The following is a 281,192-nucleotide window of genomic DNA, read 5'->3' as shown; positions in this document are numbered from 1 at the left end:
TAAGTACGCACTTCAACTGTTCACTCGGCTTGCATAGGGTCGACGGAGAAGGAAAGTTTGCGACCGCATTTATCTTTTCTGGGTCAGGCCTAACCCTATCCCCTCTAATGACGTGGCCCAAGGCCTTGACTTCGCTGGCCCCAAACTGACACTTCACCAGCTTAATTTTCAACCCGGCCTTCCGCAGGGTGGTCAACACTTGTCGCACTCGCACCATGTGTGTTCCTCCGCATCAGCCGCGTAGATGATGATGTCGTCCAGGTAAACGAGGCAAATCGTCCATCTCAGACCGGTTAAAACCTAATCCATCATGCGTTGGAACGTCCCCGGTGCGGAGGCCAACCCGATGGGCATAACCAGAATCTGATAAAGCCCTTCGGGGGTGACAAATGCCATCTTGACCTTATCCTCTTCCTTTAGTGGTACTTGCCAGTACCCACTCTCCAGATCCAACGTCGAGAAGTTGCTAGCGTTTCCCATCCGTAACAACGTCTCTTCGATCCTCGGCAACAGGTAAACATCCTTTACTGATGTGGCGTTGAGGCGGCGATAGTCGACACAAAAACGCCAACTTACATTTTTTTTTTCACTAAGACCACAGAAGATACCCACGGGCTTGTTGAACGTTCAATTACACTTCGGCTCAGCCTTTCGTCCACTTGTTTCTGCACAATAGCCCTCTCTTTCCAAGCACTCTTGTAGGTGCAATAGACCGCAGAAACTCCTCCCAGCAACAGCAGCCCCACCCAGCAAGAAGGTCGTCACGAATGCAACCTTCCCTGAGGATAATAGTTTATGATAAAGTAAAAGTTTTTGTAAACCCCTCCCTTCTTAACCTTCAATCTTTTGGTATATAAGTGCATGGTTGTATCGTCTTAAGTAGAGTTAGTTTACTGGCAAATACACAGTCTAGAAACTATTACATTTGGAGGTCCCAACGAGACCATCAAGAATAACAACGAGACTGTCAAGAATAACAACGAGACTCTGGAAGAAAAGTTTCTGATTTGCGCTTCATTTGCCAGCTGCAAGTGTTCTACGCTGCTATCACCAAGTCTTCAAGCAACTGAAATCGGAACACCATCGAGGTAAGCGAATGCCGTTTGATTCACCTGTACAAAAGACTGCTCTCAACGAGAACACACTACTACCTTAGTACCCCGTACTACAAGATTCTGATTTAACCGACCAAGACCCCAACCTAAGTCACCATCGAGAACAATTTTTGGACCATTGGAAGACCTTAATAGACTTAGAATTTAAGCAAGACTTAAAAAGAAGTAAATCATACCAGACAATCTCAACAACTGAAAATATCCAAAAGTTACAAACACAGAAACAAGAAGCAAGTCATGCGACGCAAAATTCGCTGCATTTTTACACTTATTACTTTCTAGAACAAGCTTTAAGAGTAACAGATGGTGTAACAGCAGAAACGATTGCAAATGCTACTAAAAAACTCAAAGACGATATAGTCGCACAAGGTGGAAACACCAGAACACTCGTTCGAACTCGCTCGAACACTTGTTCGGTACCATCAGTGTATTGCAGAAAGAGTCAGTAATTGCACTAATTGAAGACTTAAAACACATATCTACGATAAAATTTGAACTTTCAAACGCGTAAAAAAAATTGGAGAGTAACAAAAAGAAGGCAAAATGTTTCAAATACACTTTAAGCAGTTCGTTAGAGGAACTTCAAGAAAACAACGAGGCTCTGAAAAACTCCCTTGAAAAAGCAAATTCCCGAATCGCCGACCTAGAACAAAACCTTGAACCAACCTCAGCAACCGAGAGCCAATTGCAGAATCTTCTCAAAAGAAAAGAGGAAAACAACGCAGCTGTCGAGACCGAAGGGCAAGAAATAATTAACAAACTTGAAGGAGAGATGACCAGACTGATCCAGAAACTCAGCACTGCAGAAAACCAGATAAAACAAGTATCAGAAACAGCAGAGCAGCTCCAGAAAGAGATAAAAGTTTTGGCAGACAGACTCGACAAGGCTTCAACAGAGAATATCAATTTAAAGACAAACTTGCTAGATTTTACTTCGAAGAACAAGAACCTCGAAAAAGACCTTCAAGAACTACAAGATCGGGTATGAGGACAAGAAAATCAAATAATATTTCTAGAAAACCGGGTGAAAGAATACAAAAAACTTCAAGTTAAATTCATCGAGACTAAAGACTCCAACGACTCAAGGTTAGACGAGGACGAACCAGAAGAAATAACCAAACAAGTGGGAGATATAAACGAACTGACCTTGCCGACAGACAGTGGAGACAAGTCACTCCACTACGAGCTGGAAATAGAACAAACCAACGATTTCGTTGGTCGACATGGGTGTAACACACGACGACGAGGACACTTCGGGAAAAACGTTCACGAAAACCACCAAAGATAATCCCAAGGATGACGATATTCCAACAACTGAGCAGGACGACGAAGACGCGAAGAAAGTAAACAGGTAATTCACTCAGCCAATAGTGAAGGCCCTAGGAGAGCTATTCTCCAGAGAAGACAAAAAGACAATTCCAATCTTTAAAGGAAAAAGCACTGATAAACTAATATCAGAGTGGCTACACGGCGCCGAGCACGTAGCACGAAACAACGAATGGGACGACAATCAAAAGATACGTTTCCTCTCTGGTCGATTGAAAGGCGAAGCCTTCGAATGGCATGAAAACTACGCTGAGGAGGAAGGTGATGATCTAAATAACCAAGATTGTAAAGAAGCACTAATAACAAGATTTCAAGACACCTACGACTTAGCTACGCTAGAGAAAAAACTTTCAAAATTAACTCAAAAACCGGAAGAAAAAAGCAGAGCTTTCGTGTCAAGGTTAAATAATCTTTACGATACCATCGCTGGTAAAGAAGAAAGGGCTGACCATAACCAAACTATTATTTAAGGCAAATTACTAAATAAAGTGAAAAAGATGAGGGATCACAGAAAAAGCAAAATCCTACTACAAGGATTACTATAAAGCCGAAGTATTTATCTACGAATGCCAGAAAACACAGAAGACTTTGACGCATTATGTAAGCAACTTTTCATTTCTGAAAAAATTCTTCACACAAAAGAAGCTACAGACGACAAGGAGATGTCAGCTGTCATAGCAGGGATAACGCATCACGAAAAACCACAAGACGATAAAATCCAACTACTTGAGCAAAAATTATCAGAAGCTCGGTCAGAATTTAAATGTACTAATACGAAACGTGGATCCCCACAGGAAAACGACGTTACCATAGCTGCAACTGACCAATACGAAAACGGGAGACCACGTCCAAGTGAACGTTACTCAAGATCACCTGATTCGCGAGGGCTATTTGCTGACAGTCGTAACAGCCAAGAATCAAGTCGAGAAAGAAGTCTAAGTAGGAACAGACAACAGCCCCTACCGCAGAGATTACAATTCGTCAGGACGAAGAAATTATAACCCTTCAGGATACAGGCAAACCAGATTTCCATCTCACCAACGTCCCTCATATCGGAACGACTACCCCAACCGACAAGGAAACTACAACGGACCAAACAACTACAGACATCAAGCACGTTATAACAGCAACCAACATACACAGCAGCAACAGCACACTGGCAACAACCCTCGAACCACTGAAAATCGAGAAATAACCTGCTACAAGTGTAACCGAAAAGGACATATTGCAATAGAATATTGGACAGATATGGCACGTACCAACAACCAAGGTCCCCGATAAACACCATAAAACCAATCCGTAACTCCCAACTAGCATACAATTTAGGATCAAATGTAGAAGTTGAAATTCCTAAACTGATACGTATTCCCGTTAGAATTTCTAATAAGGAAATCATAGCTTTAGTGGACACTGGCGCCGCCGCTAGTTTAGTATCCAGTAAAATATTGGATACTCTAGAGTGAAATGAAAACTTAAAACAAGTAGAAAATGCGAATCCTCCTATTTTTAGAACGGTGTCGGGACAAGAACTTAAATCGATAGGGAAATTCGAATTTTCAGTTATTATTAACGATAATCATATTATTAACCATCACTTTTATGTTATGAAAAATTTAAATGAACAATGCATCTTAGGATTAGATTTCTTATCTAACAATAATGTGAAGATTAACACTAGAAATCGTCAAATATGTTATGATCACTTTGGAGTAGAACATAATTTTGGAAGTAATACCATGCCCATTTATAGCGTAACATTTAGCAAAGCAGGCATCCATATTGTCACGAGCGATCACGGGGTAACACTATTTATTAGGGGGTTTTCGATCAACACTCACAAGTACACAAGATGCAATAGAAGAGGGTAACACCAAAACAGAAAAACTAACTACACTTAGCAAAGAGAATGAAAATAACTCACGACTAACACAAGACTGCCAGCCTACTCAACTCCCCCCGGGTTTTTCATCGTTCGACTCTTCCGTCCATTCAAGGCTAAAGCGATTGGAGGATGTAACATGACCATTTCTGACGGATGGCGAGTCTCTCCGTTACACCCATAACGGAGGGTGAGAACGGGCGTCGAAGCTCTCTCTCTCACGCCACTCTCGTATTTCTTGAACTAGCAAGAAAACATTCGCTACATCCCCCTCCTCAGCCGGCGACTCGACCCGATCGCACTTTCCCTCGAGCAGAAACTAGACGGGCCTAATGTCTCGTTCTAATTAACATACATGAAACCAATTCAACACACTAACTTTAACAGCAGAAAAACCACACATAAAATACCGGACATACTACATATAAGGGAGGAAAAAAGAGAAAAAAAAGTTAGGAATAAGAATAATGACACAAATCAAAACTGAAATAAGTTGTTCTGTGTTTGAAGGGGGGGGGGGTAGGATTACAACCATCCCTCCACTTCAGCTTCATGCAAAGCTAATCGGCCTTCCAGTTCGACTAAGCGTTGGGTAACGCTGGCGAGCGACAACTGATATCGGCGCCAGCCGAAAAATAGCACAGTCACGGCGCCCAGCAATATGCCAACTATGGCTACGGCTAGTTCATAGGGGTATCGGGGGCCGACGGTGCGGTTGACCTCCATATCCACTCTCGCTTTCTCTTGTTCTTCAATGGCGCGCAAATGCTCACCCATGAGTGAAAGACGGCTCCCAAACCTAGCGTGGCGCGATAGCAAGGGCTTGGTAGGCGCACTGTTTTTCTCGCCGGGAGGGGGATTTTCTCTTTCAGTGTCCTCGGGTAGGAGCTGATCTAGGTTCTCCAGCTGCGTCAGAGTCGGTAAAGTATGGTTACTGAGTGGATGTATGACACTCTTCCTGAGGCTTGCTTGAAAAATCCAGTCGTCGGTGTGGGCGGAACACGACATGGGAACCTCGAAGTCATCAAACGCTTCCTTCTCGATGACGGTGTTGGGCCTCCCGCGTTCGTGTGGACAGGTGAACGTCATAGTGGTTCCTTGTGTGGTGGAATAACCCCATCTACGGTGACCTAAATAAACCATCTGTTGGCCTCTCCAGGGCGAAAGCTTAGTTCTGCAGTAGATGCGGCTCCGCACCTCGTCCTTCAAAAACAGTGCCATAGCACAGCTCGACTCCCGGTGCTTCCTACTTACGGCTCGGCTGAGTGGGCATATGGACGTAGGTGAAGCCACGCAGCGGGAAGAATCGGAGGCCGTCAGTTCCACGAAGGCCTGGCTATCTCTAGCCACGGCGAGAAATGGAGGAAGGGGCTCAAACTGAGCACCTAGTGTGGCATTGCCAATGGGGCGCGGTAAGCTGACGACCTCATATAGCGTAAACCTAAAGGGGAACTCGAACACGGGTAAATGTATAAAGATGCGGAGGTAGTTACCTACGGTCGCTACGACAACCTTCGCTTCTGTGTAAACCTTCCAGATATCCCCGTTCTGAATGGAGGGACTCAGCGACCAGCCGGGCGGTAAAACTGCCTTGATTTCCTTCAGCACCGCTTGCACTTGCAATGGAGGGAAAAGAGTAACAGGAAGCCGCCCCATGGACATAGTGGCGATGCCAACCGAAAAATTGTTCAGCGCCTCATCAAGCCAGGCGATGGCGGACTCCACCTGCCGAAACGCATCTTCCACTTTCGTAATAGCTATCCAATGCGTTTCCATTTCCCGTGCAACACCATCAATTTTTTGGTCCAGTTTCCAGGTTTCCTTCTCGATTTGTGCAAAAGCGGTCTGTAATTCAGCCACAGCGTCAGCGACTGCTTTAGTCTCCCACAAGGTCTCATTGATGAGAGTTGCGTGAACCTCCAAAGCGTGCACAATGGACGTAGTCTCCGTGGATAACCTGTCAAGGCGACCGTGTACATGCTCGAGATCCTCCTGCGTGGACACTCCGAAGAGCCAATTTAAGACTTTGCCACCTCCGTCGATTAGTCCTCGCTTTCGCCTCGCAGCTTGCAGGTTGACGGCCGCCTTTAGATCACTGAAACGTTGGTTACAGCGTCGCAGCTTCCCTAGCTCGACGGTTGCTCTCCCCTTCACATGCTGTTGTAGCGTTAGCTTGAATTTGTCTCTAGGGCCGTCATAACGATTAGCCATAGTATCCATCCTCACGTCGAGCCACTCTTGCAGGGTCTTCATCATGGTCGTCAGGTGATCAAACGTAAGGTCGGTAGCCACGACCCATTCGGAATCAGAGAACGATACCTCGCCCTCTGACTTAAAAATCACCCCTTGGTAAGCCACTACTTCCTTGGTTGAGGTGGGCTTAAACTCTCCCATCACCGTGAGAAACAATAGGAGCGGGAAGGTCAACAGGAATGTTTTTCTGGCCGCCCGGATCCTCGCGGAACGACGGAGGCCTCCGCCTACCTCTTCAGCGGCTGGTGTAGCTTGCTGCGGGATGGTTGATTCCAACGACGGAGGCCGCTCCGGTGGTTGGACCTGCGCCCGATTTCCAGTGGGGGCCTGGGGCGAGTCCTGCTGAGAGGCCTCTTCATCGCTGGAGCTCAAGGCACTTGTAGTTTGCACCTGGGGCCTAGGGCTCACACAATCGATGAAGGGCTTCATGCGCTCCACATGCACAATTTCGGACTTGGGGGACCTGCCAAGTCTGATCTCGTAGTTGCTGGGGGTGGTTTGACGTATGATCGTGTAGGGACCAAACCAGCGATGTAGAAGCTTTTCCGACTTCCCGATCTTCCGGACTGGTTTGTAAATTAACACCTCCTCACCCGGCAGGTAAGTCAGGGGTTCTCGGCGTCCCCCATCGTACCGAGTCTTTTGTTATCTGTGTACAGCAGTACTGAGCCTCTGTACATCTTGACGCGCTCGGTGTAACCTTCCTAGGGCCCATTCCGTGGGGTCTTGGTCGCGAGGAGGAACAAGATTCGGGTCGGAATTTAAGGCTCCGTCGACAGGAAGAATGGGCTCCCTCCCATACACGAGGTAGAAAGGGGTTCTTCCCGTGCTCTCCTGACGACTGGTATTGTAGGCAAAGGTAACGTATGGTAAGGATTCATCCCAATCCCGGTGATCCGCACTTACATACATGGATAACATATCGGCCAGAGTGTGATTTAGCCGTTCGACCAAACCATTCGCATGGGGCCGGTATGCCGTGGTGGGCGTATGGTTGGTTTCCATCGCCTGTAGTACCTTTCGTGTCACCTCGGCCATAAAACAGCGTCCTTGATCGGTTGTCAACTGACGAGGGGCTCCGTGACGCAACAATACACTTTTCACTAAAAAGTCAGCCATCTCCGCGGCGTCCGCTCTCGGCAGAGCCTTAGTCTCCGCCCACTTTGTAACGTAGTCCACGGCAACAACGATGTTGGTGTTACCAGTTTTGGACTGAGGGAAAGGGCCTAGAATGTCCATTCCCAGTCTCTCGAAGGGATGCTCACTCTGCTGGATCTCCATGTATCCAGCCGGACGCTGGTATATCGGTTTGCGCGACTGACACTCGCGGCACTTCCGCACGAATTCACGAATGTCATTTCCCATACCCGGCCAGTAATACCGAGCTTGCACCTTGTGGAGGGTCCGTGTTAACCCCAAATGTCCCGCAGTAATGTCATGGTGGCAGGCACGCATCACTTCCTCTCGGAATGACTGAGGGATACACAATCGTAAAAGGAGGCCGTCATCTCTTTCTTGCGCTTGACATAGCATTCCATCTCTGAGACGGAATTGGGGATATCGCTTCCCCTCTTCCAGTTCAGAAAATGCGCGACTCCACTCGGCTTTTTGGGCACTCAGGATTGCACTTTTGGTCTCTAGGTCGACACTCAGAGCGGCAAACATGCACTGTAATTCCTCAGGAAGCTCCAGAGGTGCGTCAGCTGGGTAACGAGACAATGCATCGGCGTCCGAGTGTAATCGCCCGTTTCGGTACGCGATACGCAGTAAAAACTCCTGGAGTTGGAGACTCCAACGGGCTAGGCGTCCCGCTAGATCTTTCTTCGTCAGCAGCCAGCAAAGGGCGTGGTGGTCGGTCACCACCAGAGTCTCCATTCCCCAGATGTAACTGTGGAACTTCTTCACAGCCCACACTAGAGCCAAGTACTCCTTTTCTGTTATGGAGTAGTTACACTCACTCTTGGACAGGAGTCGACTCGCATACGCTAGTGGTCTCTCAACATTGTCGACGCGTTGCAATAGTACGGCCCCTAGGCCGTAATCACACGCGTCGGGGTGAATTTCAAATGGCCTATTAAAGTCGGGATAGGCTAGAGTGGCCGTTCGGGCCAGGGCTTGCTTCAAGGCGTAAAAACTCGTCTCTTGTGGCGCTTTCCATACAAAACACCCCCCTTTTTTAAACATGTCCGTCAGGGGTTTAGCAGACTGCGCGAACTGAGGGATAAATCTGTGGTAATACGAACACAGCCCCACAAAGCTACGCACGCATTTCAGTCTTTCACTGGGCTTTCTGAACGAGGTGGGGGTAGGGAAATTGACGACGGCATTTATCTTTTCGGGGTCTTGGCGAATACCTAACCCACTGATTTCATGACCTAGAGCCTTGATCTCGCCCGCCCCGGACTGGCACTTAACTAACTTGATCTTCAACCCCGCTCCTTGTAGGGTAGACAAGACTTGACGGACTCGGCTCAAATGCTCGTCAACCCCAGCCGCGTAAAAAATAATGTCGTCCAGGTAGACGAGGCAGACTGTCCACCTGAGACCTGTAAGCACTAAATCCATCATCCGTTGGAAAGTCCCTGGGGCCGTGGCCAAACCAAACGGCATCACTAAGAACTGGTAAAGACCGTCCGGCGTCACAAAAGCCGTCTTTTCTTTATCGGCCTCGTGGAGGGGTACTTGCCAGTACCCGCTCTCGAGGTCGATTGTACTAAAAACACAAGCATTCCCCAGACGAGATAACGTTTCCTCTATTCTCGGTAAGGGATATACGTCCTTCACCGAGATGGCGTTCAACCGCCGATAATCCACGCAAAACCTCCAGCTCCCATCTTTTTTTTTCCACCAAAACGACCGGGGAAGCCCAGGGGCTACTGGAGCGCTCGATTACTCCCTTTTGCAACATCTCGTCCACCTGCTCCTGCACTATCGCCCTCTCCTTCCATGCGCTTTTGTACGGCGGTTGGTGCACTGGTGCAGCAGCTCCGGTGTTGATTCGATGCACTGCTTTTCGGCACATCCCTAGCTCACCATCTTTAAGGGCGAAACAGGCGCCAAACTCTTCGAGCACGTCTATTAGCTTCTCAGCGTCTGTGGCGGGGAGGTCAGTCGAGACTTGCTTTCTAAAAGCTTCGCGGGGGATGACACCCGGTTGCGACGGCCCAGGGCGGGCTTCCTCTGACATGTGCATGACAGCCGCACCCTCTCTTTGCGGTGCCGCTTCCTCAATGGGAACTACTGATGAATCAACGATTTTTATCTGACCCAACACCGTGCCCTCCCGTAAATACGTCTTACTATTTGCCCAGTTTACGATAAGCACGCAATCCAGTAGAGGGTCAGCCGACACTAGCACCTTCCCAGTGGTGATTCCCTTAACTCGTGAGAGGTGCTCGGAGGGCTCAATCATCCAGGTTGCTTTGTTCAAGTTCGCCGGTTCAATCTCAACCGGAACTATGGCCCGGGGAGGGAGCATTCTAGCCTTTTTTGTCACTATCTTCGGGCTTGATTTGTGTTCTTCTTCATCAGCCAACTCCTCCACTATACTTCCTAGCAACAACTCCGGGCGCTCTGCATCGTAGTTTATTTGCAGCCTTTTAAACTGACTAAGGAAATCATTTCCCAGCAGCAGCTCGATGCCCCTCATCTCGAGTACTAGTACTCGACCGCTGGCTCTTTTCCCCTGGTGCTGGATTTCTAACTCCATGGCACCTAGTGGGGGGGCCTTTTGCCCATTCACCATTACCACTGACGGCCCGTCCCACTCCACCCGTTCCCTCTGTAGCTTACGCTGCAACTCGGGGGACGCGATTGACACTACGGCGCCAGTGTCGATTACGGCCCGGATATCCACCCCTTGACAGGTTACAGTTTCGGTAATTAAACGTGAGAAATCTATGAGTAGAACCGTGGGTTCCTCAGCTTCATCTTCATCGGTCGAGACCATTCCGACACTAACCCCGTCACTGTCTCGGGCCTCGCGACTCTCGACTTTCTTCTCGCGAGCTGCCCCACCGGTCCGCGACGCGTCCCTTCTGTCTTCCTTCCGGTTTCCCTTCCGGTCATCCAGCGAGTCGTCTCGTCCTCCCTCCGTCTGTTGACGCACCGGTTCCTTCTTTTTGTCATTCACCTTTTCCGCCATACAAAAACGAGCTATTTGGCCTGCCTTCCCACACCTATGGCAAATTGGTTTCCCGTCTGCTGTACGAGACGCAAACGAAACCGAGCTCTGAGGGGACCTCACCCCCTCCCGCTTAGTGGTAGACCCCGTGGATTTAGCCGCTCGCTTCAACTCAGCGAGTTCAGCCTTTAGCTCAAGCACTAAATCGCGTAACTCATCCCTCGCATCCTTCTGAGGCGGCGCCCCTCCCTTCGCAGCACCTAGGACGCTAATGGCCCAGTCAGGTCGATTAGCCAATTCTGAGGCTTCCGAGTGCAATTTCAGAGCTGCCAAAAATTCTGCGGACGTTTTAGGGCTAACAATCCAAATCTTCTCCAACAAGGTGGGTTTCAGCCCCCTAAAAAGATAATCAACTTTCGCCTCTTCGGTCATCCCCGGGTCTACCTTACGACATCAATCGAATACGTCATAAAAGTACTCGATTCCCGACTCCTCAATGCCCTGCTTGCGCTGGCGTAACCGAGCTTCTTGGTAACGACTATAATGCTGCGACTGAAATTCCGTTAGAAAACTTGTTCGTAGCCCGGGCACTGCCCGCACAGCAGCCACCCCTGGCGCCGCTGCCACCCCCGGCTTATCCTCCCATTGGGCGGGAGCGCCCGAACAAAGGAACCATTTACGGGCTGCCCCGTCTAAATGCATCCCAAAGTTTTCCGCTTTTTCATTGTTTCCCCAACGGTTGTAGTAAGCGGTACTTTCGTAGCGCTCCAGCCAATCGGCGGCATCCTCGTCCTTTTTCCCGAAGAAAATTGGGCGACCACGGTATTTCAGCTGCGGTGCGGGTGCTCGTTGGGCCATTGCTAAAGGGGGTACAGAGGAAGGGACACTCGAAGCGCTAGAAAATTCACTACTTGACTCTCTCTCGTCGTCACTCGAAGTCTCTCCCGGCGAATCTCCCGATAAGACACTCAGGCCTCTCCCACCCTGGGAGCTTAATCCACCTGGGTCTTCGCTAGAGTCTTCCCCCTCTGAGTGTCTCGGCTCTAACCAAATCTCACGTAAATCCCCCGAGTCCCACTGAAGGGATTCAGCGTTGAATGTACCTTCTACCCCGGTCTCGACAAGCTCGCGTCTACTAGCGGAATCACTACCTGGAGCGAGTGGATACGTCGATGCCCGCACTCTTCCCACTACCTCCTCAGAGGTACTCGCCGGATCTACCACCGTTTGCTCCCCAATCCCACTATCCCGGGGCCTCTGTTGCGCTCGCAACCTCTGATAATTACAAACAACCTGGGTCTGACCACCTACACCTCCGATCGGATTCTGGGGTTCAGCTCCAAGATTTGAAGCTGAATGGCCGATCGAGGGTGAAGTCTGAGTCCCTGCGTCCACGCAAGCTCCCGCCAGGACCTCCGGCCTAACCCCCAACTCACTTCCTTGCCTTCCTCGCTCGCTAGCTTCCCTTTCAGGTGATGCTGCGATCCCTCTTATCCTTTTACTTTGCCTAGGTTGACCAAAATTCATCTACCCCCTTAAACGGAAATCGTACGACTCTCCGGTCTCAAGGTTCCCCCCGTACACCTATTTTACCCACAGAGCAAGGTCTTCACAGGTAGTGAGGGAAAACAGAGGGGTAAGAAGTTCGGCCGGGACTGTGGTCCTATGCCCAAGCAATTTAAGGTAACCGTACCCGCTGGTCGCACTTCCCAAGGACCTCTCAACCGTCCGCCTCCTAGTTCCTTACTCCACTATTACCTTCACAAACGACGAGAAAAGAAAACCCTGTTTAGTCTTACCTTACTCTAGCAGGCAGGTGTACTCTGCATCTCCACCATGTCATGAGCGATCACGGGGTAACACTATTTATTAGGGGGTTTTCGATCAACACTCACAAGTACACAAGATGCAATAGAAGAGGGTAACACCAAGACAGAAAAACTAACTACACTTAGCAAAGAGAATGAAAATAACTCACGACTAACACAAGACTGCCAGCCTACTCAACTCCCCCCGGGTTTTTCATCGTTCGACTCTTCCGTCCATTCAAGGCTAAAGCGATTGGAGGATGTAACATGACCATTTCTGACGGATGGCGAGTCTCTCCGTTACACCCATAACGGAGGGTGAGAACGGGCGTCGAAGCTCTCTATCTCACGCCACTCTCGTATTTCTTGAACTAGCAAGAAACCATTCGCTACAGTATACCACTAATCCCAATTGATAGAGAAGACGAAGATCTTACACAAAAACATTATCGTAATTTAGAATCCTTCACTCAATCAGACTTTAATAATAAAACTAAGCAGATAGCTAAGATTGCTGAAAAAGAAGAACAAGCACTCAATGTATCAGACGACATACAAATTAAAATTGAAATTTTACTAAAGAAACACGAAGATCTTTTCGCAGACCAAGAATCCGACTTGGGTCTAGCTACACAAGTGAAACATCACATCAACATAGGCCATAATGCTCCCATTAATCAAAGACTACGAAGAACACCCGAATCCCTAAAACTTGTTGTTAATACTAAAATAGAGGTAATGCTAAGTAACAAAATAATAAGAGAAAGCCACAGTCCTTTTGCTTCAGCCATAGTAATTGTACCTAAAAAAGATGAAGAGATGCGAATGTTTATCGACTAAAGAGCTTTGAACAAAATTACTGTTAAGGATAAGTACCCTCTACCTAGGATAGATGACACAATTGACGCGTTGTGCGGATCTGTTTATTTTTCAACATTGGACTTACTGAGCGGCTACTGGCAGATAGAAATAGAAGAAAGTGATAAACACAAAACAGCTTTTATTTATGAATTTTGCCAATACGAATTTAATCGAATGCAATTTGGTTTAACAAATGCCCCAAGCACTTTTCAAAGAGCAATGAATAACATCTTGAAAACGGTATTGTACAAATTCGCATTGGTTTACCTAGATGACATCATAGTGTTCAGTAATTCAATTACTGATCATGTGACACACTTGGAAGCAGTTTTTAGACTCCTTAAACAAGCGGGTTTAGAGTTGAAAAGGAAGAAGTGCGAATTTTTTAAAGAAGAATTTGGTTATTTAGGTTACATCGTATCCGGGAAAGGAATAACACCAAGTACAAAGAAATTAGACGTGATTATTAAATATCCCGCTCCCAAAAAACGAAAAAAATTTAGCTCATTTTTAGGTCTAGCTAGCTACTACAGAAAATTTATTATGGCTTTTGCTGATAAAGCCCATCCACAACTGCGCTGAGCAAGTAAGGACGTTAAAAATAAATTTAAAATAAACGAAAAAGGATTATTAGCAGATATCAGAGGGAGAATTGTAACGCCAGTAAGACTGGTGCCACAAATTTTAAAGGAAAATCACGATCACATATTGGCAGGACATTTAGGAGTAGGAAAAACGTTGGCTAGACTTCAAAGACAGTACACATGGCCATGCATGCGTACCGCCGTAATAGAATACGTCAAAAGTTGTTTGATGTAAAATAAAAGAAAAGCGGTAGGTGGAAGTAAAGTACAGTATCCTGCACAAAAATCCGAACACCGATTTAATTTTTTAAAGCCACCTATTGGCGGGGTAATGGGTTTTTTGTTTGTTTTTCTTTAAGGGGAAGGGTAGACGGGGTGATGGACACGACAGGGTAGGGTTGGGTAAGTCTAGACATTTTTTTAATGCCTTAAGGTATTACGCTTTAAGGCAAGTTACAGGTCGGGACATTTTTGCAACCCCCAGGGTGGTGTGTTTTTTAAAACGACAGTTAGAAATTTAGGGCTTGGGCATGGTAATGTTGCTTACCGAAACAATTAAGCTTATGTTCCAGCTGCCTGTAAATGTTTACGTCGCTGCCAATGGCGTAGGTGTAGCGTTTCTGAATGTGGTGCTGGAGATCGATGTTCGATTCCAGATGAGGTGATGAGTTAATATTGTTATCTTACGAGAAATTCTCGTTCACATATAAAATAGATTTTCATCGAGCAATATATGCTTTTTTTGTTTATTAAATAATTTTAAAAATAATAATCTCCTTCGTTCTAGAGAAATTAATATTCCCAGCAAATTCGAATAGAGAATATTATCATGATACCATATATTTTGCAAATCCTTTTTGGGATTCGAACACTGATCTACGACGTCGCAATCAGAGGCTCTACACATATGCCATCGGTATCTAAATAATTGTGCACAGGCAGCTTTATAATTTATTTGGGTAAGGAGTATTACACAGCCTAAGTCCAACATTTCCAACTGTCGTTTAAAAAAAACACACCACCCTGGGGGTTGCAAAAATGTCCCGACCTGTTACTTGCCTTAAAGCGTAATACCTTAAGGCATTAAAAAAATGTCTAGACTTACCCAACCCTGCCCTATGTGTCCATCACCCCGTCTACCCTCCCTCTTAAAGAAAAACAAACAAAAAACCCTTTACCCCGCCAATAGGTGGCTTTAAAAAATTAAATCGGTGTTCGGATTTTTGTGCAGGATACTGTACCATTGCCCCCTTTCCCTTTAGTTGAAGGAGTATGGGAGAGGATCGCAATGGACATAGTGTGCCCAATTCAAGAAAGCGCTAAGGGATACAAATATATATTAGTTATTTCAGATTATGCCAGTAGGTTTGTTTTTACAGTTCCAATGAGAAATCAAACTGCCCAAACAATTGCGAAGGTTTTAGTCAATAAAATATTTACTAAATATGGATCTCCGGAAGTAGTTCTAACAGACAAAGGTACTAACTTTCTATCCAGTCTGATACAAGAGGTGTGTAAACTATTCAAAGTTAAACAAAGAAGGACTACAGCCTATCATCCACAAACTGATGGATTAGTTGAGAGGTTCAATCGAACTCTCTGTGACATGCTAGCTTGTTATATCTCAGACCAACCTGCTAACTGGGACAAATACCTTCCGTTCGTTACTTTTGCTTACAACACAGCCAAACAAGCTTCAACTCAAGAAACACCATTCTTTCTATTCTTCGGACAAGAACCAATAATGCCCAACGATATCAAGATTAACAGAAGATACGAGACCTATGAAGATACTAGTATGGTGTATTCACAGCAGTGGGAAAAAGCTCAAACACTGGCAAGAGAACATCTCTTCAAATCCCAAACAAGACAGAAAAAATATTACGACGTAACCACGAAAATTATTAAATACAACATAGGTGACTACGTATTACTGAAGGCACCACCAGCAGCATGAAAATTCATAAATCGATGGAACGGACCATTTCAAATTTCAAGAAGCTTCTCGGATATCAACTACGAGATCCAACACACTGAAAACAAAAAACTGAAATCTGTGGTACATACCAACCGTCTCAAACTTTACATACCAAGAAAACAAGAAACAACTAAGGAAGAAGAAATACTACAAAACCTACCAGAAAATGTTGAAGCCCAACGACGACCAACTTTTCACCAACGCCGACCAGGCCGACCAAGGAAGCAGCAGCTGATACATCCAGTGAAGATGAACATCAAACCACGCAGGAACGAAGAAGACCCAACAGAACAAACAAACCACACAATACCCAACCTTTATCGTAACCAAATCCGAAACGACCCTGTAACGAATCACCAATACAACTTACGAAGACGATATCAAGGACCAGATTACTAAACATTTTCATTTTTCACAGATGCAGACATTACTCTTCCTACTTTGCCTCCTTCATTCACTTAATCCTACTTACCCTATCTACGCATCCGTCTGCGATTGTAACAATATGAAAATACGAGGAATCCTAGACTTCGAATTGCCTTTCTACTGTGACAATGAAGAACCAGAAACACAACACTTACCAAGGATACCAACTACTTACACCTTAGTAACCAAGCAAAAACCAGCAACCACTTGGAAAGGATGGACATGTCGACAGTGGACTAAAACAAAGAAAATAACCGGATCGTTCTGGATCGGATCCTTCGATACAGTTTACTCCCAAGAAACAATACTAATCACCCCTTTGGAATGCTGGCGGATGGTCAACGATAAAAAATGTGGCGACAATAACATGCAAACCGGACCGAAGGGACTCAGTTTCACAGCCACTCCTACAGGAGAAGTTAAATGGTACGCCATCAAGGAATACCAAACACTCAACTGTATAGCGGAACAGATCACGCTACGTCAGAAGAAGCCAGATAGCCCAATCGAAAGTCCTTTCGGATTACTAAACACCACCCAACAGGAAGGACAATTCATCCAAAATCAAAATACGATCGTGTGGAGAGAAAGAACAACCAACAGTTCATACACTCAGACGCTACTAAAAGGAAAATGATACCTGGAAATTCCTCGAGAACCGGAGTCAGATAACTCCAGCCGCCTCTACGACACCAGTCGACAGATTGAAATATCTTTTCTTAACAAATCAGATAAGTACATTGTACCAATAGGACATAAAGTGGTTGGAATCCCTCTAACGTACTTGACGTTTCCTGCAGATACCACAAAAATTTTATATGAAATGTTCAAGAACACAATCGCAACAACCCTTAAAAATACCAACCTTGCCACACCAGTGTGTGAAGACTACAGAGAACTGTAGAAATCCAGACCACAACGTTCTCTTCTTCAAGAAGTTCACTTTCTTTTCGACACCCAAGTCGAAGCCGAACAACTTGGTATTCGCCTCTACAGTATTTCATACGCCTGGGAAGCTCTAAGATTGGCGCATAGAAGACCAAAAATAATCAAGGAAGATGGAAAAATCGTACAAAAGGATGCAACAATATACATTACTTATGAGTCTGGAAGCAGAAATCCTTTAATAACGTACAGTCAACTTTCGAAGGACGACCCTCTCCCACCAGGATCGAAATTTGAGTACATTGTCGATCAAACAATACGAGTACAAAACACTCATATCTGCATAACGGAAACAACACACGTCTTCGTATTTGCTGCACCCTGTTCAGAGGAATCAACGAGATGGATATTAGAAAAAGAGAACAGCTACCTAATTTCCCAAGAATCAGAAATGAGTTTTACCGTAGGAGTCAACGAAACCTTAAAATTGGAACAGTGCGCTTTAAAAGGAGATACCAGGAAAAACCAGCAGTGGTTTTGCAAACAATAAATACCATCCCGGATGTTATAGAAAATTTTCCCGACGTAACATTGCAGGATATTCAAGAAGTCCGATTAGAACAACGAAAAGCAGTTACAAACACAATCAACTCACCCATATTTGGAGGTATCTTGAAAGCAAATCACGGCAGTGGAAATATCATCTGGGACATGATCGCCTGGGGGTTGTTGAAAAATGGACAATATCCAAACGGGAAATGTGTCACACATCATGGGCTTGAAAAACAACTAACCATGGAAGATTGTGACACAGATTGGACAAAATGTCAAGAAGAACTAAAAACATTTATCACAAGTAACGATCCCCTGGTGCAATCAGAAGTATCCGTAGGAAACTGCAGTAAAGTAACTAACAAAGGCCAAGCTTTCGAGTATACGTCTGATTTCACCATTAGACCGTTCAACACTAATGGTTGCATCAAGGAAAACACAACGATGCTTATTCTACAGGAATGCGCCAACACCAGTTCAATTTGGGGCACTTTCGAACACACAGGACAGCTCATGGCAACAGACAGAACTGGCCTACATTCACCGGCGTCAAACAGAAAACGTCTCACACTAAAAGTAGGACGTCTGAGTTGAGGACATTGCCACGGTTCAAGTAGAAAACAACATTTTAGCTTCGAATATCGAAACCCGCACCAAATACGGACGCTTTCAGCAGCAGCCATTATAGCGCTTCACACTCAACAATCATTGGACGGAACACAACTCCCACTTATACCACCTCTTCTCAAAAGAGAAAGTAAAGCAAACAACTAAAACTTAACCACGCCCACCACACAAAAATCTATCTCATCTACTTCAAGCACCACAACGACAGTAAAACCGACTACAAAATTAAGGACAACTACAATTAAAACAAAAATAGTCACAACGGCCATAAAAACGACCGTTAAAAGCACACCACCGACAACTAGGCCTACAACAACTACTAAGCCTACGACTACCACAACTAAGCCTACGACTACCACAGCTAAGCCTACGACTACCACAACTAAGCCTACGACTACAACTACTACGCCTACAACTACAACAACAAAGCCTACAACTACAACAAATAAGCCTACAACTACAACCACCCTGCCTACAACTACAACTACAACTACCACGCCTACAACTACAACTACTAAGCCAACAACTACAACCACTAGGCCTACAACTCCAAGTACTGAACCTACATTGCCCTCAACTACATCTGAAACCACGTCCACTACACTATCATCAACGACAACTATGGCGACAACAACAGCAACTAAATTAATAAGCCATTCAACAACACTTCCCACAACAACTGAAAAAATAGAAGATCCTCCAGTCACCAAAGAGCACACCATTACGGAAGATGCAATAATGGAAATTATTGATGACAATGAACAAAGAGCTCAGCAAGAAATACCCGAGGCAGCATCTTTAACCTAGAACAAGTACCGGATGTACAAATAAAAGATGAAACAGAAAGCAGTCTACCCCAAAATATAGAAGAATTCGGCGACAAAATTAAATTTGAAATTTCAAAAATGCATGAGCAATATAAAAAAAGTATAGAAACAGAACACGAAAACCAACTTGCAAAAGAAATCCGCTATGTATATTGTCAACTTTCAACGATAAAGAAAACTCAAGCCGTGATTCTAGCTCAAAGTAACGGCATTCTTGCTGCTTTAGCACTTGGATTACCCATCTGTAGGAGACTGCAAGGCTTCGGACAAGCGATGACACTTCAATAATGTGAAACAAAACGGATTTTTATCTCCGCAAAAGAATCCAAATGTGGATTTCAACCATTCTTTAGCTATGAAGATAAAAACTGCACAATTGGAGTAGATGGATTGTCTATACATCGATATTCCGATTGTTTTTGGAAAACTAAAGTGGTAAAGTTAAATGGATTCCATCACACCTGGGAACATAGTTCAACAGACAAAGAATGGGTAAGACAAAAAGCAAACATTCACATGCCGAACTTAGACCTTATCACAGAGTTCGAAGAGTTACACTTGAATGATTTCGACTACAGTTTGAAGAGCTATCCAGCGCACGAAATAATGGAAATGGAGCAATTGAATATCCTAAACGATTTAGTAGGCCTAATGCAGGAATCCAATTCAAAATCAGTTTCTGACATAGTGATGTCAGAAAAACAGGATAATCAGATAGGTACCATGTTTTAATGGTTCGACACATTGAAAATTCTTATCCTATCTATTATCGGATTCATTATATTCATCGTATGCCTACGCATATTCATCATTTGTGACCCTTTCACAAGAATCATGGAAAAAATTCGTCAAACTAGAAGATTAAGACGATACGGAATCAATATGGAAGAAGCACACGAATTAACTTCAATGATCGCAAATTCAAACATTCAACCACCAGAAGAAATAATAGAACAACCATTCACTAGGATGACGGCTCCTACACCTCTTACCATGGAAAGACCCTCACAATCACGCCCAGCTCAACCAAGTGCCCCGAAACAACGTAGTATTTACCCTATTATGGAAGAAAACTGGGAATCCGATCAAGCTCGCAAATGCACAGGAAAACATACCACGTGAACTTACGTTGTGGGTTATGGAATGGTATGGGAAGACCTTTGCAGATACTCAACGGAAACTGAATCTAAAAACAACTAACCTTTAAAAAAATAATAATAATAAAAATAGCAACAAGCATTAACAAGCAAACACAAAAACGAACGAAGACAGGAAAACAAAGAACCGACGTAAAAGAGCGTCAAGAAAGAACTAAAGGAAGAAAAGAGAAGAAAAGCATACAAGAAAAAAGAAATCATCGAAATCTGTCGTAGCATTCCAGTAAAAAGGAACGTAAACCATCATTTATTAACCAACACTCTTATTAGCCTAAAGGCAACGAATAACGGTAAAGGAAACATATCTTGTATTTTGTGTCTCCAACCATATACACATAGCCCAGCAAACAAGGTAAACGGTGAAGAAAATAGGTTAAGCTGGTGACAGGTAAAAACAAGTTTTCATTTAGCCATTGTCACGCCACATGCCGAAAAGAAGTAAGGAGAAGAAGAAAATCAGATGACAAAGAGGAAAATTGGAGGACCAATTTCTTCTTGCCGAAGGGGGGAAGGAATATAATAGACCGCAGCAATTCCTCCCAGCAACAGCAGCCCCAACCAGCAAGAAGGTCGTAACGAATGCAACCTTCCCTGAGGATAATAGTTCATGATAAAAGTAAAAGTTATTGTAAACCCCTCCCTTCTTAACCTTGAATCTTTTGGTATATAAGTGCATGGTTGTATCGTCTTAAGTAGAGTTAGTTTACTGGCAAATACACAGTCTAGAAACTATTACATAGGGAGACTGATATACCGGCGTGGCTGTACCAGTATTTATACGATGCTCTGCAATCTTGCACACCCCCAGTTCTCCCTCCTTCAAAGCAAAACTAGTGTCAAATTCCTCGTGTAGCTCAACCATCTTCTCCACATCAGCAGGGGGAAGCGTCTATGCTACTTGAGCCCGAAAAGCTTGACGAGGAATAGAGGTCACTCTCGGCGTAGCATATAAGTCGCTTATTGACTCAGCTGAGTCCTCCCCAACATAGTCGCCCAGTGAATCTGGAGTTTCCCCTTCATCCACGGCGACAATGGAGGGTTCCAAAGCCTCCATCTGCCCCAAAACGGTCCCCTCCCTTAGATAGGCGCGCCGATTGGTTAAGTTAATCATCAACACTTGTCCTAACGGTTGATCTGAAGACACCAGCACTTTACCCGCCGTCACTCCCTTTGCTCGAGCAAGATGTTCCGAGGGTTCAATCATCCACGGTGCCTCATTGAGTCACGGCTTCTATCTCTTTCGGAACAATGGCTCTGGGCGGAAGCATTCTACCCGTCTTCGTGACCAATCTAGGTGCTTTCACGGCCTCTAGTTCTTCGATTATGTTAACGGGTAACTCTCCGAGCAATAATTCAGCGCCATTCAGGACTAATTTATTTGGAGCCGCTTGAACCGGCTCAAAAAATCGTTGCCCAGCAGTAACTCGATCCCTCTCATTTCCAATAGAATTACTTTTCCACTGGCCTTCATTCCTCTGTGCTCGATTTCCAGCTCGAGGGCTCCTAGTGGGGGAGCTCTCTGGCCGTTTACCATGACAACAGACGGTCCGTCCCAACCCATACGACGAGCTCCTAGTTTCTCTTGCAAGCTCGGAGACGCCACCAACACCACCGCTCCGGTGTCAATCACCGCCTTGATCCTTATTCCCTGGGACACTACCTCTTCTGTTATCAGGCGGGAAGAGTTAATAAGCAGTACGGCCGCCTCTCCTGAGTCGTCTTCGTCTGCCGACACCCACGGTGTTCTGGTCATCTTCTTCGGAGTTCCGTCGCCTAGCCTGCCAGGCCTTTCCATCTTCCTTACACCTATCGTTTCTTCATCTGTTCTCTCCCTCGTCTCGACGATCACTCCGCTGACCGCCCTTCCCATCTTCTTTCGGGCCACACTTTTCTGGTCTTGGCCCTTCTCCACCCTACAGAAACGAAATTTTGTGCCCCGCTTTGGTACAATTATGACAGATAGGCTTCCCGTCCGAAGTCCGAGATGCGAACGACACATTATTTTGAGGTCGCCCCGAGTTTCCCCGTCCACCCTCCAGCCTGTGAGATTTTGACGCGCGTTTTAACCCGGTGATCTCAGCTTTCAATTCCAGCACCAGGTCTCTCAATTCAGTCCCAACTTCCTCCTTTAAAGGAGGTAACCCCTTCATTGGTCCCAACATGCTCACGGCCTATTCGGGTCGAATAGCCAACTCAGACACTTCCGTGTGCAGCTGCACCGCAGTCAAGAATTCCACTGTAGTTCTCGGGCTAGTCACCCAGATCTTCTCGACAAGGGTAGGCTTCAAACCACGAAACAGATACTCCACCTTCGCCTCTTCCAACATCCCTGGGTCAAGCCTCCGACACAAATCGATGACGTCGTAGAAGTATTCCACCCCTGATTCGTCTATCCCTTGCTTCCGCTGTCGTAACTTTGCCTCTTGATAGCGACCATAATGTTGTGGCTGAAAGGCCCTAAGAAACATCGTTCATAGTCCGTCCGTCCCAGGCACAGCCACCACCCCTGGTGCTGCTGCCACTGCCGGTGTATCCCGCCACACCGCTGGCGCTCCCACGCAGAGAAACCATTTCCTAGCCGCCCCATCCAGCTGCATCCTAAAATTCTCGGCCATCTCAGCTGGTCCCCAGCGCTTATAGAGAGCCGAACTCTCATAACGCTCTAGCTAGTCCGTTGCATCCTCATCCTTTCTCCCGTAGAAGATCGGAGGAGCCCGGTACTTCAGTTGGGGGGCAGGTGGTCGTTGGGCCATGACTACTGGTTTCGTGGCCCGAGAAACCACTGAACAGCCTGACGACTCACTCGCAAGCTCCTCTTCGTCTACCGAATCTGCAAGTGATTACTCTCCCGACAATATGGGTCGGCTTCTCCAACCGTGCCAATCTTAGCCCTCCTGACTGGTGCCCTCTTCCGCCTCGGGAGTCGCCCTGAGCCCCACCACGTCCTCTCGTAGGTTGCCGGAATCTCACTGAAGTGACTCCGTGTAGTAGGCCCCTTCTATCCCCGCTTCCACCAAGTTAAGCCTACTCTCGGCCCTACTACCTGGCAGGGGTGGATAGGTAGTGGATCGCTCTCTTGCGCCCGCCTCTTCTCCCGAGTCGTCTGGATCTACAACCGTCCGTTCCCCTACACTGCTGTCTCTCGGCCTCCGCTGTAGCAAGAACTTCCGATAATTGCACAACCGATTCGCCCTCTATCCCGAACTCCGGACCAGATTCCCTGATTCAGCTCCGAGGCTTGGGGCGGGTTGACTAATCGCTAGAGAGGTTTGCGTCCCAGTACTAACACAAACTTTGGTCGCAACTTCCGGTTTAGCTTCCGTTACGTTGGCCCCCCTACGTTCCCTTACTTCGCCCTTGGGTGACACTTCAATCCCCCTTAACCGTTTACTTTGCCGCAGTGGACCAGTACTCATCTATACCCGATCATTCAGGATCGACGAACCCCCAGGTAGACCTATTTTAACCCGCATAAAACAACACAAGATCCGCTCTCTTACTTGAGTTGTGGACGTTCAAACGAATAAGAAGCTCGGTTAGGCCTGTGGTCCTATACCCACGCAATTTAAGGTACCAATACCCGCTGGTCACACCTTCCAAGGACCTCTCAACAGCACCTGCCTCCTAGTGTCTTACTCTATTACTTCGTCCCCTAACAACTCAGAATGAAGCCCAATGATCTTTCCTTATTTTACCAGGAAGGTCTACCATGCATCTCCACCATGTAACGAGTTATCGCCGATGGGTTTGGTGTATCAATCTAGGTGTATTCAATCTCTTCAACACTCAAGCACTACACAAAGTAAACATAACTGTTCTATTAAACTACTGGCCCCGAAGGTCTACACTACAGTCCCATTTATAGTCTTTCAGGTGTGGGAAAGAGTCAGTCAGCAAATCCGATGTATCAGCAATCGGATGACGCTCGAATGACACTTCCATCGGTCGTTTGTCTATCAGTTACAGCTATAACGGATGGCGAGAGTTCTCTTACGAATGATGCGTGAACGCTACAATATTAACGAAACATTTCGTTATTCGCTATCGGTAACGACCCAACACTACGGAAATCTAGACTTGAAATACGTAGTAGTACTACTACGTATCACGTTTTTTACATGGATATATGAGTTCAAATAATAAATGTGAAAGTATTATGAAATAAATTTATTAAAATTCTCGAAATGAGAGATTAGAGACGAAATAACGAAGACGATTCAAGAAATATTGAATAATATAAATTTGTTATCTGTTTTCTTACGTTTTGCGTTGTTATTTTACGTCTGCTACTACAACACAATTCCAAATATGTTTAATCATTTTAGTGTATTCCAATTATCAATTTAATAATAATATTAAAATTTGTAAAAATTTTAAAACACTGAAATACCTGAAAGCCACTATTTTTCAGTACTTTACAGGGACATTTTTGCAACCCCCAGGCTGGTATGTTTTTTTTAACGTCAGTTGGAAATGTTGGACTCAGGCTGTGTAATACTCCTTACCCAAATAAATTAAATAGCTGCCTGTGCACAATTATGTCGATACCGATGGCATATGTGTAGAGCCTCTGATTGCGACGCCGTAGATCAGTGTTCGATTCCCAATAAGGAATTGCAAAATATTTGGTATTGTTATAATATTCTTCATTCGAATTTGCTGGGAATATTAATTTCTCTAGAACGAAGGAGATTATTATTTTTAAAATTATTTAATAAACAAAAAAAGCACATATTGTTCGATGAAAATTTGTTTTATATATAAACGAGAATTTCTCGTAAAATAACCATATTCACTCATCACCTCATCTGGAATCGAACACCGATCTCCAGCAACACATTCAGGAACGCTACACCTACGCCATTGGCATCATCATAAACATTTTCAGGCAACTGGAACATAATCTAAATTGTTTCGGTAAGCAACATTACCAAGCCCAAGCCCTAAATTTCCAACTGTCGTTTTAAAAACACACCACCCTGTGGGTTGCAAAAATGTCCCGACCTGTAACTTGCCTTAAAGCGTAATACCTTAAGGCACCTTTTTAAAATGTCTAGACTTACCCAGCCCTACCCTGTCGTGTCCATCACCCCGTCTACCCCCCCCCTTAAAGAAAAACAAACAAAAAACCCACTACCCCGCCAATAGGTGGCTTTAAAAAATTAAATCGGTTTTCGGATTTTTGTGCAGGATACTGTACATGGTTTCGGCTTTGTCCAATGCGGGTAGAATCTATTGCAACGAAATATTTCGTTGGGGATTTTTTAAATTGTATATTTTTTAGGCAATATTCTTTTTTTTTTTATGCATAGCCAAAAGTTTGTTTTTAATGCGTCTAACGTCAGTACACAAAACATTAGCATTGAATTTTACGACAGTGCAGACGAAAGTGCTGAAACGCAATCAACAAATGAAGCTGGTAGTGTTACGACTAATTTCTCTTCTCAATTCCAATTTTGTGAGAAGAAATAAAGTAATTTAACAAAAACTTGTCAACAGGCACATTTACGTCAACATCATTTTCTCAGTCTACAGAATCAGCTGCATGCTCATCTGTATCAAGAACGAGGAAAAAAAATCCTGGACTTGGTTGCATTGCGATGAAATTGGCACAAGTAAAACATGCAAGTGTAAATATTGCCCAGCTACTTTCATCATTAGTGGTACAGGCACAATGTCGAAACATATGCATACCAAACATTCAGATAAAATTGAAAAACAAATTGAAGAACAAATCTAACCACAGTGGATGGTGAAGGTATAGCTGTAAAGGCATTTAAGGAAAACATAACCTGTTTTGCATTCTATTCAATAAAGCTATTATAAGTGAAATGTTCCTATTTTCAGTATGACGTTGCTGAAGCCCATAAGGCATTTTTGGAGTTTGTTGTAAAAAATAGCCATGCATTTACTCTTGGGGAAGAGCCTTCATTAAGAAATTTTATTTCCAAATTACATACGAGTTTATCGAAGATATGCATAACAATATGAAATTAATAAGGCCACTGGGTGTCCGCCTTCGAGATTTAGTTGGGCATACGTCAATGGCTGAACCAGGCTGAATGGTGAAGTGGCGCGCTATTGCGCAATTATTCAATTTAAAAAACAGCAACGGGATAGCCTAGTTTGAAACCAAGTACCGGTTAGGTTGATCAATAATAAAATAATAATATAAAAATAATGAAAGGCCTGCGATGGCTAAAATCAGTGAAATAGTTGTAGTGCCAAAACACTACGGTGGGTTAGGTTAGGTTAGAATCGCACATTTCGTCGTTGCCTTTGCCACTAGATGGCACCACACGAATGACTGATTGTACAAACAGTTTTCACGGCTGACTTCATTGTTCTTAAAATGCTAATAAAATAAATGACAAACGACAGCCGCGTACGATATTTGTAAACAAACAGTCAAACACAAAATAAAAGTTATAAAATGAACACAAACACCAACAGATTTGAAATTCTGCTCAGACACGTAGTTTAATACGGCGAATCGAATAAGAAATAAATGAAAACGAAAAGTTTCCCAGTTTACACGCGATAATTCCCCCCAATTTTGCAGCCAATCACAAACCGTCGGGAACCTAAAAAATTTGAATTTCGACCGAATAAATAAATATATAAAATGAAGAAAAACACCAACAGACTTGAAAATTTGCCCAGACACGTAGTTTAATACGGCGAATCGAATAAAAAATAAATAAAAATGAAAAGTTCCCCAGTTTACACGCGATAATTCCCTCCAATTGACAACAAATCGAAACCCGGCTGGAACCCCTGGGGAAACAATAAACATTTTGGGGCCCATAACAACGGGATAGCCTTCAATCTTTCCCAAGGAAAATCTCTCAGGGACATATGTTAAATTCGTGTGAATTGGTATTATGTAACATTTTGTTATTGCCCTTGATCAATTCATGCGTTTCGTGTTGTCACATGGTAATACAATTGACATACAGAAAGAAATGAAATATAATAATATTTTAATTTTCGTGTGAACTGATATATTAATGGTTTCCCGTTTTGACTTATTACATGTTTTTAAGAAAGGTTGATATAAGAAGAATAGTAACATTTTAGTAAAAAAGTATTCTGAATGAATATTTTTTATTACTTATTCAAGTTTAATTAGGTAGCGATGGTGTATTCTTCTAATTTTTATTCGAAGATATGCAACACATCCAAATCGTGGCCTTAAGTTTTCTAATCGGGAATCGTAATCGGGGAATACTTCTTATTGATAATCGGGGAAGGCACCGAGCACCGAAAACCGCACCGAGCACCGATATCACTTCCCCGATTAAGATTATCCACGCACCGGATCGACTAAAAAGCTCCCCGATTGGCGTGGGGCCGAGTGCTAGCCAACCCTTTTTCAATGCCTTTTTACGAGGGATCACGGGATGCCACCTTCCTTTGTTTTAAGCAGACAATCAGCTGGTTGATGTTTGTTTAGTTTTTTATTTAAATGTTTTATTATTAAACGTTATTTAAATGTGAATTTTGTTTTTATGTAAGTTTATTTGTGTTTGTGATATTTTTTAAAAATGTGTGTGTATATTTGTAATTAAAATACACTTTTTTAATTAAAAAACAATTTGCTGTGTTTAACTCGTAGACAACATTAAAACCATTTCACATTAGTAGTAAGAATTTCTAGGAAATATAATTAATTTATTATAATTCAACGAATTTTATGTAGGTTTAATAAAATGCCTAAACGTCTGACAGTGTGATTTCAGGTATAGCTTTAAATTTCCATTCACTGTGTTAACTTCGATTTCCATCGACGATGGTAATTACACTTTTGAATACAGAAAGTAAACCATGTTGGAATTATTAAAAAAATTAACACACTCATTAAAGAGGTAACTTATTTAACAATATTTGAATGTTATAGCCCTGACATCACTCTTTTATTTTCCCTTTCCAGGTATCGGAATCCTACTGGTTTGAAAACGGGGCAACAACCAGCAATTGAACAGTCAGTTGGAAAGCAACTTTACAAGCCTACTATACAACTAAGGACATACCTTTTAAATCTAATTAGGTATTTTCTAATGTATAAATCTATTTAAATAATGAAATAATCAAAACAATTTGTTTGTTTCACTCGTTGTATTAGTTTTGTGCTGTATTTGAGTAAGACACTTGCTACTTACTTTTTAAATACACTGAGATTCTCTTTAAAGGTACTTGTGTTTACATACAACATTCCTGTTTATTTAAAACATCTAAATAATAATAAGTAAAAGTCAGCATTCAAATTTGAATAAGGCGCGTCATCAAAATAGCCACCGCAATGGATGTCGGGAAGGGGGGTAAATTTTATTGTAATTTTAGTTCTTAAGCTATAAAAATCGAAGTAAACTATCACATCAATACATTCTAGAGATAATAAAGAATCTCAAAAACATATTATCTGTTTAGTTTGGTGTATATTAATAACCAAACAACGTACCAAAAAATGTCTGCTTTTGATCTCTCCCCCACCAACCCCTCCCAATTATCATAAAATAAAAAAATTAATTACGGTCTAAGTTTTAAGCGGATTTACATGAATTTTACGGCAAACGATAGGTAATAATAACGCCACTGGGTGTCGGCCTTCGAGATTTATGTGGGGCTGCGTGGGCTGAACCGTCGAAAAACCTGACGTTTTCCGCTTCTCTCCCTGACAGCATAAAAAACAAATGACAAACGACAGCCGCCCTCGTCGTTTGTAAACCAACACAAATTAAAAATTAACAAACCAACCTTTCATCACAAAATATACCCTATTTCATACAGTTTTACATGGAGAATCCAACTGTAATGAAATTTCACAAAAAAAAACGAAAACCCGCGGCACAGGAGGGTCCCTAAATCCACCAACCTGCCACCAACCAATCAGAACCCGACTTTCACGACCGAAATTTGAATTTCGATAAAAAACAAATATATAAAATTAACAAAAAACCTACATATTTAGAAACAACCCATTGGCACGAAGTTGAATACGGCGAATCAGATAAAAAATAAATGAAAACGAACAACTCCCCTATTTACGCACAAAAATTTTCAGCCAATCAAATCCCGGCTGGAACCCCTGGGGAAACAATAAACATTTTGGGGCCCAATAACCATGGCATAGACTTCCACCTTTACCAAGGTAAATCTCTCAGGGATAAGGGCTATCTACTCGGTGAATTTCATTGAAAAATATTAAAAAGGAAAAAATTCCCAATGTAACAAATTTTTTTCATTTAATCGGTATAGCAATATTGGATCTAAGCGACAAAACTAAAAAAAAATTGTGTTACATTGGGAATTTTGTGTATCATAAATTCATATCGGCCATGTCATTTTTTTTTTATTTTTTATTAAATTGGATTTTTTAAAATAATGAATGATTTACCGTATGTCCCTATATTGAAAATTAACGCTTAACGAGATATTAATTATTTTCAGAGAAGAGAATTGGGATTTTGGGGTTGGAATTTTTCAGAATTATCAGAGAATTGGGAATTGGGCGGGCCGCCGGTGCCATCTGGGAGCCAAAAATCCTAACTCATTGCTTGTTTTCTTTCTGCAATTTCAAGTTCAGTTGTCAATCAGCAAGATCATGCAATTTTAGTTGAAAGATGGCACCCGACAATTTCGTTTTCAGTTGTCAATCAGTAAGAACTAGCGATTTTTGGTTGATAGCTGGCACCGGCGGCCCGCCCTATCCCTGCTCTTTCCAAAACTCAAGGGCTCTCGGTGTTCGCGCAGTTCCCGATAGGGTTAAGCGAAAAAAGGTCTTAATTGAAAATTGTTAAACGACAAGTAATAAGAAAAATCAGAGCGTATTTCTGTATTTTTGACACGGTATTTCTATGGGGATGCCGCTTTGATTTGTTTGTTTCTTTCGTGTAGTTTTATTATTTAAATTTTTTGTTTGCTCGTTATTAAGTTTTACAAATACAACAGATTTGCTTAAATTAATTGTTTTTTCATTTTATATAATAGATTAAATTAAGTACCGGTGTGTTTTCTTAAATTAGTGTAAATTGTCATCCCATGGGCCTTGGGTTGGCGGTTCCAAAACCCGATCTTGTAATGATCGGGGAAACTATAAGTCAAAACTTAGAAAAGTTATAGGAATGGATATATCTTGATGAGATATGTCCATTTCTGCAAAAATTTTGCTTAAAAAGTGCTTATTGGAAGAGTAACCTGATTTGCCATTTTCCCGTTAGGTTGGTGTGGTTCAGCGGGTATCCGGTAATCCCCAACCTCCAATAATACGTAATATTTCAATAATTTTTTTCGGGAAAACCATGAAACCAAAAATAATAAATTTTACAGAAATGGATAGCCTTTATCAAAAGCTATCCATACCTTTAATTGCTTTCAATTATAGAGCTTATAGTTTACCTATTATAATTCATTCATTCCAAAACTTTCTGATTGTGAAGTCATCGACATGGTCGGCCCTTCTTCTGAGTACGAAGTTTCTTCACCCGTGCAGGTGCCACCGTTACCCCCACCTATATAAGTGAGGATACGGAACACCAAGACGAATAAAACACGCTTCGTTGGTCTGAACCAACTCTTCCGTCCAAGCTCTCAAGACCGGATCATGCGTCGCAAGTTAAATTAATCCGCCCTTGTGTGTGTCTTTGTCTGTCATCACCTTGTAAGAAGGCAACTCAACCCGTCCATTAATTACATTCATCGTTTGTACCTCTTTGCTCCATCGCGTTAAATACATTGCATCATGGCCCAATCAACCTTTCCGCTTCCTGTAATTTTTGAAGATGACGAACCGCCTGATTGGGAGACCACTATAGATCCCGTGCGCCTTAAGCGATTCCGGACGACTGGAAAGTCAATTCATACCAAGTCAGGAAAGAGGCTGATGACAGCCGTCCAAGCTGGAGATGACCGTGACACCCTCCGTGCATTACGAGCCACGTATGTTTGCGATTACGATGACTTGGAAAGACGTCACGACCGGTTCTTGCAGTTTTCTCCCGCAAACCTATCACCTGAAGCTATCAATGGCGAGCAAAATTGGTTGCAGGTGTTGTTGTATATGAACACCAAGCTCTGCTAGCTCATTGCGATGATTACCTGGCCAAGTTTTCAAATCTGTCTTCAGCATCCGTATCGTCCAAGCACTCTTCTCGTGTTTCTGGTGCATAATCCGCACGCGCTAAGATTCAAGAGGCTGAAAGATTTCAGAAACAGGCCAAATTCAAACTCCAGAAAGCTCAAGACGAAGCGGCGCGTAGAACAGCGGAAGATGCTGCCTTACGGCAAGCCGAGGATTATCAACGGCAAGTCGCTGCTGATCGACGACAAAGGGAGCTTCAGGACCAAATACACCTTCAACGACTCTCAGGTGCCATTCTGAAACAACAGTTAAACCAGCTAACTGGAAACGAGCAGGATCCTTCTGAACGAGCATTATCCACTGGCAGTGGTCCGTCAAACGCCTCATAAACTAAAACCTAAAGTCCAGCAGCAACTACGATTCCTACGGTACCCCAGCCTGGAAATTCTCAGAGCCAGTTTCCATCTGTGACGTCTACCACACCGTTACATCAGCAACTTCAGGCGTTCGTCCGGCGTCTACAACCATGACGCCGCTAATCGGAGCGAGTAACATGAAACCACTGACGCCTATTCGACTCTTTCCGCCGTAGATTCCGGTCCCTGTTACGACGTTATCAATCACGACACCTTCCGCTTTCGGCGGAGTTCTAAATCAAGTCCGCGGTCTTGTAACCTGAGCATTTAATGCTCTCACTGGAAGACCATTGAAAGTTCCTACTTCGATTACACTCACGCAACAAAACATTCCCGCAGCTCCTGTTCCGATATTTACTCCTAGCCCAGCTTCAATAACAACCTCAGGAAATCCAATAAGTGTAACGGCCAACCAGCCGATAATGGACAAGGTTGCCCAATCCTCTAGTATTGCACCGAATCCACCTTTGAATCCGTTTCCGCTCACTTCTACTCGGATGTCGAGCACGCCACAAGTCGTTCTCCAACAAATGTTTGCCAATCCACAACTGGTTCCACCACCAACATTTACGAGTCGTTTCCCATCACCACCGAGTTTCTTTCACGGGCCGGCCATGCCGGCAACTGCTGCCGCTCCATCGGCCTTCATTCCGACTCATAACTATGGGACACCGCAACCAACATCCGTGCCGTTTCCTAGCAGTATTATGGCACCGCCTGTGTATTTACCGAGATCACCAAGCCCTACGGCTCCTCCACACGCATCCTCCTTCATGCGCATACACACCCGATGCTTGGATCCATACGCTTGGAAGCCAAAACACAACTATGAATCGTTCCGGTGCCAAACCACCACGTATGAAGGCGCCAAGTTTTGATGGCGATCCCCGCCACTGGCCGATGTTCATCCAAATGTTCAAAGTTTTCGTCCAAGACACTGTCAGTTCCGACGCAGAGCGCATCGCCCACCTATATGACGCGCTTACGCCAACCATCCGGAAGGATATCGGTGGAGCTCTGCTGAATCCAGGCCTTTTCCAACACGCCCTTAGTGAACTTCACAAACGATACGGAAACCCACAGATCGTCTCCCAGGCCTGCGCATCGTCCCTACTAAAACTTCAGCCATTCCGGGATAACGATTATAAAGCCCTGCGCGCCTTTTCAGCCGATCTCCACTCCGTTGTAGCAACTTTACGGCTCGGCGGCTACGGAATGGAGCTTCATAGCCACGCTACGCTTTCTCAACTTGTCTCAAAGTTTCCCCCTGCCTTGAGAAGTCGATGGAGAGAGAAAAGATTGTCGATGCAGCCTCACTTACCTACCGTGGAGGATTTTGATCAATGGCTCGATGGAGTTGCTATGGCTGAACAGTCAATCTGCGCTGGATCTACCAAGATCCAACAACCGAGATTCTAAACGAAACCCAATGATAGTAGGCATCATAGCTCGGCTAGCCACAACAAAAGTTAGCTGGCTTTAACACAACCACCGACAAGACCGACAAATCTGACCAGTCAAGATACCCGAGCTGTAAGGTTACCTATTTCCACCACCTAAAAAATTGCAGACAGTTTAAAGCGGTCCCAGTGGAAAAAAAGAGCCGCAATCGTGAAGGAGTGTAACGTTTGCCTTCGTTGTCTAGGTCGCGACCATCTTAGTCGAGAATGACGTCGCACGGAGAGGTGTAATCAGCCGAATTGCGACGGTGTTCACCATCCTCTGCTATACGGGGCTCTGCGACTCTATCCGAAATTGGGAGGCCAGAAAAAGGCCGGATTCTCTGGATCGGTGGCCACAGGATCGACCAGACCTACTCTACTCCCTATCGTTCCGGTGATCTTGCGCACCAACGGGAAAGAGACTCACTTATTTACTTTCCTCGACGGTGGTAGTGAAATATCCGTCATCAAAAAAGGAGTAGCAACGCTCCTCGGTTTAGAAGGTCGCGTGGAACGTGTCGTCACAAGAACAGGTGATGGAGAGAGTCGACCGACCGCTCACAAGATAGTTACATTCGACATCGCTTCGCTAGACGGTCACTTCACCTTTAATATCATGGACGTGCAAGTGATGGACACTTTACGTCTGAAAAAAGACTCCATCGAGTTGACGGGTCTCTCAAAGAAATTGCCACACCTCGCTCATGTATTAATCCACTCGGTGCTTGACAAAGACGTCGCCATCCTCATCGGCCAGGACCATCCTGCCGCAATCGAGATCTTCGAGACCCACAAAGATCCGTACGATCAGCGGGCCCCTCGTGCTTATCTTACCGCCTTTGGCTGGTGCGTTGCCGGTCCTGCTGTACGACCCGAACAAGAGAGTCGGAACTGCTTCCATCTCAGTTTAGCCGAAAACCGATGTGACACATTGCTACAACAGTTCATCGAGTTCGACACCTTCGGTACAAAGCCGAACGAAGTTAAACCCATCAGCCCAGGCAAAGCGAAAGCCTGGAAAATCTTGAGGGAAACCCCAAAGAACAATGGCGAACGCTACGAATCCGGTCTACTGTGGAAGTCAGATGACCCAGCTCTACCCAACAACTTCTTCGCGGCCCAACGGCGCCTTTCCAGCAAAGAAAGGAAATTCTTGGTCTTGTGTGGAATTTCCGCCTCGACGCTTTCATCTTCAGAATCAAATATACTTGTATTCAATTTGAATACGCTTTGATTCAATGAGTTTTTACTTCTATATAAAAACACGATCAAATATACTTTTATTCAATGTGAATACACTGTGATATTATGAGTTTATACTTCTAAATGTAAACAGAATCAAATTTACTTGTATTCAATGTGAATACACTGTGATACCAAGAGTTTTTACTTCTATATGTAATCAGAATCCAATATACTTGTATTCAATTTCAATACACTGGTAAATTATAAGTTATTTGCTTCTTCTACATGTAAACAGAAGCAAATTTACTTGTATGCAATGTGAATACACTTTGATATTATGAGTTTATTCTCCTACATGTAAACAGAATCAGATATACTTGTATTAAATTTGAATACACTGTGATATTATGAGTTTATACTTCTACATGTAATCAGAATCCAATATACTCGTATTCAATTTCAATACACTGTGAAATTATAAGTTTATACTTCTACATGTAAAAAGAAGCAAATTTACTTGTATGCAATGTGAATACACTTTGATATTATGAGTTTATTCTCCTACATGTAAACAGAATCAAATATACTTGTATTCAATGTGAATACACTGTGATATTATGAGTTTACACTTCTTCATGTAAACAGAATCAAATTTACATGTTTTCAATGAGAATACACTGTGATACCATGAGTTTTTTGTTCTATATGTAAACAGGATCAAATATACTTGTATTCAATGTCAATACACTGTGATATTAAGAGTTTACACTTCTTAATGTAAACAGAATCAAATTAACTTGTATTAAATGTGAATACACTGTAATACCATGAGTTTTTACTTCTATGTGTAAACAGGATCAAATATACTTGTATTCAATGTAAATACAGTGTGATATTATGAGTTTATACTACTACATGTAAACAGAATCAAATATACTTGTATTCATTGTCAATACCAGAGATAAGGAGATGGCTCACTCCACGTAAAGCCCAGCAGTCGACATTTTCCCTCCTCCTCCTCTCTAGCAGACGAATTCGACTGCGCTGCTCCTTTCGGCCAGCTCCGGAATCATTGCCGTACTTGGCGGTAAGGATTTCCCAGTAGCGCTCCCCCTTCACGTTTTAAACCATACCGTCCTTACCGCCAAGTACAGCCATGATTCCGGAGCTAGCCGAAAGGAGCAGCGCAGTCAAATTTGTCTTCTAGAGAGGGGGAGGAGGGAAAATGTCGACTGCTGGGCTATACGTGGAGTAAGCCATCTCCTTATCTCTGGTCAATACACTGTGATATTTTGAGTTTACACTTCTACATGTAAACAGAATCAAATATACTTTAATTCAATGTGAATACACTGTGATACCATGAGCTTTTACTTCTATATGTAAACTGGATCAAATATACTTGTATACAATGTGAATACAGTGTGAAATTCTGAGTTTATAGTCCTAAATGTAAACAGAATCAAATATACTTGTATTCAATCTGAATACACTGTGATGCCATGAGTTTTTACTTCTATATGTAAACAGGATCAAATATACTTGTATTCATTGTAAATTTACTGTGATATTATAAGTTTACATTTCTTCATGTAAACAGAATCAAATGTACTTGTATTCCATTTAAATACACTGTTATATTATGAGTTTATACTTCTACATGTAAACAGAATCAATATACTTGTCTTCAATGTGAATACACTGTGATATTATGACTTTACATTTCTACATGTAAACAGAATCAAATATACTTGTATTCAATTTAAATACACTGTGATATTATGAATTTATATTTCTACATGTAAACAGAATCAAATATACTTGTATTCAATGTGAATACACTGTTATACCATTAGTGTTTACTTCTATATGTAAACAGGATCAAATATACTTGTATTTAATTTGAATACACTGTGATATTATGAGTTTAAACTTTTTCAGGGAAAAAGAATCCAATATACTTGTATTCAATGTAAATAAACGGCGATATTATGAGTTTTTACTTTTACATTTAAACAGAATCAAATATACTTGTATTAAATGTGAATACACTGTGATACCATGATTTTTTACTTCTATACGTAAATAGGATCAAATTTATTTGTATTCAATGTGAATACCCTGTGATATTATGAGTTTATACTTCTACATGTAAATAGAATTAATATACTTGTATTCAATTTAAATACACTGTGATATTATGAGTTTATCCTTCTACATGTAAACAGAATCAAATATACTTGTCTTCAATGTGAATATACTGTGATATTATGAGTTTATACTCCTAAATGTAAACAGAATTAAATATACTTGTATTCAATGTGAATATACTGTGATTCCATGAGTTTTTACTTCCATATGTAAACAGGATCGAATATACTTTTTTCAATATGAATACACTATGATATTATGAGTTTATACTTATACATTTAAACAGAATTAAATATACTTGTATTCAATGTGAGAACACTGTGATATTTTTAGTTTATATTTCTAGAAGTAAACAGAATCAAATATACTTGTATTCAATGTGAATACACTGTGATATTATGAGTTTAAACTTCTACATGTAAGCAGAATCAAATATACGTGTATTAGATGTGAATACATTGTGATATTTTGAGTTTATATCGCGACATGCAAACAGAATCAAATATACTTGTATGATATGTGAATACACTGTGATTCCATGAGTTTTTACTTCCATATGTAAACAGGATCAAATATACTTGTATTCAATGTGAATACAATGTCATATCACGAGTTTATATTTCTACATGTAACCCGAATAAAATATACTTGTATTCAATGTGAATACACTGTGATATTATGAGTTTAAACTTCTACATGTAAACATAATCAAATATTCTTGTATTAAATGTGAATGCACTGTGATATTATGAGTTTATACTACTACATGTAAACAGAATCAAATATACTTGTATTAAATGTGAATACACTGTGATACCATGAGTTTTTACTTCTATATGTAAACAGGATCAAATATACTTTTATTCAATGTGAACACACTCTAAGGTTATGACTTTACATTTCTATATGTAAACAGAATCAAATATACTTGTATTAAATGTGAATACCCTGTGATATCACGAGTTTTTACTTCTATAGGTAAAAAGGATCAAATGTACTTGTTTTCATTGTGAATACATTGTGATATTATGAGTTTATACTTCTACATGTAAACAGAATCAAATATACTTGAATTAATGTGAGTACACTGTGTTATTATTAGTTTATATTTCTACAAGTAAACAGAATCAAATATACTTGTATTCAATGTGAGTACACTGTGATATTATAAGTTTACCCTTGTACATGTAAAAAGAATCAAATATACTTGTATTAAATGTGAATACACTGTAATATTATTAATTTACATTTCTACATATTAACAAAATCAAATATATTTGTATTCAATGTGAATACACTGTGATATTATGAGTTTATACTTCTACATGTAAACAGAATAAAATATACTTGTATTCAATGTGAATACACTGTGATGTTATGACTTCACATTTCTACAAGTATACAGAATCAAATATACTTGTATTAAATGTAAATACCCTGTGATATTATGAGTTGATATTTCTACATGTAAACAGCATCAAATATACTTGTATTCAATGTAAATACACTGTGATACCATTAGTCTTTATTTTGATATGTTATCAGGATCAAATATCATTGTACTCAATGTGAATACACTATGATATTATGAGTTTACACTTCTACATGTAAACAAAATTAAATATACTTGCATTCATTGTGAATATACTGTGATATTATTAGTTTATGTTTCTACATGTAAACACCCGTGAAGAATTTTAGCGCCAAAGATCCAAATCCATTCAAGTGAACGCATTTGCAATGCGATTAAAAATCATACAACGGACACATCTTTAAATTTAAAAGGAAGGGGTAGGAAAAAAACAAAGCAGCCACGGTGCTAAAATTTTTCGCGGCCCAAAAACTATTTTCCGTTCGAAAGCTGATGTAAAATTGCATTATTTATGGTTTCAATTAACACATTGTAAATAGCATGCATTATGGGGGGCAATTTGGCAATTCAAATTACGTTCCAAATAAACAATATGCAAAAACTTTCATCAGCCACCACTAGATGGCCTGGGTAAACTTGATACAATTCAACAACATTCAGTAAATAACAGATTTAAGCGTTGAGTAACATAACATGTAAAGATTTATTCAGAGGTTATCTTGTGTAAAATTTATTTTCGTAGGTTTTTGACATAAAATACATGTGTTTACTTCGTTGACAGTTTGTAAGTCTTTACTTAATGACGTGTTCCGCTGATACAACATTTGATAAACGTTTAATGAGAGATATATTTATTTTTCTTTCTATATGTTAATGACGCCTGCAAGATGGGAAAGTCAACAAAATATGTCACAGAAAAAGATGAAATAATACCAATTGTGACGCAAATCAGGACAAGGCATTTTTTCAAACGTCAAACACCGATTCTTTGTTATCTTATTTTCATGCATATACACCTGTCAAATCTATGCCACGGAATAGAAAATGAAAAAATCATTCAATTCAGTTACTGTGAAAAACTTTAAACTGACATCAATCACGATTCCACTGCATTGCAAGAAGTTAGTCAGTCATTCTTCTATAAAAAAATATGAAAGAGCCCACAAGTCCACAACAAGGTCACATAGAAAGCTAAATGGGAGTTGAACTTTTCAAGTCAGACAAATTCACTGTATTGAAAATTAAGAAACTTATTTGCATTTTTACATATAAACTCAAAAGTGAGCTGTGTTTTTAACTTGCGGTGTTTCTAAAAGGCATTTATTACAAAATTAGAACAAAAAATTCGAAAATGAAGGAAATGTTGGTCACATACTTAAAACAGCAAATTGCACTTATAGATTAACGTTCCCCGAACAAGTTTTTTGGTGTTTCAACTTCAGGAATGTCCGTCTTGCGTTTCAAAACTCCTTTCCTTGCAAACTTTTTGTTTCTCAATAAATCGCGCGTTATTAGCTTACGGCTCGGACACTTCTCGCTCTTCGATTTCGTCTTCATCTTCGATAGAAGACACAGTGGCAGAAGAGAATTTACCCTGAACAAATAATCATAATCATATCAATCAATCAACTAATAAGTTAACTTAACCTACTATCTTAAATACCATATCCTTGTTCTGTTTTGTTACGAGTGTCTTCTGTGGTTGTTTTTTAGCACCTTACAGCTGCACATGATGCATTCAACACGTTTCTTAACTTCCTTCACCTGACTCTCTGAAGCAGAAATTATAATAAGTTATATTGCTGTTTGGGTTTTGCTTGTGGTATAGTTGACGGCCACACCTAAGTTAAACTGAGATGACATTGATACTCGATTTAACAGTTTAACAATTAACTTACTTGCTACAAAATCATTTATGCTGTTTTCAATGACTTCTTCACATCTAATGTAAACCATCTCATCAGGACCACAGTTTGTTTTGTTCACCTGTTTGGAAATTGGAACCAATAATGACACAAGAGCCATTCCTTTTTCTCAGTGGCAATTTATCTAACAGGGAATCTAAACAAAAAATTGATTTTTAATGAATACTAGAAAGATGCTAGCTCCATGGAAACTACGTAAAATTAATGTAAACTAACCAAACAAACAGTAATAGGATTCGAGAGGTTTTCCTTCGTGATCTTTTGTGTCTGAAACAACAATACTTCTTGAGACCACTTTTGGCATTTGGCATTTTCAACTGTAAATTTGATTCAAACGAAAAACTAGAGAATATTTTATTTATGTGCTCCGTACTTCACAGTTTCACTTTCACATTTCACTTGTGATGAACCAGAGATAAGGAGATGGCTCACCCTGTAAAAGTTCAGCCGTGATAGTCAGCGCTCCAAGCGGATACACCAAATTTGTCCACAGAAATAGCAGACGAAAAGCCTAGCAGACGACAAACCTGGCAGACGACAAGCCTGGCAGACGACAGGTCATAGACCATCAGTTAATAGAAAATGCATAGAGTTTACAATATCGGCTTTTAAAAAACAAATTCACAATTCTTGTTTTATGAAATTGGAAAGCAAAATTCTATTTCTTGACATTATACATTCACAAAAATGAAATTCACATTACTTTTTTAATGAATGCAAAAGGGGGACTAAGTACCACTCAAGTTCTTCATTATCAAACGATATTGGGGGAAAGGGATTCATAGGAAGGGCCATCATTTTGGCAAAGATTTGAGATGGACGCAATTCAAAAGTCTCGTCACTTAACTTCCCCCCCAGAAATGTATGAAATTTAGAAGAGACATACGGTGTTATGAATGCATTCCGAAGGGTAACAAATTTTTTGGCTTTGATACATACATCGCCTTGATTAACAACAATATCAATGCAGACGTAGACCATTTCATCGTTTGCAAGAATCACATTATTAGGGAAAAGATTAGTCAGGACGAAATCAGCAAATACAAGTCTTTTAGGCCATCGCTCTCCTTTTCGTAAAAAAGCAAGGGGAAATCTGGAATTTACATTAAATTTTTTATTTGCAATGGCGAGTTGCATTTGATTAGTTAGTATTGTTCCACATTCCGTAGTAGGGAGTTGGTATTTGTTTTTTTCAATACACCTATTTCGAATTTGTTCGGCCTGGCGATTACCACTACGCAAACAGTTGCGAAAAAATCGTTGAAAACTTTCAAACGGGAAAGCGCTGATGGTCTCCATTCCGCATTAATATTTTTTAACGTCCTCCCACACGTGAGTCACTTGATGGCTTACAAACCGACAAGTTATGCCAAGTTCCGTAAGCCCAACCGAGTATTGTTCAAAAACTTTTTTAGCTTCCAACAAATTTGACTGATATACTGGATTTTTATCGAAAGGACTCAAAAGTAACATTCCATATTGTAAAAGCATTATATGCTGAAGATCGTGATCTTCAAGAATCCCCTTAAACAGTGGATACAACAGATAATAGAGTATGTTGCGCTTCACGTGGACTTTATAACTTTTTCAAGTTGAAAGCTTTCCAATATATCTGTCAAATTCTTCTGGGCGACACGCGTGAAAGAACTTAATTCTTTTATCGGCTTCAGCAATTTTAGTTGTGCTAAGTTTACCCTCCCCCGACACAAACACAAAACCCTCGAGTCGACGCCCAAAAGCTCCCTCAATTACAGTGTGCATCGGATCAATAATAAAGCAAGTTACCATACGACAATTAATTTCTTTAAAGGGACTAACATCAGTAGGATCTTTTAAGTGATCGTCTTCAGAAAATTGATTTACGTAATATGTCCAAAAGTCATCATCAGTTCTACTTTTCGCGTTAACATTTCGAAACAAAATGGTGTGGTTTATCATTTCCCCTCTTTGAATGCAGCGATCACATGCCCAGTAACCAGAATGACCCTTAGTTCTTTTTAAATAAGACCGCATAGGACCGTTTGCAATCACAAAGCGAAGTGACACAGTAAAATCTCGACTATGAATGCAGTTTAGAGTCGGTGACAAGAGAATTAATTCACTAATGAGATTGCTAAGAAAACTGTTGATGTCGGCTGGTTTTCCAACGCCCACATAAAACCCAATCACAAAAACGGAGGTGTCTAACAGGATTTTGGTACCATCATCGCTTGAAGCTGAGGATTTGATAGAAACTAGCTTCCCTAGTATAGGAGTAATAGTAGCAGCTTGTTTGTCCTCATTCAGCTTCGCTTCATCAATATTGATATCCATTTCGTAATGAGGCACATTTATTTCAGCTTCGGGTGTAGTAAAGTCACCTCGTAGGACCAGTTTTGCCTGCTCAATTTGAAATGTTGTGTCAAGGGCTTCAATCTAATTAAACAAATTATAGTTTTATCATTTAGGCTAGGCTGAAACATCAAAGATTGCAGTAAATTTTCTTACTCTTGCACGCATGCTTTTTGATAACAGATTTGAATTTTTCTGATAGACGTCGAAGAACTTCACAAGATCTGTGGCTCGATTAATCAGTCCCACAGAGATACCATTTATGGCATTCTCTACACCAAAGTGGACATATTTCCCACTATCAATTGGAATGGCTGGAGGCAGTTTGTTTTTTAATTGCTTATTTCTCGAAGTAGGCCAGTCGTTGCCGTCAATCTTCATCAATTCCTTTCCCGTGCTAGGTAGTAATGCGTAGGTCGGGTTAGGCTCGTACAACTTTAGCAAAGTTAATAGGTACGTCATGTCGCTTTGTTTTTGACTAGTAAAAGCAGCCCAATGCCGTAGTAACTTTATAAAAGAAATTGAATGACGCAAGTCTTCATTTTCTGCAAAAGAAGATGTTTCATTTGTAAACTTCATTTTATAACACCCAATCCGTGACTCAGAGATTAATTACTTAGTTATATTGTTATATTGTTGTTATTATACAACAACCCAAAGACAACACTCTGCCCTTTAACAACATGCTGTGTTTTTTCTCCGCTAGGTGGCCGGGAGAATGAAGGCCCATCACAACAAACTATACTAGCTAGAAATCGTAGTTTGTTTCATTGAATTTTCTGAAAGATTTAAAAAAAAATGGTGAAATTTAAAAAAAATACGATGCTTAGTTGCGATTTCCCAAAAAATGAGACCCTCTAAAACCCCAAAATTTGGCCTCATTGAGTCACGAATTGGGTTTTAAAGCAATTCTTTTTACCCTTTAAATTAAAGTTATAAGATGTTTGTGTATCACAGGCAATATCGTGGACGTTATTTTGGTGCAAATTATTGGCTTCCTCATCATCTATCTGTAAACATTTACGGATTAGCCCTTGAATTTGTTCACGTTATTTAGAACGTATCTATACCAGTTCATGATGGAGCACTTCGGATTCAATGGCTGGATGGTTCAGTGGCAGTGGCTTTAAACTAAATTTAGATATTAAATCTGTTGAATTCTGTAGGTATCCCCAAATGTCATTGCTGGGTACCCCATCCTGGCACCAACCCTCAAGTATTTTTGCAGCTTTATAGCGTAGCCGAGAAGCGTATTGAGGTTTAAGTTGATCAAGTGTCCGTTTTCTATTCCTGAGACACTTGTAATAGCCACTTGATGTCAGAACACTTTCTACTTCGCTATTTGTTATTATTTGTTGCAAGGCAACAGGTGCACTTTTGGGAGGCATAGCTATTGAACACAGCCGTAATCTGTGTAACACAAATAAAGATGGCGTGGTTCCTCTCAGAGATATACAAGACTCATCATCATACGAATTGGTTGGTTTCAGATTTAGTACTTCCAGACAAACCTTAACATGGATTCCAGATACTTTCTTTACCTCACTGTTAAGTGGCAGGATTGGCACACTAGTGGATGACAGGGGACCCATTTTCATTGACAGAGATCCCACTGTGTTCACCCATGTTTTGAATTATCTTCATACAAAAGAAATCCATTTGACTGAAGGAATTGGAATGAGAGGACTTTTGCATGAAGCTGAGTTCTATGGAATCACTCCACTCACTCAACAGTTGAAATTAGTTCAAGAACTGGAGCATTCTTCTTGTGGCGATGTACTTTACTATGAATGCCTGAATCCACCAAGTAGGCTAAGTTGTCAAAATTTTCACCAAGCTTATCAAGTTTAAACAACATTAAATTTATTTTAATAGGTGTCCCATTTCCAGTTATAAGAACTAATGAAGATGGAGAAGCTAATCTTGCAGGTGATGGATTGGAACAACAACAACAGAATTGTAATACACCAAGACAATCTACCTTAGATCTCAGCAGAACATTGGTGCCCCCAAGGGTCAGCAGTAGTTCAAGAAATGGCCATGTTGTGATGAACAGGTTTATCAGCTTAGAATTTGCAACAAATCTCACTCTAATATTTGTGGTTTTATCTTATGACTTAGGACGCATTCCCGTTCGTCATCCCTTGATTTACGATTGAACTCTTTACGGAGACAAGAGGGTGGAATAGGAGCCGGTTCCCACAATCATTTGGCAGCGTGGTTCGGAGGTTTGCATGGTAAATTTTGAAAATCCAAGTCTGGAGTATGCCTCAGTGTAAATGTATAATTTCTCTGAAATTTAGTTCGCTCTTCCATCGATCCTCTACGAGTAAATCTCATCAAAGCTCATCACAAATGGATCTTGATTGCCTACGCTCATATGATCACTTGCCACAAGTAACCCATCAGAAATCCTGGCGTTTTTCTTATCAGAAGTTTTTAATGACGTCGGATTAATTTAGATGTAAAGGTGCTGGAGGTTGGCATCTTGTTTTTACCAGCCCTTGGATGGATAATCAAATTGACCGGGTGGCCTTAAATGCGCGGATGACAAGAAGTGGGGGTCAAAATCAGGCACCCAATTCCTCGTCCAATTCCTTCGAAACTGAAATGGTCGCTTTGGCTTCAGGGACCACCATCCGACTATTGGCGATCGCCGATGATGGACAGCGGAATGATATAGGTAATTCAGCTAAAACAGATCTCATTTATCTTGCATGTACTGTTATTTAGTTTAACATGTATGATTTGTATTTGCATATTAGGAACCTTCAACATACACGTCTTGGTAGAATCTCTATTTTTCATTGATAGCCAAGTAGTGGCTCTTTCTCGCCCACCTGTCGGCAAAATTGGAGTTTGGCATTCCATGACTCGGCATTGGCAAATCCAGGACGTCACCCCAGTTTCATCGTACGATACAGCTGGGTCTTTACTTCTTCTAGGATGCTGCAACGGGTCTATATGTTTCATAGGTAAAACGGTTCCGTTATCACCATAATAATATGGTATGAAGCAGTCACGTATCATTCTAACTAATGTATTGTTATAGACGTGCAAAAATTCCCACTGAGAATGAAGGATAATGATCTTGTAACTGAGTTGTATCGCAACCCAATGCCAGAGGCCATCACTTCCATCTCAGTTTATCTGACTCCTAAAACGAGTACAATATTGACGATTTGATTTTTCGTTTGATTGTACATGTTATATCACATTCCAATGTATTACAGATCACATAGGCATGTTCGGCAGTTGGATTCAAATCGCCTACGAAACTAGTTCAGGAGCTATGAGAATGATAGTACAGTATCCCGAAACAGTGGGTCATGGACCTCAACTCTTTCAGACTTTCATCATACACCGTTCGCCTATCAATAAAGTAGAATAATTTTGAATTGTCAAATTAAACAAAAAATCGTGTCTTGTAACAAATTTACTTTTTTAATTAGGTCAGGCTTTCTGAGAAATACTTCGTCTCCGTCTGTAGCGAGTATAACCACGTCCGGACATGGAGCGTCACTCGATTCAGAGGAATGATTTCCACTCAACCCGGATCCACCCTGGAGCAGCACAACATGCTACTCTTGGTAAAGAATTGAAATTGTTTCTAGGGGGGGGGGAATCCATTTTTTGTGAAAACCGGCCTTAATTTTCATTTTAGTTAGAAGAAAACACCACGGCCTTTATGTATAGTAATTGTAGTACAAACGAAAAATTACTAAGTTCAGAAGTTTTAAGTCAGAAAATTTTAGCTTAACAAGAAGTGTTAAATAGTATGTCAGTTTAACACAAAGAGAAAACGGTTCATTTAAAGAAGTTATGTTGAATGTATATTATGTATGAGCCTGTAGCGAAGCGAGGGATGGGATTAATCCCATCCCATCCATTATACATTCCTTGATCGATATATTTCGCGGGAATAGACCTGTATAATGATTGGCGCTTTCATTGTTACGCTTTATAATCGATTGTTGAAGCGAGGTATTTATTCTTATTGCAATTAAGAGCACATGATTGAAGCCATTTGCTTTGGTGAACTGAACAGACAAACATGCCTATGCCGAGAATTTTGCATAGGGTAAGTTTTACTTGTTACATAAGTTAGTGCTGCAACTAGTTTTTAAGCTTAAGTGTACATAGCCCTGTTAGTGTTTCTTGCCTATATTCAAACAATTTTAAGCTATTATGTGTCTGACCTTGTCTCTTCGTTTCTTGCATTTTGCTTTGTTTCTTAGTACGGTAGCTCTTTCAACAAAGGGGAATTCCAAGGGATTTATCCTTCCTTGGGTTCGGAACCTGGTCCTATCAATTATCCCCTCCTGTTTCAAGTGGTCTCAAGTCAGCAGCCTGACTATCTTGTCAATCCAACTGAGCTGCTTTACATGATCCCGGAGAACTGGATGGACAATCGTTGCCAATTCTTCTTGTACCCGCTACCTGATTTCACCGTTCTGGGACTGCCACCATGGAGTTGGGGTCTGATCAATTACAAACGACGGCGCTATCCAGAACAAAAATTTGTGGAATACGATATTATGGACATCATCACTGAAAACGGTCCCGGTAAGAGATTTTGTTTGAGTCATTGGTTCTTAAATTCGAGCTTAAATTGTGTTTTCTTTCTGAAAACTTTATCTTTTAGTGTCTTTTGAGGAAGCCCAGCAACAGCTCAATGAAATAAATTTAAGTCTAGCTTCATCAGGAACATCAGGGGTGTTGCCTAGTTCGGAATCTCAAATCAATTTTGAAACTCAAGATCTGTTTCGTGAGGACCCTGGTAATTTTGCTAATTGTTAATTAAATATTTTAACACTAATTAAAATGCTTGTTGACTTAATAATTCTTTTTAGATCTGGCCAATTCATATCATAGCATCCTGGATATATCACAGTCACGTTCCTCAGCCTCATTTGTGACTAGTTCCCCCAACATCTCTAAAAAGTCAAGCTCGAGAAAACAAACATCTGGTAGCACTCGATTTCCGACGGTTGCAAAGAGACCCATTACGTCAACATCCGCGACTCGGAGTAACAAACGAAATCCAAGCAGCTCATCACCATCACAGGGTCTCAATAATGAAACCATGGTGTCTATTACAGCAATTACCAGGACCCCCACTGAAGGAAAAAGCTCACCAGCCCAAGTGCAGCCTGGTTCCAGTAGCAGATCTAACACACGTCACAGTCCACCTTTACAAGGGGCAAGGGTCAGTAAAGAGAAAGCAACGGCCATTTTGTCTGTTAGAACCGAGTCTCCCGTTGCCAACCAAATCCCACTGGCCGTAGTAGTAGAAAAAGATGTTTGCACTGACAAAGTTGAATGGAGAAAAGAAATGTTGCGACAGACTATGGTAACACATGCTCTCCTTAGAGATTTGATCCCCCAAAAGCGACTTATTTCAAAAGTGCTGCAAACATTCTTGACACGGTTCACTCAAAAAGTAGAAAAGGAAGTTAAGTTGCCCCTTAATCTATTTGAGGAAATTGAAGCGTTAAATACTGCTCTATTGGATATGGAACTCAGCGTAAGCCTCGTAAGTTTTTGTCGGTCTTCCTTTCCATATCCTTTTTTATATTTTTTAATTTTTCGTTAGTGTGCAATCCAAATTGATAAGTTACGTTTGTTGAAAACGGAACTTCTGATTTGCAAATCACTTTTTGTCTCTCTTCTTTCTGCCCAACTGCCCCACAAAATCCAATGGAAAAAACGAGGACAAGACCGACGTCCTGGATTTGGACATTTAACCAATTTCGTCGCCGTATTTGGACGTAGTAGATAAATAACTTATTTTAGATATATTCAATTAATAATCTAAAACCTTTTTTTTTGCAGTTGTGGTCATGGCCATTTTGGAAACTCATAAGAAGCAAACAAACATCAGCAAGATTATTACAGCAGTGCAAACTGCGCGTAGGTTCCACGCAGCTCAATACCAGAAATACCTGAATACCGACGACGAAGCAAATGACGAAGATGTCGGTGGCGAAGGTGAACGCCCAATGGTTGATGTGCAGACTATATCAGAAATTGAATCACGAGTGAATCAGATTCTAAAATTTCTGGAAGTGTATTCTGACACACAAGCCTAATTTAAAATTGCAATTTGCCTGAATGTTGAATTAATGTTTGTCGTTAAAGCAGTGACATCGTGTTTAGTTTTCATTCCTTAACAAATAAATTCAGCAAATGGTTTTCTGTTTATATTTGTTTATCTAAATTCTTATTGAATAGAAAACAGCTTTCTCTATTCATTTAAATATATAAGGTTGGGTAAGGAAATGGTAAATTGAAAATCTGGCCAGATGACTTCCATTTAAAATACAGTCGCAGATTAAATGCATTTTAAATTCATTTTTGAACACAAATATCCTTTTGAAAAAAATGCACCAATATCTAACTCATAAACGGCCATTTGGCGTAAAGATAGCGTTTTCGGCGCACATTAATCGATTTTATGAACACTTAAGAAACGCATTCATCCACAAAAAATTGCAATTTGAATGGTTTTCAACTGCATTGTTGATCGCAAAAATTCTTCACGGGCAGAATCAAATATACTTGTATTCAATGTGAATACACTGTGATATTATGAGTTTACACTTCTACATGTAAACAGAATCAAATATACTTGTATTCAATGTGAATACACTGTGATATTATGAGTTTATATTTCTACATGTAAACAGAATCAAATATATTTGTATTCAATGGTAATACCCTGTAATCCTAGGAGTTTATAATTCAACATGTAAACAGAATCAAATATACTTGTATTTATAGTAAATACACTGTGATATTTTTAGTTTATACTTATACATGTAAACAGAATCCAATATACTTGTATTCAATGTGAATACACTGTGATATCATGACTTTTTACTTCTATATGTTAACATGATGAAATATATTTGGATGCAATGTGAATACACTGTGATATTATGAGTTTATACTTCTACATGTAAACAGAATAAATATTCTTGTATTCAACGTGAATACTCTGTGAAATTTTGAGTTTACACTGCTATATGTAAACAGAATCAAATATACTTGTATTCAATATGAATACACTGTGATATTATTAGTTTATATTTCTACGGGTAAACAGAATCAAATATAGGGGAGAGCGTGGTTGAACCGGACAAAATTTGTTTTTTCGATGTAGCTCACGGACAGAAGATTTTTTTGGGGATTTTTAAACGCCAAAACGTAGCTTGACATGTAGTAAGTCTTCTGTATTTTTTCAAAAATTTTTGAAATCAGGTTGACATTCTACGGGAGTTTTTATTTTTTGAAAAAAATCTGAATTACCGACGGGTGAGGGGTAATCCCCGACAACGGTTGTTTTTTTCCGGACAGGTACAGTATCCTGCACAAAAAGGTGAACACAGATTTGATACTGATAAAAATAATTTTGTGTTTCCATATGCTACCCGATTACCCGACCCGATAGTGACAATATCGAGTAATGGAAAGACTCTATTTTGTATTGCAAAAATAGTTTTACTTAGCCGGGGGGTAGGGGAGTCTACCGATGAAACAGTCTACACTTTTTTCCAGACATTTAATACCTAGGCAAAAAAAAGGTGTCTGGACTAACATTTCCCAACCCCCCTTATGATGATTTTGCGCCAAAACTGCCCTACCTCTCCTTAAAAAGGTAAACTATTAATATTTTCTACCCACACATGGCTTTTTCAAAAGAAATCGGTGTTCACCTTTTTTTGCAGGATACTGTACTTAAATCAGTGAAAAGAATGCAAAGATGTTAATACTTAAGTGAGAAATGTTAAATAGGCACATAAAAAGAGAAAATCTTTATTTTTTAGAAAAAATATTGGAAAATTGAAATAAAAAAATGAAAGAAATCAAAAGAAAAACATTCAAAACAAATTTTAGAGAGACAATTTTTTTACTTGTTTAATATTGCGACCAGAACTAGTTTTATTTGGTTGATTTGAGCATGCTGTTTGGCTAAACTCATTAGAAGACTCATTTGGTTTTCCTCGACAAGCCTTTCTCCGCTTCGGCAAATTCGATGCTTGTTTATGCTGCGCTGTTTTGCTTATGACGAGATGATTAGTCGCGCTCTTTTCAGGAGTTTGAGTGAGAATATGAGATTGACCACCATTTCTTTTTCTTTTTTTCACGTGGTCAGCTTGTGTTGCCTTTGGATATGGCCGAACCTGTTGAGGCGCAACTGTCGGTTCCACTGACGGAACTGGTTGCTACTGTTCAATTAAAGCGGGAAATTCTGCCCGAGATGGTGTTGCGGATTGAGTGGTGGAAGTAGAACCAGATGTTGTGGCTTCAATATAGCCCTCTTGTTTAATTTAAAATAATGAGTTAGTAAACTAAAAAAATAAAAAAAAAACTTGCCTGGTTGGCGGTCAGTTATAAATGCGGGCAAAAAATCCTGTTCCGTAAAGATGTTGCGATTAAATGGATGAATTCCGGCTTTGGCAATTCCTGAACAAATGTTGCTGGGAGTTATTTTTTGCAGGTAAGGATCCCTAGTTAACTCTGCGATCTCTTGAATAGAGATTCTTTGTCACGGATGGGTCTGCAGCCAATCGTTGAAACTTTGTTTCAATGCTGACTTGAAAGGCCTAAAGACACCAACATCAAGCGGCTGCAACCGATGAGAGCAATGCGGCGGGAATGAGAGCATCACAATTCCATTCTCCTTGGCGAAAGAAATCACGGCTGGGTCCAAATGGCTGCTATGATTGTCTAATAGCAACAAGTGCAGATTCGATTTTGATGGAGCGGCAAATTTGACAAAATGTTGCAGGGCTTTAAAAAACGTTTCACCATTCACCCATCCCGATGGATGGGCTAAACCAAGACAGCCTGGAGGTCCGGAACTCATTTTGGAATGAATTTTACCCGAGGAAAGACAAAAATGGGTGGATTCTGTGTTCCACTTGCACAAATAAACACCAACATCGTGGTATTAACTGCTCTCTCATGTGAAACGGTCTGTTGAACCTGTTTAAGACCCTTTGTCCCAATCACATTTGGTGGTTTGAGGACGGTTGAAATGCCCATCTCATCGACGTTCCATACTTGATGAGGCAGGAAATTGTATTTCGCCAAAAGAGAAGCAACAGATTTAAAAAAGCCTGCACTACCGGAAAATTAAAACTGCTCGACCTGGCTTGACTAGTTTGTTCCGGTGACCTAATCGAAAGCCTTTGATGATGTTTCAGAAAGGCAGTTAACCAGTCCCGCGAAGCTTGTTCCTTCTTACTCCAATTTTCAGGAACTGAGACGTTGTTGGCCACGGCATATTTGAAAGCCAGCTTTTAAAGTTCTGTCGTCGTAAGTCCATGGCTCATCAGCGAGCAGGTTTTTAAATATTTTACAAGATCAGACTCCAGTTTTTTAGACAAGACTTGATGAGAGGACTCTGTCCGCTTAATCTGCTCGGGAATTGATTCGCTGCCACGGAATTTTTTAACGTAATCAAACAAAGAAGATTTTTTTAAATTATTTAAGTCTGTTGCAACGTGAATCGACGTCCGTTCTTTTAAAACCGCATCAAGCGCAGCCCTTAATGATTTTTCGTCGGGCGGCACATTTGCAGTTTTGCGCTGATAAGTTCTTGGCATAGTGACCTAAAAAACAAATATGAATAAGAACATAAAAACAATCTTCATGGACGGATGTAAATTAGGTTAATAAAAATGGCTCACCAGAGAAGAAGTTGACAGATTGGCAGCTGAGGAACGAATGATGTAAGCTTGCTTCTGCATTTTATTTATATAAGAGACTCAAGGGCACAGATTTCGTAAGCACAAAAATTGACATAAGCCAGCGATCATTTTCTTTTGACGTCGGCGTCAAGATTTGCCGCTAATCATAAACCGCAGACAACCGCTCTGGGCTAACAAGCGCTGGTCGCGCAGCCTCGCCTGTCCGGTTTCACCCCATCCACCCTCGTCCGGACTAACCCACATGGGGGTCCTCCGCCTCAAAACTCGTTAAAAAAAAACGGCTGAATAGATTATAATTTTTTTTGCGGCAGCAAATTCGCGTTTGAATAAAGAATAAACGCTGAAAGTTTTTGCTAAACAATATGAGCAAGTCTTTCCGTAATCCAAAAAAGCGAAACTTTTTTTTTTAATAATTTTCATGGATTTTAAAAAGAGTTATTAAACTTGTCCGGACAAACCCGCGTACGGTTCAACCCCGCTCTCCCCTAATTGTATTCAATGTGAATACCCTGTGATATTATGAATTTACACTTCTACATGTAAAGAGAATAAAATATACTTGAATTCAATGTGACTACACTGTGATATTATTAGTTCATATTTCTACAAGTAAACAAAATCAAAAATAATTTTATTCTGTGTGAATACCCTGTGATATTATGAGTTTATACTTTTAAATGTTAACAGAATCAAATTCATACTTCAATCATACTTAAATTCAATGTGAATACACTGTGATATTATGAGTTTACACTTCGACAAGTAAACAGAATCAAATATACTTGTAATCAAAGTGAATAGCCTGTGATACGATGAGTTTTTACTTCTATATGTAAACAGGATAAAATATACTTGTACTCAATGTGAATACACTGTTATATTATGAGTTTATACTTCCACATGCAAACAGCATCAAATATACAAATTTTCAATGTGAATTGACTGTGATATTATGAGTTAACACTTCTACATATAAACAGAATTGAATATACTTGTTTTCAATGATAATACACTGTTATACCATGAGTTTTTACTTCTATATGTAAACAAGATCAATTATACTTGTATTCGATGTGAATACACTGTAATATTATGAGTTTATACTTCTACATGTAACCTGAATCACATATACTTGTATTCAATGTGAATACACTGTGATATTATGAATTTAAACTTCTACTTGTAAACAGAATCAAATATACTTGTATTCAATGTGAATACACAGTGTTATTATTAGTTTATATTTCTAAATGTAAAAAGAATCAAATATACTTGTATTCAATGTGAATACACTGTGATATTATGAGTTTATAATTCTACATGTAACCAGAATCAAATATACTTGTATTCAATGTGAACACACTATGATATTATGACTTTACACTTCTACATGTAAACAGAATCAAATATACTTTTATTCTATGTGAATACATAATGATATTATTAGTTTATATTCCTACATGTAAACAGAATAAAATATACTTGTATTCAATGTGAACACACTGTGATATTATGAGTTTATACTTCTACATGTAAACAGAATCAAATATACTTGTATTCAATGTGAATACAGTCTGATATTATGAGTTTACACTTCGACAAGTAAACATAATCAAATATACTTGTATTCAATGTAAATACACTGTGATACCATGACTTTTTACTTCTACATGTAAACAGGATAAAATATACTTGAATATGAATACACTGTTATATATGAGTTTGTACTTCCACATGCAAACAGAATCAAATATACAAATTTTCAATGTGAATTGACTGTGATATTATGAGTTATCACTTCTACATGTAAACAGAATTGAATATACTTGTTTTCAATGATAATACATTGTTATACCAGGAGTTTTTACTTCTATATGTAAACAAGATCAAATATAGTTGTATTTGATGTGAATACGCTGAGATATTATGAGTTTATACTTCTAAATGTAAGCAGAATCAAATATACTTTTATTCAAAGGGAATATACAGTAATATTATTAGTTTATATTTCTAGATGTAAACAGAATCAAATCTACTTGTATTCAACGTGAATACACTGTGATATTATGAGTTTATACTTCTACATGTAAATAATGCAAACAATGTGAATACACTGTGATATTTATTGAAGAATTATTATTAAGTATAGCACTGAGTCTTATATAAACAGTTAGTGACAGCCTTTTATTGCAGTAACAATTTAATACATAGTAGCAGACATACCAAATTGAAGAGACAGAACACGTTGACTTCCAAAAGTAGACTAGAATAGTTATACAGAGAGAGAGCAGACGTCGACTGCTTGGAACTGTGATGACGCCATCTGGCATTACCGCACCCGTCGGCTCTATATATAGGGGAGAAGCCCTTCCCTCTGGTTCAGTCTCTGTCTGCTCTTCATAGAGCACTGGTCGCAGGTGTATCCAATACACGTTGATCCAAGCCGCATCCTATTCTATCATTCTAAGTTCATCACATGGCGCAGATGGTAATTGTTTCAACGTTAGTACATTTATCGTGACAATTTATTGGTGAATTTCCCGACCAGAGTGATTGTGTACTGAGGTTATGTGACGTCACGACAGTATCGTTTTTGACCGCATGGCTGCGCACGGCACTACCCAGTTGACTCTTGACGCTTGTTTGGCCCAACATTTTGCCAGGTCCTAATTAGTGGTCATCAAAAGGCATCTGACAGTTAACTATTGATTGGAGGTGAAATTCTCGCTTTATCGGTCCTTTTCATGATAGCGATCGTGATCTATGGGCAATTGAGCTGGGTTTTTTTTTTGGAACATTTTTTCGCCACGCGCTAGTCGGTCCTTGTCATGGTAGCAATCGTGATTGATGGGCCACTGAGCGGTGTATTTTGAGTTTTTGTCCTTTTGAGTATTGGTCGGCAACAAGCGTCTGTCTTTTTTCCGAGCTGGAGGAAGTGAGTGAATGGCTTGACATTGGCTGGCTTTGGGGCAATTACTGCAACATGGCGACTACGGCATTCAAGCCGTATGGTAAACCTCCTCCTTTTGATTTAGATGAATACAAAGACTCTTTTGAATTATGGCACAAGAAATGGACAATTTTTCTCAGTTTGTCGACGATTGATTCGGCACTCGACGCAGGTGATCGGGGCTTATAAAAGGCTCATACTCTGCTATCGTGTTTATCAACCGACACACTTCAAGCTGTACTTTCCATGGGCCTCACCGACGCTCAGCTTGACGACCATACGGTTGTCATCGACCATCTCCGTGCTCGTTGCAATGCCGGCCGCAACCGCCACGTGTGGCGCCAGCAGTTCGCCGCCAAAAAGCAAGGCATTCAGCAAGCAGCAGACGATTGGTTGTGCGAGTTGCGTGATTTAGCCCGTAAATGTGAATTTGCCACAGATTGTTGTGCTAGCTGTGAACCGACCCGCATATTAGGCCAACTAATTTTCGGCGTGGAAAGTGACGAAGTTCGTGTTAAACTACTTGAACACGGAGCAACTTTATCACTAGATCAGGCGCTGCCAATTATTCGAACTGCAGAAGCCTCCAACAAGCAGTCGAAGAATTTAAAGACCGGTGATGCTGCGGCAATTCAAGGCGCGACTTCTTCTTACAAGCGTTTCAAACAAAAATCCAGCAATCCGCCAGTAGGTGGCAGCAGTTCAGCAGGCGCAAAATTCGCGGGCTGCTGGAATTGCGGATCAAAGACACGTTGTAAGCCTTTGACGGCCTGTCCGGCCCAAGGGAAAGAGTGTAAAAAGTGCGGCCTACTGAACCATTACTTTAGAGTTTGCCGGAACCCAAAAACAGTTAAAAAACAACAGGGCATTTACATTGACCCCTCCCCTCCGACAGTGGGGGCTTTGAACGCGAGTGATTTAGTGGAACTGGCCGTCAATCCGGAAAAATGGACATCATCGTTAGTGATCAATTTTCTCCCAGATACAGGTGCTGGCCTAGACGCCATCCCAGAATCCCTCTACAAGCGGAAGTTAAGCAAGGTGGCGCTGCAAAAAGGTGTACAACCAGTTACAGCAGTTGGGAGCCCGATTATCAGCATTGGCGTGTTTAGTGCGGTTATTGTGTGGACGACACGTGACAAAGTGTCCCGATCAGTAAACACCGCCGTTCACGTGTTGCGCGAATTGAAGCAGCCAGTGTTGTCCAAAAGGAGCCAACAGACGTTGGGAATGCTTCCAGCCGCCTATCCGCATGCATACGTTGGAATGGTGGCGAGCACGCCACCTACTGACAGACAACGACAAGCCGACCTCAAAACTCTCATGAACGAATGCCCGCGGATTTTTGACGGAACATGCCACCAGATGTCGGGACCACCATGCCATTTCCAGTTGATGGAGAACTCGCAGCCTGTGGCAATGAGGGGCTCTCGCCCAATATCCTTCCCTTTGCTGCCAAGAGTTAAGGCAGAGTTGGACAATCTCGAATCTGCTAACATCATCCGAAGAGTGGTAAAGCCCACAGCTTGGGTACATCCGTTTATATCTCTTCCGAAGAAAAATGGTGACATCCGTCTGGTAATCGACTTTCGTGAGTTGAACAAGTGCATAATTAGGCCAAATTTTGAGACGGCCACACCTTTTCAGGCAGTGCGCACCATTCCGCCCGGAATGAAATTTTTTACAGTCATTGATGCGCTGAAAGGGTATCATCAGGTACCGCTAGATGACGAATCGATCGACCTGACAACATTTTCTACTCCCTTTGGGCGATATTAGTACCTTCGTCTTCCGTTCGGCGTCTCGCATGCAGGTGACGACTACTGCCGTCGAGTGTCGGAAGTGTTTGATGATCTCCCGAATTGTCGACGCATCGTTGACGATATTCTCGTATACTCCGCAACATACGATGAGCACATCGAAGCGGTACGAGAATTATTCCATCGAGCAGCAGCTCACAACGTTGCCATCAACACCACCAAAATAGTGTTCGCCCAGCCCGCTGTTACTTTTGGCGGTTACGTCGTCGATGCTGACGGTTTTCGCCCGGATCCAGAGCTCACCCGAGCTATCCGCGAGTTTCCAACACCCGGCTCGATTACAGACGTCCGTTCATTTTTTGGACTTTGCCAGCAAGTTGGCAATTTTTCTGACCAGCTGGCCGCTGCATTAGATCCATTATCCCCACTGCTCAAGACTGGCTACACATGGGAATGGACCACTCAACATGAAGAAGCTTTCACGGCAGCAGGAACACTCTTGTCTACCGTTCGTGATTTAGCGTTTTACGACCCAAAGCGCCCGACAAGTCTTCATGTTGATGCATCACGGCTTAATGGACTCGGATTTTTACTAAAACAGCTCGACGATTCAAAAGTGTGGCGTGTTGTGCAAGCGGGATCTCGTTTTCTCTCTAGTGCTGAAACACGTTATGCCATGATCGAACTCGAGTGTTTAAGTGCTGCATGGGCTATGAATAAGTGTCGTCAGTTTCTTGAAGGACTTCTTTCGTTTGAATTAGTGACGGACCACAAACCATTAGTGCCCATTCTGAACAGTTACGCTCTAGACAAACTAGACAACCCCCGTTTGCTTCGTTTACGCCTTAAGATGCAGCGCTACTCATTTATTGCTCGTTGGGTGCCCGGAAAACAAAACTCCGACGCTGATGCCCTCTCTCGAGCGCCGGTTGATAAAGCAACCACTAGTGATGAACTGGCTGAAGGATTGCCATCTTTTCAGGGAAAAATTGCTCTGATGAGTCTTTCCGGCAATCAGCTATCACAAACTGATCCGAATCTCGACCCAGTGTTAGAAAAGATTAAGTGTGCTGCAGCCATCGATCCGGTTATGGTAAAACTGAGAAATCAAATCATCTCCGGTTTTCCAAACGACAAGTGTAATTTAGACAGTGACTTGCCTCCCTTTTGGAGTGTAAAAGAACGTTTAGCAATCGATGACTCAGGTGACATGATTGTAATGGGACCTCGTGTCGTTATTCCGCATTCTATTCGTGCAAACATCCTGCGTGATTTAGTGCAGATGCACCAAGGTGCAAGAAAAACACGTCAACGAGCCCGTTTATCGGTATACTGGCCGAACATTGATAATGACATTGTGAACGCCACCAGAAATTGTAAAACGTGTACAAAACATCTACCTTCACAGCAACCAGAGCCGTTTCGAGTCCGTCCACCAGCAACGCGTCCGTTTGAACAAATCCATGCGGATCTAGGCGAAGTGAATGGCCGCCATTTTTTAGTGATGGTGGATTCATTCAGTGGTTGGCCTCATGTGGTTGCATTTCGTGACAGAAAAACAACAGCACACAATGTCATTGGCCATATCCGTAATTTTTTTTCTAGCATAGGAGCTCCAGTCACCTTTTGGTCCGACAACGGGCCGCAGTTTGGTGCAGCAGAGTTTCAGCGTTTTCTCACGGATTGGGGGATTACTTCCCTCATGTCTTCACCATATTATGCTCAATCCAATGGCCGGGCTGAAGCAGAAATCGACTCAATGAAGACGCTCATCCGTGGATCATGGACAGCTGGCGCATTTAACGAAGAGAAATTCGCCAAAAGTATCCTGCTTTTCCGAAACGCGCCGCGATCTGGTGGAGCAAGTCCAGCACAGTTGAGTTTCAACCGTCCGGTGCGTGACTGTCTACCAGCTCATCGACGCTCATTCGCACCAGAATGGCAAAAAGCAGCCGATGTACTCGAGAAACGGGCGAGACGGTCCAAGGAGCTGCAAATAGCTCATTACAACAAGCATACGCGGCCCCTCGCCCCCGTTTATCATCGGCAACCATGTCCTGATCCAGCATCCCATCAGTAAGCTGTGGTGTACCCCCGGAGTAATCGTAGAAGTCGGCCATCATCGAGACTACCTCATCAAGACTCCAGCCAGGCGGATTTTTCGGCGCAATCGGCGTTTTCTTCGCCCTCGCGTACCCGTATTTCCAGCTACTACACCAGCTACTACACCAGCTACTACACCAGTCCAGCCGGAAGTCGTTCAACCGCCGCAACCGGAACCAACCGAGCCACCGGAACGAGAGAATCCTGCTCCACCGGTACAAGAAAATGCTGTTCCACCGGTGTTACGCCGTTCAACAAGGAAAAAACAGCCGCGGCGCCACTTCTTCCCAGCCGAGTGGACACAATAACACCCATCCCAGTCTCATGTTTACTTATTCATGGCTATGTGTGTGTTGTGTGTCCCCAGTTATTATTTTTCCCTAACATGTTTAAAAAGCAAAGTTAACAATGTACGTTATCTTTGCTCATTGAAAGGGGCGTGTGATGACGCCATCTGGCAACACCGCACCCGTCGGCTCTATATATAGGGGAGAACCCCTTCCCTCTGGTTCAGTCTCTGTCTGCTCTTCATAGAGCACTGGTCGCAGGTGTATCCAATACACGTTGATCCAAGCCGCATCCTATTCTCTCATTCTAAGTTCATCACAGGAACGTGTTTAGTTTCGACCCTCGGGTTAGTATTAAACAGCAAGGTTGTCATTTGGTTTGCCAATAATTCCAACACCTCCCCTCAAACGAAATGCCCGGGCAGAGGTTCCATAACTCCGACTTTTTCTCGCAAGTTGTTGAAACGAGGCCTTGGTAGTGGTTTTGTGAAGATGTCCGCCACCTGATTTTCAGAGCCCACAAATTTGATATCAATCAAACCATTGCTTTGCTGCTCCCGTACAAAATGATATTTAACATCCACATGTTTGGTGCGTTGATGAAACTCGGGGTTTTTTGTAAGACGAATAGCACTTTGACTGTCGCAAAATAAAGGAATTGGGCCAGTCTCTTTTCCTGTAATCTCGTGAAGTAGCAACGATATCCAGTTAGCCTCTTTAGATGCGTCACAAGCCGACATATATTCAGCCTCTGTAGTTGACAAGGCCATACATGACTGACGTCTGCTTGTCCATGACATTGGACCTCCATGAAATAGGAACACAAAACCGGTGGTGGATCGCCGCTTATCAAGGTCTCCGGCGTAGTCAGCGTCGGCATATCCGGTGATTGAACTTGTGTTGCTTGGATGAAAACAGATACCATGGCGTAAAGTCCCGGCGAGATAAGATAGGATTCTTTTGATGGCGCTCCAGTGAATGAGGCCAGGATTCTGGCAGTGTTGGGCCACTTGGCTGACCGCGAACGCAATATCGGGACGAGTCATCGTCATGATATACATTAAGAATCCCACTGCCTCTCGGTATGGAACTTTTGCCATTGTTTCCATTTCTTCGTTGTCTTTAGGTCCCATGTTTGAGCTGAGTCTCGTACCAGGATCTGCTGGAATTAGCTTCGGATTGCATTCTGACATTAAATTTTTCAAGAACAGTGGTCGTGAAGTGCGTCTGAGTGAGAAAAAGTAGGTGTTGATTACGATCCCTAAAAATATTGAGACCAAGAAACCGATCAACAGACATTGTCCGCATCTCAAACTCTGTTCGTAGGTGTTCCAGGATGTTGTTGAGTGAGTCCTCCTTGTTACTGCATATCAGTCCGTCGTCAACAAATATGACCACTAGGGTAAACTCCTCCCCTTGACGACGGAAATATACACATGGGTCAGATGTAGAGCGACTTAGTCCAAACTTTAGAAGAAATTCATTGAATTTCACGTTCCAGCACCTTGGTGACTGCTTTAGTCCATATAGACTCTTCACAAGCTTGCAAACTTGATTCTCCATCCCTTTGGCAGCAAAACCTTCAGGTTGTTCCATGTATATTTCCTCATTAAGATGACCATAAAAGAAGGCTGTTTTTATATCTAGTTGAACCATGTTAAGATCAAGAGCAGCCACGAGTCCAAGTACAAGGCGTAGGGTGGTATGTTTTACTACGCGGGAGAAAGTTTCTTGAAAATCAATACCTTTCCTATGTGTATATCCCTTGGCTACTAACCGAACCTTGTAGCGTTCGGGAATGTCGTTATGGCCGGGCTTAATTTTGAAAATCCACCGACACTTTATGGCTGTACGATTTTCTGGAAGATTCGTTATGGTCCATGTTCCATTCTTGATTAACGACTCGTACTCTTCTTGGATGGCTTCTTTCCAGAATTGAGCCTCTTGAGAGGACAGAGCTTCATTAATAGTTTGGGGTTCAGTTGTTCTGGACGCCAGTGATGTCAAGCCAGATATACCTTTGTACTGTTTGTACTTCTCCGTGTATGTTGGTGTGCGCTGTGATCTGCGCGGCGCTGGAATTTCTTCTCTTGGATCTGTTTGTCTGGCCGATGACAGGAGTTCTTCTTGATCCCATCCATGGAATCCATCCGGTTGGATTTCTGATTCATCGCGAACATCCATGGATTCGTCTTCTACTTCTGGCGATTTCATTTGGGTTTCTTGAGTTGGCCTGGGTAGTTCCGGTGTTTGGTTTAAGTTATTCACGGAAATTTGTGGTTTTGACACTTGGTGTGACTGAGGCTGAGCAGTGTTAACATCTCCATCTGCAACTGGATAGTCAAAATGATAGCTTTTTACCTCTTGTTGTGATGCACATGAAGATTTCTCATCGAATATAATGTCTCGGCTTATGATAATTCTTCGGGCGACTTTGTCCCAGGTACGATATGCCTTGGATGTTTCACTATACCCTACAAAGATGCACTCACGTGCCTTAGCATCCAGCTTTTTTCGAGTGGCATCAGGAACATGGACAAACGCTGTGCATCCAAAAACACGTAGTTGTGAGACGTTGGGTTTCTTGTTAAACCAGAGTTCATATGGTGTCTTCTCCGATGTACTTGTCAAGGATCGATTTAATACATAGGTGGCGCACGATATCGATTCTCCCCATAGCTCGACTGGAACTTTCATGGCATACATCTGACTCCTAGCTGCTTCCATGAGAGTCCTATTGGCCCTTTCCGCTACTCCATTTTGTTGAGGTGTGTATGGTGCAGTGGTTTCATGGCGGATGCCGGATTTCGCTAACCAGTCAGCAAGGGTTTTGCCAAGAAATTCTCCACCATTGTCTGACCGGATTGTCCTCACCTCTTTGCCTGTTTCATTCTTTACTTGAGCTACAAATAGTTGTAGGACATCTGGGAGTTGTGACTTCAGCTTGAGTAGTCGAGTAACACACCACCCACTAAAATCATCCTTAAAGACAGAGAAGTATAGAGAGCCGCTTGGGGTGGCTACTGACATTGGTCCACAGATGTCAGTGTGAATCAATTCTCCAACTTGGCTCGCTCTTGTTCGTCCGGGTTTGAACGAAAGTCGATGCATTTTTCCAAGTGTGCATCCGTAGCACGGTATAGATGGGTCTACGTTGTTGTTGACCGCTCCGAGTCCATTAGCACAGCCAGTGGACGCCATCTTGAGGATAGTATTGTGATTTAGATGAGCGAATCGTTGGTGCCAGGTAGAGAGAGATTCCACCTTTGCTGTAACGAGTGCACAGCTTTGTGGGGCCTCCTGTGCTAGTATGTTGAGATGATAAAGTATGTTTCCTACTCGTTGGCCTTCTATTTCTGCTCTTCCTCCCCTCGAAAATCGAACCGTTTCCCCCACGAACAGAACTTCAGATCCAGTGCTCGTTGCTGACGCGATGGAAAAAAGGTTCGTCCCAATGTCTGGCACGTACAGAACGTCCTTGATTGTAGCCCGAAGAGATTGTCCATTAACTGTGGAGACAACATGGATGTTTCCTTTTCCTTGGACAAAAAGCTTTACTCCGCCAATACCGGTGACAGCCCAAGTGTTTGGTTCAATTTGTTCGAAGCTGTGTAGTGTTGGCCGTTGATCTGTCATATGATGAGTGGCGCCGGAATCAGCATACCAGTCATAAGACCGTCTTGCAGAGAAGCAAATACTGGATGAGTACCCAAAGTCTTGTTGTCTGTTGTTAGGTTGTTCTTGAGATTGAGTTTGATTTGTCTCGGCTCTTATGCGCTTCCGACAAACTGCTATTACATGGCCTGGAATGTTACAGTAGTGACAAACAACCCAGGATCGTCCATTTCCACGTCCACCACGATTTCCTCTTCCATTTCCGCGATATGCCCCTCTGTAATTTCCACGGAAACTCCCACTTTGAGCAGCAAAGTGATGAAAGCCATCCGATGTGCGTGGTTGAAAAGGTGGAACCAAATTTCCAGCAAAGTACGCAGCATCCAGTGGATCAGCTTGCCCTTTGTTGTACGGCTTAGTCATTTTCTCTTCTTTGATAAGCCGTGACGTCAGGTTTGTGATTGTCTTTTCTTCTGATGCTACGCTGTCCCATGCTGAATGAAAATGTCGAAAACTTGGAGGCAGCGACATAATTATCTTGGCCATGATTTGTAAATCCGATACAGGGGAATCTAGATCTTTGAGCTGTGCTGCCATTTGTTCAACAGATGCAATGAACGCCATTACTGTTTGACCTTTAAAAGATATATAATAACAATCAGTTACTGTGTTTTGTTTTTTTTTTTTTTTTTTAACTGGTTGAAACTTATAGTCAAAGAATTTAGCCATCAGCAGATGTTTGTTCTCTATAGCGACCTCTGCATACTCAGTCAGAATTCTGTTCCACATCTCACATGCTGTTGATGTGACACCCGTGAAGGGTTGATTTTTGTTCTGAGCTGATAGCTGAATAAATGCTGAGCCTTGCGTTCACATCTTTCTGTTTCCAGGCCAATATGAGGTCGTGGTTGACCACTTCTCCTGTTTCATCCAATATCTAGATAGTTGAATATAAGATCTTTTCAGTAAATTGTTTGTAACAGTTTCACGTTTGAATTTGACTGAGCACTGTGCCCGCATCACTTGTTGTTTTTAAGTGGATATATACTAAATAATAACTGAGCCTTTTGCTCGTATCACTTGTTGTTTGTAAGTGGATATATACTAAATAATAACTGAGCCTTTTGCTCGCATCACTTGTTGTTTGTAAGTGGATATATACTAAATAATAACTGAGCCTTTTGCTCGCATCACTTGTTGTTTGTAAGTGGATATATACTAAATAATAACTGAGCCTTTTGCTCGCATCACTGTTAGTAAGAGAAAAAGTATCTTTAAAACAACTGAGTATCAGACTCATACTCTCATCACTTTCGTGGGATACTGAAGAAATGAGTTGTGGCATAGGTGGTCATTACAGGAATATGTTTTTACCTTTTCGGGTTCAGTTTCAATTCCTTCCACCACTCGTGTGTACCCTTTCTTCTCCAAGTACATCCATATTCCATATTTCCACGACGGAAAATTGGTCCCATTAAACTTGTCAATATGATCAGTGTCTTTAGTCACGTTAGCGTTCGCCATGTTACTATATGGAGGGAGAGAAAAAAAATTATAAGGTATACATGTGTAATCGTTGCGAACATCTGGGCCCATAACCTATTGAAGAATTATTATTAAGTATAGCACTGAGTCTTATATAAACAGTTAGTGACAGCCTTTTATTGCAGTAACAATTTAATACATAGTAGCAGACATACCAAATTGAAGAGACAGAACACGTTGACTTCCAAAAGTAGACTAGAATAGTTATACAGAGAGAGAGCAGACGTCGACTGCTTGGAACGTGTTTAGTCTCGACCCTCTGGTTAGTATTAAACAGCAAGGTTGTCATTTGGTTTGCCAATAATTCCAACAATATTATGAGTTTTTACTTCTAGAAGTAAACAGAATCAAATATACTTGTATTAAATGTGAATACACTGTTATATTATGAGTTAATATTTCTACATGTAAACAGAATCAAATATACTCGTATTCAATGTTAATGCACTGTGATACCATTAGTTTTTAATTCTATTCGTAAACAGGATCAATTATACTTGTATTTGATGTTAATACACTGTGGCATTATGAGTGTGGTGAACTAAAAGGACACCAGGGAGAAGCTGGCAACCGGGCCGAGGAGAAAGGACGGCGGGCTTTAACGTTTTTGGGGGTTGGGCAGTTGTGCATATATGTGTCTGGCTATAGGCATGAAGCTCAGTCTGGAATATACCTGATACCATAAAGGAACTCGTACTTTCCAGTTATTCACTTATTCCGTGCGCAACTAGTGTGTCACATTTGGTGCCGAAACCCGGGAACGCTCTCCATTTTTTTTTCTCATTATTGTACTCAGTTTGCTTTCGGCAAAAAAAAACAAAAAAAAACGCCCCTTTCGCTGTCAAAATTCAATTGTTCAAAATTCGTATGATTGACTCTAACTGGTAAACAGCGTGATAAAATTCGTTTTTTAATTCGTTTCGTAAATTCGTGTTTTTTTAATTTTCGACCATAGAGTTAATGCAAACCCTGGCTTACGTCAGAGAGTAGACGAACGTGTTTATCGATTTTCGTTTGGAATTTGAAACGGTAGTTCGTTCGTGCTATAATTCGATTGAAAGTCGGTTATTATAAATATTTTCCTTTTAGACACGTAAAACCATCACTTTTCTGACAATGTCGTCGTCAGAACCATCAGGAAATGAAAATGTCAACAATTCCTGTCAGCGAGTGGTCCGACCCAAGCTTAAACCTCGACCTAGATGACCTTCCTATAGAAAGAACGCTAGGCATGATTTGGAATTGTCAACTAGACACTCTCCAGATAAAAACGCGTATGGTCAGAACAGTTAACACGAAAAGAGATATGCTTGCAGCCATGTCCAGCATTTTTGACCCCCTTGGAATCTTATTGCCAGTCACGACGAAGGTAAAAATCTTGTTTCAAGAAACCTGGAGAATCAACGTGGGCCAAGACAGCGTAATAGGATGGGATGAAAGATTATCCACCACTATCAGAGACAAATGGCGAAAATGGGCGGATGAACTACCATTATTGAACACGCTGACAATTCCACGCTGCATCTTCTCAAAATCTCATTACAAAGGTACCAATTCGATCACGATTCATGTTTTTAGTGACGCATCTGCGTCTGCGTTTGGTGCTATCGCGTACATGTGGACCACAAACGGTAATGAATCGGACGTCAGCTTTCTGATGGCAAAGGCAAGAATTGCACCAATAAAAAAGGTGACGATACCAAGGTTAGAGCTGCAAGCCGCAGTACTGGCCATAAGGCTAGCAACCACGCTGAAATCAGAACTCCGAATCAAAGTTGACTATAAAATATTCTGGATAGATTCTGAAATTGTTCTAAGATGGATTAATTCAAGCCATTGTCTGTATTCAGAATTCGTATCCAACAGGATTAGCGAGTTGTTGGATAAATCGTCACCGGACCAGTGGCGCTTCGTTCCGGGTGAGAAAAACCCAGCTGATTATTGCACGCGAGGGATACTTCCATCATCCTTCGATCGGCACCATCAATGGCTAACTGGTCCGTCATTTCTAAGACAGCCGGAAGAAAAATGGCCAACAAAATTACAACTGAAAGAAGATGGTTGTGACGACGGGGAATTCTTGCCAGCTCAACCGTTCATTTCCAATATTAATGTTAATTTCTCCGAAAATAATCAAATTTCTTCTCTTATCAAAGAACTTCCTTCCCTAACGGATCTGGAACGCGCCGTGGCATCCATCCAAATAAAAGAAAGCGTCAACCCGGATCGTGAAATAGGTGTAGACGAGCTCGAGGCTGCCCTTAACACCTGCATTCTGTTGGCGCAAGAGGAATGTTTTGAAAAAGACATAAAATCGCTTCGGTCCCATGGACGTGTCCACAGAATGTCGAGCCTGCTAACCTTGAGTCCGTTCATGGACCCAAGAGGCGTAGTGAGAGTAGGAGGTCGACTAAATCATGCCAACATCCCAGAATGCACGCGCCACCCAATCATCCTGAAGGAAGATCACGTCTTCACTCTGTTGGTGGTGAAACATTGCCATTCGGTTGCCAATCACGCCGGCATTGAAAGAACTCTAGCTGAAGTGCGATCAAGATACTGGATTTTAAAAGGAAGACGGACCATCCGCGGAGTAGTTAAAAGATGTGTCATTTGCCGCAAAGTGAAAGCCAAACCGCAACAACCGATGATGGCAGCGTTGCCAAAAGAGAGACTCGAAGCCTTTTCGCCCCCTTTTACAAACGTCGGCGTGGATTTCTTCGGTCCGATGTACGTCGTGGTGGGTCGGAGAAGGGAGAAAAGGTATGGTTGTCTATTCACCTGCTTTGTAACCAGAGCCGTCCACCTGGAAATCGCGCACAAACTTGACACTGACTCTTTTATAATGGCCTTTCGTCGCTTTATTGCCATCAGAGGCACGCCAGCAGTAGTTTTCAGTGACAATGGAACAAATTTAGTAGCCGGTGAGCGTGAAATGCAAGCCGGGATGGACAATCTGACGCGGAAAGCTGCCAAATGCCCAAAGGAAGAAAAGGACTGCAATCTCGACCACAAGAAGATATCCGAAGAAATGGCTAGAAGACGATTAGTTTGGCGTTTTTCCCCTCCATCAGCCCCCCACTTCGGAGGCGGGTGGGAGAGAATTGTACAATCAAGCAAAAGGGCACTACGAGTCGTACTACAAGATAGGGCAGTATGCGACGAGGTTCTGTTAACCACCTTCGCCGAAGTGACGTCAATACTAAATGGGAGACTTTTAAGCAAAGTGAGCACGGACGCGGACGAGCTTGAGCCGTTAACACCAAACCACTTCTTGCTACTCCGGCCGCATCCGCATATACCACCCGATGAGGAGAAAGCATTCACTGGGCATTCTAGGAGACGGTGGAAACAGGCGCAGTTTATTGTGTACCGATTCTGGAAAATATGGATCGCTGAATGTATCCCGAACGGAATCGAGAGGAAGAAATGGTTCAAGGAGACTCGGCAACTTCAATTGGGTGATCAGGTCTTAATCATCGATGAAAACACCCGACGTGGTGACTGGATATCTGGGGTTGTTACTAAAGTTAACATCGGAGACGGGCAAATTGTTCGCTCGGCCACCGTTACCACAAAAAACGGAACTTACACTCGCCCAGCAGTCAAATTATGTTTATTATAGGAAAATTCAGGTTCATCCTAAACATGCAGTCCAGCAGTCCAGCAGCCAGGCCCGGGCGGCGAGTATGTGGTGAACTAAAAGGACACCAGGGAGAAGCTGGCAACCGGGCCGAGGAGAAAGGACGGCGGGCTTTATCGTTTTTGGGGGTTGGGCAGTTGTGCATATATGTGTCTGGCTATAGGCATGAAGCTCAGTCTGGAATATACCTGATACCATAAAGGAACTCGTACTTTCCAGTTATTCACTTATTCCGTGCGCAACTAGTGTGTCACAATGAGTTTATACTTTTACATGTAAACAAAATCAAATATACTTGTATTCTTTGTGAATAAACTGTGATTTTATGAGTTTACACTTCTACATGTAAATAGAATAAAATATACTTGTATTAAATGTGAATACACTGTGATATTATGAGTTTATATTTCTCCATGTAAACAGAATCCAATATACTTGTATTAAATGTGAATACAATGTGATACCATAGTTTTTTCTTCAATATGTTAACATGATAAAATATACTTGTTTTCAATGTGAATACACTGTGGTATTATGAGTTTATACTTATGTTATGTTATTTATTATGAGTTTATATTTCTTCATGTAAACAGAATCATATATACTTTTAATCAATGTGGATACACTGTGATACCTTGAGTTTTTACTTCTATTTGTAAACAGGATCAAATATACTTGTATTCAATGTGAATACACTGTGATATTACACTATAGGTAAACAGCATCACATATACTTGTGTTCAATGTGAATACACTGTAATACCATGAGTTTTTCTTTCTATATGGGAACAGCATCAAATATACTTGTATTGAATGTGAATACACTGTGATACCAGGAGTTTCTACTTCTATATTGCAATAATTGATCTCTCACGTCTGCCGTGACTAATTTAATGGTACACAAGAGGGAGGACGGGAGCATACAAATGTTGTTAGTCACAATAGAAAAGTATTCTGGTCAGCATTTGCGTGGGTCGTAAATGAATATTTTTTGTTAGGATCCATGAGCCAGTGACGTCGGCTGCCAGGATATGAAGTGATCAAAGGGTAGGAAAGTAAACAAGGATGGTTGGAAGGTTACTTACCGGGATTGGGAATCCATGTCGATGTCTCGTTGCTAGCAGTAGAAATGAAGATGTCGGGGCCAGAAGCGCGGATCGGGGCTGCAATGGGGAGTGGTGGTATACCGGGGAGCACGTACGCATAAAATGAGCGTTTGCCCAAAACGTTTATTTCGTTCAGTAAGCAAGCCCTACAACGGGGAACACAAACAACAACACGCAGCAGTTCCGCCGATTGCTAAAAAGGGACTGTCTCGGGTGACGAATAAGATGTCGGTTTTATACTGCCCCTAGGCTAAGGGACGCTAACGTTGGCGTTTGCCGAAAAAAAGGAAGCATAGGCCACCAGTTCACGCAGAAATGTGGACTCGTGTGGAGGTCAAAAGGTAACGCAAGGCATTGACGCTTCGGTCAAGCGGAAGAAGGTAATAAAAACGATAAGATCGATAGAAGGGGAGAAAAAAAAGGGTCAAGGGAAGGGACAATGGTTTACACAATTCAATATAACACCTTAAGTTAAATGTTTATTTATTTTTATTCCAGAGTCCTTACAATATGTTAACACGATCAAATATACTTGTGTTCAATGTGAATACACTGTGATATTATAAGTTTATACTTCAACATGTAAACAGAATCCAATATACTTGTATTCAATGTAAATACAATGTGATATTATTAGTTTATATTTCTACAAGTAAACAGAATCAAATATCCTTGAATTCAATGTGAATACCCTGTGATATTATGAGTTTACACTGCTACATGTAAACAGAATCAGATGCACTTATATTCCATGTTAATCCACTGTGATACCATGAGTTTACATTTCTAGATGTAAACAGAATCAAATATACTTGTATTCAATGTGAATACACTGTGATACCATGAGTTTTTACTTCTAATTGTAAACGGAATCAAATATACTTGTATTCAATGTGAATACCCTGTGATACCATGAGTTTTAACTGCTATATGTAAAAAGGATCAAATATAATTGTATTCAATGTGAATACACTGTGATACCATGAGTTTATACTTCTACAGGTAAACAGAATCAAATATACTTGTATTCAATGTGAATACACTGTGATACCATGAGTTTTTACTTTTACATGTAAACAAAATCAAATATACTTGTATTCAATAAAAATACACTGTGATAGTATGATTTCATACTTCTACATGTAAACAGCATCAAATATACTTGTATTCATTGTGAATACACTGTGATACCATGAGTTTATACTTCAACATGTAAACAGAATCAAATATACTTGTATTCAGTGTTAATACAATGTGATATTATGATTTTATACTTCTACATGTAAACAGAATCAAATATACTTGTATTCAATGTGAATACACTTAGATACCACAAGTTTTTACTTCTATATGTAAACAGAATCAAATATACTTGGATTCAATATCAATACACTGTGATATCATGAGGTTTTACTTCTATATGTAAACAGGATCAAATATACTTGTATTCAATATGAATACACTGTGATACCATACACATTCACGCATTTATGTTTTCTTACTCGTGTTTTAATTCCTGCCTTATTCTCTAGGAACCACTTTTGGCTTTCTCTTTCATTTACATTCATCCCTCATCCATTTGCATCAACATCACCCGCTCTCAAATACAAACTGTTGAGAAGTAACTTATCCTGGTTACGAGATTTTATTTGAGACTTCAGGTTCCAACAGTGGGAACATTTGGTACTTCGAACCGGAGCTATTGATTCAATTCCATAAGTTTCATCTCAATATAATCTCATCTCGACATAGTTTCTCTCTGCTTACACTTCCAGCCAATTGAGCCATCATCATAGCAGTTCAAGGCTGCCCATTCTTTCAGCAAGCCTTCATCTATCTTCAGCCAATTGGTTCAGCCCATAGCAGCTCACGGCTGCTTATCCTTGCAGTCCATCTTCATCTTGTTCACCATTCGGCCGTTCCGGCCCATTTCTGCTCATTCTTGCAGCCAGCCCTCTTTCTACATTCTACCGGCCAGTCAGGCCTTGTCGCAGTGTACAGCTGCTTATTCTTCCTGTCCAGCTCCCGTCTAGACTTCAACCATGGCAGATAAAGATCCTGAAGATGTCCCTGTCGGTTCAGCGAGAAGGAGGATGCCGTCAGCCGAAGAGATCCATATACGGAAGAAACGAAGGACTTTGCTTCGTCGACAAATCACCACGGCATGCAAGCAGATCATGGCCGCCGTAAACGACCGTGGTTCCCGAGGAGCTCTGAAGGGGTTGATGGCCCATCTCAAACATATTCATCACGAAATCGGTGTCGTCCACACGGACCTTCTAACCGTCGAACCCAACGACGAGGAAGTCGACACACAAGAGGAAATACATTGTACTTATATGAAGGCTGTCGGAGAAGCTTTCGAGAAGGCGGAACTATACTTGTATACTAGGAAAGATGAAGCGGATTCCGTAGCACCTATCAATATTCCAGACGAGGGTTTCCGACGCCGAGCAGAGGGATTAGAAACAGCCAAAAAGAGGGTTGATGAAGCTCGAGCCGAAGCGGAGAAAGCCGAGAGAGTTTTAAATGCTCTCACTCTACAAGACGAAGATCATCATTCTTCAGTCAGTCATCAACGTCCAGTCCAACCACCCGACGCCGGTATGGGACCACAAGATACGTTGCGGAAAACCGGCCTTGCCATACCGCCAGGTGTCAGGACACCACCACTACTCGACGCTTCTAGTGTACCAGATGAATGGATTGACCACTACAGCCGCAGCAGTTTGCCACCGGTCGTCTCGAGTAGGAGTTCACGTTCATCAGTATCCGTCGACCTGGAGGTTTAACACGGGAAAACCCTGGATTGGTTCGTCTGGATCGACATTTTCAAGGCCTTGGTTCATGATACGCCGAAGTCTCCAGCGGAGAAACTCGCCGTCCTGAAGCGATATAAACGAGGAGATTGTCTAGACGCCGGGTATCAAGCGTATTTCGGTGGATTATTCCAGGCAAAGAGCAAGGCTGATAAGAGAAACTAAGTTTTTCTATCAATCTTGCATACAGGAAATGGCCGAAGCAGATACCTTTGATTGGGTTGCCTTTCAACAGTTGAGAAAATTCTCAAAGTCTTGGGAGGAGAGCACACTCAAAGGGTATGGGATTCGTTCCCGCTGCTTCGAAGGGCCAGATGTAGAGGAAGCAAGTATTTTTCACATAAATCGTGCCAGGAATAATTATCGAAAATGTTGCATTGATAAGATCATTGCCCCCAATGGCACTTGCTTATCGACCAAAGAGGAAATTTCAGCAGAAATTGTTGCTCATTTTACAAAAATATTTAAGACTCAACCTTCTCCTGACATACTGGCAGGGTCTGAGTTCCTTGAAGGAGTAAGAGATTGCTTTAAGCCAACCCCAAAACTAACAGCACCAATTTTCCTTCTTGAGATTAAAGCTGCTCTAATAGCAATGAAGTCAAACAAGTCCCCTGGCACTGATGGCATTCCTTACGAGTTTTACGTAGAATTTTGGGGCGTGATCACACCCCACTTCTTGGATATGTTTAATCATATCCTGGAAAGGGAAACTCTGACGTCTTCGCAGGGCCAAGCGGCGATCAGGCTAATTCCTAAGTCTTCGGGACTTTGTGGAATTTCTAATTTTCGGCCAATTTCTCTTTTGAATTGTGACTACAAAGTCATGGCATCTGTCTTAGCGAGACGATTGAGGCAGACACTATCTTCTACCATAGGACCTCATCAAAAAGGTGGGGTACCTGGTAGATTGATTTTTGATAATTTAAGTCTTTACAGAGATGTCATTCAATTCGTTGATGACCGGGGATGTCATGACTCTTCCAACTCTTCGATTCGGGGTATGGGCGTTGCCATTGTTGGAGTTGACTTTGAAAAGGCCTACGACCTGGTTAACAGGGAAGTCCTCTGGAGGATTCTGGATGTTATGGGTTACCCCACCACTTTTGTCCGTTGGTTACAGACTATGTATTCTGTAACAGGAATGTCAATCCTCAACGGATCAGAGGTGGCTGGGGTGATTTATGATATTCAGTCGATTCGCCAGGGATGCCCCCTATCTGTCCATCTCTTCGTTCTATACATTGAGCCATTACTTGTGCGTTTATCTCGAGCTCTCAAGGGTATATCATTGTTTAATGAAAAACTCACTGTCAGAGCCTTTGTGGATGACGTCACCATTTTCGTTTCATGTGACGAAGATTTTACCAGGGCAGGACAAGTCCTTGACTTGTTCTGTCAGTGGACAAAGGCAAGGATGAATAAGGAGAAAACAAAAGCCCTGGGACTCGGGACTTGGAGCTCTAGATCAATTTGGCCTCTTGAGTGGCTTGTGTCAGCACCAACATTGTCCCTGTTAGGAATTAAATTCTCTCACTCCATAGTCGAGACAGCTGGTAGGGTCTGGAATGATGCATTCGGCTCTCTAAATGGTATTCTGCGAGAGAATGCCTGTCGACGTTTTAATATTTACCAAAAGGTGATTTTCCTCAAGTCGAAGGCTCTCTCGGGAACTGTGTATATTGCACAGGTATTACCTTGTAATCCAAATATAGCTGACCAGGTTTCAAAGGCTGTCATGAAGTTCCTATGGATGGGAAAAGTAGAAAGGCCGAAAAAAACTGTAATATACCGTACTGTCAAACAAGGGGGACTGGGAATGGTCAACACACACCTGTTTTACCGTTCCCTTTTCCTGTGCCCCATGTATAAAGTCCTGACAGGCCCCAACAGCCCAGAAAGCTCTCTACTTCGGTATTGGATGTCCTTCCCTCTCTGAACCTTATTGCCACTCTACAAGGACAACACCGTACCCGTAGCAGTCATGAAGAGGCCCTATTACCTTCAGGAACCCCTGCATCAAATCAAGCAACTCTTTGCATCTTCAATCCTGGTGCAGGGGAATCCAATGGTTCATCGGAAAACTTACAACCATTGGGTCCTGGAGGTGATGACAATGGGAAAGCTGGAGATCCTGAGGCCTAATCTGGATTGGCCACGAATCTGGAAGGCGACTGCAGCCCTTCCTAGTAACATCAGAGAGACCATGTTCCTGTTAGACCAGCGACTTCTGCCTACCAGGACCAGATGCCATCGGTTGGATCCCAACAAGGACGCAAAATGCCCAATCTGCCATGAAGACCCCGAAACCGATGAGCATCTGATGTTCCAGTGTCCTGAACGCCTCACCGTTTGGAGCTGGTTGGAAGGAATCATGCGTCAAAAGGGCTGCAAGACATCAAAAGAAGATCTGATTCGTGGTCATTTTGGGCCAATAGGGAATCTCCGGCAAGCGTGTACTCTTCTGGCTGCCTACATCTTCATCAACTGGAAGGCAAGGAACCATCAACGTACCCCAAATCAAGAAGAAGTAGAGAGCTTATGGAAAACACTTTACCCCCATAGTTAAATCTACCATTCTTTTTTATCTTTTCCTATATTTTACTTTCATTTTGTTAATTTAGTTTGTTTGTGTTTTATTTAATACCTAAATATGTAAAATCTTTGTTTATTTTTGTTTATTGTAATATCCTACCCCAATGTCATCTGCTATTGTTTACTTTTGTTTATTTTTGTTTAGCACAACCTATGATCCCTTGCATTTGCTTGTTTTTGTTTCTGTTTTGCACTAAGACCCCCATTGCCAAATTTTCTTTTCTCTGCCCTAATAACGTCTGCATCCAAGGGGCGACATTATTTGTTTGTTTTTGTTTGCTTTTGTTTGTTTTGTTTTTTGAAAATTGAAAATTAACAGAAAAAAAAAGAGAATTTTACAAAAAAAAAAATGTCCCCAGTTCAAACCTGGGTGCCCCCTTGTGATTATAATTGATATAATAAAAAAACTGAGTGAATAAGCTTACGGATTAAAGAGTTTCCTAAACTATACGTACTCAAGAAATACTAAAAAAATTGAGTTATTTCTGAAATTGTACGTACGGTTATTGAAGCACACCATGTTTCTCATTTAGATCTAATTTCTTTTCTACCAAGAAACCAAATAAGCTGTTGTGTAAAGTATGTTTATTTTATTTAATGTGATCAAGCATCGAAATCGGATTCCTTGCCGTTTTTGAACACAAACTTTCTGCTATTATTCTGTATGCTTAATAAAATTAGGGAAAGATGAGCGAATAGTGAAAGCAATTTTGAAATACAAGATCCCAAAACAGATCAGCTTAGCTTATCAACGCAGGGCTTCATGTCCAATTCTAATCAAATTAAAAAATATTTGATAGATTGAGCACAAAATTTGTTATTTTGTCCTCTTTATAACTGATTAAGGGGGTATAGCTCAGTGGTAGAGCATTCGACTGCAGATCGAATTGTCCCCAGTTCAAACCTGGGTGCCCACTTGTGATTATAATTGATATAATAAAAAAACTGAGTGTATAAGCTTACGGATTATGGAAATTCCTAAACTTTACGTACTCAAGAAATACTAAAAAAAATGAGTTATTTCTGAAATTGTACGTACGGTTATTGAAGCACAACATGTTTCTCATCTTGATCTAATTTCTTTTCTACCAAGAAACCAAATTAGCTGTTGTGTAAAGTCTGTTTATTTTATTTAATGTGATCAAGCATCGAAATCGCATTCCTTGCCGTTTTTGAACACAAACTTTCTGCTATTATTCTGTATGCTTAATAAAATTAGGGAAAGATGAGCGAATAGTGAAAGCAATTTTTATATACAAGATCCCAAAACAGATCAGCTTAGCTTATCAACGCAGGGCTTCATGTCCAATTCTAATCAAATTAAAAAATATTTGATAGATTCAGCACAAAATTTTTTATTTTGTCCTCTTTATAACTGATCAAGGGGGTATAGCTCAGTGGTAGAGCATTCGACTGCAGATCGGAATGTCCCCAGTTCAAACCTGGGTGCCCCCTTGTGATTATAATTGATATAATAAAAAAACTGAGTGAAGAAGCTTACGGATTATTGAAATTCCTAAACTATACGTACTCAAGAAATACTAAAAAAGTTGAGTTATTTCAGAAATTGTACGTACGGTTATTGAAGCACAACATGTTTCTCATTTAGATCTAATTTCTTTTCTACCAAGAAACCAAATTAGCTGTTGTGTAAAGTCTGTTTATTTTATTCAATGTGATCAATTATCGAAATTGGATTCCTTGCCGTTTTTGAACACAAACTTTCTGCTATTATTCTGTATGCTTAATAAAATTAGGGAAAGATGAGCGAATAGTGAAAGCAATTTTGAAATACAAGATCCCAAAACAGATCAGCTTAGCTTATCAACGCAGGGCTTCATGTCCAATTCTAATCAAATTAAAAAATATTTGATAGATTCAGCACAAACTTTGTTATTTTGTCCTCTTTTTAACCGAACAAGGGGTTCTTGCTCAGTGGTACAGCATTCGACTGCAGATAGAAATGTCCCCAGTTCAAACCTGGGTGACCACTTGTGATTATAATTGATATAATAAAAAAACTGAGTGAATAAAATTTCGCATTATGGAATTTCCTAAACTATATGTACTCAAGAAATACTAAAAAAATTTAGTTATTTCTGAAATTGTACGTACGGTTATTGAAGCACACCATGTTTCTCATTTAGATCTAATTTCTTTTCTACCAAGAAACCAAATTAGCTGTTGTGTAAAGTCTGTTTATTTTATTTAATGTGATCAAGCATCGAAATCGGATTCCTTGCCGTTTTTGAACACAAACTTTCTGCTATTATTCTGTATGCTTAATAAAATTAGGGAAAGATGAGCGAATAGTGAAAGCAATTTTGAAATACAAGATCCCAAAACAGATCAGCTTAGCTTATCAACGCAGGGCTTCATGTCCAATTCTAATCAAATAAAAAAATATTTGATAGATTCAGCACAAAATTTGTTATTTTGTCCTCTTTTTAACTGATCAAGGGGGTATAGCTCAGTGGTAGAGCATTCGACTGTAGATCGAAATGTCCCCAGTTCAAACCTGGGTGTCCCCTTGTGATTATAATTGATATAATAAAAAAACTGAGTGAATAAGATTGCGTATTATGGAATTTCCTAAACTATACGTACTCAAGAAATACTAAAAAAATTGAGTTATTTCTGAAATTGTACGTACGGTTATTGAAGCACAACATGTTTCTCATTTAGATCTAATTTCTTTTCTACCAAGAAACCAAATTAGCTGTTGTGTAAAGTCTGTTTATTTTATTCAATGTGATCAATTATCGAAATTGGATTCCTTGCCGTTTTTGAACACAAACTTTCTGCTATTATTCTGTATGCCTAATAAAATTAGGGAAAGATGAGCGAATAGTGAAAGCAATTTTGAAATACAAGATCCCAAAACAGATCAGCTTAGCTTATCAACGCAGGGCTTCATGTCCAATTCTAATCAAATTAAAAAATATTTGATAGATTCAGCACAAAATTTGTTATTTTGTCCTCTTTATAACTGATCAAGGGGCTATAGTTCAGTGGTAGAGCATTCGACTGCAGATCGAAATGTCCCCAGTTCAAACATGGGTGCCCCCTTGTGATTATCATTGATATAATAAAAAAACTGAGTGAATAAGCTTACGGATTAAAGAATTTCCTAAACTATACGTACTCAAGAAATACTAAAAAAATTTAGTTATTTCTGAAATTGTACGTACGGTTATTGAAGCACACCATGTTTCTCATTTAGATCTAATTTCTTTTCTACCAAGAAACCAAATTAGCTGTTGTGTAAAGTCTGTTTATTTTATTTAATGTGATCAAGCATCGAAATCGGATTCCTTGCCGTTTTTGAACACAAACTTTCTGCTATTATTCTGTATGCTTAATAAAATTAGGGAAAGATGAGCGAATAGTGAAAGCAATTTTGAAATACAAGATCCCAAAACAGATCAGCTTAGCTTATCAACGCAGGGCTTCATGTCCAATTCTAATCAAATTAAAAAATATTTGATAGATTCAGCACAAAATTTGTTATTTTGTCCTCTTTTTAACCGATCATGGGGGTATAGCTCAGTGGTAGAGCATTCGACTGCAGATCGAAATGTCCCCAGTTCAAACCTGGGTGCCCCCTAGTGATTATAATTGATATAATAAAAAAACTGAGTGAATAAGCTTACGGATTATGGAATTTCCTAAACTAAATGTATTCAAGAAATACTAAAAAAATTGAATCATTTCTGAAATTGTACGTACGGTTATTGAAGCACACCATGTTTCTCATTTAGATCTAATTTCTTTTCTACCAAGAAACCAAATTAGCTGTTGTGTAAAGTCCCTTTATCCCTGAGGGTATATATGTATATATACTGAAGGACTATAACAATTTTAGGGTGTGGGGTATAGAGGGTAGGGTAGGTCGGATAAGGGGAGCTACAGGGGGAAACAGGGCGTTGTCGCGGGGAGGGGGGCAATGGGGGAAAGTGAGTAAGATGAAGATGGAGGGAGAAGTGAGAGATGGCGAAATGGACTGCCGCAACGTACGCTTGCATACGCTGTTTGTATCCGGTTTTATTCCCGACATCCTAAATTGTGGGGGAGGGAGGTGGTTGTGGTGGGAGTTCGTTTATCGGGGGTTTACGCGAAGAAAAGCGATTCACTATTGCAGGAGCGTGCAGAAGGGTAAGGAGTGGGGTTGGGCGGGTTATAGTATCGGATGGCTGAAAATGTAGCCTATTGAATCGTATAGCTGTTGGAGCCTTATCCGTTTTTATCGGAAGCATCCTATGGTATGAAGGGGTGGGGAACAGTCTACGTGACAGTCGTGTCACGGAGGGTTATTATGGAAATATGGCAGGTTTATTTTTCGTTTACCCTAGGAGTGGGAAAAAGGAATACAAGGGGAGTGCTATATGGCTATATGAATAAAAGGGGTGAAAATATCATAGAGGGCGCACCCTATGGTTGCCTGGGGCGTTTCCCCGAGATATATGTACGGCAAAAATTTTTACGGGATGGAAGTTGGGTAAGGGCAGAATGAGCAAGGGTGATATAGAGCAAGGAGATGGGGAAAACGGTAGACGAGCTTCGAGTTCGCGTATCAACTATAATTTTATTGCAAGTTTCATCCGCGTTTATCGGGCGCATCCTATATGATGGCCGATACGGACTTTTGGGAGCTTATGCAGCATTAGTAGGGTGGCCCCCGAAAACAACACACCAGTTATACTTTTACTTTTAGATTGGGTTCCATCGGTTTCTTTTGTAACTATCTATCATGGTATTAGTATTATTATTATTATAATTTTTTTTTAAATTTTTTTTTGATTTTTTTTTGTCTGTTTGTTTTTTGTGTTTTTTTTTGTTTTTTTTTTTGCTTTGTTTATCCTCATTGATTTTGTTTTGTTTCTTTTTTTTGCATTGTTCTGTTTCTTTTGCTTTGATTTGTTTTTTGTTTCAGTTTTAGTTTTATTTTTTTTTCCTTATTACTATTTTTTGTCTTTGCTCTGTCTCATTTTGTGCATGTGTATGATTGTTTCTATTTTTTTTTCCAGACAACTCTTCGAATGTGACTCATTGATCTTTTGGGATAGTTCACAAATGAATTGTATTTTTAGCCAATTCCAACATTTTTTCTTTCCTCTATTCAAGGTTGGGCTTTAGATGATTCTTCAAGTTTGAATTTTCTAGTGCTTGTGGCAAGATCAAACGTTATAATACGTTTTTCCTTAAAGCTTGTCCAAAGTTCCATCGATTCTTTATTGTGGAAATGAAACTCTTTTCGTAAAAATTATTGAGCTTCCTTTGATTGCTTAGAAACAAAGCTCTGCGTTTTAACAACTAAATTTACTATGTCCATCCAGCGGGATCCCATTGCATTTGAATGCAACATTTCTTTAACCCATCGTTTCAATTCTTACTGGCCTTGACCCGTGTAATAAGGACAAAGTTGAAAAGATTGTTTCTTTTCGGTGTCGATAGAAGTTTACTTTTTATTTCAATTCGTATTTTTTTTTCTTTTTTTTCTAATTACTTTTTTTTTCGAGTGTCCCAATCTAGATTCTGTCGCAATATTTTAATAGTTTTGTTTGGAAGCGAAATATTTGTGTTTTTTTTTAAATTTTATTCTAGCCGTTTTCTTTCGTTTCTGTTTAAAAAATTAATTTTGAAATTTCCTTCAGGGAAACGAATTCTTGACCTGGAGATACTTTGCCTGTCAGTTGACAAGATAATCGGTTTTCCTGAGTCAAACTAATTCACACGAGTCCGAGAGATTTCTTTTTTCCGCAAAAAGAAATATATTTTTCGTTTATTGTTTGTAGCACCAAAGAATTACGTATCGTATAGCCTAGGGCAAATCCTCACTCTGGGAAGATATAAAAAGGTGAGGTGATGACTACACTATCACCTTGCTCTTGTATTGCAACCTCATCCATTTGAGAAAACCTGGGAGATGTACCCACTAAACCATGTTGTGCTCGTTTTATATTAGTCTTTCTTCTGTTTCTGACTTTTAGATACTAAGCCTATCAGCTGACAAGAGAATTCTAATCCACCAAGGGGACTATCTCTCGGTAGAGTGTGTGCCATATTATAATTGTTTTCTACAACAATCTGATATTTTCTGTTTTCGTTCGTAGCGTTTACGAAATTGCTTATATATATTCCCTCGGGTAAATCCATACTCCGGGAGAATAAAAAGAGAGAGCTAGTGCCTAATTTATCACCCTGCTCCTTTATTGGGCCCTCTACAACTTAAGAAGATCTAGACTTATAAAAATCTACGTTGGACTCAGTGCAATTGTCATTAATGTTCCGACGCGCTTTCATTAAAGATATCTATGGGTAGAGTCTTCTGGCTGCGGCAGTATCGAATAACTTCCACGCCTTCCGGTAAATCCATATCGGAAATAATAGAAAATGAGAGCCGGTGACTAAACTATCACCTTGCTCCCAGATTGTGGTATATACTACCTGACAGTTCTTTGAGATATAAAATACCCTTTTAACTGCGATAGTGACTGTATTAGCCGTCGTTTCGCAGCCCGCAGCGAAGTAAGAAACGGCAAGGGAAATTATTCAAGGTAATATTTTCTTATCGTTTCCCTCATATAATTTCTGTGTTGGACTCAAAGCCATCTTATTGATGTTCCGACACTTTTTGTTTGCGTTACAAATATTTTTGTGTAACGGTTTTTCTCGTCACCAGGATCTAATGTTGCTTTGATTGAAGTATACCTTAGTTTTCCATAGAGTTCTTTGAGCTACTTGTGAATTTGATGCTGTATTATTATTATTTTTATTATTTAAATAAATGATTTTTTTTTGCGACTGATTTAACTTTCTTGGAATCCATTTTTTAAAATTTTTATTATTAATTTTTGATTTGTTTAAACTAACCCTATTTTACAGCTGGTACTACTTGTTTTTCTGGTTTAGTAAAGGGTAGATACGTTAGACCTAATCAGACTGTCTCTATCTCGGCACGAATTTGCTTTATGTCCTACTTGTTGACAAAAATAACAAGAAGGTGGTTTTTCCCGTACTTTATTTTTTCTTGAATATTGAAAACACATTTCGATGTTGTGGTTTGCAAGGCCGCAATTTGCACACCCTATGGCAGACTGCATAAACCTATTGTTTTGTCTAAAACTATCTTGACCTGAGTTGTTTCGGTTAGTCTTTCTGAAAGGCTTTACGTGTATCTGTCGGTAGCCGTAGGCTTGTTTTTGTCTAGTGAAAATTTTTGAGGAGGAGGGCTTTGAAAAATTGATTTGTTTTGATTGGTTCGACGCATAATTGTGCCTTCCCTTTGGTGGGAGAACCGTCCCGTTTTCTTGCCAGAGGTTAGACTGTATCAAGCTGTCTAGATTTTCCATGAGGTCTATTAATCTGTCTATTTTATTGTTCAAATTTGTAAATTGTTTTGTTTCGTGCATAGTATACTCGGTTGTCTCAGAGACAGAATTTGGGGCGTGATAGAAACTGTAGGATTGAAGAGTATTATTAGTCGATTGTAGAATCGTAAAACATTCTATGGTCTGGTCGACAACATCGGAAAACGAATCTGACGCTAAAGAGGAATAACTGGGATTCTTTGAAATTACACTTTCTCTTGTGGTTTTGCCAATCTGCCTGTTTGCAATATCTAAATTTTTTATTGTGTTGTCTGTTAGAATTTTGTGGGATGTGATAGACAGGTTTTCGTTGTTAATGACATCTCCATTCGGCTTATCATTGCTCTGCATTGTTACTTGGCCAATTTTCGATTTTACGTTTAAGCTACTTAATTCGGAAGCAATGCTACATTGGGGAAAAAGATTAACGGAACTTTGTCCTTCCGTTAAGGGTTCGAATTTATGAAAAGAAACGTTGCTACTTGTTGGTAACTTAATTTGTTTGGTTGATTTTCTAGACGTAAAAAAAAATAGCAATTCTTTTTATAAACGACGTTTTGGTTATTCTAGTTAGGTTTGACTGCGTGTCAGATAAAAGAGTCTTAGGTCTATCCACTTGGGTCAAGGATACATTGTTCATAGTAAAATGAGTTGGCCTTTTTTGAAAGCCTGTTTTCCTTTCGGACAACAAGAAGTCATGTTCAGCATTATTAGCTGAGATTGGTAATATTTCTATTGACTCGATAGACATATTTTCAGTCTTAGTTGGCTGTTGAAAAACCAAAAAAAAAGGTACGTCTTGTCTTAGGCTTAACACCAGTACACAACGACACTGTAAGTGAGTTCGAAAACCGCTGCCACCAGATGTAAAGGAGTACACGACGTTGTCATGTTGTCTCCAATACGGAAAAGTTTAATTTAATGCGGCGTCTTTACTCACAATGTCTTGTATACTTAGCAAGCATAAAACAACACGCACGCAATAAATAAAAAGCCGTGTATTATAAACCCATTTGCGACAGGTAGCCGTAGAATAATTAAACAAGCTCGTAAATTGAGGGAAGAAGACTCATGACACTTTAAGGTTACCAATGGGTACTAACTTCAAGGCATAGACGTAATAAAGTAATAGTCAATCAGCTACTTAGTGATTACTTAAAGGGTACTTATTCTGCGGCTTGCAAGAGTTACGGTAGCGGGCTCGGCGGGAGAGCTGCAGAGGCCTAAGTTGGCACACGGAGCAGGCAGAGTAGATCTGACTGCCTTTTGGGAGTTTACGGTGGCTTTTTATATGTTAGTCATCATCCCGTGGGGGACATACGGGACAATGTTAAGGTATAGGCGGACAAAATCGGGCGGTATCGGGCGAATTTGGACGTCACGAAGAGGTATAGGCGGACAAATTCAAGCGGTATCGGGCGAATTTAGACGATTGTTAAAAATAGGCCGGGCAGTTTCGGGCCGTTTCGGGCAATTCCCAACAGACAAAAATATATCTATTTTTAGCTACGGCAGGTTAAGGCCGTTTTGGGCAGCTTTGGACAAATCATAAAAGTTTCTATTTATAACGGGCGTGCCGAGACTTGTTCTCTCCGCTTGTTATATTTTCTAGAAAGTCTAATAACTAGGTCAACTAGTGGGGTATTAAGTTAAGGAGAGTTTAAGAAATAAGGTCTTAGTTTAATTAAGCAAAAATAAAAGGGGCAAGAAGGGGCTTCGCTTGGCGTTTCGTTACAAATGCTACCGAACAAAAACTCCTTGCAACATTGTTGTGACTCAACCAAGGCGCATTGCAGCCATTAGCATAGCCAAAAGGGTCTGCTATGAAAGAAATTGGACATTGGGAACCGTTGTTGGATACAACCGAATATTTTGTCACACTGTTATCACTTTTACTATTGAAAGCTATGTGTTTACTAGGCTGGCATGGAACATCAAGTAAGTGAATCAACTTTGCTCACCTATCTGACCACAGGATGCCTTCTTGAAGCATTAGTAGCCAAAAAATCCCTTGAAGGCTATACCCACAGTAAGTTCCTGACTATTAGCTAAATTTTGTTATGCTAATGTCTGTTTCTTTTCCAGTCATTATTGACGAAGTGCACGAGAGGGATGAAGATACTGACTTCCTTCTCTTGGTCGTCCGCAAGTTCCTCCGTCATACGAGGACGACAACTAAAGTCTTTCTGATGTCAGTTACTTTTGATGCCGACAAATTTGGCCAATATTTCAATAGCCCCGTCATTGGAAACTTTCCGTTCACATCCAAAAGACCATTTCGCAACGCTCCCATAATTGAAGTGGAGCACGGTGAACCTCACGACATACGCGTTTACTATAGTGAACATCTTCAAAAACTAGAGGTCAGTATACAATAGCATTTTTTAAAAAGAGCAATAAATGTAATATAATATTACGGTTTTCGTTATCAGTTTCTAGGGGGGAGTATGAACTACCTCTATGATAGCGTACCGGAAATCCATAAGCTCAAATACGAAGCGGTCGCTAAGTTAATTTCGGCTTTCGATGGCAGACGAGAGATACAGCGCTACGGTCGCCATCCAAAATCCAAAATATGAAAACATTTCCAGCAACCGCAGCGCAATACTTATATTCCTGCCCGGCGTCTGTGAAATAGAAAATATGCACAAAGCTTTGCTCGACTACGACATCAATTCTGATTTCGAGAACTGTTGGTACATCCTACCACTACATTCACAAATCACCAGTGAAGAGTAAAATCGCGTCTTCCAGCCAATGTCTAGTCTAGCTCGACATTTCAGTAATTTCCGGAAAATCATTCAGTCCACGAATATCGCTGAAAAATCGCTCACGGTGCCAGACGTTACCTACGTAATTGATTTCTGTCTCATCAAGGAGCTCGTCACGGACCCAGATACCAATTTGAGTAGGCCAGTAGGCCGGATACCACCGACGTCGGCAGATTATTATAGTGCTGGCTATACCATCAAGCCCCCGCCACAGTGCAAAGAGAGAAAATGGCCGAGAGCCAGACAGCAATGGTATTTGACTTTGTTCACTCGGTCGGATTTCCATATCTTTCTCTCTTTTTCCTCCATCCGCGTTTAGATCTATCTATAAGTTCTCCGCCCGGTATTCTAGATAGTATACATTCTGACCAAAATTTGTCGTCTTGTGTAGCAGAGAAATCCCGTAGCTCAAGCTTGATTGAATCTCTTCTTTTCCACGGTGCCGCTACATCGGCTGAGTGCGGCAAACTAATGTTTCTCTTCTCATCAATAGCTTTTGTGCTCTTGTCTTGCTGCTTTGATGTTGATTACAGCATTTTCATTAAACAAATGGTCCGCCCTATTAACTTTTTTGTCTGCATAAAATTGTATGCCCCTATATGTAGACACGTGGATGACTGTATAGACCATCAACAGTCGCTTTCTATTGTTGAAATTGTGTTCCTGATTATTGACCAGTGAACCACAGCATCAAACTGGTCCAGTCTATAGTCGAAAATCGTCTCTATAGTTTGACAATGACGAAAGTAGTACAGCGAATGCGCAGCGTTAAAAAAAGGGGGGGGGACATTAACACAGCACTCGGGTGCGTATAGCACACCATTATATACGATGCTGTTGTCTGGTTGTTGAACAAAAGTAAAAAGTTCCAACACCTTATCATTGCCAACTGCGACGACTATAAAATAGGGATTTTATAGGTGGCGAGGACGGGGTCGCTTGAAAAAAAGAAAAAATGGGAGAAAATAGAAAAACAAAAAGGGAAACCATCAATCAGTGTCGGCGCCGATCGAAATGGTAATCCATCGAAACTACCGGGATGGCGGAACTGCTGAGCTTCTATGGCCAAGGTAAGTTTTATACAGACATATCCGCTCAGAAGAGATGAGACATCAGACTATTAAGTTGATGGCAATGGAATGACTTGGAGAGTGTAACGCTCCACATCAGGCCATGCAAAAGGATTTTTTTTTTTTCGTAGGCTATTGTGTGTCGGTGATTGGTGTGTTTACGTATCGCTTTTTCATAATGCAATAAAACACACAAGGGATATAATGCAGTTTTTAATGATGCCGACCTCTTTGCTTTATAGGACTATAGCCGAGGAGATGATGCCGTCAAGGCTAAAAATTGAATTGAACAAAATTGAACCTATAATTCTTTGCGCAAATAGGTTGCGTGCTAACAATGTATAATATTCAGCTATTTTTGGCCACAGTCATAAAGGGAAGGCGTACATAAATGAAGGAGCGCTATACTCATCTATACGGATCCGCTTATCGGTAACGTGGCACACCATATGGTATAGCAACAGGAGAGGCCGAACGGAGGCGATTAAAAAAAGCATGGAATATTCCTAAACTTGTTAATAGCTTGCAAAGACAATGAAAAGAAAGAGATTGAGTTCAAGGACTCAGATTTTCATTTCCGAACTTACAAATCGACATAATTAATAATTAACAGTTCAACAAACAAGTTTGCAATGCAGAGCTTTCATATATGGTAGTGACTCTTCATACTTCATGGAATGCGATCTTCCAGATTTAGCTTGCAATTCAGCTTTCCCCTTCATAATAAAGGTATTGATGATTACTCTTCCTGTAAATTGTAAATTAGGTTTTTATAGTTGAATGCCAATTACTCTCTAATTCAAAACTAGTTTATTGGTCCAATAATTGACGCCAATAATTGACGCTTCTGCGAAAAGCGTAAGTTGAAAGACTTGGCTTGTTATTACCGAACATTTTGATAACGGTGACGTCATGAAACGTAAGTGTGAAAGAAGACAAGACGGAGAACGAAGCAAGCACTATAAATTGATTGAAATTTAGAAATCTTGGATCCAAAATCTGTTTATCTTTGGCCCACGTTACATGTCTATGGACAATTTTTTTCAAAAAAATTGCCCGAAGGACATTACCGAAGGAATCTTGTTACAAAATTATGATATTATCACATGTTTATGATACTTTGAGATTGTAAAGACTGTTGGTTTTCATGATCTGTTTTCATCACATTCAAAGATTTTTAATTGTCAACAGCTTAATTACATCAATGGTCGCATGGCTTAGATGGCAAAGCGCCTGCCTAGTAAGCAGGAGATCACGAATTCGAGTCTCGTTGGGACCTATCAGAAAATTCTTGTGAATATTAATATCTCTGTGAATCTTTAGGGAAGAAATAGATATCGTCTCTAAAAGTTTGTATAAATTGATATACGACATCTAGTCTAATGACAATAACTGTGTTACAAAATTATGGTATTACCACATGTTTATGATACTTTGAGATTGTAAAGACTGTTGGTTTTCATGATCTGTTTTCATCACATTCAAAGATTTTTAATTGTTAACAGCTTAATTACATCAATGGTCGCATGGCTTAGATGGCAAAGCGCCTGCCTAGTAGGCAGGAGATCACGAGTTCGAGTCTCGTTGGGACATATTAGTAAATTCTTGTGTAATTAAATTTATGTGTTAATTTTTAGGGTTTAAAAAGATATCGTCTCTAAAAGTTTGTATAAATTGATATACGTGTTCCCACGAATTTGGAACCTGTCTCGTTTTCTCGCGAAAATGGCGGACTGAGAACAGTAGAGACTTGTATTACGTAATCGAAGCTGCAGACTGTGTCTGCACACTGTAAAAATGACGCTACAGACTCTGTACTCCAGACTAAAGACTAGCAAAACTATCGAAGGGCGGAGGACAGACAAGCATAAATGGAGGGAAGGGAAACAATAGCGAAGCGCGACATAAAGATGGCTTCGTTGCCAAATCAGGTAAACGCTTGTCACCGGAACATCCTCCCCCGAGGCCGGCTAACCGGCCGAGCTAGATTCCAGGAGACACAATTCGGTGATCCCGCGTCGAAATATTCCGGAAGGAAGTTGAACGTCGACGGCGCGAACACAGCCGTCTGATCCCGGGAACACCTTTACGATGTGTCCGATGTTCCATACGCCACGGCTAAGACCCTTGTTGATTTCGAGGACGACGTCGCCGACTTCAAAATTCGGTCGCTTCGTCTTCCATTTCTTCCTTGCCGCGAGAGATTGTAAGTAGACCGTTTTCCACAAGTCCCAGAAAAGGTTGAGGACTCGCTGTAGATATCGGTAGTGATCTCACGGTGGAGCATCCCCGAATGTCCCAGCTGGAGGATAAGCGGTAGGAGAACGATTCAGGAAACCGTTCGGAGTTAATGGGCGGAAATCTGTTGGATCAGAGATCGCATAGGTACGGAGTAAGTCTTCGGAGGGATACCGAAGACTATTTCCTTCTTGTTCTAACGCTCTATAAAGCGCTCGTTTGGTTGATTTCACCAAAGACTCATGAGTCCCACCAAAATGCGGAGTACGCGGCGGCTGAAAGGTCCACTCGATGCCGGAATCTTTCATAAATTCTGGGATTCCTTCAGAAGCGTGTAGAGGTTCTACTGCTTCTCGCAGCTCACGTTCCGCGCCCACGAAGTTTGTTCCGTTGTCGGAGTGAATAACGGCAGGCTTTCGGTACATCGCGATGAATTTTCGCAGAGAAAGCAAGAAATCCGGAGTAGAAAGCGACGGCACTAATTCAAGAAATATTGCCCGCGTCACCATGCAAGTAAAAAGGACACCCCAACGTTTAGCTGTCCGATTTCGGTAGAGACTCACATCAAACGGACCGAACAGATCGACAGCAGTCCTGGTAAAAGGAAGCGATCCTGCGTCCAGACGCGATTCCGGTAGATCAGCCATGTATTGCTCTCCAGGCTTGGCTCGATTACGGCGACAGATCACACAGTCACGGCGGGCCTTTTTCACTGCTTCTCTTCCACCGGTGATCCAGAAATGTTGTCGTATGTAGGTTAGTAAGAAATCCGTTCTTGCGTGCTTCAGATGTTCGTGGAAAGCACCGATGATCATCTTCGAAAACGGGTGCTTTCCTGGAAGGAGAGGAGGATGAAGCTGATCGTAAGGTAGCTTTGCTCGGCTCGCTCTGCCTCCAAGACGCAAGATTCCGTCGGGATCGAGTACTGGAGCTAACGCTAGCAGACTGGAAGTAGTGTGGAGCGGCTTTCCCTTCTTGATACGCTGCAACTCTTCGGCGTAAACCTCACTCTGGCAGCGTCTGACGAGGTCAAGAAATCTTGCATCCAACTTGGAGAGAGCGGCTACGTCACTAGGTTTCACCTCGACGCTCGTCCAGTCGAACACGACACTTTGATTTGTCGCTTGACAAACCCGACTCATCCGAATTTCTTCCGTACTGACCATCCATGGTAGATCAACGGGCCATTCATCTTCAGAGAGATGGATGGAACGAACCACTTGTTCCACCATGTCTGGTCGTCTTCGGCTACAGCATCCGTCCAACTCAAACCCTTTAGGCCTAGTTCTCGTAGGCGGATCTTGGCTCTCACGATAAGTGGAGAGGCAGTTCCCAGAGGGTCGAAAACGCTAGCTACGTTGCTGACTAAGGCCATACGAGTAAACTCGGTGTCGGGGAAGTTTGCGACCTTAAACCCGAGTGTATCCAAATGGGTGTTCCAAACGACGCCGAGCACCTTTTCCTCCGCATCTCCGGACAACGGGTGCGATGACGGTTGATCCATGGGGACTTCGGTTGTTATTCTTAACACGAATTCGCGCGAGTTAGAGATCCACCGTTGCAAGTTGAGATCGGCGTTCGCTAGTGCTGCCTTGACAGCGGTGGCTTCACTCAGGGCTTCTACGACGGATGGAGCTGAGCTTAAGTAGTCGTCTACATACATCCGTTCTTGGACAGCGGTGACAATATGTTCTGCTACCCCGGCATCCTTGACGATTTGACGGACCGCGTAGATGGCAACAAACGGCGAACAGCTTGCTCCAAAGGGTAAACGGTTCATCCTACAAACTGTCGGTTCGTCTGTTTCCTTGTCTCGCCATAGGAAACAGAAATAGTCAGCGTCACTGGACGCCAAGCGGAACCTGCTGAACATGGCTTCAATATCGGAAGCCCATGCGACTTCTTCCTGCCGAAATCGGCTGATGACGGCTGCCAACGCTGGTTGCAGGGCCGGCCCACTTAAAATAGCATCATTCAGTGATTTCCCTCTAAAGGGAGCGGCAGCGTCGAATACGACTCGTAGTTTCGACCCTTTGTACACCCCGTGGTGTGCAAGGAAGTATTTGGCAGAGGCCGGGTCCGAAAGCCGGGAGGCGTATCCTTGGTCGAATGTCTTTTGCATCGCCCTCCGGTAATCTTCTTCAAATTTCGGGTTTCGGTCGAATCTTCTCAACAAACTCTTAAGCCGGTTTTCGGCTAACAGACGATTGTTGTGGAGATTCGGTTCTCCTTCTCTCCAGATGATCGGCACTTCATAACCAGTATCGAGCTTACGGATTCTTTCCTTCACGATTGACAGAGCTCTGTTGTCATCTGGGGAGAGGCATCTCGCTTGGAATTCTGTACCGAAGTTTTCCGAATCGCAAAAGCGACGCATCTCTACCGCGACGTCTTCTAGGGAAATGCGACCGGAAATGGTGCAGGCACGAACTGCTGTGACGGTTGTGTGTTTGTTGGTAACTCCCCGGATGATCCAGCCGAGCCTTGTCCGAGAGGCAATTGGTTCGTAGTCTTTGCCTTCTCTAGTTTCTTTAACTCCTAGCAGGTGGATGTGGTCAGTACCGATTAAAAGGTCTACCCTTCCCCCGACTTCTCCGGTAGGTAAATCTCTAAGGTGGGCCCATTCTTTCTTCATCCGATTCCAATCGGTGACTGGCGTTGGGCTGGCCACCACCTTCATGGTGGAACTTTCTAAAGTGACGATTTCGTCCGTCTCTGTGCGTAGTTGGAACTGGATGCGTCTGGATCTGTACTGGTTTACTACGCCTCCGGCCCCATCAATTTCAAGAATTTGAGGGGTACCCTGAATCTTGAGGGAAGTGGCGAAAGCACTTCTCATGAGCGTGGAATCACTACCCTCATCGACGAAGACGTTGGCTTCTTGCCAAGTTCCATCCGCCGCCTGGATCTTCAACCGCATCATGCCTAAGGCCACCCGTTGTCGATTCATCCGCGCGGTGGTAGAGCGTGCCTTATTCGTCGAAACCTTGATGGAGTCGTGCAGCAATGGGTGGTGCGAATATGGACAATCTTGATGTCTGCAAGCTCTCTTGGTGGTACAGTTGCTCGCGGAATGTTTCGTTCCAAAACAGCTGAAACATAGGCGATGCCTCATACAGAACGTGACACGCTCCCCAACGGCCATTGCCTTGAAGTCTTCACAGTCTGCTAATCGGTGCTCCTTTCCACATTTCAAGCAATAGGCCCAACTGGGTTTCTTGGGTGTTTCTTCCTCTGATGGACGTGACGAGCTTTGGTGAGTCCGTGCTTGACGAAAACGTCCATTCGTATTCGAAGTACCGTGTTGTTCAGCGGCCAGGGTGTAAGCATTTTGGTAGGCGGATGCACGATTACAGAGCCAGGAGCCAAAGGCATTCAAGCTCCGATGTTCTATTTGTCCTCGTCTCCCCTCGTTCCAGGCGAGACGATCGTGTAGGCTAAGTCTCTGGCAGACTCTTTCTATCTGGTCAGCTGACGACGTTTCGCCGATTCTACTAAGGTCGAAAAGGTGGGTTCGAACCTTTTCTGCGAATCGTTTGAAGGTTGCCGGGTCTTGCTTGATCTCCAACTGGTCCAGGGCTTGAAGATGAGCGGCTCGCATGACGTCTCGCCTACCGCAAGTTTGCTTCAAACGTGTAAGTGCTTCCATGTAAGCTGGTTCCCCGCCGCCCAAGCCGTAGATCACATCCAGGCAGTTGCCCCGCAGGTACCGTTTTAGCACCGCTAACTTCTCGCCGGGCGTATTCGCCGTATCGTGCACTAGCGCACGGAATAAGTCGATCCATGTGAACCATTCAAGAGATTTACCATGGAAAACGTCTAATTCTACCGCTACTGTTGAGCGAAACTTTCGTTGACTGGCCGTCGGTGGCAGTGTACCGGAACAGTACGCGTCTATCCAGTCGTCTGGTGCTTCTACGTTAGTTGCTGGAGGTTGCGCGAATTTTGTTCGGGGATGGAGGAGCCAGTCGGCGACGTTTCGTGTTGCGATCGGGTTGTAGTAGTGGGCGGAACTAAAGCTTTCTCGATCGTCGATGCTTAATCGCTGCAGATCTCTTTCTGCCTCCTCCGCTGCTGCACGTGCGGCATCTGCTTGCATTCGGGCTTCATGGGCTCTCTGTTGGGCGACTGCGAGCTCTGCTGCTCCTGCTACCTCGGGTCGTTCGCCAATTAACGACGGGGCTAACGAGTAAACGGGTTGCGCCGCGATTACGCGAATTTCTGAAGGCGGTTCATTGGCTCTTGATTCCAAATACTGTCGGGCTGATTCCCGAGTTTCGCCTATTTGCTGAATGTAGCGTAGGTGGATCGCGTCTTGTCTCTCATTTTCTGTTTTATCGGTCTCCGCGTTCAGTAGGTCTGTGTGTAGACGAGTCGTCGTGCTCGACAACAACCCTAGGTGATCGATCAGTCCCATGATGGAGCCTCGTGATCCGTGTGAAATAATCAGCGAATCAATTTGACGACAGGTTGTAGTTACTTGCTTACGTGTCGCTTTGCGCTGTCTCTTCCACGTTTCGATGTCGTTCCCACTCGGGATGAAGTTGCAGCTTCCAGCTCTGGCTATTTCGCCATCCCTTAACGATCCTGGTGCCTCTGCCATGCTGATAGCCAGGGGCGCTTCTGTCGAAGGTCTTGTCTGGGAGATAAACTGAAAGCTAGTGCAGGAGGGCCTGCTGGGGATTTACTAGTAGAATAATTGCCAGATATCTAGCCTCAACGGCTGAGATAAAAACTTGGAAATTCATTTTTCTACTCCGGTTCGAAGGACCAAATGTTCCCACGAATTTGGAACCTGTCTCGTTTTCTCGCGAAAATGGCGGACTGAGAACAGAAGAGACTTGTATTAGGTAATCGAAGCTGCAGACTGTGTCTGCACACTGTAAAAATGACGCTACAGACTCTGTACTCCAGACTAAAGACTAGCAAAACTATCGAAGGGCGGAGGACAGACAAGCATAAATGGAGGGAAGGGAAACAATAGCGAAGAGCGACATAAAGATGGCTTCGTTGCCAAATCAGGTAAACGCTTGTCGCCGGAACAATACGATATCTAGTCTAATGAAAATAATTTTGTTACAAAATTATGATATTATCACATGTTTATGATACTTTGAGATTGTAAAGACTGTTGGTTTTCATGATCTGTTTTCATCACATTCAAAGATTTTTAATTGTCAACAGCTTCATTATATCAATGGTCGCATGGCTTAGATGGCAAAGCGCCTGCCTAGTAAGCAGGAGATCACAAGTTCTAGTCTCATTGGGACCTATTAGAAAATTCTTGTGAATATTAATCTCTGTGTGAATCTTTAGGGAAGAAATAGATATCGTCTCTAAAAGTTTGTATAAATTGATATACGATATCTAGTCTAATGACAATAATTGTGTTACAAACTTATGATATTATCACATGTTTATGATACTTTGAGATTGTAAAGACTGTTGGTTTTCATGATCTGTTTTCATCACATTCAAAGATTTTTAATTGTTAACAGCTTAATTACATCAATGGTCGCATGGCTTAGATTGCAAAGCGCCTGCCTAGTAAGCAGGAGATCACAAGTTCGAGTCTCGTTAGGACCTATTAGTAAATTCTTGTGTAAATAAATTTCTGTTAAAATCTTTAGGGTTTAAATAGATATCGTCTCTAAAAGTTTGTATAAATTGATATATGATATCTAGTCTAATGAAAATAATTTTGTTACAAAATTATGATATTATCACATGTTTATGATACTTTGAGATTGTAAAGACTGTTGGTTTTCATGATCTGTTTTCATCACATTCAAAGATTTTTAATTGTCAACAGCTTAATTACATAAATGGTCGCATGCCTTAGATGGCAAAGCGCCTGCCTAGTAAGCAGGAGATCACGAGTTCGAGTCTCGTTGGGACCAATTAGTAAAGTCTTGTGTAATTAAATTTCTGTGTGAATCTTTATGGTTTAAATAGATATCGTCTCTTAAAGTTTGTATAAATTGATATACGATATCTAGTCTAATGAAAATAATTTTGTTACAAAATTATGATATTATCACATGTTTATGATACTTTGAGATTGTAAAGACTGTTGGTTTTCATGATCTGTTTTCATCACATTCAAAGATTTTTAATTGTCAACAGCTTAATTACATACATGGTCGCATGGCTTAGATGGCAAAGCGCCTGCCTAGTAAGCAGGAGATCACGAGTTCGAGTCTCGTTGGGACCTATTAGTAAATTCTTGTGTAATTAAATTTCTGTGTGAATCTTTATGGTTTAAATAGATATCGTCTCTTAAAGTTTGTATAAATTGATATACGATATCTAGTCTAATGAAAATAATTTTGTTACAAAATTATGATATTATCACATGTTTATGATACTTTGAGATTGTAAAGACTGAAGTTAAGCTGCGTCCCAGCAAGCAAGCAGCAAGCAGCAAGCCCAGAAGTTAAGCTGCGTCGGATGCAGACGTCTTTTTGTGTTCTCCCGTTTTTCCATCATTTTGTGAGTTTTTGTTATTTTTTATTACTTTTTGTTGTTATATTCATGTTTTTGAGTGTTTATTTTGTATAGTTTAGCTGTTTTTGTTGTGTTTTGCCCCAAATTGTTTTATCTGTGTGTTTGTTTACGTGTGTTGGGACCTTCCCCTCCCCCCTTTTGGCAGTTTGTTTACATTGTCTAGGGGACAATGGCTGCCAAGTGGCTCAATAGTGTAGATATTGATTTTGGGGTTCAATTCCCGAGATTGAGTATGCGTACAGTTCATGGTTTCGTGCGTAGTTTGAAGGTTGAGCCACAGGATCTCTTAGGCCTAGTTGCTGTGCTAGATACTAGAAACCAGGTCGCTAGAATTACGTTTACATCAGAGGCATACACCTCAAGTTTTTTGTCCGAACACAGTGGTATCGTCAGGACCGAATTGGAGGGGAAAGAAGTTGGCGTAGTCATAAGGGATAGCAATATCCAAGAGAAATTTGTTCGAATTGCAGGGATTCCACAGAATCTAGACTTGGGAGTAGTTCAGACACGTCTAAAGAACTTTGGGAATGTAATTGAAGCTCGGTGGGAACGCTATCGGGTGGCAGAGGATGAAGTTTTATACCCTGTCCTTGCCACTTGGATGATCGTACGAATGACGGTGACGAAAAACATTCCGTCATACATTACAATTGGCAGTTATCGTGCCATGGTAAAGTATGACGGACAAAAGCCTACTTGCAGACTTTGTGACGATGAGACCCACTTTAGCTACAACTGCCCGACATTAAAACGAAACCAGGAACCCACCATTGTCCAAAAACCTGTTCCCAAAATGACTAAAAAGACAGAGACCTTTAAACAGAATCCCGTAGTAATTCCCTTAGCTAAACATTCCATGGTTTCCAAGGTACCTTTGGAGGGTGAATTGCAAGATTCACCCTCAGGAGGGACTCAAAATTTGGAAACTGAAACCATGGAATGTAGCACTCTTACCAGTTCCTTGACTGTACCTTCTGAAGACAACCCTTCGAAACCAATTATGAAATCCCAAATGACAGCCCCTGACACAGAGACACAAGACCAAGAACCAATGACAATTATCAGGGAATCGATGGAACCCGACATGGGGGAAATTGAGACCATGGGACCTGACAAAACAAAGGACCCCCTGAGAATTCCCACGGTACCACGAAACAAACGCTTCAAACCTACTTTGACGGCCCAGAATTCTAAACCTTCCTCAGGCATTCCCCAACTCATAAAACCTAACAAATGACTTCAAGACTAAAAATCGCTTCTATCAACATTGGAGGTATTAGGTCAGTCGAGCGACGTCAAATTCTTTTAAATTTCTGCAGGGACGGTAATCTAGATATCGTTGGACTTCAAGAGGTAGCCTTTCATTCTTGTCCAATTATTGAAAGCTGTTACCACTTGCTAGCAAATGTCGGTCCCAACAAAAACGGAACAGCCATTCTCATTAAGCATGGTCTGGAATATTCTCGATTGCTTCTTGAACCTGATGGAAGGCTTATCTCTATCGACGTAAAATGTTTTACGTTTATTAATATTTATGCCCCGTCAGGTAAACAGGCTAAGAACGAGAGAAACACTTTTCTTCGACAAACCGTTCCTGCCTACTCAGTTACCACTCGACTGCCCTTCGTGTTGATGGGCGATTTTAACTGCGTTGACGACATCCAAGATAGGGCAAATACCCAGTCTCTCCCTATCCCCAGTAGTGTCGTTAGCTATGCTTTAAAGGAGATGGTTACTGGTCTTGATCTGGTAGACATCTGGAAAAAGCTAAATCATAGTGAACCAGGTCACACTTTCCATTACCATTCGGGTTCTTCTAGGCTTGATAGGATTTATGCTAGTCGATCTTTTGCAGATAAATTTTTAAATATTTCTTTGCAGTCTTTATCGATTAGTGACCATCAGTCAGTTCAAACAACACTTACTTGCAATCTCAATCTCCCGAATCGTAGCAGATCCTCTGTCGGGTTGTGGAAACTAAATACTTTGATATTGTCAGAAGAAGGTTATCAGAAATATGTAACTAATTTCATTCAGGAATCTGCTAATCATCCTCTTAGGGAAAGCAATGTAGCAAATTGGTGGGAGAGTGTCCTGAAACCAGGTATCAAGCGCATTTCGGTAGATTATTCTAGGCAAAGAGCAAGACTGATAAGAGAAACTAAGTTTTTTCTATCAGTCTTGCATTCAGGAGTTGGCCGAAGCAGACACCTTTGATTGGGTTGCCTTTCACCAGTTGAGGAAATTCTCGAAGTCTTGGGAGGAGAGCACACTTAAAGGGTATGGGATTCGATCCCGCTGCTTCGAGGGCCCAGAGGTAGAAGAAGCAAGTATTTTTCATGTAAATAGAGCCAGAATTAACTACCGTAAGTGTCGCATTGATAAAATCATTGCCTCTAATGGCACTTGCTTATCGACCAAAGAGGATATTTCAGCAGAGATTGTTTCACATTTTACTAAAATTTTAAAAAATCAACCTCCTCCTGACACACTGGCAGAGACTGAGTTCCTTGAGGGAGTAAGAGATTGCTTTAAGCCAACCCCAAACCTAACGGCACCGATTTCGCTTCTTGAGATTAGAGCTGCTCTAATAGCAATGAAGTCAAACAAGTCTCCTGGCACCGATGGCATTCCTTACGAGTTTTACGTAGAATTTTGGGACGTGATCGCCCCCATTTCTTGGATATGTTTAATCATATCCTAGAAAGGGAATCTCTGACGTCTTCGCAGGGCCAAGCGGCGGTCAGGCTAATTCCCAAGTCTTCAGGACTTTGTGGAATTTCTAATTTTCGGCCAATTTCTCTTTTGAATTGTGACTACAAAGTCATGGCATCTGTCTTAGCGAGACGATTGAGGCAGACACTGTCATCTACCATAGGGCCTCATCAAAAAGGTGGGGTACCTGGTAGATTGATTTTTGATAACTTAAGTCTTTATAGAGATGTCATTCAATTCGTTGATGCCCGGGGATGTCATGACTCTTCCAACTTTTCGATTCGGGGTATGGGCGCTGCCATTGTTGGAGTTGACTTTGAAAAGGCCTACGACCTGGTTAACAGGGAAGTCCTCTGGAGGATTCTGGATGTTATGGGTTACCCCACCACTTTCGTCCTTTGGTTACAGACTATGTATTCTGTAACAGGAATGTCAATCCTCAACGGATCAGAGGTGGCTGGGGTGATTTATGATATTCAGTCAATTCGCCAGGGATGCCCCCTATCTGTCCATCTCTTCGTTCTATACATTGAGCCATTACTTGTGCGTTTATCTCGAGTTCTCAAGGGTATATCATTGTTTAATGAAAAACTCACTGTCAGAGCCTTTGTTGATGACGTCACCATTTTCGTGTCATGTGACGAAGATTTTACCAGGGCAGGACAAGTCCTTGACTTGTTCTGTCAGTGGACAAAGGCAAGGATGAATAAGGAGAAAACAAAAGCCCTGGGACTCGGGACTTGGAGCTCTAGATTAATTTGGCCTCTTGAGTGGCTTGTGTCAGCACCAACATTGTCCCTGTTAGGAATTAAATTCTCTCACTCCATAGTCGAGACAGCTGGTAGGGTTTGGAATGATGCATTCGGCTCTCTAAATGGTATTCTGCGAGAGAATGCCTGTCGACGTTTTAATATTTACCAAAGGGTGATTTTCCTTAATTCGAAGGCTCTCTCCAGAACTGTGTATATTGCACAGGTATTACCTTGTAATCCAAATATAGCTGACCAGGTTTCAAAGGCTGTCATGAAGTTCCTATGGATGGGAAAAGTAGAAAGGCCGAAAAAAACTGTAATATACCGTACTGTCAAACAAGGGGGACTGGGAATGGTCAACACACACCTCTTTTACCGTTCCCTTTTCCTGTGCCCCATGTATAAAGTCCTGACAGGCCCCAAAAGCCCAGAAAGCTCTCTACTTCGGTATTGGATGTCCTTCCCTCTCCGAACCTTATTGCCACTCTACAAGGACAACACCGTACCCGTAGCAGTCATGAAGAGGCCCTATTACCTTCAGGAACCCCTGCATCAAATCAAGCAACTCTTTGCATCTTCAATCCTGGTGCAGGGGAATCCAATGGTACACCGGAAAACATATAACCATTGGATCCTGGAGGTGACCACATTGGGAAAGCTGGAGATCCTGAGGCCTAATCTTGATTGGCCACGTATCTGGAAGGAGACTGCAGCCCTTCCAAGTAACATCAGAGAGACCATGTTCCTGTTCAACCAGCGACCTCTCCCTACCAGGACCAGATGCCATCGGTTAGATCCAGCCAAGGATGATACATGCCCTATTTGTCTTCAACATCCCGAAACCGATGAGCATCTGATATTCCAGTGTCCTGGGCGCCTCACCATTTGGAGCTGGTTGGAAGGAATCATGCGTCAAAAGGGTTGCAAGTCGTCCAAAGAAGATCTGATTCGTGGCCATTTTGGGCCAATTGGTAATCTCCGGCAAACATTTACTCTTCTGGCTGCCTACGTCTTCACCACCTGGAAGGCGAGGAATAACCAACGAATCCCATGCCAAGAAGAAGTAGAGAGTTTATGGAAAAGACTTTGTCCCCACTAGTGAGATCCTGCCATTCTTTTTCTTTTAAGTCGTAATTTTAGTTTAATTTTGTTTATTATTATTATTTGTATATATTTCCTGTTTAAGTATGTAAAACCTTTGTTTATATTTTGTTTATTGTATTCTATTTACCTATGTCAATTGCCTTTGTTTATTTTTGTTTAATTGTATTAACCCACCACAAGATCCTTCCCATTTGTTTGTTTTGGTTTGTCATTGTTGTGACGAGACCGACATTGCAAAATTTCCCTTTCCTTTCCCTAATAACGTCTGCATCCGAGGAAAACAAATATTTTGAAATTTTGTTATGTTTAAATTTAAAGTCATGGCATGAATATTAAAAGAAAATAAAAGATAATTTTATAAAAAAAAAAATTCGAGTCTCGTTGGGACCTATTAGTGAATTCTTTTGTAATTAAATTTCTGTGTGAATCTTTAGGGTTTAAATAGATATCGTCTCTTAAGTTTGTATAAATTGATATACGATATCTAGTCTAATGACAATAATTTTGTTACAAAATTATGATATTATTACATGTTTATGATACTTTGAGATTGTAAAGACTGTTGGTTTTCATGATCTGTTTTCATCACATTCAAAGATTTTTAATTGTCAACAGCTTAATTACATCAATGGTCGCATGGCTTAGATGGCAAAGCGCCTGCCTAGTAAGCAGGAGATCACGAGTTCGATTCTGGTTGGAACTTCTTAGAAAATTAATGTGAATATTAGTTTCTGTGTGAATTTTTAGGGAAGATACAGATATCGCAATTGGCTAGCGCGTTCGGCTGTTAACAGACGTGTCTAACTGATCTCCCAAGAGTGACAACTTGCGGTGAGTAAAAAAAAACTGTTTTGTTCCTTTTTTTTCTCTCTCTCTCTTCTGGTTGTATTGTATCTTGTAATTCGTTTGTTTCCCTTGTTTGTTTGTTAAGGCGCCATTTTGGTATTGGCCTTTTTTTTTTTCCTTTTTTGCATTTTTCCCGCCTCTTTGCCCCTTTGTTGTGGGTAAAATGGGAACGGAATCCCCAGACGTCTGGCCACGTACTGCCGAAATCTCTTTTGGTAATACTGAAGTGACCAGGCATGAATTCTACGAATGTTTCGAGCATGATAGTAATGAATCTGACAGCATCTTTGATGCTGTTTCTCGTCTACCAGGGCGAGCCTTTTGCGTTTTCCGAATTGGGTTCAAGACCGTCAAAGACCATATTGAATTCTTGAATAAATTTAGTGCAAAAGAATCTGTAGTCATTAGTGGCAAGGAGGTCCGAATTCGAGTTAGAGATAGGTCAGTTAACCTCGTACGCGTTAGAATTCAACATTTCAAATTCGATGATGACCTTAGCCTGCTAAACAAGAGATTGCGCGAGTTTGGAGTGATTTCTCGGGTGTTTTGGGACACGTATCAGGATAGGTCGCTTCCAAGGTGGAACGGGATAAAGACTGGAGTTGTCAATGTGGATATGGAGATCCACAAGGGCATCCCATCTTTTATCACCTTTGGAAGCTACAAGGATCCACTAATGGTGTCTTATGCAGGACAAATGCACACATGCCGCATGTGTGATTCTCCCACCCATGTCTTAGCTAATTGCCCCAAGCAACCCCGTAGTTTAACCACCCCCAGCACCATTTTAAAAGGCCCCATGGGAACACGTAGCTATAGTAGTGTACTAACAAATCGTGGGACAGTTAAAATTGTTAGGAAGCCCCAGGAGACAGGGCCGACTGGTGGCGGGAAAATGCCAATTGCTCCAACTGTTGACCTTGATTCATTTTCCGAGTTAGGCCAGAGGTCAACGATGTCGCCTGTTGTCGTTTTTGATAAAGCTCCGGAGGATCCAATTTCGAAACCCGATGAAGCTGAGTCTCTTTCTGACACCGATTCTGACGCTGAAGACACTAGCTGTGTGGATTCGTCTGTGGTGTCTTATTCGGTAAGGAAAAAGAAAATGAAAGAGACGAGGGAATTCCGGGACCAACAAAAACAATCAAAAAAAAGGAGTCGTACTGCCTCTTCCCATTCCCCCGTCGAGGAAGCTGAGGAAATTGAATCTGATGTAGCTCGTTTGGTTGAACTCGGGTCTCCGACTCGAGAGGTTTCAGTTTCGATACCGGGTGTTGACACCAATTATTTTCCCACCTTTACCGGGGGGGACGATGTGCCACCCGATACAATTGCACCTGGAGTACCATCTATTCCATCCATGATAGATCAGATGGATAACGATGTGGATGAAGAGATGGATGCAACCGAGCTGTGTTCGGTTTCAAACCCTGAGGAAGACTTTTCCTTTTCGGATGGGAGTATTCAGCCTGGCCAACGGTCACTTGACAGCCAGAAGGCTAGTCATGTGAGCGAAACTCAGGAATCTTTGGGCGTCCCCCTCAGCACTCAATCGACTTCTATAGCAGATAAAACTCTCAAAGCAATGGAGGTCGTTAGAAGGAAAAAGGGCAACGATAACAAGACCCAATCCCCAAAACCCAATTTTAAATTTTAATCATGATTAACATCGCGACATATAATATCAACAGAATATCGTCACCTGACAAACTTCAAATAATGCTCAATTTCTTTTTACATCAAAAACTTGATATTATATGTTTGCAAGAAGTAGTTTTCCACTATAACACCGTATTTACTAACCATTACCAGATGCACACAAACCTCGGCCCTAGAAAACATGGGACAGCCATCCTAGTACGACACGGCCTGAGCGTCAACAACATTTTGTTTGAACCGGAGGGGAGGTTGATAGCCATGGAAGTAAAGGGTTTTGCTTTTGTGTGTATTTACGCCCCATCTGGTGACCAAAATAAAACTTATAGGGATTCTTTCCTCCGGGAAACTATTCCGGCTTATGTTGCCCAGTATAAGGCACCAGCAATTATATTGGGAGATTTTAATGCCGTTGACGAGATCGATGACCGGAAAAGTAGCAAGACAACACCACCTAAAATTAGACTAGCACTACCAGAACCCCTCCGAGATTTAGTAAAAGCCCTTTCATTAACAGATGTCTGGAGAGATATTCGGAAAAATGAACCTTGTTGGACGTACTTTTGTGCGACTAGCCAGGCTAGATTAGACCGAATTTATTGTCAGCACCACGTTAAATTTTCTGATATCCATTTGCACGAGTTACCACTCGGGGATCACAGACCAATCGTAGGGTATATAAACAGTACCACCCCTCCTCGTGTAGTGAGAAACAAGTCAAGGGTTTTATGGAAACTTAACACATCAATCCTCGAGGAGGAAGAATATATTAAATTGGTGCATGTCTTTATTGAAGAAATGTCCCAACATACATCCCGTATTGGAAACGTAGACCACTGGTGGGAGAACATTTTCAAACCTGGCCTCAGGCGTTTATCAATTAATTATTGTAAAAGAGAATCTGTGACCAGAGAGTCAAACGGAAATTACTCCAACATCAACTAAAAGAAACCGTGAACAATGCAAATCTCAATCATGCGCGCTACATGGAGTTGAAACGTGAGTTTCTAGCCTGGGAGCGAGAAACATTGAGGGGATTTGCAATACGTTCACGCGTTCAAAGTACAGCCGAAGAAGAGACATCTACCTTTCATATGAACAAGTCAACGAGTAATTTCCAGAAGTCTCTGATCACCCAACTCAAAACTAATGATAACTGTAAAATTACCCAATCTGAGCAAATTAACCTAGAAATAATTAAACATTTCAGTGGAATCTTTCAGAACCAGCCCGCCCCTAATACCCATTTAGCTGGAAAATTTATAGAAGGGATTAGAGGTGCACTTAACCGCACAAAACCCACTAAAAACGACCCGGGTCTATCAGTAGTAGCTCAGTCGTTAAACGCTCAAGCGTTCAATCGAGGAGTACTAGGTTCGATACCGGAGAGTGACAATCCACTAGTGTCTCCATTTACAGTAGAGGAAATTAACAACGCACTTAGAGCAACTAAAAAGAACAAGGCCCCAGGTACAGATGGCATTCCTTTTGAGTTTTATTTAAAATTCTGGGATGTTATTGGTGTTCATTTTCTAGAGATGATGATTTGTGTGCTCGACAAAAGAAAACTTCAACCGTCGCAGGGAAGGGCAGCTATTAGATTAGTCCCAAAAATCCCAGCACCGAGTAAACTCACAGATTATCGGCCAATTTCATTGTTAAATACCGATTACAAGTTAATCGCGTCAGTATTGGCTTTTCGTCTGAGAAATTCTCTTCAAAACTCTCTAGATTCACATCAAAAAGGTGGTGTACCTGGCCGCTATATCTTTGACAGCTTGTGTTTAATTCGAGATGTCATCGATAATACAGGCCGTAAATCAAAAGAAGTATCTTCCCTCAAACCGGCCGCCATTATCGCGTACGATTTGGAGAAAGCATATGACCTTGTCAACCGAGACGTACTGTGGGAAGTGATGACAGCCATGGGCTACCCTCCCCTGTTTGTTGATTGGTTAAAAACACTGTACAGTATAACTGAACTATGCCCATTGAACGGTAATGACATAGTCGGTACTGTGGACAATGCACAATCCGTGCGACAGGGGTGCCCTCTGTCAGTCCATCTGTTTGCCCTCTATATTGAACCGCTTTTAGTTTGCTTGTCTAGGGGTATTGACGGAATTGAACACTACGGAAAACGCATCCAAGTTCGTGCATATGTAGATGATCTTGTAGTTTTTGCCTCATCAATGAAAGATGTACGTCGTGCATGCGAGATTATTCTGGAATTTTGTGCCTGGACAAATGCACGTATTAACAAGGGGAAGACAAAATTACTTGGTCTAGGCATCTGTACCCTACATAAAACTCAACGACCTGTAGTGACACAGTGGGCAGCGGCGTCGGCTGGGGTTCCTGAGGTTAAGAGTTCGATTCCCCATAGAGGCAATTTAAAACAATCATATTCTAAAAGTAAATGGCCATATGATTGGATAACTCAAGTAGATGAATTAAAAGTTCTCGGAATTACTTTTTCTTCCGAAACAAAAAAAACAGTTAAAGACAATTGGCAAAGACAGCTCAACATCATCCAAAATATTCTCATCAAAAACACACACCGTCATTTCACTTTTTATGGTCGCATCCTTTTCATTAAACAACATGTTTTGTCACAACTTGTTCATATAGCCCACGTACTTCCCTGCAACAAAACCCAAGCCCTTCTCCTCCAACAAAAATGCAACAAATTCCTTTGGGCACAACGAAGAGAGCACCCACCCCTAAATGTTTTGATCCGCCCCCGGCTTCAAGGTGGGCTTGGTGTCACTTTACTTTTTCCATTCTTCCTGTCCCTTTTCACTCGGCAAATTTTCAAATCTTTAATCCACCCCGAGGCTATTGAGAGAACTGCAACTGTTTATTGGTTGGGGCCACATCTCAAGAACCTCCTTCCACAAATCACCCAGCCTAGGTTTAATGCAACCCATTCATCGCATCCATACTTCACTACCTCACTTTCAACCATCACCGATCTACTTAAAGCTGGCATCTTCACATCGTCAACTGTATCGAATCACCGCGCCACCTACAATCACCTGATCGCTAACATAGGGAAACCAGGGAGAACAGAGATTGCGAAACCGGACCTTGACTGGGCTTCCATCTGGCGTTGGGTGGCCAAAATCAAAGGGAAAAACGCCGAACTGGTCTGGGATTTTAACCATAACCAGCTTCCCACCAAAATGCGTCTCAATAGTCTCAATCTTTCAAACAACGACCAATGCCCTCTATGCAATGCTGGCCAAGAAACTGACGACCATCTAATGTTACTTTGTAAAGAGAAAGTGGACATCAGTTTATGGCTCCGTATTCAATTGACAAAACTCGGATGTCTAAAACCATTGAAATCAGCAATCAATGGAGACGTTGGAAATGGGCCCAATAAAAAGAAAATACTGACCCTCATCCAATCCTACATAATCACCGTCTGGACTGGCCGCAGCCAAAACTTCATCCCAGCCATAAACGAAATTCAGTCTCTCTGGTCACGCCTCCTTCATTCAAAAAACTCTCCACAGACGTCACCTTCTAAACCCTAAATATTCCAACAAAACTTTCTCCACAGATACCTTCTTTCCTTCATACAACAAGTTTCTCCCATCATAATTATTATCTCTTGGAACCCCCCCATCCCTCCAGATGTCATATTGTTAATCTTCCTCTCCACCAAAATCATTTGTCCTCCTTCAATTCTGCCCCGAAATGTAATTAGTTCGCTGTAATTTTCCTCCTATGCCACAACATGCAAATTATGTCACAAATGCCACAAATGCCCCAACGTATCTGTAAAACAATTTAAATCTTACTTGTGACAATAAATCGTTTAAATATAAAAAAAAAAGCAGGAGATCACGAGTTCGAGTCTCGTTGGGACCTATTAGAAAATTAATGTGAATATTAATTTTTGTGTGAATCTTTAGGGAAGATACAGATATCGTCTCTAAAGTTTGTATAAATTGATATACGACATCTAGTCTAATGACAATAACTGTGTTACAAAATTATAGTATTATCACATGTTTATGATACTTTGAGATTGTAAAGACTGTTGGTTTTCATGATCTGTTTTCATCACATTCAAAGATTTTTAATTGTTAACAGCTTAATTAAACCAATGGTCGCATGGCTTAGATGGCAAAGCGCCTGCCTAGTAAACAGGAGATCACGAGTTCGAGTCTCGTTGGGACATATTAGTAAATTCTTGTGTAATTAAATTTCTGTTTTAATCTTTATGGTTTAAATAGATATCGTCTCTTAAAGTTTGTATAAATTGATATACGATATCTAGTCTAATGAAAATAATTTTGTTACAAAATTATGATATTATCACATGTTTATGATACTTTGAGATTGTAAAGACTGTTGGTTTTCATGATCTGTTTTCATCACATTCAAAGATTTTTAATTGTCAACAGCTTAATTACATCAATGGTCGCATGGCTTAGATTGTAAAGCGCCTGCTTAGTAAGAAGGAGATCACGAGTTCGAGTCTCGTTGGGACCTATTAGAAAATACTTGTGAATATTAAATTCTGTGTGAATCTTTAGGGAAGAAATAGATATCGTCTCTAAAAGTTTGTATAAATTGATATACGATATCTAGTCTAATGACAATAATTTTGTTACAAAATTATGATAGGCTCTTCCCTAGCACATATATTATATTATCACATGTTTACTCATGTTCACTCATGTCATCTCATGTTAACATATTATCACATGTTTATTATACTTTGAGATTGTAAAGACTGTTGGTTTTCATGATCTGTTTTCATAACATTCAAATATTCATGTTCACTCATGTTCACTCATGTCATCTCATGTTAACATATTATCACATGTTTATTATACTTTGAGATTGTAAAGAATGTTGGTTTTCATGATCTGTTTTCATAACATTCAAATATTTTTAATTGTCAACAGCTTAATTACATTAATGGTCTCAAGGCTTAGATGGCAAAGTGCCTGCCTAGTAAGCAGGAGATCACAAGTTCGAGTGTCGTTGGGACCTATTAGAAAATTCTTGTGATTATTAAATTCTGTGTGAATCTTTAGGGAAGAAATAGATATCGTCTCTAAAAGTTTGTATAAATTGATATACGATATCTAGTCTAATGACAATAATTTTGTTACAAAATTATGATATTATCACATGTTTATGATACTTTGAGATTGTAAAGACTGTTGGTTTTCATGATCTGTTTTCATCACATTCAAAGATTTTTAATTGTCAACAGCTTAATTACATCAATGGTCGCATGGCTTAGATGGCAAAGCGCCTGCCTAGTAAGCAGGAGATTACGAGTTCGAGTCTCGTTGGGACATATTAGTAAATTCTTGTGTAATTAAATTTATGTGTTAATCTTTAGGGTTTAAAAAGATATCGTCTCTAAAAGTTTGTATAAATTGATATACGATATCTAGTGTAATGACAATAATTTTGTTACAAAATTATGATATTATCACATGTTTATTATACTTTGAGATTGTAAAGACTGTTGGTTTTCATGATCTGTTTTCATAACATTCAAATATTTTTAATTGTCAACAGCTTAATTACATCAATGGTCGCATGGCTTAGATGGCAAAGCGCCTGCCTAGTAAGCAGGAGATCACGAGTACGAGTCTCGTTGGGACCTATTAGAAAATTCTTGTGATTATTAAATTCTGTGTAAATCTTTAGGGAAGAAATAGATATCGTCTCTAAAAGTTTGTATAAATTGATATACGATATCTAGTCTAATGACAATAATTTTGTTACAAAATTATGATATTATCACATGTTTATGATACTTTGAGATTGTAAAGACTGTTGGTTTTCATGATCTGTTTTCATAACATTCAAATATTTTTAATTGTCAACAACTTAATTACATCAATGGTCGCATGGCTTAGATGGCAAAGCGCCTGCCTAGTAAGCAGGAGATCACGAGTTCGAGTCTCGTTGGGACCTATTAGAAAATTCTTGTGAATATTAATTTCTATGTGAATTTTTAGGGAAGATACAGATATCGTCTCTAAAAGTTTGTATAAATTGATATACGATATCTAGTCTAATGACAATAATTTTGTTACAAAATTATGATATTATCACATGTTTATTATACTTTGAGATTGTAAAGACTGTTGGTTTTCATGATCTGTTTTCATAACATTCAAATATTTTTAATTGTCAACAGCTTAATTACATCAATGGTCGCATGGCTTAGATGGCAAAGCGCCTGCCTAGTAAGCAGGAGATCACGAGTTCGAGTCTCGTTGGGATCTATTAGTGATTTCTTGTGTAATTAAATTTCTGTGTTAATCTTTAGGGTTGAAATAGATATCGTCTCTAAAAGTTTGTATAAATTGATATACGATATCTAGTCTAATGACAATACTTTTGTTACAAAATCTGATATTATCACATGTTTATGATACTTTGAGATTGTAAAGACTGTTGGTTTTCATGATCTGTTTGCATCACATTCAAAGATTTTTAATTGTCAACAGATTGATTACATTAATGGTCGCATGGCTTAGAAGGCAAAGCGCCTGCCTAGTAAGCAGGAGATCACGAGTTCGAGTTTCGTTGGGACCTCTTAGTAAATTCTTGTGTAAATAAATTTCTGTGTGAATCTTTAGGGAAGAAATAGATATCGTCTCTAATAGTTTGTATAAATTGATATACGATATCTAGTCTAATGACAATAATTTTGTTACAAAATTATGATATTATCACATGTTTATTATACTTTGAGATTGTAAAGACTGTTGGTTTTCATGATCTGTTTTCATCATATTCAAAGATTTTTAATTGACAACAGCTTAATTACATCATTGGTCGCATGGCTTAGATGGCAAAGCGCCTGCGTAGTAAGCAGGAGATCACGAGTTCGAGTCTCGTTGGGACCTATTAGTGATTTCTTGTGTAATTAAATTTCTGTGTTAATCTTTAGGGTTGAAATAGATATCGTCTCTAAAAGTTTGTATAAATTGATATACGATATCTAGTCTAATGACAATAATTTTGTTACAAAATTATGATATTATCACATGTTTATGATACTTTGAGATTGTAAAGACTGTTGGTTTTCATGATCTGTTTTCATCACATTCAAAGATTTTTAATTGTCAACAGCTTAATTACATCGATGGTCGCATGGCTTAGATGGCAAAGCGCCTGCCTAGTAAGCAGGAGATCACGAGTTCGAGTCTCGTTGGGACCTCTTAGTAAATTCTTGTGTAAATAAATTTCTGTGGGAATCTTTAGGGAAGAAATAGATATCGTCTCTAAAAGTTTGTTTAAATTGATATACGATATCTAGTCTAATGACAATAATTTTGTTACAAAATTATGATATTATCACATGTTTATGATACTTTGAGATTGTAAAGACTGTTGGTTTTCATGATCTGTTTTCATCACATTCAAAGATTTTTAATTGTCAACAGCTTAATTACATCAATGGTCGCATGGCTTAGATTGTAAAGCGCCTGCTTAGTAAGAAGGAGATCACGAGTTCGAGTCTCGTTGGGACCTATTAGAAAATACTTGTGAATATTAAATTCTGTGTGAATCTTTAGGGAAGAAATAGATATCGTCTCTAAAAGTTTGTATAAATTGATATACGATATCTAGTCTAATGACAATAATTTTGTTACAAAATTATGATAGGCTCTTCCCTAGCACATATATTATATTATCACATGTTTACTCATGTTCACTCATGTCATCTCATGTTAACATATTATCACATGTTTATTATACTTTGAGATTGTAAAGACTGTTGGTTTTCATGATCTGTTTTCATAACATTCAAATATTCATGTTCACTCATGTTCACTCATGTCATCTCATGTTAACATATTATCACATGTTTATTATACTTTGAGATTGTAAAGAATGTTGGTTTTCATGATCTGTTTTCATAACATTCAAATATTTTTAATTGTCAACAGCTTAATTACATTAATGGTCTCATGGCTTAGATGGCAAAGTGCCTGCCTAGTAAGCAGGAGATCACAAGTTCGAGTGTCGTTGGGACCTATTAGAAAATTCTTGTGATTATTAAATTCTGTGTGAATCTTTAGGGAAGAAATAGATATCGTCTCTAAAAGTTTGTATAAATTGATATACGATATCTAGTGTAATGACAATAATTTTGTTACAAAATTATGATATTATCACATGTTTATTATACTTTGAGATTGTAAAGACTGTTGGTTTTCATGATCTGTTTTCATAACATTCAAATATTTTTAATTGTCAACAGCTTAATTACATCAATGGTCGCATGGCTTAGATGGCAAAGCGCCTGCCTAGTAAGCAGGAGATCACGAGTACGAGTCTCGTTGGGACCTATTAGAAAATTCTTGTGATTATTAAATTCTGTGTAAATCTTTAGGGAAGAAATAGATATCGTCTCTAAAAGTTTGTATAAATTGATATACGATATCTAGTCTAATGACAATAATTTTGTTACAAAATTATGATATTATCACATGTTTATGATACTTTGAGATTGTAAAGACTGTTGGTTTTCATGATCTGTTTTCATCACATTCAAAGATTTTTAATTGTCAACAGCTTAATTACATCGATGGTCGCATGGCTTAGATGGCAAAGCGCCTGCCTAGTAAGAAGGAGATCACGAGTTCGAGTCTCGTTGGGACCTCTTAGTAAATTCTTGTGTAAATAAATTTCTGTGGGAATCTTTAGGAAGAAAGATATCGTCTCTAAAAGTTTGTATAAATTGATATACGATATCTAGTCTAATGACAATAATTTTGTTACAAAATTATGATATTATCACATGTTTATGATACTTTGAGATTGTAAAGACTGTTGGTTTTCATGATCTGTTTTCATAACATTCAAATATTTTTAATTGTCAACAACTTAATTACATCAATGGTCGCATGGCTTAGATGGCAAAGCGCCTGCCTAGTAAGCAGGAGATCACGAGTTCGAGTCTCGTTGGGACCTATTAGAAAATTCTTGTGAATATTAATTTCTATGTGAATTTTTAGGGAAGATACAGATATCGTCTCTAAAAGTTTGTATAAATTGATATACGATATCCAGTCTAATGACAATAATTTTGTTACAAAATTATGATATTATCACATGTTTATTATACTTTGAGATTGTAAAGACTGTTGGTTTTCATGATCTGTTTTCATAACATTCAAATATTTTTAATTGTCAACAGCTTAATTACATCAATGGTCGCATGGCTTAGATGGCAAAGCGCCTGCCTAGTAAGCAGGAGATCACGAGTTCGAGTCTCGTTGGGATCTATTAGTGATTTCTTGTGTAATTAAATTTCTGTGTTAATCTTTAGGGTTGAAATAGATATCGTCTCTAAAAGTTTGTATAAATTGATATACGATATCTAGTCTAATGACAATAATTTTGTTACAAAATTATGATATTATCACATGTTTATGATACTTTGAGATTGTAAAGACTGTTGGTTTTCATGATCTGTTTGCATCACATTCAAAGATTTTTAATTGTCAACAGATTAATTAGAATAATGGTCGCATGGCTTAGATGGCAAAGCGCCTGCCTAGTAAGCAGGAGATCACGAGTTCGAGTCTCGTTGGGACCTCTTAGTAAATTCTTGTGTAAATAAATTTCTGTGTGAATCTTTAGGGAAGAAATAGATATCGTCTCTAATAGTTTGTATAAATTGATATACGATATCTAGTCTAATGACAATACTTTTGTTACAAAATCTGATATTATCACATGTTTATGATACTTTGAGATTGTAAAGACTGTTGGTTTTCATGATCTGTTTTCATCACATTCAAAGATTTTTAATTGTCAACAGCTTAATTACATTAATGGTCGCATGGCTTAGATGGCAAAGCGCCTGCCTAGTAAGCAGGAGATCACGAGTTCGAGTTTCGTTGGGACCTCTTAGTAAATTCTTGTGTAAATAAATTTCTGTGTGAATCTTTAGGGAAGAAATAGATATCGTCTCTAATAGTTTGTATAAATTGATATACGATATCTAGTCTAATGACAATAATTTTGTTACAAAATTATGATATTATCACATGTTTATGATACTTTGAGATTGTAAAGACTGTTGGTTTTCATGATCTGTTTTCATCATATTCAAAGATTTTTAATTGACAACAGCTTAATTACATCATTGGTCGCATGGCTTAGATGGCAAAGCGCCTGCGTAGTAAGCAGGAGATCACGAGTTCGAGTCTCGTTGGGACCTATTAGTGATTTCTTGTGTAATTAAATTTCTGTGTTAATCTTTAGGGTTGAAATAGATATCGTCTCTAAAAGTTTGTATAAATTGATATACGATATCTAGTCTAATGACAATAATTTTGTTACAAAATTATGATATTATCACATGTTTATGATACTTTGAGATTGTAAAGACTGTTGGTTTTCATGATCTGTTTTCATCACATTCAAAGATTTTTAATTGTCAACCACTTATATACATCAATGGTCGCATGGCTTAGATGGCAAAGCGCCTGCCTAGTAAGCAGGAGATCACGAGTTCGAGTCTCGTTGGGACATATTAGTAAATTCTTGTGTAATTAAATTTATGTGTTAATCTTTAGGGTTTAAAAAGATATCGTCTCTAAAAGTTTGTATAAATTGATATACGATATCTAGTGTAATGACAATAATTTTGTTACAAAATTATGATATTATCACATGTTTATTATACTTTGAGATTGTAAAGACTGTTGGTTTTCATGATCTGTTTTCATAACATTCAAATATTTTTAATTGTCAACAGCTTAATTACATTAATGGTCGCATGGCTTAGATGGCAAAGCTCCTGCCTAGTAAGCAGGAGATCACGAGTTCGAGTCTCGTTGGGACCTATTAGAAAATTCTTGTGAATATTAATTTCTATGTGAATTTTTAGGGAAGATACAGATATCGTCTCTAAAAGTTTGTATAAATTGATATACGATATCTAGTCTAATGACAATAATTTTGTTACAAAATTATGATATTATCACATGTTTATGATACTTTGAGATTGTAAAGACTGTTGGTTTTCATGATCTGTTTTCATCACATTCAAAGATTTTTAATTGTCAACAGCTTAATTACATCGATGGTCGCATGGCTTAGATGGCAAAGCGCCTGCCTAGTAAGCAGGAGATCACGAGTTCGAGTCTCGTTGGGACCTCTTAGTAAATTCTTGTGTAAATAAATTTCTGTGGGAATCTTTAGGGAAGAAATAGATATCGTCTCTAAAAGTTTGTATAAATTGATATACGATATCTAGTCTAATGACAATAATTTTGTTACAAAATTATGATATTATCACATGTTTATTATACTTTGAGATTGTAAAGACTGTTGGTTTTCATGATCTGTTTTCATAACATTCAAATATTTTTAATTGTCAACAGCTTAATTACATCAATGGTCGCATGGCTTAGATGGCAAAGCGCCTGCCTAGTAAGCAGGAGATCACGAGTTCGAGTCTCGTTGGGACCTATTAGAAAATTCTTGTGAATATTAATTTCTATGTGAATTTTTAGGGAAGATACAGATATCGTCTCTAAAAGTTTGTATAAATTGATATACGATATCTAGTCTAATGACAATAATTTTGTTACAAAATTATGATATTATCACATGTTTATTATACTTTGAGATTGTAAAGACTGTTGGTTTTCATGATCTGTTTTCATAACATTCAAATATTTTTAATTGTCAACAGCTTAATTACATCAATGGTCGCATGGCTTAGATGGCAAAGCGCCTGCCTAGTAAGCAGGAGATCACGAGTTCGAGTCTCGTTGGGACCTATTAGTGATTTCTTGTGTAATTAAATTTCTGTGTTAATCTTTAGGGTTGAAATAGATATCGTCTCTAAAAGTTTGTATAAATTGATATACGATATCTAGTCTAATGACAATAATTTTGTTACAAAATTATGATATTATCACATGTTTATGATACTTTGAGATTGTAAAGACTGTTGGTTTTCATGATCTGTTTGCATCACATTCAAAGATTTTTAATTGTCAACAGATTAATTAGATCAATGGTCGCATGGCTTAGATGGCAAAGCGCCTGCCTAGTAAGCAGGAGATCACGAGTTCGAGTCTCGTTGGGACCTCTTAGTAAATTCTTGTGTAAATAAATTTCTGCGTGAATCTTTAGGGAAGAAATAGATATCGTCTCTAATAGTTTGTATAAATTGATATACGATATCTAGTCTAATGACAATACTTTTGTTACAAAATCTGATATTATCACATGTTTATGATACTTTGAGATTGTAAAGACTGTTGGTTTTCATGATCTGTTTTCATCACATTCAAAGATTTTTAATTGTCAACAGCTTAATTACATTAATGGTCGCATGGCTTAGATGGCAAAGCGCCTGCCTAGTAAGCAGGAGATCACGAGTTCGAGTTTCGTTGGGACCTCTTAGTAAATTATTGTGTAAATAAATTTCTGTGTGAATCTTTAGGGAAGAAATAGATATCGTCTCTAATAGTTTGTATAAATTGATATACGATATCTAGTCTAATGACAATAATTTTGTTACAAAATTATGATATTATCACATGTTTATGATACTTTGAGATTGTAAAGACTGTTAGTTTTCATGATCTGTTTTCATCATATTCAAAGATTTTTAATTGACAACAGCTTAATTACATTATTGGTCGCATGGCTTAGATGGCAAAGCGCCTGCGTAGTAAGCAGGAGATCACGAGTTCGAGTCTCGTTGGGACCTATTAGTGATTTCTTGTGTAATTAAATTTCTGTGTTAATCTTTAGGGTTGAAATAGATATCGTCTCTAAAAGTTTGTATAAATTGATACACGATATCTAGTCTAATGACAATAATTTTGTTACAAAATTATGATATTATCACATGTTTATGATACTTTGAGATTGTAAAGACTGTTGGTTTTCATGATCTGTTTTCATCACATTCAAAGATTTTTAATTGTCAACCACTTATATACATCAATGGTCGCATGGCTTAGATGGCAGGAGATCACGAGTTCGAGTCTCGTTGGGACATATTAGTAAATTCTTGTGTAATTAAATTTATGTGTTAATCTTTAGGGTTTAAAAAGATATCGTCTCTAAAAATTTGTATAAATTGATATACGATATCTAGTGTAATGACAATAATTTTGTTACAAAATTATGATATTATCACATGTTTATTATACTTTGAGATTGTAAAGACTGTTGGTTTTCATGATCTGTTTTCATAACATTCAAATATTTTTAATTGTCAACAGCTTAATTACATCAATGGTCGCATGGCTTAGATGGCAAAGCGCCTGCCTAGTAAGCAGGAGATCACGAGTTCGAGTTTCGTTGGGACCTCTTAGTAAATTCTTGTGTAAATAAATTTCTGTGTGAATCTTTAGGGAAGAAATAGATATCGTCTCTAATAGTTTGTATAAATTGATATACGATATCTAGTTTAATGACAATAATTTTGTTACAAAATTATGATATTATCACATGTTTATGATACTTTGAGATTGTAAAGACTGTTGGTTTTCATGATCTGTTTTCATCATATTCAAAGATTTTTAATTGACAACAGCTTAATTACATCATTGGTCGCATGGCTTAGATGGCAAAGCGCCTGCGTAGTAGGCAGGAGATCACGACTTCGAGTCTCGTTGGGACCTATTAGTGATTTCTTGTGTAATTAAATTTCTGTGTTAATCTTTAGGGTTGAAATAGATATCGTCTCTAAAAGTTTGTATAAATTGATATACGATATCTAGTCTAATGACAATAATTTTGTTACAAAATTATGATATTATCACATGTTTATGATACTTTGAGATTGTAAAGACTGTTGGTTTTCATGATCTGTTTTCATCACATTCAAAGATTTTTAATTGTCAACAGCTTAGTTACAGTAATGGTCGCATGGTTTAGATGGCAAAGCGCCTCCCTAGTATGCAGGAGATCACGAGTTCGAGTCTCGTTGGTACCTATTAGAAAATTAATGTGAATATTAATTTTTGTGTGAATCTTTAGGGAAGATACAGATATCGTCTCTAAAGTTTGTATAAATTGATATACGACATCTAGTCTGATGACAATAACTGTGTTACAAAATTATAGTATTATCACATGTTTATGATACTTTGAGATTGTAAAGACTGTTGGTTTCCATGATTTGTTTTCATCACATTCAAAGATTTTTAATTGTTAACAGCTTAATTACATCAATGGTTGCATGGCTTAGATGGCAAAGCGCCTGCTTAGTAAGCAGGAGATCACGAGTTCGAGTCTCGTTGGGACCTATTAGTAAATTCTTGTGTAATTAAATTTATGTGTTAATCTTTAGGGTTTAAAAAGTTATCGTCTCTAAAAGTTTGTATAAATTGATATACGATATCTAGTCTAATGACAATAATTTTGTTACAAAATTATGATATTATCACATGTTTATGATACTTTGAGATTGTAAAGACTGTTGGTTTTCATGATCTGTTTTCATCACATTCAAAGATTTTTAATTGTCAACAGCTTAATTACATCAATGGTCGCATGGCTCAGATGGCAAAGCGCCTGCCTAGTAAGCAGGAGATCACGAGTTCGAGTCTCGTTGGGACCTCTTAGTAAATTCTTGTGTAAATAAATTACTGTGGGAATCTTTAGGGAAGAAATAGATATCGTCTCTAAAAGTTTGTATAATTTGATATTTATGATACTTTGAGATTGTAAAGACTGTTGGTTTTCATGATCTGTTTTCATCACATTCAAAGATTTTTAATTGTCAACATCTTAATTAGATCAATGGTCGCATGGCTTAGATGGCAAAGCGCCTGCCTAGTAAGCAGGAGATCACGAGTTCGAGTCCAGAAGAGACCAGGAGGTTAAGCTGCGTCGGATGCAGACGTCTTTTTGTGTTCTCCCGTTTTTCCATCATTTTGTGAGTTTTTGTTATTTTTTATTACTTTTTGTTGTTATATTCGTGTTTTTGAGTGTTTATTTTGTATAGTTTACCTGTTTTTGTAGTTTTTTGTTGCCAATTGTTTTATTTGTCGTGTTTGTTTACGTGTGTGGGGGCCTTCCCCCCCCCCTTTTTTTGGCAATTTGTTTACATTGTCTAGGGGACAATGGCTGCCAAGTGGCTCAATAGTGTAGATATTGATTTTGGGGTTCAATTCCCGAAATTGAGTATGCGTACGGTTCATGGTTTTGTGCGTAGTTTGAAGGTTGATGCTCAGGATCTCTTAGTCCTAGTTGCTGTGCTAGATACGAGAAACCAGGTCGCTAGAATTACGTTTACGTCAGAGGCATATAACTCAAGTTTTTTGTCCCAACACAGTGGTATCGTCAGGACCGATTTGGAGGGGAAAGAAGTTAGTGTAGTGATAAAGGATAGCAATATCCAAGAGAAATTTGTTCGAATTGCAGGGATTCCACAGAACTTAGACTTGGGAGTAGTTCAGACACGTCTTAAGGAATTTGGAAATGTAATTGAAGCTCGGTGGGAGCGCTATCGGGTGGCAGAGGATGAAGTTTTATACCCTGTCCTAGCAACTTGGATGATTGTAAGAATGACGGTGACGAAAAACATTCCCTCATACATTACCATTGGCAGTTATCGTGCTATGGTAAAGTATGACGGACAAAAGCCCACTTGCAGACTTTGCGACGAAGAGACACACTTTAGCTACGACTGCCCAACTTTAAAACGAAACCAGGAACCCACCATTGTCCAAAAACCTGTTGCCAAAAAGACTAAAAAGACGGAGACTATTAAACAGACACCCGTAGTAATTCCCGTGGTAGCAAATTCCATGGTTTCCCAGGTACTTCTGGGGAGTGAATCACAAGATTCACTCTCAGGAAGTACTAATAATTTGGAAACTGAAACCATGGAATGTGACACCGCTACCACTCCCGCATCTGTACCTCCGAAAGAAAATCCTTTGAAACCAATTACGAAATCCAAAATAGTAGCACCTCACACAGAGACAGAAGACCAGGAAACAGTGACAATTATCATGGAATCAATGGAACCCGACACGGGGGAAATTGATACCACTAATCCAGACAAAACTAAGGACCCCCTGAAAATTCCCACGGTACCACGAAGTAAACGATTTAAACCTACCCTGACGCCCCAAAATTCGAAACCCACTTCAGGCATTCCCGTACTCAAAAAACCTAACACATGACTTCACAATTAAAAATCGCTTCTATCAACATTGGAGGTATTCGATCAGTCGAGCGACGTCAAATTCTTTTAAATTTCTGCAGGGACGGTAATTTAGATATCGTAGGACTTCAAGAGGTAGCCTTTCACTCTTGCCCAATTATTGAAAGCTGTTACCACTTGCTAGCAAATGTCGGTCCCAACAAAAAAGGAACAGCCATTCTAATTAGACATGGTCTGGAGTATTCTCGACTGCTTCTTGAACCTGACGGAAGGCTTATCTCTATTGACGTAAAATGTTTTACGTTTATTAATATCTATGCCCCGTCAGGTAAGCAGGTAAAGAATGAGAGAAACAATTTTCTTCGTCAAACCGTTCCTGCCTACTCGGTTACCACTCGACTGCCCTTCGTGTTGATGGGCGATTTTAATTGTGTTGACGACATCCAAGATAGGGCAAATATCCAATCCCTCCCTGTCCCAAGTAGTGTTGTTAGCTATGCTTTGAAGGAGATGGTTACTGGTCTTGATCTGGTAGACATCTGAAAAAAGCTAAATCATAGTGATCCGGGTCACACTTTCCATTACCACGACGGTTCTTCTAGGCTTGATAGGATTTATGCTAGTCGATCGTTTGCGGATAAATTTTTAAATATTTGATTGCAGCCTTTATCGATTAGTGACCATCAGTCGGTACAATCCACACTTACTTGCAATCTTGATCTCCCAAATCGTAGCAGACCACCTGCCGGATTGTGGAAACTAAATACTTCAATATTGTCAGAAGAAGGTTTTCAGAAATACGTAACCAATTTCATTCAGGAAACTGCTAATCATCCTCTTAGGGAAAGTAATGTAGCAAATTGGTGGGAGAGTGTCCTGAAACCGGGTATCAAGCGTATTTCGATGGATTATTCCAGGCAAAGAGCAAGGCTGATAAGAGAAACTAAGTTTTTCTATCAATCTTGCATACAGGAAATGGCCGAAGCAGATACCTTTGATTGGGTTGCCTTTCAACAGTTGAGAAAATTTTCAAAGTCTTGGGAGGAGAGCACACTCAAAGGGTATGGGATTCGTTCCCGCTGCTTCGATGGGCCAGATGTAGAGGAAGCAAGTATTTTTCACATAAATCGTGCCAGGAATAATTATCGAAAATGTTGCATTGATAAGATCATTGCCCCCAATGGCACTTGCTTATCGACCAAAGAGGAAATTTCAGCAGAAATTGTTGCTCATTTTACAAAATTTTTTAAGACTCAACCTTCTCCTGACATACTGGCAGGGTCTGAGTTCCTTGAAGGAGTAAGAGATTGCTTTAAGCCAACCCCAAACCTAACAGCACCAATTTCCCTTCTTGAGATTAGAGCTGCTCTAATAGCAATGAAGTCAAACAAGTCCCCTGGCACCGATGGCATTCCTTACGAGTTTTACGTAGAATTTTGGGACGTGATCGCACCCCACTTCTTGGATATGTTTAATCATATCCTGGAAAGGGAAACTCTGACGTCTTCGCAGGGCCAAGCGGCGATCAGGCTAATTCCTAAGTCTTCGGGACTTTGTGGAATTTCTAGTTTTCGGCCAATTTCTCTTTTGAATTGTGACTACAAAGTCATGGCATCTGTCTTAGCGAGACGATTGAGGCCAACACTATCTTCTACCATAGGGCCTCATAAAAAAGGTGGGGTACCTGGTAGATTGATTTTTGATAATTTAAGTCTTTACAGAGATGTCATTCAATTTGTTGATGACCGGGGATGCCATGACTCTTCCAACTCTTTGATTCGGGGTATGGGCGCTGCCATTGTTGGAGTTGACTTTGAAAAGGCCTACGACCTGGTTAACAGGGAAGTCCTCTGGAGGATTCTGGATGTCATGGGTTACCCCACCACTTTCATCCGTTGGTTACAGATTATGTATTCTGTAACAGGAATGTCAATCCTCAACGGATCGGAGGTGGCTGGGGTGATAAATGATATTCAGTCGATTCGCCAGGGATGCCCCCTATCTGTCCATCTCTTCGTTCTATACATTGAGCCTTTGCTTGTGCGTTTATCTCGAGTTCTCAAGGGTATATCATTGTTTAATGAAAAACTCACTGTCAGAGCCTTTGTTGATGACGTCACCATTTTCGTTTCTTGTGACGAAGATTTTACCAGGGCAGGACAAATCCTTGATATGTTCTGTCAGTGGACAAAGGCAAGGATGAATAAGGAGAAAACAAAAGCCCTGGGACTCGGGACTTGGAGCTCTAGATCAATTTGGCCTCTTGAGTGGCTTGTGTCAGCGCCAACATTGTCCCTGTTAGGAATTAAATTTTCCCATTCCATAGAAGAGACAGCTAGTAGGATTTGGAATGATGCATTTAGCTGTTTAAATGGTATTCTGCGAGAGAATGCCAGTCGACGGTTTAATATTTACCAGAGGGTGCTTTTCCTCAAGTCGAAGGCTCTCTCCGGAACTGTGTACTTTGCACAGGTATTACCTTGTAATCCAAAAATGGCTGACCAGATTTCAAAGGCTGTCATGAAATTTCTATGGATGGGAAAAATAGAAAGGCCGAAGAAAACCGTAATTTTCCGTACTGTCAAAGAAGGGGGTCTGGGAATGGTCAACACACACCTCTTTTACCGTTCCCTTTTCTTGTGCCCCTTGTACAAAGTCCTGATAGGCCCCAACAGCCCAGAAAGCTCTCTACTTCGGTATTGGATGTCCTTTCCTCTCCGAACCTTATTGCCACTCTACAAGGACAACACCACACCTGTAGCAGTCATGAAGAGACCATATTACCTTCAGGAACCCCTGCATCAAATCAAGCAACTTTTCGCATCTTCCATTCTGGTGCAGGGGAATCCAATGGTACATCGGAAAACATATAACCATTGGATCCTGGAGGTAACGACAATGGGAAAGCTGGAGATCCTGAGGCCTAATCTGGATTGGCCACGAATCTGGAAGGAGACTGCAGCCCTTCCAACTAACATCAGAGAGACCATGTTCCTGTTCAACCAGCGACTTCTCCCTACCAGGACCAGATGCCATCGGTTGGACCCCACCAAGGACGCAACATGTCTAATTTGCAATCAAGACCCGGAAACCGATGAGCATCTGATGTACCAGTGTCCTGAACGACTCACCGTTTGGAGCTGGTTGGAAGGAACTATGCGTCAGATGGGCTGCAGTTCGTCAAACGAAGATTTGATACGTGGCCATTTTGGTCCAGTAGGAAATCTCCAGCTTTCATTCACTCTTCTGGCTGCTTATCTCTACATCAACTGGAAGGCAAGGAATAACCTACGCACACCATGTCAAGAAGAAGTAGAGAGCCTCTGGAAAGTCCTTCGTAAATCTAGATCCCAATTCCCTGTTTAATTTTAATCATACATTTTAGTACATTTTGTTTATTTTTGTTTGTTTTGAATTTCCCATTCCCAGTTTTATTGGCCTTTGTTTATGTTTTTTTTGTTGTTGTTGTTTATATTTCACACCACCATTGTCTTCTGCTTTGTTTTTCTTTTGTTTATTTTTCTTGAATTATCCCACCACCGCAAATTGCATTTGTTTGTTTTTGTTTTGTTTGTTAATATTATGATCCCCACCATTGCCAGATTTCGATTATTTCCCCTTGCCAACGTCTGCATCCGACAGCCTAATTGTTTTGCTTTATTTTGTTTTAATGCCCTAAATAGCTGATACCATGAGCCAATAAAAGATAATTTTAATAAAAAAAAAAAAAAGTTTGTATAAATTGATATACGATATCTAGTCTAATGACAATAATTTTGTTACAAAATTATGATATTATCACATGTTTATGATACTTTGAGATTGTAAAGACTGTTGGTTTTCATGATCTGTTTTCATCACATTCAAAGATTTTTAATTGTCAACAGCTTAATTAGATCAATGGTCGCATGGCTTAGATGGCAAAGCGCCTGCCTAGTAAGCAGGAGATCACGAGTTCGAGTCTCGTTGGGACCTCTTAGTAAATTCTTGTGTAAATAAATATCTGTGTGAATCTTTAGGGAAGAAATAGATATCGTCTCTAATAGTTTGTATAAATTGATATACGATATCTAGTCTAATGACAATAATTTTGTTACAAAATTATGATATTATCACATGTTTATGATACTTTGAGATTGTAAAGACTGTTGGTTTTCATGATCTGTTTTCATCACATTCAAAGATTTTTAATTGTCAACAGCTTAATTAGATCAATGGTCGCATGGCTTAGATGGCAAAGCGCTTGCCTAGTAAGCAGGAGATCACGAGTTAGAGTCTCGTTGGGACCTCTTAGTAAATTCTTGTGTAAAAAAATTTATGTGTGAATCTTTAGGGAAGAAATAGATATCGTCTCTAATAGTTTGTATAAATTGATATACGATATCTAGTCTAATGACAATAATTTTGTTACAAAATCTGATATTATCACATGTTTATGATACTTTGAGATTGTAAAGACTGTTGGTTTTCATGATCTGTTTTCATCACATTCAAAGATTTTTAATTGTCAACAGCTTAATTACATCAATGGTCGCATGGCTTAGATGGCAAAGCGCCTGCCTAGTAAGCAGGAGATCACGAGTTCGAGTCTCGTTGGGACCTATTAGTAAATTCTTGTGTAAATAAATTTCTGTGTGAATCTTTAGGGAAGAAATAGATATCGTCTCTAATAGTTTGTATAAATTGATATACGATATCTAGTCTAATGAAAATAATTTTGTTACAAAATTATGATTTTATCACATGTTTATGATACTTTGAGATTGTAAAGACTGTTGGTTTTCATGATCGGTTTTCATCACATTCAAAGATTTTTAATTGTCAACAGCTTAATTACATCAATTGTCGCATGGCTTAGATGGCAAAGCGCCTGCCTAGTAAGCAGGAGATCACGAGTTCGAGTCTCGTTGGGTTTCTATTAGAAAATTAATGTGAATATTAATTTTTGTGTGAATCTTTAGGGAAGATACAGATATCGTCTCTAAAGTTTGTATAAATTGATATACGACATCTAGTCTAATGACAATAACTGTGTTACAAAATTATAGTATTATCACATGTTTATGATACTTTGAGATTGTAAAGACTGTTGGTTTTCATGATCTGTTTTCATCACATTCAAAGATTTTTAATTGTTAACAGCTTAATTACATCAATGATCGCATGGCCTAGATGGCAAAGCGCCTGCCTAGTAAGCAGGAGATCACGAGTTCGAGTCTCGTTGGAACATATTACTAAATTCTTGTGTAATTAAATTTCTCTGTTAATCTTTAGGGTTTAAAAAGATATCGTCTCTAAAAGTTTGTATAAATTTATATTCGATATCTAGTCTAATAACAATAATTTTGTTACAAAATTATGATATTATCACATGTTTATTATACTTTGAGATTGTAAAGACTGTTGGTTTTCATGATCTGTTTTTATAACATTCAAAGATTTTTAATTGTCAACAGCTTAATTACATTAATGTTCGCATGGCTTAGATGGCAAAGCGCCTGCCTAGTAAGCAGGAGATCACGAGTTCGAGTCTCGTTCGGACCTATTAGAAAATTCTTGTGAATATTAAATTCTGTGTGAATCTTTAGGGAAGAAATAGATATCGTCTCTAAAAGTTTGTATAAATTGATATACGATATCTAGTCTAATGACAATAATTTTGTTACAAAATTATGATATTATCACATGTTTATGATACTTTGAGATTGTAAAGACTGTTGGTTTTCACGATCTGTTTTCATCACATTCAAAGATTTTAAATTGTCAACAGCTTAATTACATCAATGGTCGCGTGGCTTAGATGGCAAAGCGCCTGCCTAGTAAGCAGGAGATCACGAGTTCGAGTCTCGTTGGGACCTCTTAGTAAATTCTTGTGTAAATAAATTTCTGTGTGAATCTTTAGGGAAGAAATAGATATCGTCTCTAATAGTTTGTATAAATTGATATACGATAGGTATACGATAGGTAAGCAGGAGTTCAGCTGACAGTCGTCTGCTATGAGACACATATCGTGTATTTCAGCTCTCATCTATAGTAAATTTTCAAATAAAATAGTGACACCTGTATGTTGAGCTTAGGCTCAAATAAGAGATAGATTCTCAGTGCATCGAGTGTGTGACTCTTATTGGATACTTTCTGCTAACGTAATAATAATCTTCCCAACTGAAAGCCTACTCTGACAGACCTACTCATATTTTGCCTCAGGCAAAATTCATTGTTGTGGGTAAGCCAGAGAATACTTTGCTAGTCTACCTTGAACGTCCCCGTTACCTGGCATGCCAGACGACGAGGGAATGGATCTGGAAGGGACGGCAGGGGAGGCTAACGATGGGGGGGGAAAATTCATGCACAGGAACTGTCAGAAGAAACTCACACAATTAGGCCAAGGTAACTACAAGTACTGCTCAAAACAGTGCAAAAACATTTGCTCTCTTTTGCGATCAAGGGACAGATCAAACAGTAACATTTCACAGAAGCGACAACGAACAGAAAGCGAAAAGGATTTTAGCAAAATGGCTCCAGAAGACTTTATTAGCATCATCCAAGAACTAGAAGCAGAAAATGTTGAACTATCGGAAAAGTACAACAAGCTACAAACTGAAATGGACAAAATCCACATCCAAATTGGCAAAGGTACTCTTGATTGGATTTTTAAGAAACACGAAACAGGGCAACAAGACAGCATAACTCCGTTTGGGGCCTCGAAACCAGCATCCTTCGCTGGAGGTGCCAAATCAGTAACGTTAATAGCTAAGCTGGACCCAGAATTAGATACCACCAATTTGGATGGTAAGTCAATGGATCAGTTTTTTAAAAGCAACGAACAATGGCCCACACTCCAACACTTCTCAAAGAGAAACAACGAAGCTCGCCTAGTTTTCAACAATGCAGCAGATGCCAAGAAGGCAGAAGAGATTATAAAAGAAGATCCTAAACTAACCGGGACGGTAAAATCAATCTCAGAACAGAAATTAAATTACCCGGTTGTTGCCTTTGCCACCGGAACAAATGATTTAGAGGAACTTCAAACTGAAATCGAATACCGGAACGAGCTGTTGCGAGGCAACATAAGCAGCATCAAAATCCTGTCCAGAGAAAAGGGACATGTAAAAATTTATGTGACATCCAAGAAGGCGCAAGTAGCAATCCTAAAAGCAGGTATAATCCACACGAATATCAATGGTTTCAAGAAACACAACATTAAAGAAATGAATCTCAATCGGGAAATAAGATCGTGTTTTAAGTGCCATAAGCTAGACCACATCTCTCCCAACTGCCCATCAAAGACAGAAGTCTGTGGAAAGTGCGCAGAGAAGACACACAAAACAAAAGAATGTGAGCATCTGGACAGTAAGTTCAAGTGTGTTAACTGTAAAAATGGTAAGCATAAATCGGATGACCCAAAATGCCCGGAGCGGATTAAGGCAGTAGATAGGCTCAAAAAACTCTTATCATAAATGACAGAGAAACCTAACAACTCAAATAATCTGAAATGCATACAAATTAACCTACAACATTCCAAAACGGCCTCACTACACTTTTTTAAAATTCTTGTAGAACTACGTATAGACATTGCCCTTATCCAAGAACCCTACGCGTGTATTAATATTTTTAATAATGAATTGCATGTCCCTTCGGTGCCCGATATCTATCTCGTCCATCAAAACCTTGATAGGAAAGATCATGCCTATGGAGCCATAATCCTAACTAAACGAACGATTCTGGCGGAAACAGTACCAAACCCGGTAAGCAATGAATGCATAGGTATTAAAATAAATGTTGATGAGCCAATCTTTATCTTTTCAACTTACTGCAGGCCATCCAATTGCAAATTGGACGCAGTAATAAACATTTTTAATAATCCTAATTTTAATCATTTCAAAACAACAATAATAGGTATGGATGCCAACGCAAAAAATAAGCTCTGGGGAAGTAGTCGCACAGACAAGAAGGGAGTAGAACTTGAACACCTCATTATTAAAAATAACTTGAATGTTGCTAACGTCCCAAATTCCAAACTAGAGTATATACCCTCAAAAACTTCTAAAGTGGATGTCACACTTAATGGAGACAAAGTAAAAATTTCGGGGTGGAAATTCTTGAATACTGTATCCCTCTCCGACCACCCATACATACACTTTGAACTTACGGTTGGCCGACCAAACCGACAGCCAAAAGAACCAAAAGTACCAAAATTGACCAACATAGATAAAAGTAAATTAAGATCAACATTGGATAGTGAACTGCGTAATCTAAATGTAAATTGGGATGGTTTGCAAAGCGAAGCAGACCTAGATGGCATTGTTAATAATATAACTGCAATAATAGGTAATAGTGCAATTAAATCGGAACTGCCAAGAAACAAACAGAGCAAAAGCGAATTAGATTTTTGGACGCCGGAACTGGATAAACTGAAGGCGGCGATGCGCACTGCAAAGGCCAAGTATGACAAATTTCTCAAAGCCAATAACATCAAGGATAGGAAGCGTACCAGTAAAGAGAGTTCACCGCAAGAAACAAATTTCCGCTCAGCCAAACGGATGTATCAAAAAGTGCTAAGAAAAAGCAAAGGAAAAGCGTTCGAGAACTTCTGCACTATAAACATGAATAAGGACTTATTTAAGAGCCTCAAAACTTTGTCCAGTAGTCAGAACACCAGCCAAGTGCCCACGGAACTTGTTGTGGATGGAAGGTCTATGACGGAAGAAGAAGAGATAATCAAAGAGCTAGGTAACAGTTTTTTTCCTGCCCCAAAACCAATTGGCCCAGAGCAGGAAGAAATTATCAACACGTATGCAAACTACAAGAAAGCAAGCGCAAATGAAGTAAAACCAACCATTACTAGTGAAGAAGTAGAAGCAGCAGTCTTCGCACTAAACGCAAGCTCGTCTCCGGGCACAGATGGGATCTCAATCTCAATTATACAAGAGGTATATTCATTACTAGCTGATACCCTCCGGATCTTATACAATAAATGCTTAAACCTCAAATACTATCCTAAGCAATGGAAGGACGCGAAGGTAACTATACTTAAAAAACCCAATAAAGAGTCATATAAAAATGTTAAAAGCTTCCGACCAATTAGTGTTCTGAATTCCCTTGGTAAAATATTTGAGAAAATTATTTACAATAGGCTAACATGGTTGTCGGTGACGGAGAAATGGTTTGGAGAGAGTCAACATGGATTTCGTCAAGGAAGGTCGACAGTGAGTGCCATGCACTCTATGGTCAGTACAATCGAAACAAACCGTGAAATCAGAGGGTACACAGCAGTGGTTTTTCTGGACATAAGCGGGGCGTTTGATGGGGCTTGGCCGGCAGCGATACTGGCCGCACTGACCAAAAGGAAGTGCCCACTCTATCTCATTGACATAATCGCAAGCCTGCTCAAGGATCGGACCGCGATAATCAAAACAAATCAGGGTCGTTTCAAAGGCTCAATACGAATAGGGTGCCCACAGGGCGGAGTCCTCTCTCCATTCTTGTGGATCATCCTGGTGGAAGAACTCATAAGTATGTCTTATCCTTTCCACCACAAAATAATTGGCTACGCGGACGATATTGCTATCGTCTGCTGGCACAAAGTTATTGATATTGCCATACGCAATTTCCAGCTAATAGCTAACGACACAGTTGCAAAATGTGATCGCTATCTATTAGATATAAACGCACTTAAAACAATTCTCATGATTTTCTCAAACAAAAGAACAATAGAGCCTTGTAATATTAAAATCAAAGAAAACATCATCTCACCCTCTGCGACTTCCAAGTTTGTCGGTTTCGAATTAGATACCAAACTCAGTTGGAAATCACATATTGAGGAAAAGTGTCGGGCGACCCAAAGACAAATCCACATTCTGAGGAGATGTTTAAGGCGCACTTGGGGTTTAGACACAAAAAAACTGGTCACTCTCTACAAAACTATTATTGTACCCAAACTCCTTTATGGATGCTCCGTGTGGTGTCGAGTTATTCTAATCAAATCATACAAAACCAAATTGCAAACTGTACAAAGAGAAATGCTCAAATGTATCACAAGATCTCTAAAAAATGTGCCCTTAAATTCCCTTTTAATTATTTCAAATCTCTTACCTATTGAGCTAAAAATTCTTGAATTTTCGGTCAATTATTATCTTTCTCATAAACATGTCGAGTTTTCTCCCTCCTCTGCTGCAACTATTGGTGCGGTACTGCATAAACCAAAACTCGATCAAACAATGGACAACACACGAAAATTCCACTCGCGAAGGCACCCACCATGGGAGCTGAGCAAACTGAACTACAGATCAGAAGATGAAACTCCACTTTCACCAGAGGAAAACGGCCTGGCCATCTACACTAAAAGCCACAAATGTACAGCAGGAGTAGGTCTTGGGATTGTCTGTTGTGCATCAAATGTAGTCGTCCAAACCACACAAGAGAAATTAGCCGCAAACACAACTGAAAACCAGGCGGAAATCCTAGGCCTGCTAGCTGCACTGCAATATGCTGTTGCAACTAAGAGCAATTATACTAGCTGCAATATTTTTTGCAAATCTGTCCCTGCCCTCAAGGACTGCACAAAAAATGAAAAACTGAACGAAACAGCAACCACCTGTAGAAAGCTGTGCTTTGACAATCGGGACCACATTCATCTCAATCTAGCCTCTGCTAAAGAAGCAGAAGGTATTGATCTCGCAAAAGAAGCAGCGAAAGCTGCCCTCGACCTTGGCTCGCAAGTAACTAAAAATCAACCCTGGTCAATAGAACTTCTCAAAGATAAGATCAAGACGGAAATTCAAAAGCTGTGGAGTGACGAGTGGGCTGGCAGCAAAACAGGGACGCACACAAGAAGATTCTTCCCGCGACCATCGGACGCCAGCTGCTTAAATGGAAGCTACATACATCAGGAAATAACCCAAGTTCTAACGGGGCATTGCAGACTAAATCACCATCTCCATCTCATCAAAACAACCTCATCACCTCAATGTGAGTGTGGCCATGGCGACGAAACAGTAGAACATTTTCTGTTCCACTGTGCACGGTACGCAAATCAAAGATCACTCTTCATCCAGGCGTGCTCAAGCAGCAACAAAGCGTTTCCACCATCGCTCGAGGACATCCCAAAGTTCCGGTGCATATGGAAAGAGTTTAAAGACTTCATCCTGACGACCGAAAGGTTAAAAATAAAAATATGTAGTACCGCCCAAAGTCTCAGCTCGCAACAAACATAAAGCCCACCACAAATCTTAATGTTACCCGTCACTAGCGAATCAAACAAAATGCCCTCCAAGCCATTGCCTTTTCCAGCTCGTCTGTTCTCGTTTCTTCCCTTCTTCCCTCTTTCTCTTCCTTCTTCTCCGTCTTCTCGCCGGTCTGTCTTTCTCTCTATCACTCGTCAATGCGCAAAACCTCTGTACTAACGTACTGTTTTATTCTGCTCTCGTATAGTTTTAAACTGATTGTATAGCCTTGTAATAATTGTTATATGTTAAGCACAACAACACATGAGCACTGTAACTGTATGGTCTGAGCTAAGGCAACACTCAAATCTGAGTAGGCCATTCAATAAAAAAAAAAAAAAAAAAAAAAATGATCTGTTTTCATAACATTCAAATATTTTTAATTGTCAACAGCTTAATTACATCAATGGTCGCATGGCTTAGATGGCAAAGCGCCTGCCTAGTAAGCAAGAGATCACGAGTTCGAGTCTCGTTGGGACCTATTAGAAAATTCTTGTGAATATTAAATTCTGTGTGAATCTTTAGGGAAGAAATAGATATCGTCTCTAAAAGTTTGTATAAATTGATATACGATATCTAGTCTAATGACAATAATTTTGTTACAAAATTATGATATTATCACATGTTTATGATACTTTGAGATTGTAAAGACTGTTGGTTTTCATGATCTGTTTTCATCACATTCAAAGATTTTTAATTGTCAACAGCTAAATTACATCAATGGTCGCATGGCTTAGATGGCAAAGCGCCTGCCTAGTAAGCAGGAGATCACGAGTTCGAGTCTCGTTGGGACCTCTTAGTAAATTCTTGTGTAAATAAATTTCTGTGTGAGTCTTTACGGAAGAAATAGATATCGTCTCTAATAGTTTGTATAAATTGATATACGATATCTAGTCTGATGACAATAATTTTGTTACAAAATTATGATATTATCACATGTTTATGATACTTTGAGATTGTAAAGACTGTTGGTTTTCATGATCTGTTTGCATCACATTCAAAGATTTTTAATTGTCAACAGCTTAATTACATCAATGGTCGCATGGCTTAGATGGCAAAGCGCCTGCCTAGTAAGCAGGAGATCACGAGTTCGAGTCTCGTTGGGACCTATTAGAAGATTCTAGTGAATATTAATTTCTGTGTGGATTTTTAGGGAAGAAATAGATATCGTCTCTAAAAGTTTGTATAAATTGATATACGATATCTAGTCTAATGACAATAATTTTATCCCTGAGGGTATATATGTATATATACCGAAGGACTATAACAATTTTAGGGTGTGGGGTATAGGGGGTAGGGTAGTAGTAGTAGATCTCAGAAGGTTTAATGTCCATTATGTATTTACATATACGTTTCTTCCCTGAATGACCAATCGTCCCCAAATTTTGTTCAAAATTCTGTCAAAATTTGTATCGTGGTATAGTGGTTTTTTCATTTGATTCTATAACAGTTTAAAAAAATTAATTTGCGTAATTGTTACCTAGCTGGTTGCCGAATCCTAGGCAGTGAATTCGCTTTAGTTTGCGTAACCTTACAACTGTCAATGCGTTGCAGTCAGTGCAGAAGGTTGTATAACAGTAATTAAACAGTAAGTTTTTTCTTTAACAAAATGTTTTAAACAGTAGATACTTACAGTAGAACTCTTCGATTCGGGGTATGGGCGCTGCCATTGTTGGAGTTGACTTTGAAAAGGCCTACGACCTGGTTAACAGGGAAGTCCTCTGGAGGATTCTGGATGTCATGGGTTACCCCACCACTTTCGTCCGTTGGTTACAGATTATGTATTCTGTAACAGGAATGTCAATCCTCAACGGATCGGAGGTGGCTGGGGTGATTAGTGATATTCAGTCGATTCGCCAGGGATGCCCCCTATCTGTCCATCTCTTCGTTCTATACATTGAGCCATTACTTGTGCGTTTATCTCGAGCTCTCAAGGGTATATCATTGTTTAATGAAAAACTCACTGTCAGAGCCTTTGTTGATGACGTCACCATTTTCGTTTCTTGTGACGAAGATTTTACCAGGGCAGGACAAATCCTTGATATGTTCTGTCAGTGGACAAAGGCAAGGATGAATAAGGAGAAAACAAAAGCCCTGGGACTCGGGACTTGGAGCTCTAGATCAATTTGGCCTCTTGAGTGGCTTGTGTCAGCGCCAACATTGTCCCTGTTAGGAATTAAATTTTCCCATTCCATAGTAGAGACAGCTAGTAGGGTTTGGAATGATGCATTTTGCTCTTTAAATGGTATTCTGCGAGAGAATGCCAGTCGACGGTTTAATATTTACCAGAGGGTAATGTTCCTTAAGTCGAAGGCTCTCTCCGGAACTGTGTACTTTGCACAGGTATTACCTTGTAATAAAATAATGGCTGACCAGATTTCGAAGGCTGTCATGAAATTTCTATGGATGGGGAAAGTAGAAAGGCCGAAAAAAACCGTAATTTTTCGTACTGTCAAAGAGGGGGACTGGGAATGGTCAACACACACCTCTTTTACCGTTCCCTTTTCCTCTGCCCCTTGTACAAAGTCCTGACAGGGCCCAGCAGTCCAGAAAGCTCTCTACTTCGTTATTGGATGTCCTTTCCTCTCCGAACCTTATTGCCACTCTACAAGGACAACACCACACCTGTAGCAGTCATGAAGAGACCCTATTACCTTCAGGAACCCCTGCATCAAATCAAGAAACTTTTCGCATCTTCCATTCTGGTGCAGGGGAATCCAATGGTTCATCGAAAAACCTACAACCATTGGATCCTGGAGGAAACGACAATGGGAAAGCTGGAGATCCTGAGGCCTAATCTGGATTGGCCACGTATCTGGAAGGAGACTGCAGCCCTTCCAACTAACATCAGAGAGACCATGTTCCTGTTCAACCAGCGACTTCTCCCTACCAGGACCAGATGCCATCGGTTGGACCCCACCAAGGATGCAACATGCCCATTCTGCAATGAAGACCCCGAAACCGATGAGCATCTGATGTACCAGTGTCCTGAACGACTCACCGTTTGGAGCTGGTTGGAAGGAACTATGCGTCAGATGGGCTGCAGTTCGTCAAAGGAAGATTTGATACGTGGCCATTTTGGACCAATAGGAAATCTCCAGTTTTCTTTCACTCTTCTGGCTGCTTACCTCTTCATCACCTGGAAGGAAAGAAGTCACCTTCGCGTCCCACGTCAAGAAGAAGTAGAGAGCCTATGGAAAACCCTTCGTCAACCTAGATCCCTATGTCCTACCTAATCTTTACCATAAATTTTAGTATATTTTGTTTATTTTTGTTTATTTTGTATTTCCTTTTCCCAACATCAATGGCCTTTGTATATTTTTGTTTATATTTTCTGCTACCAAGTCTTCTGCTTTGTTTACTTTTGTTTTGTCTTATTTTATGGTATTATCCCACCTCAACCCACATTGCATTTGTTTGTTTATGTTTTTGTTTTTGTTTTATTATTATAGTCCCCAACATTGCCAAATTTTCGTCTACATCCCTTTGCTAACGTCTGCATCCGGCGAACAAAATTTTGTTTTTGCTTTGTTTGTTTTAATGACCCCATTAGCTGATAACAAAAGATAATAAAAGAAAATTTTACAAAAAAAAAAAAAAATGTCCCCAGTTCAAACCTGGGTACCCCCTTTTGATTATAATTGATATAATAAAAAAACTGAGTGAATAAGCTTACGGATTGTGGAATTTCCTAAACTATATGTACTCAAGAAATACTAAAAAAATTGAGTTATTTCTGAAATTGTACGTACGGTTATTGAAGCACACCATGTTTCTCATTTAGATCTAATTTCTTTTCTACCAAGAAACCAAATTAGCTGTTGTGTAAAGTCTGTTTATTTTATTTAATGTGATCAAGCATCGAAATCGGATTCCTTGCCGTTTTTGAACACAAACTTTCTGCTATTATTCTGTATGCTTAATAAAATTAGGGAAAGATGAGCGAATAGTGAAAGCAATTTTGAAATACAAGATCCCAAAACAGATCAGCTTAGCTTATCAACGCAGGGCTTCATGTCTAATTCTAATCAAATAAAAAAATTTTGATAGATTCAGCACAAAATTTGTTATTTTGTCCTCTTTTTAACCGATCAAGGGGGTAAAGCTCAGTGGTAGAGCATTCGACTGCAGATCGGAATGTCCCCAGTTCAAACCTGGGTGCCCCCTTGTGATAATAATTGATATAATAAAAAAACTGAGTGAATTAGCTTACGTATTGTGGAATTTCCTAAACTATATGTAGGGGAGAACGGGGTCAAACTGGACAAAGAATTTCTTTTCTCTTTATTTAGATTTCTATGTTCTTTTTCTAATATTTATTTTTAGTTAATGGTGCAGCACCTCCTTGGGTAACTCCACAATTTTTTTGTAATTTTTAAGTCTTAAAATAAACGGGTTATAAGGATTTTAATGAAGTCGGTTTTTTAAAGTTTTTATTTAAACGGCGGGGCGAAACTGGACAGGGACGGTGTGAGATTGGACATTGCCAGTTTTCCTCATAAGGAGACATAAAATAAATTTTAGAAAAATATGGGTAGACTGCTTATTCAATATTTTATTCATTCATATTGAAATATTTGCAATAGAAATGAAAAATAGAGAGTTATGTCATTTTTACGAAATAGGGGGCTTAAATGGACAATTTGTAGGCGGGTAGAGTAAAATGGGAGGGCTTAATAGAGTATCGAGTATCGATTTGTCAAACGGGCGTATATGGCTTCTCCACAAGCACCTCCCACTCCAATATCGAAGTTGTCCGATATGACCCCAAAACTCTGTGTCCAAAATGACCCAACCCGGTGCTATTTAGTATTTCGTTAATAACTTAACACTGGAAAGGCATTAAAATTTAAGTTTTTTATCAATCATTAAAGAAATGAATTGGCTATTTCACATATCATTATTTTATTCACTTGTAGTGTTTTTCACTTTAAAATGCTTACAGTAATAGGGAAGAATATTACATCAAACAGGGCCATTTTTTTAATTCTGCGATAACAAGAACAATAATGATTCGATTTTCATCAATATTTTTTCTAGAACGTTAAACATTGCAGTCTATACAAAAATTAAAAAAAAAAAATTTTTTTTCCATAACATGTAGCACTTAGGGTCTTTGTCCAATATGACCCGTGTCCAAGTTGACCCCGTTCTCCCCTACTCAAGAAATACTAAAAAAATTGAGTTATTTCTGAAATTGTACGTACGGTTATTGAAGCACACCATGTTTCTCATTTAGATCTAATTTCTTTTCTACCAAGAAACCAAATTAGCTGTTGTGTAAAGTCTGTTTATCCCTGAGGGTATATATGTATATATACCGAAGGACTATAACAATTTTAGGGTGTGGGGTATAGAGGGTAGGGTAGTAGTAGTAGATCTCAGAAGGTTTAATGTCCATTATGTATTTCCATATACGTTTCTTCCCTGAATGACCAATCGTCCCCAAATTTTGTAAAAAATTCTGTCAAAATTTGATACGTGGTATAGTTGCTTTTTCATTTGATTCTATTACAGTTTAAAAAAATTAATTTGCGTAATTGTTACCTAGCTGGTTGCCGAATCCTAGGCAGTGAATTCGCTTTTGTTTGCGTAACCTTATAACTGTCAATGCTTTGCAGTCAGTGCAGAAGGCTGTATTACAGTCACTAAACAGTAAGTGTTTTCTTTAACAAAATGTTTTAAACAGTAGATTTTTATATATTTTTTTATATTGCAGTAGTAAACATGCTCGACAACAACAATAACAATATCGAGAAGAAGAACAGCAAAAGTTATTGGAAGTAAGTCTCTTGTATCTTGCACATATTTGGATTCCATTGTTTCAAATATATTGTGTCTTTTTCAGGTTGCTGCTAGAAAACAGAGATTCGTAGAACGCAGAATGATAGGTGCTGGCAAGATCATGCTCGAAGATGAATCCACTATCTGTGAAGACATGCTTAATGCTTTGGATGTTAGTGGTCTTTAAGCAAAGGCAGCTGCTTTCAATGATTACAATTTCGAGGCACCTAACCGAAGTCCATTGGCAATAGACAATCAAAGAACAGCCATTCTTGAACTTCTAAAAAAAAAAATGTCATCATTGTTAAGGGCTTTACCAGTTGTGGTAAAACCACTCAAGTTCCCCAATTTGTTTTAGATGAATGCTACCGAACCAAAACTCCTTGCAACATTGTTGTGACTCAACCAAGGCGCATTGCAGCCATTAGCATAGCCAAAAGGGTCTGCTATGAAAGAAATTGGACATTGGGAACCGTTGTTGGATACAACGGAATATTTTGTCACACTGTTATCACATTTACTATTGCAAGCTATGTGTTTACTAGGTTGGCATGGAACATCAAGTAAGTGAATCAACTTTGCTCACCTATCTGACCACAGGATGCCTTTTTGAAGCATTAGTAGCCAAAAAATCCCTTGAAGGCTATACCCACAGTAAGTTCCTGACTATTAGCTAAATTTTGTTATGCTAATGTCTGTTTCTTTTCCAGTCATTATTGACGAAGTGCACGAGAGGGATGAAGATACTGACTTCCTTCTCTTGGTCGTCCGCAAGTTCCTCCGTCATACGAGGACGACAACTAAAGTCTTTCTGATGTCAGTTACTTTTGATGCCGACAAATTTGGCCAATATTTCAATAGCCCCGTCATTGGAAACTTTCCGTTCACGTCCAAAAGACCATTTCGCAACGCTCCCATAATTGAAGTGGAGCACGGTGAACCTCACGACATACGCGTTTATTATAGTGAACATCTTCAAAAACTAGAGGTCAGTATACAATAGCATTTTTTAAAAAGAGCAATAAATGTAATATAATATTACGGTTTTCGTTATCAGTTTCTAGAGGGGAGTATGAACTACCTCTATGATAGCGTACCGGAAATCCATAAGCTCAAATACGAAGCGGTCGCTAAGTTAATTTCGGCTTTCGATGGCAGACGAGAGATACAGCGCTACGGTCGCCATCCAAAATCCAAAATATGAAAACATTTCCAGCAACCGCAGCGCAATACTTATATTCCTGGCCGGCGTCTGTGAAATAGAAAATATGCACAAAGCTTTGCTCGACTACGACATCAATTCTGATTTCGAGAACTGTTGGTACATCCTACCACTACATTCACAAATCACCAGTGAAGAGTAAAATCGCGTCTTCCAGCCAATGTCTAGTCTAGCTCCACATTTCAGTAATTTCCGGAAAATCATTCTGTCCACGCATATCGCTGAAAAATCGCTCACGGTGCCAGACGTTACCTACGTAATTGATTTCTGTCTCATCAAGGAGCTCGTCACGGACCCAGATACCAATTTGAGTAGGCCAGTAGGCCGGATACCACCGACGTCGGCAGATTATTATAGTGCTGGCTATACCATCAAGCCCCCGCCACAGTGCAAAAGAGAAAATGGCCGAGAGCCAGACAGCAATGGTATTTGACTTTGTTCACTCGGTCGGATTTCCATATCTTTCTCTCTTTTTCCTCCATCCGCGTTTAGATCTATCTATAAATTCTCCGCCCGGTATTCTAGATAGTATACATTCTGACCAAAATTTGTCGTCTTGTGTAGCAGAGAAATCCCGTAGCTCAAGCTTGATTGAATCTCTTCTTTTCCACGGTGCCGCTACATCGGCTGAGTGCGGCAAACTAATGTTTCTCTTCTCATCAATAGCTTTTGTGCTCTTGTCTTGCTGCTTTGATGTTGATTACAGCATTTTCATTAAACAAATGGTCCGACCTATTAACTTTTTTGTCTGCATAAAATTGTATGCCCCTATATGTAGACACGTGGATGACTGTATAGACCATCAACAGTCGCTTTCTATTGTTGAAATTGTGTTCCTGATTATTGACCAGTGAACCACAGCATCAAACTGGTCCAGTCTATAGTCGACAATCGTCTCTATAGTTTGACAATGACGAAAGTAGTACAGCGAATGCGCAGCGTTAAAAAAAAGGGGGGGACATTAACACAGCATTCGGGTGCGTATAGCGCACCATTATATACGATGCTGTTGTCTGGTTGTTGAACAAAAGTAAAAAGTTCCAACACCTTATCATTGCCAACTGCGACGACTATAAAATAGGGATTTTATAGGTGGCGAGGACGGGGTCGCTTGAAAAAATGGGAGAAAATAGAAAAACAAAAAGGGAAACCATCAATCAGTGTCGGCGCCGATCGAAATGGTAATCCATCGAAACTACCGGGATGGCGGAACTGCTGAGCTTCTATGGCCAAGGTAAGTTTTATACAGACATATCCGCTCAGAAGAGATGAGACATCAGACTATTAAGTTGATGGCAATGGAATGACTTGGAGAGTGTAACGCTCCATATCAGGCCATGCAAAAGGATTTTTTTTTCGTAGGCTATTGTGTGTCGGTGATTGGTGTGTTTACGTATCGCTTTTTCATAATGCAATAAAACACACAAGGGATATAATGCAGTTTTTAATTATGCCGACCTCTTTGCTTTATAGGACTATAGCCGAGGAGATGATGCCGTCAAGGCTAAAAATTGAATTGAACAAAATTGAACCTATAATTCTTTGCGCAAATAGGTTGCGTGCTAACAATGTATAATATTCAGCTATTTTTGGCCACAGTCATAAAGGGAAGGCGTACATAAATGAAGGAGCGCTATACTCATCTATACGGATCCGCTTATCGGTAACGTGGCACACCATATGGTATAGCAACAGGAGAGGCCGAACGGAGGCGATTAAAAAAAGCATGGAATATTCCTAAACTTGTTAATAGCTTGCAAAGACAATGAAAAGAAAGAGATTGAGTTCAAGGACTCAGATTTTCATTTCCGAACTTACAAATCGACATAATTAATAATTAACAGTTCAACAAACAAGTTTGCAATGCAGAGCTTTCATATATGGTAGTGACTCTTCATACTTCATGGAATGCGATCTTCCAGATTTAGCTTGCAATTCAGCTTTCCCCTTCATAATAAAGGTATTGATGATTACTCTTCCTGTAAATTGTAAATTAGGTTTTTATAGTTGAATGCCAATTACTCTCTAATTCAAAACTAGTTTATTGGTCCAATAATTGACGCCAATAATTGACGCTTCTGCGAAAAGCGTAAGTTGAAAGACTTGGCTTGTTATTACCGAACATTTTGATAACGGTGACGTTATGAAACGTAAGTGTGAAAGAAGACAAGACGGAGAACGAAGCAAGCACTATAAATTGATTGAAATTTAGAAATCTTGGATCCAAAATCTGTTTATCTTTGGCCCACGTTACATGTCTATGGACAATTTTTTTCAAAAAAATTGCCCGAAGGACATTACCGAAGGAATCTTGTTACAAAATTATGATATTATCACATGTTTATGATACTTCGAGATTGTAAAGACTGTTGGTTTTCATGATCTGTTTTCATCACATTCAAAGATTTTTAATTGTCAACAGCTTAATTACATCAATGGTCGCATGGCTTAGATGGCAAAGCGCCTGCCTAGTAAGCAGGAGATCACGAATTCGAGTCTCGTTGGGACCTATCAGAAAATTCTTGTGAATATTAATATCTCTGTGAATCTTTGGGGAAGAAATAGATATCGTCTCTAAAAGTTTGTATAAATTGATATACGACATCTAGTCTAATGACAATAACTGTGTTACAAAATTATGGTATTATCACATTGATACTTTGAGATTGTAAAGACTGTTGGTTTTCATGATCTGTTTTCATCACATTCAAAGATTTTTAATTGTTAACAGCTTAACTACATCAATGGTCGCATGGCTTAGATGGCAAAGCGCCTGCCTAGTAAGCAGGAGATCACGAGTTCGAGTCTCGTTGGGACATATTGGTAAATTCTTGTGTAATTAAATTTCTGTGTTAATTTTTAGGGTTTAAAAAGATATCGTCTCTAAAAGTTTGTATAAATTGATATACGATATCTTGTCTAATGACAATAATTTTGTTACAAAATTATGATATTATCACATGTTTATGATACTTTGAGATTGTAAAGACTGTTGGTTTTCATGATCTGTTTTCATCACATTCAAAGATTTTTAATTGTCAACAGCTTAATTACATCAATGGTCGTATGGCTTAGATGGAAAAGCGCCTGCCTAGTAAGCAGGAGATCACGAGTTCGAGTCTCGTTGGGACCACTTAGTAATTTCTTGTGTAAATAAATTTCTGTGTGAATCTTTAGGGAAGAAATAGATATCGTCTCTAAAAGTTTGTATAAATTGATATACGATATCTAGTCTAATGACAATATTTTTGTTACAAAATTATGATATTATCACATGTTTATGATTGTGACGGACTGCTGTCCGCTGAGGATAATCAATCACGAACACCGTAGACAGCGAAGAATATGTATTCTCGATACGGAATCACGGTACAAGGGAACACGCGCACCTTACAATCGATTAGATTAAACTCAAAATTAAGCACGTAAATCTCTCGATTCGCCGGAATGTTCCGGCCTCGTTGGAATGTCTGGATCGACTGCCCGCTGGTTTTTCTTCTCCTCCCCCGCCACCGTTGCCATATCGCGATTTCTTTCATCACCTGTGCCGATGCACAACAGTCCCGCCCGGCCGATTACGCATCTGAAAATAGACAAAGTTTTACAACAGGGCGGGTTAATTCAGAAGTCGCCGTTTTGACAGAGACACGTCTGACGCAACCATCTTCTCCTGGGAATAGTTTTGACACGGTTCCATGGGGATGATGGCAGCCGAGAATAAAATGATTTGGCGTTAACGGTTCCGGTTCGGACGGATCACTTGAAACATGCGTGAGAGGGCGAGTGTTGAGAAGCGACGCAACTTCCTTTAATACAGTCAGCAACACCTCGTCATTAACGCTGCGCTCTTCCAGAACAGCGCGCAAAGATTTCTTGCTGGAGCCGACAAGGCGCTCCCACGAACCACCAAAATGCGGGCCTGATGGCGGCGAAAATTTCCAATTGATTCCCCGATCGATCATCTCCTCGGTCACCAGCTTTGAGTTGAGGTTCACAATTCCTTCGCGCAACTCCTTCTCTCCCGCAACCAGATTGGTCCCGTTGTCCGAATAAATGGTTGTAGGGTGGCCACGATCAGCAATAAACCGCCGCAGCGCCATGAGAAAGGAGTCGGCGGAGAGAGAGTACACTAATTCCAGGTGTATAGCACGGGTTGAAAAGCACGTAATGAGAAGACCATAACGCTTTTCAGCGCGTCGACCGATCACGGTGTTAAAAGGTCCAAAGAAGTCGAGACCAGATGTTGAAAAGGGTCGAACGAATGGCAGCAGTCTTTCCTTAGGAAGACTGGCCATGATGGGTGGCCGGGGCTGTACACATCTACGTCGACATTTTACGCAACGCGCCAAGGTTTTCCGAATGGACCTGCGACCTTTAGTTAAATAATACTTCCTTCTGACAATTGAAAGAGTGTGTTCTACTCCCGCATGATTAATTTCGTTATGAGCATCAGCAACAATCAGCGAGGTCAGACGATGATCCGAGGGAAGAATAACGGGTTGTCGCGCGTGCTGTGGCAGCTTGGCATGTTTAAGACGGCCATCCACCTTCATTAGCCCGTCCGCAGGATCGATGTAAGGATTCACATTACGAAGGACGGAATCTCTCGGAATTAGCTTCCCACTTCTGAGAGCGATGATTTCTTCCGGAAACGCTTCCTCGGCGGCAACAATGATGCACGTCCGCATTGCTTGCTTTAATTCATCATCAGTGATTGGCAACTCCAAATTGGCTCCTTTGCGCAATGACAAGGCTACATCACGCTTTAATAGAGCAAGACCATCTTGACTATCCGCAATCAACTTTGAAACGGCTGGCAATGAGGTTTTGACGGGAAGGGAGAAAAAATCTAGGGCACAAACCGACAGTGCTATGGATGGGTCAGGATCTTCTGCTTGGTTGAGCGACGCAGTCAAAACTTGTGCTGCTGACAACTGCGACTGGGACGGGCCGGTTAGCCACCGACTATTGGATTTGAAGCAGTCAGGGGTGATGCCTCTAGTGCAGTCATCGGCCGGATTATCCTTACCAGATATGAATTTCCACTGCTCGGGACTAGAGTGACGGAGAATTTCGCCGATTCTGTTGGCCACGAAAGTTGGATGCTTGTGATGTGAAGAATTTATCTGGTGAAGCACGATTTCGGAGTCAGTTCGGTATTCGATGGATGATATCGGGATGCGCATTTCTCTTATGATGGATTTCGTCATTCTGATCGCTAGTACCGCCGCTTGTAGCTCCAGTCTGGGAATACTTAGGATGCTGGTGGGTGCGATGCAGCCCTTCGCCATAACGAAGTCGAGGTGCATTTTGCCGTGACAGGTTGTCTTTAGGTAAGCCACAGCTCCGAACGCAAGGAGAGATGAGTCCGAGAAAACGATGAGGTCAAATATGCAATCTGCGCGCTTCTCGTCACTCGACCGAAAACATCGCCTAATGGAAATTTGAGAGAGAGATGACAATGAGCCGGCCCATATATTCCACTTTGCCAGAATGCACTCTGGTAAAGGCTCGTCCCACCCAATCGGCTTCTTATAGGGGGAATCCTTGACCGTAGTTTGCACGTTTCTTGAAAGAGTAGCTTTGCATACGTAATGACCGGAAGGCAAATTCCTAATGGGTCAAATTCTCTTGACATCGCCGACAACAACTCCCGTTTCGTCATGATTGGAGGCAGCTCTTTAATTCTCAATTTGTAACAGTCGCTGTTGCAGTCCCATGCGAGCCCCAAAATGTATTCTGTCGGTAAGGCGCCATAATTTAAGTCAAGGATCGATGCGGCTCGGTCTTCCGCTGGGATTGTTTCTAGGACTCGTTTAGATGAGGACGCAAAGCCCGTTAATTTAAAACCACCGATCGCCAGCGATTCTGTGACGTCCTTTGCGAATTTTATGGCTTCCTTTTCGGTGTCGAACGAGTCACTTAAATTATCAGCGTAAAAATTTTGCCTTATTCGCGATGCAACTTCGGGATAATTTCTGTTTTGACTGACCGCATGCTGCAAGACCCAAATTGCCGTGGTTGATGCATGAACTGCCCCAAATACCAAGGTCGTCATTTGATATGTCTTCAGCGGTTTATTGCTTCCGAATTCGCGGAAGACAAATCATTGGAGAGACTGATGTTTTTCTGGAATTCCGACGCGATGATAAAAGGCCGCTATATCCGCAGAAAGCGCAAAAAGACATTCCCTCGATCGTAGAAGCACTCCGATTAGCTTTGGGAGCAACGGCGGCCCACGGAGAAGTTGGGTGTTGAGCGAGACTTGACAAAAACTCGCAGCACAATCCATAACCACTCTGATTTTTCCTGGTTTGTTTGGATTTTCAACGAAGTGATGCGGCAAATACCATATCATTCCTTCCGGCTTGTTGATTGCAGACGAGTTTACCTTTACAGCGGTGCCGGAATCAATAAGCTTTTTTACGATGAGATTGTATTTGTCCGCATAATGTTGGTTTTCCGGCAGCGAGAGACGTCGTTCCATCCCATAATACCTAGACACAGCCTGTTTTCTTTTATTAGGGAAGACAAAGCCTTCTGAGCGTAGAGGGAGGTCCACCTGCCATCCGCACCCGATGAAAATTGCTGATGATTCGAGCACGGCTATTACTTGAGCATCTTCGGCCGAGGTGATCGTGGGAGCATAAACATCCGTACCGAAAGACTCGGTAGAGTGAAATTGTTCTACGAGATTACATAGCGCCTCATCATGGGAAACTGAGTGAATGTCGATATATAATTTCTTGCTTGGCCCGGCCACAAGAAAATTTGGAATTTTTCCCACCACCGACCATCCAAATTGAGTTAGAATCGCTGTAGGGCCGTCTTCTTCAATTGATTCCCTAATCTCCTTTTGTATATGGGCCGAAAGTTGGTCCGCTCCAATCAATACACCAACTTGAGAAGAGTCTATTGCTGGCAAATTTAAGTCTGCAAGATGAGCCCAGTGTGTCTTCAGTTTTGGCCAATCGATCTTTCTAGGTGATAGACTGATTTTTGGAACGAGAAAAGCTTCACTGATGGAGGCTTCATAGTTCATAGACGCAATGCGGAACGAAGCGACCTTAGAGTCGATGGTGATTGAATCATTGAAGTTACCGAAGCGGATACGAAAGGTGGGTCCTGTCAAATTTAAAGTTGCTGCGAAAGCGTTCGTAATGAGCGTGGCCTCGCTCCCCGGATCTAATACCAAAAATGTTTCGGCGACGGACTCATTACCTTTTACAGTGACGGGTAGGATGGCTAGCAATACGGGACGTATGCGGTTCGGGTTAGGTGCACGAATCGTTAATACATTTAGAGATTCGTTACCTTGACTTTTTGCAGACGGAAATTGGCGATCGGCTCCGTGTAAGAGAGTGTTGTGGGCCTTTCCCCAGTCCTTACATTTCACGTCAGTGCGGGAGCAATTTCTTCCGTAGTGGCCTTGTGTCAAGCATTTGAAACAAAAATTGTTGTCGGCGCAGAGAGCTGCTCGTTTGTTGACCAACATTTTCTTGAAAACGTTGCAATACTCGAGGCGATGACCAGGATTGGCACTGCAGGCAGGGCACTGCGGAGCTGCTACCCTTTCTTGAATTCCGTTCGTCAACACAGTAGGTCCACGATAACCACTGCTACCAGGTTGACCATAGCCGCCTTGCTGCCGAGGGTGAATATTATGGGCGGGTTTATTAACGGTATCTCCGGCCACGGAAAGTCGAATTCCGCGATACTCTTCTGCTCCGACAGCGATATCAATCCACTTGTCGAAATCTCGTAGCGATGGTAGATTCGGACGAAGGGAATATGCATATTTTCCCCAGTCGATTTGAAGCTGAATTGGAAGCTTTGAGGCGAGCGAGGTGATGACGGTTGAAAACGTAAACTCCTTTGAGTGCTCAACGGAAACGCTCGATACGGCATCACGGACATCTGCCGCTAAAGTGAAGAGCGAATTAAAGTCCCTGGTTTTGAAAGGCTGGACTTGGAGAAGGTGCTGGTTATGCGCCTGCATTATAAGACCTGGATTTCCATATTTAACTTCTCTTTTAATCCAAGCCGACTCAAATGCATATGATCCGTTGAAAATGTGGCCCATCCTTTTCCGAATATCTTCAGTAATGTTGTCTTGAAGGCCCAAAAGCTTGTAGGAGTCAGGGATGTTCGCGTCGCGAACGGTGGCGTGAATACCGTGCGCGAATCTTTGCCATTTTCGCGGATCCCCGTTGAATTTTTCGACGATAATCTTTGGCCAACGACTTGGCGGAGCGAATGTTGCCGATCTTTCGTTTGCTTCTATGGGTCGTAAGTTTCCGACGGTATCCATATTGCGCTTTGGTGTGGATGAAAGGATTGGGTTTCCTTGAATCGATCCATCAAGCGCACCAGCCAAGACCCTTTCGCGCTCGATTGCTATTTTAAGATCTTCTTCTTCTCTCTCGCATTGACGCAAAAGATCATCCATCTTGCGGGAACGTTCAACCTTTTTCCTTTCGAGTTCGAATTCAAGTTCAATTCTTCGTCGTTTCGCTTTATTGGCCTCGTTAGGCTCGGTTTGGTTATTGACGCCACCAGTTGAGCCCAAAATTAATGGGTCGATGGGAGGATCGGCCGGCGTGGTCCTGTGAACAGGTCGTTGGTTTATTTCATTATGCTCTGGACCGCTATCCCGATCTTCTTCTGCTCCAGTGGATTCAGTCGGGGGATGCTGCTGCAGAGCTTGATCAATATTCGAGTCTTCAACGATCCATCCTTCTAAGCGCGGGTTAGTGCCGGGTTGTAAATACCCTCCAATGGCAAGCCGTGCTTGCCTATTTACCGCAGCAACGCCTTGGATGTAGTCCTCTGCTGCCGCTCTTTCTTGATCATCCAGCTCTCCCGCGATGACGTACCGCTCGTTTATCGCCGTGACACGCTCTAGCGCAGCTTCAAGATCCGTTGACAACACCACGAATCCAGCTTGCGCTGCCCGCCTGTTAATCATGTTGTACACTCGCGTAACGAGGTTCGTGTGCTGGCGTTTTGCAGTGGTTCGTAGCCGGAACAAATCCGGGGCATTCATTAATTCCAGGTCGTCCATGGCGTCGGAAGATTGTGGACGTACGTCGCACGGACAGTGAGTTAAATTTTTCTCAGAGACTTTCGAACAAGGCGTGTTCGAAACGAGGGACTGTGCTCGTTGCCGTACGTTCGTGTTCGTATGCTCGATCTGGGTAGGTAAAAACAATTGTTAATTATCGAAACGTAGAAGCAATTAGTTTTCTTAAGCAGTATAGACACCCTTTCGGACGAGAATTATTCGAAACGAGTATGTGTGTTCGAAGGCCGTATGTTCGTGTTCATATGTTCGATCTGGAGGTAAAAAGGAATTATTAATTATCAAAATATAAGGCTAACAGGTTTTCGTGAACAGTATACCTGTAAACCCTTTCGGAATAGAATTGTTCGAAACGAGTACTGGGTATGTTCGAAAGTTGAATGTTTGTGTTCGTAGGTTCGACCTGTGTAGGTAAAAACATCATAATCATAAATTTTAGGTAAACAAGCGAATAATTTCCAGTAACATAACTTAACGGGGATGACAATTTCCAGTGGTTAAAATAATTTAAAAACAATGTGCGTTTATTACAGATATGAGGCCAGCGTGTTTGTAGCAAAGGCCAGAGGCGGCAGCCCCGTTTATCTCGTTTGAAGTAGCCTCAAGGATTAATTTAATGTTAATTTCCTCCACTGTGTTTATTGTTGACCGTTATAATTTAAAGTACAAAGTTCAAATAGTAGTTCAAATATTTCATGATTGCGGTTCGTTTATAGCAAATTAAATAACCGGCCACCGAAAAACCACCCTTCAATGTTTTGTAAAACATTGCCGAAAAAATAAACATTCGCATTAAGCACATATGCGTCTACCAATACGAATTATTTAAACCCACGGTTGACTTACTTATACCTTTCCCGAAAACGTTCGCCATCGCACGGCCATATTCTTTCTATTTCTATTCGTTTCTTTCTATTAGTTCGTTCGATACCCTCATTTAACTATAGAAACGGTATTTCAAATAAGGTCGTCGTTATGATGGAGATAGAACGTCAATGAATGAAGAGCCATCCATGTCCTGTTGCTACGCCGTTTGATTAGATCCCCCCATTTGATGACGAACAGCTTCATCTCTCCATAAAATAATAAAACATTGGGGAAAACTAATCAGCCCAAGGAAGGGTAAAAGATGAGAGAAGACGACCCTTCCGGGATGCTATTATTTTGTATGTTAGAGCCCCACAAAATGTCCCTTTGTATAAAAAAAATGAAAGGAAAAGTATATAACTTAGCATAAAGAAAACTTAAATGAATTGGCCGTCGACTTTTACAACGGGGAGGGGGGGGGGGTAAGGAAAAGAAAAGGATCGGTGGGAAGAGGTGGAGTTCGAAGTTTGTTCTTTCGCGCGACGAAATAGATAAAGAGAGGAGGTAGGGTTCGAAAAGGGACCTCGTGGTCGTGACGTGAATTTCGGTATCGACGATATTTATTGCTCGCTCAGCGTGCGTTCACACCCAATATGAAAAATTCGTTGACTTACCTACGATAAGAATTTTGCCACGTTAGGAAGATGTGCAGGGACGTGAAGTTCGATCCCGGGTTTCGGCACCAATGTGACGGACTGCTGTCCGCTGAGGATAATCAATCACGAACACCGTAGACAGCGAAGAATATGTATTCTCGATACGGAATCACGGTACAAGGGAACACGCGCACCTTACAATCGATTAGATTAAACTCAAAATTAAGCACGTAAATCTCTCGATTCACCGGAATGTTCCGGCCTCGTTGGAATGTCTGGATCGACTGCCCGCTGGTTTTTCTTCTCCTCCCCCGCCACCGTTGCCATATCGCGATTTCTTTCATCACCTGTGCCGATGCACAACAATGATACTTTGAGATTGTAAAGACTGTTGGTTTTCATGATCTGTTTTCATCACATTCAAAGATTTTTAATTGTCAACAGCTTAATTACATCAATGGTCGCATGGCTTAGATGGCCAAGCGCCTGCCTAGTAAGCAGGAGATCACGAGTTCGAGTCTCGTTGGGACCTATTAGAATATTCTTGTGAATATTAATTTCTGTGTGAATCTTTAGGGAAGAAATAGATATCGTCTCTAAAAGTTTGTATAAATTGATATACGATATTTAGTCTAATGACAATAATTTTGTTACAAAATTATGATATTATCACATGTTTATGATACTTTGAGATTGTAAAGACTGTTGGTTTTCATGATGTTTTCATCACATTCAAAGATTTTTAATTGTCAACAGCTTAATTACATCTATGGTCGCATGGGGTTTTCATGATGTTTTCATCACATTCAAAGATTTTTAATTGTCAACAGCTTAATTACATCAATGGTCGCATGGCTTAGATGGCAAATCGCCGGCCTAGTAAGCAGGAGATCACGAGTTCGAGTTTCGTTGGGACCTATTAGTAAATTCTTATGTAATTAAATTTCTGTGTTAATCTTTAGGGTTTAAAAAGATATCTGCACTAAAAGTTTGTATAAATTGATATACGATATCTAGTCAAATGACAATAACTGTGTTACAAAATTTTGATATTATCACATGTTTATGATACTTTGAGATTGTAAAGACTGTTGGTTTTCATGATCTGTTTTCATCACATTCAAAGATTTTTAATTGTTAACAGCTTAATTACATCAATGGTCGCATGGCTAAGATGGCAAAGCGCCTGCCTAGTAAGCAGGAGATCACGAGTTCGAGTCTCGTTGGGACCTATTAGTAAATTCTTGTGTAAATAAATTTCTTTGTTAATCTTGAGGGTTTAAATAGATATCGTCTCTAAAAGTTTGTATAAATTGTTATACGATATCTAGTCTAATGACAATAATTTTGTTACAAAATTATGATATTATCACATGTTTATGATACTTTGAGATTGTAAAGACTGTTGGTTTCATGATCTGTTTTCATCACATTCAAAGATTTTTAATTGTCAACAGCTTAATTACATCAATGGTCGCATGGCTTAGATGGCAAAGCGCCTGCCTAGTAAGCAGGAGATCACTAGTTCGAGTCTCGTTGGGACCTATTAGAAAATTCTTGTGAATATTAAATTCTGTGTGAATCTTTTGGAAAGAAATCGATATCGTCTCTAAAAGTTTGTATAAATTTATATACGATATCTAGTCTAATGACAATAATTTTGTTACAAAATTATGATATTATCACATGTTTATGATACTTTGAGATTGTAAAGACTGTTGGTTTTCATGATCTGTTTTGATCACACTCAAAGATATTTAATTGTCAACAGCTTAATTACATCTATGGTCGCATGGCTTAGATGGCAAAGCGCCTGCATAGTAAGCATGAGATCACGAGTTCGAGTCTCGTTGGGACCTCATAGTAAATTCTTGTGTAAATAAATTTCTGTGTGAATCTTTAGGGAAAAAATAGATATCGTCTCTAAAAGTTTGTATTAATTGATATACGATATCTAGTCTAATGACAATAATTTTGTTACAAAATTATGATATTATCACATGTTTATGATACTTTGAGATTGTAAAGACTGTTGGTTTTCATGATCTGTTTTCATCACATTCAAAGATTTTTAATTGTCAACAGCTTAATTATATAAATGGTTGCATGGCTTAGATGGCAAAGCGCCTGCCTAGTAAGCAGGAGATTACGAGTTCGAGTTTCGTTGGGACATATTAGTAAATTCTTGTGTAATTAAATTTCTGGGTTAATCTTTAGGGTTTAAAAAGATATCGTCTCTAAAAGTTTGTATAAATTGATATACGATATCTAGTCTAATGACAATTATTTTGTTACAAAATTATGATATTATCACATGTTTATGATACTTTGAGATTGTAAAGACTGTTGGTTTTCATGATCTGTTTTCATCACATTCAAAGATTTTTAATTGTCAACAGCTTAATTACATCAATGGTCGCATGGCTTAGATGGCAAAGCGCCTGCATAGTAAGCAGGAGATCACGAGTTCGAGTCTCGTTGGGAGCTATTAGAAAATTATTGTGAATATTAATTTTTGTGTGAATCTTTAGGGAAGATACAGATATCGTCTCTAAAAGTTTGTATAAATTGATATACGATATCTAGTCTAATGACAATAATTTTGTTACAAAATTATGATATTATCACATGTTTATGATACTTTGAGATTGTAAAGACTGTTGGTTTTCATGATCTGTTTTCATAACATTTAAATATTTTTAATTGTCAACAGCTTAACTACATCGATGGTCGCATGGCTTAGATGGCAAAGCGCCTGCCTAGTAAGCAGGAGATCACGAGTTCGAGTCTCGTTGGGACCTATTAGAAAATTCTTGTGAATTTTAAATTCTGTGTGAATCTTTAGGAAAGAAATAGATATCGTCTCTAAACGTTTGTATAAATTGATATACGATATCTAGTCTAATGATAATAATTTTGTTACAAAATTATGATATTATCACATGTTTATGATACTTCGAGATTGTAAAGACTGTTGGTTTTCATGATCTGTTTTCATCACATTCAAAGATTTTTAATTGTCAACAGCTTAATCACCTTAATGATCGCATGGCTTAGATGGCAAAGTGCCTGCCTTGTAAGCAGGAGATCACGAGTTCGATTCTCGTTAGGACCTATTAGTAAATTCTTGTGAATTAGATTTCTTTGTTAATCTTTATGGTTTAAATAGATATCGTCTCTAAAAGTTTGTATAAATTGATATACGATATCTAGTCTAATGACAATAATTTTGTTACAAAATTATGATATTATCACATGTTTATGATACTTTGAGATTGTAAAGACTGTTGGTTTTCATGATCTGTTTTCATCACATTCAAAGATTTTTAATTGTCAACAGCTTAATTACAGCAATCTGCGCATGGCTTAGATGGCAAAGCGCATGCCTAGTAAACAGGAGATCACGAGTTCGAGTCTCGTTGGTACCTATTAGAAAATTAATGTGAATATTAATTTTTGTGTGAATCTTTAGGGAAGATACAGATATCGTCTCTAAAGTTTGTATAAATTGATATACGACATCTAGTCTGATGACAATAACTGTGTTACAAAATTATAGTATTATCACATGTTTATGATACTTTGAGATTGTAAAGACTGTTGGTTTTCATGATCTGTTTTCATCACATTCAAAGATTTTGAATTGTTAACAGCTTAATTACATCAATGGTCGCATGGGTTAGATGGCAAAGCGCCTTCCTAGTAAGCAGGATTCATGAGTTCGAGTCTCGTTGGGACCTCTTTGTAAATTCTTGTGTAAATAAATTTCTGTGGGAATCTTTAGGGAAGAAATAGATATCGTCTCTAAAAGTTTGTATAAATTGATATACGATATGTAGTCTAATGACAATAATTTTGTTACAAAATTATGATATTATCACATGTTTATGATACTTTGAGATTGTAAAGACTGTTGGTTTTCATGATCTGTTTTCATCACATTCAAAGATTTTTAATTTTCAACAGCTTAGTTACATCAATGGTCGCAGGGCTTAGATGGCATGGCGACTGCCTAGTAAGCAGGAGATCACGAGTTCGAGTCTCGTTGGGACCTCTTAGTAAATTCTTGTGTAAATAAATTTCTGTGTGAATCTTTAGTGGAGAAATGGATATCGTCTCTAATAGTTTGTATAAATTGATATACGATATCTAGTCTAATGACAATAATTTTGTTACAAAATTATGATATTATCACATGTTTATTATACTTTGAGATTGTAAAGACTGTTGGTTTTCATGATCTGTTTTCATAACATTCAAAGATTTTTAATTGTCAACAGCTTAATTACATAAATGGTCGCATGGCTTAGATGGCAAAGCGCCTGCCTAGTAAGCAGGAGATCACGAGTTCGACTCTCGTTGGGACCTATTAGTTAATTCTTGTGTAATTAAATTTCTGTGTGAATCTTTAGTGTTTAAATAGATATCGTCTCTAAAAGTTTGTATAAATTGATATACGATATCTAGTCTAATGACAGTAATTTTGTTACAAAATTATGATATTATCACATGTTTATGATACTTTGAGATTGTAAAGACTGTTGGTTTTCATGATCTGTTTTCATCACATTGAAATATTTTTAATTGTCAACAGCTTAATTACATCAATGGTCGCATGGCTTAGATGGCAAAGCGCCTGCCTAGTAGGCAGGAGATCACGAGTTCGAGTCTCGTTGGGACCTATTAGAAAATTAATGTAAATATTAATTTTTGTGTGAATCTTTAGGGAAGATACAGATATCGTCTCTAAAGTTTGTATAAATTGATATACGACATCTAGTCTAATGACAATAACTGTGTTACAAAATTATAGTATTATCACATGTTTATGATACTTTGAGATTGTAAATACTGTTGGTTTTCATGATCTGTTTTCATCACATTCAAAGATTTTTAATTGTCAACAGCTTAATTACATCAATGGTCGCATGGCTTAGATGGCAAAGCGCCTGCCTAGTAAGCAGGAGATCACGAGTTCGAGTCTCGTTGGGACATATTAGAAAATTCTTGTGTAATTAAATTTCTGTGTTAATCTTTAGGGTTTAAAAAGATATCGTCTCTAAATGTTTGTATAAATTGATATACGATATCTAGTCTAATGACAATAATTTTGTTACAAAATTATGATATTATCACATGTTTATTATACTTTGAGATTGTAAAGACTGTTGGTTTTCATGATCTGTTTTCATAACATTCAAATATTTTTAATTGTCAACAGCTTAATTACATCAATGGTCGCATGGCTTAGATGGCAAAGCGCCTGCATAGTAAACAGGGGATCACGAGTTCGAGTCTCGTTGGGACCTATTAGAAAATTCATGTGAATATTAATTTCTGAGTGAATTTTTAGGGAAGATACAGATATCGTCTCTAATAGTTTGTATAAATTGATATACGATATCTAGTCTAATGACAATAATTTTGTTACAAAACTATGTATTATCACATGTTTATGATACTTTGAGATTGTAAAGACTGTTGGTTTTCATGATCTGTTTTCATCACATTCAAAGATTTTTCATTGTTAACAGCTTAATTACATCAATGGTCGCATGGCTTAGATGGCAAAGCGCCTGCCTAGTAAGCAGGAAATCACGAGTTCGAGTCTCGTTGGGACATACTAGTAAATTCTTGTGTAATTAAATTTCTGTGTTAATCTTTAAGGTTTATAAAGATATCGTCTCTAAAAGTTTGTATAAATTGATATACGATATCTAGTCTAATGACAATAATTTTGTTACAAAATTATGATATTATCACATGTTTATTATACTTTGAGATTGTAAAGACTGTTGGTTTTCATGATCTGTTTTCATAACATTCAAATATTTTTAATTGTCAACAGCTTAATTACATTAATGGTCTCATGGCTTAGATGGCAAAGCGCCTGCCTAGTAAGCAGGAGATCACGAGTTCGAGTCTCGTTGGGACCTTTTAGAAAATTCTTGTGATTATTAGATTATGTGAGAATCTTTAGGGAAGATACAGATATCGTCTCTAAAGTTTGTATAAATTGATATACGACATCTAGTCTAATGACAATAACTGTGTTACAAAATTATGATATTATCACATGTTTATGATACTTTGAGATTGTAAAGACTGTTGGTTTTCATGATCTGTTTTCAACACATTCAAAGATTGTTAATTGTCAACAGCTTAATTACATCAATGGTCGCATGGCTTAGATGGTAAAGCGCCTGCCTAGTAAGCAGGAGATCACGAGTTCGAGTCTCGTTGGGACCTCTTAGAAAATTCTTGTGAATATTAATTTCTGTGTGAATTTTTTGGGAAGATACAGATATCGTCTCTAAAAGTTTGTATAAATTGATATACGATATCTAGTCTAATGACAATAATTTTGTTACAAAATTATGATATTATCACATGTTTATGATACTTTGAGATTGTAAAGACTGTTGGTTTTCATGATCTGTTTTCATCACATTCAAAGATTTTTAATTGTCAACAGCTTAATTACAGCAATCGGCGCATGGCTTAGATGGCAAAGCGCCTGCCTAGTAAGCAGGAGATCACGAGTTCGAGTATCGTTGGTACCTATTAGAAAATTAATGTGAATATTAATTTTTGTGTGAATCTTTAGGGAAGATACAAATATCGTCTCTAAAGTTTGTATAAATTGATATACGACATCTAGTCTGATGACAATAACTGTGTTACAAAATTATAGTATTATCACATGTTTATGATACTTTGAGATTGTAAAGACTGTTGGTTTTCATGATCTGTTTTCATCACATTCAAAGATTTTTAATTGTCAACAGCTTAATTACATCAATGATCGCATGGTTTAGATGGCAAAGCGCCTGCCTAGTAGGAGGGTCCCGTTAGTACTTGGATGCAGACGTGTTTTTTGTGTTCTTCTGTTTCCCCATCAATTTGTGAGTTTATTGCTGATTTTCATTACTTTTTGTTGTTATTTTCATATTCTAGAGTGTTTATTTTGTATAGTTTTCTTGTTTTTCTCTTGTTTTCCCCAAATTTATCCTTTTCGGTGTTTTGTTTACTTGTGTGGGGGCCCCCCCTTCCCCCTTGGCAGTTTGTTTACATTGTCTAGGGGACAATGGCTGCCAAGTGGCTCAATAGTGTAGATGTCGATTTTGGGGTTCAATTCCCGAGATTGAGTATGCGTGCGGTACATGGGTTCGTGCGTAGTTTGAAGGTTGAGCCACAGGATCTCTTAGGCCTAGTTGCTGTGCTAGATACGAGAAATCAGGTCGCTAGAATTACGTTTACGACAGAGGCATACACCTCAAATTTTTTGTCCCAACACAGTGGTATCGTCAGGACGGAATTGGAGGGAAAGAAGTTAATGTAGTCATCAGGGACAGTAATATTCCGGAGAAATTTGTCAGAATTGCAGGGATTCCACAGAATCTAGACTTGGGAGTAGTAAAGACACGTCTGAAGGAATTTGGAACCATAATTGATGCTCGTTGGGAACGCTATCGGGTGGCAGAGGATGACGTTTTATACCCTGTCCTTGCCACTTGGATGATAGTACGAATGACGTTGACTAAGAATATTCCCTCATACATTACTATTGGCAGCTATCGTGCCATGGTAAAGTATGAGGGACAAAAACCTACTTGCAGACTGTGTGACGACGAAACCCATTTTAGCTACAACTGCCCAACTTTGAGACGTAATAAGGAACCTATCATTGTCCAAAAGCCCAGTAATAAAATGACTAAAAAGACAGAGACAGTCCCGGAAAAACCCGTCACTCTACCCTTAGATGTAGACCCCATGGTTTCTAAGGCCCTTCTTGAGTGTGGATTACAAAGTTCACTCTCAGGGGGGACTCCCAACTTAGAAATTTCTCCCACCGAACAACCCGTTAAATCCACAGACGACCTACCACGACAGACTCCGCCCGCTCAAATGATAATCCCTGAAACACAACCTGATGACTCGGAACCTATGACAATTTCCATGGAACCAGTGGAACCCAATTTGGGGGAAGTTGAGTCCATGGAAACTGACAAAACAAGTGACCACCTGAAAGTTCCCACTGTACCACAAAGCAAACGTTTCAAACCAACATTGACACCCCAGAATTCTAGACCAACCTTGTCCACTTCTCAACCCAAGAAACCATTTAAATGACTGCAAAGCTAAAAATCGCATCTATCAACATTGGAGGGATTAGGTCCATCGAGCGACGTCAAATTCTTTTTAACTTCTGCAGGGACGGTAACCTAGATATCGTGGGACTTCAAGAGGTAGCATTTCATTCTTGTCCAATTATTGAAAGTCGCTACCGTTTGTTGGCAAATGTCGGTCCCAACAAAAATGGAACAGCCATTCTCATTAGACATGGTCTGGACTATTCTCGATTACTTCTAGAACCCGACGGAAGGCTTATATCTATTGACGTGAAATGTTTCACGTTCATTAATATCTATGCTCCGTCAGGTAGTCACGTAAAAACCGAGAGAAACAACTTTCTTCGTCAAACCGTCCCTGCTTACACAATAACTACTTGACTGCCCTTCGTGTTGATGGGGGATTTTAACTGCGTAGACGACATCCAAGATAAGGCATGCTCCGACTCCTTCTCTTCCCAAAGTAATATTATCAGCTATGCTTTGAAAGAGATGGTTACTGGTCTTGATCTGGTAGATATCTGGAAAAAGCTAAATAAAAGTGAACCGGGGCACACCTTTTACCATCCCTCCGGTTCTTCTCGACTTGATAGGATATATGCTAGCCGATCTTTTGCAGAGAATTTTGTAAATATTTATTTGCAATCTTTGTCGGTTAGTGATCATCAATCGGTACAATCAACTTTTACCTGCAATCTCGATCTCCCACATCGTACTAGATCCCCTGCTGGTTTGTGGAAATTAAATACTTCCATACTGTCAGAAGAAGGCTATCAAAACTATGTAAAAAATTTTATTCATGAATCTGCCAATCATCCTCTTAGGGAAAGTAATGTCGCAAATTGGTGGGAGAGTGTACTGAAACCAGGTATCAAACGCATTTCGGTAGATTATTCTAAACAAAGAGCTAGAATGATTAGGGAAACGAAATTTTTCTACCAGTCCTGCATTCAGGAGATGGCCGAAGCAGATACCTTTGATTGGGTTGCCTTTCACCAGTTGAGGAAATTCTCAAAGTCTTGGGAGGAGAGCACACTTAAAGGGTATGGGATTCGTTCCCGCTGCTTTGAAGGCCAAGAGGTGGAGGAAGCCAATATTTTTCATGTAAATAGAGCTAGAGTTAACTACCGAAAATGTCGTATTGATAAAATCATTGCCTCTAATGGCACATGCTTATCGACCAAAGAGGACATTTCAGGAGAGATTATTTCACATTTCAGTAAAATTTTTAAAAATCAACCTTCTCCTGACATACTGGCAGGTACTGATTTTCTTGAGGGAGTAAGAGATTGCTTTAAGCCAACCCCAAACCTGACTGCACCAATTTCCCTCCTTGAGATTAAAGCTGCTCTGATGGCGATGAAATCAAACAAGTCTCCTGGCACCGATGGCATTCCTTACGAGTTTTACGTAGAATTTTGGGACGTGATCGCACCCCATTTCTTGGATATGTTCAATCATATCCTTGAAAGGGAAACTCTTACGTCATCGCAGGGCCAGGCGGCGATCAGGCTAATTCCCAAGTCTTCAGGGCTCTGTGGAATTTCTAATTTTCGGCCAATTTCTCTTCTGAATTGTGACTACAAAGTCATGGCATCTGTTTTAGCGAGACGATTGAGGCAGACACTGTCATCTACCATAGGGCCTCATCAAAAAGGTGGGGTACCTGGTAGATTGATTTTTGACAATTTAATGCTTTATAGAGATGTCATTCAATTCGTTGATGACCGGGGATGCCATGACTCTTCCAACTTTGCGATTCGGGATATGGGCGCTGCCATTGTTGGAGTTGACTTTGAAAAGGCCTACGACCTGGTTAACAGGGAAGTCCTCTGGAGGATTCTGGATGTCATGGGCTATCCCACCACCTTCATCCGTTGGCTACAGACTATGTATTCTGTAACAGGAATGTCAATTCTCAACGGATCGGAGGTGGCTGGGGTGCTTTCTGATATTCAATCAATTCGCCAGGGATGCCCCCTATCTGTCCATCTCTTTATTCTATACATTGAGCCGTTACTGTTGCGTTTATCTCGAGTTCTCCAGGGCATATCATTGTTTAATGAAAAACTCACTGTCAGAGCCTTCGTTGATGACGTCACCATTTTCATTTCTTGTGACGAAGATTTTACCAGGGCAGGACAGGTCCTTGACTTGTTCTGCCAGTGGACAAAGGCAAGGATGAATAAGGAGAAAACAAAAGCCCTGGGACTCGGGACTTGGAGCTCTAGGATGACTTGGCCTCTTGAGTGGCTTGTGTCGGCACAAACATTGTCCCTATTAGGAATTAAATTCTCTCACTCCATAGTTGAGACAGCTGATAGGGTTTGGAATGATGCATTAGGCTCTCTAAATGGTATTCTGCGAGAGAATGCCTGTCGACGTTTCAATCTATACCAGAGGGTTATTTTCCTGAAGTCGAAGGCTCTCTCCGGAACTGTGTTTATTGCACAAGTATTACCATGTAAACAAAATATGGCTGACCAGATTTTAAAGGCTATCATGAAATTTCTATGGATTGGAAAAGTTGAAAGGCCGAACAAAACTGTAGTTTATCGTCCTGTTAGTCAAGGGGGACTGGGAATGGTCAACACACATCTTTTTTACCGTTCCCTTTTCTTGTGTCCTATGTATAAAGTCCTGACAGGCCCCAATAGTCCAGAAAGCTCTCTACTTCGTTATTGGATGTCCTTTCCTCTTCGAACCGTACTACCTCTCTACAAGAACAACACCGTACCCGTTGCAGTTATGAAGAGGCCCACTTACCTTCAGGAACCCCGGCACCAAATAAAACAACTATTTGCCTCTTCGATCCTGGTGCAGGGGAGTCCAATGGTGCACAGGAAAACATACAACCATTGGATCCTGGAGGTGACCACTTTGGGGAAGCTGGAGATCCTAAGGCCTAACCTGGATTGGCCACGTATCTGGAAGGAGACTGCAGCCCTGCCAAGCAACATCAGAGAAACCATGTTCCTTTTCAACCAGCGACTTCTCCCTACCAGGACCAGATGCCATCGGTTAGATCCTTCCAAAGATGCAACATGTCCAATCTGCCATCAGCACCCAGAAACCGATGAGCATCTGACATTCCAATGTCCTGAACGCCACATCGTTTGGAGCTGGTTGGAAGGAACCATACGTTAAATGGGCTGCAAGTCTTCCAAAGAAGATCTCATTCGTGGCCATTTTGGGCCAATAGGTAATCTCCGGCAAACATTTACTCTTCTGGCTGCATACATCTTCATCACCTGGAAAGCAAGAAATACCCATCGTATCCCTCGCCAAGAAGAAGTAGAGAGCTTATGGAAAGCACTTTTTCCTCCCAGTCCACTCCTTTCCATTTACTCTTCCCTTTTAGTTCCGTTTTGTTGTTTTATATTGCTTTTGTATATATTTCCCTGCCTCTATTTGTAAATCCTTTGTTTATTTTTGTTTTTTTGGTGTCTGCTAGACAATTGCTTTTGTTTACCTTTGGTTTTTTGTTTTTCTTGTATTAATCCACCTCAATATTTGTTCGCATTTGTTTGTTTTTGTTAAACGACCAATTAACGGGACCTACATTGTCAAATTTTTGCTTTTCTTCCCCTTTAATCGTCTGCATCCAAGGAAAATAATTATTTGTATCTTTGTTTTCTTTTCTTTTGATAAATGTTAGAGTGCCATGAAAATTAACTGATAATAAAAGAGGATTTTACAAAAAAAAAAAGGAGATCACGAGTTCGAGTCTCGTTGGGACATATTAGTAAATTCTTGTGTAATTAAATTTCTCTGTTAATCTTTAGGGTTTAAAAAGATATCGTCTCTAAAAGTTTGTATAAATTGATATACGATATCTAGTCTAATGACAATAATTTTGTTACAAAATTATGATATTATCACATGTTTATGATACTTTGAGATTGTAAAGACTGTTGGTTTTCATGATCTGTTTTCATCACATTCAAAGATTTTTAATTGTCAACAGCATAATTACATCAATGGTCGCATGGCTTAGATGGCAAAGCGCCTGCCTAGTAAGCAGAAGATCACGAGTTCGAGTCTCGTTGGGTTTCTATTAGAAAATTAATGTGAATAATAATTTTTGTGTGAATCTTTAGGGAAGATACAGATATCGTCTCTAAAGTTTGTATAAATTGGTATACGACATCTAGTCTAATGACAATAACTGTGTTACAAAATTATAGTATTATCACATGTTTATGATACTTTGAGATTGTAAAGACTGTTGGTTTTCATGATCTGTTTTCATCACATTCAAAGATTTTTAATTGTTAACAGCTTAATTATATCAATGATCGCATGGCCTAGATGGCAAAGCGCCTGCCTAGTATGCAGGAGATCACGAGTTCGAGTCTCGTTGGGACATATTACTAAATTCTTGTGTAATTAAATTTCTTTGTTAATCTTTAGGGTTTAAAAAGATATCGTCTCTAAAAGTTTGTATAAATTGATATACGATATCTAGTCTAATGACAATAATTTTGTTACAAAATTATGATATTATCACATGTTTATTATACTTTGAGATTGTAAAGACTGTTGGTTTTCATGATCTGTTTTCATAACATTCAAATATTTTTAATTGTCAACAGCCCAATTACATCAATGGTCGCATGGCTTAGATGGCAAAGCGCCTGCCTAGTAAGCAGGAGATCACGAGTTCGAGTCTCGTTCGGACCTATTAGAAAATTCTTGTGAATATTAAATTCTGTGTGAATCTTTAGGGAAGAAATAGATTTCGTCTCTAAAAGTTTGTATAAATTGATATACGATATCTAGTCTAATGACAATAATTTTGTTACAAAATTATGATATTATCACATGTTTATGATACTTTGAGATTGTAAAGACTGTTGGTTTTCATGATCTATTTTCATCACATTCAAAGATTTTAAATTGTCAACAGCTTAATTACATCAATGGTCGCATGGCTTAGATGGCAAAGCGCCTGCCTAGTAAGCAGGAGATCGCGAGTTCGAGTCTCGTTGGGACCTCTTAGTAAATTCTTGTGTAAATAAATTTCTGTGTGAATCTTTAGGGAAGAAATAGATATCGTCTCTAATAGTTTGTATAAATTGATATACGATAGGTATACGATAGGTAAGCAGGAGCTCAGCTGACAGTCGTCTGCTATGAGACACATATCGTGTATTTCAGCTCTCATCTATAGTAAATTTTCAAATAAAATAGTGACACCTGTATGTTGAGCTTAGGCTCAAATAAGAGATAGATTCTCAGTGCATCGAGTGTGTGACTCTTATTGGATACTTTCTGCTAACGTAATAATAATCTTCCCAACTGAAAGCCTACTCTGACAGACCTGCTCATATTTTGCCTCAGGCAAAATTCATTGTTGTGGGTAAGCCAGAGAATACTTTGCTAGTCTACCTTGAACGTCCCCGTTACCTGGCATGCCAGACGACGAGGGAATGGATCTGGAAGGGACGGCAGGGGAGGCTAACGATGGGGGAAAAATGCATGCACAGGAACTGTCAGAAGAAACTCACACAATTAGGCCAAGGTAACTACAAGTACTGCTCAAAACAGTGCAAAAACATTTGCTCTCTTTTGCGATCAAGGGACAGATCAAACAGTAACATTTCACAGAAGCGACAACGAACAGAAAGCGAAAAGGATTTTAGCAAAATGGCTCCAGAAGACTTTATTAGCATCATCCAAGAACTAGAAGCAGAAAATGTTGAACTATCGGAAAAGTACAACAAGCTACAAACTGAAATGGACAAAATCCACATCCAAATTGGCAAAGGTACTCTTGATTGGATTTTTAAGAAACACGAAACAGGGCAACAAGACAGCATAACTCCGTTTGGGGCCTCGAAACCAGCATCCTTCGCTGGAGGTGCCAAATCAGTAACGTTAATAGCTAAGCTGGACCCAGAATTAGATACCACCAATTTGGATGGTAAGTCAATGGATCAGTTTTTTAAAAGCAACGAACAATGGCCCACACTCCAACACTTCTCAAAGAGAAACAACGAAGCTCGCCTAGTTTTCAACAATGCAGCAGATGCCAAGAAGGCAGAACAGATTATAAAAGAAGGTCCTAAACTAACCGGGACGGTAAAATCAATCTCAGAACAGAAATTAAATTACCCGGTTGTTGCCTTTGCCACCGGAACAAAATTTAGAGGAACTAGAAATCAATACCGGAACGAGCTTTCGAAGGAACATAAGCAGCATCAAAACCTGTAAAAAAAGGAAATTTAAAAATTTTTTTTATATCCAAAAAGGGGCAAGTAGCAATCCTAAAAGCAGGTATAATCCACACGAATATCAAGGAAAACACAACATTAAAGAAATGAATCTCAATCGGGAAAAAACGTGTTTCATAAGCTAGACCACATCTCTCCCAACTGCCCATCAAAGACAGAAGTCTGTGGAAAGTGCGCAGAGAAGACACACAAAACAAAAGAATGTGAGCATCTGGACAGTAAGTTCAAGTGTGTTAACTGTAAAAATGGTAAGCATAAATCGGATGACCCAAAATGCCCGGAGCGGATTAAGGCAGTAGATAGGCTCAAAAAACTCTTATCATAAATGACAGAGAAACCTAACAACTCAAATAATCTGAAATGCATACAAATTAACCTACAACATTCCAAAACGGCCTCACTACACTTTTTTAAAATTCTTGTAGAACTACGTATAGACATTGCCCTTATCCAAGAACCCTACGCGTGCATTAATATTTTTAATAATGAATTGCATGTCCCTTCGGTGCCCGATATCTATCTCGTCCATCAAAACCTTGATAGGAAAGATCATGCCTATGGAGCCATAATCCTAACTAAACGAACGATTCTGGCGGAAACAGTACCAAACCCGGTAAGCAATGAATGCATAGGTATTAAAATAAATGTTGATGAGCCAATCTTTATCTTTTCAACTTACTGCAGGCCATCCAATTGCAAATTGGACGCAGTAATAAACATTTTTAATAATCCTAATTTTAATCATTTCAAAACAACAATAATAGGTATGGATGCCAACGCAAAAAATAAGCTCTGGGGAAGTAGTCGCACAGACAAGAAGGGAGTAGAACTTGAACACCTCATTATTAAAAATAATGTAGCGCAAATGTACTTTGTCGCTTAGCGCCGGATGCTAAGAGATGCAAATGTGCGATGTCAATGGACTTTGCCACTCTGGCCGGATGTCAGAGGACTCAAAAGCCCGTCTATGACCGGCCAGAGGGGCAGTACAATGTAGTGATTCAGTCTACTTGTTGGTGCTGTCAGTGCTGTCTCTGTGTAATGCTGTATGTGTGGGTCGTGTAAGCTGTCTATGACTGAATACATCCCTTAAACCCAGTGAATCTGTTACATGGTGGAGATGCTACTGCGTTGTTCACTGATCAGGTACACGTTTTAACTCAGGTAGGCGTTCGCTGTGAGGGGTCTCTGGAAATCGAACTCGGCAATTTATTGCCGGGCACGAGACCACAGCAACGGTCTGGGAGAGCGTGTATTTGGAAGTGGGATCGCAGCGGATCCTCGTGTGAATGTCACACGGGAGAGGTGTGATAATAGACGCTGGGGAAAGGAGCCGTAGACGAGCAGCAGAAGAGGCCGCCAAAGAGATTCAGACCTATTACTCGGGTTTGAGGGCGGCAACACCTCTAGCACGATCTTCAACAGGATTGCAGGCAGCAAGCGCTGCTTCAGCTCGGTCAAAGGGCCGTTCGAGAGGCCCTCCTGGAGAAGTGAGTGACCTCACTTTGGGACAGAAAGGTACGTGGTTGTCCAGGGAAGTTTCCTTACCGCGGGAGGTTCCAGATCCGTCACAATTCCAGTCTGATTCCGAGCCACGGGGCGAGGAATTCGAGGACGCACAGAGCTGCCAGGATTCTGGGAATCCGGAAGCAGGGGGTGCTGTGACGGAAGGGGCATACGAGTCCGTAGCTGCACGTAAGCAGCACGAGGGGGCTCGTGAGGTAGGGAACGAAGGAAGGGTTAACGCACGTACCGGGGCGGGTAACGAGAAGCGGCAGGAAGTGCGGGTCGTCGATCGTGATCAGGGATCACGCACGCGTCAGGCGGAGTTCGACGACCGCGAGTCGCTTATCCCGCAGGTGTCAGTCTCCAGTGTCCAGGAAAGGATCGACGAGCAGCGGAGGAAGTCGTACGACCCAAATTCGCTCGGAACGCAGGAGTCGGTGACTGGAAACCGAGAGGTGTGGCAGGGGTCGGCGTGGGCGGAAGGCGCTGCCGACAGGAAACGCATAGTTAGCGTGGAAGCCGATACCTCCGGGGTCATCAACAGATCGTCGGGTAGCGACAGCGGACAGCCGTTGGAAGCGAGGAACGACGAGCAGCGAGGGGTGGGCTTGGAAAGAAGAAGCCTGCGCGAAGGCCTACGGCCTAGAGCGTTTAGTACTCCACAGGAAGCGGCAACGGTGAGACAGGGACGCGGCGGATTCAGCGTAGGAGGATCGCCAAGCCGACAGTCTCTGGAAGATCCTGAACTCGAGTGGGATCCGTTTTTGGAAGAGGAGGAAGACATGGCGGAACGCCCAATGTTCCACTACAAGGAGCCGGAAAAGTTCCGGGGCACGCCAAAGGAAAACGCAATGGAGTGGATAGACCGGTTCGAAAGGATTGGTCGCCATAATCGTTGGTCGAATAACGATCTTGCAAGGGCTATTGATGTTTCGCTCGAGGGTGCTGCCTACAAATGGATTGTAGGCCTTGAGGCGAGAAACGCACGCCCAGAGCACTGGGAGGACCGGGAGGTCCAAGTAGCCGGAACTGAGGACGAGCCAGCACACTACAGAGAGGTGCGTGGGCTCAAGACGCTTTTCCTGAAGCAGTTCGTGGCGGTAAACCTGAAGCGGCAGACGGAAAGGAAGCTGCGCATGCGGGTCCAAGGAAAGGAGGAAGACATCACGGAATACTACCATGATGTTATGGACATGTGTCGCATGGTACAGCCAGACATGGCCGAAGAGGTGCGCATAGACCACCTTTTCAGGGGATTGAGCCTGGCTCTCTACGAGAGGCTTTACGTGTTGGGCATTAAATCGTGTGAAGAATTCCTGGAGGAGGCGAGACTTCACGCAGATGCCGTAAAAACAGCCTATGAGAGGGGGTACGAGGATTCGCGTAGAGAGTGCGAGAAACCGGCAGTCGGGGCAGTAGGCCTTGACAAGGTGCAAGACCTACAGCGCCAGATTCAAGAACTGAGGGACGAGCTAGCCCGGGCAGGAGATCCTTCGAAGAGGAAGGAGAAAGAAGAGGATCAAGGCAAGCCCGACCCGAATGCAGTCGTTTGAATATTGGTGTTTAACCCGGATTAGTTTTATCAAATGTTAAAGTAGAAAACATGGGGGTCTCTATTTGTTATGCCTTGTGGGGTTTGTTATCCAGTTTAGGGAACCCATGTCAGTAGGTAGGAGGGGGATGTAGCGCAAATGTACTTTGTCGCTTAGCGCCGGATGCTAAGAGATGCAAATGTGCGATGTCAATGGACTTTGCCACTCTGGCCGGATGTCAGAGGACTCAAAAGCCCGTCTATGACCGGCCAGAGGGGCAGTACAACGTAGTGATTCAGTCTACTTGTTGGTGCTGTCAGTGCTGTCTCTGTGTAATGCTGTATGTGTGGGTCGTGTAAGCTGTCTATGACTGAATACATCCCTTAAACCCAGTGAATCTGTTACAATAACTTGAATGTTGCTAACGTCCCAAATTCCAAACTAGAGTATATACCCTCAAAAACTTCTAAAGTGGATGTCACACTTAATGGAGACAAAGTAAAAATTTCGGGGTGGAAATTCTTGAATACTGTATCCCTCTCCGACCACCCATACATACACTTTGAATTTACGGTTGGCCGACCAAACCGACAGCCAAAAGAACCAAAAGTACCAAAATTGACCAACATAGATAAAAGTAAATTAAGATCAACATTGGATAGTGAACTGCGTAATCTAAATGTAAATTGGGATGGTTTGCAAAGCGAAGCAGACCTAGATGGCATTGTTAATAATATAACTGCAATAATAGGTAATAGTGCAATTAAATCGGAACTGCCAAGAAACAAACAGAGCAAAAGCGAATTAGATTTTTGGACGCCGGAACTGGATAAACTGAAGGCGGCGATGCGCACTGCAAAGGCCAAGTATGACAAATTTCTCAAAGCCAATAACATCAAGGATAGGAAGCGTACCAGTAAAGAGAGTTCACCGCAAGAAACAAATTTCCGCTCAGCCAAACGGATGTATCAAAAAGTGCTAAGAAAAAGCAAAGGAAAAGCGTTCGAGAACTTCTGCACTATAAACATGAATAAGGACTTATTTAAGAGCCTCAAAACTTTGTCCAGTAGTCAGAACACCAGCCAAGTGTCCACGGAACTTGTTGTGGATGGAAGGTCTATGACGGAAGAAGAAGAGATAATCAAAGAGCTAGGTAACAGTTTTTTTCCTGCCCCAAAACCAATTGGCCCAGAGCAGGAAGAAATTATCAACACGTATGCAAACTACAAGATAGCAAGCGCAAATGAAGTAAAACCAACCATTACTAGTGAAGAAGTAGAAGCAGCAGTCTTCGCACTAAACGCAAGCTCGTCTCCGGGCACAGATGGGATCTCAATCTCAATTATACAAGAGGTATATTCATTACTAGCTGATACCCTCCGGATCTTATACAATAAATGCTTAAACCTCAAATACTATCCTAAGCAATGGAAGGACGCGAAGGTAACTATACTAAAAAAAAACCCAATAAAGAGTCATATAAAAATGTTAAAAGCTTCCGACCAATTAGTGTTCTGAATTCCCTTGGTAAAATATTTGAGAAAATTATTTACAATAGGCTAACATGGTTGTCGGTGACGGAGAAATGGTTTGGAGAGAGTCAACATGGATTTCGTCAAGGAAGGTCGACAGTGAGTGCCATGCACTCTATGGTCAGTACAATCGAAACAAACCGTGAAATCAGAGGGTACACAGCAGTGGTTTTTCTGGACATAAGCGGGGCGTTTGATGGGGCTTGGCCGGCAGCGATACTGGCCGCACTGACCAAAAGGAAGTGCCCACTCTATCTCATTGACATAATCGCAAGCCTGCTCAAGGATCGGACCGCGATAATCAAAACAAATCAGGGTCGTTTCAAATGCTCAATACGAATAGGGTGCCCACAGGGCGGAGTCCTCTCTCCATTCTTGTGGATCATCCTGGCGGAAGAACTCATAAGTATGTCTTATCCTTTCCACCACAAAATAATTGGCTACGCGGACGATATTGCTATCGTCTGCTGGCACAAAGTTATTGATATTGCCATACGCAATTTCCAGCTAATAGCTAACGACACAGTTGCAAAATGTGATCGCTATCTATTAGATATAAACGCACTTAAAACAATTCTCATGATTTTCTCAAACAAAAGAACAATAGAGCCTTGTAATATTAAAATCAAAGAAAACATCATCTCACCCTCTGCGACTTCCAAGTTTGTCGGTTTCGAATTAGATACCAAACTCAGTTGGAAATCACATATTGAGGAAAAGTGTCGGGCGACCCAAAGACAAATCCACATTCTGAGGAGATGTTTAAGGCGCACTTGGGGTTTAGACACAAAAAAACTGGTCACTCTCTACAAAACTATTATTGTACCCAAACTCCTTTATGGATGCTCCGTGTGGTGTCGAGTTATTCTAATCAAATCATACAAAACCAAATTGCAAACTGTACAAAGAGAAATGCTCAAATGTATCACAAGATCTCTAAAAAATGTGCCCTTAAATTCCCTTTTAATTATTTCAAATCTCTTACCTATTGAGCTAAAAATTCTTGAATTTTCGGTCAATTATTATCTTTCTCATAAACATGTCGAGTTTTCTCCCTCCTCTGCTGCAACTATTGGTGCGGTACTGCATAAACCAAAACTCGATCAAACAATGGACAACACACGAAAATTCCACTCGCGAAGGCACCCACCATGGGAGCTGAGCAAACTGAACTACAGATCAGAAGATGAAACTCCACTTTCACCAGAGGAAAACGGCCTGGCCATCTACACTAAAAGCCACAAATGTACAGCAGGAGTAGGTCTTGGGATTGTCTGTTGTGCATCAAATGTAGTCGTCCAAACCACACAAGAGAAATTAGCCGCAAACACAACTGAAAACCAGGCGGAAATCCTAGGCCTGCTAGCTGCACTGCAATATGCTGTTGCAACTAAGAGCAATTATACTAGCTGCAATATTTTTTGCAAATCTGTCCCTGCCCTCAAGGACTGCACAAAAAATGAAAAACTGAACGAAACAGCAACCACCTGTAGAAAGCTGTGCTTTGACAATCGGGACCACATTCATCTCAATCTAGCCTCTGCTAAAGAAGCAGAAGGTATTGATCTCGCAAAAGAAGCAGCGAAAGCTGCCCTCGACCTTGGCTCGCAAGTAACTAAAAATCAACCCTGGTCAATAGAACTTCTCAAAGATAAGATCAAGACGGAAATTCAAAAGCTGTGGAGTGACGAGTGGGCTGGCAGCAAAACAGGGACGCACACAAGAAGATTCTTCCCGCGACCATCGGACGCCAGCTGCTTAAATGGAAGCTACATACATCAGGAAATAACCCAAGTTCTAACGGGGCATTGCAGACTAAATCACCATCTCCATCTCATCAAAACAACCTCATCACCTCAATGTGAGTGTGGCCATGGCGACGAAACAGTAGAACATTTTCTGTTCCACTGTGCACGGTACGCAAATCAAAGATCACTCTTCATCCAGGCGTGCTCAAGCAGCAACAAAGCGTTTCCACCATCGCTCGAGGACATCCCAAAGTTCCGGTGCATATGGAAAGAGTTTAAAGACTTCATCCTGACGACCGAAAGGTTAAAAATAAAAATATGTAGTACCGCCCAAAGTCTCAGCTCGCAACAAACATAAAGCCCACCACAAATCTTAATGTTACCCGTCACTAGCGAATCAAACAAAATGCCCTCCAAGCCATTGCCTTTTCCAGCTCGTCTGTTCTCGTTTCTTCCCTTCTTCCCTCTTTCTCTTCCTTCTTCTCCGTCTTCTCGCCGGTCTGTCTTTCTCTCTATCACTCGTCAATGCGCAAAACCTCTGTACTAACGTACTGTTTTATTCTGCTCTCGTATAGTTCTAAACTGATTGTATAGCCTTGTAATAATTGTTATATGTTAAGCACAACAACACATGAGCACTGTAACTGTATGGTCTGAGCTAAGGCAACACTCAAATCTGAGTAGGCCTTTCAATAAAAAAAAAAAAAAAAAAAAATGATCTGTTTTCATAACATTCAAATATTTTTAATTGTCAACAGCTTAATTTCATCAATGGTCGCATGGCTTAGATGGCAAAGCGCCTGCCTAGTAAGCAGGAGATCACGAGTTCGAGTCTCGTTGGGACCTCTTAGTAAATTCTTGTGTAAATAAATTTCTGTGGGAATCTTTAGGGAAGAAATAGATATCGTCTCTAAAAGTTTGTATAAATTGATATACGATATCTAGTCTAATGACAATAATTTTGTTACAAAATTATGATATTATCACATGTTTATGATTCTTTGAGATTGTAAAGACTGTTGGTTTTCATGATCTTTTTTCATCACATTCAAAGATTTTTAATTGTCAACAGCTTAATTACATCAATGGTCGCATGGCTTAGATGGCAAAGCGCCTGCCTAGTAAGCAGGAGATCACGAGTTCGAGTCTCGTTGGGACCTATTAGAAAATTCTAGTGAATATTAATTTCTGTGTGGATTTTTAGGGAAGAAATAGATATCGTCTCTAAAAGTTTGTATAAATTGATATACGATATCTAGTCTAATGACAATAATTTTATCCCTGAGGGTAAATATGTATATATACCGAAGGACTATAACAATTTTAGGGTGTGGGGTATAGGGGGTAGGGTAGTAGTAGTAGATCTCAGAAGGTTTAATGTCCATTATGTATTTACATATACGTTTCTTCCCTGAATGACCAATCGTCCCCAAATTTTGTTCAAAATTCTGTCAAAATTTGTATCGTGGTATAGTGGTTTTTTCATTTGATTCTATAACAGTTTAAAAAAATTAATTTGCGTAATTGTTACCTAGCTGGTTGCCGAATCCTAGGCAGTGAATTCGCTTTAGTTTGCGTAACCTTACAACTGTCAATGCATTGCAGTCAGTGCAGAAGGTTGTATAACAGTAATTAAACAGTAAGTTTTTTCTTTAACAAAATGTTTTAAACAGTAGATTTTTATATATTTTTTTATATTGCAGTAGTAAACATGCTGCCAGAACGGAGACTATGGAGAAGAAAGTTACACAGCGGCGACAAGATAAATTATTTTTGATGCTATAATCACATGTATGTGTATGATAGCTCAGCGGTAAGGTGTTGGGCTCGTAACACCAATATCAATAGATCAATACTATATGAAACACAAAATTTATTTAGTTTTTTCCTTTTTATGCGTATATTTTGTTAAATTTTTAAGTCGCTTAGTATGTCTTAAACTTAAACTATCCTAAGTAATATTTATATGGTTACATTCCCTGAAATTGCTTTTACAAGACAATTCAATTTGTTGTCTATTTTTGAGGAAAAATCTTCATCTAATTCACGATTGCATTCTCATTTTTTTGATAGATTCAGCACAAAATTTGTCATTTTGTCCTCTTTTAACTGATCAAGAGGGTATAGCTCAGTGGTATAGCATTCTACTGCAGATCGGGATGTACTGATTTCAAACCTGGGTGCCCCCTTGTGCTTATTATTAATGTAATAAATGACACTAAGTGAATGAACTTAGGGACCATGGAATTTCCAAGACTTTGTATACTCAAGAAATACTTAATCAATTGATTTATTTCTGAAATTGTACGTACGGTTATTGAAGCACACCATGTTTCTCATTTAGATCAAATTTCTTTTCTACCAAGAAACCAAATTAGCTGTTGTGTAAAGTCTGTTTATTTTATTCAATGTGATCAAGCATCGAAATCGGATTCCTTGCCGTTTTTGAACACAAACTTTCTGCTATTATTCTGTATGCTTAATAAAATTAGGGAAAGATGAGCGAATAGTGAAAGCAATTTTGAAATACAAGATCCCAAAACAGATCAGCTTAGCTTATCAACGCAGGGCTTCATGTCCAATTCTAATCAAATTAAAAAATATTTGATAGATTCAGCACAAAATTTGTTATTTTGTCCTCTTTTTAACCGATCAAGGGGGTACAGCTCAGTGGTAGAGCATTCGACTGCAGATCGAAATGTCCCCAGTTCAAACCTGGGTACCCCCTTGTGATTATAATTGATATAATAAAAAAACTGAGTGAATAAGCTTACGGATTGTGGAATTTCCTAAACTATATGTACTCAAGAAATACTAAAAAAATTGAGTTATTTCTGAAATTGTACGTACGGTTATTGAAGCACACCATGTTTCTCATTTAGATCTAATTTCTTTTCTACCAAGAAACCAAATTAGCTGTTGTGTAAAGTCTGTTTATTTTATTTAATGTGATCAAGCATCGAAATCGGATTCCTTGCCGTTTTTTAACACAAACTTTCTGCTATTATTCTGTATGCTTAATAAAATTAGGGAAAGATGAGCGAATAGTGAAAGCAATTTTGAAATACAAGATCCCAAAACAGATCAGCTTAGCTTATCAACGCAGGGCTTCATGTCTAATTCTAATCAAATAAAAAAATATTTGATAGATTCAGCACAAAATTTGTTATTTTGTCCTCTTTTTAACCGATCAAGGGGGTATAGCTCAGTGGTAGAGCATTCGACTGCAGATACAGGGAAAGATAAGCGAATAGTGAAAGCAATTTTGAAATACAAGATCCCAAAACAGATCAGCTTAGCTTATCAACGCAGGGCTTCATGTCTAATTCTAATCAAATAAAAAAATATTTGATAGATTCAGCACAAAATTTGTTATTTTGTCCTCTTTTTAACCGATCAAGGGGGTATAGCTCAGTGGTAGAGCATTCGACTGCAGATCGGAATGTCCCTAGTTCAAACCTGGGTGCCCCCTTGTGATTATAATTGATATAATAAAAAAACTGAGTGAATTAGCTTACGTATTGTGGAATTTCCTAAACTATATGTAGGGGAGAACGGGGTCAAACTGGACAAAGAATTTCTTTTCTCTTTATTTAGATTTCTATGTTCTTTTTCTAATATTTATTTTTAGTTAATGGTGCAGCACCTCCTTGGGTAACTCCACAATTTTTTTGTAATTTTTAAGTCTTAAAATAAACGAGTTATAAGGATTTTAATGAAGTCGGTTTTTTAAAGTTTTTATTTAAACGGCGGGGCGAAACTGGACAGGTACGGTGTGAGATTGGACATTGCCAGTTTTCCTCATAAGGAGACATAAAATAAATTTTAAAAAAATATGGGTAGACTGCTTATTCAATATAAAATTCATTCATATTGAAATATTTGCAATAGAAATGAAAAATAGAGAGTTATGTCATTTTTACGAAATAGGGGGCTTAAATGGACAATTTGTAGGCGGGTAGAGTAAAATGGGAGGGCTTAACAGAGTATCGAGTATCGATTTGTCAAACGGGCGTATATGGCTTCTCCACAAGCACCTCCCACTCCAATATCGAAGTTGTCCGATATGACCCCAAAACTCTGTGTCCAAAATGACCCAACCCGGTGCTATTTAGTATTTCGTTAATAACTTAACACTGGAAAGGCATTAAAATTTAAGTTTTTTATCAATCATTAAAGAAATGAATTGGCTATTTCACATATCATTATTTTATTCACTTGTAGTGTTTTTCACTTTAAAAATGCTTACAGTAATAGGGAAGAATATTACATCAAACAGGGCCATTTTTTTAATTCTGCGATAACAAGAACAATAATGATTCAATTTTAATCAATATTTTTTCTAGAACGTTAAACATTGCAGTCTATACAAAAATTAAAAAAAAAAAAATTTTTTTTCCATAACATGTAGCACTTAGGGTCTTTGTCCAATATGACCCGTGTCCAAGTTGACCCCGTTCTCCCCTACTCAAGAAATACTAAAAAAATTGAGTTATTTCTGAAATTGTACGTACGGTTATTGAAGCACACCATGTTTCTCATTTAGATCTAATTTCTTTTCTACCAAGAAACCAAATTAGCTGTTGTGTAAAGTCTGTTTATCCCTGAGGGTATATATGTATATATACCGAAGGACTATAACAATTTTAGGGTGTGGGGTATAGAGGGTAGGGTAGTAGTAGTAGATCTCAGAAGGTTTAATGTCCATTATGTATTTCCATATACGTTTCTTCCCTGAATGACCAATCGTCCCCAAATTTTGTAAAAAACTCTGTCAAAATTTGATACGTGGTATAGTGGCTTTTTCATTTGATTCTATTACAGTTAAAAAAATTTAATTTGCGTAATTGTTACCTAGCTGGTTGCCGAATCCTAGGCAGTGAATTCGCTTTTGTTTGCGTAACCTTATAACTGTCAATGCTTTGCAGTCAGTGCAGAAGGCTGTATTACAGTCACTAAACAGTGTTTTCTTTAACAAAATGTTTTAAACAGTAGATTTTTATATATTTTTTTATATTGCAGTAGTAATCATGCTCGACAACAACAATAACAATATCGAGAAGAAGAACAGCAAAAGTTATTGGAAGTAAGTCTCTTGTATCTTGCACATATTTGGATTCCATTGTTTCAAATATATTGTGTCTTTTTCAGGTTGATGCTAGAAAACAGAGATTCGTAGAACGCAGAATGATAGGTGCTGGCAAGATCATGCTCGAAGATGAATCCACTATCTGTGAAGACATGCTTAATGCTTTGGATGTTAGTGGTCTCCAAGCAAAGGCAGCTGCTTTCAATGATTACAATTTCGAGGCACCTAACCGAAGTCCATTGGCAATAGACAATCAAAGAACAGCCATTCTTGAACTTCTAAAAAAAAAATGTCATCATTGTTAAGGGCTTTACCGGTTGTGGTAAAACCACTCAAGTTCCCCAATTTGTTTTAGATGAATGCTACCGAACCAAAACTCCTTGCAACATTGTTGTGACTCAACCAAGGCGCATTGAAGCCATTAGCATAGCCAAAAGGGTCTGCTATGAAAGAAATTGGACATTGGGAACCGTTGTTGGATACAACGGAATATTTTGTCACACTGTTATCACATTTACTATTGAAAGCTATGTGTTTACTAGGTTGGCATGAAACATCAAGTAAGTGAATCAACTTTGCTCACCTATCTGACCACAGGATGCCTTTTTGAAGCATTAGTAGCCAAAAAATCCCTTGAAAGCTATACCCACAGTAAGTTCCTGACTATTAGCTAAATTTTGTTATGCTAATGTCTGTTTCTTTTCCAGTCATTATTGACGAAGTGCACGAGAGGGATGAAGATACTGACTTCCTTCTCTTGGTCGTCCGCAAGTTCCTCCGTCATACGAGGACGACAACTAAAGTCTTTCTGATGTCAGTTACTTTTGATGCCGACAAATTTGGCCAATATTTCAATAGCCCCGTCATTGGAAACTTTCCGTTCACGTCCAAAAGACCATTTCGCAACGCTCCCATAATTGAAGTGGAGCACGGTGAACCTCACGACATACGCGTTTATTATAGTGAACATCTTCAAAAACTAGAGGTCAGTATACAATAGCATTTTTTAAAAAGAGCAATAAATGTAATATAATATTACGGTTTTCGTTATCAGTTTCTAGGGGGGAGTATGATCTACCTCTATGATAGCGTACCGGAAATCCATAAGCTCAAATACGAAGCGGTCGCTAAGTTAATTTCGGCTTTCGATGGCAGACGAGAGATACAGCGCTACGGTCGCCATCCAAAATCCAAAATATGAAAACATTTCCAGCAACCGCAGCGCAATACTTATATTCCTGCCCGGCGTCTGTGAAATAGAAAATATGCACAAAGCTTTGCTCGACTACGACATCAATTCTGATTTCGAGAACTGTTGGTACATCCTACCACTACATTCACAAATCACCAGTGAAGAGTAAAATCGCGTCTTCCAGCCAATGTCTAGTCTAGCTCCACATTTCAGTAATTTCCGGAAAATCATTCTGTCCACGAATATCGCTGAAAAATCGCTCACGGTGCCAGACGTTACCTACGTAATTGATTTCTGTCTCATCAAGGAGCTCGTCACGGACCCAGATACCAATTTGAGTAGGCCAGTAGGCCGGATACCACCGACGTCGGCAGATGATTATAGTGCTGGCTATACCATCAAGCCCCCGCCACAGTGCAAAAGAGAAAATGGCCGAGAGCCAGACAGCAATGGTATTTGACTTTGTTCACTCGGTCGGATTTCCATATCTTTCTCTCTTTTTCCTCCATCCGCGTTTAGATCTATCTATAAGTTCTCCGCCCGGTATTCTAGATAGTATACATTCTGACCAAAATTTGTCGTCTTGTGTAGCAGAGAAATCCCGTAGCTCAAGCTTGATTGAATCTCTTCTTTTCCACGGTGCCGCTACATCGGCTGAGTGCGGCAAACTGATGTTTCTCTTCTCATCAATAGCTTTTGTGCTCTTGTCTTGCTGCTTTGATGTTGATTACAGCATTTTCATTAAACAAATGGTCCGCCCTATTAACTTTTTTGTCTGCATAAAATTGTATGCCCCTATATGTAGACACGTGGATGACTGTATAGACCATCAACAGTCGCTTTCTATTGTTGAAATTGTGTTCCTGATTATTGACCAGTGAACCACAGCATCAAACTGGTCCAGTCTATAGTCGAAAATCGTCTCTATAGTTTGACAATGACGAAAGTAGTACAGCGAATGCGCAGCGTTAAAAAAGGGGGGACATTAACACAGCACTCGGGTGCGTATAGCGCACCATTATATACGATGCTGTTGTCTGGTTGTTGAACAAAAGTAAAAAGTTCCAACACCTTATCATTGCCAACTGCGACGACTATAAAATAGGGATTTTATAGGTGGCGAGGACGGGGTCGCTTGAAAAAAAAAGAAAAAATGGGAGAAAATAGAAAAACAAAAAGGGAAACCATCAATCAGTGTCGGCGCCGATCGAAATGGTAATCCATCGAAACTACCGGGATGGCGGAACTGCTGAGCTTCTATGGCCAAGGTAAGTTTTATACAGACATATCCGCTCAGAAGAGATGAGACATCAGACTATTAAGTTGATGGCAATGGAATGACTTGGAGAGTGTAACGCTCCATATCAGGCCATGCAAAAGGATTTTTTTTTCGTAGGCTATTGTGTGTCGGTGATTGGTGTGTTTACGTATCGCTTTTTCATAATGCAATAAAACACACAAGGGATATAATGCAGTTTTTAATTATGCCGACCTCTTTGCTTTATAGGACTATAGCCGAGAAGATGATGCCGTCAAGGCTAAAAATTGAATTGAACAAAATTGAACCTATAATTCTTTGCGCAAATAGGTTGCGTGCTAACAATGTATAATATTCAGCTATTTTTGGCCACAGTCATAAAGGGAAGACGTACATAAATGAAGGAGCGCTATACTCATCTATACGGATCCGCTTATCGGTAACGTGGCACACCATATGGTATAGCAACAGGAGAGGCCGAACGGAGGCGATTAAAAAAAGCATGGAATATTCCTAAACTTGTTAATAGCTTGCAAAGACAATGAAAAGAAAGAGATTGAGTTCAAGGACTCAGATTTTCATTTCCGAACTTACAAATCGACATAATTAATAATTAACAGTTCAACAAACAAGTTTGCAATGCAGAGCTTTCATATATGGTAGTGACTCTTCATACTTCATGGAATGCGATCTTCCAGATTTAGCTTGCAATTCAGCTTTCCCCTTCATAATAAAGGTATTGATGATTACTCTTCCTGTAAATTGTAAATTAGGTTTTTATAGTTTAATGCCAATTACTCTCTAATTCAAAACTAGTTTATTGGTCCAATAATTGACGCCAATAATTGACGCTTCTGTGAAAAGCGTAAGTTGAAAGACTTGGCTTGTTATTACCGAACATTTTGATAACGGTGACGTCATGAAACGTAACTGTGAAAGAAGACAAGACGGAGAACGAAGCAAGCACTATAAATTGATTGAAATTTAGAAATCTTGGATCCAAAATCTGTTTATCTTTGGCCCACGTTACATGTCTATGGACAATTTTTTTCAAAAAAATTGCCCGAAGGACATTACCGAAGGAATCTTGTTACAAAATTATGATATTATCACATGTTTATGACACTTTGAGATTGTAAAGACAGTTGGTTTTCATGATCTGTTTTCATCACATTCAAAGATTTTTAATTGTCAACAGGTTAATTACATCAATGGTCGCATGGCTTAGATGGCAAAGCGCCTGCCTAGTAAGCAGGAGATCACGAGTTCGAGTCTCGGTGGGACCTATTAGAAAATTCTAGTGAATATTAATTACTGTGTGAATCTTTAGGGAAGAAATAGATATCGTCTCTAAAACATTGTATAAATTGATATACGATATCTAGTCTAATGACAATAATTTTGTTACAAAATTATGATATTATCACATGTTTATGATACTTTGAGATTGTAAAGACTGTTGGTTTTCATGATCTGTTTTCATAACATTCAAAGATTTTTAATTATCAACAGCTTAATTTCATCAATGATCGCATGGCTTAGATGGCAAAGCGCCTGCCTAGTAAGCAGTTGATCACGAGTTCGAGTCTCGTTGGGACATATTAGTAAATTATTGTGTAATTAAATTTATGTGTTAATCTTTAGGGTTTAAAAAGATATCGTCTCTAAAATTTTGTGTAAATTGATATTCGATATCTAGTCTAATGACAATAATTTTGTTACAAAATTATGATATTATCACATGTTTATGATACTCTGAGATTGTAAATACTGTTGGTTTTCATGATCGGTTTTCATCACATTCAAAGATTTTTAATTGTTAACAGCTTAATTACATTTATGGTCGCATTGCTTAGATGGCAAAGCGCCTGCCTAGTAAGCAGGAGATCACGATTTTAAGTCTCGTTGGGACCTATTAGTGAATTCTTGTGTAATTAAATTTCTGTGTGAATCTTTAGGGTTTAAATAGATATCGTCTGTAAAAGTTTGTATAAATTGATATACGATATCTAGTCTAATAACAATAATTTTGTTACAAAATTATGATATTATCACATGTTTATGATACTTTGAGATTGTAAAGACTGTTGGTTTTCATGATCTGTTTTCATCACATTCAAAGATTTTTAATTGTCAACAACTTATTTACATCAATGGTCGCATGGCTTAGATGGCAAAGCGGCTGCCTAATAAGCAGGAGATCATGATTTCAAGTCTCGTTGGGATCTATTAGTGAATTCTTGTGTAATTAAATTTCTGTGTGAATCTTTAGGGTTTAAATAGATATCGTCTCTAAAAGTTTACATAAATTGATATACGATATCTAGTCTAATGACCATAATTTTGTTACAAAATTATGATATTATCACATGTTTATGATACTTTGAGATTGTAAAGACTGTTGGTTTTCATGATCTGTTTTCATAACATTCAAAGATTTTTAATTGTCAACAACTAATTTACATCTATGGTCGCATGGCTTAGATGGCAAAGCGCCTGCCTAGAAAGCAGGAGATCACGAGTTCGAGTCTCGTTGGGACATATTAGTAAATTCTTGTATAATTAAAATTCGGTGTTAATTTTTAGGGTTTAAAAAGATATCGTCTCTAAAAGTTTGTATAAATTTATATACGATATCTAGTCTAATGACAATAATTTTGTTACAAAACTATGATATTATCACATGTTAATGATACTTTGAGATTGTAAAGACTGTTGGTTTTCATGATCTATTTTCATCACATTCAAAGATTTTTAATTGTCAACAGCTTAATTACATCAATGGTCGCATGGCTTAGATGGCAAAGTGCCTGCCTAGTAAGCAGGAGATTACGAGTTCGAGTCTCGTTGGTTAAATGTTTATGGTCTGTTTTAATGTTTAGGGTTTAAAAAGATATCGTCTCTAAAAGTTTGTATAAATTGATATACGTGTTCCCACGAATTTGGAACCTGTCTCGTTTTCTCGCGAAAATGGCGGACTGAGAACAGTAGAGACTTGTATTACGTAATCGAAGCTGCAGACTGTGTCTGCACACTGTAAAAATGACGCTACAGACTCTGTACTCCAGACTAAAGACTAGCAAAACTATCGAAGGGCGGAGGACAGACAAGCATAAATGGAGGGAAGGGAAACAATAGCGAAGCGCGACATAAAGATGGCTTCGTTGCCAAATCAGGTAAACGCTTGTCACCGGAACATCCTCCCCCGAGGCCGGCTAACCGGCCGAGCTAGATTCCAGGAGACACAATTCGGTGATCCCGCGTCGAAATATTCCGGAAGGAAGTTGAACGTCGACGGCGCGAACACAGCCGTCTGATCCCGGGAACACCTTTACGATGTGTCCGATGTTCCATACGCCACGGCTAAGACTCTTGTTGATTTCGAGGACGACGTCGCCGACTTCAAAATTCGGTCGCTTCGTCTTCCATTTCTTCCTTGCCGCGAGAGATTGTAAGTAGACCGTTTTCCACAAGTCCCAGAAATGGTTGAGGACTCGCTGTAGATAGCGGTAGTGATCTCACGGCGGAGCATCCCCGAATGTCCCAGCTGGAGGATAAGCGGTAGGAGAACGATTCATGAAATCGTTCGGAGTTAATGGGCGGAAATCTGCTGGATCAGAGATCGCATAGGTGAGAGGGCGAGTGTTGAGTAATCCTGCGACTTCGTATAATAGGGTACGGAGTAAGTCTTCGGAGGGATACCGAAGACTATTTCCTTCTTGTTCTAACGCTCTATAAAGCGCTCGTTTGGTTGATTTCACCAAAGACTCATGAGTCCCACCAAAATGCGGAGTACGCGGCGGCTGAAAGGTCCACTCGATGCCGGAATCTTTCATAAATTCTGGGATTCCTTCAGAAGCGTGTAGAGGTTCTACTGCTTCTCGCAGCTCACGTTCCGCGCCCACGAAGTTTGTTCCGTTGTCGGAGTGAATAACGGCAGGCTTTCGGTACATCGCGATGAATTTTCGCAGAGAAAGCAAGAAATCCGGAGTAGAAAGCGACGGCACTAATTCAAGAAATATTGCCCGCGTCACCATGCAAGTAAAAAGGACACCAACGTTTAGCTGTCCGATTTCGGTAGAGACTCACATCAAACGGACTGAACAGATCGACAGCAGTCCTGGTAAAAGGAAGCGATCCTGCATCCAGACGCGATTCCGGTAGATCAGCCATGTATTGCTCTCCAGGCTTGGCTCGATTACGGCGACAGATCACACAGTCACGGCGGGCCTTTTTCACTGCTTCTCTTCCGCCGGTGATCCAGAAATGTTGTCGTATGTAGGTTAGTAAGAAATCCGTTCCTGCGTGCTTCAGATGTTCGTGGAAAGCACCGATGATCATCTTCGAAAACGGGTGCTTTCCTGGAAGGAGAGGAGGATGAAGCTGATCGTAAGGTAGCTTTGCTCGGCTCGCTCTGCCTCCAAGACGCAAGATTCCGTCGGGATCGAGTACTGGAGCTAACGCTAGCAGACTGGAAGTAGTGTGGAGCGGCTTTCCCTTCTTGATACGCTGCAACTCTTCGGCGTAAACCTCACTCTGGCAGCGTCTGACGAGGTCAAGAAATCTTGCATCCAACTTGGAGAGAGCGGCTACGTCACTAGGTTTCACCTCGACGCTCGTCCAGTCGAACACGACACTTTGATTTGTCGCTTGACAAACCCGACTCATCCGAATTTCTTCCGTACTGACCATCCATGGTAGATCCACGGGCCATTCATCTTCCGAGAGAACTAGGAAGTTCGGTCCGTCTATCCAGAGGGTAGGAAATGTCTTCCCGTCTAGAGTAGAGCGGGTGGCAGCATCGGCTGGATTGAGAATACCAGGGACGAATCGCCATTCTTCTGACTCTGTGATAGTCTGGATCTCGCCGACGCGGTTGCTGACGAAGACCTGGTGATTGGCGGCTGTGGCGCGAATCCAGTTTCGGACGGTGCTGCTGTCCGTCCAAAATCTCCGTTTCTTAATTTTGATTGTCAGGGCGGATTGGACTGTCACTGCCAGTCTAGATCCTAGCAGTGCAGCGTTAAGCTCGAGTTTCGGCACAGAAATGACCTTCCTCGGTGCGAGCTTGTTGGCGGCCCTCGCCTGACGGACGATTACCCTACCGTCGGAGTAGACGTTGCGGATGTAGATTACGGCAGCGTAGGCCTCCTCCGACGCGTCACAGAAGGTGTGAAGTTCAGACGACACTATATTGGCTCCATCGGGAAACAAACAGCGGGGCATTTCTACTGAATTCAGTTGTTTAAGAGTGACGAACCACTTGTTCCACCATGTCTGGTCGTCTTCGGCTACAGCATCCGTCCAACTCAAACCCTTTAGGCCTAGTTCTCGTAGGCGGATCTTGGCTCTCACGATGAGTGGAGAGGTAGTTCCCAGAGGGTCGAAAACGCTAGCTACGTTGCTGACTAAGGCCATACGAGTAAACTCGGTGTCGGGGAAGTTTGCGACCTTAAACCCGAGTGTATCCAAATGGGTGTTCCAAACGACGCCGAGCACCTTTTCCTCCGCATCTCCGGACAACGGGTGCGATGACGGTTGATCCATGGGGACTTCGGTTGTTATTCTTAACACGAATTCGCGCGAGTTAGAGATCCACCGTTGCAAGTTGAGATCGGCGTTCGCTAGTGCTGCCTTGACAGCGGTGGCTTCACTCAGGGCTTCTACGACGGATGGAGCTGAGCTTAAGTAGTCGTCTACATACATCCGTTCTTGGACAGCGGTGACAATATGTTCTGCTACCCCGGCATCCTTGACGATTTGACGGACCGCGTAGATGGCAACAAACGGCGAACAGCTTGCTCCAAAGGGTAAACGGTTCATCCTACAAACTGTCGGTTCGTCTGTTTCCTTGTCTCGCCATAGGAAACAGAAATAGTCAGCGTCACTGGACGCCAAGCGGAACCTGCTGAACATGGCTTCAATGTCGGAAGCCCATGCGACTTCTTCCTGCCGAAATCGGCTGATGACGGCTGCCAACGCTGGTTGCAGGGCCGGCCCACTTAAAATAGCATCATTCAGTGATTTCCCTCTAAAGGGAGCGGCAGCGTCGAATACGACTCGTAGTTTCGACCCTTTGTACACCCCGTGGTGTGCAAGGAAGTATTTGGCAGAGGCCGGGTCCGAAAGCCGGGAGGCGTATCCTTGGTCGAATGTCTTTTGCATCGCCCTCCGGTAATCTTCTTCAAATTTCGGGTTTCGGTCGAATCTTCTCAACAAACTCTTAAGCCGGTTTTCGGCTAACAGACGATTGTTGTGGAGATTCGGTTCTCCTTCTCTCCAGATGATCGGCACTTCATAACCAGTATCGAGCTTACGGATTCTTTCCTTCACGATTGACAGAGCTCTGTTGTCATCTGGTGAGAGGCATCTCGCTTGGCTTTCTGTACCGAAGTTTTCCGAATCGCAAAAGCGACGCATCTCTACCGCGACGTCTTCTAGGGAAATGCGACCAGAAATGGTGCAGGCACGAACTGCTGTGACGGTTGTGTGTTTGTTGGTAACTCCCCGGATGATCCAGCCGAGCCTTGTCCGAGAGGCAATTGGTTCGTAGTCTTTGCCTTCTCTAGTTTCTTTAACTCCTAGCAGGTGGATGTGGTCAATACCGATTAAAAGGTCTACCCTTCCCCCGACTTCTCCGGTAGGTAAATCTCTAAGGTGGGCCCATTCTTTCTTCATCCGATTCCAATCGGTGACTGGCGTTGGGCTGGCCACCACCTTCATGGTGGAACTTTCTAAAGTGACGATTTCGTCCGTCTCTGTGCGTAGTTGGAACTGGATGCGTCTGGATCTGTACTGGTTTACTACGCCTCCGGCCCCATCAATTTCAAGAATTTGAGGGGTACCCTGAATCTTGAGGGAAGTGGCGAAAGCACTTCTCATGAGCGTGGAATCACTACCCTCATCGACGAAGACGTTGGCTTCTTGCCAAGTTCCATCCGCCGCCTGGATCTTCAACCGCATCATGCCTAAGGCCACCCGTTGTCGATTCATCCGCGCGGTGGTAGAGCGTGCCTTATTCGTCGAAACCTTGATGGAGTCGTGCAGCAATGGGTGGTGCGAATATGGACAATCTTGATGTCTGCAAGCTCTCTTGGTGGTACAGTTGCTCGCGGAATGTTTCGTTCCAAAACAGCTGAAACATAGGCGATGCCTCATACAGAACGTGACACGCTCCCCAACGGTCATTGCCTTGAAGTCTTCACAGTCTGCTAATCGGTGCTCCTTTCCACATTTGAAGCAATAGGCCCAACTGGGTTTCTTGGGTGTTTCTTCCTCTGATGGACGTGATGAGCTTTGGTGAGTCCGTGCTTGACGAAAACGTCCATTCGTATTCGAAGTACCGTGTTGTTCAGCGGCCAGGGTGTAAGCATTTTGGTAGGCGGATGCACGATTACAGAGCCAGGAGCCAAAGGCATTCAAGCTCCGATGTTCTATTTGTCCTCGTCTCCCCTCGTTCCAGGCGAGACGATCGTGTAGGCTAAGTCTCTGGCAGACTCTTTCTATCTGGTCAGCTGACGACGTTTCGCCGATTCTACTAAGGTCGAAAAGGTGGGTTCGAACCTTTTCTGCGAATCGTTTGAAGGTTGCCGGGTCTTGCTTGATCTCCAACTGGTCCAGGGCTTGAAGATGAGCGGCTCGCATGACGTCTCGCCTACCGCAAGTTTGCTTCAAACGTGTAAGTGCTTCCATGTAAGCTGGTTTCCCGCCGCCCAAGCCGTAGATCACATCCAGGCAGTTGCCCCGCAGGTACCGTTTTAGCACCGCTAACTTCTCGCCGGGCGTATTCGCCGTATCGTGCACTAGCGCACGGAATAAGTCGATCCATGTGAACCATTCAAGAGATTTACCATGGAAAACGTCTAATTCTACCGCTACTGTTGAGCGAAACTTTCGTTGACTGGCCGTCGGTGGCAGTGTACCGGAACAGTACGCGTCTATCCAGTCGTCTGGTGCTTCTACGTTAGTTGCTGGAGGTTGCGAGAATTTTGTTCGGGGATGGAGGAGCCAGTCGGCGACGTTTCGTGTCGCGATCGGGTTGTAGTAGTGGGCGGAACTAAAGCTTTCTCGATCGTCGATGCTTAATCGCTGCAGATCTCTTTCTGCCTCCTCCGCTGCCGCACGTGCGGCATCTGCTTGCATTCGGGCTTCATGGGCTCTCTGTTGGGCGACTGCGAGCTCTGCTGCTCCTGCTACCTCGGGTCGTTCGCCAATTAACGACGGGGCTAACGAGTAAACGGGTTGCGCCGCGATTACGCGAATTTCTGAAGGCGGTTCATTGGCTCTTGATTCCAAATACTGTCGGGCTGATTCCCGAGTTTCGCCTATTTGCTGAATGTAGCGTAGGTGGATCGCGTCTTGTCTCTCATTTTCTGTTTTATCGGTCTCCGCGTTCAGTAGGTCTGTGTGTAGACGAGTCGTCGTGCTCGACAACAACCCTAGGTGATCGATCAGTCCCATGATGGAGCCTCGTGATCCGTGTGAAATAATCAGCGAATCAATTTGACGACAGGCTGTAGTTACTTGCTTACGTGTCGCTTTGCGCTGTCTCTTCCACGTTTCGATGTCGTTCCCACTCGGGATGAAGTTGCAGCTTCCAGCTCTGGCTATTTCGCCGTCCCTTAACGATCCTGGTGCCTCTGCCATGCTGATAGCCAGGGGCGCTTCTGTCGAAGGTCTTGTCTGGGAGATAAACTGAAAGCTAGTGCAGGAGGGCCTGCTGGGGATTTACTAGTAGAATAATTGCCAGATATCTAGCCTCAACGGCTGAGATAAAAACTTGGAAATTCACTTTTCTACTCCAGTTCGAAGGACCAAATGTTCCCACGAATTTGGAACCTGTCTCGTTTTCTCGCGAAAATGGCGGACTGAGAACAGTAGAGACTTGTATTAGGTAATCGAAGCTGCAGACTGTGTCTGCACACTGTAAAAATGACGCTACAGACTCTGTACTCCAGACTAAAGACTAGCAAAACTATCGAAGGGCGGAGGACAGACAAGCATAAATGGAGGGAAGGGAAACAATAGCGAAGAGCGACATAAAGATGGCTTCGTTGCCAAATCAGGTAAACGCTTGTCGCCGGAACAATACGATATCTAGTCTAATGAAAATAATTTTGTTACAAAATTATGATATTATCACATGTTTATGATACTTTGAGATTGTAAAGACTGTTGGTTTTCATGATCTGTTTTCATCACATTCAAAGATTTTTAATTGTCAACAGCTTAATTACATCAATGGTCGCATGGCTTAGATGGCAAAGCGCCTGCCTAGTATGCAGGAGATCACGAGTTCGAGTCTCGTTGGAACCTCTTAGTAAATTCTTGTGTAAATAAATTTCTGTGTAAATCTTTAGGGAAGAAATAGATATCGTCTCTAAAAGTTTGTATAAATTGATATACGATATCTAGTCTAATGACAATAATTTTGTTACAAAATTATGATATTATCACATGTTTATGATACTTTGAGATTGTAAAGACTGTTGGTTTTCATGATCTGTTTTCATCACATTCAAAGATTTTTAATTGTCAACAGCTTAATTACATCAATGGTCGCATGGCTTAGATGGCAAAGCGCCTGCCTAGTAAGCAGGAGATCACGAGTTCGAGTCTCGTTGGGACCTTTTAGAAAATTCTAGTGAATATTAATTTCTGTGTGAATTTTTAGGGAAGAAATAGATATTGTCTGTAAAAGTTTGTATAAATTGATATACGATATCTAGTCTAATGACAATAATTTTGTTACAAAATTATGATATTATCACATGTCTTCATCTATCTTCAATCATCTATCATCAATCTTCATCTAATTCACGATTGCATTCTCATTTTTTTGATAGATTCAGCACAAAATTTGTCATTTTGTCCTCTTTTAACTGATCAAGAGGGTATAGCTCAGTGGTATAGCATTCTTCTGCAGATTGGGATGTACTGATTTCAAACCTGGGTGCCCCCTTGTGCTTATTATTAATGTAATAAATGACACTAAGTGAATGAACTTACGGATCATGGAATTTCCAAGACTTTGTATACTCAAGAAATACTTAATCAATTGATTTATTTCTGAAATTGTACGTACGGTTATTGAAGCACACCATGTTTATGTTGTGGTGTTGGTTATGGTGTTGGGCTCATATCACCAAGATCAATGGATCAATACTCTTTGAAACACAAGATTTATTTAGTTTTTTCCTTTTTATGCGTATATTTTGTTAAATTTTTAAGTCGCTTAGTATGTCTTTAACTTAAACTATCCTAAGTAATATTTAAATGGTTACATTCCCTGAAATTGCTTTTACAAGACAATTCAATTTGTTGTCTATTTTTGAGGAAAAATCTTCATCTAATTTACGATTGCATTCTCATTTTTTTTTACATAAGTCCCCGTGTTGCTAATTCCGGACAGTATACTGCTGCAGATGATGTAAAATTAAACTGCTATTCATACTAGTCGCATTATGTCAATAACAGCGTAGTGGAAAGGTGTTGCGCTGGCATCATTAAGTTTAATTGTTCAATACTCATGCGGAAATAAAACATTTTTTCTTCAAATGTCATTGTTTTTTAATTTTTGGAAAATTTTTTAAAGTCGCTTAATAGGTCTTAAACTTACATTATCCTAGCCAATATTGATATGGTTAGATTCCCAGAAGTGTATTTTAAAAAATTATTGCATTCGGTAGTACATTTGTTGTATAAAATTCTTCAAATTCGTTATTGCATTTTCATTTTTTTACATAAGCTCCCGTGTTGCTAATTCCGGACAGTAGACTACAGCAGATGAACACTATAAATTGATTGAAATTTAGAAATCTTGGATCCAAAATCTGTGTATCTTTGGCCCACGTTACATGTCTATAGACAATTTTTTTTCAAAAAAATTGCCCGAAGGACATTACCGAAGGAATCTTGTTAATTATATTAAAATTTTATACGAAAGCTCAACTAGTAAAGTTTGGTCTCTTTTAAAGAATGAAATTACGGAAATGTACAGGTTTATTTTAAACTCTCAAAATATTAGTAAGACACAATCCACTGGAATAATAACTCTTATACACAAAGGAGGTAGCAGAAGCGTATTAGGAAATTGGAGACCAATTAGCCTTTTATGTTCAGACTACAAAATTTTAGCAAAAATTTTAACTTTAAGACTTAAAAATATTTTACCGAATATTATCAGTGAAGAACAAACCGGTGGAATTAAAAACAGAGATATAAGCCCAGAATTTAATAACATTTAGAAATCTTATTGAACATTTTTCAACCCAAGAGCAATATGACAGTAAACTAGGAAAAGAATTTCTGTGTAGAAACAGAACAATAGGTGCAGCAATTGTAAGTCTTGATTTCGAAAAAGCTTATGACATGGTAGATCGGACCTTTTTATATCAAGTGTTATTGAAATTTGGATTCCAGGACACATTTATTAATTATATTAAAATTTTATACGAAAGCTCAACTAGTAAAGTTTTTATCAACAAGGCATTTGGAGAAAAAAATTTACCTACAAAGAGGGGTAAGACAAGGATGCCCATTGGCAATGTATTTATATATTCTTTTTATTGAGCCCTTTCTAAGATTAATAAAGAAGCACATTAAACCAATAAAAATAGCCCAGGCAAGTCACCAAGTGAGTGCTTTCGTAGACGACATTTCAATATTTATCAACAACCCAGAGCAACTTACAAAACTTGAACAATGCATTGATGTCTTCGAGAAAGCCACAAATTCAAGAATCAATCAAACGAAATCCCATCTTTTAAAAATAGGTAGATGGGCAGAAGTAAGCCAATGGCCAGCTACCTGGATTAACTCAGTGGTGGAAATGAAAATGCTAGGAATACATTGGCACCAAAACATTTAAACAACCATTGACAAAAACTGCACCACACTAGTTACAAAAATACAGCAAACTATTCAAAACACTTTTAACAGACTGCTTACAATACAACAAAAAGTAATATTTTTTAACAGTTTTATTGTTCCTAAGTTATCACACTTAGCCAAAATTTTACCAGTACCCAAAGAAAATTCAGACAAAATTCAACAATTAGGACACAATTTTATATGGAGGCATCAGCTAGAAACCATAGCAAAAAAGGAGCTATACCAAAGCGTATCAGAAGGAGGTTTAAATCTTGTAAATGTAAAAGTTAAGTATATTCCCTATTCTTAAAAACAATTTTAAATCAATTCACAAACACAAAAAATTGTGAAAATGTTAAAGTTTTAAAATATTGGATTGGTCTTCGGTTAAGAAATATTTTTCCAGTGAAACCAGGACCAAACTGTGAAACACCTCCGAAGTTTTTAATGTCGTCAATCGAATCCATCATAAAATTGTCAGGAAAGAAGAACCTAACCCAGAAAATTACAGCCAAAGAAATTTACTCTAGTCTAATTTTGATTGAACAAAATCCTCCAAAAATCATTTTAAAAATGCCAAATGTAAATTATAAATCTGGTTTTAAAGCAATGACAAAAAAATTTTTATCTCCTCAATTAAAAGAACACATGTTTTTACAAATACACAACATTCTTCCAACAAAAGACAGATTGATCAAATTCAAGCAGGAAATCAACCCAAAATGTGACCAGTGCGACGAACAGGAAAACCTAGACCATTTATTCAATTGCAAAGTAACAAAACCAGCAGTAAAAATTGTTATAAGGAAAATTTCATCAATATACGGTAACACTTTCATTCCAACTGCACAACAAATTTATTTATTTGATTTCCCCGCTAATCCGAAGGAAAGCCAAAATAAAGCAATATTTTTAGCAGCTAATCTAAGTTTAATTGTATGGAAAAAGAGGAAAAAAACAAATTTTACATGTTATTTTATCAACTCAATTAAAATTTTAGAGAATGAATTAAGAAAATACCCCCTTTACCAAAAATGGTTTAGAAGCTAAAATTTGTAAACATGGAGTAGTGCCATCTAGCGAGAATAAAAAAAAAAAAGTACCTAGAAGGGTGACCATAAAAAAAAAAAAAAAAGTACCTACAAGGGTGACCGCTTGGGAATACGGGATGCTGTAAAAAAAAAAAAAAGTACCTAGAAGGGTGACCGCTTGGGAATACGGGATGCAGTTGGCATCAAACCTTTTATAACCAGCAAGAGTTTCGAAAATAAATCAAAGTTTTAGTTAAAACCATCTCGTGGTGAATTTTGATACTTTATTATACGCCATCTAGGGGTGAATTTTGATATTTCATTAAAAAAAAAGTACCTAGAAGGGTGACCGCTTGGGAATACGGGATGCAGTTGGCATCAAACCTTTTATAACCAGCAAGAGTTTCGAAAATGAATCAAAGTTTTAGTTAAAACCATCTCGTGGTGAATTTTGATACTTTATTAAACGCCATCTAGGGGTGAATTTTAATATTTCATCTCGTACACACTGATAGCTATTTTTTAAACACCAACAAGGGAAGTGTAAAAAAAAATTAATAAAAAAAAAAAATCACGATTTCGAGTCTCGTTGGGACCTTTTAGAAAATTCTTGTGAACTTTAATTTCTGTGCTGGCTAGCGCGTTCGTCTGTTAACAGACGTGTCTAACTGATCTCCCAAGAGTGACATCTTGCGGTGAGTCCAAAAAAACTGTTTTGTTCTTTTTTTTTCTTTTTCTCTTTTGGTTGTATTGTATCTTGTAAGTCGTTTGTTTCCCTTGTTTGTTTAAGGCGCCATTTTGGTATTGGCCCTTTTTTTTTCTTTTTTGCATTTTTTCCGCCTCTTTGACCCTTTGTTGTGGGTAAAATGGGAACGGAATCCCCAGACGTCTGGCCACGTACTGCCGAAATCTCTTTTGGTAAAACTGAAGTGACCAGGCCTGAATTCTACGAATGTTTCGAGCATTATAGTAATGAATATGACAGCATCTTTGATGCTGTTTCTCGCCTACCAGGGCGAGCCTTTTGCGTTTTCCGAATTGGGTTCAAGACCGTCAAAGACCATATTGAATTCTTGAATAAATTTAGTGCAAAAGAATCTGTAGTCATTAGTGGCAAGGAGGTCCGAATTAGAGTTAGAGATAGGTCAGTTAACCTCGTACGCTGCGTCGGATGCAGACGTCTTTTTGTGTTCTCCCGTTTTTCCATCATTTTGTGAGTTTTTGTTATTTTTTATTACTTTTTGTTGTTATATTCGTGTTTTGAGGGTTTATTTTGTATAGTTTAGCTGTTTTTGTAGTGTTTTGTTGCCAATTGTTTTATTTGTCGTGTTTGTTTACGTGTGTGGGGTCCTTCCCCTCCCCTTTTTTGGCAGTTTGTTTACATTGTCTAGGGGACAATGGCTGCCAAGTGGCTCAATAGTGTAGATATTGATTTTGGGGTTCAATTCCCGAAATTGAGTATGCGTACGGTTCATGGTTTTGTGCGTAGTTTGAAGGTTGATGCTCAGGATCTCTTAGGCCTAGTTGCTGTGCTAGATACGAGAAACCAGGTCGCTAGAATTACGTTTACGTCAGAGGCATATACCTCAAGTTTTTTGTCCCAACACAGTGGTATCGTCAGGACCGAATTGGAGGGGAAAGAAGTTAGTGTAGTGATAAAGGATAGCAATATCCAAGAGAAATTTGTTCGAATTGCAGGGATTCCACAGAACTTAGACTTGGGAGTAGTTCACACACGTTTTAAGGAATTTGGAAATGTAATTGAAGCTCGGTGGGAGCGCTATCGGGTGGCAGAGGATGAAGTTTTATACCCTGTCCTAGCAACTTGGATGATTGTAAGAATGACGGTGACGAAAAACATTCCCTCATACATTACCATTGGCAGTTATCGTGCCATGGTAAAGTATGACGGACAAAAGCCCACTTGCAGACTTTGCGACGAAGAGACACACTTTAGCTACGACTGCCCAACTTTAAAACGAAACCAGGAACCCACCATTGTCCAAAAACCTGTTGCCAAAAAGACTAAAAAGACAGAGACTATTAAACAGACACCCGTAGTAATTCACGTGGTAGCAAATTCCATGGTTTCCCAGGTACCTCTGGGGAGTGAATCACAAGATTCACTCTCAGGAAGTACTAATAATTTGGAAATTGAAACCATGGAATGTGACACCGCTACCACTCCCGCATCTGTACCTCCGAAAGACAATCCTTTGAAACCAATTATTAAATCCAAAATAGCAGCACCTCACACAGAGACAGAAGACCAGGAAACAGTGACAATTATCATGGAATCAATGGAACCCGACACGGGGGAAATTGATACCACTGATCCAGACAAAACTAAGGACCCCCTGAAAATCCCCACGGTACCACGAAGTAAACGATTTAAACCTACCCTGACGCCCCAAAATTCGAAACCCACTTCAGGCATTCCCGTACTCAAAAAACCTAACACATGACTTCACAATTAAAAATCGCTTCTATCAACATTGGGGGTATTCGATCAGTCGAGCGACGTCAAATTCTTTTAAATTTCTGCAGGGACAGTAATTTAGATATCGTAGGACTTCAAGCCTTTCACTCTTGCCCAATTATTGAAAGCTGTTACCTCTTGCTAGCAAATGTCGGTCCCAACAAAAAAGGAACAGCCATTCTAGTTAGACATGGTCTGGAGTATTCTCGACTGCTTCTTGAACCTGACGGAAGGCTTATCTCCATTGACGTAAAATGTTTTACGTTTATTAATATCTATGCCCCGTCAGGTAAGCAGGTAAAGAATGAGAGAAACAATTTTCTTCGTCAAACCGTTCCTGCCTACTCGGTTACCACTCGACTGCCCTTCGTGTTGATGGGCGATTTTAATTGTGTTGACGACATCCAAGATAGGGCAAATATCCAATCCCTCCCTGTCCCAAGTAGTGTTGTTAGCTATGCTTTGAAGGAGATGGTTACTGGTCTTGATCTGGTAGACATCTGAAAAAAAGCTAAATCATAGTGATCCGGGCCACACTTTCCATTACCACGACGGTTCTTCTATGCTTGATAGGATTTATGCTAGTCGATCGTTTGCGGATAAATTTTTAAATATTTGTTTGCAGCCTTTATCGATTAGTGACCATCAGTCGGTACAATCCACACTTACTTGCAATCTTGATCTCCCAAATCGTAGCAGACCACCTGCCGGATTGTGGAAACTAAATACTTCAATATTGTCAGAAGAAGGTTTTCAGAAATACGTAACCAATTTCATTCAGGAATCTGCTAATCATCCTCTTAGGGAAAGTAATGTAGCAAATTGGTGGGAGAGTGTCCTGAAACCGGGTATCAAGCGTATTTCGGTGGATTATTCCAGGCAAAGAGCAAGGCTGATAAGAGAAACTAAGTTTTTCTATCAATCTTGCATACAGGAAATGGCCGAAGCAGATACCTTTGATTGGGTTGCCTTTCAACAGTTGAGAAAATTCTCAAAGTCTTGGGAGGAGAGCACACTCAAAGGGTATGGGATTCGTTCCCGCTGCTTCGAAGGGCCAGATGTAGAGGAAGCAAGTATTTTTCACATAAATCGTGCCAGGAATAATTATCGAAAATGTTAATAATTATCGAAAATGTTGGATTGATAAGATCATTGCCCCCAATGGCACTTGCTTATCGACCAAAGAGGAAATTTCAGCAGAAATTGTTGCTCATTTTACAAAAATATTTAAGACTCAACCTTCTCCTGACATACTGGCAGGGTCTGAGTTCCTTGAAGGAGTAAGAGATTGCTTTAAGCCAACCCCAAACCTAACAGCACCAATTTTCCTTCTTGAGATTAGAGCTGCTCTAATAGCAATGAAGTCAAACAAGTCCCCTGGCACTGATGGCATTCCTTACGAGTTTTACGTAGAATTTTGGGGCGTGATCACACCCCACTTCTTGGATATGTTTAATCATATCCTGGAAAGGGAAACTCTGACGTCTTCGCAGGGCCAAGCGGCGATCAGGCTAATTCCTAAGTCTTCGGGACTTTGTGGAATTTCTAATTTTCGGCCAATTTCTCTTTTGAATTGTGACTACAAAGTCATGGCATCTGTCTTAGCGAGACGATTGAGGCAGACACTATCTTCTACCATAGGACCTCATCAAAAAGGTGGGGTACCTGGTAGATTGATTTTTGATAATTTAAGTCTTTACAGAGATGTCATTCAATTCGTTGATAACCGGGGATGTCATGACTCTTCCAACTCTTCGATTCGGGGTATGGGCGCTGCCATTGTTGGAGTTGACTTTGAAAAGGCCTACGACCTGGTTAACAGGGAAGTCCTCTGGAGGATTCTGGATGTTATGGGTTACCCCACCACTTTTCTCCGTTGGTTACAGACTATGTATTCTGTAACAGGAATGTCAATCCTCAACGGATCAGAGGTGGCTGGGGTGATTTATGATATTCAGTCGATTCGCCAGGGATGCCCCCTATCTGTCCATCTCTTCGTTCTATACATTGAGCCATTACTTGTGCGTTTATCTCGAGCTCTCAAGGGTATATCATTGTTTAATGAAAAACTCACTGTCAGAGCCTTTGTGGATGACGTCACCATTTTCGTTTCATGTGACGAAGATTTTACCAGGGCAGGACAAGTCCTTGACTTGTTCTGTCAGTGGACAAAGGCAAGGATGAATAAGGAGAAAACAAAAGCCCTGGGACTCGGGACTTGGAGCTCTAGATCAATTTGGCCTCTTGAGTGGCTTGTGTCAGCACCAACATTGTCCCTGTTAGGAATTAAATTCTCTCACTCCATAGTCGAGACAGCTGGTAGGGTCTGGAATGATGCATTCGGCTCTCTAAATTGTATTCTGCGAGAGAATGCCTGTCGACGTTTTAATATTTACCAAAAGGTGATTTTCCTCAAGTCGAAGGCTCTCTCGGGAACTGTGTATATTGCACAGGTATTACCTTGTAATCCAAATATAGCTGACCAGGTTTCAAAGGCTGTCATGAAGTTCCTATGGATGGGAAAAGTAGAAAGGCCGAAAAAAACTGTAATATACCGTACTGTCAAACAAGGGGGACTGGGAATGGTCAACACACACCTGTTTTACCGTTCCCTTTTCCTGTGCCCCATGTATAAAGTCCTGACAGGCCCCAACAGCCCAGAAAGCTCTCTACTTCGGTATTGGATGTCCTTCCCTCTCCGAACCTTATTGCCACTCTACAAGGACAACACCGTACCCGTAGCAGTCATGAAGAGGCCCTATTACCTTCAGGAACCCCTGCATCAAATCAAGCAACTCTTTGCATCTTCAATCCTGGTGCAGGGGAATCCAATGGTTCATCGGAAAACTTACAACCATTGGGTCCTGGAGGTGACGACAATGGGAAAGCTGGAGATCCTGAGGCCTAATCTGGATTGGCCACGAATCTGGAAGGCGACTGCAGCCCTTCCTAGTAACATCAGATAGACCATGTTCCTGTTAGACCAGCGACTTCTGCCTACCAGGACCAGATGCCATCGGTTGGATCCCAACAAGGACGCAAAATGCCCAATCTGCCATGAAGACCCCGAAACCGATGAGCATCTGATGTTCCAGTGTCCTGAACGCCTCACCGTTTGGAGCTGGTTGGAAGGAATCATGCGTCAAAAGGGCTGCAAGACATCAAAAGAAGATCTGATTCGTGGTCATTTTGGGCCAATAGGGAATCTCCGGCAAGCGTTTACTCTTCTGGCTGCCTACATCTTCATCAACTGGAAGGAAAGGAACCATCAACGTACCCCAAATCAAGAAGAAGTAGAGAGCTTATGGAAAACACTTTACCCCCATAGTTAAATCCACCATTCTTTTTTATCTTTTCCTATATTTTACTTTCATTTTGTTCATTTAGTTTGTTTGTGTTTTATTTAATACCTAAATATGTAAAATCTTTGTTTATTTTTGTTTATTGTAATATCCTACCCCAATGTCATCTGCTATTGTTTACTTTTGTTTATTTTTGTTTAGCACAACCTATGATCCCTTGCATTTGCTTGTTTTTGTTTCTGTTTTGCACTAAGACCCCCATTGCCAAATTTTCTTTTCTCTGCCCTAATAACGTCTGCATCCGAGGGGTGACATTATTTGTTTGTTTTTGTTTGCTTTTGTTTGTTTTGTTTTTTGAAAATTGAAAATTAACAGAAAATAAAAGAGAATTTTACAAAAAAAAAAAAAATGTCCCCAGTTCAAACTGGGTGCCCCTTGTGATTATAATTGATATAATAAAAAAACTGAGTGAATAAGCTTACGGATTAAAGAATTTCCTAAACTATACGTACTCAAGAAATACTAAAAAAATTGAGTTATTTCTGAAATTGTACGTACGGTTATTGAAGCACACCATGTTTCTCATTTAGATCTAATTTCTTTTCTACCAAGAAACCAAATTAGCTGTTGTGTAAAGTATGTTTATTTTATTTAATGTGATCAAGCATCGAAATCGGATTCCTTGCCGTTTTTGAACACAAACTTTCTGCTATTATTCTGTATGCTTAATAAAATTAGGGAAAGATGAGCGAATAGTGAAAGCAATTTTGAAATACAAGATCCCAAAACAGATCAGCTTAGCTTATCAACGCAGGGCTTCATGTCCAATTCTAATCAAATTAAAAAATATTTGATAGATTGAGCACAAAATTTGTTATGTTGTCCTCTTTATAACCGATCAAGGGGGTATAGCTCAGTGGTAGAGCATTCGACTGCAGATCGAATTGTCCCTAGTTCAAACCTGGGTGCCCACTTGTGATTATAATTGATATAATAAAAAAACTGATTGTATAAGCTTACGGATTATGGAAATTCCTAAACTATACGTACTCAAGAAATACAAAAAAAAATGAGTTATTTCTGAAATTGTACGGACGGTTATTGAAGCACAACATGTTTCTCATTTAGATCTAATTTCTTTTCTACCAAGAAACCAAATTAGCTGTTGTGTAAAGTCTGTTTATTTTATTTAATGTGATCAAGCATCGAAATCGGATTCCTTGCCGTTTTTGAACACAAACTTTCTGCTATTATTCTGTATGCTTAATAAAATTAGGGAAAGATGAGCGAATAGTGAAAGCAATTTTTATATACAAGATCCCAAAACAGATCAGCTTAGCTTATCAACGCAGGGCTTCATGTCCAATTCTAATCAAATTAAAAAATATTTGATAGATTCAGCACAAAATTTGTTATTTTGTCCTCTTAATAACTGATCAAGGGGGTATAGCTCAGTGGTAGAGCAGTCGACTGCAGATCGGAATGTCCCCAGTTCAAACCTGGGTGCCCCCTTGTGATTATAATTGATATAATAAAAAAACTGAGTGAAGAAGCTTACGGATTATTGAAATTCCTAAACTATACGTACTCAAGAAATACTAAAAAAATTTAGTTATTTCAGAAATTGTACGTACGGTTATTGAAGCACAACATGTTTCTCATTTAGATCTAATTTCTTTTCTACCAAGAAACCAAATTAGCTGTTGTGTAAAGTCTGTTTATTTTATTCAATGTGATCAATTATCGAAATTGGATTCCTTGCCGTTTTTGAACACAAACTTTCTGCTATTATTCTGGATGCTTAATAAAATTAGGGAAAGATGAGCGAATAGTGAAAGCAATTTTGAAATACAAGATCCCAAAACAGATCAGCTTAGCTTATCAACGCAGGGCTTCATGTCCAATTCTAATCAAATTAAAAAATATTTGATAGATTCAGCACAAACTTTGTTATTTTGTCCTCTTTTTAACCGAACAAGGGGTTCTTGCTCAGTGGTACAGCATTCGACTGCAGATCGAAATGTCCCCAGTTCAAACCTGGGTGACCACTTGTGATTATAATTGATATAATAAAAAAACTGAGTGAATAAAATTTCGGATTATGGAATTTCCTAAACTATATGTACTCAAGAAATACTAAAAAAATTTAGTTATTTCTGAAATTGTACGTACGGTTATTGAAGCACACCATGTTTCTCATTTAGATCTAATTTCTTTTCTACCAAGAAACCAAATTAGCTGTTGTGTAAAGTCTGTTTATTTTATTTAATGTGATCAAGCATCGAAATCGGATTCCTTGCCGTTTTTGAACACAAACTTTCTGCTATTATTCTGTATGCTTAATAAAATTAGGGAAAGATGAGCGAATAGTGAAAGCAATTTTGAAATACAAGATCCCAAAACAGATCAGCTTAGCTTATCAACGCAGGGCTTCATGTCCAATTCTAATCAAATTAAAAAATATTTGATAGATTCAGCACAAAATTTGTTATTTTGTCATCTTTTTAACTGATCAAGGGGGTATAGCTCAGTGGTAGAGCATTCGACTGTAGATCGAAATGTCCCCAGTTCAAACCTGGGTGCCCCCTTGTGATTAAAATTGATATAATAAAAAAACTGAGTGAATAAGATTGCGTATTATGGAATTTCCTAAACTATACGTACTCAAGAAATACTAAAAAAATTGAGATATTTCAGAAATTGTACGTACGGTTATTGAAGCACACCATGTTTCTCATTTAGATCTTATTTCTTTTCTACCAAGAAACCAAATTAGCTGTTGTGTAAAGTCTGTTTATTTTATTCAATGTGATCAAGCATCGACATCGGATTCCTTGCCGTTTTTGAACACAAACTTTCTGCTATTATTCTGTATGCTTAATAAAATTAGGGAAAGATGAGCGAATAGTGAAAGCAATTTTGAAATACAAGATCCCAAAACAGATCAGCTTAGCTTATCAACGCAGGGCTTCATGTCCAATTCTAATCAAATTAAAAAATATTTGATAGATTCAGCACAAAATTTGTTATTTTGTCCTCTTTATAACTGATCAAGGGGCTATAGCTCAGTGGTAGAGCATTCGACTGCAGATCGAAATGTCCCCAGTTCAAACATGGGTGCCCCCTTGTGATTATCATTGATATAATAAAAAAACTGAGTGAATAAGCTTACGGATTATGGAATTTCCTAAACTAAATGTATTCAAGAAATACTAAAAAAATTGAATCATTTCTGAAATTGTACGTACGGTTAATGAAGCACACCATGTTTCTCATTTAGATCTAATTTCTTTTCTACCAAGAAACCAAATTAGCTGTTGTGTAAAGTCCCTTTATCCCTGAGGGTATATATGTATATATACTGAAGGACTATAACAATTTTAGGGTGTGGGGTATAGAGGGTAGGGTAGGTCGGATAAGGGGAGCTACAGGGGGAAACAGGGCGTTGTCGCGGGGAGGGGGGCAATGGGGGAAAGTGAGTAAGATGAAGATGGAGGGAGAAGTGAGAGATGGCGAAATGGACTGCCGCAACGTACGCTTGCATACGCTGTTTGTATCCGGTTTTATTCCCGACATCCTAAATTGTGGGGGGGAGGGAGGTGGTTGTGGTGGGAGTTCGTTTATCGGGGGGTTTACGCGAAGAAAAGCGATTCACTATTGTAGGAGCGTGCAGAAGGGTAAGGAGTGGGGTTGGGCGGGTTATAGTATCGGATGGCTGAAAATGTAGCCTATTGAATCGTATAGCTGTTGGAGTCTTATCCGTTTTTATCGGAAGCATCCTATGGTATGAAGGGGTGGGGAACAGTCTACGTGACAGTCGTGTCACGGAGGGTTATTATGGAAATATGGCAGGTTTATTTTTCGTTTACCCTAGGAGTGGGAAAAAGGAATACAAGGGGAGTGCTATATGGCTATATGAATAAAAGGGGTGAAAATATCATAGAGGGCGCACCCTATGGTTGCCTGGGGCGTTTCCCCGAGATATATGTACGGCAAAAATTTTTACGGGATGGAAGTTGGGTAAGGGCAGAATGAGCAAGGGTGATATAGAGCAAGGAGATGGGGAAAACGGTAGACGAGCTTCGAGTTCGCGTATCAACTATAATTTTATTGCAAGTTTCATCCGCGTTTATCGGGCGCATCCTATATGATGGCCGATACGGACGTTTGGGAGCTTATGCAGCATTAGTAGGGTGGCCCCCGAAAACAACACACCAGTTATACTTTTACTTTTAGATTGGGTTCCATCGGTTTCTTTTGTAACTATCTATCATGGTATTAGTATTATTATTATTATAATTTTTTTTTTAATTTTTTTTGGATTTTTTTTTTTGTCTGTTTGTTTTTTGTGTTTTTTTTTTGTTTTTTTTTGCTTTGTTTATCCTCATTGATTTTGTTTTGTTTCTTTTTTTTGCATTGTTCTGTTTCTTTTGCTTTGATTTGTTTTTTGTTTCAGTTTTAGTTTTATTTTTTTTTCCTTATTATTATTTTTTGTCTTTGCTCTGTCTCATTTTGTGCATGTGTATGATTGTTTCTATTTTTTTTTCCAGACAACTCTTCGAATGTGACTCATTGATCTTTTGGGATAGTTCACAAATGAATTGTATTTTTAGCCAATTCCAACATTTTTTCTTTCCTCTAGTCAAGGTTGGGCTTTAGATGATTCTTCAAGTTTGAATTTTCTAGTGCTTGTGGCAAGATCAAACGTTATAATACGTTTTTCCGTAAAGCTTGTCCAAAGTTCCATCGATTCTTTATTGTGGAAATGAAACTCTTTTCGTAAAAATTATTGGACTTCCTTTGATTGCTTCGAAACAAAGCTCTGCGTTTTAACAACTAAATTTACTATGTCCATCCAGCGGGATCCCATTGCATTTGAATGCAACATTTCTTTAACCCATCGTTTCAATTCTTACTGGCCTTGACCCGTGTAATAAGGACAAAGTTGAAAAGATTGTTTCTTTTCGGTGTCGATAGAAGTTTACTTTTTATTTCAATTCGTATTTTTTTTTCTTTTTTTTCTAATTACTTTTTTTTTCGAGTGTCCCAATCTAGATTCTGTCGCAATATTTTAATAGTTTTGTTTGGAAGCGAAATATTTGTGTTTTTTTTTTTTAATTTTATTCTAGCCGTTTTCTTTCGTTTCTGTTTAAAAAATTAATTTTGAAATTTCCTTCAGGGAAACGAATTCTTGACCTGGAGATACTTTGCCTGTCAGTTGACAAGATAATCGGTTTTCCTGAGTCAAACTAATTCACACGAGTCCGAGCGATTTCTTTTTTCCGCAAAAAGAAATATATTTTTCGTTTATTGTTTGTAGCACCAAAGAATTACGTATCGTATACCCTAGGGCAAATCCTCACTCTGGGAAGATATAAAAAGGTGAGGTGATGACTACACTATCACCTTGCTCTTGTATTGCAACCTCATCCATTTGAGAAAACCTGGGAGACGTACCCACTAAACCATGTTGTGCTCGTTTTATATTAGTCTTTCTTCTGTTTCTGACTTTTAGATACTAAGCCTATCAGCTGACAAGAGAATTCTAATCCACCAAGGGGACTATCTCTCGGTAGAGTGTGTGCCATATTTTAATTGTTTTCTACAACAATCTGATATTTTCTGTTTTCGTTCGTAGCGTTTACGAAATTGCTTATATATATTCCCTCGGGTAAATCCATACTCCGGGAGAATAAAAAGAGAGAGCTAGTGCCTAATTTATCACCCTGCTCCTTTATTGGGCCCTCTACAACTTAAGAAGATCTAGACTTATAAAAATCTACGTTGGACTCAGTGCAATTGTCATTAATGTTCCGACGCGCTTTCATTAAAGATATCTATGGGTAGAGTCTTCTGGCTGCGGCAGTATCGAATAACTTCCACGCCTTCCGGTAAATCCATATCGGAAATAATAGAAAATGAGAGCCGGTGACTAAACTATCACCTTGCTCCCAGATTGTGGTATATACTACCTGACAGTTCTTTGAGATATAAAATACCCTTTTAACTGCGATAGTGACTGTATTAGCCGTCGTTTCGCAGCCCGCAGCGAAGTAAGAAACGGCAAGGGAAATTATTCAAGGTAATATTTTCTTATCGTTTCCCTCATATAATTTCTGTGTTGGACTCAAAGCCATCTTATTGATGTTCCGACACTTTTTGTTTGCGTTACAAATATTTTTGTGTAACGGTTTTTCTCGTCACCAGGATCTAATGTTGCTTTAATTGAAGTATACCTTAGTTTTCCATAGAGTTCTTTGAGCTACTTGTGAATTTGATGCTGTATTATTATTATTTTTATTATTTAAATAAATGATTTTTTTTTTGCGACTGATTTAACTTTCTTGGAATCCATTTTTTAAAATTTTTATTATTAATTTTTGATTTGTTTAAACTAACCCTATTTTACAGCTGGTACTACTTGTTTTTCTGGTTTAGTAAAGGGTAGATACGTTAGACCTAATCAGACTGTCTCTATCTCGGCACGAATTTGCTTTATGTCCTACTTGTTGACAAAAATAACAAGAAGGTGGTTTTTCCCGTACTTTATTTTTTCTTGAATATTGAAAACACATTTCGATGTTGTGGTTTGCAAGGCCGCAATTTGCACACCCTATGGCAGACTGCATAAACCTATTGTTTTGTCTAAAACTATCTTGACCTGAGTTGTTTCGGTTAGTCTTTCTGAAAGGCTTTACGTGTATCTGTCGGTAGCCGTAGGCTTGTTTTTGTCTAGTGAAAATTTTTGAGGAGGAGGGCTTTGAAAAATTGATTTGTTTTGATTGGTTCGACGCATAATTGTGCCTTCCCTTTGGTGGGAGAACCGTCCCGTTTTCTTGCCAGAGGTTAGACTGTATCAAGCTGTCTAGATTTTCCATGAGGTCTATTAATCTGTCTATTTTATTGTTCAAATTTGTAAATTGTTTTGTTTCGTGCATAGTATACTCGGTTGTCTCAGAGACAGAATTTGGGGCGTGATAGAAACTGTAGGATTGAAGAGTATTATTAGTCGATTGTAGAATCGGAAAACATTCTATGGTCTGGTCGACAACATCGGAAAACGAATCTGACGCTAAAGAGGAATAACTGGGATTCTTTGAAATTACACTTTCTCTTGTGGTTTTGCCAATCTGCCTGTTTGCAATATCTAAATTTTTTATTGTGTTGTCTGTTAGAATATTGTGGGATGTGATAGACAGGTTTTCGTTGTTAATGACATCTCCATTCGGCTTATCATTGCTCTGAATTGTTACTTGGTCAATTTTCGATTTTACGTTTAAGCTACTTAATTCGGAAGCAATGCTACTTTGGGGAAAAGATTAACGGAACTTTGTCCTTCCGTTAAGGGTTCGAATTTATGAAAAGAAACGTTGCTACTTGTTGGTAACTTAATTTGTTTGGTTGATTTTCTAGACGTAAAAAAAATAGCAATTCTTTTTATAAACGACGTTTTGGTTATTCTAGTTAGGTTTGACTGCGTGTCAGATAAAAGAGTCTTAGGTCTATCCACTTGGGTCAAGGATACATTGTTCATAGTAAAATGAGTTGGCCTTTTTTGAAAGCCTGTTTTCCTTTCGGACAACAAGAAGTCATGTTCAGCATTATTAGCTGAGATTGGTAATATTTCCATTGACTCGATAGACATATTTTCAGTCTTAGTTGGCTGTTGAAAAACCAAAAAAAAGGTACGTCTTGTCTTAGGCTTAACACCAGTACACAACGACACTGTAAGTGAGTTCGAAAACCGCTGCCACCAGATGTAAAGGAGTACACGACGTTGTCATGTTGTCTCCAATACGGAAAAGTTTAATTTAATGCGGCGTCTTTACTCACAATGTCTTGTATACTTAGCAAGCATAAAACAACACGCACGCAATAAATAAAAAGCCGTGTATTATAAACCCATTTGCGACAGGTAGCCGTAGAATAATTAAACAAGCTCGTAAATTGAGGGAAGAAGACTCATGACACTTTAAGGTTACCAATGGGTACTAACTTCAAGGCATAGACGTAATAAAGTAATAGTCAATCAGCTACTTAGTGATTACTTAAAGGGTACTTATTCTGCGGCTTGCAAGAGTTACGGTAGCGGGCTCGGCGGGAGAGCTGCAGAGGCCTAAGTTGGCACACGGAGCAGGCAGAGTAGATCTGACTGCCTTTTGGGAGTTTACGGTGGCTTTTTATATGTTAGTCATCATCCCGTGGGGGACATACGGGACAATGTTAAGGTATAGGCGGACAAAATCGGGCGGTATCGGGCGAATTTGGACGTCACGAAGAGGTATAGGCGGACAAATTCAAGCGGTATCGGGCGAATTTAGACGATTGTTAAAAATAGGCCGGGCAGTTTCGGGCCGTTTCGGGCAATTCCCAACAGACAAAAATATATCTATTTTTAGCTACGGCAGGTTAAGGCCGTTTTGGGCAGCTTTGGACAAATCATAAAAGTTTCTATTTATAACGGGCGTGCCGAGACTTGTTCTCTCCACTTGTTATATTTTCTAGAAAGTCTAATAACTAGGTCAACTAGTGGGGTATTAAGTTAAGGAGAGTTTAAGAAATAAGGTCTTAGTTTAATTAAGCAAAAATAAAAGGGGCAAGAAGGGGCTTCGCTTGGCGTTTCGTTACAAATGCTACCGAACAAAAACTCCTTGCAACATTGTTGTGACTCAACCAAGGCGCATTGCAGCCATTAGCATAGCCAAAAGGGTCTGCTATGAAAGAAATTGGACATTGGGAACCGTTGTTGGATACAACCGAATATTTTGTCACACTGTTATCACTTTTACTATTGAAAGCTATGTGTTTACTAGGTTGGCATGGAACATCAAGTAAGTGAATCAACTTTGCTCACCTATCTGACCACAGGATGCCTTCTTGAAGCATTAGTAGCCAAAAAATCCCTTGAAGGCTATACCCACAGTAAGTTCCTGACTATTAGCTAAATTTTGTTATGCTAATGTCTGTTTCTTTTCCAGTCATTATTGACGAAGTGCACGAGAGGGATGAAGATACTGACTTCCTTCTCTTGGTCGTCCGCAAGTTCCTCCGTCATACGAGGACGACAACTAAAGTCTTTCTGATGTCAGTTACTTTTGATGCCGACAAATTTGGCCAATATTTCAATAGCCCCGTCATTGGAAACTTTCCGTTCACGTCCAAAAGACCATTTCGCAACGCTCCCATAATTGAAGTGGAGCACGGTGAACCTCACGACATACGCGTTTACTATAGTGAACATCTTCAAAAACTAGAGGTCAGTATACAATAGCATTTTTTTAAAAAGAGCAATAAATGTAATATAATATTACGGTTTTCGTTATCAGTTTCTAGGGGGAGTATGAACTACCTCTATGATAGCGTACCGGAAATCCATAAGCTCAAATACGAAGCGGTCGCTAAGTTAATTTCGGCTTTCGATGGCAGACGAGAGATACAGCGCTACGGTCGCCATCCAAAATCCAAGATATGAAAACATTTCCAGCAACCGCAGCGCAATACTTATATTCCTGCCCGGCGTCTGTGAAATAGAAAATATGCACAAAGCTTTCCTCGACTACGACATCAATTCTGATTTCGAGAACTGTTGGTACATCCTACCACTACATTCACAAATCACCAGTGAAGAGTAAAATCGCGTCTTCCAGCCAATGTCTAGTCTAGCTCCACATTTCAGTAATTTCCGGAAAATCATTCTGTCCACGAATATCGCTGAAAAATCGCTCACGGTGCCAGACGTTACCTACGTAATTGATTTCTGTCTCATCAAGGAGCTCGTCACGGACCCAGATACCAATTTGAGTAGGCCAGTAGGCCGGATACCACCGACGTCGGCAGATTATTATAGTGCTGGCTATACCATCAAGCCCCCGCCACAGTGCAAAAGAGAAAATGGCCGAGAGCCAGACAGCAATGGTATTTGACTTTGTTCACTCGGTCGGATTTCCATATCTTTCTCTCTTTTTCCTCCATCCGCGTTTAGATCTATCTATAAGTTCTCCGCCCGGTATTCTAGATAGTATACATTCTGACCAAAATTTGTCGTCTTGTGTAGCAGAGAAATCCCGTAGCTCAAGCTTGATTGAATCTCTTCTTTTCCACGGTGCCGCTACATCGGCTGAGTGCGGCAAACTAATGTTTCTCTTCTCATCAATAGCTTTTGTGCTCTTGTCTTGCTGCTTTGATGTTGATTACAGCATTTTCATTAAACAAATGGTCCGCCCTATTAACTTTTTTGTCTGCATAAAATTGTATGCCCCTATATGTAGACACGTGGATGACTGTATAGACCATCAACAGTCGCTTTCTATTGTTGAAATTGTGTTCCTGATTATTGACCAGTGAACCACAGCATCAAACTGGTCCAGTCTATAGTCGAAAATCGTCTCTATAGTTTGACAATGACGAAAGTAGTACAGCGAATGCGCAGCGTTAAAAAAAGGGGGGGGGACATTAACACAGCACTCGGGTGCGTATAGCGCACCATTATATACGATGCTGTTGTCTGGTTGTTGAACAAAAGTAAAAAGTTCCAACACCTTATCATTGCCAACTGCGACGACTATAAAATAGGGATTTTATAGGTGGCGAGGACGGGGTCGCTTGAAAAAAAAAAGAAAAAATGGGAGAAAATAGAAAAACAAAAAGGGAAACCATCAATCAGTGTCGGCGCCGATCGAAATGATAATCCATCGAAACTACCGGGATGGCGGAACTGCTGAGCTTCTATGGCCAAGGTAAGTTTTATACAGACATATCCGCTCAGAAGAGATGAGACATCAGACTATTCAGTTGATGGCAATGGAATGACTTGGAGAGTGTAACGCTCCATATCAGGCCATGCAAAAGGATTTTTTTTTTCGTAGGCTATTGTGTGTCGGTGATTGGTGTGTTTACGTATCGCTTTTTCATAATGCAATAAAACACACAAGGGATATAATGCAGTTTTTAATTATGCCGACCTCTTTGCTTTATAGGACTATAGCCGAGGAGATGATGCCGTCAAGGCTAAAAATTGAATTGAACAAAATTGAACCTATAATTCTTTGCGCAAATAGGTTGCGTGCTAACAATGTATAATATTCAGCTATTTTTGGCCACAGTCATAAAGGGAAGGCGTACATAAATGAAGGAGCGCTATACTCATCTATACGGATCCGCTTGTCGGTAACGTGGCACACCATATGGTATAGCAACAGGAGAGGCCGAACGGAGGCGATTAAAAAAAGCATGGAATATTCCTAAACTTGTTAATAGCTTGCAAAGACAATGAAAAGAAAGAGATTGAGTTCAAGGACTCAGATTTTCATTTCCGAACTTACAAATCGACATAATTAATAATTAACAGTTCAACAAACAAGTTTGCAATGCAGAGCTTTCATATATGGTAGTGACTCTTCATACTTCATGGAATGCGATCTTCCAGATTTAGCTTGCAATTCAGCTTTCCCCTTCATAATAAAGGTATTGATGATTACTCTTCCTGTAAATTGTAAATTAGGTTTTTATAGTTGAATGCCAATTACTCTCTAATTCAAAACTAGTTTATTGGTCCAATAATTGACGCCAATAATTGACGCTTCTGCGAAAAGCGTAAGTTGAAAGACTTGGCTTGTTATTACCGAACATTTTGATAACGGTGACGTCATGAAACGTAAGTGTGAAAGAAGACAAGACGGAGAACGAAGCAAGCACTATAAATTGATTGAAATTTAGAAATCTTGGATCCAAAATCTGTTTATCTTTGGCCCACGTTACATGTCTATGGACAATTTTTTTCAAAAAAATTGCCCGAAGGACATTACCGAAGGAATCTTGTTACAAAATTATGATATTATCACATGTTTATGATACTTTGAGATTGTAAAGACTGTTGGTTTTCATGATCTGTTTTCATCACATTCAAAGATTTTTAATTGTCAACAGCTTAATTACATCAATGGTCGCATGGCTTAGATGGCAAAGCGCCTGCCTAGTAAGCAGGAGATCACGAATTCGAGTCTCGTTGGGACCTATCAGAAAATTCTTGTGAATATTAATATCTCTGTGAATCTTTAGGGAAGAAATAGATATCGTCTCTAAAAGTTTGTATAAATTGATATACGACATCTAGTCTAATGACAATAACTGTGTTACAAAATTATGGTATTATCACATGTTTATGATACTTTGAGATTGTAAAGACTGTTGGTTTTCATGATCTGTTTTCATCACATTCAAAGATTTTTAATTGTTAACAGCTTAATAACATCAATGGTCGCATGGCTTAGATGGCAAAGCGCCTGCCTAGTAGGCAGGAGATCACGAGTTCGAGTCTTGTTGGGACATATTAGTAAATTCTTGTGTAATTAAATTTCTGTGTTAATTTTTAGGGTTTAAAAAGATATCGTCTCTAAAAGTTTGTATAAATTGATATACGTGTTCCCACGAATTTGGAACCTGTCTCGTTTTCTCGCGAAAATGGCGGACTGAGAACAGTAGAGACTTGTATTACGTAATCGAAGCTGCAGACTGTGTCTGCACACTGTAAAAATGACGCTACAGACTCTGTACTCCAGACTAAAGACTAGCAAAACTATCGAAGGGCGGAGGACAGACAAGCATAAATGGAGGGAAGGGAAACAATAGCGAAGCGCGACATAAAGATGGCTTCGTTGCCAAATCAGGTAAACGCTTGTCACCGGAACATCCTCCCCCGAGGCCGGCTAACCGGCCGAGCTAGATTCCAGGAGACACAATTCGGTGATCCCACGTCGAAATATTCCGGAAGGAAGTTGAACGTCGACGGCGCGAACACAGCCGTCTGATCCCGGGAACACCTTTACGATGTGTCCGATGTTCCATACGCCACGGCTAAGACTCTTGTTGATTTCGAGGACGACGTCGCCGACTTCAAAATTCGGTCGCTTCGTCTTCCATTTCTTCCTTGCCGCAAGAGATTGTAAGTAGACCGTTTTCCACAAGTCCCAGAAAAGGTTGAGGACTCGCTGTAGATAGCGGTAGTGATCTCACGGCGGAGCATCCCCGAATGTCCCAGCTGGAGGATAAGCGGAAGGAGAACGATTCAGGATATCGTTCGGAGTTAATGGGCGGAAATCTGCTGGATCAGAGATCGCATAGGTGAGAGGGCGAGTGTTGAGTAATCCTGCGACTTCGTATAATAGGGTACGGAGTAAGTCTTCGGAGGGATACCGAAGACTATTTCCTTCTTGTTCTAACGCTCTATAAAGCGCTCGTTTGGTTGATTTCACCAAAGACTCATGAGTCCCACCAAAATGCGGAGTACGCGGCGGCTGAAAGGTCCACTCGATGCCGGAATCTTTCATAAATTCTGGGATTCCTTCAGAAGCGTGTAGAGGTTCTACTGCTTCTCGCAGCTCACGTTCCGCGCCCACGAAGTTTGTTCCGTTGTCGGAGTGAATAACGGCAGGCTTTCGGTACATCGCGATGAATTTTCGCAGAGAAAGCAAGAAATCCGGAGTAGAAAGCGACGGCACTAATTCAAGAAATATTGCCCGCGTCACCATGCAAGTAAAAAGGACACCCCAACGTTTAGCTGTCCGATTTCGGTAGAGACTCACATCAAACGGACCGAACAGATCGACAGCAGTCCTGGTAAAAGGAAGCGATCCTGCGTCCAGACGCGATTCCGGTAGATCAGCCATGTATTGCTCTCCAGGCTTGGCTCGATTACGGCGACAGATCACACAGTCACGGCGGGCCTTTTTCACTGCTTCTCTTCCGCCGGTGATCCAGAAATGTTGTCGTATGTAGGTTAGTAAGAAATCCGTTCTTGCGTGCTTCAGATGTTCGTGGAAAGCACCGATGATCATCTTCGAAAACGGGTGCTTTCCTGGAAGGAGAGGAGGATGAAGCTGATCGTAAGGTAGCTTTGCTCGGCTCGCTCTGCCTCCAAGACGCAAGATTCCGTCGGAATCGAGTACTGGAGCTAACGCTAGCAGACTGGAAGTAGTGTGGAGCGGCTTTCCCTTCTTGATACGCTGCAACTCTTCGGCGTAAACCTCACTCTGGCAGCGTCTGACGAGGTCAAGAAATCTTGCATCCAACTTGGAGAGAGCGGCTACGTCACTAGGTTTCACCTCGACGCTCGTCCAGTCGAACACGACACTTTGATTTGTCGCTTGACAAACCCGACTCATCCGAATTTCTTCCGTACTGACCATCCATGGTAGATCCACGGGCCATTCATCTTCAGAGAGAACTAGGAAGTTCGGTCCGTCTATCCAGAGGGTAGGAAATGTCTTCCCGTCTAGAGTAGAACGGGTGGCAGCATCGGCTGGATTGAGAATACCAGGGACGAATCGCCATTCTTCTGACTCTGTGATAGTCTGGATCTCGCCGACGCGGTTGCTGACGAAGACCTGGTGATTGGCGGCTGTGGCGCGAATCCAGTTTCGGACGGTGCTGCTGTCCGTCCAAAATCTCCGTTTCTTAATTTTGATTGTCAGGGCGGATTGGACTGTCACTGCCAGTCTAGATCCTAGCAGTGCTGCGTTAAGCTCGAGTTTCGGCACAGAAATGACCTTCCTCGGTGCGAGCTTGTTGGCGGCCCTCGCCTGACGGACGATCACCCTACCGTCGGAGTAGACGTTGCGGATGTAGATTACGGCAGCGTAGGCCTCCTCCGACGCGTCACAGAAGGTGTGAAGTTCAGATGACACTATATTGGCTCCATCGGGAAACAAACAGCGGGGCATTTCTACTGAATTCAGTTGTTTAAGAGTGACGAACCACTTGTTCCACCATGTCTGGTCATCTTCGGCTACAGCATCCGTCCAACTCAAACCCTTTAGGCCTAGTTCTCGTAGGCGGATCTTGGCTCTCACGATGAGTGGAGAGGCAGTTCCCAGAGGGTCGAAAACGCTAGCTACGTTGCTGACTAAGGCCATACGAGTAAACTCGGTGTCGGGGAAGTTTGCGACCTTAAACCCGAGTGTATCCAAATGGGTGTTCCAAACGACGCCGAGCACCTTTTCCTCCGCATCTCCGGACAACGGGTGCGATGACGGTTGATCCATGGGGACTTCGGTTGTTATTCTTAACACGAATTCGCGCGAGTTAGAGATCCACCGTTGCAAGTTGAGATCGGCGTTCGCTAGTGCTGCCTTGACAGCGGTGGCTTCACTCAGGGCTTCTACGACGGATGGAGCTGAGCTTAAGTAGTCGTCTACATACATCCGTTCTTGGACAGCGGTGACAATATGTTCTGCTACCCCGGCATCCTTGACGATTTGACGGACCGCGTAGATGGCAACAAACGGCGAACAGCTTGCTCCAAAGGGTAAACGGTTCATCCTACAAACTGTCGGTTCGTCTGTTTCCTTGTCTCGCCATAGGAAACAGAAATAGTCAGCGTCACTGGACGCCAAGCGGAACCTGCTGAACATGGCTTCAATATCGGAAGCCCATGCGACTTCTTCCTGCCGAAATCGGCTGATGACGGCTGCCAACGCTGGTTGCAGGGCCGGCCCACTTAAAATAGCATCATTCAGTGATTTCCCTCTAAAGGGAGCGGCAGCGTCGAATACGACTCGTAGTTTCGACCCTTTGTACACCCCGTGGTGTGCAAGGAAGTATTTGGCAGAGGCCGGGTCCGAAAGCCGGGAGGCGTATCCTTGGTCGAATGTCTTTTGCATCGCCCTTCGGTAATCTTCTTCAAATTTCGGGTTTCGGTCGAATCTTCTCAACAAACTCTTAAGCCGGTTTTCGGCTAACAGACGATTGTTGTGGAGATTCGGTTCTCCTTCTCTCCAGATGATCGGCACTTCATAACCAGTATCGAGCTTACGGATTCTTTCCTTCACGATTGACAGAGCTCTGTTGTCATCTGGTGAGAGGCATCTCGCTTGGAATTCTGTACCGAAGTTTTCCGAATCGCAAAAGCGACGCATCTCTACCGCGACGTCTTCTAGGGAAATGCGACCGGAAATGGTGCAGGCACGAACTGCTGTGACAGTTGTGTGTTTGTTGGTAACTCCCCGGATGATCCAGCCGAGCCTTGTCCGAGAGGCAATTGGTTCGTAGTCTTTGCCTTCTCTAGTTTCTTTAACTCCTAGCAGGTGGATGTGGTCAGTACCGATTAAAAGGTCTACCCTTCCCCCGACTTCTCCGGTAGGTAAATCTCTAAGGTGGGCCCATTCTTTCTTCATCCGATTCCAATCGGTGACTGGCGTTGGGCTGGCCACCACCTTCATGGTGGAACTTTCTAAAGTGACGATTTCGTCCGTCTCTGTGCGTAGTTGGAACTGGATGCGTCTGGATCTGTACTGGTTTACTACGCCTCCGGCCCCATCAATTTCAAGAATTTGAGGGGTACCCTGAATCTTGAGGGAAGTGGCGAAAGCACTTCTCATGAGCGTGGAATCACTACCCTCATCGACGAAGACGTTGGCTTCTTGCCAAGTTCCATCCGCCGCCTGGATCTTCAACCGCATCATGCCTAAGGCCACCCGTTGTCGATTCATCCGCGCGGTGGTAGAGCGTGCCTTATTCGTCGAAACCTTGATGGAGTCGTGCAGCAATGGGTGGTGCGAATATGGACAATCTTGATGTCTGCAAGCTCTCTTGGTGGTACAGTTGCTCGCGGAATGTTTCGTTCCAAAACAGCTGAAACATAGGCGATGCCTCATACAGAACGTGACACGCTCCCCAACGGCCATTGCCTTGAAGTCTTCACAGTCTGCTAATCGGTGCTCCTTTCCACATTTGAAGCAATAGGCCCAACTGGGTTTCTTGGGTGTTTCTTCCTCTGATGGACGTGACGAGCTTTGGTGAGTCCGTGCTTGACGAAAACGTCCATTCGTATTCAAAGTACCGTGTTGTTCAGCGGCCAGGGTGTAAGCATTTTGGTAGGCGGATGCACGATTACAGAGCCAGGAGCCAAAGGCATTCAAGCTCCGATGTTCTATTTGTCCTCGTCTACCCTCGTTCCAGGCGAGACGATCGTGTAGGCTAAGTCTCTGGCAGACTCTTTCTATCTGGTCAGCTGACGACGTTTCGCCGATTCTACTAAGGTCGAAAAGGTGGGTTCGAACCTTTTCTGCGAATCGTTTGAAGGTTGCCGGGTCTTGCTTGATCTCCAACTGGTCCAGGGCTTGAAGATGAGCGGCTCGCATGACGTCTCGCCTACCGCAAGTTTGCTTCAAACGTGTAAGTGCTTCCATGTAAGCTGGTTCCCCGCCGCCCAAGCCGTAGATCACATCCAGGCAGTTGCCCCGCAGGTACCGTTTTAGCACCGCTAACTTCTCGCCGGGCGTATTCGCCGTATCGTGCACTAGCGCACGGAATAAGTCGATCCATGTGAACCATTCAAGAGATTTACCATGGAAAACGTCTAATTCTACCGCTACTGTTGAGCGAAACTTTCGTTGACTGGCCGTCGGTGGCAGTGTACCGGAACAGTACGCGTTTATCCAGTCGTCTGGTGCTTCTACGTTAGTTGCTGGAGGTTGCGCGAATTTTGTTCGGGGATGGAGGAGCCAGTCGGCGACGTTTCGTGTTGCGATCGGGTTGTAGTAGTGGGCGGAACTAAAGCTTTCTCGATCGTCGATGCTTAATCGCTGCAGATCTCTTTCTGCCTCCTCCGCTGCTGCACGTGCGGCATCTGCTTGCATTCGGGCTTCATGGGCTCTCTGTTGGGCGACTGCGAGCTCTGCTGCTCCTGCTACCTCGGGTCGTTCGCCAATTAACGACGGGGCTAACGAGTAAACGGGTTGCGCCGCGATTACGCGAATTTCTGAAGGCGGTTCATTGGCTCTTGATTCCAAATACTGTCGGGCTGATTCCCGAGTTTCGCCTATTTGCTGAATGTAGCGTAGGTGGATCGCGTCTTGTCTCTCATTCTCTGTTTTATCGGTCTCCGCGTTAAGTAGGTCTGTGTGTAGACGAGTCGTCGTGCTCGACAACAACCCTAGGTGATCGATCAGTCCCATGATGGAGCCTCGTGATCCGTGTGAAATAATCAGCGAATCAATTTGACGACAGGTTGTAGTTACTTGCTTACGTGTCGCTTTGCGCTGTCTCTTCCACGTTTCGATGTCGTTCCCACTCGGGATGAAGTTGCAGCTTCCAGCTCTGGCTATTTCGCCGTCCCTTAACGATCCTGGTGCCTCTGCCATGCTGATAGCCAGGGGCGCTTCTGTCGAAGGTCTTGTCTGGGAGATAAACTGAAAGCTAGTGCAGGAGGGCCTGCTGGGGATTTACTAGTAGAATAATTGCCAGATATCTAGCCTCAACGGCTGAGATAAAAACTTGGAAATTCATTTTTCTACTCCGGTTCGAAGGACCAAATGTTCCCACGAATTTGGAACCTGTCTCGTTTTCTCGCGAAAATGGCGGACTGAGAACAGAAGAGACTTGTATTAGGTAATCGAAGCTGCAGACTGTGTCTGCACACTGTAAAAATGACGCTACAGACTCTGTACTCCAGACTAAAGACTAGCAAAACTATCGAAGGGCGGAGGACAGACAAGCATAAATGGAGGGAAGGGAAACAATAGCGAAGAGCGACATAAAGATGGCTTCGTTGCCAAATCAGGTAAACGCTTGTCGCCGGAACAATACGATATCTAGTCTAATGAAAATAATTTTGTTACAAAATTATGATATTATCACATGTTTATGATACTTTGAGATTGTAAAGACTGTTGGTTTTCATGATCTGTTTTCATCACATTCAAAGATTTTTAAATGTCAACAGCTTAATTATATCAATGGTCGCATGGCTTAGATTGCAAAGCGCCTGCCTAGTAAGCAGGAGATCACGAGTTCGAGTCTCGTTGGGACCTATTAGTAAATTCTTCTGTAAATAAATTTCTGTGTGAATCTTTAGGGTTTAAATAGATATCGTCTCTAAAAGTTTGTATAAATTGATATACGATATCTAGTCTAATGAAAATAATTTTGTTACAAAATTATGATATTATCACATGTTTATGATACTTTGAGATTGTAAAGACTGTTGGTTTTCATGATCTGTTTTCATCACATTCAAAGATTTTTAATTGTCAACAGCTTAATTACATAAATGGTCGCATGGCTTAGATGGCAAAGCGCCTGCCTAGTAAGCAGGAGATCACGAGTTCGAGTCTCGTTGGGACCTATTAGTAAATTCTTGTGTAATTAAATTTCTGTGTGAATCTTTATGGTTTAAATAGATATCGTCTCTTAAAGTTTGTATAAATTGATATACGATATCTAGTCTAATGAAAATAATTTTGTTACAAAATTATGATATTATCACATGTTTATGATACTTTGAAATTGTAAAGACTGTTGGTTTTCATGATCTGTTTTCATCACATTCAAAGATTTTTAATTGTCAACAGCTTAATTACATCAATGGTCGCATGGCTTAGATTGTAAAGCGCCTGCTTAGTAAGCAGGAGATCACGAGTTCGAGTCTCGTTGGGACCTATTAGAAAATACTTGTGAATATTAAATTCTGTGTGAATCTTTAGGGAAGAAATAGATATCGTCTCTAAAAGTTTGTATAAATTGATATACGATATCTAGTCTAATGACAACAATTTTGTTACAAAATTATGATATTATCACATGTTTATGATACTTTGAGATTGTAAAGACTGAAGTTAAGCTGCGTCCCAGCAAGCAAGCAGCAAGCAGCAAGCCCAGAAGTTAAGCTGCGTCGGATGCAGACGTCTTTTTGTGTTCTCCCGTTTTTCCATCATTATGTGAGTTTTTGTTATTTTTTATTACTTTTTGTTGTTATATTCGTGTTTTTGAGTGTTTATTTTGTATAGTTTAGCTGTTTTTGTTGTGTTTTGCCCCAAATTGTTTTATTTGTGTGTTTGTTTACGTGTGTTGGGACCTTCCCCTCCCCCCTTTTGGCAGTTTGTTTACATTGTCTAGGGGACAATGGCTGCCAAGTGGCTCAATAGTGTAGATATTGATTTTGGGGTTCAATTCCCGAGATTGAGTATGCGTACAGTTCATGGTTTCGTGCGTAGTTTGAAGGTTGAGCCACAGGATCTCTTAGGCCTAGTTGCTGTGCTAGATACGAGAAACCAGGTCGCTAGAATTACGTTTACATCAGAGGCATACACCTCAAGTTTTTTGTCCCAACACAGTGGTATCGTCAGGACCGAATTGGAGGGGAAAGAAGTTGGCGTAGTCATAAGGGATAGCAATATCCAAGAGAAATTTGTTCGAATTGCAGGGATTCCACAGAATCTAGACTTGGGAGTAGTTCAGACACGTCTAAAGAACTTTGGGAATGTAATTGAAGCTCGGTGGGAACGCTATCGGGTGGCAGAGGATGAAGTTTTATACCCTGTCCTTGCCACTTGGATGATCGTACGAATGACGGTGACGAAAAACATTCCGTCATACATTACAATTGGCAGTTATCGTGCCATGGTAAAGTATGACGGACAAAAGCCTACTTGCAGACTTTGTGACAATGAGACCCACTTTAGCTACAACTGCTCGACATTAAAACGAAACCAGGAACCCACCATTGTCCAAAAACCTGTTCCCAAAATGACTAAAAAGACAGAGATCTTTAAACAGAATCCCGTAGTAATTCCCTTAGCTAAACATTCCATGGTTTCCAAGGTACCTTTGGAGGGTGAATTGCAAGATTCACCCTCAGGAGGGACTCAAAATTTGGAAACTGAAACCATGGAATGTAGCACTCTTACCAGTTCCTTGACTGTACCTTCTGAAGACAACCCTTCGAAACCAATTATGAAATCACAAATGACAGCCCCTGACACAGAGACACAAGACCAAGAACCAATGACAATTATCAGGGAATCGATGGAACCCGACATGGGGGAAATTGAGACCATGGGACCTGACAAAACAAAGGACCCCCTGAGAATTCCCACGGTACCACGAAACAAACGCTTCAAACCTACTTTGACGGCCCAGAATTCTAAACCTTCCTCAGGCATTCCCCAACTCATAAAACCTAACAAATGACTTCAAGACTAAAAATCGCTTCTATCAACATTGGAGGTATTAGGTCAGTCGAGCGACGTCAAATTCTTTTAAATTTCTGCAGGGACGGTAATCTAGATATCGTTGGACTTCAAGAGGTAGCCTTTCATTCTTGTCCAATTATTGAAAGCTGTTATCACTTGCTAGCAAATGTCGGTCCCAACAAAAACGGAACAGCCATTCTCATTAAGCATGGTCTGGAATATTCTCGATTGCTTCTTGAACCTGATGGAAGGCTTATCTCTATCGACGTAAAATGTTTTACGTTTATTAATATTTATGCCCCGTCAGGTAAACAGGCTAAGAACGAGAGAAACACTTTTCTTCGACAAACCGTTCCTGCCTACTCAGTTACCACTCGACTGCCCTTCGTGTTGATGGGCGATTTTAACTGCGTTGACGACATCCAAGATAGGGCAAATACCCAGTCTCTCCCTATCCCCAGTAGTGTCGTTAGCTATGCTTTAAAGGAGATGGTTACTGGTCTTGATCTGGTAGACATCTGGAAAAAGCTAAATCATAGTGAACCAGATCACACTTTCCATTACCATTCGGGTTCTTCTAGGCTTGATAGGATTTATGCTAGTCGATCTTTTGCAGATAAATTTTTAAATATTTCTTTGCAGTCTTTATCGATTAGTGACCATCAGTCAGTTCAAACAACACTTACTTGCAATCTCGATCTCCCGAATCGTAGCAGATCCTCTGTCGGGTTGTGGAAACTAAATACTTTGATATTGTCAGAAGAAGGTTATCAGAAATATGTAACTAATTTCATTCAGGAATCTGCTAATCATCCTCTTAGGGAAAGCAATGTAGCAAATTGGTGGGAGAGTGTCCTGAAACCAGGTATCAAGCGCATTTCGGTAGATTATTCTAGGCAAAGAGCAAGACTGATAAGAGAAACTAAGTTTTTTCTATCAGTCTTGCATTCAGGAGTTGGCCGAAGCAGACACCTTTGATTGGGTTGCCTTTCACCAGTTGAGGAAATTCTCGAAGTCTTGGGAGGAGAGCACACTTAAAGGGTATGGGATTCGATCCCGCTGCTTCGAGGGCCCAGAGGTAGAAGAAGCAAGTATTTTTCATGTAAATAGAGCCAGAATTAACTACCGTAAGTGTCGCATTGATAAAATCATTGCCTCTAATGGCACTTGCTTATCGACCAAAGAGGATATTTCAGCAGAGATTGTTTCACATTTTACTAAAATTTTTAAAAATCAACCTCCTCCTGACACACTGGCAGAGACTGAGTTCCTTGAGGGAGTAAGAGATTGCTTTAAGCCAACCCCAAACCTAACGGCACCGATTTCGCTTCTTGAGATTAGAGCTGCTCTAATAGCAATGAAGTCAAACAAGTCTCCTGGCACCGATGGCATTCCTTACGAGTTTTACGTAGAATTTTGGGACGTGATCGCCCCCCATTTCTTGGATATGTTTAATCATATCCTAGAAAGGGAATCTCTGACGTCTTCGCAGGGCCAAGCGGCGGTCAGGCTAATTCCCAAGTCTTCAGGACTTTGTGGAATTTCTAATTTTCGGCCAATTTCTCTTTTGAATTGTGACTACAAAGTCATGGCATCTGTCTTAGCGAGACGATTGAGGCAGACACTGTCATCTACCATAGGGCCTCATCAAAAAGGTGGGGTACCTGGTAGATTGATTTTTGATAACTTAAGTCTTTATAGAGATGTCATTCAATTCGTTCATGACCGGGGATGTCATGACTCTTCCAACTTTTCGATTCGGGGTATGGGCGCTGCCATTGTTAGAGTTGACTTTGAAAAGGCCTACGAACTGGTTAACAGGGAAGTCCTCTGGAGGATTCTGGATGTTATGGGTTACCCCACCACTTTCGTCCTTTGGTTACAGACTATGTATTCTGTAACAGGAATGTCAATCCTCAACGGATCAGAGGTGGCTGGGGTGATTTATGATATTCAGTCAATTCGCCAGGGATGCCCCCTATCTGTCCATCTCTTCGTTCTATACATTGAGCCATTACTTGTGCGTTTATCTCGAGTTCTCAAGGGTATATCATTGTTTAATGAAAAACTCACTGTCAGAGCCTTTGTTGATGACGTCACCATTTTCGTGTCATGTGACGAAGATTTTACCAGGGCAGGACAAGTCCTTGACTTGTTCTGTCAGTGATTAATTGCATCACATTCAAAGATTTTTAATTGTCAACAGCTTAATTACATCAATGGTCGCATGGCTTAGATGGCAAAGCGCCTGCCTAGTAAGCAGGAGATCACGAGTTCGAGTCTGGTTGGAACCTCTTAGAAAATTAATGTGAATATTAATTTCTGTGTGAATTTTTAGGGAAGATACAGATATCGCAATTGGCTAGCGCGTTCGGCTGTTAACAGACGTGTCTAACTGATCTCCCAAGAGTGACATCTTGCGGTGAGTAAAAAAAAAACTGTTTTGTTCTTTTTTTTTCTCTCTCTCTCTTCTGGTTGTATTGTATCTTGTAATTCGTTTGTTTCCCTTGTTTGTTTGTTAAGGCGCCATTTTGGTATTGGCCTTTTTTTTTTTTTTTTTTTGCATTTTTCCCGCCTCTTTGCCCCTTTGTTGTGGGTAAAATGGGAACGGAATCCCCAGACGTCTGGCCACGTACTGCCGAAATCTCTTTTGGTAATACTGAAGTGACCAGGCATGAATTCTACGAATGTTTCGAGCATGATAGTAATGAATCTGACAGCATCTTTGATGCTGTTTCTCGTCTACCAGGGCGAGCCTTTTGCGTTTTCCGAATTGGGTTCAAGACCGTCAAAGACCATATTGAATTCTTGAATAAATTTAGTGCAAAAGAATCTGTAGTCATTAGTGGCAAGGAGGTCCGAATTCGAGTTAGAGATAGGTCAGTTAACCTCGTACGCGTTAGAATTCAACATTTCAAATTCGATGATGACCTTAGCCTGCTAAACAAGAGATTGCGCGAGTTTGGAGTGATTTCTCGGGTGTTTTGGGACACGTATCAGGATAGGTCGCTTCCAAGGTGGAACGGGATAAAGACTGGAGTTGTCAATGTGGATATGGAGATCCACAAGGGCATCCCATCTTTTATCACCTTTGGAAGCTACAAGGATCCACTAATGGTGTCTTATGCAGGACAAATGCACACATGCCGCATGTGTGATTCTCCCACCCATGTCTTAGCTAATTGCCCCAAGCAACCCCGTAGTTTAACCACCCCCAGCACCATTTTAAAAGGCCCCATGGGAACACGTAGCTATAGTAGTGTACTAACAAATCGTGGGACAGTTAAAATTGTTAGGAAGCCCCAGGAGACAGGGCCGACTGGTGGCGGGAAAATGCCAATTGCTCCAACTGTTGACCTTGATTCATTTCCCGAGTTAGGCCAGAGGTCAACGATGTCGCCTGTTGTCGTTTTTGATAAAGCTCCGGAGGATCCAATTTCGAAACCCGATGAAGCTGAGTCTCTTTCTGACACCGATTCTGACGCTGAAGACACTAGCTGTGTGGATTCGTCTGTGGTGTCTTATTCGGTAAGGAAAAAGAAAATGAAAGAGACGAGGGAATTCCGGGACCAACAAAAACAATCAAAAAAAAGGAGTCGTACTGCCTCTTCCCATTCCCCCGTCGAGGAAGCTGAGGAAATTGAATCTGATGTAGCTCGTTTGGTTGAACTCGGGTCTCCGACTCGAGAGGTTTCAGTTTCGATACCGGGTGTTGACACCAATTATTTTCCCACCTTTACGGGGGGACGATGTGCCACCCGATACAATTGCACCTGGAGTACCATCTATTCCATCCATGATAGATCAGATGGATAACGATGTGGATGAAGAGATGGATGCAACCGAGCTGTGTTCGGTTTCAAACCCTGAGGAAGACTTTTCCTTTTCGGATGGGAGTATTCAGCCTGGCCAACGGTCACTTGACAGCCAGAAGGCTAGTCATGTGAGCGAAACTCAGGAATCTTTGGGCGTCCCCCTCAGCACTCAATCGACTTCTATAGCAGATAAAACTCTCAAAGCAATGGAGGTCGTTAGAAGGAAAAAGGGCAACGATAACAAGACCCAATCCCCAAAACCCAATTTTAAATTTTAATCATGATTAACATCGCGACATATAATATCAACAGAATATCGTCACCTGACAAACTTCAAATAATGCTCAATTTCTTTTTACATCAAAAACTTGATATTATATGTTTGCAAGAAGTAGTTTTCCACTATAACACCGTATTTACTAACCATTACCAGATGCACACAAACCTCGGCCCTAGAAAACATGGGACAGCCATCCTAGTACGACACGGCCTGAGCGTCAACAACATTTTGTTTGAACCGGAGGGGAGGTTGATAGCCATGGAAGTAAAGGGTTTTGCTTTTGTGTGTATTTACGCCCCATCTGGTGAGCAAAATAAAACTTATAGGGATTCTTTCCTCCGGGAAACTATTCCGGCTTATGTTGCCCAGTATAAGGCACCAGCAATTATATTGGGAGATTTTAATGCCGTTGACGAGATCGATGACCGGAAAAGTAGCAAGACAACACCACCTAAAATTAGACTAGCACTACTAGAACCCCTCCGAGATTTAGTAAAAGCCCTTTCATTAACAGATGTCTGGAGAGATATTCGGAAAAATGAACCTTGTTGGACGTACTTTTGTGCGACTAGCCAGGCTAGATTAGACCGAATTTATTGTCAGCACCACGTTAAATTTTCTGATATCCATTTGCACGAGTTACCACTCGGGGATCACAGACCAATCGTAGGGTATATAAACAGTACCACCCCTCCTCGTGTAGTGAGAAACAAGTCAAGGGTTTTATGGAAACTTAACACATCAATCCTCGAGGAGGAAGAATATATTAAATTGGTGCATGTCTTTATTGAAGAAATGTCCCAACATACATCCCGTATTGGAAACGTAGACCACTGGTGGGAGAACATTTTCAAACCTGGCCTCAGGCGTTTATCAATTAATTATTGTAAAAGAGAATCTGTGACCAGAGAGTCAAACGGAAATTACTCCAACATCAACTAAAAGAAACCGTGAACAATGCAAATCTCAATCATGCGCGCTACATGGAGTTGAAACGTGAGTTTCTAGCCTGGGAGCGAGAAACATTGAGGGGATTTGCAATACGTTCACGCGTTCAAAGTACAGCCGAAGAAGAGACATCTACCTTTCATATGAACAAGTCAACGAGTAATTTCCAGAAGTCTCTGATCACCCAACTCAAAACTAATGATAACTGTAAAATTACCCAATCTGAGCAAATTAACCTAGAAATAATTAAACATTTCAGTGGAATCTTTCAGAACCAGCCCGCCCCTAATACCCATTTAGCTGGAAAATTTATAGAAGGGATTAGAGGTGCACTTAACCGCACAAAACCCACTAAAAACGACCCGGGTCTATCAGTAGTAGCTCAGTCGTTAAACGCTCAAGCGTTCAATCGAGGAGTACTAGGTTCGATACCGGAGAGTGACAATCCACTAGTGTCTCCATTTACAGTAGAGGAAATTAACAACGCACTTAGAGCAACTAAAAAGAACAAGGCCCCAGGTACAGATGGCATTCCTTTTGAGTTTTATTTAAAATTCTGGGATGTTATTGGTGTTCATTTTCTAGAGATGATGATTTGTGTGCTCGACAAAAGAAAACTTCAACCGTCGCAGGGAAGGGCAGCTATTAGATTAGTCCCAAAAATCCCAGCACCGAGTAAACTCACAGATTATCGGCCAATTTCATTGTTAAATACCGATTACAAGTTAATCGCGTCAGTATTGGCTTTTCGTCTGAGAAATTCTCTTCAAAACTCTCTAGATTCACATCAAAAAGGTGGTGTACCTGGCCGCTATATCTTTGACAGCTTGTGTTTAATTCGAGATGTCATCGATAATACAGGCCGTAAATCAAAAGAAGTATCTTCCCTCAAACCGGCCGCCATTATCGCGTACGATTTGGAGAAAGCATATGACCTTGTCAACCGAGACGTACTGTGGGAAGTGATGACAGCCATGGGCTACCCTCCCCTGTTTGTTGATTGGTTAAAAACACTGTACAGTATAACTGAACTATGCCCATTGAACGGTAATGACATAGTCGGTACTGTGGACAATGCACAATCCGTGCGACAGGGGTGCCCTCTGTCAGTCCATCTGTTTGCCCTCTATATTGAACCGCTTTTAGTTTGCTTGTCTAGGGGTATTGACGGAATTGAACACTACGGAAAACGCATCCAAGTTCGTGCATATGTAGATGATCTTGTAGTTTTTGCCTCATCAATGAAAGATGTACGTCGTGCATGCGAGATTATTCTGGAATTTTGTGCCTGGACAAATGCACGTATTAACAAGGGGAAGACAAAATTACTTGGTCTAGGCATCTGGACCCTACATAAAACTCAACGACCTGTAGTGACACAGTGGGCAGCGGCGTCGGCTGGGGTTCCTGAGGTTAAGAGTTCGATTCCCCATAGAGGCAATTTAAAACAATCATATTCTAAAAGTAAATGGCCATATGATTGGATAACTCAAGTAGATGAATTAAAAGTTCTCGGAATTACTTTTTCTTCCGAAACAAAAAAAACAGTTAAAGACAATTGGCAAAGACAGCTCAACATCATCCAAAATATTCTCATCAAAAACACACACCGTCATTTCACTTTTTATGGTCACATCCTTTTCATTAAACAACATGTTTTGTCACAACTTGTTCATATAGCCCACTTATTTCCCTGCAACAAAACCCAAGCCCTTCTCCTCCAACAAAAATGCAACAAATTCCTTTGGGCACAACGAAGAGAGCACCCACCCCTAAATGTTTTGATCCGCCCCCGGCTTCAAGGTGGGCTTGGTGTCACTTTACTTTTTCCATTCTTCCTGTCCCTTTTCACTCGGCAAATTTTCAAATCTTTAATCCACCCCGAGGCTATTGAGAGAACTGCAACTGTTTATTGGTTGGGGCCACATCTCAAGAACCTCCTTCCACAAATCACCCAGCCTAGGTTTAATGCAACCCATTCATCGCATCCATACTTCACTACCTCACTTTCAAACATCACCGATCTACTTAAAGCTGGCATCTTCACATCGTCAACTGTATCGAATCACCGCGCCACCTACAATCACCTGATCGCTAACATAGGGAAACCAGGGAGAACAGAGATTGCGAAACCGGACCTTGACTGGGCTTCCATCTGGCGTTGGGTGGCCAAAATCAAAGGGAAAAACGCCGAACTGGTCTGGGATTTTAACCATAACCAGCTTCCCACCAAAATGCGTCTCAATAGTCTCAATCTTTCAAACAACGACCAATGCCCTCTATGCAATGCTGGCCAAGAAACTGACGACCATCTAATGTTACTTTGTAAAGAGAAAGTGGACATCAGTTTATGGCTCCGTATTCAATTGACAAAACTCGGATGTCTAAAACCATTGAAATCAGCAATCAATGGAGACGTTGGAAATGGGCCCAATAAAAAGAAAATACTGACCCTCATCCAATCCTACATAATCACCGTCTGGACTGGCCGCAGCCAAAACTTCATCCCAGCCATAAACGAAATTCAGTCTCTCTGGTCACGCCTCCTTCATTCAAAAACTCTCCACAGACGTCACCTTCTAAACCCTAAATATTCCAACAAAACTTTCTCCACAGATACCTTCTTTCCTTCATACAACAAGTTTCTCCCATCATAATTATTATCTCTTGGAACCCCCCCATCCCTCCAGATGTCATATTGTTAATCTTCATCTCCACCAAAATCATTTGTCCTCCTTCAATTCTGCCCCGAAATGTAATTAGTTCGCTGTAATTTTCCTCCTTTGCCACAACATGCAAATTATGTCACAAATGCCACAAATGCCCCAACGTATCTGTAAAACAATTTAAATCTTACTTGTGACAATAAATCGTTTAAATATAAAAAAAAAGCAGGAGATCACGAGTTCGAGTCTCGTTGGGACCTATTAGAAAATTAATGTGAATATTAATTTTTGTGTGAATCTTTAGGGAAGATACAGATATCGTCTCTAAAGTTTGTATAAATTGATATACGACATCTAGTCTAATGACAATAACTGTGTTACAAAATTATAGTATTATCACATGTTTATGATACTTTGAGATTGTAAAGACTGTTGGTTTTCGTGATCTGTTTTCATCACATTCAAAGATTTTTAATTGTTAACAGCTTAATTAAATCAATGGTCGCATGGCTTAGATGTCAAAGCGCCTGCCTAGTAAGCAGGAGATCACGAGTTCGAGTCTCGTTGGGACATATTAGTAAATTCTTGTGTAATTAAATTTCTGTGTTAATCTTTATGGTTTAAATAGATATCGTCTCTTAAAGTTTGTATAAATTGATATACGATATCTAGTCTAATGACAATAATTTTGTTACAAAATTATGATATTATCACATGTTTATGATACTTTGAGATTGTAAAGACTGTTGGTTTTCATGATCTGTTTTCATCACATTCAAAGATTTTTAATTGTCAACAGCTTAATTACATCAATGGTCGCATGGCTTAGATTGTAAAGCGCCTGCTTAGTAAGCAGGAGATCACGAGTTCGAGTCTCGTTGGGACCTATTAGAAAGTACTTGTGAATATTAAATTCTGTGTGAATCTTTAGGGAAGAAATAGATATCGTCTCTAAAAGTTTGTATAAATTCATAAAAGATATCTAGTCTAATGACAATAATTTTGTTACAAAATTATGATATTATCACATGTTTATTATACTTTGAGATTGTAAAGACTGTTGGTTTTCATGATCTGTTTTCATAACATTCAAATATTTTTAATTGTCAACAGCTTAATTACATTAATGGTCTCATGGCTTAGATGGCAAAGCGGCTGCCTAGTAAGCAGGAGATCACGAGTTCGAGTGTCGTTGGGACCTATTAGAAAATTCTTGTGATTATTAAATTCTGTGTGAATCTTTAGGGAAGAAAAAGATATCGTCTCTAAAAGTTTGTATAAATTGATATACGATATCTAGTCTAATGACAATAATTTTGTTACAAAATTATGATATTATCACATGTTTATGATACTTTGAGATTGTAAAGACTGTTGGTTTTCATGATCTGTTTTCATCACATTCAAAGATTTTTAATTGTCAACAGCTTAATTACATCAATGGTCGCATGGCTTAGATGGCAAAGCGCCTGCCTAGTAAGCAGGAGATCACGAGTTCGAGTCTCGTTGGGACCTATTAGAAAATTCATGTGAATATTAATTTCTGTGTGAATTTTTAGGGAAGATACAGATATCTTCTCTAAAGTTTGTATAAATTGATATACGATTTCTAGTCTAATGACAATAACTGTGTTACAAAATTATGGTATTATCACATGTTTATGATACTTTGAGATTGTAAAGACTGTTGGTTTTCATGATCTGTTTTCATCACATTCAAAGATTTTTAATTGTCAACAGCTTAATTACATTAATGGTCGCATGGCTTAGATGGCAAAGCGCCTGCCTAGTAAGCAGGAGATCACGAGTTCGAGTGTCGTTGGGACCTATTAGAAAATTCTTGTGATTATTAATTTCTGTGTGAATCTTTAGTGAAGATATAGATATCGTCTCTAAAAGTTTGTATAAATTGATATACGATTATCTAGTCTAATGACAATAATTTGTGTTACAAAATTATGATATTATCACATGTTTATGATACTTTGAGATTGTAAAGACTGTTGGTTTTCATGATCTGTTTTCATCACATTCAAAGATTTTTAATTGTCAACAGCTTAATTACATCAATGGTCGCATGGCTTAGATGGCAAAGCGCCTGCCTAGTAAGCAGGAGATCACGAGTTCGAGTCTCGTTGGGACCTATTAGAAAATTCATAGTGAATATTAATTTCTGTGTGAATTTTTAGGGAAGATACAGATATCGTCTCTAAAAGTTTGTATAAATTGATATACGACATCTAGTCTAATGACAATAACTGTGTTACAAATTTATGATATTATCACATGTTTATGATACTTTGAGATTGTAAAGACTGTTGGTTTTCATGATCTGTTTTCATCACACTCAAAGATTTTTAATTGTCAACAGCTTAATTACATCAATGGTCGCATGGCTTAGATGGCAAAGCGCCTGCCTAGTAAGCAGGAGATCACGAGTTCGAGTCTCGTTGGGACCTCTTAGTAAATTCTTGTGAATATTAATTTCTGTGTGAATTTTTAGGGAAGAAATAGAGATCGTCTCTAAAAGTTTGTATAAATTGATATACGATATCTAGTCTAATGACAATAATTTTGTTACAAAATTATGATATTATCACATGTTTATGATACTTTGAGATTGAAAAGACTGTTGGTTTTCATGATCTGTTTTCAACACATTCAAAGATTGTTAATTGTCAACAGCTTAATTACAGTAATGGTCGCATGGCTTAGATGGCAAAGCGCCTGCCTAGTAAGCAGGAGATCACGAGTTTGAGTCTCGTTGGGACCTATTAGAAAATTCTTGTGAATATTAATTTCTGTGTGAATTTTTAGGGAAGAAATAGATATCGTCTCTAAAAGTTTGTATAAATTGATATACGATATCTAGTCTAATGACAATAATTTTGTTACAAAATTATGATATTATCACATGTTTATGATACTTTGAGATTGTAAAGACTGTTGGTTTTCATGATCTGTTTTCATCTCATTCAAAGATTTTTAATTGTCAACAGCTTAATTACATCAATGGTCGCATGGCTTAGATGGCAAAGCGCCTGCCTAGTAAGCAGGAGATCACGAGTTCGAGTCTCGTTGGGACCTATTAGAAAATTCATGTGAATATTAATTTCTGTGTGAATTTTTAGGGAAGATACAGATATCGTCTCTAAAGTTTGTATAAATTGATATACGACATCTAGTCTAATGACAATAACTGTGTTACAAATTTATGATATTATCACATGTTTATGATACTTTGAGATTGTAAAGACTGTTGGTTTTCATGATCTGTTTTCATCACATTCAAAGATTGTTTAATTGTCAACAGCTTAATTACATCAATGGTCGCATGGCTTAGATGGCAAAGCGCCTGCCTAGTAAGCAGGAGATCACGAGTTCGAGTCTCGTTGGGACCTATTAGAAAATTCTTGTGTAAATAAATTTCTGTGTGAAACTTTAGGGAAAAATAGAGATCGTCTCTAATAGTTTGTATAAATTGATATACGATATCTAGTCTAATGACAATAATTTTGTTACAAAATTATGATATTATCACATGTTTATGATACTTTGAGATTGAAAAGACTGTTGGTTTTCATGATCTGTTTTCAACACATTCAAAGATTGTTAATTGTCAACAGCTTAATTACAGTAATGGTCGCATGGCTTAGATGGCAAAGCGCCTGCCTAGTAAGCAGGAGATCACGAGTTTGAGTCTCGTTGGGACCTATTAGAAAATTCTTGTGAATATTAATTTCTATGTGAATTTTTAGGGAAGATACAGATATCGTCTCTAAAAGTTTGTATAAATTGATATACGATATCTAGTCTAATGACAATAATTTTGTTAAAAAATTATGATATTATCACATGTTTATGATACTTTGAGATTGTAAAGACTGTTGGTTTTCATGATCTGTTTTCATCACATTCAAAGATTTTTAATTGTCAACAGCTTATTTACATCAATGGTCGCATGGCTTAGATGGCAAAGCGCCTGCCTAGTAAGCAGGAGATCACGAGTTCGAGTCTCGTTGGGACCTATTAGAAAATCATGTGAATATTAATTTCTGTGTGAATTTTTAGGGAAGATACAGATATCGTCTCTAAAGTTTGTATAAATTGATATACGACATCTAGTCTAATGACAATAACTGTGTTACAAAATTATGATATTATCACATGTTTATGATACTTTGAGATTGAAAAGACTGTTGGTTTTCATGATCTGTTTTCATCACACTCAAAGATTTTTAATTGTCAACAGCTTAATTACATCAATGGTCGCATGGCTTAGATGGCAAAGCGCCTGCCTAGTAAGCAGGAGATCACGAGTTCGAGTCTCGTTGGGACCTTTTAGTAAATTCTTGTGTAAATAAATTTCTGTGTGAAACTTTAGGGAAGAAATTGATATCGTCTCTAATAGTTTGTATAAATTGAGATACGATATCTAGTCTAATGACAATAATTTTGTTACAAAATTATGATATTATCACATGTTTATGATACTTTGAGATTGTAAAGACTGTTGGTTTTCATGATCTGTTTTCAACACATTCAAAGATTGTAAATTGTCAACAGCTTAATTACAGCAATGGTCGCATGGCTTAGATGGCAAAGCGCCTGCCTAGTAAGCAGGAGATCACGAGTTCGAGTCTCGTTGGGACCTATTAGAAAATGCTAGTGAATATTAATTTCTGTGTGAATTTTTAGGGAAGAAATAGATATCGTCTCTAAAAGTTTGTATAAATTGATATACGATATCTAGTCTAATGACAATAATTTTGTTACAAAATTATGATATTATCACATGTTTATGATACTTTGAGATTGTAAAGACTGTTGGTTTTCATGATCTGTTTTCATCACATTCAAAGATTTTTAATTGTCAACCACTTATATACATCAATGGTCGCATGGCTTAGATGGCAAAGCGCCTGCCTAGTAAGCAGGAGATCACGAGTTCGAGTCTCGTTGGGACCTATTAGAAAATGCTAGTGAATATTAATTTCTGTGTGAATTTTTAGGGAAGAAATAGATATCGTCTCTAAAGTTTGTATAAATTGATATACGATATCTAGTCTAATGACAATAACTTGTTACAAAATTATGATATTATCACATGTTTATGATACTTTGAGATTTTAAAGACTGTTGGTTTTCATGACTTTTTCATCACATTCAAAGATTTTTAATTGTCAACAGCTTAATTACATCAATGGTCGCATGGCTTAGATGGCAAAGCGCCTGCCTAGTAAGCAGAGATCACGAGTTCGAGTCTCGTTGGGACCTATTAAAAATCGAATATTAATTTCTGTGAATTTTTAGGGAAGATAAGATATCGTCTCTTTAAAAGTTTGTATAAATTGATATACGATTTCTAGTCTAATGACAATAACTGTTTTTTTTACAAAATTATGGTATTATCACATGTTTATGATACTTTGAGATTGTAAAGACTGTTGGCTTTCATGATCTGTTTTCATCACATTCAAAGATTTTTAATTGTCAACAGCTTAATTACATCAATGGTCGCATGGCTTAGATGGCAAAGCGCCTGCCTAGTAAGCAGGAGATCACGAGTTCGAGTCTCGTTGGGACCTATTAGAAAATTCTTGTGAATATTAATTTCTGTGTGAATTTTTAGGGAAGGAATACAGATATCGTCTCTAAAAGTTTGTATAAATTGGTATACGATTTCTAGTCTAATGACAATAACTTTGTTACAAAATTATGGTATTATCACATGTTTATGATACTTTGAGATTGTAAAGACTGTTGGCTTTCATGATCTGTTTTCATCACATTCAAAGATTTTTAATTGTCAACAGCTTAATTACATCAATGGTCGCATGGCTTAGATGGCAAAGCGCCTGCCTAGTAAGCAGGAGATCACGAGTTCGAGTCTCGTTGGGACCTATTAGAAAATTCTTGTGAATATTAATTTCTGTGTGAATTTTTAGGGAAGATACAGATATCGTCTCTAAAAGTTTGTATAAATTGATATACGATATCTAGTCTAATGACAATAACTTTGTTACAAAATTATGGTATTATCACATGTTTATGATACTTTGAGATTGTAAAGACTGTTGGCTTTCATGATCTGTTTTCATCACATTCAAAGATTTTTAATTGTCAACAGCTTAATTACATCAATGGTCGCATGGCTTAGATGGCAAAGCGCCTGCCTAGTAAGCAGGAGATCACGAGTTCGAGTCTCGTTGGGACCTATTAGAAAATTCATGTGAATATTAATTTCTGTGTGAATTTTTAGGGAAGAAATACAGATATCGTCTCTAAAAGTTTGTATAAATTGGTATACGATTTCTAGTCTAATGACAATAACTGTGTTACAAAATTATGGTATTATCACATGTTTATGATACTTTGAGATTGTAAAGACTGTTGGCTTTCATGATCTGTTTTCATCACATTGAAAGATTTTTAATTGTCAACAGCTTAATTACATCAATGGTCGCATGGCTTAGATGGCAAAGCGCCTGCCTAGTAAGCAGGAGATCACGAGTTCGAGTCTCGTTGGGACCTATTAGAAAATTCTAGTGAATATTAATTTCTGTGTGAATTTTTAGGGAAGAAATAGATATCGTCTCTAAAAGTTTGTATAAATTGATATACGATATCTAGTCTAATGACAATAATTTTGTTACAAAATTATGATATTATCACATGTTTATGATACTTTGAGATTGTAAAGACTGTTGGTTTTCATGATCTGTTTTCATCACATTCAAAGATTTTTAATTGTCAACCACTTATATACATCAATGGTCGCATGGCTTAGATGGCAAAGCGCCTGCCTAGTTAGCAGGAGATCACGAGTTCGAGTCTCGTTGGGACCTATTAGAAAATTCTAGTGAATATTAATTTCTGTGTGAATTTTTAGGGAAGAAATAGATATCGTCTCTAAAAGTTTGTATAAATTGATATACGATATCTAGTCTAATGACAATAATTTTGTTACAAAATTATGATATTATCACATGTTTATGATACTTTGAGATTGTAAAGACTGTTGGTTTTCATGATCTGTTTTCAACACATTCAAAGATTGTTAATTGTCAACAGCTTAATTACAGCAATGGTCGCATGGCTTAGATGGCAAAGCGCCTGCCTAGTAAACAGGAGATCACGAGTTCGAGTCTCGTTGGGACCTAATAGAAAATTCTTGTGAATATTAATTTCTGTGTGAATTTTTAGGGAAGAAATAGATATCGTCTCTAAAAGTTTGTATAAATTGATATACGATATCTAGTCTAATGACAATAACTTGTTACAAAATTATGATATTATCACATGTTTATGATACTTTGAGATTGTAAAGACTGTTGGTTTTCATGATCTGTTTTCATCACATTCAAAGATTTTTAATTGTCAACCACTTATATACATCAATGGTCGCATGGCTTAGATGGCAAAGCGCCTGTCTAGCAAGCAGGAGATCACCAGTTCGAGTCTCGTTGGGACCTATTAGAAAATTCTAGTGAATATTAATTTCTGTGTGAATTTTTAGGGAAGAAATAGATATCGTCTCTAAAAGTTTGTATAAATTGATATACGATATCTAGTCTAATGACAATAATTTTGTTACAAAATTATGATATTATCACATGTTTATGATACTTTGAGATTGTAAAGACTGTTGGTTTTCATGATCTGTTTTCAACACATTCAAAGATTGTTAATTGTCAACAGCTTAATTACAGCAATGGTCGCATGGCTTAGATGGCAAAGCGCCTGCCTAGTAAGCAGGAGATCACGAGTTCGAGTCTCGTTGGGACCTATTAGAAAATTCATGTGAATATTAATTTCTGTGTGAATTTTTAGGAAGAATACAGATATCGTCTCTAAAGTTAATATAAATTGGTATACGATTTCTAGTCTAATGACAATAACTGTTTTTTTTTACAAAATTATGGTATTATCACATGTTTATGATACTTTGAGATTGTAAAGACTGTTGGCTTTCATGATCTGTTTTCATCACATTCAAAGATTTTTAATTGTCAACAGCTTAATTACATCAATGGTCGCATGGCTTAGATGGCAAAGCGCCTGCCTAGTAAGCAGGAGATCGCGAGTTCGAGTCTCGTTGGGACCTATTAGAAAATCATGTGAATATTAATTTCTGTGTGAATTTTTTAGAGAAGATACAGATATCGTCTCTAAAGTTTGTATAAATTGGTATACGATTTCTAGTCTAATGACAATAACTGTGTTACAAAATTATGGTATTATCACATGTTTATGATACTTTGAGATTGTAAAGACTGTTGGCTTTCATGATCTGTTTTCATCACATTCAAAGATTTTTAATTGTCAACAGCTTAATTACATCAATGGTCGCATGGCTTAGATGGCAAAGCGCCTGCCTAGTAAGCAGGAGATCACGAGTTCGAGTCTCGTTGGGACCTAATAGAAAATTCTTGTGAATATTAATTTCTGTGTGAATTTTTAGGGAAGATACAGATATCGTCTCTAAAGTTTGTATAAATTGATATACGATTTCTAGTCTAATGACAATAACTGTGTTACAAAATTATGGTATTATCACATGTTTATGATACTTTGAGATTGTAAAGACTGTTGGCTTTCATGATCTGTTTTCATCACATTCAAAGATTTTTAATTGTCAACAGCTTAATTACATCAATGGTCGCATGGCTTAGATGGCAAAGCGCCTGCCTAGTAAGCAGGAGATCACGAGTTCGAGTCTCGTTGGGACCTATTAGAAAATTCATGTGAATATTAATTTCTGTGTGAATTTTTAGGGAAGATACAGATATCGTCTCTAAAGTTTGTATAAATTGATATACGATTTCTAGTCTAATGACAATAACTGTGTTACAAAATTATGGTATTATCACATGTTTATGATACTTTGAGATTGTAAAGACTGTTGGCTTTCATGATCTGTTTTCATCACATTCAAAGATTTTTAATTGTCAACAGCTTAATTACATCAATGGTCGCATGGCTTAGATGGCAAAGCGCCTGCCTAGTAAGCAGGAGATCACGAGTTCGAGTCTCGTTGGGACCTATTAGAAAATGCTAGTGAATATTAATTTCTGTGTGAATTTTTAGGGAAGAAATAGATATCGTCTCTAAAAGTTTGTATAAATTGATATACGATATCTAGTCTAATGACAATAATTTTGTTACAAAATTATGATATTATCACATGTTTATGATACTTTGAGATTGTAAAGACTGTTGGTTTTCATGATCTGTTTTCATCACATTCAAAGATTTTTAATTGTCAACCACTTATATACATCAATGGTCGCATGGCTTAGATGGCAAAGCGCCTGCCTAGTAAGCAGGAGATCACGAGTTCGAGTCTCGTTGGGACCTATTAGAAAATGCTAGTGAATATAATTTCTGTGTGAATTTTTAGGGAAGAAATAGATATCGTCTCTAAAAGTTTGTATAAATTGATATACGATATCTAGTCTAATGACAATAATTTTGTTACAAAATTATGATATTATCACATGTTTATGATACTTTGAGATTGTAAAGACTGTTGGTTTTCATGATCTGTTTTCAACACATTCAAAGATTGTTAATTGTCAACAGCTTAATTACAGCAATGGTCGCATGGCTTAGATGGCAAAGCGCCTGCCTAGTAAGCAGGAGATCACGAGTTCGAGTCTCGTTGGGACCTATTAGAAAATTCATGTGAATATTAATTTCTGTGTGAATTTTTAGGGAAGATACAGATATCGTCTCTAAAGTTAATATAAATTGGTATACGATTTCTAGTCTAATGACAATAACTGTTTTACAAAATTATGGTATTATCACATGTTTATGATACTTTGAGATTGTAAAGACTGTTGGCTTTCATGATCTGTTTTCATCACATTCAAAGATTTTTAATTGTCAACAGCTTAATTACATCAATGGTCGCATGGCTTAGATGGCAAAGCGCCTGCCTAGTAAGCAGGAGATCGCGAGTTCGAGTCTCGTTAGGACCTATTAGAAAATCCTGTGAATATTAATTTCTGTGTGAATTTTTAGAGAAGATACAGATATCGTCTCTAAAGTTTGTATAAATTGGTATACGATTTCTAGTCTAATGACAATAACTGTGTTACAAAATTATGGTATTATCACATGTTTATGATACTTTGAGATTGTAAAGACTGTTGGCTTTCATGATCTGTTTTCATCACATTCAAAGATTTTTAATTGTCAACAGCTTAATTACATCAATGGTCGCATGGCTTAGATGGCAAAGCGCCTGCCTAGTAAGCAGGAGATCACGAGTTCGAGTCTCGTTGGGACCTAATAGAAAATTCTTGTGAATATTAATTTCTGTGTGAATTTTTAGGGAAGATACAGATATCGTCTCTAAAGTTTGTATAAATTGATATACGATTTCTAGTCTAATGACAATAACTGTGTTACAAAATTATGGTATTATCACATGTTTATGATACTTTGAGATTGTAAAGACTGTTGGCTTTCATGATCTGTTTTCATCACATTCAAAGATTTTTAATTGTCAACAGCTTAATTACATCAATGGTCGCATGGCTTAGATGGCAAAGCGCCTGCCTAGTAAGCAGGAGATCACGAGTTCGAGTCTCGTTGGGACCTATTAGAAAATTCATGTGAATATTAATTTCTGTGTGAATTTTTAGGGAAGATACAGATATCGTCTCTAAAGTTTGTATAAATTGATATACGATTTCTAGTCTAATGACAATAACTGTGTTACAAAATTATGGTATTATCACATGTTTATGATACTTTGAGATTGTAAAGACTGTTGGCTTTCATGATCTGTTTTCATCACATTCAAAGATTTTTAATTGTCAACAGCTTAATTACATCAATGGTCGCATGGCTTAGATGGCAAAGCGCCTGCCTAGTAAGCAGGAGATCACGAGTTCGAGTCTCGTTGGGACCTATTAGAAAATGCTAGTGAATATTAATTTCTGTGTGAATTTTTAGGGAAGAAATAGATATCGTCTCTAAAAGTTTGTATAAATTGATATACGATATCTAGTCTAATGACAATAATTTTGTTACAAAATTATGATATTATCACATGTTTATGATACTTTGAGATTGTAAAGACTGTTGGTTTTCATGATCTGTTTTCATCACATTCAAAGATTTTTAATTGTCAACCACTTATATACATCAATGGTCGCATGGCTTAGATGGCAAAGCGCCTGCCTAGTAAGCAGGAGATCACGAGTTCGAGTCTCGTTGGGACCTATTAGAAAATGCTAGTGAATATTAATTTCTGTGTGAATTTTTAGGGAAGAAATAGATATCGTCTCTAAAAGTTTGTATAAATTGATATACGATATCTAGTCTAATGACAATAATTTTGTTACAAAATTATGATATTATCACATGTTTATGATACTTTGAGATTGTAAAGACTGTTGGTTTTCATGATCTGTTTTCAACACATTCAAAGATTGTTAATTGTCAACAGCTTAATTACAGCAATGGTCGCATGGCTTAGATGGCAAAGCGCCTGCCTAGTAAGCAGGAGATCACGAGTTCGAGTCTCGTTGGGACCTATTAGAAAATTCATGTGAATATTAATTTCTGTGTGAATTTTTAGGGAAGATACAGATATCGTCTCTAAAGTTAATATAAAGTGGTATACGATTTCTAGTCTAATGACAATAACTGTTTTACAAAATTATGGTATTATCACATGTTTATGATACTTTGAGATTGTAAAGACTGTTGGCTTTCATGATCTGTTTTCATCACATTCAAAGATTTTTAATTGTCAACAGCTTAATTACATCAATGGTCGCATGGCTTAGATGGCAAAGCGCCTGCCTAGTAAGCAGGAGATCACGAGTTCGAGTCTCGTTGGGACCTATTAGAAAATCATGTGAATATTAATTTCTGTGTGAATTTTTAGAGAAGATACAGATATCGTCTCTAAAGTTTGTATAAATTGGTATACGATTTCTAGTCTAATGACAATAACTGTGTTACAAAATTATGGTATTATCACATGTTTATGATACTTTGAGATTGTAAAGACTGTTGGCTTTCATGATCTGTTTTCATCACATTCAAAGATTTTTAATTGTCAACAGCTTAATTACATCAATGGTCGCATGGCTTAGATGGCAAAGCGCCTGCCTAGTAAGCAGGAGATCACGAGTTCGAGTCTCGTTGGGACCTATTAGAAAATTCATGTGAATATTAATTTCTGTGTGAATTTTTAGGGAAGATACAGATATCGTCTCTAAAGTTTGTATAAATTGATATACGATTTCTAGTCTAATGACAATAACTGTGTTACAAAATTATGGTATTATCACATGTTTATGATACTTTGAGATTGTAAAGACTGTTGGCTTTCATGATCTGTTTTCATCACATTCAAATATTTTTAATTGTCAACAGCTTAATTACATCAATGGTCGCATGGCTTAGATGGCAAAGCGCCTGCCTAGTAAGCAGGAGATCACGAGTTCGAGTCTCGTTGGGACCTATTAGAAAATGCTAGTGAATATTCATTTCTGAGTGAATTTTTAGGGAAGAAATAGATATCGTCTCTAAAAGTTTGTATAAATTGATATACGATATCTAGTCTAATGACAATAATTTTGTTACAAAATTATGATATTATCACATGTTTATGATTCTTTGAGATTGTAAAGACTGTTGGTTTTCATGATCTGTTTTCATCACATTCAAAGATTTTTAATTGTCAACCACTTATATACATCAATGGTCGCATGGCATAGATGGCAAAGCGCCTGTCTAGCAAGCAGGAGATCACGAGTTCGAGTCTCGTTGGGACCTATTAGAAAATTCTAGTGAATATTAATTTCTGTGTGAATTTTTAGGGAAGAAATAGATATCGTCTCTAAAAGTTTGTATAAATTGATATACGATATCTAGTCTAATGACAATAATTTTGTTACAAAATTATGATATTATCACATGTTTATGATACTTTGAGATTGTAAAGACTGTTGGTTTTCATGATCTGTTTTCAACACATTCAAAGATTGTTAATTGTCAACAGCTTAATTACAGCAATGGTCGCATGGCTTAGATGGCAAAGCGCCTGCCTAGTAAGCAGGAGATCACGAGTTCGAGTCTCGTTGGGACCTATTAGAAAATTCATGTGAATATTAATTTCTGTGTGAATTTTTAGGGAAGATACAGATATCGTCTCTAAGGTTAATATAAATTGGTATACGATTTCTAGTCTAATGACAATAACTGTGTTACAAAATTATGGTATTATCACATGTTTATGATACTTTGAGATTGTAAAGACTGTTGGCTTTCATGATCTGTTTTCATCACATTCAAAGATTTTTAATTGTCAACAGCTTAATTACATAAATGGTCGCATGGCTTAGATGGCAAAGCGCCTGCCTAGTAAGCAGGAGATCACGAGTTCGAGTCTCGTTGGGACCTATTAGAAAATTCTAGTGAATGTTAATTTCTGTGTGAATTTTTAGGGAAGAAATAGATATCGTCTCTAAAAGTTTGTATAAATTGATATACGATATCTAGGCTAATGACAATAATTTTGTTACAAAATTATGATATTATCACATGTTTATGATACTTTGAGATTGTAAAGACTGTTGGTTTTCATGATCTGTTTTCATCACATTCAAAGATTTTTAATTGTCAACCACTTATATACATCAATGGTCGCATGGCTTAGATGGCAAAGCGCCTGCCTAGTAAGCAGGAGATCACGAGTTCGAGTCTCGTTGGGACCTATTAGAAAATTCTAGTGAATATTAATTTCTGTGTGAATTTTTAGGGAAGAAATAGATATCGTCTCTAAAAGTTTGTATAAATTGATATACGATATCTAGTCTAATGACAATAATTTTGTTACAAAATTATGATATTATCACATGTTTATGATACTTTGAGATTGTAAAGACTGTTGGTTTTCATGATCTGTTTTCAACACATTCAAAGATTGTTAATTGTCAACAGCTTAATTATAGCAATGGTCGCATGGCTTAGATGGCAAAGCGCCTGCCTAGTAAGCAGGAGATCACGAGTTCGAGTCTCGTTGGGACCTAATAGAAAATTCTTGTGAATATTAATTTCTATGTGAATTTTTAGGGAAGATACAGATATCGTCTCTAAAAGTTTGTATAAATTGATATACGATATCTAGTCTAATGACAATAATTTTGTTACAAAATTATGATATTATCACATGTTTATGATACTTTGAGATTGTAAAGACTGTTGGCTTTCATGATCTGTTTTCATCACATTCAAAGATTTTTAATTGTCAACAGCTTAATTACATCAATGGTCGCATGGCTTAGATGGCAAAGCGCCTGCCTAGTAAGCAGGAGATCACGAGTTCGAGTCTCGTTGGGACCTATTAGAAAATTCATGTGAATATTAATTTCTGTGTGAATTTTTAGGGAAGATACAGATATCGTCTCTAAAGTTTGTATAAATTGATATACGATTTCTAGTCTAATGACAATAACTGTGTTACAAAATTATGGTATTATCACATGTTTATGATACTTTGAGATTGTAAAGACTGTTGGCTTTCATGATCTGTTTTCATCACATTCAAAGATTTTTAATTGTCAACAGCTTAATTACATCAATGGTCGCATGGCTTAGATGGCAAAGCGCCTGCCTAGTAAGCAGGAGATCACGAGTTCGAGTCTCGTTGGGACCTATTAGAAAATGCTAGTGAATATTAATTTCTATGTGAATTTTTAGGGAAGAAATAGATATCGTCTCTAAAAGTTTGTATAAATTGATATACGATATCTAGTCTAATGACAATAATTTTGTTACAAAATTATGATATTATCACATGTTTATGATACTTTGAGATTGTAAAGACTGTTGGTTTTCATGATCTGTTTTCATCACATTCAAAGATTTTTAATTGTCAACCACTTATATACATCAATGGTCGCATGGCTTAGATGGCAAAGCGCCTGCCTAGTAAGCAGGAGATCACGAGTTCGAGTCTCGTTGGGACCTATTAGAAAATGCTAGTGAATATTAATTTCTGTGTGAATTTTTAGGGAAGAAATAGATATCGTCTCTAAAAGTTTGTATAAATTGATATACGATATCTAGTCTAATGACAATAATTTTGTTACAAAATTATGATATTATCACATGTTTATGATACTTTGAGATTGTAAAGACTGTTGGTTTTCATGATCTGTTTTCATCACATTCAAAGATTTTTAATTGTCAACCACTTATATACATCAATGGTCGAATGGCTTAGATGGCAAAGCGCCTGCCTAGTAAGCAGGAGATCACGAGTTCGAGTCTCGTTGGGACCTATTAGAAAATGCTAGTGAATATTAATTTCTGTGTGAATTTTTAGGGAAGAAATAGATATCGTCTCTAAAAGTTTGTATAAATTGATATACGATATCTAGTCTAATGACAATAATTTTGTTACAAAATTATGATATTATCACATGTTTATGATACTTTGAGATTGTAAAGACTGTTGGTTTCCATGATCTGTTTTCATCTCATTCAAAGATTTTTAAATGTCAACAGCTTAATTACATTAATGGTCGCATGGCTTAGATGGCAAAGCGCCTGCCTAGTAAGCAGGAGATCACGAGTTCGAGTCTCGAGGGACCTATTAGAAAATTCATGTGAATATTAATTTCTGTGTGAATTTTTAGGGAAGATACAGATATCGTCTCTAAAGTTTGTATAAATTGGTATACGATTTCTAGTCTAATGACAATAACTGTGTTACAAAATTATGGTATTATCACATGTTTATGATACTTTGAGATTGTAAAGACTGTTGGCTTTCATGATCTGTTTTCATCACATTCAAAGATTTTTAATTGTCAACAGCTTAATTACATAAATGGTCGCATGGCTTAGATGGCAAAGCGCATGCCTAGTAAGCAGGAGATCACGAGTTCGAGTCTCGTTGGGACATATTAGTAAATTCTTGTGTAATTAAATTTCTGTGTTAATCTTTAGGGTTTAAAAAGATATCGTCTCTAAAAGTTTGTATAAATTGATATACGATATCTAGTCTAATGACAATAATGTTGATACAAAATTATGATATTATCACATGTTTATTATACTTTGAGATTGTAAAAACTGTTGGTTTTCATGATCTGTTTTCATAACATTCAAATATTTTTAAATGTCAACAGCTTAATTACATCAATGGTCGCATGGCTTAGATGGCAAAGCGCCTGCCTAGGAAGCAGGAGATCACGAGTTCGGGTCTCGTTGGGACATATTAGTAAATTCTTGTGTAATTAAATTTCTGTGTTAATCTTTAGGGTTTAAAAAGATATCGTCTCTAAAAGTTTGTATAGATTGATATACGATATCTAGTCTAATGACAATAATTTTGTTACAAAATTATGATATTATCACATGTTTATTATACTTTGAGATTGTAAAGACTGTTGGTTTTCATGATCTGTTTTCATAACATTCAAATATTTTTAATTGTCAACAGCTTAATTACATCAATGGTCGCATGGCTTAGATGGCAAAGCGCCTGCCTAGTAAGCAGGAGATCACGAGTTCGAGTCTCGTTGGGACCTATTAGAAAATTCATGTGAATATGAATTTCTGTGTGAATTTTTAGGGAAGATTCAGATATCGTCTCTAAAGTTTGTATAAATTGATATACGATTTCTAGTCTAATGACAATAACTGTGTTACAAAATTATGGTATTATCACATGTTTATGATACTTTGAGATTGTAAAGACTGTTGGCTTTCATGATCTGTTTTCATCACATTCAAAGATTTTTAATTGTTAACAGCTTAATTACATCAATAGTCGCATGGCTTAGATGGCAAAGCGCCTGCCTAGTAAGCAGGAGATCACGAGTTCGAGTCTCGTTGGGACCTATTAGAAAATTCATGTGAATATTAATTTCTGTGTGAATTTTTAGGGAAGATACAGATATCGTCTCTAAAGTTTGTATAAATTGATATACGATTTCTAGTCTAATGACAATAACTGTGTTACAAAATTATGGTATTATCACATGTTTATGATACTTTGAGATTGTAAAGACTGTTGGCTTTCATGATCTGTTTTCATCACATTCAAAGATTTTTAATTGTCAACCACTTATATACAGCAATGGTCGCATGGCTTAGATGGCAAAGCGCCTGCTTAGTAAGCAGGAGATCACGAGTTCGAGTCTCGTTGGGACCTATTAGAAAATTCATGTGAATATTAATTTCTGTGTGAATTTTTAGGGAAGAAATAGATATCGTCTCTAAAAGTTTGTATAAATTGATATACGATATCTAGTCTAATGACAATAATTTTGTTACAAAATTATGATATTATCACATGTTTATGATACTTTGAGATTGTAAAGACTGTTGGTTTTCATGATCTGTTTTCAACACATTCAAAGATTGTTAATTGTCAACAGCGTAATTACAGCAATGGTCGCATGGCTTAGATGGCAAAGCGCCTGCCTAGTAAGCAGGAGATCACGAGTTCGAGTCTCGTTGGGACCTATTAGAAAATTCTAGTGAATATTAATTTCTGTGTGAATTTTTAGGGAAGAAATAGATATCGTCTCTAAAAGTTTGTATAAATAGATATACGATATCTAGTCTAATGACAATAATTTTGTTACAAAATTATGATATTATCACATGTTTATGATACTTTGAGATTGTAAAGACTGTTGGTTTTCATGATCTGTTTTCATCACATTCAAAGATTTTTAATTGTCAACCACTTATATACATCAATGGTCGCATGGCTTAGATGGCAAAGCGCCTGCCTAGTAAGCAGGAGATCACGAGTTCGAGTCTCGTTGGGACCTATTAGAAAAATCTAGTGAATATTAATTTCTGTGTGAATTTTTAGGGAAGAAATAGATATCGTCTCTAAAAGTTTGTATAAATTGATATACGATATCTAGTCTAATGACAATAATTTTGTTACAAAATTATGATATTATCACATGTTTATGATACTTTGAGATTGTAAAGACTGTTGGTTTTCATGATCTGTTTTCAACACATTCAAAGATTGTTAATTGTCAACAGCTTAATTATAGCAATGGTCGCATGGCTTAGATGGCAAAGCGCCTGCCTAGTAAGCAGGAGATCACGAGTTCGAGTCTTGTTGGGACCTAATAGAAAATTCTTGTGAATATTAATTTCTATGTGAATTTTTAGGGAAGATACAGATATCGTCTCTAAAAGTTTGTATAAATTGATATACGATATCTAGTCTAATGACAATAATTTTGTTACAAAATTATGATATTATCACATGTTTATGATACTTTGAGATTGTAAAGACTGTTGGTTTCCATGATCTGTTTTCATCTCATTCAAAGATTTTTAAATGTCAACAGCTTAATTACATCAATGGTCGCATGGCTTAGATGGCAAAGCGCCTGCCTAGTAAGCAGGAGATCATGAGTTCGAGTCTCGTTGGGACCTATTAGAAAATTCATGTGAATATTAAATTCTGTGTGAATTTCTAGGGAAGATACAGATATCGTCTCTAAAGTTTGTATAAATTGGTATACGATTTCTAGTCTAATGACAATAACTGTGTTACAAAATTATGGTATTATCACATGTTTATGATACTTTGAGATTGTAAAGACTGTTGGCTTTCATGATCTGTTTTCATCACATTCAAAGATTTTTAATTGTCAACAGCTTAATTACATCAATGGTCGGATGGCTTAGATGGCAAAGCGCCTGCCTAGTATGCAGGAGATCACGAGTTCGAGTCTCGTTGGGACCTATTAGAAAATTCTAGTGAATATTAATTTCTGTGTGAATTTTTAGGGAAGAAATAGATATCGTCTCTAAAAGTTTGTATAAATTGATATACGATATCTAGTCTAATGACAATAATTTTGTTACAAAATTATGATATTATCACATGTTTATGATACTTTGAGATTGTAAAGACTGTTGGTTTTCATGATCTGTTTTCATCACATTCAAAGATTTTTAATTGTCAACCACTTATATACATCAATGGTCGCATGGCTTAGATGGCAAAGCGCCTGCCTAGTAAGCAGGAGATCACGAGTTCGAGTCTCGTTGGGACCTATTAGATAAATCTAGTGAATATTAATTTCTGTGTGCATTTTTAGGGAAGAAATAGATATCGTCTCTAAAAGTTTGTATAAATTGATATACGATATCTAGTCTAATGACAATAATTTTGTTACAAAATTATGATATTATCACATGTTTATGATACTTTGAGATTGTAAAGACTGTTGGTTTTCATGATCTGTTTTCAACACATTCAAAGATTGTTAATTGTCAACAGCTTAATTACAGCAATGGTCGCATGGCTTAGATGGCAAAGCGCCTGCCTAGTAAGCAGGAGATCACGAGTTCGAGTCTCGTTGGGACCTAATAGAAAATTCTTGTGAAAATTAATTTCTATGTGAATTTTTAGGGAAGATACAGATATCGTCTCTAAAAGTTTGTATAAATTGATATACGATATCTAGTCTAATGACAATAATTTTGTTACAAAATTATGATATTATCACATGTTTATGATACTTTGAGATTGTAAAGACTGTTGGTTTCCATGATCTGTTTTCATCTCATTCAAAGATTTTTAAATGTCAACAGCTTAATTACATCAATGGTCGCATGGCTTAGATGGCAAAGCGCCTGCCTAGTTAGCAGGAGATCACGAGTTCGAGTCTCGTTGGGACCTATTAGAAAATTCATGTGAATATTAATTTCTGTGTGAAATTTTAGGGAAGATACAGATATCGTCTCTAAAGTTTGTATAAATTGGTATACGATTTCTAGTCTAATGACAATAACTGTGTTACAAAATTATGGTATTATCACATGTTTATGATACTTTGAGATTGTAAAGACTGTTGGCTTTCATGATCTGTTTTCATCACATTCAAAGATTTTTAATTGTCAACAGCTTAATTACATAAATGGTCGCATGGCTTAGATGGCAAAGCGCCTGCCTAGTAAGCAGGAGATCACGAGTTCGAGTCTCGTTGGGACCTATTAGAAAATTCTAGTGAATGTTAATTTCTGTGTGAATTTTTAGGGAAGAAATAGATATCGTCTCTAAAAGTTTGTATAAATTGATATACGATATCTAGTCTAATGACAATAATTTTGTTACAAAATTATGATATTATCACATGTTTATGATACTTTGAGATTGTAAAGACTGTTGGTTTTCATGATCTGTTTTCATCACATTCAAAGATTTTTAATTGTCAACCACTTATATACATCAATGGTCGCAAGGCTTAGATGGCAAAGCGCCTGCCTAGTAAGCAGGAGATCACGAGTTCGAGTCTCGTTGGGACCTATTAGAAAATTCTAGTGAATATTAATATCTATGAGAATTTTTAGGGAAGAAATAGATATCGTCTCTAAAAGTTTGTATAAATTGATATACGATATCTAGTCTAATGACAATAATTTTGTTACAAAATTATGATATTATCACATGTTTATGATACTTTGAGATTGTAAAGACTGTTGGTTTTCATGATCTGTTTTCAACACATTCAAAGATTGTTAATTGTCAACAGCTTAATTATAGCAATGGTCGCATGGCTTAGATGGCAAAGCGCCTGCCTAGTAAGCAGGAGATCACGAGTTCGAGTCTCGTTGGGACCTAATAGAAAATTCTTGTGAATATTAATTTCAGTGTGAATTTTTAGGGAAGATACAGATATCGTCTCTAAAAGTTTGTATAAATTGATATACGATATCTAGTCTAATGACAATAATTTTGTTACAAAATTATGATATTATCACATGTTTATGATACTTTGAGATTGTAAAGACTGTTGGCTTTCATGATCTGTTTTCATCACATTCAAAGATTTTTAATTGTCAACAGCTTAATTACATCAATGGTCGCATGGCTTAGATGGCAAAGCGCCTGCCTAGTAAGCAGGAGATCACGAGTTCGAGTCTCGTTGGGACCTATTAGAAAATGCTAGTGAATATTAATTTCTGTGTGAATTTTTAGGGAAGATACAGATATCGTCTCTAAAGTTTGTATAAATTGATATTCGATTTCTAGTCTAATGACAATAACTGTGTTACAAAATTATGGTATTATCACATGTTTATGATACTTTGAGATTGTAAAGACTGTTGGCTTTCATGATCTGTTTTCATCACATTCAAAGATTTTTAATTGTCAACAGCTTAATTACATCAATGGTCGCATGGCTTAGATGGCAAAGCGCTTGCCTAGTAAGCAGGAGATCACGAGTTCGAGTCTCGTTGGGACCTATTAGAAAATGCTAGTGAATATTAATTTCTGTGTGAATTTTTAGGGAAGAAATAGATATCGTCTCTAAAAGTTTGTATAAATTGATACACGATATCTAGTCTAATGACAATAATTTTGTTACAAAATTATGATATTATCACATGTTTATGATACTTTGAGATTGTAAAGACTGTTGGTTTTCATGATCTGTTTTCATCACATTCAAAGATTTTTAATTGTCAACCACTTATATACATCAATGGTCGCATGGCTTAGATGGCAAAGCGCCTGCATAGTAAGCAGGAGATCACGAGTTCGAGTCTCGTTGGGACCTATTAGAAAATGCTAGTGAATATTAATTTCTGTGTGAATTTTTAGGGAAGAAATAGATATCGTCTCTAAAAGTTTGTATAAATTGATATACGATATCTAGTCTAATGACAACAATTTTGTTACAAAATTATGATATTATCACATGTTTATGATACTTTGAGATTGTAAAGACTGTTGGTTTCCATGATCTGTTTTCATCTCATTCAAAGATTTTTAAATGTCAACAGCTTAATTACATTAATGGTCGCATGGCTTAGATGGCAAAGCGCCTGCCTAGTAAGCAGGAGATCACGAGTTCGAGTCTCGTTGGGACCTATTAGAAAATTCATGTGAATATTAATTTCTGTGTGAATTTTTAGGGAAGATACAGATATCGTCTCTAAAGTTTGTATAAATTGGTATACGATTTCTAGTCTAATGACAATAACTGTGTTACAAAATTATGGTATTATCACATGTTTATGATACTTTGAGATTGTAAAGACTGTTGGCTTTCATGATCTGTTTTCATCACATTCAAAGATTTTTAATTGTCAACAGCTTAATTACATAAATGGTCGCATGGCTTAGATGGCAAAGCGCATGCCTAGTAAGCAGGAGATCACGAGTTCGAGTCTCGTTGGGACATATTAGTAAATTCTTGTGTAATTAAATTTCTGTGTTAATCTTTAGGGTTTAAAAAGATATCGTCTCTAAAAGTTTGTATAAATTGATATACGATATCTAGTCTAATGACAATAATGTTGATACAAAATTATGATATTGTCACATGTTTATTATACTTTGAGATTGTAAAAACTGTTGGTTTTCATGATCTGTTTTCATAACATTCAAATATTTTTAATTGTCAACAGCTTAATTACATTAATGGTCGCATGGCTTAGATGGCAAAGCGCCTGCCTAGTAAGCAGGAGATCACGAGTTCGGGTCTCGTTGGGACATATTAGTAAATTCTTGTGTAATTAAATTTCTGTGTTAATCTTTAGGGTTTAAAAAGATATCGTCTCTAAAAGTTTGTATAGATTGATATACGATATCTAGTCTAATGACAATAATTTTGTTACAAAATTATGATATTATCACATGTTTATGATACTTTGAGATTGTAAAGACTGTTGGTTTTCATGATCTGTTTTCATCCCATTCAAACATTTTTAATTGTCAACCACTTATATACATCAATGGTCGCATGGCTTAGATGGCAAAGCGCCTGCCTAGTAAGCAGGAGATCACGAGTTCGAGTCTCGTTGGGACCTATTAGAAAATGCTAGTGAATATTAATTTCTGTGTGAATTTTTAGGGAAGAAATAGATATCGTCTCTAAAAGTTTGTATGAATTGATATACGATATCTAGTCTAATGACAATAATTTTGTTACAAAATTATGATATTATCACATGTTTATGATACTTTGAGATTGTAAAGACTGTTGGTTTCCATGATCTGTTTTCATCTCATTCAAAGATTTTTAAATGTCAACAGCTTAATTACATCAATGGTCGCATGGCTTAGATGGCAAAGCGCCTGCCTAGTAAGCAGGAGATCACGAGTTCGAGTCTCGTTGGGACCTATTAGAAAATCATGTGAATATTAATTTCTGTGTGAATTTTTAGGGAAGATACAGATATCGTCTCTAAATTTTGTATAAATTGGTATACGATTTCTAGTCTAATGACAATAACTGTGTTACAAAATTATGGTATTATCACATGTTTATGATACTTTGAGATTGTAAAGACTGTTGGCTTTCATGATCTGTTTTCATCACATTCAAAGATTTTTAATTGTCAACAGCTTAATTACATCTATGGTCGCATGGCTTAGATGGCAAAGCGCCTGCCTAGTAAGCAGGATATCACGAGTTCGAGTCTCGTTGGGACCTATTAGAAAATTCATGTGAATATTAATTTCTGTGTGAATTTTTAGGGAAGATACAGATATCGTCTCTAAAGTTTGTATAAATTGATATACGATTTCTAGTCTAATGACAATAACTGTGTTACAAAATTATGGTATTATCACATGTTTATGATACTTTGAGATTGTAAAGACTGTTGGCTTTCATGATCTGTTTTCATCACATTCAAAGATTTTTAATTGTCAACAGCTTAATTACATCAATGGTCGCATGGCTTAGATGGCAAAGCGCCTGCCTAGTAAGCAGGAGATCACGAGTTCGAGTCTCGTTGGGACCTATTAGAAAATGCTAGTGAATATTAATTTCTGTGTTAATTTTTAGGGAAGAAATAGATATCGTCTCTTAAAGTTTGTATAAATTGATATACGATATCTAGTCTAATGACAATACTTTTGTTACAATATTATGATATTATCACATGTTTATGATACTTTGAGATTGTAAAGACTGTTGGTTTTCCTGATCTGTTTTCATCGCATTCAAAGATTTTTAATTGTCAACCACTTATATACATCAATGGTCGCATGGCTTAGATGGCAAAGCGCCTGCCTAGTAAGCAGGAGATCACGAGTTCGAGTCTCGTTGGGACCTATTAGAAAATTCTAGTGAATATTAATTTCTGTGTGAATTTTTAGGGAATAAATAGATATCGTCTCTAAAAGTTTGTATAAATTGATATACGATATCTAGTCTAATGACAATAATTTTGTTACAAAATTATGATATTATCACATGTTTATGATACTTTGAGATTGTAAAGACTGTTGGTTTTCATGATCTGTTTTCATCACATTCAAAGATTTTTAATTGTCAACAGCTTAATTACAGCAATGGTCGCATGGCTTAGATGGCAAAGCGCCTGCCTAGTAAGCAGGAGATCACGAGTTCCAGTCTCGTTGGTACCTATTAGAAAATTAATGTGAATATTAATTTTTGTGTGAATCTTTAGGGAAGATACAGATATCGTCTCTAAAGTTTGTATAAATTGATATACGACATCTAGTCTGATGACAATAACTGTGTTACAAAATTATAGTATTATCACATGTTTATGATACTTTGAGATTGTAAAGACTGTTGGTTTTCATGATTTGTTTTCATCACATTCAAAGATTTTTAATTGTTAACAGCCTTATTACATCAATGGTCGCATGGCTTAGATGGCAAAGCGCCTGCCTAGTAAGCAGGAGATCACGAGTTCGAGTCTCGTTAGGACCTATTAGTAAATTCTTGTGTAATTAAATTTATGTGTTAATCTTTAGGGTTTAAAAAGATATCGTCTCTAAAAGTTTGTATAAATTGATATACGATATCTAGTCTAATGACAATAATTTTGTTACAAAATTATGATATTATCACATGTTTATGATACTTTGAGATTGTAAAGACTGTTGGTTTTCATGATCTGTTTTCATCACATTCAAAGATTTTTAATTGTCAACAGCTTAATTACATCAATGGGCGCATGGCTTAGATGGCAAAGCGCTTGCCTAGTAAGCAGGAGATCACGAGTTCGAGTCTCGTTGGGACCTCTTAGTTAGTAGTAGTTAGTAAACGAAACCAGGAACCCACCATTGTCCAAAAACCTGTTGCCAAAAAGACTAAAAAGACAGAGACTATTAAACAGACACCCGTAGTAATTCCCGTGGGAGCAAATTCCATGGTTTCCCAGGTACCTCTGGGGAGTGAATCACAAGATTCACTCTCAGGAAGTACTAATAATTTGGAAACTGAAACCATGGAATGTGACACCGCTACCACTCCCGCATCTGTACCTCCGAAAGAAAATCCTTTGAAACCAATTACGAAATCCAAAATAGTAGCACCTCACACAGAGACAGAAGACCAGGAAACAGTGACAATTATCATGGAATCAATGGAACCCGACACGGGGGAAATTGATACCACTAATCCAGACAAAACTAAGGACCCCCTGAAAATTCCCACGGTACCACGAAGTAAACGATTTAAACCTACCCTGACGCCCCAAAATTCGAAACCCACTTCAGGCATTCCCGTACTCAAAAAACCTAACACATGACTTCACAATTAAAAATCGCTTCTATCAACATTGGAGGTATTCGATCAGTCGAGCGACGTCAAATTCTTTTAAATTTCTGCAGGGACGGTAATTTAGATATCGTAGGACTTCAAGAGGTAGCCTTTCACTCTTGCCCAATTATTGAAAGCTGTTACCACTTGCTAGCAAATGTCGGTCCCAACAAAAAGGAACAGCCATTCTAATTAGACATGGTCTGGAGTATTCTCGACTGCTTCTTGAACCTGACGGAAGGCTTATCTCTATTGACGTAAAATGTTTTACGTTTATTAATATCTATGCCCCGTCAGGTAAGCAGGTAAAGAATGAGAGAAACAATTTTCTTCGTCAAACCGTTCCTGCCTACTCGGTTACCACTCGACTGCCCTTCGTGTTGATGGGCGATTTTAATTGTGTTGACGACATCCAAGATAGGGCAAATATCCAATCCCTCCCTGTCCCAAGTAGTGTTGTTAGCTATGCTTTGAAGGAGATGGTTACTGGTCTTGATCTGGTAGACATCTGAAAAAAGCTAAATCATAGTGATCCGGGCCACACTTTCCATTACCACGACGGTTCTTCTAGGCTTGATAGGATTTATGCTAGTCGATCGTTTGCGGATAAATTTTTAAATATTTGTTTGCAGCCTTTATCGATTAGTGACCATCAGTCGGTACAATCCACACTTACTTGCAATCTTGATCTCCCAAATCGTAGCAGACCACCTGCCGGATTGTGGAAACTAAATACTTCAATATTGTCAGAAGAAGGTTTTCAGAAATACGTAACCAATTTCATTCAGGAATCTGCTAATCATCCTCTTAGGGAAAGTAATGTAGCAAATTGGTGGGAGAGTGTCCTGAAACCGGGTATCAAGCGTATTTCGATGGATTATTCCAGGCAAAGAGCAAGGCTGATAAGAGAAACTAAGTTTTTCTATCAATCTTGCATACAGGAAATGGCCGAAGCAGATACCATTGATTGGGTTGCCTTTCAACAGTTGAGAAAATTTTCAAAGTCTTGGGAGGAGAGCACACTCAAAGGGTATGGGATTCGTTCCCGCTGCTTCGATGGGCCAGATGTAGAGGAAGCAAGTATTTTTCACATAAATCGTGCCAGGAATAATTATCGAAAATGTTGCATTGATAAGATCATTGCCCCCAATGGCACTTGCTTATCGACCAAAGAGGAAATTTCAGCAGAAATTGTTGCTCATTTTACAAAATTTTTTAAGACTCAACCTTCTCCTGACATACTGGCAGGGTCTGAGTTCCTTGAAGGAGTAAGAGATTGCTTTAAGCCAACCCCAAACCTAACAGCACCAATTTCCCTTCTTGAGATTAGAGCTGCTCTAATAGCAATGAAGTCAAACAAGTCCCCTGGCACCGATGGCATTCCTTACGAGTTTTACGTAGAATTTTGGGACGTGATCGCACCCCACTTCTTGGATATGTTTAATCATATCCTGGAAAGGGAAACTCTGACGTCTTCGCAGGGCCAAGCGGCGATCAGGCTAATTCCTAAGTCTTCGGGACTTTGTGGAATTTCTAATTTTCGGCCAATTTCTCTTTTGAATTGTGACTACAAAGTCATGGCATCTGTCTTAGCGAGACGATTGAGGCCAACACTATCTTCTACCATAGGGCCTCATCAAAAAGGTGGGGTACCTGGTAGATTGATTTTTGATAATTTAAGTCTTTACAGAGATGTCATTCAATTTGTTGATGACCGGGGATGCCATGACTCTTCCAACTCTTTGATTCGGGGTATGGGCGCTGCCATTGTTGGAGTTGACTTTGAAAAGGCCTACGACCTGGTTAACAGGGAAGTCCTCTGGAGGATTCTGGATGTCATGGGTTACCCCACCACTTTCATCCGTTGGTTACAGATTATGTATTCTGTAACAGGAATGTCAATCCTCAACGGATCGGAGGTGGCTGGGGTGATAAGTGATATTCAGTCGATTCGCCAGGGATGCCCCCTATCTGTCCATCTCTTTGTTCTATACATTGAGCCTTTGCTTGTGCGTTTATCTCGAGTTCTCAAGGGTATATCATTGTTTAATGAAAAACTCACTGTCAGAGCCTTTGTTGATGACGTCACCATTTTCGTTTCTTGTGACGAAGATTTTACCAGGGCAGGACAAATCCTTGATATGTTCTGTCAGTGGACAAAGGCAAGGATGAATAAGGAGAAAAAAAAGCCCTGGGACTCGGGACTTGGAGCTCTAGATCAATTTGGCCTCTTGAGTGGCTTGTGTCAGCGCCAACATTGTCCCTGTTAGGAATTAAATTTTCCCATTCCATAGAAGAGACAGCTAGTAGGATTTGGAATGATGCATTTAGCTCTTTAAATGGTATTCTGCGAGAGAATGCCAGTCGACGGTTTAATATTTACCAGAGGGTGCTTTTCCTCAAGTCGAAGGCTCTCTCCGGAACTGTGTACTTTGCACAGGTATTACCTTGTAATCCAAAAATGGCTGACCAGATTTCAAAGGCTGTCATGAAATTTCTATGGATGGGAAAAATAGAAAGGCCGAAGAAAACCGTAATTTTCCGTACTGTCAAAGAAGGGGGTCTGGGAATGGTCAACACACACCTCTTTTACCGTTCCCTTTTCTTGTGCCCCTTGTACAAAGTCCTGATAGGCCCCAACAGCCCAGAAAGCTCTCTACTTCGGTATTGGATGTCCTTTCCTCTCCGAACCTTATTGCCACTCTACAAGGACAACACCACACCTGTAGCAGTCATGAAGAGACCATATTACCTTCAGGAACCCCTGCATCAAATCAAGCAACTTTTCGCATCTTCCATTCTGGTGCAGGGGAATCCAATGGTACATCGGAAAACATATAACCATTGGATCCTGGAGGTAACGACAATGGGAAAGCTGGAGATCCTGAGGCCTAATCTGGATTGGCCACGAATCTGGAAGGAGACTGCAGCCCTTCCAACTAACATCAGAGAGACCATGTTCCTGTTCAACCAGCGACTTCTCCCTACCAGGACCAGATGCCATCGGTTGGACCCCACCAAGGACGCAACATGTCTAATTTGCAATCAAGACCCGGAAACCGATGAGCATCTGATGTACCAGTGTCCTGAACGACTCACCGTTTGGAGCTGGTTGGAAGGAACTATGCGTCAGATGGGCTGCAGTTCGTCAAACGAAGATTTGATACGTGGCCATTTTGGTCCAGTAGGAAATCTCCAGCTTTCATTCACTCTTCTGGCTGCTTATCTCTACATCAACTGGAAGGCAAGGAATAACCTACGCACACCATGTCAAGAAGAAGTAGAGAGCCTCTGGAAAGTCCTTCGTAAATCTAGATCCCAATTCCCTGTTTAATTTTAATCATACATTTTAGTACATTTTGTTTATTTTTGTTTGTTTTGAATTTCCCATTCCCAGTTTTATTGGCCTTTGTTTATGTTTTTTTTGTTGTTGTTGTTTATATTTCACACCACCATTGTCTTCTGCTTTGTTTTTCTTTTGTTTATTTTTCTTGAATTATCCCACCACCGCAAATTGCATTTGTTTGTTTTTGTTTTGTTTGTTAATATTATGATCCCCACCATTGCCAGATTTCGATTATTTCCCCTTGCCAACGTCTGCATCCGACAGCCTAATTGTTTTGCTTTATTTTGTTTTAATGCCCTAAATAGCTGATACCATGAGCCAATAAAAGATAATTTTAATTAAAAAAAAAAAAAGTTTGTATAAATTGATATACGATATCTAGTCTAATGACAATAATTTTGTTACAAAATTATGATATTATCACATGTTTATGATACTTTGAGATTGTAAAGACTGTTGGTTTTCATGATCTGTTTTCATCAAATTCAAAGACTTTTAATTGTCAACAGCTTAATTAGATCAATGGTCGCATGGCTTAGATGGCAAAGCGCCTGCCTAGTAAGCAGAAGATCACGAGTTCGAGTCTCGTTGGGACCTCTTAGTAAATTCTTGTGTAAATAAATTTCTGTGTGAATCTTTAGGGAAGAAATAGATATCGTCACTAATAGTTTATATAAATTGATATACGATATCTAGTCTAATGACAATAATTTTGTTACAAAATCTGATATTATCACATGTTTATGATACTTTGAGATTGTAAAGACTGTTGGTTTTCATGATCTGTTTTCATCACATTCAAAGATTTTAAATTGTCAACAGCTTAATTAGATCAATGGTCGCATGGCTTAGATGGCAAAGCGCCTGCCTTGTAAGCAGGAGATCACGAGTTCGAGTCTCGTTGGGACCTCTTAGTAAATTCTTGTGTAAATAAATTTCTGTGTGAATCTTTAGGGAAGAAATAGATATCGTCTCTAATACTTTGTATAAATTGATATACGATATCTAGTCTAATGACAATAATTTTGTTACAAAATCTGATATTATCACATGTTTATGATACTTTGAGATTGTAAAGACTGTTGGTTTTCATGATCTGTTTTCATCACATTCAAAGATTTTTAATTGTCAACAGCTTAATTAAATCAATGGTCGCATGGCTTAGATGGCAAAGCGCCTGCCTAGTAAGCAGGAGATCACGAGTTCGAGTCTCGTTGGGACCTCTTAGTAAATTCTTGTGTAAATAAATTTCTGTGTGAATCTTTAGAGAAGAAATAGATATCGTCTCTAATAGTTTGTATAAATTGATATACGATATATAGTCTAATGACAATAATTTTGTTACAAAATTATGATATTATCACATGTTTATGATACTTTGAGATTGTAAAGACTGTTGGTTTTCATGATCGGTTTTCATCACATTCAAAGATTTTTAATTGTCAACAGCTTAATTACATCAATGGTCGCATGGCTTAGATGGCAAAGCGCCTGCGTAGTAAGCAGGAGATCATGAGTTCGAGTCTCGTTGGGACCTATTAGTGATTTCTTGTGTAATTAAATTTCTGTGTTAATTTTTAGTGTTGAAATAGATATCGTCTCTAAAAGTTTGTATCAATTGATATACGATATCTAGTCTAATGACAATAATTTTGTTACAAAATTATGATATTATCACATGTTTATGATACTTTGAGATTGTAAAGACTGTTGGTTTTCATGATCTGTTTTCATCACATTCAAAGATTTTTAATTGTCAACAGCTTAATTACAGCAATGGTCGCATTGCTTAGATGGCAAAGCGCCTGCCTAGTAAGCAGGAGATCACGAGTTCGAGTCTCGTTGGGTTTCTATTAGAAAATTAATGTGAATATTAATTTTTGTGTGAATCTTTAGGGAAGATACAGATATCGTCTCTAAAGTTTGTATAAATTGATATACGACATCTAGTCTAATGACAATAACTGTGTTACAAAATTATAGTATTATCACATGTTTATGATACTTTGAGATTGTAAAGACTGTTGGTTTTCATGATCTGTTTTCATCACATTCAAAGATTTTTAATTGTTAACAGCTTAATTACATCATTGATCGCATGGCCTAGATGGCAAAGCGCCTGCCTAGTAAGCAGGAGATCACGAGTTCGAGTCTCGTTGGGACATATTACTAAATTCTTGTGTAATTAAATTGCTCTGTTAATCTTTAGGGTTTAAAAAGATATCGTCTCTAAAAGTTTGTATAAATTGATATACGATATCTAGTCTAATGACAATAATTTTGTTACAAAATTATGATATTATCACATGTTTATTATACTTTGAGATTGTAAAGACTGTTGGTTTTCATGATCTGTTTTCATCACATTCAAAGATTTTAAATTGGCAACAGCTTAATTACATTAATGGTCGCATGGCTTAGATGGCAAAGCGCCTGCCTAGTAAGCAGGAGATCACGAGTTCGAGTCTCGTTGGGACCTCTTAGTAAATTCTTGTGTAAATAAATTTCTGTGTGAATCTATAAGGGAAGAAATAGATATCGTCTCTAATAGTTTGTATAAATTGATATACGATAGGTATACGATAGGTAAGCAGGAGCTCAGCTGACAGTCGTCTGCTATGAGACACATATTGTGTATTTCAGCTCTCATCTATAGTAAATTTTCAAATAAAATAGTGACACCTGTATGTTGAGCTTAGGCTCAAATAAGAGATAGATTCTCAGTGCATCGAGTGTGTGACTCTTATTGGATACTTTCTGCTAACGTAATAATAATCTTCCCAACTGAAAGCCTACTCTGACAGACCTACTCATATTTTGCCTCAGGCAAAATTCATTGTTGTGGGTAAGCCAGAGAATACTTTGCTAGTCTACCTTGAACGTCCCCGTTACCTGGCATGCCAGACGACGAGGGAATGGATCTGGAAGGGACGGCAGGGGAGGCTAACGATGGGGGGAAAAAATGCATGCACAGGAACTGTCAGAAGAAACTCACACAATTAGGCCAAGGTAACTACAAGTACTGCTCAAAACAGTGCAAAAACATTTGCTCTCTTTTGCGATCAAGGGACAGATCAAACAGTAACATTTCACAGAAGCGACAACGAACAGAAAGCGAAAAGGATTTTAGCAAAATGGCTCCAGAAGACTTTATTAGCATCATCCAAGAACTAGAAGCAGAAAATGTTGAACTATCGGAAAAGTACAACAAGCTACAAACTGAAATGGACAAAATCCACATCCAAATTGGCAAAGGTACTCTTGATTGGATTTTTAAGAAACACGAAACAGGGCAACAAGACAGCATAACTCCGTTTGGGGCCTCGAAACCAGCATCCTTCGCTGGAGGTGCCAAATCAGTAACGTTAATAGCTAAGCTGGACCCAGAATTAGATACCACCAATTTGGATGGTAAGTCAATGGATCAGTTTTTTAAAAGCAACGAACAATGGCCCACACTCCAACACTTCTCAAAGAGAAACAACGAAGCTCGCCTAGTTTTCAACAATGCAGCAGATGCCAAGAAGGCAGAACAGATTATAAAAGAAGATCCTAAACTAACCGGGACGGTAAAATCAATCTCAGAACAGAAATTAAATTACCCGGTTGTTGCCTTTGCCACCGGAACAAATGATTTAGAGGAACTTCAAACTGAAATCAAATACCGGAACGAGCTGTTGCGAGGCAACATAAGCAGCATCAAAATCCTGTCCAGAGAAAAGGGACATGTAAAAATTTATGTGACATCCAAGAAGGCGCAAGTAGCAATCCTAAAAGCAGGTATAATCCACACGAATATCAATGGTTTCAAGAAACACAACATTAAAGAAATGAATCTCAATCGGGAAATAAGATCGTGTTTTAAGTGCCATAAGCTAGACCACATCTCTCCCAACTGCCCATCAAAGACAGAAGTCTGTGGAAAGTGCGCAGAGAAGACACACAAAACAAAAGAATGTGAGCATCTGGACAGTAAGTTCAAGTGTGTTAACTGTAAAAATGGTAAGCATAAATCGGATGACCCAAAATGCCCGGAGCGGATTAAGGCAGTAGATAGGCTCAAAAAACTCTTATCATAAATGACAGAGAAACCTAACAACTCAAATAATCTGAAATGCATACAAATTAACCTACAACATTCCAAAACGGCCTCACTACACTTTTTTAAAATTCTTGTAGAACTACGTATAGACATTGCCCTTATCCAAGAACCCTACGCGTGTATTAATATTTTTAATAATGAATTGCATGTCCCTTCGGTGCCCGATATCTATCTCGTCCATCAAAACCTTGATAGGAAAGATCATGCCTATGGAGCCATAATCCTAACTAAACGAACGATTCTGGCGGAAACAGTACCAAACCCGGTAAGCAATGAATGCATAGGTATTAAAATAAATGTTGATGAGCCAATCTTTATCTTTTCAACTTACTGCAGGCCATCCAATTGCAAATTGGACGCAGTAATAAACATTTTTAATAATCCTAATTTTAATCATTTCAAAACAACAATAATAGGTATGGATGCCAACGCAAAAAATAAGCTCTGGGGAAGTAGTCGCACAGACAAGAAGGGAGTAGAACTTGAACACCTCATTATTAAAAATAACTTGAATGTTGCTAACGTCCCAAATTCCAAACTAGAGTATATACCCTCAAAAACTTCTAAAGTGGATGTCACACTTAATGGAGACAAAGTAAAAATTTCGGGGTGGAAATTCTTGAATACTGTATCCCTCTCCGACCACCCATACATACACTTTGAACTTACGGTTGGCCGACCAAACCGACAGCCAAAAGAACCAAAAGTACCAAAATTGACCAACATAGATAAAAGTAAATTAAGATCAACATTGGATAGTGAACTGCGTAATCTAAATGTAAATTGGGATGGTTTGCAAAGCGAAGCAGACCTAGATGGCATTGTTAATAATATAACTGCAATAATAGGTAATAGTGCAATTAAATCGGAACTGCCAAGAAACAAACAGAGCAAAAGCGAATTAGATTTTTGGACGCCGGAACTGGATAAACTGAAGGCGGCGATGCGCACTGCAAAGGCCAAGTATGACAAATTTCTCAAAGCCAATAACATCAAGGATAGGAAGCGTACCAGTAAAGAGAGTTCACCGCAAGAAACAAATTTCCGCTCAGCCAAACGGATGTATCAAAAAGTGCTAAGAAAAAGCAAAGGAAAAGCGTTCGAGAACTTCTGCACTATAAACATGAATAAGGACTTATTTAAGAGCCTCAAAACTTTGTCCAGTAGTCAGAACACCAGCCAAGTGCCCACGGAACTTGTTGTGGATGGAAGGTCTATGACGGAAGAAGAAGAGATAATCAAAGAGCTAGGTAACAGTTTTTTTCCTGCCCCAAAACCAATTGGCCCAGAGCAGGAAGAAATTATCAACACGTATGCAAACTACAAGAAAGCAAGCGCAAATGAAGTAAAACCAACCATTACTAGTGAAGAAGTAGAAGCAGCAGTCTTCGCACTAAACGCAAGCTCGTCTCCGGGCACAGATGGGATCTCAATCTCAATTATACAAGAGGTATATTCATTACTAGCTGATACCCTCCGGATCTTATACAATAAATGCTTAAACCTCAAATACTATCCTAAGCAATGGAAGGACGCGAAGGTAACTATACTTAAAAAACCCAATAAAGAGTCATATAAAAATGTTAAAAGCTTCCGACCAATTAGTGTTCTGAATTCCCTTGGTAAAATATTTGAGAAAATTATTTAAAATAGGCTAACATGGTTGTCGGTGACGGAGAAATGGTTTGGAGAGAGTCAACATGGATTTCGTCAAGGAAGGTCGACAGTGAGTGCCATGCACTCTATGGTCAGTACAATCGAAACAAACCGTGAAATCAGAGGGTACACAGCAGTGGTTTTTCTGGACATAAGCGGGGCGTTTGATGGGGCTTGGCCGGCAGCGATACTGGCCGCACTGACCAAAAGGAAGTGCCCACTCTATCTCATTGACATAATCGCAAGCCTGCTCAAGGATCGGACCGCGATAATCAAAACAAATCAGGGTCGTTTCAAATGCTCAATACGAATAGGGTGCCCACAGGGCGGAGTCCTCTCTCCATTCTTGTGGATCATCCTGGTGGAAGAACTCATAAGTATGTCTTATCCTTTCCCCCACAAAATAATTGGCTACGCGGACGATATTGCTATCGTCTGCTGGCACAAAGTTATTGATATTGCCATACGCAATTTCCAGCTAATAGCTAACGACACAGTTGCAAAATGTGATCGCTATCTATTAGATATAAACGCACTTAAAACAATTCTCATGATTTTCTCAAACAAAAGAACAATAGAGCCTTGTAATATTAAAATCAAAGAAAACATCATCTCACCCTCTGCGACTTCCAAGTTTGTCGGTTTCGAATTAGATACCAAACTCAGTTGGAAATCACATATTGAGGAAAAGTGTCGGGCGACCCAAAGACAAATCCACATTCTGAGGAGATGTTTAAGGCGCACTTGGGGTTTAGACACAAAAAAACTGGTCACTCTCTACAAAACTATTATTGTACCCAAACTCCTTTATGGATGCTCCGTGTGGTGTCGAGTTATTCTAATCAAATCATACAAAACCAAATTGCAAACTGTACAAAGAGAAATGCTCAAATGTATCACAAGATCTCTAAAAAATGTGCCCTTAAATTCCCTTTTAATTATTTCAAATCTCTTACCTATTGAACTAAAAATTCTTGAATTTTCGGTCAATTATTATCTTTCTCATAAACATGTCGAGTTTTCTCCCTCCTCTGCTGCAACTATTGGTGCGGTACTGCATAAACCAAAACTCGATCAAACAATGGACAACACACGAAAATTCCACTCGCGAAGGCACCCACCATGGGAGCTGAGCAAACTGAACTACAGATCAGAAGATGAAACTCCACTTTCACCAGAGGAAAACGGCCTGGCCATCTACACTAAAAGCCACAAATGTACAGCAGGAGTAGGTCTTGGGATTGTCTGTTGTGCATCAAATGTAGTCGTCCAAACCACACAAGAGAAATTAGCCGCAAACACAACTGAAAACCAGGCGGAAATCCTAGGCCTGCTAGCTGCACTGCAATATGCTGTTGCAACTAAGAGCAATTATACTAGCTGCAATATTTTTTGCAAATCTGTCCCTGCCCTCAAGGACTGCACAAAAAATGAAAAACTGAACGAAACAGCAACCACCTGTAGAAAGCTGTGCTTTGACAATCGGGACCACATTCATCTCAATCTAGCCTCTGCTAAAGAAGCAGAAGGTATTGATCTCGCAAAAGAAGCAGCGAAAGCTGCCCTCGACCTTGGCTCGCAAGTAACTAAAAATCAACCCTGGTCAATAGAACTTCTCAAAGATAAGATCAAGACGGAAATTCAAAAGCTGTGGAGTGACGAGTGGGCTGGCAGCAAAACAGGGACGCACACAAGAAGATTCTTCCCGCGACCATCGGACGCCAGCTGCTTAAATGGAAGCTACATACATCAGGAAATAACCCAAGTTCTAACGGGGCATTGCAGACTAAATCACCATCTCCATCTCATCAAAACAACCTCATCACCTCAATGTGAGTGTGGCCATGGCGACGAAACAGTAGAACATTTTCTGTTCCACTGTGCACGGTACGCAAATCAAAGATCACTCTTCATCCAGGCGTGCTCAGGCAGCAACAAAGCGTTTCCACCATCGCTCGAGGACATCCCAAAGTTCCGGTGCATATGGAAAGAGTTTAAAGACTTCATCCTGACGACCGAAAGGTTAAAAATAAAAATATGTAGTACCGCCCAAAGTCTCAGCTCGCAACAAACATAAAGCCCACCACAAATCTTAATGTTACCCGTCACTAGCGAATCAAACAAAATGCCCTCCAAGCCATTGCCTTTTCCAGCTCGTCTGTTCTCGTTTCTTCCCTTCTTCCCTCTTTCTCTTCCTTCTTCTCCGTCTTCTCGCCGGTCTGTCTTTCTCTCTATCACTCGTCAATGCGCAAAACCTCTGTACTAACGTCCTTTTTTATTCTGCTCTCGTATAGTTTTAAACTGATTGTATAGCCTTGTAATAATTGTTATATGTTAAGCACAACAACACATGAGCACTGTAACTGTATGGTCTGAGCTAAGGCAACACTCAAATCTGAGTAGGCCTTTCCATAAAAAAAAAAAAAAAAAAAATGATCTGTTTTCATAACATTCAAATATGTTTAATTGTCAACAGCTTAATTACATCAATGTTTGCATGGCTTAGATGGCAAAGCGCCTGCCTAGTAAGCAGGAGATCACGAGTTCGAGTCTCGTTGGGACCTATTAGAAAATTCTTGTGATTATTAAATTCTGTGTGAATCTTTAGGGAAGAAATAGATATCGCCTCTAAAAGTTTGTATAAATTGATATACGATATCTAGTCTAATGACAATAATTTTGTTACAAAATTATGATATTATCACATGTTTATGATACTTTGAGATTGTAAAGACTGTTGGTTTTCATGATCTGTTTTCATCACATTCAAAGATTTTTAATTGTCAACAGCTTAATTACATCAATGGTCGCATGGCTTAGATGGCAAAGCGCCTGCCTAGTAAGCAGGAGATCACGAGTTCGAGTCTCGTTGGGACCTATTAGAAAATTCTAGTGAATATTAATTTCTGTGTGAATTTTTAGGGAAGAAATAGATATCGTCTCTAAATGTTTGTATAAATTGATATACGATATCTAGTCTAATGACAATAATTTTATCCCTGAGGGTATATATGTATATATACCGAAGGACTATAACAATTTTAGGGTGTGGGGTATAGGGGGTAGGGTAGTAGTAGTAGATCTCAGAAGGTTTAATGTCCATTATGTATTTACATATACGTTTCTTCCCTGAATGACCAATCGTCCCCAAATGTTGTTCAAAATTCTGTCAAAATTTGTATCGTGGTATAGTGGTTTTTTCATTTGATTCTATAACAGTTTAAAAAAATTAATTTGCGTAATTGTTACCTAGCTGGTTGCCGAATCCTAGGCAGTGAATTCGCTTTAGTTTGCGTAACCTTACAACTGTCAATGCGTTGCAGTCAGTGCAGAAGGTTGTATAACAGTAATTAAACAGTAAGTTTTTTCTTTAACAAAATGTTTTAAACAGTAGATTTTTATATATTTTTTTATATTGCAGTAGTAAACATGCTGCCAGAACGGAGACTATGGAGAAGAAAGTTACACAGCGGCGACAAGATAAATTATTTTTGATGCTATATTCACATGTATGTGTGTGATAGCTCAGCGGTAAGGTGTTGGGCTCATAACACCAATATCAATAGATCAATACTATATGAAACACAAAATTTATTTAGTTTTTTCCTTTTTATGCGTATATTTTGTTAAATTTTTAAGTCGCTTAGTATGTCTTAAACTTAAACTATCCTAAATAATATTTATATGGTTACATTCCCTGAAATTGCTTTTACAAGACCATTCAATTTGTTGTCTATTTTTGAGGAAAAATCTTCATCTAATTCACGATTGCATTCTCATTTTTTTTATAGATTCAGCACAAAATTTGTCATTTTATCCTCTTTTAACTGATCAAGAGGGTATAGCTCAGTGGTATAGCATTCTACTGCAGATCGGGATGTACTGATTTCAAACCTGGGTGCCCCCTTATGCTTATTATTAATGTAATAAATGACACAAAGTGAATGAACTTACGGATCATGGAATTTCCAAGACTTTGTATACTCAAGAAATACTTAATCAATTGATTTATTTCTGAAATTGTACGTACGGTTATTGAAGCACACCATGTTTCTCATTTAGATCAAATTTCTTTTCTACCAAGAAACCAAATTAGCTGTTGTGTAAAGTCTGTTTATTTTATTCAATGTGATCAAGCATCGAAAGCTTACGTATTGTGGAATTTCCTAAACTATATGTAGGGGAGAACGGGGTCAAACTGGACAAAGAATTTCTTTTCTCTTTATTTAGATTTCTATGTTCTTTTTCTAATATTTATTTTTAGTTAATGGTGCAGCACCTCCTTGGGTAACTCCACAATTTTTTTGTAATTTTTAAGTCTTAAAATAAACGAGTTATAAGGATTTTAATGAAGTCGGTTTTTTAAAGTTTTTATTTAAACGGCGGTGCGAAACTGGACAGGGACGGTGTAAGATTGGACATTGCCAGTTTTCCTCATAAGGAGACATAAAATAAATTTTAAAAAAATATGGGTAGACTGCTTATTCAATATTTTATTCATTCATATTGAAATATTTGCAATAGAAATGAAAAATAGAGAGTTATGTCATTTTTACGAAATAGGGGGCTTAAATGGACAATTTGTAGGCGGGTAGAGTAAAATGGGAGGGCTTAACAGAGTATCGAGTATCGATTTGTCAAACGGGCGTATATGGCTTCTCCACAAGCACCTCCCACTCCAATATCGAAGTTGTCCGATATGACCCCAAAACTCTGTGTCCAAAATGACCCAACCCGGTGCTATTTAGTATTTCGTTAATAACTTAACACTGGAAAGGCATTAAAATTTAAGTTTTTTATCAATCATTAAAGAAATGAATTGGCTATTTCACATATCATTATTTTATTCACTTGTAGTGTTTTTCACTTTAAAAATGCTTACAGTAATAGAGAAGAATATTACATCAAACAGGGCCATTTTTTTAATTCTGCGATAACAAGAACAATAATGATTCGATTTTAATCAATATTTTTTCTAGAACGTTAAACATTGCAGTCTATACAAAAATTTAAAAAAAAAATTTTTTTTCCATAACATGTAGCACTTAGGGTCTTTGTCCAATATGACCCGTGTCCAAGTTGACCCCGTTCTCCCCTACTCAAGAAATACTAAAAAAATTGAGTTATTTCTGAAATTGTACGTACGGTTATTGAAGCACACCATGTTTCTCATTTAGATCTAATTTCTTTTCTACCAAGAAACCAAATTAGCTGTTGTGTAAAGTCTGTTTATCCCTGAGGGTATATATGTATATATACCGAAGGACTATAACAATTTTAGGGTGTGGGGTATAGAGGGTAGGGTAGTAGTAGTAGACCTCAGAAGGTTTAATGTCCATTATGTATTTCCATATACGTTTCTTCCCTGAATGACCAATCGTCCCCAAATTTTGTAAAAAATTCTGTCAAAATTTGATACGTGGTATAGTTGCTTTTTCATTTGATTCTATTACAGTTTAAAAAAATTAATTTGCGTAATTGTTACCTAGCTGGTTGCCGAATCCTAGGCAGTGAATTCGCTTTTGTTTGCGTAACCTTATAACTGTCAATGCTTTGCAGTCAGTGCAGAAGGCTGTATTACAGTCACTAAACAGTAAGTGTTTTCTTTAACAAAATGTTTTAAACAGTAGATTTTTATATATTTTTTTATATTGCAGTAGTAAACATGCTCGACAACAACAATAACAATATCGAGAAGAAGAACAGCAAAAGTTATTGGAAGTAAGTCTCTTGTATCTTGCACATATTTGGATTCCATTGTTTCAAATATATTGTGTCTTTTTCAGGTTGCTGCTAGAAAACAGAGATTCGTAGAACGCAGAATGATAGGTGCTGGCAAGATCATGCTCGAAGATGAATCCACTATCTGTGAAGACATGCTTAATGCTTTGGATGTTAGTGGTCTTTAAGCAAAGGCAGCTGCTTTCAATGATTACAATTTCGAGGCACCTAACCGAAGTCCATTGGCAATAGACAATCAAAGAACAGCCATTCTTGAACTTCTAAAAAAAAAATGTCATCATTGTTAAGGGCTTTACCGGTTGTGGTAAAACCACTCAAGTTCCCCAATTTGTTTTAGATGAATGCTACCGAACCAAAACTCCTTGCAACATTGTTGTGACTCAACCAAGGCGCATTGCAGCCATTAGCATAGCCAAAAGGGTCTGCTATTAAAGAAATTGGACATTGGGAACCGTTGTTGGATACAACGGAATATTTTGTCACACTGTTATCACATTTACTATTGCAAGCTATGTGTTTACTAGGTGGGCATGGAACATCAAGTAAGTGAATCAACTTTGCTCACCTATCTGACCACAGGATGCCTTTTTGAAGCATTAGTAGCCAAAAAATCCCTTGAAGGCTATACCCACAGTAAGTTCCTGACTATTAGCTAAATTTTGTTATGCTAATGTCTGTTTCTTTTCCAGTCATTATTGACGAAGTGCACGAGAGGGATGAAGATACTGACTTCCTTCTCTTGGTCGTCCGCAAGTTCCTCCGTCATACGAGGACGACAACTAAAGTCTTTCTGATGTCAGTTACTTTTGATGCCGACAAATTTGGCCAATATTTCAATAGCCCCGTCATTGGAAACTTTCCGTTCACGTCCAAAAGACCATTTCGCAACGCTCCCATAATTGAAGTGGAGCACGGTGAACCTCACGACATACGCGTTTATTATAGTGAACATCTTCAAAAACTAGAGGTCAGTATACAATAGCATTTTTTAAAAAGAGCAATAAATGTAATATAATATTACGGTTTTCGTTATCAGTTTCTAGGGGGAGTATGAACTACCTCTATGATAGCGTACCGGAAATCCATAAGCTCAAATACGAAGCGGTCGCTAAGTTAATTTCGGCTTTCGATGGCAGACGAGAGATACAGCGCTACGGTCGCCATCCAAAATCCAAAATATGAAAACATTTCCAGCAACCGCAGCGCAATACTTATATTCCTGCCCGGCGTCTGTGAAATAGAAAATATGCACAAAGCTTTGCTCGACTACGACATCAATTCTGATTTCGAGAACTGTTGGTACATCCTACCACTACATTCACAAATCACCAGTGAAGAGTAAAATCGCGTCTTCCAGCCAATGTCTAGTCTAGCTCCACATTTCAGTAATTTCCGGAAAATCATTCTGTCCACGAATATCGCTGAAAAATCACTCACGGTGCCAGACGTTACCTACGTAATTGATTTCTGTCTCATCAAGGAGCTCGTCACGGACCCAGATACCAATTTGAGTAGGCCAGTAGGCCGGATACCACCGACGTCGGCAGATTATTATAGTGCTGGCTATACCATCAAGCCCCCGCCCCACAGTGCAAAAGAGAAAATGGCCGAGAGCCAGACAGCAATGGTATTTGACTTTGTTCACTCGGTCGGATTTCCATATCTTTCTCTCTTTTTCCTCCATCCGCGTTTAGATCTATCTATAAATTCTCCGCCCGGTATTCTAGATAGTATACATTCTGACCAAAATTTGTCGTCTTGTGTAGCAGAGAAATCCCGTAGCTCAAGCTTGATTGAATCTCTTCTTTTCCACGGTGCCGCTACATCGGCTGAGTGCGGCAAACTAATGTTTCTCTTCTCATCAATAGCTTTTGTGCTCTTGTCTTGCTGCTTTGATGTTGATTACAGCATTTTCATTAAACAAATGGTCCGCCCTATTAACTTTTTTGTCTGCATAAAATTGTATGCCCCTATATGTAGACACGTGGATGACTGTATAGACCATCAACAGTCGCTTTCTATTGTTGAAATTGTGTTCCTGATTATTGACCAGTGAACCACAGCATCAAACTGGTCCAGTCTATAGTCGACAATCGTCTCTATAGTTTGACAATGACGAAAGTAGTACAGCGAATGCGCAGCGTTAAAAAAAGGGGGGGGGGGACATTAACACAGCATTCGGGTGCGTATAGCGCACCATTATATACGATGCTGTTGTCTGGTTGTTGAACAAAAGTAAAAAGTTCCAACACCTTATCATTGCCAACTGCGACGACTATAAAATAGGGATTTTATAGGTGGCGAGGACGGGGTCGCTTGAAAAAATGGGAGAAAATAGAAAAACAAAAAGGGAAACCATCAATCAGTGTCGGCGCCGATCGAAATGGTAATCCATCGAAACTACCGGGATGGCGGAACTGCTGAGCTTCTATGGCCAAGGTAAGTTTTATACAGACATATACGCTCAGAAGAGATGAGACATCAGACTATTAAGTTGATGGCAATGGAATGACTTGGAGAGTGTAACGCTCCATATCAGGCCATGCAAAAGGATTTTTTTTTTCGTAGGCTATTGTGTGTCGGTGATTGGTGTGTTTACGTATCGCTTTTTCATAATGCAATAAAACACACAAGGGATATAATGCAGTTTTTAATTATGCCGACCTCTTTGCTTTATAGGACTATAGCCGAGGAGATGATGCCGTCAAGGCTAAAAATTGAATTGAACAAAATTGAACCTATAATTCTTTGCGCAAATAGGTTGCGTGCTAACAATGTATAATATTCAGCTATTTTTGGCCACAGTCATAAAGGGAAGGCGTACATAAATGAAGGAGCGCTATACTCATCTATACGGATCCGCTTGTCGGTAACGTGGCACACCATATGGTATAGCAACAGGAGAGGCCGAACGGAGGCGATTAAAAAAAGCATGGAATATTCCTAAACTTGTTAATAGCTTGCAAAGACAATGAAAAGAAAGAGATTGAGTTCAAGGACTCAGATTTTCATTTCCGAACTTACAAATCGACATAATTAATAATTAACAGTTCAACAAACAAGTTTGCAATGCAGAGCTTTCATATATGGTAGTGACTCTTCATACTTCATGGAATGCGATCTTCCAGATTTAGCTTGCAATTCAGCTTTCCCCTTCATAATAAAGGTATTGATGATTACTCTTCCTGTAAATTGTAAATTAGGTTTTTATAGTTGAATGCCAATTACTCTCTAATTCAAAACTAGTTTATTGGTCCAATAATTGACGCCAATAATTGACGCTTCTGCGAAAAGCGTAAGTTGAAAGACTTGGCTTGTTATTACCGAACATTTTGATAACGGTGACGTCATGAAACGTAAGTGTGAAAGAAGACAAGACGGAGAACGAAGCAAGCACTATAAATTGATTGAAATTTAGAAATCTTGGATCCAAAATCTGTTTATCTTTGGCCCACGTTACATGTCTATGGACAATTTTTTTCAAAAAAATTGCCCGAAGGACATTACCGAAGGAATCTTGTTACAAAATTATGATATTATCACATGTTTATGATACTTTGAGATTGTAAAGACTGTTGGTTTTCATGATCTGTTTTCATCACATTCAAAGATTTTTAATTGTCAACAGCTTAATTACATCAATGGTCGCATGGCTTAGATGGCAAAGCGCCTGCCTAGTAAGCAGGAGATCACGAATTCGAGTCTCGTTGGGACCTATCAGAAAATTCTTGTGAATATTAATATCTCTGTGGATCTTTGGGGAAGAAATAGATATCGTCTCTAAAAGTTTGTATAAATTGATATACGACATCTAGTCTAATGACAATAACTGTGTTACAAAATTATGGTATTATCACATTGATACTTTGAGATTGTAAAGACTGTTGGTTTTCATGATCTGTTTTCATCACATTCAAAGATTTTTAATTGTTAACAGCTTAACTACATCAATGGTCGCATGGCTTAGATGGCAAAGCGCCTGCCTAGTAAGTAGGAGATCACGAGTTCGAGTTTCGTTGGGACATATTAGTAAATTCTTGTGTAATTAAATTTCTGTGTTAATTTTTAGGGTTTAAAAAGATATCGTCTCTAAAAGTTTGTATAAATTGATATACGATATCTTGTCTAATGACAATAATTTTGTTGCAAAATTATGATATTATCACATGTTTATGATACTTTGAGATTGTAAAGACTGTTGGTTTTCATGATCTGTTTTCATCACATTCAAAGATTTTTAATTGTCAACAGCTTAATTACATCAATGGTCGTATGGCATAGATGGCAAAGCGCCTGCCTAGTAAGCAGGAGATCACGAGTTCGAGTCTCGTTGGGACCACTTAGTAATTTCTTGTGTAAATAAATTTCTGTGTGAATCTTTAGGGAAGAAATAGATATCGTCTCTAAAAGTTTGTATAAATTGATATACGATATCTAGTCTAATGAAAATAGTTTTGTTACAAAATTATGATATTATCACATGTTTATGATTGTGACGGACTGCTGTCCACTGAGGATAATCAATCACGAACACCGTAGACAGCGAAGAATATGTATTCTCGATACGGAATCACGGTACAAGGGAACACGCGCACCTTACAATCGATTAGATTAAACTCAAAATTAAGCACGTAAATCTCTCGATTCGCCGGAATGTTCCGGCCTCGTTGGAATGTCTGGATCGACTGCCCGCTGGTTTTTCTTCTACTCCCCCGCCACCGTTGCCATATCGCGATTTCTTTCATCACCTGTGCCGATGCACAACAGTCCCGCCCAGCCGATTACGCATCTGAAAATAGACAAAGTTTTACAACAGGGCGGGTTAATTCAGAAGTCGCCGTTTTGACAGAGACACGTCTGACGCAACCATCTTCTCCTGGGAATAGTTTTGACACGGTTCCAGTAAGACATTGTCCGCGGCGAGTGTTCTCATCCATGATGAGCACTCGGTTGCCAACGCGGAGCGAAGGGGTTGCTTGATTCCATTTCTTCCGATCGATTAGGTTCGGAACGTATTCCCGCATCCATCTACGCCAATACTGATTTACAATGAATTGCGACTGCCTGTAGCGTCGTCTGGTCAAGCCACAAAACGCTCCTACGACATCCGGCGGATAATGGGGATGATGGCAGCCGAGAATAAAATGATTTGGCGTTAACGGTTCCGGTTCGGACGGATCACTTGAAACATGCGTGAGAGGGCGAGTGTTGAGAAGCGACGCAACTTCCTTTAATACAGTCAGCAACACCTCGTCATTAACGCTGCGCTCTTCCAGAACAGCGCGCAAAGATTTCTTGCTGGAGCCGACAAGGCGCTCCCACGAACCACCAAAATGCGGGCCTGATGGCGGCGAAAATTTCCAATTGATTCCCCGATCGATCATCTCCTCGGTCACCAGCTTTGAGTTGAGGTTCACAATTCCTTCGCGCAACTCCTTCTCTCCCGCAACCAGATTGGTCCCGTTGTCCGAATAAATGGTTGTAGGGTGGCCACGATCAGCAATAAACCGCCGCAGCGCCATGAGAAAGGAGTCGGCGGAGAGAGAGTACACTAATTCCAGGTGTATAGCACGGGTTGAAAAGCACGTAATGAGAAGACCATAACGCTTTTCAGCGCGTCGACCGATCACGGTGTTAAAAGGTCCAAAGAAGTCGAGACCAGATGTTGAAAAGGGTCGAACGAATGGCAGCAGTCTTTCCTTAGGAAGACTGGCCATGATGGGTGGCCGGGGCTGTACACATCTACGTCGACATTTTACGCAACGCGCCAAGGTTTTCCGAATGGACCTGCGACCTTTAGTTAAATAATACTTCCTTCTGACAATTGAAAGAGTGTGTTCTACTCCCGCATGATTAATTTCGTTATGAGCATCAGCAACAATCAGCGAGGTCAGACGATGATCCGAGGGAAGAATAACGGGTTGTCGCGCGTGCTGTGGCAGCTTGGCATGTTTAAGACGGCCATCCACCTTCATTAGCCCGTCCGCAGGATCGATGTAACGATTCACATTACGAAGGACGGAATCTCTCGGAATTAGCTTCCCACTTCTGAGAGCGATGATTTCTTCCGGAAACGCTTCCTCGGCGGCAACAATGATGCACGTCCGCATTGCTTGCTTTAATTCATCATCAGTGATTGGCAACTCCAAATTGGCTCCTTTGCGCAATGACAAGGCTACATCACGCTTTAATCGAGCAAGACCATCTTGACTATCCGCAATCAACTTTGAAACGGCTGGCAATGAGGTTTTAACGGGAAGGGAGAAAAAATCTAGGGCACAAACCGACAGTGCTATGGATGGGTCAGGATCTTCTGCTTGGTTGAGCGACGCAGTCAAAACTTGTGCTGCTGACAACTGCGACTGGGACGGGCCGGTTAGCCACCGACTATTGGATTTGAAGCAGTCAGGGGTGATGCCTCTAGTGCAGTCATCGGCCGGATTATCCTTACCAGATATGAATTTCCACTGCTCGGGACTAGAGTGACGGAGAATTTCGCCGATTCTGTTGGCCACGAAAGTTGGATGCTTGTGATGTGAAGAATTTATCTGGTGAAGCACGATTTCGGAGTCAGTTCGGTATTCGATGGATGATATCGGGATGCGCATTTCTCTTATGATGGATTTCGTCATTCTGATCGCTAGTACCGCCGCTTGTAGCTCCAGTCTGGGAATACTTAGGATGCTGGTGGGTGCGATGCAGCCCTTCGCCATAACGAAGTCGAGGTGCATTTTGCCGTGACAGGTTGTCTTTAGGTAAGCCACAGCTCCGAACACAAGGAGAGATGAGTCCGAGAAAACGATGAGGTCAAATATGCAATCTGCGCGCTTCTCGTCACTCGACCGAAAACATCGCCTAATGGAAATTTGAGAGAGAGATGACAATGAGCCGGCCCATATATTCCACTTTGCCAGAATGCACTCTGGTAAAGGCTCGTCCCACCCAATCGGCTTCTTATAGGGGGAATCCTTGACCGTAGTTTGCACGTTTCTTGAAAGAGTAGCTTTGCATACGTAATGACCGGAAGGCAAATTCCTAATGGGTCAAATTCTCTTGACATCGCCGACAACAACTCCCGTTTCGTCATGATTGGAGGCAGCTCTTTAATTCTCAATTTGTAACAGTCGCTGTTGCAGTCCCATGCGAGCCCCAAAATGTATTCTGTCGGTAAGGCGCCATAATTTAAGTCAAGGATCGATGCGGCTCGGTCTTCCGCTGGGATTGTTTCTAGGACTCGTTTAGATGAGGACGCAAAGCCCGTTAATTTAAAACCACCGATCGCCAGCGATTCTGTGACGTCCTTTGCGAATTTTATGGCTTCCTTTTCGGTGTCGAACGAGTCACTTAAATTATCAGCGTAAAAATTTTGCCTTATTCGCGATGCAACTTCGGGATAATTTCTGTTTTGACTGACCGCATGCTGCAAGACCCAAATTGCCGTGGTTGATGCATGAACTGCCCCAAATACCAAGGTCGTCATTTGATATGTCTTCAGCGGTTTATTGCTTCCGAATTCGCGGAAGACAAATCATTGGAGAGACTGATGTTTTTCTGGAATTCCGACGCGATGATAAAAGGCCGCTATATCCGCAGAAAGCGCAAAAAGACATTCCCTCGATCGTAGAAGCACTCCTATTAGCTTTGGGAGCAACGGCGGCCCACGGAGAAGTTGGGTGTTGAGCGAGACTTGACAAAAACTCGCAGCACAATCCATAACCACTCTGATTTTTCCTGGTTTGTTTGGATTTTCAACGAAGTGATGCGGCAAATACCATATCATTCCTTCCGGCTTGTTGATTGCAGACGAGTTTACCTTTACAGCGGTGCCGGAATCAATAAGCTTTTTTACGATGAGATTGTATTTGTCCGCATAATGTTGGTTTTCCGGCAGCGAGAGACGTCGTTCCATCCCATAATACCTAGACACAGCCTGTTTTCTTTTATTAGGGAAGACAAAGCCTTCTGAGCGTAGAGGGAGGTCCACCTGCCATCCGCACCCGATGAAAATTGCTGATGATTCGAGCACGGCTATTACTTGAGCATCTTCGGCCGAGGTGATCGTGGGAGCATAAACATCCGTACCGAAAGACTCGGTAGAGTGAAATTGTTCTACGAGATTACATAGCGCCTCATCATGGGAAACTGAGTGAATGTCGATATATAATTTCTTGCTTGGCCCGGCCACAAGAAAATTTGGAATTTTTCCCACCACCGACCATCCAAATTGAGTTAGAATCGCTGTAGGGCCGTCATCTTCAATTGATTCCCTAATCTCCTTTTGTATATGGGCCGAAAGTTGGTCCGCTCCAATCAATACACCAACTTGAGAAGAGTCTATTGCTGGCAAATTTAAGTCTGCAAGATGAGCCCAGTGTGTCTTCAGTTTTGGCCAATCGATCTTTCTAGGTGATAGACTGATTTTTGGAACGAGAAAAGCTTCACTGATGGAGGCTTCATAGTTCATAGACGCAATGCGGAACGAAGCGACCTTAGAGTCGATGGTGATTGAATCATTGAAGTTACCGAAGCGGATACGAAAGGTGGGTCCTGTCAAATTTAAAGTTTCTGCGAAAGCGTTCGTAATGAGCGTGGCCTCGCTCCCCGGATCTAATACCAAAAATGTTTCGGCGACGGACTCATTACCTTTTACAGTGACGGGTAGGATGGCTAGCAATACGGGACGTATGCGGTTCGGGTTAGGTGCACGAATCGTTAATACATTTAGAGATTCGTTACCTTGACTTTTTGCAGACGGAAATTGGCGATCGGCTCCGTGTAAGAGAGTGTTGTGGGCCTTTCCCCAGTCCTTACATTTCACGTCAGTGCGGGAGCAATTTCTTCCGTAGTGGCCTTGTGTCAAGCATTTGAAACAAAAATTGTTGTCGGCGCAGAGAGCTGCTCGTTTGTTGACCAACATTTTCTTGAAAACGTTGCAATACTCGAGGCGATGACCAGGATTGGCACTGCAGGCAGGGCACTGCGGAGCTGCTACCCTTTCTTGAATTCCGTTCGTCAACACAGTAGGTCCACGATAACCACTGCTACCAGGTTGACCATAGCCGCCTTGCTGCCGAGGGTGAATATTATGGGCGGGTTTATTAACGGTATCTCCGGCCACGGAAAGTCGAATTCCGCGATACTCTTCTGCTCCGACAGCGATATCAATCCACTTGTCGAAATCTCGTAGCGATGGTAGATTCGGACGAAGGGAATATGCATATTTTCCCCAGTCGATTTGAAGCTGAATTGGAAGCTTTGAGGCGAGCGAGGTGATGACGGTTGAAAACGTAAACTCCTTTGAGTGCTCAACGGAAACGCTCGATACGGCATCACGGACATCTGCCGCTAAAGTGAAGAGCGAATTAAAGTCCCCGGTTTTGAAAGGCTGGACTTGGAGAAGGTGCTGGTTATGCGCCTGCATTATAAGACCTGGATTTCCATATTTAACTTCTAATTCAATCCAAGCCGACTCAAATGCATATGATCCGTTGAAAATGTGGCCCATCCTTTTCCGAATATCTTCAGTAATGTTGTCTTGAAGGCCCAAAAGCTTGTAGGAGTCAGGGATGTTCGCGTCGCGAACGGTGGCGTGAATACCGTGCGCGAATCTTTGCCATTTTCGCGGATCCCCGTTGAATTTTTCGACGATAATCTTTGGCCAACGACTTGGCGGAGCGAATGTTGCCGATCTTTCGTTTGCTTCTACGGGTCGTAAGTTTCCGACGGTATCCATATTGCGCTTTGGTGTGGATGAAAGGATTGGGTTTCCTTGAATCGATCCATCAAGCGCACCAGCCAAGACCCTTTCGCGCTCGATTGCCATTTTAAGATCTTCTTCTTCTCTCTCGCATTGACGCAAAAGATCATCCATCTTGCGGGAACGTTCAACCTTTTTCCTTTCGAGTTCGAATTCAAGTTCAATTCTTCGTCGTTTCGCTTTATTGGCCTCGTTAGGCTCGGTTTGGTTATTGACGCAACCAGTTGAGCCCAAAATTAATGGGTCGATGGGAGGATCGGCCGGCGTGGTCCTGTGAACAGGTCGTTGGTTTATTTCATTATGCTCTGGACCGCTATCCCGATCTTCTTCTGCTCCAGTGGATTCAGTCGGGGGATGCTGCTGCAGAGCTTGATCAATATTCGAGTCTTCAACGATCCATCCTTCTAAGCGCGGGTTAGTGCCGGGTTGTAAATACCCTCCAATGGCAAGCCGTGCTTGCCTATTTACCGCAGCAACGCCTTGGATGTAGTCCTCTGCTGCCGCTCTTTCTTGATCATCCAGCTCTCCCGCGATGACGTACCGCTCGTTTATCGCCGTGACACGCTCTAGCGCAGCTTCAAGATCCGTTGACAACACCACGAATCCAGCTTGCGCTGCCCGCCTGTTAATCATGTTGTACACTCGCGTAACGAGGTTCGTGTGCTGGCGTTTTGCAGTGGTTCGTAGCCGGAACAAATCCGGGGCATTCATTAATTCCAGGTCGTCCATGGCGTCGGAAGATTGTGGACGTACGTCGCACGGACAGTGAGTTAAATTTTTCTCAGAGACTTTCGAACAAGGCGTGTTCGAAACGAGGGACTGTGCTCGTTGCCGTACGTTCGTGTTCGTATGCTCGATCTGGGTAGGTAAAAACAATTGTTAATTATCGAAACGTAGAAGCAATTAGTTTTCTTAAGCAGTATAGACACCCTTTCGGACGAGAATTATTCGAAACGAGTATGTGTGTTCGAAGGCCGTATGTTCGTGTTCATATGTTCGATCTGGAGGTAAAAAGGAATTATTAATTATCAAAATATAAGGCTAACAGGTTTTCGTGAACAGTATACCTGTAAACCCTTTCGGAATAGAATTGTTCGAAACGAGTGCTGGGTATGTTCGAAAGTTGAATGTTTGTGTTCGTAGGTTCGACCTGTGTAGGTAAAAACATCATAATCATAAATTTTAGGTAAACAAGCGAATAATTTCCAGTAACATAACTTAACGGGGATGACAATTTCCAGTGGTTAAAATAATTTAAAAACAATGTGCGTTTATTACAGATACGAGGCCAGCGTGTTTGTAGCAAAGGCCAGAGGCGGCAGCCCCGTTTATCTCGTTTGAAGTAGCCTCTTTAAGGATTAATTTAATGTTAATTTCCTCCACTGTGTTTATTGTTGACCGTTATAATTTAAAGTACAAAGTTCAAATAGTAGTTCAAATATTTCATGATTGCGGTTCGTTTATAGCAAATTAAATAACCGGCCACCGAAAAACCACCCTTCAATGTTTTGTAAAACATTGCCGAAAAAATAAACATTCGCATTAAGCACATATGCGTCTACCAATACGAATTATTTAAACCCACGGTTGACTTACTTATATCTTTCCCGAAAACGTTCGCCATCGCACGGCCATATTCTTTCTATTTCTATTCGTTTCTTTCTATTAGTTCGTTCGATACCCTCATTTAACTATAGAAACGGTATTTCAAATAAGGTCGTCGTTATGATGGAGATAGAACGTCAATGAATGAAGAGCCATCCATGTCCTGTTGCTACGCCGTTTGATTAGATCCCCCCATTTGATGACGAACAGCTTCATCTCTCCATAAAATAATAAAACATTGGGGAAAACTAATCAGCCCAAGGAAGGGTAAAAGTTGAGAGAAGACGACCCTTCCGGGATGCTATTATTTTGTATGTTAGAGCCCCACAAAATGTCCCTTTGTATAAAAAAAAATAAAAGGAAAAGTATATAACTTAGCATAAAGAAAACTTAAATGAATTGGCCGTCGACTTTTACAACGGGGAGGGGGGTAAGGAAAAGAAAAGGATCGGTGGGAAGAGGTGGAGTTCGAAGTTTGTTCTTTCGCGCGACGAAATAGATAAAGAGAGGAGGTAGGGTTCGAAAAGGGACCTCGTGGTCGTGACGTGAATTTCGGTATCGACGATATTTATTGCTCGCTCAGCGTGCGTTCACACCCAATATGAAAAATTCGTTGACTTACCTACGATAAGAATTTTGCCACGTTAGGAAGACGTGCAGGGACGTGAAGTTCGATCCCGGGTTTCGGCACCAATGTGACGGACTGCTGTCCGCTGAGGATAATCAATCACGAACACCGTAGACAGCGAAGAATATGTATTCTCGATACGGAATCACGGTACAAGGGAACACGCGCACCTTACAATCGATTAGATTAAACTCAAAATTAAGCACGTAAATCTCTCGATTCGCCGGAATGTTCCGGCCTCGTTGGAATGTCTGGATCGACTGCCCGCTGGTTTTTCTTCTCCTCCCCCGCCACCGTTGCCATATCGCGATTTCTTTCATCACCTGTGCCGATGCACAACAATGATACTTTGAGATTGTAAATACTGTTGGTTTTCATGATCTGTTTTCATCACATTCAAAGAATTTTAATTTTCAACAGCTTAATTACATCAATGGTCGCATGGCTTAGATGGCCAAGCGCCTGCCTAGTAAGCAGGAGATCACGAGTTCGAGTCTCGTTGGGACCTATTAGAATATTCTTGTGAATATTAATTTCTGTGTGAATCTTTAGGGAAGAAATAGATATCGTCTCTAAAAGTTTGTATAAATTGATATACGATATCTAGTCTAATGACAATAATTTTGTTACAAAATTATGATATTATCACATGTTTATGATACTATGAGATTGTAAAGACTGTTGGTTTTCATGATCTGTTTTCATCACATTCAAAGATTTTTAATTGTCAACAGCTTAATCACCTTAATGATCGCATGGCTTAGATGGCAAAGTGCCTGCCTTGTAAGCAGGAGCTCACGAGTTCGATTCTCGTTAGGACCTATTAGTAAATTCTTGTGAATTAGATTTCTTTGTTAATCTTTATGGTTTCAATAGATATCGTCTCTAAAAGTTTGTATAAATTGATATACGATATCTAGTCTAATGACAATAATTTTGTTACAAAATTATGATATTATCACATGTTTATGATACTTTGAGATTGTAAAGACTGTTGGTTTTCATGATCTGTTTTCATCACATTCAAAGATATTTAATTGTCAACAGCTTAATTACACCAATGGTCGCATGGCTTAGATGGGAAAGCGCCTGCCTAGTAAGCATGAGATCACGAGTTCGAGTCTCGTTGGGACCTCATAGTAAATTCTTGTGTAAATAAATTTCTGTGTGAATCTTTAAAGAAAAAATAGATATCGTCTCTAAAAGTTTGTATAAATTGATATACGATATCTAGTCTAATGACAATAATTTTGTTACAAAATTATGATATTATCACATGTTTATGATACTTTGAGATTGTAAAGACTGTTGGTTTTCATGATCTGTTTTCATCACATTCAAAGATTTTTAATTGTCAACAGCTTAATTACATAAATGGTTGCATGGCTTAGATGGCAAAGCGACTGCCTAGTAAGCAGGAGATTACGAGTTCGAGTTTCGTTGGGACATATTAGTAAATTCTTGTGTAATTAAATTTCTGGGTTAATCTTTAGCGTTTAAAAAGATATCGTCTCTAAAAGTTTGTATAAATTGATATACGATATCTTGTCTAATGACAATTATTTTGTTACAAAATTATGATATTATCACATGTTTATGATACTTTGAGATTGTAAAGACTGTTGGTTTTCATGATCTGTTTTCATCACATTCAAAGATTTTTAATTGTCAACAGCTTAATTGCATCAATGGTCGCATGGCTTAGATGGCAAAGCGCCTGCATAGTAAGCAGGAGATCACGAGTTCGAGTCTCGTTGGGACCTATTAGAAAATTATTGTGAATATTAATTTTTGTGTGAATCTTTAGGGAAGATACAGATATCGTCTCTAAAAGTTTGTATAAATTGATATACGATATCTAGTCTAATGACAATAATTTTGTTACAAAATTATGATATTATCACATGTTTATGATACTTTGAGATTGTAAAGACTGTTGGTTTTCATGATCTGTTTTCATAACATTTAAATATTTTTAATTGTCAACAGCTTAACTACATCAATGGTCGCATGGCTTAGATGGCAAAGCGCCTGCCTAGTAAGCAGGAGATCACGAGTTCGAGTCTCGTTGGGACCTATTAGAAAATTCTTGAGAATATTAATTTCTGTGTGAATCTTTAGGGAAGAAATAGATATCGTCTCTAAACGTTTGTATAAATTGATATACGATATCTAGTCTAATGATAATAATTTTGTTACAAAATTATGATATTATCACATGTTTATGATACTTTGAGATTGTAAAGACTTTTGGTTTTCATGATCTGTTTTCATCACATTCAAAGATTTTTAATTGTCAACAGCTTAATTACATCAATGGTCGCATTGCTTAGATGGCAAAGCGCCTGCCTAGTAAGCAGGAGATCACGAGTTCGAGTCTCGTTGGGACCTATTAGAAAATTCTTGTGAATATTAAATTCTGTGTGAATCTTTAAGGAAGAAATTGAAATCGTCTCTAAAAGTTTATATAAATTGATATACGATATCTAGTCTAATTACAATAATTTTGTTACAAAATTATGATATTATCACATGTTTATTATACTTTGAGATTGTAAAGACTGTTGGTTTTCATGATCTGTTTTCATAACATTCAAATGTGAACTACTCGCGTCACAGTGAACGAAATAGATGGTAGAACGAGAAACAGTTTTGTATTTCACGGAACGTGAACACGACAGGGAGAAATTATATCAATCAGAACGAGAGAAAACGTGATTCTTCTTGAGGTTTTTTACTCTCCACTCCCGTCGTCTGCTGCTCTGCTTTCTCATCCTCCTCTCTTTCGATGTTGCCAGATGTCATTGTGCCGGTGCACAACACTCCGGCCACCACGATGGATCGATTATTCCGGTTGCGGATTACTTTCTGAAATGACACAAAGTTTAATTACAGGGCGTAAGTATTCACCGGTTTTGGTTTTAACAACGGCCTTTCGGACGACGCCTTGATTGTCGGGGAGGGTTTTTATCACTACACCAACTGGCCATTCTCCGCGCCGATTGTTTTCATCGATTATGATGACTTCGTCTCCGACTTCGAGGCGCTTTGTCGGACGGAACCATTTTTGGCGCTCGATTAAATTTGGAACGTACTCGCGCATCCATCTGGCCCAATACTGGTCTACGATAAATTGCGTTTGCATCCAGCGGCGGCGAGTAAGTTTGTGCGAGTCGTCTGTGATGGTTGGTGGAATGTGGGGCTCGTGACGACCGAGAATAAAGTGGTTGGGCGTGAGAGCTTCTGGTTCGCGGGGGTCCATATGGACGTTGGTGAGTGGACGGCCGTTCAACAAGGACATGACTTCGCTGAACACAGTTTGAAGTACTTCATCGGTGACTGACTGATCTTGGAGGACTGCGCGGAGTGCTCGCTTACTGGATTGCACCATCCGCTCCCAAACTCCACCAAAATGCGGTCCAGACGGTGGCGAAAAATTCCATTTGATGTTAAGCTCGGCCGCGTGCGTAGTGACCTTTTCTGAATTGAGTTTGTCGATTCCTTCTCTTAATTCCTTTTCTCCTGCTACTAAGTTGGTCCCGTTGTCGCTGAATATGGAGGCGGGTTTTCCACGGACGCTTATGAAACGGCGAAGGGCGTTGATGAAAGCGTCGCTTGTTAGTGACCAGACTACCTCTAGATGAACAGCTCGTGTTGCGAGACAAGTGATTATTAGACCATATCTTTTGTCCGTTTTTCTCCCGATGACAACATAAAGTGGGCCGAAGAAATCTAGTCCTACATTTGTAAATGCTGGTAAGAATGCTTGAAGACGTTCTTTTGGCAGGCTTGCCATAATGGGCGGTTTTGGACGGGAGCGAGACAGGCGACATTCGCGGCATTTGTACAGCATTTTTCGGATTTGGCGTCGACCACGGGGCACCCAGTATTTCCATCGTAGCTCACTTAAAGTCCATTCTACACCTGAATGGTGTACCTTCTGATGGGCGTCGGCTATAATTAGGGTGGTTAGGTGGTGATTAAGTCCTAGAATTACGGGATTGCGAGCCTCGGGGGAGATTTCAGCGTGTTTGAGGCGGCCTTCGGCTCGGAGGAGCCCATTCTTGTCGATAAACGGATTCAATTTTCGTAAAGGAGAGGTATTTTTTACGTTCTTTCCGGCGGATATGGCGGCATATTCTTGAGGGTATGCTTCGCGACATGCTGCTGACAGACATAAAGTAAGCGCTTGGTCTAACTCATCGGCACGGAGTGGCGTTTTGTCTTCGGCGGGGCGATGTAGCTGGGCTACGCTGCGTTTCAAGTCGTTGAGAGTTTCGTGGTGGCGAATTATTTCGTTAATAGGCGCTGATTGCTGGGACGGGATTGGTTCTACATTTACGTGGCCGACTGTTCTTTTTGGGCACCACTCGGTGTCGTTAGTTCCGAGTGGTAGTAGCTCGGCCTGTCCTGATTCGAGAGACAAAGGTTCCGTCAGAAATGCTGGTCCACCTAACCATTGAGAAAAAGATTCTAGCTTGGAGGGGGACATTCCTCTCGTGCAGTCGTCGGCGGGATTTTTTGATCCGGATATGAATCTCCATTGTTCTGGTTCTGAATGCCGGAGAATTTCGCCGACGCGATGTGAAACAAAGCTGGAATAGTTGCAGTGGGAAGAATGGATCCAGCGAAGGACTATTTCTGAGTCCGTCCAGAAATAGTATTCTGCAATGGGCAATCTTAATTCGCCCTTTATCGTTTTTGCTAGTCGAACAGCGGTGACTGCGCCTTGGAGCTCGAGGCGGGGGATAGAGAGTAACTTTAAAGGAGCCAATCGGCCTTTAGCAAGAACAAAGCTCAGATGAATCTTTCCTTTGGCGATGGTTCGAAGGTACGCTACTGCGCCAAATGCGTCGGACGACGCGTCTGAGAAAAGGTGCAATTCGAACTGGCTATCTTTAAGGGGGAGATCTGCCGTTCTGAAACATCGTGGGATGGAAATTTTTTCTAACGATGGTAGCTCTTTGGACCAAGAGTTCCATTTCAGCAGGATTCCATCTGGCAACGTTTCGTCCCAACCTAGTGCTTCTAAACGAGAGCCTGATTTTCGGGCCGGTACGCGTTCTTGGGTTGTTCGCCATGTCGCTTGAAACAGAATTTTTGCTTGAGTGATAACGGTTAGAAGGATGCCTAATGGATCGAAAGTGCGGGACATTGCGGACAGCATTTGACGCTTCGATGTGACCATTTCCATTGGCCGGATTCGGATACGGTAGCAATCGACGTCGCAAACCCATACGAGGCCGAGCAAGTATTCAATCGGCAATTTGTCGAAATCTAAATTGAGTGACTTGTTCGATCGTTCTGAAGCTGGAATGGAGGCTAAAAGGCGTCGGGATGAGGAAGCAAACGCCGTTAGACGGAAGCCTCCGGACGCGAGAGACTTGACGGCCTGTTTTGAGAAGAGGATGGCTTCCTCTTCGGTTTCGAACGAGTCGCTTAAGTTGTCTGCGTAGAAATTATCGACGAGTTTTTTAGCTACGGCTGGGAATTGCGAATTGCTGTTTACTGCGTGCTGCAGGACCCAAAATGAGGAAGTGGACGAGGAGATGGCTCCAAAAACTTGCGTCGTCATCTGTAGTGTTCGGAGCGGTTCGTCACTGCCTGGAGTGCGCCATACGAAGCGTAATGCGGATTGGTCTTTGGGGGTGACTCCGACTCGGTGATACATGCTTTCTATATCTGCAGATACAGCGACTAAATACTGCCGCGATCGGAGCAGCACGCCGGTTAAGTTGGAGAGTAAGACAGGGCCACGTAGGAGAAAGTCGTTAAGGCAGACGTTGTTGAATTTAGCTGAACAGTCAAAAACCACACGGATTTTGTTTGGTTTATTCGGATTAGTGACGAAATGGTGTGGGAGATACCAAACCTTTCCGAAAGGGAGTTGCAGCTGGTCGTACTGGACTTCGATGGCGTAGCCATTTGCGAGATGACCTTCAATGATTTCACGATAACGAATAGCGTTGACTTTGTTTTCTTGGGACAATAAGCGACGTTCGACAGCGTAAAAACGCGACACTGCATGTGCGCGGTTGTTTGGCATGTTCGGGTTTGGTGATTTGAACAAGAAGATCGACTTGCCATCCGCAACGAATATTTACGATTGACGATTTTAGGATGCTGATTGCTAAAGCGTCTTCGGGGGAGCTGGGTTTTGTCGCCTGAATGTCTACTCCGAACGTTTCTGTGCTGTAGAATTTTTGTACGAGGTCGATTAGCTGCAAAGTGGGGGATATTCCATTGACGTTTACATCTCGCCTCATTTTGCGCTCGGTCCGCGGATCAGAGAGGGTGGGATTTTTCCTACTACCGCCCAACCAAATACTGTTAAATTAGCGCGTGGTTCGTTGTGGCTGGATATTCGAGAGTCTAAAATTTCGTGCGCGTCTACTATATCCATTCCGATAAGCAATTCTACTTTAGATGAGTCGATAGGAGGCAAATTTAAGTCGGAGAGGTGGGGCCATTCAAATTTTTCTGTATGCCAGTTGATATTACGTGGTGACAGCTGGATATCTCGGACGGTGAAGGCATCGGTTACTTGAAATGTCCTGGCTTTATCGGCAGATTCAATGACGAAGTTGACAACGCTAGAGTCGAGTAGAACGGCGTTATGGAATGACCCAAATCGTATTTTCTGATTAGCTCCTTTGAGGCGAAGCCTTTGTGCGAGACTTGATTTTATAAGAGTGGCTTCACTACCAGGATCAAGAACGCCGAATGTAAGGGTGGTTTCTTTGTCACTATGAACGACTATTGGGGTTATGGCGAGTAGGACGGGTTTCGGCGACGTTTTTGGTGCGTGAACTAATAA

General features: G+C 39.9%; 18 protein-coding genes, 2 long non-coding RNA genes, 85 other non-coding genes and 7 pseudogenes across 105 annotated transcripts; 101 read left to right on the top strand and 11 right to left on the bottom strand.

Moving 5' to 3' along the window:
* Positions 1-39,429: 39,429 nt before the first annotated feature.
* On the bottom strand, positions 39,430-40,342 carry LOC123474127. Its single transcript, XR_006648768.1, has 3 exons — positions 39,946-40,342; positions 39,699-39,888; positions 39,430-39,641 (listed from the first exon to the last, which is right to left on the bottom strand). It is a non-coding gene; the product is annotated as an uncharacterized LOC123474127 (long non-coding RNA).
* A 274-nt stretch (positions 40,343-40,616) lies between these two features.
* Positions 40,617-43,269, bottom strand: LOC116918454. The gene is made up of 3 exons (XR_006648730.1): positions 43,223-43,269; positions 42,460-42,848; positions 40,617-42,387 (listed from the first exon to the last, which is right to left on the bottom strand). It is a non-coding gene; the product is annotated as an uncharacterized LOC116918454 (transcript).
* On the top strand, positions 43,244-45,957 carry LOC123474526 (BTB/POZ domain-containing protein KCTD3-like). Its single transcript, XM_045176734.1, has 12 exons — positions 43,244-43,315; positions 43,361-43,412; positions 43,470-43,561; positions 43,666-44,110; positions 44,179-44,359; positions 44,425-44,540; positions 44,607-44,700; positions 44,766-44,986; positions 45,069-45,278; positions 45,356-45,469; positions 45,537-45,685; positions 45,756-45,957. The coding sequence occupies exons 1-12, from the start codon at positions 43,244-43,246 to the stop codon at positions 45,903-45,905; spliced, it is 1,896 nt and encodes a 631-aa protein (XP_045032669.1). The 3' UTR covers positions 45,906-45,957.
* A 17,403-nt stretch (positions 45,958-63,360) lies between these two features.
* Positions 63,361-64,261, bottom strand: LOC116933845 (annotated as a pseudogene).
* Positions 64,262-65,429: 1,168 nt separating this feature from the next.
* LOC116928633 lies at positions 65,430-67,907 on the top strand. The gene has a single exon (XM_032935734.2). The coding sequence runs from the start codon at positions 65,430-65,432 to the stop codon at positions 67,905-67,907; it is 2,478 nt and encodes an 825-aa protein (XP_032791625.2).
* A 7,383-nt stretch (positions 67,908-75,290) lies between these two features.
* Trnac-gca lies at positions 75,291-75,362 on the top strand. The gene has a single exon. It is a non-coding gene; the product is annotated as a tRNA-Cys (tRNA).
* A 466-nt stretch (positions 75,363-75,828) lies between these two features.
* Trnac-gca lies at positions 75,829-75,900 on the top strand. Its single transcript has one exon. It is a non-coding gene; the product is annotated as a tRNA-Cys (tRNA).
* Positions 75,901-76,904: 1,004 nt separating this feature from the next.
* Trnay-gua lies at positions 76,905-76,976 on the top strand. Its single transcript has one exon. It is a non-coding gene; the product is annotated as a tRNA-Tyr (tRNA).
* A 1,004-nt stretch (positions 76,977-77,980) lies between these two features.
* Trnac-gca lies at positions 77,981-78,052 on the top strand. The gene has a single exon. It is a non-coding gene; the product is annotated as a tRNA-Cys (tRNA).
* A 5,670-nt stretch (positions 78,053-83,722) lies between these two features.
* LOC123474064 (ATP-dependent RNA helicase TDRD9-like) lies at positions 83,723-84,468 on the top strand. Its single transcript, XM_045175888.1, has 3 exons — positions 83,723-83,844; positions 83,901-84,178; positions 84,248-84,468. Exons 1-3 carry the CDS (start codon positions 83,742-83,744, stop codon positions 84,392-84,394), a joined length of 528 nt encoding a protein of 175 aa, XP_045031823.1. The 5' UTR covers positions 83,723-83,741; the 3' UTR covers positions 84,395-84,468.
* A 4,564-nt stretch (positions 84,469-89,032) lies between these two features.
* Positions 89,033-92,497, bottom strand: LOC123474525. The gene has a single exon (XM_045176732.1). It carries the CDS (start codon positions 92,495-92,497, stop codon positions 89,033-89,035), a length of 3,465 nt encoding a protein of 1,154 aa, XP_045032667.1.
* Positions 92,498-94,035: 1,538 nt separating this feature from the next.
* Trnat-agu lies at positions 94,036-94,108 on the top strand. Its single transcript has one exon. It is a non-coding gene; the product is annotated as a tRNA-Thr (tRNA).
* Positions 94,109-99,960: 5,852 nt separating this feature from the next.
* Positions 99,961-100,940, top strand: LOC123474167 (annotated as a pseudogene).
* A 6,416-nt stretch (positions 100,941-107,356) lies between these two features.
* Trnat-agu lies at positions 107,357-107,429 on the top strand. Its single transcript has one exon. It is a non-coding gene; the product is annotated as a tRNA-Thr (tRNA).
* Positions 107,430-108,611: 1,182 nt separating this feature from the next.
* Trnat-agu lies at positions 108,612-108,684 on the top strand. Its single transcript has one exon. It is a non-coding gene; the product is annotated as a tRNA-Thr (tRNA).
* A 1,687-nt stretch (positions 108,685-110,371) lies between these two features.
* Positions 110,372-110,444, top strand: Trnat-agu. The gene has a single exon. It is a non-coding gene; the product is annotated as a tRNA-Thr (tRNA).
* A 555-nt stretch (positions 110,445-110,999) lies between these two features.
* Positions 111,000-111,072, top strand: Trnat-agu. Its single transcript has one exon. It is a non-coding gene; the product is annotated as a tRNA-Thr (tRNA).
* A 1,496-nt stretch (positions 111,073-112,568) lies between these two features.
* Positions 112,569-112,641, top strand: Trnat-agu. Its single transcript has one exon. It is a non-coding gene; the product is annotated as a tRNA-Thr (tRNA).
* A 241-nt stretch (positions 112,642-112,882) lies between these two features.
* On the top strand, positions 112,883-112,955 carry Trnat-agu. Its single transcript has one exon. It is a non-coding gene; the product is annotated as a tRNA-Thr (tRNA).
* A 241-nt stretch (positions 112,956-113,196) lies between these two features.
* Trnat-agu lies at positions 113,197-113,269 on the top strand. The gene has a single exon. It is a non-coding gene; the product is annotated as a tRNA-Thr (tRNA).
* A 241-nt stretch (positions 113,270-113,510) lies between these two features.
* Trnat-agu lies at positions 113,511-113,583 on the top strand. Its single transcript has one exon. It is a non-coding gene; the product is annotated as a tRNA-Thr (tRNA).
* A 7,200-nt stretch (positions 113,584-120,783) lies between these two features.
* On the top strand, positions 120,784-125,084 carry LOC116936021 (annotated as a pseudogene).
* Trnat-agu lies at positions 121,530-121,602 on the top strand. The gene has a single exon. It is a non-coding gene; the product is annotated as a tRNA-Thr (tRNA).
* Positions 122,157-122,229, top strand: Trnat-agu. The gene has a single exon. It is a non-coding gene; the product is annotated as a tRNA-Thr (tRNA).
* A 4,487-nt stretch (positions 125,085-129,571) lies between the features above and the next one.
* Positions 129,572-129,644, top strand: Trnat-agu. Its single transcript has one exon. It is a non-coding gene; the product is annotated as a tRNA-Thr (tRNA).
* Positions 129,645-129,885: 241 nt separating this feature from the next.
* Positions 129,886-129,958, top strand: Trnat-agu. The gene has a single exon. It is a non-coding gene; the product is annotated as a tRNA-Thr (tRNA).
* Positions 129,959-132,944: 2,986 nt separating this feature from the next.
* Positions 132,945-133,016, top strand: Trnac-gca. The gene has a single exon. It is a non-coding gene; the product is annotated as a tRNA-Cys (tRNA).
* A 1,440-nt stretch (positions 133,017-134,456) lies between these two features.
* On the top strand, positions 134,457-136,580 carry LOC123474014 (probable ATP-dependent RNA helicase spindle-E). Its single transcript, XM_045175796.1, has 5 exons — positions 134,457-134,504; positions 134,569-134,632; positions 134,698-135,287; positions 135,344-135,621; positions 135,691-136,580. Exons 3-5 carry the CDS (start codon positions 135,185-135,187, stop codon positions 135,835-135,837), a joined length of 528 nt encoding a protein of 175 aa, XP_045031731.1. The 5' UTR covers positions 134,457-134,504; positions 134,569-134,632; positions 134,698-135,184; the 3' UTR covers positions 135,838-136,580.
* A 2,335-nt stretch (positions 136,581-138,915) lies between these two features.
* On the top strand, positions 138,916-138,988 carry Trnat-agu. Its single transcript has one exon. It is a non-coding gene; the product is annotated as a tRNA-Thr (tRNA).
* Positions 138,989-139,430: 442 nt separating this feature from the next.
* LOC123474524 lies at positions 139,431-141,065 on the bottom strand. The gene has a single exon (XM_045176731.1). The coding sequence runs from the start codon at positions 141,063-141,065 to the stop codon at positions 139,431-139,433; it is 1,635 nt and encodes a 544-aa protein (XP_045032666.1).
* Positions 141,066-141,961: 896 nt separating this feature from the next.
* On the bottom strand, positions 141,962-145,035 carry LOC123474523. The gene has a single exon (XM_045176730.1). The coding sequence runs from the start codon at positions 144,917-144,919 to the stop codon at positions 141,962-141,964; it is 2,958 nt and encodes a 985-aa protein (XP_045032665.1). The 5' UTR covers positions 144,920-145,035.
* Positions 145,036-149,128: 4,093 nt separating this feature from the next.
* Trnat-agu lies at positions 149,129-149,201 on the top strand. Its single transcript has one exon. It is a non-coding gene; the product is annotated as a tRNA-Thr (tRNA).
* A 3,062-nt stretch (positions 149,202-152,263) lies between these two features.
* On the top strand, positions 152,264-152,336 carry Trnat-agu. The gene has a single exon. It is a non-coding gene; the product is annotated as a tRNA-Thr (tRNA).
* Positions 152,337-152,576: 240 nt separating this feature from the next.
* Trnat-agu lies at positions 152,577-152,649 on the top strand. Its single transcript has one exon. It is a non-coding gene; the product is annotated as a tRNA-Thr (tRNA).
* An 838-nt stretch (positions 152,650-153,487) lies between these two features.
* On the top strand, positions 153,488-154,533 carry LOC123474522. The gene is made up of 2 exons (XM_045176729.1): positions 153,488-153,640; positions 153,700-154,533. Exons 1-2 carry the CDS (start codon positions 153,488-153,490, stop codon positions 154,531-154,533), a joined length of 987 nt encoding a protein of 328 aa, XP_045032664.1.
* Positions 154,534-155,024: 491 nt separating this feature from the next.
* LOC123474521 lies at positions 155,025-156,048 on the top strand (annotated as a pseudogene).
* A 919-nt stretch (positions 156,049-156,967) lies between these two features.
* Positions 156,968-157,849, top strand: LOC123474169. Its single transcript, XM_045176086.1, has one exon. It carries the CDS (start codon positions 157,008-157,010, stop codon positions 157,677-157,679), a length of 672 nt encoding a protein of 223 aa, XP_045032021.1. The 5' UTR covers positions 156,968-157,007; the 3' UTR covers positions 157,680-157,849.
* On the top strand, positions 157,680-161,651 carry LOC123474520 (annotated as a pseudogene).
* A 6,208-nt stretch (positions 161,652-167,859) lies between these two features.
* On the top strand, positions 167,860-167,932 carry Trnat-agu. The gene has a single exon. It is a non-coding gene; the product is annotated as a tRNA-Thr (tRNA).
* A 241-nt stretch (positions 167,933-168,173) lies between these two features.
* Positions 168,174-168,246, top strand: Trnat-agu. The gene has a single exon. It is a non-coding gene; the product is annotated as a tRNA-Thr (tRNA).
* Positions 168,247-169,742: 1,496 nt separating this feature from the next.
* Positions 169,743-169,814, top strand: Trnac-gca. The gene has a single exon. It is a non-coding gene; the product is annotated as a tRNA-Cys (tRNA).
* A 672-nt stretch (positions 169,815-170,486) lies between these two features.
* Positions 170,487-170,558, top strand: Trnac-gca. Its single transcript has one exon. It is a non-coding gene; the product is annotated as a tRNA-Cys (tRNA).
* A 2,052-nt stretch (positions 170,559-172,610) lies between these two features.
* Positions 172,611-173,450, top strand: LOC123474168 (probable ATP-dependent RNA helicase spindle-E). Its single transcript, XM_045176085.1, has 3 exons — positions 172,611-172,826; positions 172,883-173,160; positions 173,230-173,450. The coding sequence occupies exons 1-3, from the start codon at positions 172,724-172,726 to the stop codon at positions 173,374-173,376; spliced, it is 528 nt and encodes a 175-aa protein (XP_045032020.1). The 5' UTR covers positions 172,611-172,723; the 3' UTR covers positions 173,377-173,450.
* Positions 173,451-178,143: 4,693 nt separating this feature from the next.
* On the bottom strand, positions 178,144-183,271 carry LOC123474519. The gene is made up of 2 exons (XM_045176728.1): positions 178,684-183,271; positions 178,144-178,631 (listed from the first exon to the last, which is right to left on the bottom strand). The coding sequence occupies exons 1-2, from the start codon at positions 183,269-183,271 to the stop codon at positions 178,144-178,146; spliced, it is 5,076 nt and encodes a 1,691-aa protein (XP_045032663.1).
* Positions 183,272-184,181: 910 nt separating this feature from the next.
* Positions 184,182-184,254, top strand: Trnat-agu. The gene has a single exon. It is a non-coding gene; the product is annotated as a tRNA-Thr (tRNA).
* Positions 184,255-194,210: 9,956 nt separating this feature from the next.
* Positions 194,211-194,282, top strand: Trnac-gca. Its single transcript has one exon. It is a non-coding gene; the product is annotated as a tRNA-Cys (tRNA).
* A 466-nt stretch (positions 194,283-194,748) lies between these two features.
* On the top strand, positions 194,749-194,820 carry Trnac-gca. Its single transcript has one exon. It is a non-coding gene; the product is annotated as a tRNA-Cys (tRNA).
* A 1,004-nt stretch (positions 194,821-195,824) lies between these two features.
* Trnay-gua lies at positions 195,825-195,896 on the top strand. Its single transcript has one exon. It is a non-coding gene; the product is annotated as a tRNA-Tyr (tRNA).
* A 466-nt stretch (positions 195,897-196,362) lies between these two features.
* Trnac-gca lies at positions 196,363-196,434 on the top strand. The gene has a single exon. It is a non-coding gene; the product is annotated as a tRNA-Cys (tRNA).
* A 5,641-nt stretch (positions 196,435-202,075) lies between these two features.
* LOC123474518 (probable ATP-dependent RNA helicase spindle-E) lies at positions 202,076-202,652 on the top strand. Its single transcript, XM_045176727.1, has 3 exons — positions 202,076-202,230; positions 202,287-202,564; positions 202,635-202,652. The coding sequence occupies exons 1-3, from the start codon at positions 202,128-202,130 to the stop codon at positions 202,650-202,652; spliced, it is 399 nt and encodes a 132-aa protein (XP_045032662.1). The 5' UTR covers positions 202,076-202,127.
* A 3,663-nt stretch (positions 202,653-206,315) lies between these two features.
* Positions 206,316-211,445, bottom strand: LOC123474517. Its single transcript, XM_045176726.1, has one exon. The coding sequence runs from the start codon at positions 211,443-211,445 to the stop codon at positions 206,316-206,318; it is 5,130 nt and encodes a 1,709-aa protein (XP_045032661.1).
* A 910-nt stretch (positions 211,446-212,355) lies between these two features.
* Trnat-agu lies at positions 212,356-212,428 on the top strand. Its single transcript has one exon. It is a non-coding gene; the product is annotated as a tRNA-Thr (tRNA).
* Positions 212,429-214,763: 2,335 nt separating this feature from the next.
* Positions 214,764-215,740, top strand: LOC123474516 (annotated as a pseudogene).
* A 1,135-nt stretch (positions 215,741-216,875) lies between these two features.
* LOC123474515 lies at positions 216,876-221,974 on the top strand. The gene is made up of 6 exons (XM_045176725.1): positions 216,876-217,007; positions 217,114-217,200; positions 219,713-219,836; positions 220,179-220,307; positions 220,464-220,522; positions 221,204-221,974. The coding sequence occupies exons 1-6, from the start codon at positions 216,876-216,878 to the stop codon at positions 221,972-221,974; spliced, it is 1,302 nt and encodes a 433-aa protein (XP_045032660.1).
* A 1,451-nt stretch (positions 221,975-223,425) lies between these two features.
* On the top strand, positions 223,426-223,498 carry Trnat-agu. Its single transcript has one exon. It is a non-coding gene; the product is annotated as a tRNA-Thr (tRNA).
* A 556-nt stretch (positions 223,499-224,054) lies between these two features.
* Positions 224,055-224,127, top strand: Trnat-agu. Its single transcript has one exon. It is a non-coding gene; the product is annotated as a tRNA-Thr (tRNA).
* Positions 224,128-224,369: 242 nt separating this feature from the next.
* Trnat-agu lies at positions 224,370-224,442 on the top strand. Its single transcript has one exon. It is a non-coding gene; the product is annotated as a tRNA-Thr (tRNA).
* A 555-nt stretch (positions 224,443-224,997) lies between these two features.
* Trnat-agu lies at positions 224,998-225,070 on the top strand. The gene has a single exon. It is a non-coding gene; the product is annotated as a tRNA-Thr (tRNA).
* Positions 225,071-225,311: 241 nt separating this feature from the next.
* On the top strand, positions 225,312-225,384 carry Trnat-agu. Its single transcript has one exon. It is a non-coding gene; the product is annotated as a tRNA-Thr (tRNA).
* Positions 225,385-225,938: 554 nt separating this feature from the next.
* On the top strand, positions 225,939-226,011 carry Trnat-agu. The gene has a single exon. It is a non-coding gene; the product is annotated as a tRNA-Thr (tRNA).
* Positions 226,012-226,250: 239 nt separating this feature from the next.
* Positions 226,251-226,323, top strand: Trnat-agu. Its single transcript has one exon. It is a non-coding gene; the product is annotated as a tRNA-Thr (tRNA).
* A 241-nt stretch (positions 226,324-226,564) lies between these two features.
* On the top strand, positions 226,565-226,637 carry Trnat-agu. Its single transcript has one exon. It is a non-coding gene; the product is annotated as a tRNA-Thr (tRNA).
* A 241-nt stretch (positions 226,638-226,878) lies between these two features.
* Trnat-agu lies at positions 226,879-226,951 on the top strand. Its single transcript has one exon. It is a non-coding gene; the product is annotated as a tRNA-Thr (tRNA).
* A 547-nt stretch (positions 226,952-227,498) lies between these two features.
* Trnat-agu lies at positions 227,499-227,571 on the top strand. The gene has a single exon. It is a non-coding gene; the product is annotated as a tRNA-Thr (tRNA).
* A 243-nt stretch (positions 227,572-227,814) lies between these two features.
* Trnat-agu lies at positions 227,815-227,887 on the top strand. Its single transcript has one exon. It is a non-coding gene; the product is annotated as a tRNA-Thr (tRNA).
* Positions 227,888-228,128: 241 nt separating this feature from the next.
* Positions 228,129-228,201, top strand: Trnat-agu. The gene has a single exon. It is a non-coding gene; the product is annotated as a tRNA-Thr (tRNA).
* Positions 228,202-228,444: 243 nt separating this feature from the next.
* Positions 228,445-228,517, top strand: Trnat-agu. Its single transcript has one exon. It is a non-coding gene; the product is annotated as a tRNA-Thr (tRNA).
* Positions 228,518-229,699: 1,182 nt separating this feature from the next.
* On the top strand, positions 229,700-229,772 carry Trnat-agu. Its single transcript has one exon. It is a non-coding gene; the product is annotated as a tRNA-Thr (tRNA).
* A 558-nt stretch (positions 229,773-230,330) lies between these two features.
* Positions 230,331-230,403, top strand: Trnat-agu. The gene has a single exon. It is a non-coding gene; the product is annotated as a tRNA-Thr (tRNA).
* A 240-nt stretch (positions 230,404-230,643) lies between these two features.
* Positions 230,644-230,716, top strand: Trnat-agu. Its single transcript has one exon. It is a non-coding gene; the product is annotated as a tRNA-Thr (tRNA).
* A 240-nt stretch (positions 230,717-230,956) lies between these two features.
* Trnat-agu lies at positions 230,957-231,029 on the top strand. The gene has a single exon. It is a non-coding gene; the product is annotated as a tRNA-Thr (tRNA).
* A 241-nt stretch (positions 231,030-231,270) lies between these two features.
* Trnat-agu lies at positions 231,271-231,343 on the top strand. Its single transcript has one exon. It is a non-coding gene; the product is annotated as a tRNA-Thr (tRNA).
* A 240-nt stretch (positions 231,344-231,583) lies between these two features.
* On the top strand, positions 231,584-231,656 carry Trnat-agu. Its single transcript has one exon. It is a non-coding gene; the product is annotated as a tRNA-Thr (tRNA).
* Positions 231,657-232,208: 552 nt separating this feature from the next.
* Positions 232,209-232,281, top strand: Trnat-agu. The gene has a single exon. It is a non-coding gene; the product is annotated as a tRNA-Thr (tRNA).
* Positions 232,282-232,521: 240 nt separating this feature from the next.
* Positions 232,522-232,594, top strand: Trnat-agu. Its single transcript has one exon. It is a non-coding gene; the product is annotated as a tRNA-Thr (tRNA).
* Positions 232,595-232,834: 240 nt separating this feature from the next.
* On the top strand, positions 232,835-232,907 carry Trnat-agu. The gene has a single exon. It is a non-coding gene; the product is annotated as a tRNA-Thr (tRNA).
* A 241-nt stretch (positions 232,908-233,148) lies between these two features.
* On the top strand, positions 233,149-233,221 carry Trnat-agu. Its single transcript has one exon. It is a non-coding gene; the product is annotated as a tRNA-Thr (tRNA).
* Positions 233,222-233,462: 241 nt separating this feature from the next.
* On the top strand, positions 233,463-233,535 carry Trnat-agu. The gene has a single exon. It is a non-coding gene; the product is annotated as a tRNA-Thr (tRNA).
* A 240-nt stretch (positions 233,536-233,775) lies between these two features.
* Positions 233,776-233,848, top strand: Trnat-agu. Its single transcript has one exon. It is a non-coding gene; the product is annotated as a tRNA-Thr (tRNA).
* Positions 233,849-234,087: 239 nt separating this feature from the next.
* On the top strand, positions 234,088-234,160 carry Trnat-agu. The gene has a single exon. It is a non-coding gene; the product is annotated as a tRNA-Thr (tRNA).
* Positions 234,161-234,400: 240 nt separating this feature from the next.
* Positions 234,401-234,473, top strand: Trnat-agu. Its single transcript has one exon. It is a non-coding gene; the product is annotated as a tRNA-Thr (tRNA).
* A 555-nt stretch (positions 234,474-235,028) lies between these two features.
* Trnat-agu lies at positions 235,029-235,101 on the top strand. The gene has a single exon. It is a non-coding gene; the product is annotated as a tRNA-Thr (tRNA).
* A 240-nt stretch (positions 235,102-235,341) lies between these two features.
* Trnat-agu lies at positions 235,342-235,414 on the top strand. The gene has a single exon. It is a non-coding gene; the product is annotated as a tRNA-Thr (tRNA).
* A 241-nt stretch (positions 235,415-235,655) lies between these two features.
* Trnat-agu lies at positions 235,656-235,728 on the top strand. The gene has a single exon. It is a non-coding gene; the product is annotated as a tRNA-Thr (tRNA).
* Positions 235,729-235,969: 241 nt separating this feature from the next.
* On the top strand, positions 235,970-236,042 carry Trnat-agu. The gene has a single exon. It is a non-coding gene; the product is annotated as a tRNA-Thr (tRNA).
* A 241-nt stretch (positions 236,043-236,283) lies between these two features.
* On the top strand, positions 236,284-236,356 carry Trnat-agu. The gene has a single exon. It is a non-coding gene; the product is annotated as a tRNA-Thr (tRNA).
* Positions 236,357-236,596: 240 nt separating this feature from the next.
* Positions 236,597-236,669, top strand: Trnat-agu. The gene has a single exon. It is a non-coding gene; the product is annotated as a tRNA-Thr (tRNA).
* Positions 236,670-236,910: 241 nt separating this feature from the next.
* Positions 236,911-236,983, top strand: Trnat-agu. Its single transcript has one exon. It is a non-coding gene; the product is annotated as a tRNA-Thr (tRNA).
* Positions 236,984-238,478: 1,495 nt separating this feature from the next.
* Positions 238,479-238,551, top strand: Trnat-agu. Its single transcript has one exon. It is a non-coding gene; the product is annotated as a tRNA-Thr (tRNA).
* Positions 238,552-239,418: 867 nt separating this feature from the next.
* Trnat-agu lies at positions 239,419-239,491 on the top strand. Its single transcript has one exon. It is a non-coding gene; the product is annotated as a tRNA-Thr (tRNA).
* Positions 239,492-239,732: 241 nt separating this feature from the next.
* Trnat-agu lies at positions 239,733-239,805 on the top strand. The gene has a single exon. It is a non-coding gene; the product is annotated as a tRNA-Thr (tRNA).
* A 1,182-nt stretch (positions 239,806-240,987) lies between these two features.
* Trnat-agu lies at positions 240,988-241,060 on the top strand. The gene has a single exon. It is a non-coding gene; the product is annotated as a tRNA-Thr (tRNA).
* Positions 241,061-241,301: 241 nt separating this feature from the next.
* On the top strand, positions 241,302-241,374 carry Trnat-agu. The gene has a single exon. It is a non-coding gene; the product is annotated as a tRNA-Thr (tRNA).
* Positions 241,375-241,928: 554 nt separating this feature from the next.
* On the top strand, positions 241,929-242,001 carry Trnat-agu. The gene has a single exon. It is a non-coding gene; the product is annotated as a tRNA-Thr (tRNA).
* A 555-nt stretch (positions 242,002-242,556) lies between these two features.
* Trnat-agu lies at positions 242,557-242,629 on the top strand. The gene has a single exon. It is a non-coding gene; the product is annotated as a tRNA-Thr (tRNA).
* Positions 242,630-242,870: 241 nt separating this feature from the next.
* Positions 242,871-242,943, top strand: Trnat-agu. The gene has a single exon. It is a non-coding gene; the product is annotated as a tRNA-Thr (tRNA).
* An 868-nt stretch (positions 242,944-243,811) lies between these two features.
* Trnat-agu lies at positions 243,812-243,884 on the top strand. Its single transcript has one exon. It is a non-coding gene; the product is annotated as a tRNA-Thr (tRNA).
* Positions 243,885-244,752: 868 nt separating this feature from the next.
* On the top strand, positions 244,753-244,825 carry Trnat-agu. Its single transcript has one exon. It is a non-coding gene; the product is annotated as a tRNA-Thr (tRNA).
* A 241-nt stretch (positions 244,826-245,066) lies between these two features.
* Positions 245,067-245,139, top strand: Trnat-agu. The gene has a single exon. It is a non-coding gene; the product is annotated as a tRNA-Thr (tRNA).
* Positions 245,140-245,691: 552 nt separating this feature from the next.
* On the top strand, positions 245,692-245,764 carry Trnat-agu. Its single transcript has one exon. It is a non-coding gene; the product is annotated as a tRNA-Thr (tRNA).
* Positions 245,765-246,005: 241 nt separating this feature from the next.
* Trnat-agu lies at positions 246,006-246,078 on the top strand. Its single transcript has one exon. It is a non-coding gene; the product is annotated as a tRNA-Thr (tRNA).
* Positions 246,079-250,663: 4,585 nt separating this feature from the next.
* On the top strand, positions 250,664-254,964 carry LOC123474514 (annotated as a pseudogene).
* On the top strand, positions 251,723-251,795 carry Trnat-ugu. Its single transcript has one exon. It is a non-coding gene; the product is annotated as a tRNA-Thr (tRNA).
* On the top strand, positions 252,036-252,108 carry Trnat-agu. The gene has a single exon. It is a non-coding gene; the product is annotated as a tRNA-Thr (tRNA).
* Trnat-agu lies at positions 253,292-253,364 on the top strand. Its single transcript has one exon. It is a non-coding gene; the product is annotated as a tRNA-Thr (tRNA).
* A 4,484-nt stretch (positions 254,965-259,448) lies between the features above and the next one.
* On the top strand, positions 259,449-259,521 carry Trnat-agu. Its single transcript has one exon. It is a non-coding gene; the product is annotated as a tRNA-Thr (tRNA).
* Positions 259,522-259,895: 374 nt separating this feature from the next.
* LOC123474429 lies at positions 259,896-260,711 on the top strand. The gene is made up of 3 exons (XR_006649281.1): positions 259,896-260,000; positions 260,065-260,174; positions 260,435-260,711. It is a non-coding gene; the product is annotated as an uncharacterized LOC123474429 (long non-coding RNA).
* Positions 260,712-262,860: 2,149 nt separating this feature from the next.
* LOC123474513 (probable ATP-dependent RNA helicase spindle-E) lies at positions 262,861-263,439 on the top strand. Its single transcript, XM_045176724.1, has 3 exons — positions 262,861-263,018; positions 263,075-263,352; positions 263,422-263,439. The coding sequence occupies exons 1-3, from the start codon at positions 262,916-262,918 to the stop codon at positions 263,437-263,439; spliced, it is 399 nt and encodes a 132-aa protein (XP_045032659.1). The 5' UTR covers positions 262,861-262,915.
* A 3,727-nt stretch (positions 263,440-267,166) lies between these two features.
* On the bottom strand, positions 267,167-269,017 carry LOC123474512. The gene has a single exon (XM_045176723.1). It carries the CDS (start codon positions 269,015-269,017, stop codon positions 267,167-267,169), a length of 1,851 nt encoding a protein of 616 aa, XP_045032658.1.
* An 896-nt stretch (positions 269,018-269,913) lies between these two features.
* Positions 269,914-272,987, bottom strand: LOC123474511. Its single transcript, XM_045176722.1, has one exon. It carries the CDS (start codon positions 272,869-272,871, stop codon positions 269,914-269,916), a length of 2,958 nt encoding a protein of 985 aa, XP_045032657.1. The 5' UTR covers positions 272,872-272,987.
* Positions 272,988-276,379: 3,392 nt separating this feature from the next.
* Positions 276,380-276,452, top strand: Trnat-agu. The gene has a single exon. It is a non-coding gene; the product is annotated as a tRNA-Thr (tRNA).
* Positions 276,453-277,072: 620 nt separating this feature from the next.
* LOC123474510 lies at positions 277,073-280,421 on the bottom strand. The gene is made up of 2 exons (XM_045176721.1): positions 277,359-280,421; positions 277,073-277,243 (listed from the first exon to the last, which is right to left on the bottom strand). The coding sequence occupies exons 1-2, from the start codon at positions 280,419-280,421 to the stop codon at positions 277,073-277,075; spliced, it is 3,234 nt and encodes a 1,077-aa protein (XP_045032656.1).
* Positions 280,422-281,192: the final 771 nt, after the last annotated feature.

Source organism: Daphnia magna, linkage group LG7, assembly GCF_020631705.1.
Source record: "Daphnia magna isolate NIES linkage group LG7, ASM2063170v1.1, whole genome shotgun sequence".
NCBI classification, from domain to species: Eukaryota; Metazoa; Arthropoda; class Branchiopoda; order Diplostraca; family Daphniidae; genus Daphnia; species Daphnia magna.
This window is presented reverse-complemented; position numbering and strand designations above follow the sequence as displayed.

What these genes read in the sequence shown, in the direction of transcription:
- LOC123474518 (XM_045176727.1), top strand. Translation starts at nt 202,128, where the DNA reads ATGGAACATCAAGTAAGTGAATCAACTTTGCTCACCTATCTGACCACA. An exon ending in CCTTGAAGGCTATACCCACA is followed by an intron (nt 202,231 to 202,286) that starts GTAAGTTCCTGA and finishes TTTCTTTTCCAG; the next exon opens with TCATTATTGACGAAGTGCAC.
- LOC123474524 (XM_045176731.1), bottom strand. Translation starts at nt 141,065, where the DNA reads ATGACGAAATCCATCATAAGAGAAATGCGCATCCCGATATCATCCATC.
- LOC123474510 (XM_045176721.1), bottom strand. Translation starts at nt 280,421, where the DNA reads ATGCCAAACAACCGCGCACATGCAGTGTCGCGTTTTTACGCTGTCGAA. An exon ending in ATCGGCGCGGAGAATGGCCA is followed by an intron (nt 277,244 to 277,358) that starts GTTGGTGTAGTG and finishes GTGTCATTTCAG; the next exon opens with AAAGTAATCCGCAACCGGAA.
- LOC123474511 (XM_045176722.1), bottom strand. Translation starts at nt 272,871, where the DNA reads ATGGACGACCTGGAATTAATGAATGCCCCGGATTTGTTCCGGCTACGA.
- LOC123474519 (XM_045176728.1), bottom strand. Translation starts at nt 183,271, where the DNA reads ATGGCAGAGGCACCAGGATCGTTAAGGGACGGCGAAATAGCCAGAGCT. An exon ending in CCGAAATCGGACAGCTAAAC is followed by an intron (nt 178,632 to 178,683) that starts GTTGGTGTCCTT and finishes TTCTTGAATTAG; the next exon opens with TGCCGTCGCTTTCTACTCCG.
- LOC123474522 (XM_045176729.1), top strand. Translation starts at nt 153,488, where the DNA reads ATGGCTGCCAAGTGGCTCAATAGTGTAGATGTCGATTTTGGGGTTCAA. An exon ending in TGCTAGATACGAGAAATCAG is followed by an intron (nt 153,641 to 153,699) that starts GTCGCTAGAATT and finishes GTCCCAACACAG; the next exon opens with TGGTATCGTCAGGACGGAAT.
- LOC123474525 (XM_045176732.1), bottom strand. Translation starts at nt 92,497, where the DNA reads ATGGCAGAGGCACCAGGATCGTTAAGGGATGGCGAAATAGCCAGAGCT.
- LOC123474512 (XM_045176723.1), bottom strand. Translation starts at nt 269,017, where the DNA reads ATGACGAAATCCATCATAAGAGAAATGCGCATCCCGATATCATCCATC.
- LOC123474513 (XM_045176724.1), top strand. Translation starts at nt 262,916, where the DNA reads ATGGAACATCAAGTAAGTGAATCAACTTTGCTCACCTATCTGACCACA. An exon ending in CCTTGAAGGCTATACCCACA is followed by an intron (nt 263,019 to 263,074) that starts GTAAGTTCCTGA and finishes TTTCTTTTCCAG; the next exon opens with TCATTATTGACGAAGTGCAC.
- LOC116928633 (XM_032935734.2), top strand. Translation starts at nt 65,430, where the DNA reads ATGTCAACAATTCCTGTCAGCGAGTGGTCCGACCCAAGCTTAAACCTC.
- LOC123474517 (XM_045176726.1), bottom strand. Translation starts at nt 211,445, where the DNA reads ATGGCAGAGGCACCAGGATCGTTAAGGGACGGCGAAATAGCCAGAGCT.
- LOC123474169 (XM_045176086.1), top strand. Translation starts at nt 157,008, where the DNA reads ATGGCTGACCAGATTTTAAAGGCTATCATGAAATTTCTATGGATTGGA.
- LOC123474523 (XM_045176730.1), bottom strand. Translation starts at nt 144,919, where the DNA reads ATGGACGACCTGGAATTAATGAATGCCCCGGATTTGTTCCGGCTACGA.
- LOC123474064 (XM_045175888.1), top strand. Translation starts at nt 83,742, where the DNA reads ATGGAACATCAAGTAAGTGAATCAACTTTGCTCACCTATCTGACCACA. An exon ending in CCTTGAAGGCTATACCCACA is followed by an intron (nt 83,845 to 83,900) that starts GTAAGTTCCTGA and finishes TTTCTTTTCCAG; the next exon opens with TCATTATTGACGAAGTGCAC. An exon ending in AACATCTTCAAAAACTAGAG is followed by an intron (nt 84,179 to 84,247) that starts GTCAGTATACAA and finishes TTTCGTTATCAG; the next exon opens with TTTCTAGGGGGGAGTATGAA.
- LOC123474515 (XM_045176725.1), top strand. Translation starts at nt 216,876, where the DNA reads ATGGGAACGGAATCCCCAGACGTCTGGCCACGTACTGCCGAAATCTCT. An exon ending in AGCCATGGGCTACCCTCCCC is followed by an intron (nt 220,308 to 220,463) that starts TGTTTGTTGATT and finishes AACCGCTTTTAG; the next exon opens with TTTGCTTGTCTAGGGGTATT. An exon ending in GAAAACGCATCCAAGTTCGT is followed by an intron (nt 220,523 to 221,203) that starts GCATATGTAGAT and finishes ATCCACCCCGAG; the next exon opens with GCTATTGAGAGAACTGCAAC.
- LOC123474526 (XM_045176734.1), top strand. Translation starts at nt 43,244, where the DNA reads ATGTTTGTGTATCACAGGCAATATCGTGGACGTTATTTTGGTGCAAAT. An exon ending in TGAATGCCTGAATCCACCAA is followed by an intron (nt 44,111 to 44,178) that starts GTAGGCTAAGTT and finishes TTATTTTAATAG; the next exon opens with GTGTCCCATTTCCAGTTATA. An exon ending in CGGGTCTATATGTTTCATAG is followed by an intron (nt 45,279 to 45,355) that starts GTAAAACGGTTC and finishes GTATTGTTATAG; the next exon opens with ACGTGCAAAAATTCCCACTG.
- LOC123474014 (XM_045175796.1), top strand. Translation starts at nt 135,185, where the DNA reads ATGGAACATCAAGTAAGTGAATCAACTTTGCTCACCTATCTGACCACA. An exon ending in CCTTGAAGGCTATACCCACA is followed by an intron (nt 135,288 to 135,343) that starts GTAAGTTCCTGA and finishes TTTCTTTTCCAG; the next exon opens with TCATTATTGACGAAGTGCAC. An exon ending in AACATCTTCAAAAACTAGAG is followed by an intron (nt 135,622 to 135,690) that starts GTCAGTATACAA and finishes TTTCGTTATCAG; the next exon opens with TTTCTAGAGGGGAGTATGAA.
- LOC123474168 (XM_045176085.1), top strand. Translation starts at nt 172,724, where the DNA reads ATGAAACATCAAGTAAGTGAATCAACTTTGCTCACCTATCTGACCACA. An exon ending in CCTTGAAAGCTATACCCACA is followed by an intron (nt 172,827 to 172,882) that starts GTAAGTTCCTGA and finishes TTTCTTTTCCAG; the next exon opens with TCATTATTGACGAAGTGCAC. An exon ending in AACATCTTCAAAAACTAGAG is followed by an intron (nt 173,161 to 173,229) that starts GTCAGTATACAA and finishes TTTCGTTATCAG; the next exon opens with TTTCTAGGGGGGAGTATGAT.